At 35.4% G+C, this 244,134-nt stretch overlaps 1 protein-coding gene and 1 long non-coding RNA gene across 7 annotated transcripts; one reads left to right on the plus strand and one right to left on the minus strand.

Annotated features, from left to right (window-relative positions):
• Positions 1 to 46,537: 46,537 nt before the first annotated feature.
• On the minus strand, positions 46,538 to 229,595 carry TBC1D32 (TBC1 domain family member 32). 6 transcript variants are annotated; one of them, XM_019951802.3, is made up of 34 exons: positions 229,489 to 229,595; positions 229,157 to 229,312; positions 220,331 to 220,492; positions 212,374 to 212,551; positions 201,709 to 201,777; positions 199,621 to 199,746; positions 196,694 to 196,772; positions 196,464 to 196,567; positions 196,311 to 196,372; positions 195,602 to 195,746; positions 193,174 to 193,233; positions 186,385 to 186,475; positions 183,078 to 183,218; positions 180,504 to 180,596; positions 175,735 to 175,877; positions 174,002 to 174,129; positions 161,678 to 161,879; positions 161,013 to 161,095; positions 153,422 to 153,560; positions 150,736 to 150,823; positions 148,771 to 148,889; positions 145,719 to 145,835; positions 138,928 to 139,016; positions 123,386 to 123,508; positions 121,954 to 122,062; positions 121,109 to 121,205; positions 106,274 to 106,399; positions 94,195 to 94,278; positions 83,786 to 83,855; positions 81,572 to 81,687; positions 80,617 to 80,771; positions 74,527 to 74,667; positions 60,208 to 60,396; positions 46,538 to 51,670 (listed from the first exon to the last, which is right to left on the minus strand). In XM_019951802.3, the coding sequence occupies exons 2-34, from the start codon at positions 229,309 to 229,311 to the stop codon at positions 51,551 to 51,553; spliced, it is 3,903 nt and encodes a 1,300-aa protein (XP_019807361.1). In that variant the 5' UTR covers position 229,312; positions 229,489 to 229,595; the 3' UTR covers positions 46,538 to 51,550. The 6 variants fall into 6 exon arrangements, with proteins under 6 accessions (XP_019807361.1, XP_033723562.1, XP_033723560.1 ...); XM_033867671.2 differs by lacking the exon at positions 220,331 to 220,492; XM_033867669.2 differs by lacking the exon at positions 199,621 to 199,746.
• LOC141276022 (uncharacterized) lies at positions 122,801 to 189,608 on the plus strand. The gene is made up of 3 exons (XR_012324808.1): positions 122,801 to 122,918; positions 186,127 to 186,189; positions 189,557 to 189,608. It is a non-coding gene; the product is annotated as an uncharacterized lncRNA (long non-coding RNA).
• Positions 229,596 to 244,134: the final 14,539 nt, after the last annotated feature.

Raw genomic sequence — 244,134 nt, forward strand, 5'->3', positions numbered from 1 at the left:
TTTGCAAAATTGATATGTGATAAAGGGCTTGTATCCAAAATATGTAAAAAACAAAACGGCAACAAAAAACCTCTTACAACTCATTGATACAATAATCTAATACAAAATTTATAAAAGCTCTAAAGTACAGAGCATAGTATAGTACCCATCATCCAGTTTTGAAAATTATCAACATTTTGCTAATCTTATTTCATCTCTCTTCCCATATTCTTAAAGCATATCTTAAGCATCATATCATTTCACCTAAAAATATTTCAGTATATATTTCCAAGTGATTAGGACTTTTTAGCATAACCATAATATCATTGTCACCTCAAACAAAATTTACATCAAGTCCTTAATATCATCAATAGCTAATAAGTTTTGTTTTGTTTTTTGATTTGGGGGAAATGATAGGGTGTTTCTATGGTAATGAAAATAATATAGTAGAGAGGAAAATGATGATGTAAGACAGACAAAATAATATTGTTGGAGCAACATCCTTGAGCAGACAATAGAGGCATGGAATCTAGTGCACAAGAAGAGGAATTAGCTTTAAATAAGAACATGAATAGTTCATCTGTGGTAACAAGTGAGAAGGCACAGTATTTGCTGTGGTAACAGATGCTCGGTACCTTGACAAACAGGGTGGTGAGAGTGTGTGAAATTTCACTTCCATTTGCATCTATTTTTAATGAATAAGATTTGCGTCATTTGCTGAAATGCAGAATGGACTGAATGGTGCTGGGGATTGGCAAAGAGAAGACTGTCAAATAATATCCAAGAAATTAAGAGAGTGAATAACTAGGAGCAACCACTCTGATTTTAAGAGTGCACTTGAAAGTTGTAGTTGTATATTTAGGGTGAGACTAATCAATGTAATTGGGCATGTTCTTCCCACTACACTCATTTCCAAAATGGTGGAGCTATCCAAGGATATTAAGATTTATGTGGATCTCTAATCCCAGTAGTCAGAGAAAATGCATTTTGAATGATGCCAACACCCAGTCTGACCCTAAAAGAATAAGTAGAGATTATCAGAAAAATAAATGTAGTAAGAGGGAGGGTGGGGATAAAAAAAGAGGCACTGAAAATACACAAAGGAATAGAGGTGAGAAAGAAGTGAGTTAATAAGGTACAGCATTTTGTGCTGAAAATTAAAATGTAAAGAATGGAATGGTAACACATCAAGCTAGAAAGGGCTATAGATCATGGAAAGCTTTAAATAGAGCTTAGTTTTATCCTATAGGCAATGAAAGGTTTTATGCGGGGGAGTAAAACAGGTTTAGTTGTAGAGCTTGAATAAAATATTGAAATAGAATATAATACCTGTGAAGATTTGAGGAAGACACATGCAGAGTCAAGAAACCACAAACAGGGTCATTTGCAGCAGTCTAGGCAAATGGGGTCTGAACTAGAGTGTGAAAAGAGGTAAGAAATGAGAGGAGATCAATTAAACAAATACTTCAGCAGTAGAATTAGCAGGATTTAACATGACGATATGTTGGTTGTGGGCAATAAATATTAGAACTTTAATTTTTATCTTAAAACAGAAAAAATAGGCTTTCCTTACATTTAATATATGGATTGATGATACATGTAAATAATACCTAAATTAACTCATTTTGGAGTGGTTGCTTAGTATATTTTATTAAGTAAGAAGATCAAGAGTCTGGACACCATTAACTTATTAGATGTGGGTAGGAAATGGGAGGGAAAAGGAATACGGAAGACTATGGTTTCGACTTGAGTGACAAGATGCAATTTGTGCTGCTGTTGTTACTAAATGTAATTTAAAACGACAGATCAGAAGCTAGTTTTAGGGAGAAAAGAAAATAGATTTAATTTTGAATGTATGTTGAGGTATCTGAAGGACACCTTAGTAGAGCTTTCCAGCTGATGGTTGATTTTGGATGAACAGGGGAAGAAAAAGATTAATTCTACATGTACCCACTTTAACTCTCCATCTCCATGCCCGTAAATCCTAATCATCTTTAACTGGTCTATTACAATAATGCTGTTTCCTAGGAATGAAAAAAATGAAGAAAGAACAAAGAGAAACAATATCAATATTAATAGTAACAACTACAAGGAAAATATTTAACATTTAATTCTCATTGGAGCAACCCATTTAGGTAGGCCCTGTTTTTCTTTCATTTTCGTAGATGAACAAACAGAGACAGAGTAGTGAAGTTACTTGACGTAAGTCATACAGCTAGTACTACAGAAATGATTGCTGAACACCTTGAGATCAAATCATGTGTAACACAGAGTCAGCTTGGTTTACTTTACCTCCCAGAATCTAAATAAGACTGGACTGAAGGCCCAGGTATTTTCCCAGAGCCACCTCTGGCTGTAATTTTCTATGTCTATTGAATTTTTAGTCTTGATTCTATGTCATGAAGTTTTTTTCTGTCCATTCTGGACTAGCTAAAAATGAGGAACTCATCCCCTCCTCTTTAGGTTTCACAAAAAGAAACTCCATTTCATGTGTTGAAAGGCCATACCCTAGAGAAAGTTCAGCTAACTGGAGAGCAAGAAGTAATATCACAGCAAAGAGACAACTTCACATTCAGTATCATTGTTTATTAAAGTCCTTTGGACAGTTCTTCCATGTTGATTGATTCCATCTCTCTTCTCCTTTCATTACTACTCTCAAGACCCAAAATGCTGCCATCTGATATTTTTTTATACAGAGTAATTATGCTCTAGCATTAAAAAAAAACTCCTTCAGTCTCATTTCCCTGATGTCTTTCCTTCTAATCTCAAGTTACCAAATCACTTACCTTTGTTTTTCTAAGCAAAGATAATTCCTTTCCTAAAAGGAACTCTATTTCCAGTGAATAAAAATATACTTTTTCCCCATTCAGCTATACATATAAAAGGTTTGAGGCATGAATATTTTGATCTATGATCACAGTTGATTAAATCAGTTGTTTTTGCTGACTGTAGCCATATTTAAAGCTTAATAATTACAAATGTGACCTCAAAATAACTAAAGCAAAATTGGAAATCTGCCAAAACTCGTGGTTAACAATTTAATTATTTTCTAATTGAATATATGTTTGATGTTTTTCCCATGAATGATTTAGTACAAAAATGAACTTTGAAAGAACCCACAGATTCATAATTTGAATAGAAATATACTTAATATAAGCTGCATTGTAGGAAAACAAAAATTAAAATAATACCACTTTAAAAATTGTGAATCACTATTTTGTACACCTGAAACTTATATAAGATTGTTCATCAACTATACCTCAATAAAAATAAACAATAAAATAAAAAAATAATAAACTTTGGAGGAAAAAATTATACTAAAAGAGAAAGGTACTCATTAAGCAAATAACAGTATTCTCTCAGTTGATTATTCCATTTGTCATCATATCACATAAGAAATAGATGTGGAAAAATTATAATTTACCTTCAAGGCTGAGTTAAATTGTAATCTACTTGAAGGCAGGCATTGTACTGACAAAGAAACAAAGTTTCAAGGAAGTTAAACAACTAAAAATGACTGAATCTTCTGATGAGTTACTGTTGTTCTAAATACCACACCTAACTTGGACATTAGTAACAGTATGAGAATTAGAATGGTCTACTAAAAATCTCATTTACCTATCCACTTAACAAACATTTATAGACCATCCACGATGTGCCTGGACCTGTGCTACATATCGGGTAGTCTTGCTTATTAAGCATCTCTACCTAACTTTCTACACAAATAATCCCTAAATAATTAGTCTCAATTTCTGTATAAAATAAATCTATTTTAATATTATTTTCTCTATATCCTAAATTTACACTCTGATATTGTAGTAATATTTCAGAAAAAAAAAGTTATACTGAAACCATATTTGGAAATCAGGAAGAAGAGAGATGCAACATAAACAAGAAGACCATTCCGGACTTCTAGAGTAGCCTCTTAAGAGCATATGTACTCACCTTTTCAAATCCATAATTGTTTTAGTATGGGTTCCCCAGGGAACAGACTCTGAGACAGGAATTCACATGTAGATACTTTCTTGAAGAGTGCTCTTGGTAATGAGATTTGTAAGGAAGCAAAGGAAGTAGAATTGGGCAGAAAGGGAATTTATTGATAAATTGTGTCACAGTGACAACAGGGGACTTAGAAGGTCACACAGGATGTTCTAGAGCTACGATGACTTTTCATATGTGCCCAGAATTGAGGGAAAAATACTAAGGTCCTTGAAACCCCACAATGACTAGTCATTGGATAACAGGGGTGCTCCCAAGGAAGCAGCACAATCTTTTGCAAAGGAAGTCCTTTTGGTTGAAGGCAATTGCTAGAGAGGGACTCAACTGTGAGCCAAAAGCAGCCAATATACCTGACAGCTAGGGAAATAAGTGGCTAAGCCATGAAGGAGGGACCTGAGCAGTGCACCACAGCATCTACTACAGTACATCCTTTGCACAAACTGGATCCAATTACTTTGTAAAATAAGTTTGCCCAATTGAGAACAGCTCAAATGTTCTCTTTCACTGGCGAAACTTAAAATTGAAAAGTTAGTGGGGAAAAAATATAGCCTCCACTACTGCTTCTGATCTTATAGCCACCATCAATACGCATCCTCTCCCTCTTCTGTAATCCACTCTAGATTCCCCTCACCCTCAGCTAGAACACTGCTGATATAGGTGGTTTACCTGGTGGAGTGAACAAGAGTTTTGCCCCTGAAGGGTCTGAGTCCCTGGTCACCATGCCCTTCTCAAACCATAACTGCTCCACTCGTACACATATCATCAAAGCTTGCCAATGTATACCAAAAGGTGTCCTCAAGGGACACCTGGAAGCCAAGTGTATTCTTCTGGCCACCATACAAAAACAGCCTTTCCTCTCCATGGTGATCAGGGTTAATTATCCTTGCCAGCAGACTAACTTATTTCCTTGCTTGCTGTTCTCTTACCACAAGACACTTGAAGGGACCAGGGAACATACACAGCTTGAAATTTAATAAGATTCATGCTGTGTCTCGTGGTAGATGCATCCTCCCCCTCTGGGAAACAAGAGCTCTAGCTCCTCAGAACCTAAAATGTGGGGTTGGGAGGCACAAATTCCCCAAATGGGTTACTGGGAATAGTGATAAGTTGGGCCATTCCTACTTTCACGTCTTGGTTCCTGGTCTCTTGAATCCACATCCCTGTAATGATATATACACACCTTTGAGTGTATAGTATTCATTTTTTTAATAGGTCTTTATTGGAGTATAATTGCTTCACAATACTGTGTTACTTTCTGTTGTAAACCAGAGTGAATCAGCCATATGCATACATATGTCCCCATAGCCCCTCCCTCTTGAGCTCCCTCCCACTCTCCCTATCCCACCCCTCTAGGTGGTCACAAAGCACCGAGCTGATCTCCCTGTGCTATGCTACTGCTTCCCACTAGCTATCTGTTTTACATTTGGTAGTGTATATATGTCAATGCCACTCTCTCACTTCCTCCCAGCTTCCCCCTCCCACCCCATATCCTCAAGTCCATTCTCTATGTTTACATCTTTATTCCTGCCCTGCAACTAGGTTCATCAGTACCATTTTTTTAAATTCCATATATACATGTTAGCATACAGTATTTGTTTTTCTCTTTCTGACTTACTTCACTCTGTATGACAGACTCTAGGTCCATCCACCTCACTACAAATAACTCAATTTCATTTCTTTTTATGGCTGAATAATATTCCATTGTATATATGTGCCATGTCTTCTTTATCCATTCATCTGTCGATGGACATTTAGATTGGTTCCATGTCCTGGCTATTGTAAATAGTGCTGCAAATGAACATTGTGACACGTCTCTTTTAATTATGGTTTTCTCAAGGTATATGTCCAGTAGTGGGATTGCTAGGTCATATGGTATTTCTATTTTTAGTTTTTTAAGGAACGTCCATACTGTTTTCCATAGTAGTTGGATCAATTTACATTCCCACCAACAGTAAAGGAGGGTTCCCTTTTCACCACACTCTTTCCAGCATTTATTGTTTCTAGATTTTTTGATAATGGCCATTCTGACAGGCGTGAGGTGATACCTCATTGTAGTTTTGATTTGCATTTCTCTAATACTTAGTGATGTTGAGAATCTTTTCATGTGCCTCTTGGCCATGTGTACGTCTTCCTTGGTGAAATGTCTGTTTAGGTCTTCCGCCCAGTTTTTAACCGGATTGTTTGTTTTTTTGATATTGAGCTCCATGAGCTATTTGTATATTTTGGAGATTAATCCTTTGTTGTTTCATTTGCAAATATTTTCTCCCATTCTGAGGGTTGTCTTTTTCTCTTGTTTATGGCTTCCTTTGCTGTGCAAAAGCTTTTAAGTTTAATTAAATCCCATTTGTTTATTTTTGCTTTTATTTTCATTGCTCTAGGGGGTGGGTCAAAAAAGATCTTTCTGTAGTTTATGTCAAAGAGTGTTTTTCCTATGTTTTCCTCTAAGAGTTTTATAGTGTCTGGTCTTTCATTTAGGTCTTTAATCCATTTGGAGTTTATTTTTGTGTATAGTGTTAGGTAGTGTTCTAATTTCATTCTTTTACACGTAGCTGTCCAGTTTTCTCAGCACCACTTATTGAACAGGCTGTCTTTTCTCCACTGTATGTGTATTCATTTGAGTGTCTCAGCTGCCGCTTTAAAATGCTATTCCATTGCTCTGTAAGGTCAGCAGCTTCTTGGTAGACAACATGTGCAGTAATGTTGCACTTTCTTTGCTGCAAAGTGATGTCCCATGTGATGTTATGTGGAATATCATGTCAGTGTATCATGACTAGTGATGTTGGCTAAGGTTCAGTGACAGGAAATATAAACACATACCCAGAATATGTTTTGATTCCATCCTGGACCCACTCTGTGCCTCAGTGAAAGCTAACATTTTCCAGTCACTTATGAATGGGCCAGAGCATTATGCCCAGGTTTTAAGAATTATGAGATGTAATAATTTGTCCTGTACTTTGGAGGGGTTGCCCCCAGCAGGCCACAGACCACTTTCTAGGTAAAAATTTCATTGACATACTGAACCAATGAATTGTTGTAGGATTTAAATTCACCTCTAGGGATGTCATGTTCTATAACCATTTGTAATGATCTCTGTGAGTCAGTACACAAACACAAACACAAACACACACACACACACACACACACACACACACACACACGCCTCAGACCTTGCCACTTGTTACTTTGCTTCAGATGGTTAAGTGCTATAACCTGATCTCTATTATTTCAGAATCCTATCATTTCCATTGCTATTAGGGAGCCCAGTTCTGTAACACCATCTATCATCAGCTGTGATCTACAGAGGAGCGCCACAAAGATTCTCAGTGATATTGGTTCCTTTCACCAGAACATTTCTTACTGCTTTGGGAAATGGAGAGGCCTCTGTACTCACAGAGTACATTTCTCTAGCATGCTCACTTCTCTGTGTCTTTTGATTTCTTCTTCCATTATCTGCCATGGCAACTCTGGCATTTCTAGATCATTTAGTGTGGACCATTGCCTTCTCTAAGTTTCTAAGAGTCAGCTTAGCTGCATTTTAGTAGCATTTCCCAGGGTCCTTGACAGTGCTAAATCTTATATCAAAAGAGAGTACTTCCATGTCAATAAACTACGCATTTAACCTAATGTTCTATTCTCTCTTGATTCAGTTATCCCCAGAATCCAGGCCCACATATATTCTCCAGACTCCTGCTGGTACATGTTGGCTAAGTCCTTTCTCTTACAGAGTAAGCCCACAATTACCCTGCTTGAGTTATATTGATACTTGACAAGCAGAGAAATGGAGGATAATGTTTGTTGCCTATATCATCTTCAAAATGAGGTGGTGTGCTAGTCTTCAAAAAGGAAGAGAGGGCCACTTCCATAGGTTCAGAGAGTTCAGGGACGCAAGGACTCAAGGTTTCCAATTGTGTTGACCCAGATATCCCCATCCCAAATCTCAAGATTCCATATCTTCCCAAAAGAGTCTTGACCTTGATATAGAAGACTTGCAGGGTTGAAAAGAAAGCATTCTCTGAAGCTCTACTTCCCTTATAATTAAGTCTTAGGCCTGATTCTCAGCATATTCTGTGCTCCATCTGCAGAAGATGTAGCTACTCCTATAGAGTTTACCATTCACCTTACTCGACAATGAGCAATAAACCTGGGAATCATTATTACCCTTAACACCTACACCCCTAAATTTTTGAAATATTGCAATTCCTTCTCTGACTCAACTTCCTCCTCCTACAGCTGGACCTACTAATCCTGCTCTAAACTCAACATAATTTAATGTTGAGACTATTATCCCTCCTTGATTTCATTTCCTTCCCTATCCAGTCTAAATTTCATTACTTCTTTTAGAAATATTCACAAATCCCATGGCCTAACCAACTTTAATCATAACAAATTCTCTGATCAATCCTGGAGAACCACAATGTTTTTTTCTCATTTCTTTCCTCTGGACTATTGCACATGCTGGAGAAAATTCACATAACAGTAGAGATCAGCTACAATAAAATTTGTGATTTTCACCTTCGATAACTCAGTGTTTTCTATCTACCTCTGTCCTCATCAATTTCTCATAATTATCTTGTCAACAGAATAAAGGTGCTTCAAGCCAAATCTAACATGATTAAGTCCTCATTCTTAATTAATTAAACTCCCTTCTTTGTTAAAAAAACAAAGAAGGGAGTTTCATATTTTCTGAAGAAAAATAAAATACCAGAAATGAACACAATAAGAAATAAAAAACTTGAATAGACAAATGAATATTAAAGAAAAAGAAACTTAAAAAAAATTCATCCAAGACAAGACAGTTTTATTTTGGGAATTCTACCTATTTAAATTAAACTCCCTTCTTTGTTAAAAAACAAAAGCAAAACAAAACCTGAGTTCATGTGATGTTTCCTCCTTCAATTTCAGCTTACCTCCTAGGTATAGTCTATAACATCAATCCTATCTTCCTCAGTAGGAAAAAAATGTTTCTGTTCTTCTGCACACCAACATCTCCATCTATGATTTTTATTTAGGAGCTTCCTAACAATGACAATAATAGCTGTTACTATTGAATGTTAACTGGTGCCAGTCATTAGAATAAGCACTTTAACTGTAACATTTAATCTTCACCATAATCCTAAATTATCCCCATTTAATAAGTGATAAAACCGAGGCTTGTATGTTCACACAGCTAATAAAACATAAATCTAAATTCAAACCCTAGTGGTCTAGTACCAAGATTAGCGTTGACCAATACTGCCCCTTCTCTTGTTTATCCTCAATCTATTCTTGTCCTCTTATTCCTCTTGCTCTCTAAACATGCTCAAGTATTTTTATCCTAAAACTACCTTTCTTTAGTCTTGATTTCCCTTCAAACCACCCTCTAGCTTCTTCCATTCCTTTATGATCAAGCTCCTTAGCAAATTAAGATAATTTACCTTCTGCCTCTAGTTTCTCACCTCCAATTCATTCATATATCCTCTGCAGTCTGCCTTATTCTCTTACCATTCTAATAAAATTGCCATCAATCTCTTCCTTGAAAACCAGTAGCCTCCTGTCAATCCCATCCTACTCAACCTCTCTGTGGTATTTGATTCTACTCTCATTCTAGAGTCTCCTTTTCTTGACTCATGATACCATTCTCTTTGGCTCTCCTCTTTCTTCCTAAGTCTCCTAATTCTCAGTCTTATTTATTGCTCTTTTTTTTTTTTTTGCTAAAATATTGGCCTCCTTGCTCTTCTTTCCCATTATCCCTCCCCTACATGCACCCCAGTACAAACACTTTAAAGAGCTGAGCACTGTCCTGAAGAAGCTTAATACCCAGTTCAATGAGCTGTACTATACATAATACTCCAAACACATTTACAGAACTTGTAGTGACCAGATATAAATTACTATACAAAGCATTATGGTACATTAAGTGTTTGAGGAAGCACAGGATAGAAGATTCAATTGTTAAGGTAATACATTAAGGTAGATTTCTCAGAGGAGCTATATGTTGAATAAGCTGAGGAAAATGAATTCTCTCTCTCATCTTCTTAGCTTGGAAAAGATGATCATGCATTTTCCCTCATCCTCAAAGAAAGCCAAAGAAAACAATTCAGCAAGCTGCTTAAGTAATCAATACTGTGTGCTTAATGATCCTTCAGCTATTTTAATTTAGTCATCCATGAAATCATGAAAAAACTGTCTGGTTAAGTTCAAATTCATAGTCTTTACCATCACTTCGTACATGATCCACATCAGGACCAATTAAATAAAATTGGCTTAGCTTTTATCAAATGCTGGAATGAATAGATTTGAAGATGCTGAATATTCTTTTTATAAATGACTTACTAATGTGCTCAAAGCCATTCTGTGGATTCCATATTCCCCTCCTACAGGCACCACAGCCATAGTATCATTACCATCCAGAGCTGGTTCAAATCCTTACATGACATTTTATTAGCAATGCAAACTTCTGCTTACTACTTGAATTGAGTCTTCATTTGTTCATATACATGGTAGAGACAATTATATACACATACAACAATTAGGATATTGTTGTGAGAATTAATGAGATAATTTGTGTGAAAGTACCTAAGGAGAGTACTCACCAAAGGATGGTCCTCTTTCCTTTCTTCCATTTCCATCGCAAATCTGGACTACTTTCTTTTTGCCTGTTTTATTCTTCACTTATAGCAAATAAAGCATTAGTTTTGAAAAAGAATTTTAAAATCAGGTTGTTTTCAGTTTGTTGGCATTATGAATGTGCAGCAATATGCCTTGCACCTCTCTCTAGCATACTGTGTTTGACATTCCCAAGAAGACTTAAATACATATATCTTCTGTTGAAGTCACTGTGTGCTATCACTGTAAGAGTTATGATAGAAATAATTATAAAGATATTGCCAATCTATCACTATGATGGCTCTGCACACTTTCCTGCTGCTTATTTTCTCCTTTCCATTCTATCTAAAGAAATATTATATGGTTTTTTTTTTACTATAGAGAAGGTAGTAAAAAATTAGAAATCCAAATAGGAAAATATGCAAGGAAAATTATGCATATTAGAATTCAATGGACATTAAAACTTGAAAAAAATGTGTTGTGGGAGTCCATAGAAAATACAGAAAAGACCTTCACAGATAAAATAGTAAAGTTAACAAAATGTCTCTAAAACCCAGTAAGAATAAGATGTTATGGAGAAGGCTTAAAATCTTAATAGCCACTGAGACTTTAAGGTAGACTAAGGTTAATTTAATGATAAAATACAGTGTTTCTTGGGGAAAGAAATAAGGAATGTACACTTTTCCTTGTCCACTAAAAATGGCTATATAGGCTATGCTGAAGAAATTGAGATGTCCATTTTTCTAGAAGAGAAAGAAATGGATTTGAAGGAGATCAATATTGCTTGAAGAGAAGAAACATGTAACTTATAAAATCAAGTCCATTTGGGATTCATTCCAAAGGTGAAGAAAGTGGCAAATATTAGGAAAAATCTCTACCAGCTATATTTCATATCTCCCTATGAATTGGAATGGAAGCTACAAAGTTACAAAAAAATGAACATAGTTCTATATAGAAAAGCACCTTTAAAAACAGTAATGAAGGTTAGATTACTTTTATTTTCAGAGAGCAGCAGTGTTATAGAATGTGCTAGAATTTTTTTCTGATCCATTTTGTCTCACGGTTTTCATTTATTGGTTCTAAATGATATGTCTCCTTCAACAATTTCTAAATTTTTAAAGTTAAGATTACTTTGCGTTTAAGATGCTTTGGCAAGGACTCTAATGAGAATTTTAAATCTGTGCAAAATCTCTTGAAGTTCTAAATGAGGCCATCAAAGAGGACATTCACCAGATGGAACAAGTGATTGATCGAAAGCCTGGAGTGTTACTTTTAATCTCTTGTTTCCCAGCAAAGAGAAATTTTGCAGAATCTCCTCTCTTCTTATAGACTTAAACTAAAATACATAGTTAAAATAGAGGCACTATACTTTAAGTATATTTACAGAACGGAAAGTAGAAAAATCTTGTGCCACATCCCAATCAAGAGTTGGATACTCTAAAAACAATGTGGATACTTGCAGTTCTTTCTTTAAAAAATAAACTTATTTATTTATTTATTTATTTATTTTTGGCTACATTGAGTCTTCGTTGCTGCGTGCGGGCTTTCTCCAGTTGCAGCGAGCGGGGGCCACTCTTCATAGCAGTGCATGGGCTTCTCATTGCAGTGGCTTCTCTTGTTGCAGAGCAGTGGCTCACTGGCTTCAGTAGTTGTGGCACGCTGTGGCATGTGGGCTCAGTGGTTGTGGCACACGGGCTTAGTTGCTCTGCGGCATATGGGATCTTCCCGGACCAGGGCTCGAACCCATGTCCCCTGCATTGGCAGGCAGATTCTTAACCACTGCGCCACCAAGGAAATCCCAGGGCTCCTGTTCTGCTGCTACTCCTAGGTTCATTTTCCACTGCTGGATGGAGGGCAGTCCCCAGAGTTCTCATGCCCCTAGGTGATGGCCTGTGTCTGAGCCTAAGATTGCTCACCAAGATCTACGATTACCTTTGATTCCTTGAGACAATGCTAGACTGCATTTCTCAGCTCCTTTCCACCTAGGCAGGACTTTTCCTCACTCTCTCCTTTCCCCATGTACAGCTAGAAGGAGTCTGAGTCCTTGATTTGTCTCATAGATATTAAGCTTTTGTGTAAAAGATAAATAAATTTTTTTGTGTGTTAAGTCCCTAAAATCTTGGGTTTGTTTATTATTGCAGTTAGCCTAACCTTTTCATACCATATTTCCTTGAGGATCTTGCACAAACACACAGAATAGTTCAATGGAGAGGAAATTGTGAAATACAGACCGTATCTGTCTGAGCTAATTTCACAAGTAAAATCTGCTTAAAGGTTTTTAACATTCCTAGTGAGAACAATGACTAACTCCATCATTAGTATCTGTGACGGTTAATTTTATATTAACCTGTCTATGCCACGGTACTCAGATGTGTGGTCAAACACACATCTGGATGTTTCTGTGAAGGTATTGTTTTTAGGTGAGATTCATATTTAAATCAGTAGATTGAGTAAATTACCCTCCATAATGTGGTTAGGCCTTGTCAAGTCAGTTGAAGGCCTTAAGAAAAAGAATAGCCTACCCTGAAGAAAAGGGAATTCTGTTATCAAACTGCCTTTCACCTCAATTTGCATCAACTTGTCTCTGGGGTCCTAGCCTGCTGGCCAACCTTACAAATCTTGAGCTTGCCAGCATCCACAATCACATAAGCCAATTCCTTAAAATTCTTCTCTCTCTGCCTCCCTTACTCCTGTGTGTGTGTGTGTGTGTGTGTGTGTGTGTGTTAATTAGCCAATGTGTGTGTGTGTGTGTGTTAATTAGCCAATGTCAAGTAAAATGGCATCTTATATTCATTTTAGAATTAATACACTTGTCATGGAAATATGTTTAGATTTTCTTCATGAGTCCTGCTACTGCCTTTTGTATCACAAGTGTATCTCATCTTTTCAATTATAATTATAAACAATAATGACTTAAAATTTTAGGGCTTCCCTGGTGGCGCAGTGGTTGAGAGTCCACCTGCCGATGCAGGGGACACGGGTTCGTGCCCCGGTCCGGGAAGATACCACATGCCGCGGAGCGGCTGGGCCTGTGAGCCATGGCCGCTGAGCCTGTGCGTCTGGAGCCTGTACTCTGCAGCGGGAGAGGCCACAACAGTGAGAGGCCCGCGTACCACAAAAAAAAAAAAAAAAAGAAAAAATTTAAAAAGGCTGCCCCTAGAAGGTTCAAATGGAAAAACACATGCACATGAACTTGACAGTAATCACTCTATTTGAAAATTGCTTATTGGACATTTGTTCATATTGGTCACTGTGTTAGGCACAAGGAATATAAAACTTAAGGGGTTAAAAAAAGGGGGAAAACATAGTTCCTGCATACAGCAAGTCATATTTTCCCAAAAAAGCAGTAACGATACCTTCTAGCCTTCATTCTCTTTTTACTGTGATTTTGATATTCCTCCCATTGGGAGGCAGAGTCTGTATCTCCTCCCCTTGAACCTGAGTCAGCTTTTGCCTCAACAAATATAGTATGTCAGAAGTGATATAATTTTCAAGGCAAGGTCATAACAATGCCATCCATGTTCTTCTGCCTTGTTCTTTTGAGACCTTTGCTGTGGGGAAAGCCAGATGCCGTGTAAGCAGTCCAACAACCCTGATTACTATGCCAAGCCCAAAATAGTTCTCATGGAGAGACCACATAGAAACATCCTAAGAAAATGTGGAGAGGAGAAACAGAGAGAAATTCAAACAGCTCCCACCTGCTCCAGCCCCCTGTATTTCAGCTCCATCCACTGACTGACTAAACTAATGAGAGACTGTGATGAACTGAATTGTGTGGCCCCCGCCCAATGTTTATATGTTGACGCCCTAAACCCTAAAGTGACTTATAAGGAGATAGGGCCTTTAAGAAGGTAATTAAGGTTAAATGAGGTCATAAGGGTGAGGCTATAATCCAATAGAACCAGTGTCCTTATAAGAAGAGGAAAAAACACCTGAGATATCTCTCTCTTTTCATGTGTGCACAGAAGAAAGACCATGTGAGAACACAGTGAGAAGTCAGTAATCTGCAAGCCAGTAAAAGAGGCCTGACAAGAAACCAACTCTGCAGGCACCTTGATCTTAAACTTCTTGTTGCAGCAGCCGGAGCAGACTAATACAGAAACTGTGAGCCAGAACCATACGGTCAAGTCCTCTCCAAATTCCTGACCCATAAAAACCATGCAAGGTAATAAAATGATGATCCTTATTTTAAGTCACTAAGTTTTGGTGTGATTTGTTATGCAGCCACAGATAATTGGGACGCTGTTCTTGAGGCACTCGTCAGTGAGATAAAACACATAACTAATTATACATCAAAATGCCATATTAGTTATGTATCAAATTCTATGAGCTAGGAAGTAAGCAAAGGCAGAGCAGAAGATATTTTTGAACTGGAAATTTTAAAATAGTAAATAGTTAACCAGAAGTAGACCTAGGATGATAAAAGCTTACATGGGTTTGAACTGGGAGATGGTAGGTATCACTGAAGGAGATATCACTGAGATATACTATGAACCGAATTATGTCCCCCAAATTTCATATGTTGAAGCTCTAACTCCCATGTGACTATATTATAGATAGGGGTCATTAAGGAGGTGATTAAGGTTAAATTAGGTCATGAGTGTGGAGCCCTGATCCAATAGAACTGGTACCCTTATAAGGAAGAGACACCAGAACTCTCTCATCTGCAAGCCAGGAAAAGGGACCTCACTAGAACCTGATCATTTTGGCACCTGATCTCAGGCTTCTAGCTTCCAGAACTGTGAGAAAACAAGTTTTTTTTGTTTAAGCCACCCAGTCTATGGAATTTTTTTATGGCAACTGAGCTAATACAGGTGTCTTCATATGTTTTTCAGGACTTAATTAGATTGGGCATCAAACCCTTAGTATATGTGGAGAAAAAATAAAAACATGTATCATTTGCTTGATCCACACATTAGTCTATGAACAACTTCAAAGCAAGAGTTATGTTCACTGAAGTATTTCTAGCACCTAGATCATGATCATGGCCTATATCTGAGCCATACAATTGCTAAAGGAAAGGAGAAGGGGAAGAAAGAGGAGTTAGAAAACTGAAATCTTTCAATGATATAGAACCTAATACCATCTGGTAGAATCTCTAGGATAACCCAGGGAAAGCAACCTTCCAGAGAGAAAAAGTGGAACATATCACTTAATGGAATGGAACCTGCCAAAATGGAGGAAGCCTCTATGAATCTTTGGGTTAACCAGTGATGGCAGTATGCAAAAGGATGATTGCCTGTGCTTTAGGCCACTCATTCTCAAAACTTTCTTCCTACTCATTATTCCTCAATAATTATTCAGTGCTGGTAGAATCATTTGTTGTGACCAGTCTAGGGTATGTGGCCTCCCGCTAGTCTATACCTTGCTTTCTGACCCCCAACAGCTCTCTCTGCTGACTCTAGTGTTACTCCATAGGCCTCCCTACACTCACTGTTCAATTCTTCAATGTTAATACACATCTAGATTTGAATACTTTTACATACAAAGAGTATAAATAAATGCACCTCATACAAATCATTTTAAAAGAAATTAAAACTTTTTAAAGGTTGAATGCATGTGAAGTAATCATTAGGAAAGAAAAGGCCATCAATTGTGTACTTAAGAATTCAAAAAGGAGTGTAGGGAGGAAGTGAAAGACAAGCAGAAAAAGAAGTTCGGGTCCAAGATCTCTTAGTACATTTTTCTTTGTCTTTGTGATTGTAAGCACTCATTTACAATAAATGGAATCGTTAGTGAACTTATTCTAGATCCAATTTTCACCTGGCCTTTTTACTGTAATCAAACATGAAAGTAGGAAGAAAGACCAGGCCAAACCTTAATGCCTGTGGGTTCTGCTCCTTTGATTCCATAACTCTAGGGCAGATTTGGATTTGCCTGTTTGATAATGTATAGGGTTTCCAAGGGGGGAATTTTTTGAACTGGAACTTCACTTTCCTTTAGACAATATTACTTTGTAGTGGTTTGCTGCCTAATTGTAGGTGTACCTTGACCAGTCATACTCTACAGTTTCCCCCAAAGGGAGTTACTTTTTATTGAGATGGGACTAGATGTCCAAATTTACTTTTTATATAGACACATATTTCCTACTGGATCTCTTACTGGGTCTCTGCAGCAGTGGAACCTATTGGAATGTGGATTATGTATGAAGGATACATATTTCTAATATGACCCAACTCTAAATGTGTGATGAGTTGAGTACTACACTGCAGAATAAACTAGCATATTATAGTGCCCTATAACAACTATAGTGCCTATAGTGCCACATAACAACTCTCTGGTACAGACAAACCCTGAGAGAAAATAGGATTGAATCATGGATGATGATCTATAAAGACATTACTGTCTAGCTAGAAGGCAAAACCCCTGTATTTCAGTTAAGATAGGTGACATCTATTTTATCTTCCATGACTACTTGCAGAACCATTCTGATTACAGACCATTGTCAAACACAACTTCAAACACTACTGGACAACCCAGGCCATAAATATTGACTGGTTGGTCTGAATTAAAAAGGTGTATACTTGGCTCAAGAGGAAAAGAACTTTTCTGGCACAACTGTAATAGATATAACCATAAAGTAATTTTTAAATTTCCACAAACCACACACTGAAATCAATATATTGCTTAGCAAGTGACATGTTGCATCATCTAATTCATATTTAGCATTTAGGGTTTTCTGTTTACAGAGTACAACATAATCCATAGTACAATCTCATAGATGGAATTATCATCATTGCAAAGTTTGTCTCTGACAGAAATATTTTAATGTGCAACTTAGTGCTGCTTCAGGTTTATAATTATTTTTGTTCTTGAGAATTTTGCAAATAAAACTGGCACTAATTTTTGTTTATATTCCTAATGTAAGCAGATTTCAGCTTCTGAAAAAAAGAGTTTCTGGGCCCTGATGACTTCTCATGGATTTAATCTCTGTAGCACTGATTTATGCTAATCTGGCAGTGAATCCTTTGCAAGTTTTTGGCCCCAGACTTCATGTTTACCCTGCTCCAGTTGGACTTCATACTGTACTTGGTTTTTGGACATGCTGCTCACTCATTCCACAGCCTCACTCCTTATCCCCTATTCCCTGACAATCTCTGAATAATGAGTGAGTCTTTAATGGGTGATTGCTTTGTGAAGAGAAATGAATAATTTACCTGATAATCATGGTCATCTATCAGACTATGCATTTTTTCCTAATAAGTGATTTTGCTATGTTTGCTTAAAACACGCTGAATTTTTCATGAATTGGATGAGTGCTTTCCAGCATCTGTTTACAATGTCAACTAACATTTTTTATGAGATGAAACGTTGGGAGATGGGAACAGGAAAACTGGGTGTTTAAAAAGATATATTACCTTTCAGAATGGGAGCTCTCTGTACCTGAAATATAAGAAAGTCCAGAGGTTTCAGAGTGGTTTTGCTGTTTTCAGATCTTTTGTTCATGCTACTCAGCATACTGTGCAACATTTGCACATTTCTTGAAAGATCAGTTTGTACTTAATGCTTTGAAGAGAGGGAATCATGGGAGCTGAGTACTTATATTGAAGTATTCTTGTTGAGTAACATCTGAAGGTCTGAACATTAATCTCCTATTTGAAAACCTAGCTTAAAGCTTAAGAAAGAAGCTAATGTGTCTGAGGGTATTAAAGGCATAAAAGCACATTTTATTTGCTGTGATTACTACTGATGAAATGAAATATTAAATAGAATGCACAGTAAAGAAATTTTAAATAATTATAAGATACAATTTATATATTTCTAAGGAAGTATTAATATTGTAAAAAAATCTGCACAGTAAATTGTAGTTTCTAAAGTACTTTTAAATGATTATCATGTTTAATATATTTTTAAAAATTGTAAATTCAGAATTTTAACGTATTTAAAAAACATATTCAACCTAGAGGACCTTCAAGATGGTGGAAGAGTAAGACATGGAGATCACATTCCACCCCACAAATACCTCAAAAACACATCTACATATGGAACAACTCCTACATAACACCTACTGAATGCTGGCAGAAGACCTCAGACTTCCCAAAAGGCAAGAAACTCCCCATTTACCTGGGTAGGGCAAAAGAAAAAAGGAAAAACAGAGACAAAAGGATAGATAGGGACAGGACCTGCACCTCTAGGAGGGAGCTGTGAAGGAGGAAAGGTTTCCACACACCAGGAAGCCCCTTTGCGGGCGGAGACTGTGGGTGGTGGAGGGGGGAAGCTTCGGAGCTGTGGGGGAGAGCGCAGCAACAGGGGTGCAGAGGGCAAAGCGGAGAGATTCCCGCAGTGCCGACCAGCACTCACCAGCCCGACAGGCTTGTCTGCTAACCTGCTGGGACGGGCGGGGGCTGGGAGCTGAGGCTCGGGCTTCGGAGGTCAGATCCCAGGGAGAGGGCTGGGGTTGGCTGCGTGAACACAGCCTAAAGGGGACTAGTGCACCACAGCTAGCCAGGAGGGAGTCCGGGAAAAAGTCTGGAGCTGCCTAAGAGGCAAGAGACCATTGTTTTGGGGTGTGCAAGGAGAGGGGATTCAGAGCACCACCTAAACGAGCTCCAGAGACGGGCGCAAGCCGCGGCTATCAGCGCGGACCCCAGAGAGTGGCATGAGACGCTAAGGCTGCTACTGCCGCCACCAAGAAGCCTGTGTGCGAGCACAGGTCACTGTCCACACCTCTCCTCCGGGAGCTTATGCAGCCCGCCACTGCCAGGGTCCCGTGATCCAGGGACAACTTCCCCGGGAGAATGCACGGCACGCCTCAGGCTGGTGCCACGTCATGGTGGCCTCTGCTGCCGCAGGCTCGCCCCACATCTGTACCCCTCCCTCCCCCCGGCCTGAGTGAGCCAGAGCCCCCGAATCAGCTGCTCCCTTAACCCCATCCTGTCTGGGCAGGAACAGATGCCCTCAAGCGACCTACATGCAGAGGCAGGGCCAAATCCAAAGCTGAACCTCAGGAGCTGCACGAACAAAGAAGAGAAAGGGAAATCTCTCCCAGCAGCCTCAGGAGCAGTGGATTAAACCTCCACAATCAACTTGATGTACCCTGCATCTGTGGAATACCTGAATAGACAACGAATCATCCCAAAATTGAGGCAGTGGACTTTGGGAGCAACTGGAGACTTGAGGTTTGATGTATGTGACTGACTAGTTTCTGATTTTTATGTTTATCTTAGTTTAGTTTTCAGTATTTGTTATCATTGGTGGATTTGTTTATTGGTTTGGTTGCTCTCTTCTTTATTTTTTTATTTTAATAATATATTTTTAAATTTTTTATTTAAACATTTTAATTTATTTATTTTCTTTCTTTCTTTCTTTTTTATCCTCCCTTTTCTTCTGAGTTGTGTGGCTGACAGGGTCTTGGTGCTCCGGCCAGTGTCAGGCCTGAGCCTCTGATGTGGGAGAGCTGAGATCAGGACACTGGACCACCAGAGACCTCCCAGCCCCACATGTTATCAATCAGTGAGAGCTCTCTCAGAGAGCTCTGTCTCAATGCTAAGACTCAGCTCCACTCAAAGACCAGCCAGCTCCAAGGCTGGACCCCACATGCCAAACAACTAGCAAGACAGGAACACAACACCACCCATTAGCAGAGAGGTTGCCTAAAATCATAAGATCACAGACACCCCAAAACACACCACTGGATGAAAACCTGTCCACCAGAAAGAAAAGATCCAGCCTCATACACCAGAACACAGGCACCAGTCCCCTTTACCAGGAAGCCTACACAACTCACTGAACCAATTTTACCCACTGGGGGCAGACACCAAAAACAATGGGAACTATGAACCTGTAGCCTGTGAAAAGGAGACCCCAAACACAGTAAGATAAGCAAAATGAGAAGACAGAGAAACACATAGCAGATGAAGGAGCAAGGTAAAAACCCACCAGACCAAACACGTGAAGAGGATATAGGCAGTCTACCTGGAAAAGAATTCAGGGTAATCATAGTAAAGATGATCCAAAATATTGGAAATGGAATGGGGAAAATACAAGGAATATTTAACAAGGACCTAGAAGAACTAAAGAGCAAACAAACAATGATGAACAACACAATAAATGAAATTAAAAAATCTCTAGAAGGAATCAACAGCAGAATAACTGAGGCAGAAGAACGGATAAGTGACTTGGAAGGTAAAATAGTGGAAATAACTACCACAGAGCAGAATAAAGAAAAAAGAACGAAAAGAATTGAGGACAGTCTCAGAGACCTCTGGGACAACATTAAATGCACCAACATTCGAATATAGGGGACCCAGAAGAAGAAGAGAAAAAGGGACTGAGAAAATATTTGAAGAGATTATAGCTGAAAACTTCCCTAATATGGGAAAGGAAAGAGTCAATCAAGTGAAGGAAGCACAGAGAGTCCGATACAGGATAAATCCAAGGAGAAACACGCCAAGACACATATTAATCAAACTATCAAAAATTAAATACAAAGAAAAAATATTAAAAGCAGCAAGGGAAAGACAACAAATAACATACAGGGAATCCCCATAAGTTAACAGCTGATCTTTCAGCAGAAACTCTGCAAGCCAGAAGGAAGTGGCAGGACATATTTAAAGTTATGAAAGAGAAAAACCTAAATTAAGCATACTCTACCCAGCAAGGATCACATTCAGATTCGACAGAGAAATTAAAACCTTTACAGACAAGCAAAAGCTAAGAGAATTCAGCACCACCAAACCAGCTTTACAACAAATGCTAAAGGAACTTCTCCAGGCCAAAAACACAAGAGAGGGAAAAGACCTAAAATAACAAACCCAAAACAATTAAGAAAATGGTAATAGGAAAATACATATTGATAACTACCTTAAATGTAAATGGATTAAATGCTCCAAACAAAAGACATAGACTGGCAGAATGGATACAAAAACAAGACCTGTATATATGCTGTCTACAAGAGACCCACTTCAGACCTAGGGACACATACAGACTGAAAGTGAGCAGATGGAAAAAGATATTCCATGCAGATGGAAATCAAAAGAAACCTGGAGTAGCAATTCTGATATCAGACAAAATAGATTTTTTTTTAACATCTTTATTGGAGTACAATTGCTTCCCAATGGTGTGGTGGTTTCTGCTTTATAACAAAGTGAATCAGTTATACATATACATATGTCCCCATTTCTCTTCCCTCTTGCATCTCCCTCCCTCCAACCCCTCTAGGTGGTCACAAAGCACCAAGCTGATCTCCCTGTAGTATGCGGCTGCTTCCCACTAGCTATCTATTTTACGTTTGGTAGTGTATATATGTCAATGCCACTCTCTCACTTTGTCCCAGCTTACCCTTTTCCCTCCCCGTATCCTCAAGTCCATTCTCTAGTAGGTCTGTGTCTTTATTCCCTTCTTGTCCCTAGGTTCTTCATGAGCATTTTTTTTTTTTAGATTCCGTATATATGTGTTAGCCTACGGTATTTGTTTTTCCTCTTTCTGACTTACTTCACTCTGTATGACAGACTCTAGGTCCATCCACCTCACTACAAATAACTCAATTTCGTTTCTTTTTAGGGCTGAGTAATATTCCATTGTATATATGTGCCACATCTTCTTTACCCATTCATCTGTTGATGGACACTTAGGTCGCTTCCATGTTCTGGCTATTGTAAAGGGAGCTGCAATGAACATTTTGGTACATGACTTGTTTTGAATTAGAGTTTCTCATGGTATATGCCCAGTAGTGGGATTGCTGGGCTGTATGGTAGTTCATTAGTCATTAGAGAAATGCAAATCAAAACTAAAATGAGATATCATCTCACACCGGTCAGAATGGCCATCATCAAAATATCTACAAACAATAAATGCTGGAGAGGGTGTGGAGAAAAGGTGGGAATGTAAATTGATACAGCCACTATGGAGAACAGTATGGAGGTTCCTTAACAAGAGATTTTAAAATAAATACTATTACAAGAGAAAAAGAACGACACTACATAATGATCAAGGGATCAATCCAAGAAGAAAATATAACAATTGTACATATTTATGCACCCAATATAGGAGCACCTCAATACATAAGACAAATGCTAACAGCCATAAAAGGGGAAATCAACAGTAACACAATCACAGTAGGGGACTTAACAACCCACTTTCTCCAGTGGACAGATCATCCAAAATGAAAAGAAATAAGGAAACATGAGCTTTAAATGACACATTAACAAGATGGACTTAATTGATATTTATAGGACATTCCATCCAAAAACAACAGAATACACATTCTTCTCAAGTGTTCATGTAACATTCTCCAGGATAGATCATATCTTGGGTCACAAATCATGCCTTGGTAAATTTAAGAAAATTGAAGTCATATCAAGTATCTTTCTGACAACTATGCTATGAGACTAGATATCAATTACAGGAAAAAAATCTGTAAAAAATACAAGAACATGGAGGCTAAACAATACGTTACTAAATAATCAAGAGATCACGGAAGAAATCAAAAGGGAAATAAAAAAATACATAGAAACAAATGACAATGAAAACATGATGGACCAAAATATATGGGATGATGCAAAAGCAATTATAAGAAGGAAGTTTATACCAATACAATCTTACTTAAAGAAACAAGAAAAATCTAAAATAAACTACCTAACCTTACAGCTAAAGCAATTCGAGAAAGAAGAACAAAAAATCCCGAAGTTAGCAGAAGGAAAGAAATCACAAAGATCAGATCAGAAATAAATGAAAAAGAAATGAAAGAAACGATAGCAAAGATCAATAAAACTAAAAGCTGGTTCTTTGAGAAAATGAAATTGATAAACCGTTAGACAGAATAAGCAGGAAAAAAAGGAAGAAGACTCAAATCAACAGAAATAGTAATGAAAAAGGAGAAGTAACTGACACTGCAGAAATATGAAGGATCATGAAAGATTACTACAAGCAACTATATGCCAATAAAATGGACAACCTCGAAGAAAAGGACAAATTCCTAGAAAGGCACAACCTTCTGAGATTGAACAGGAAAAACTGAAAATATAAACAGACCAATCACAAGCACTGAAATTGAAACTGTGATTAACAATCTTCCAACAAACAAAAGCCCACCACCAGATGGTTTCACAGGTGAATTCTATCAAACATTTAGAGAAGAGCTAACACCTACCCTTCTCAAAATTTTCCAAAATATAGCAGAGGGAGGAACACTCCCAAACTCATTCTACGAGGCCACCATCACCCTGAAAACAAAACCAGACAAAGATGTCACAAAAAAGAAAACTATAGGCCAATATCACTGATGAATATAGATGCAAATATCCTCAACAAAATACTAGCAAACAGAATTCAATAGCACATTAAAAGGATTACACACCATAACCAAGTGGGGTTTATCCCAGGAATGCAAGGATTCTTCAATATACGCAAATCAATCAATTTGATACAATATTAACAAACTGAAGGAGAAAAACCATATGATCATCCCAATAGATGCAGAAAAATCTTTCAACAGAATTCAACACCTATTTGTGATAAAAACTCTCCAGAAAGCATGCATAGAGGGAACCTACCTCAACATAATAAAGGCCATATATGACAAACCCACAGCCAACATCATTCTCAAAGGTGAAAAACTGAAACTATTTCCTCTAAGATCAGGAAGAAGACAAGGCTGCCCACTCTCACCACTATTATTTAACATAGTTTTGGAAGTTTTAGCCACAGCCATCAGAGAAGAAAAAGAAATAAAAAGAATCCAAATCAGAAAGAAGATGTAAAACTGTCACTGTTTGCAGATGACATGATACTATACATAGAGAATCCTAATGATGCTACCAGAAAACTACTAGAGCTAATCAATGAATTTGGTAAAGTAGCAGGATACAACATTAATGCACAGAAATCTCTTGCATTCCTATACACTAACGATGAAAAATCTCAGAGAGAAATTAAGGAAACACCTCCATTAACCATTACAACAAAAAGAATAATATACTTAAGAATAAACCTACCTAAGGAGACAAAAGACCTGTATGCAGAAAAGTATAAGACACTGAAGAAAGAAATTAAAGATGATATAAACAGATGAAGAGATATAGCATGTTCTTGATTGGAAGAATCAACACTGTAAAAATGATTATACTACCCAAAGCAATCTACAAATTCAATGCAATCCCTATCAAACGACCACTGGCATTTTTCACAGAACTAGAACAAAATATTTCACAATTTGTATGGAAACACAAAATACCCCAAATAGCAAAAGCAATCTTGAAAAAGAAAAACAGAGCTGGAGGAATCGGGCTACCTGTCTTCAGTTTATACTATACAGCTACAGTAATCAAGACAATATGGTACTGGCACAAAAACAGAAATATAGATCAATGGAACAGGATGGAAAGCCCAGAGATAAACCCATGCACATATGGTCACTTTATCTTTGATAAAGAAGGCAAGAATATACAATGGAGAAAAGACAGCCTCTTAAATAAGTGGTGCTGGGAAAACTGGACAGCTACATGTAAAAGAATGAAATTAGGACACTCCTTAACACCGTATACAAAAATAAACTCAAAATGGATTAAAGATCTAAATGTAAGGTCAGACACTGTAAAACTCTTAGAGGAAAACATAGGCAAACACTGTATGACATAAATCACAGCAAGATCCTTTTTGACCCACCTCCCAGAGAAAGGGAAATAAAAACAAAAATAAACAAATGGGACCCAATGAAACTTAAAAGCTTTTGCACAGGAAGGAAACCATAAACAAAACTAAAAGACAATCCTCAGACTGAGAGAAAATATTTGCAAATGAAGCAACTGACAAAGGATTAATCTCCAAAATATACTAGCAGCTCATGCAGTTCAATATCAAAAAAACAAACAACCCAATCCAAAAATGGCCAGAAGACCTAAACAGACATTTCTCTGAAGAAGATATACAGATTGCCAACAAACACATGAAAGAATGCTCAACATCACTAATCATTAGAGAAATGCAAATCAAAACTACAATGTGGTTTCACCTCACACCAGTCAGAATGGCCATCATCAAAAAGTCTACAAACAATAAATGCTGGAGAGGGTGTGGAGAAAAGGGAACCTTCTTGCACCGTTGGTGGGAATGCAAATTGATACAGCCACTATAGAGAACAGTATGGAGGTTCCTTCAAAAACTAAAAATTGAATTACCATATGACCCAGCAATCCCACTCCTCGGCATATACCATGAGAAAACCATAATTCAAAAAGAGTTGTGTACCACAATGTTCATTGCAGCACTATTCACAATAGCCAGGACATGGAAGCAACCTAAGTGTCCATCGACAGATGAATGGCTAAAGAAGATGTGGCATATATACACTATGGAATATTACTCAGCCATAAAAAGAAATGAAATTGAGTTATTTGTAGTGAGGTGGATGGACATAGAGTCTGTCCAACAGAGTGAAGTAAGTCAGAAAAAGAAAAACAAATACTGTATGCTAACACATGTATATGGAATCTAAAAGAAAAACATGGTTCTGAAGAACATAGGGGCAGGAGAGGAATAAAGATGCAGACGTAGAGAATGGACTTAAGAACATGTGGAGGGGGAAGGGTAAGCTGGGACGAAGTGAGAGAGTGGCATGGACATATATACACTGCCAAATGTAAAATAGATAGCTACTGGGAAGCAGCTGCATGGCACAGGGAGATCAGCTCAGTGCTTTGTGATCACCTATATGTCAGCTCAGTGGGATAAGGAGGGTGGGAGGGAGATGCAAGATGGAGGGGATATGGGGATATATATATGCATATGGCTGATTCTCTTTGTTGTACAGCAGAAGCTAACACAACATTGTAACGCAATTATTCTCTAATAAAGATGTTAAAAAAATAAATAAAAAATAAAAACACAACCATTAGAACTGAGAGCCTGGGTACTCCCTCTTCTGCCTCTCCACCTTTAAGCTCCTAGGCTTTTAGATTACAAAGTGGAAGGTCAACCTCCTCCCAATGTCGTTTATTCCAAAGAAAAGCCCTCACTTCAAAAGAGGCTTATTAGAAAGATAAATGGCAAAGATTACCTATTGTCTCGGGGAACCTAGTGCTTGTGTCTTAAGGCTTCTCACCTCCTTTATTCTCAGTTTAACTAAAGGGGAAGCACATTAGGTCTGGCCTTTGCACTTCCCCAATACATCTTACCATATACAGAAGCCAGTATCTCCAGGTGATACAAATGCACAGGCCAAAACTGTACTGAGCACAATTATCTCAAAAATATTACAATCTGAAAAAATACACTATCTGAAATAGAACTAGTAGAACAGATGGACTTGGTGTCTTAAATCAACTTCCTCAGAAGCAGAACCTGAGATAAAGAGTCTTGTGCAAATGATTCTCAGGAAAAAAACTGGTAAAAGAGTTGGGGAAGTGGGACTTCCCTGGTGGCGCAGTAGTTAAGAATCTGCCTGCCAATGCAGGGGACACAGTTTCTAAGCCCTGGTCCAGGAAGATCCCACATTCCGAAGAGCATCTGAGCCCCTGTGCCACAACCATAAGCCTGTGCTCTAGAGCCCGCGAGCCACAACTACTGAAGCCTGCAGGCCTAGAGCCCGTGCTCCACAACTAGAGAATCCACCGCAATGAGAAGCCTGCCCACCACAATGAAGAGTAGCCCCTGCTTGCTGCAACTAGAGAAAGCCTGCACGGAAGACCCAATGCAACCAAAAACAAATAAATTAAAAAAAAAATAGTTGGGGAAGTAATAAGGTGTGGTGTCAGGCAAAACACTGTAGATTGTAGCTTCAGTCTGATCCTTTGAAAGTTATCAGAGTCCTCCTGACTCAAGACAAGGCAGAAGGACCTTTTATAGTCACATCCTTTATGGGGAAGGAGAGAGAGGGAAAAGGCAATTTGTACCTCATCTGGCTCTCCATAGGCAATGGACTCGGTATCTAATAGCAGTCCTCTGAAAAAGAACTGTGGATGCTGCCTGTTAGAAAACTTGCCAAATACGAGGGGATCTGAGTGGAGCGCTAACATTATGTACTTAAATTCTCCTCTTGTACCATTCAGATACCCTTGCATCACACATTACATTTACTCCATCCTGTCATGGATTGAATGTTTTTTTAATTTTTATTTTATATTGATGTATAGTTGATTAACAATGTTAAGTTTCAGGTGTTAAGTGATTCAATTATACATATATATGTATCTACTCTTTTTCAAATTCTTTTCCCATAGAGGTTGTTAAGAATATTGAGCAGAGTTTCCTGTTCTATACAGTAGGTCCTTGTTGTTTTTCTATTTTATAGATAGTAGTGTGTATCTGTTAATCCCAAACTCCCAGTTTATCCCTACCCCCCACCTTTCCCCTTTGGTAACCATAAGTTTGTTTTCTAAGTCTGTGAGTCTGTTTCTGTTTTGTAAATAAGTTCGTGTCTTTTTTTTTTTTAGATTCTGCATATAAGCAGTATCATATGATATTTCTTTCTCTGTATGACTTACTTCACTTAGTATGATAATCTCCAGGTTCATCCACGTTGCTGCAAATGGCATTACTGCATTCTTTTTAATGACTAATAGTCCATTGTACATATGTACCACATCTTCTTTATCCATTCATCAGTTGGTGGACATTTAGGTTGCTGCCATGCCTTGGCTATTGTAAACAGCACTGCAGTGAACACTGGGGTACATGTATTCTTTCAAACCATGGTTTTCTCCAGATATATGCCCAGGAGTGGGACTGCTGGATCATATGGTAGCTCTATTTTTAGTTTTTTAAGGAACCTCCATACTGTCTCCACAGTGGCTGTACCAATTTACATTCCCGCCAGCAGCGTAGGAGGGTTCCCTTTGTTCCACACCCTCTCCAGTATTTATTGTTTGTAGAATTTTTGATGATGGCTATTCTGACTGGTGTGAGGTGATATCGCATTGTAGCTGTGATTTGCTTTCTCTAATAATTAGCAATGTTGAGCATCTTTTCATGTCCCTCCTGTCTATCTGTATGTCTTCTTTGGAGAAATGTCTATTTAGGTCTTCTACCCATTTTTTGATTGGGTTGTCTGTTTTTTTTGATATTGAGCTGCATGAGCTGTTCAGGGTCCAACCACATAGTAATTTGAATAGGGTGAGACAAGAATTATTCATTGTAATAGGGGATTGGGATAACAAAGGATTGGCTAGTGGAAGCAAAGAGAATACTAAATAATATAGGAATGCCAAAAATAAGGAATAGCTACTACCACCAAGGCTGAGATAGAGCCCCAAGGAAAATCCTACTTAATATAAATTCATGAGCATTTGGGAGAGGATAAGGAAGAACTAGACACATTTAGAAAATAATAAACTGCTTTGTTAAAAGAGATATAAATATTAATTTTTAAATAGGCAAAAAAGTAGAAAAAACAGGAAGAATGGGATAAATTAAAATAAAAATGTAAGATTACAAATATGCAAATACATAATCATTGTCAGTTTACACTGATTTAATTAAAAAGCTCATGCTGTCAGATGGTATTTTAAAAAATCTAGCTACATGCTCTTTATAAAAGATACATCTAAAACATAGATTATACAAAAGTTGAAAGTTAAAAAATGGAAAAGTATGTATCAGGAACAAATGAACAAATCATGCTGCCCTACTAACATAAGAGAAAACAACTTTAGATCAAAAAACTTCATTAGAGTCTCTAAATAATACTAAAATATTTAATTCACTGAGAATATATAAAACTTTCTAAATATGCAGGCATAAAATAAAATACCCTCAAAATATAATAAGCAAAAATTGAATTATAGGAAGAAATTAACAAATCTACCATCATGGTGGGTGATTTCAACATAGCTCTAAATTACTGATGTGTCCTAAGAAGATATATAAGGAGATTAAAAATATATTTGTAAACTACTAACAAGCATAATTTTATACACACACATTCACAAGTATGAATCACATTCTCTAATGACAACAATTGAAGTGGAAGTTAATAACAAGGTAAGTTTTTAAAAGCTCTATGTATATTTAAGATTATAAAAACTTAAAAACTCAGTAATCAAACTATTATAATGTAAATTTAAAAATCCACAGAAATAAACGATAATGAAATACTAACATACCACATCTTTAAAGGTACAGTGATAGCAGACCTACAGGGGAAAGTTTTATCCTTAAATGTACATTTTAAATAAGAAATTCTGAAAATTAACAAACTAAGTATCTCACTTATAACTTAATAAAATAAAAAAAGAATAAATCTGAATAAAAGAGAAGGAAAGAAACAATATAGTTAAGAGCAGAAATTTTTTTTTTTTTAAATTTTAGAACAGGTTTAGATTTACAGAAAAACCACAAAGATAATACAGAGAATCCCTATATACTCCATGCCCAGAAGAGCAGCATTTTTTTAAAAATTGAAAACAAAGACACATTGCAGATGATCAACAAAGTCAAAAGTTGGTTCTTTGAAAAGGATAATACACTAGACAAACATCTGGTAAAATCTTATGAAAAAAAAAAAAAGAGAAGAGAGAGGAGGCACAGATAGCATTTTAATGCAAAAAGAGAGATAACTATAGAAACAGAAGAATATTCTTTTTTAAATAAGAGAAAACTACTAACTATGCTAGTACAGTTAAATGCTTAGTAAAATGGATATATCTCTTTAAAATATAACTTAACAACTTACAAAAGAAATAATAGAAAGCAGTCATTACAAATTTTCCCCAAAGAAACCACCTAACAATTACAGAGGCAAATTTTACCAAATTTTCAGGGAAAGAGCATTTCAATTTTGTACACTTCCAAAAAACAGATAAAAATAAGTTTCAGTTATTTAATTAATCCAGAATAATCTAACAATCTTAATTCAAAACTGAAAAAACACATTATAAGAAAGAAAAAGTCCTGACCAATCTTTCACATAAATATAAATGCAAAATCACAAACAATATTTTGGCAAACCAAGTACATATATTTATTGAAAGAATAATATGTATGCCCAGTAGGATTTATTCCAGGAATTCAAGAATGGTTTAATATTAAAAAATAAAACAAAGTAGTTCTCCAGATTTACAGTATTAGGGAAAAAAAATCCATCAATTGATGAAGTAGAACTTAATAAAATTAAACCTTATTCATGATTTTTAAAAAGAATTGCCCACTAGGGGAAAACATGAACTTCTTTTAAACTGAAAAAAAAAATATCTATAAAATCCTACTGTAACTATTATACTAAATAGTGAACATTTAAAAGATTTACTTTTATAATCTGAAGCAAGACAAGGATCTCCACTGTTGCATGTTTTATTCAGCATGATACTAGGTGCTCTAGCAAATTATACTAGATATCCTAGCAAGAGTGTAAAAAGAAAATAAATAAAAAGTCTGAAGATTGGAAAGTTAAAAATGAAATTTCAGTTCTAATCATATCAAAGATGATTGTGTATAAAGGAAATCACCCCCCCAAATACACAGATAAATTATTAGGATAGATTGCTGGATAGAAGATTGTTTTGCACAAATCATTTGCATTTTTACATACTGGCAGGAAACAGAAAACTAAATTCAAAAAAGATTTTGGGTAATGTGAAAATATTAAATACCTAGAAATAAACAGATCAAAAGTTGTGTGAAATCTTGATGCAGAAATTTATAAAAACTATTGAGATTAAGAGAAAAAACTCCTAAAGAAATGAAGGGATTAGAAGATTCAATATTATGAATATGTCTCTTCCCCCCAGATTGATCTATCCATTCAGTGCAATGCCAAACACAACCTTATCGGATTTTCATGTTGGGACTGGGATAGAACTGGTAAGTTGATCCTGAAATTTGTATGTAATGCAAAGAACTAAAAATATCCAAGAAAGGCTTGAAGAACAAAGTCAGATAAAATTACTTGCTCTACTCCATATCACACTTTTTTTTTTTGATGATGAGAAACAATGCCGTATTTTATTTTATTTTATTTTTTGCGGTGCTGGCCCCTCACTGTTGTGGCCTCTCCCGTTGCAGAGCACAGGCTCCGGACGCGCAGGCTCAGCGGCCATGGCTTACGAGCCTAGCCACTCCGTGGCATGTGGGATCTTCCCGGACCTGGGCACGAACCCGTGTACCCTGCATCGGCAGGCGGACTCTCAACCACTGCACCACCAGGGAAGCCCCATATCAAACTTATTAAAGTATAATAACTAAGTCACTGTGGTATTGGTGCAAAAACGGGCAAATATTCAAGAAGCAAATAGGGAGCCCAGGAACAGACCATAAACATACAGAGCACTTGATAATTCATGAAAATGTCACTTTAGAGCAAAACAATTTCTATAAATCAATAATAAGATATGCAACCCAGTTGTAAACAAAAAAAAGGGCAAGAGGCTTTAACACACAATTTACAAACAAAAATATACACACAGCCAGTAAATACATGAGAAGTTTTCCAACCTCAATAGTAAACAGAGAAATAAAAATTAAAACCTTAATATACAATTCCAGTTTTGGGGTTAATTAAGCACACTCCACTCTGTCTCTCTCAATGAATACAGCTATAAAAGGTTGGTAGACTATGTGGAACAGCAAGACACATAAAATTAAATATCAGAGGAGGATTGCAGAAGAAGACCAAAATTAAAAGTGCTACTGAATTGTCAGTGAGTTTGACATTTTGTTCTTCCAGTATTCCCTGACTTGAACTCAAAGCACTGACAACCCCCAAAATGGGCACCTGTTGAGAATCTCTCTGGTTCTGGCTCAAGGAGCTGGAAAAGGAACTCCTAATGCTCAGAGACAGAGCACAGCACTGTTTTGTTCTGTTTTTTTTTCTCTTTTATCTCAACCGTTGTTCGGTATTTCAGCCCCCAAGCACTACCATGGTGATGGTGTTGGTGTCAGTGACTGGTAAAGAGAATTCATAGGAAACAAAATTTGATAATAGGTAACTTCCTGTCCAGTTGGTGAAGCTGGGGTTCCAAGAAAATGGAGCCAAACCCCATTGTGTATTTTCTCTCTCTGTCCTCCCTCGATCAATCACTTGGCCCTAGATGTGAACACAGTTGTGAAATTACCCAGTGCAGGGGATTGTTAGTTAAACCCCAGACTCCTAGCCAGAAGACCAAAAACAGTACTTGACTACCAATAGCAAAAGTAGTAGCAATGTAGTAAAATGTGTGGCAACATTCTAAGAAGGATGGGAGGAATTGGGAATATATGGTCATAAATTCTTATACTATATGTGAAGCAGTATATTATTGGAAGGTAGGTTGTGATTAAAGATAAAAGATACATAAAACTACTATATATATAGTTATATATAATATAGTTATATATGTATATATACTGATATATATAAAACTAATATGACAATAGTTATATATTGATAGTTATATATGTATATATATATATAACTATATATACTGCTATGTAAATAACTAATAATGTGACAATAGTGGAGATAAATAAAACATGAAAAATATTCAATTAACCAAAAATAGGCAGAAAAACAGGTAAGTTAAAGAACAGAATAGAAAAAACTAGCAAGATGGTAGGGTTTCATCTGATTATATCAATAATTAGATTAAATATAAAAGATCTAACCACCAACTGAAAGAAAGTTTGGATCGAAAGCAAGACTCACCTAGATGCTGTCTACTAAAACCTCCCATTAAATACAAAGACACAGATAGGTTAAAAGTAAAAAGAGAGAATAAGATATACCATGCAAAACTAATCTAAAGGGAGCTGGTATTTCTATACTAGTAAAAGGCAAGGTAGACGTGAGAACAAAGAATGTTATCAGGGATAAAGCGGGATATTTCATATACATAATGGGGCTAGTTCACCAAAAAGACATAAAAATCCTAAATGTGTATGCATCTAACAACAGAGCTTCAAAATTCATGATAGAATTAAAAGCAGAAATAGGCAATGTAGAAGTATAGTTGTAGATTTTATCATTCTAGCTCAGTAATTCATAAAACAAGTAGATAGAAAATCAGATGGTATATAAAGACCTAAACAAGACTATGAACCAAATTGACCTAATTAGTATTTACAGGACACCTCATCCAGCAGCATCAGAGTATACAATCTTAAAAATTGTACATGAAACAATCACCAAATAGTCCATATACTAGGCCTTTAAAAAGGCTTAACAGATTTTAAATGATTAACATAAAAGATGTTCTCTGATCATAATGAAATTAAACTAGAAACTAATAACTGTAAAATATCTGGAAAAATCCCCAAATATTTGGAAATTAAATAGCACAGTTCTAATTAATTCAAGGGTCAGAGGAAGGCAAATGGAAATTAGAAAATACTAATTTTATTTCTTGAGCTATGGTTACCTGGAGTTTCTCTTTATGAAAACTCATAAGCTGTACATTTTGTTTTGTGCACTTTTCTGTATGTGTGTTATATTTCTCAATAAAATGAAATAAAAAATGGGCAGGGCTTCCCTGGTGGTGCAGTGGTTGAGAGTCCGCCTGCCGATGCAGGGGACACAGGTTCGTGCCCCAGTCTGGGAAGATCCCACATGCTGCGGATCGGCTGGGCCCGTGAGCCATGGCCGCTGAGCCTGTGTGTCCGGAGCCTGTGCTCTGCAACGGGAGAGTCCACAACAGTGAGAGGCCCGAGTACCGCAAAAAAACCCAAAAAGGACAAATTCCTAGAAAAATATTATTTAGCAAAACAAAGTCAGGAAGAAATAAAAAGGGAAGTTGGAGCAAGACTGAAAGCTATAGTGGGCAGCCTCGTTGGGTAAATTCCCAAACCTCCTCAGAATCCAAGTAAATAAGATAGCAAAGAAAAAAATCCACAAACAAAAGCTAAATACAACAAACTAAATGACTTGTTATCATGTTATCACCACAGACTCCAAAATGTAAGTAGATGCAGCAAAACAGCTACAGCAAGACAAGTGTGGTATTAGTGAAATGCCCAACAAAAAACAAAGGTAAAGCAAAAAGACTTCTAAGAATCCCAGAAACTAAATTGTTAGCATGTATTCACTTCTAAAGCAGTGTCTCTCCTCCACAGAGAAAGCTCAGCTGACTGATCTGAGAGAAGCAGACAAATCTACAGTAGAGCTAATGGGTAAGAGCCAGGGGAACACAAAATTAAATTCAGGTGGTGGTGGAGTGATAAGGGTTGTAAGAACTTTTGAAATTAGCCAAGTGAAGCTCTCTTCTAGGACAAAGCCCTACAAACAGGAGAGCTTACTCAGAGAATCTAAATTGAGCAAGACAGAGACAAAATGGCTAAGAAAAGGGACGTTACAGAAAATGGGGAAGGAGAGGAGACACATCTCAGAAAGGTCATACTTTTGAACACCTCAGAATAACCACAGGAGAGGAAGCCGGAGAGAGCCATGAAGCTAGGAGTGTCTCCTTGCCCACACTTCACTACTGAGTACAGGGAAATCATCTTGCTTATACTTGAACAACAGAAAAAGATGACGGCCAAATCCTGAACAGAGCTATGTAACAAAGTTATGTAAAAGTCTCCCTTTTAAGAAGACTAGAAAATTATCAAACCAAGGCCTTTATTAAGTGGTAACAATTTATTGTGTTATAAGATCATATGACACGAGAGAATGATGATGTGTTGTGTGGAGCTTATTAGCATCCACTGTTCTCAAGTTTTGGCAAAAAAAAAAATACTAATATAACTACCATAATATACATAAAACTTAGAAAGGTAGAATTTTTGCTCGGTGATTTCTCATAGTTAAAACGCATCACTGGGTCCGTGAAATATCTTAAAACTTAAAGAAACTTTTCATGATAGTAGAGAAGATAGAAGATGTTTGCACAGTGATGGATGACAGCATAAACCTAGATATATTAAATTCAGGAACGTGCATCACTAATGACAGTAATTATTTCAAGCAGAGGAAAAGTGATCTGAGCCACTACAGAAAACAACATAGCAATAGCTTCTGGCCATTATACAGATTTACAACTCTACACACACTCATTAGTTTCGGCTTTTCTGTTTTCTTCAAACACCTATGGTGAGTATAATGAAATTGGACTAAACAGCCAAAAGAAATAGGCACACACTTGTAGGGGCAGTTATAGGCAGAGTTCAGGTTTTGATTGAATATGAAGCCTTTGACTGTGTTTCCAGCCATGCCCTATTGAACTTCCATTTTTCCAGGCTCAACTTCTGAAATTTTCAGCTTACTTTTTGCTTTCCTCTTAAATTTTGTTGGTTGGTGCACCTTTATTAAAAAAAGGTATTCCTTTTTGTTAATTGCATGAATATGAGTCTATCTGGTGTGACTGCAGCACTTATGTAACTGCCAAAGACAGTTTTATCAAAATAGATGTTTGAGATAATTATATAAACTTAGATATCAAAAATATATTTAAAATATTTAATATGCTAATAAAAGCATAGCATCAGCAGTAACATTTTCAACTGAGAACAGATGATATCTGTTTTATATCTGATATAAAAAATGATTAAATCCAGTGATAAAAATTCTGAAATAATGACTCACTGTTAAGGTTTTGATAAGGTATTAAGTTACTCTTTGTAACTTTTTTTTACCATTTTACTTTTTCCAATTCCAATTTTCCTTTGATATATTAAAATAAAAACTTTTTATTTCAAATAAAAAAACAGAAAAGCAAAATCTTTTGGCTTGGACTACTGAAGTAGCCTATTTAATCTCCTCACCTCCGTTTCTGCCTCTGCTCTACACTTGACCACCATCTATTCTGTTACCAATATAAGGTATCTTCCTGTCATATTTATTATCCCTCCCTCCAAAATCGCATCAAAATAATAGCAAATGGGTAAAAAAAAAAAAAAAAATTTAGTCCGTAACAGTTTTGTGGATTGGATTTGGGAATATCAGAAAACCAAAGGATCAAGATGATTTCTACAAGATGAAAAGAAGGGACTATTGAGAGATAAGCCAGGGTTGTAGGTAAATCTCAGATACAGAGAAAGATGGATTCATCGAAAAAGCTATTCCTGATCCAGTCATCAGGTATGGAGGGCAAGTTAGGCAACTGGAACATTGTACTCAGGAAGAGCTAGGGCTCCCGGGTTGGGGGCCAGGTGTTAATGCATAGTCAGTCTACCTGCTTGGTTCATACTTGCACAAAGTAAAATCTGCCAGTGGACAATCTTAATACATATTTGTTAAACAAATAAACAAATGCAGAAATATTACTTCTATTATACACTAGCCATAAGGAAAATCACTGACCTGAATTGCAATCCTGGAAGCACTCAGCTCCAGACCCACCGTTAGGGAAATTTCAACTCCACTCACTCCTTAAATGAGACTGGAAAAATCAGGAGAAAATCCTCATCAACAACCTTTTCCGAGGGTTCATATTATCTCAGCCCCCAATATCAATTCACTATTGCTCCTAACCTTCTACTCCCCCACCTCAGCCATTACCGCTGTAGTAGTTTATGACTCCTCTCCAGTTGCTCCTAATTGTTCATTGTTGTAGGTGCTACCATCCCTCTCCAACTCATGCCCTGGGAACCATAGCTCCTTCCACTCCAACAGAGAAATTTCTTTCAACGTGACACTGATTTCAGTCACCTTAGGCAATTGGATTTCTAAGTGATGAAACTCTTTTTTCCACCCCAAGTAGCTACATTCTTTTAGGAAGTTATGTCACATGCCTCAAGAACCAGGCTTGAGCTGTGTAGAGTACTTTGCCCTGGTCTTGGCCAAACTTTATTACCCAAGACCCTTAATCCTGATATTTGCACACATGATCATCAGTTTTAGTCTTTCCTTCACTGTTTCTTCAAACTGCCTAATGAATCTTATGTACAGAGAATTCCAGTGACCTGCTAAGATGACACAGATTTCCTGAAATGAATGGTCCCTCTAAGGTAAATTAAATAGTTATCATTACCATTGTCTACTCAAGGTGTTTGGAAGTCTTCCATTTGAGTAGCCTGCTAACTATATTATTTTCTCAATGACTAGAACTATTTTAGTATCTGATAGAAGAAGTTTTCACATATTGAGGCATAGGGAAGTTATTCTGGCTTATACATGATATAACTTAATATTTATGCTTATTAGAACATCCTGTTTTGTGGCTTATTAAACATGCATTGTACATCTGCTTTAACCATTAAATAAAACAATGCATTTAAAAATCAAAATGGAGTAACTGTGGTTCAGGCATTCAAAATGGATCTAGGTGGCCATTGTGGATGTGATTTGAGACATATTCCTGTATCACTGAGAATCTGAATTTTCTGAACTACATCATACTCAAGGACACCACCAGCCATTCTCAAAATAATATCTGCTAGTATAGCTGCCAGCTGCAACATTATGGTCTCAAGTTCTCCCCTAGGAACTACATAACTATTTCAAACCCCGACCAATCCTTGCTTAACATGCACTCTTAATTCTTGCCAGATCCAATCTTAATTCTTGACACACAATTTATGTAATTTTGTGGTTTTTGCCTTTATAAGACTTCCCATTTTGTAGTCTGGTGGAACACAATTCAGGTGCTTCTTGAATCTGTGTCTCCAGGGCTACAGTCCTCAGTTTGGCTCAAATAAAACTCTTTTCTATTCCTATCACAGATTGGTTTATCGATTATTTTCATCGACATATCAATTACTTCTTTACTCTTGAAAAACAATTATATATTATGAATGTAATTAGTCTGGTTTATTCACTTGAAGATATTGGTTCCCTTCCTTTTTAGTCATACCATGTTATTTTGACCTCAGATCTCCCATTGCCTTCCTTTATCTCACTTATCTAATTTTTTTCACCATGTTCCAAAGGTTAACATTTGTCAAGCCAAACTGATCGTGGCCGATAATTCTCAGTGGTTTAACACTGGTCAGTCAAAACAGGAACTTTTATAACTTAAAAACTTGCAAGAATATCCGTGAGAGACACTTGAGCCAAAAAATACGAGTTGATGCTATGAATTTTGTGTTTCTTGATTTTTTATTCCGCTGCTAGAGACTTTTTCATCTTTTTGTTTTTCCCTTCCATGCATATCAGAATCCCTGCACCCTCCACCACATTGATGCTAACAACGTAGTTTGTATTTTTCTTTGTGTTCATATAACAATGTACACACACATACATGTATACGCATACAGGTTTTGTTTAAAAACAAAATAGGCTCATACACATATTTTCGTGCATCTTGTTTTTTTGCATTCAAGAATACTTAATGAAAATCCTTTAGGTTAGCTGACAGAGCTCTAAGTCATTCACTTTAATGGTACAGTGTGTAGTTGCACTGTGATTTAGTTAGCCCTTCTTCTGTTGATGGGCATCTGCGTTGTTTCCAGTTTTTCATCATTAGAAACAATGCTGCCATAAATATCCTTGTACTAGTGTCTTTCATATGGGCACCTTTATTTCTGTGAGAATCAACTCCTAGGAGAGGAATTGCTGGGTCTATAGGTATAGGTATTTCTAATTTTAATAGACGTTGCCAGATTGCTTTCCAACACTTTGCTTCTCTGCCAACTATATACAAAAAGTATTGCTCTAAAGGTTTTCCTTCTTTCAAAGTACAAAATTTTAAATTTCTATCTCATTAAACTTCAAATGTTCAATATTTTTAAAGGATGAATTGTTACTGATATTGCTTTTCATTAAACACGGTTTAATATAAAATTTATGAATCTAAGTACTATAGTTTCTCTTAATTTTCCAACCTTATCTGCATTAGCAATTTTGCCATCAAATTTAGAAAAGCAAAGGGGACTACACGGATGCTCTTTTCTACTACTTTCCTGGGCACTCGATATCCTTAAAATTCAGTTTACTGCCAAAGTTACTCTAATGGTTTAAAATCTTGCCTTGCAGGATTCAAGTAAAGAATTAGCTCCCCTCCCTACCTCTATGCTAAAAATGGTTTTCCTGTTGATTAGGGATTTTATTTAAACTGAAATTAAGGAGAATGGGAATAAGATGAGGCCACATAATAACATCTCAGTCACAATGTATTCTCAATATAAGGGATTCTAATTGGCAGAAGTTTTTCACTGTTGTCTGTACCCAAAGGCAAACTGTTTTAAGACAGTCTCTCTTGCTTAATACCCGGGTATCATTTTTGAAGTGTCAAATGCCCATTAAGTACTGGTTAATTATAATTATAGACCAGATTCAAAGAGAATACAGATTTGTTTCACTGATATATCTGTAGAAAAAGAGTAGCTCAGAACTATCATATTCTCACAAATTATCTTAAAATGTTTTATTTAAACTAAAAAATATATATGTATTTATGTAATAGGTCAAGTTTCCATGACTGCACAATAAAGATATCATCTCTGTCAGTATTCTACATTACTTATAATTCTCGAGTTTTTTTTAAAAAACAAGAAACAACTGAGGAAATTCATATTTTAGTACCTAGTATGTCCACAACCCCTACTGTTTTATAATCTCACTTAATGTTCTTTTTTTTTAAATGTCAGTGGAATCTGGGAATGAGACCACTTGAAACTTTGATCAGCAATCTGTGCCTCACTATTAACTAAGCTTCAGTAACATGGCACAGAATATTAGAACCAAAAGTTAGACTAGGATGACCCCAAGAAGTCATGTACCCTCGTTCTACACCAGAAGAAATGAGGTCCACAAACATTAAGGTGCTGAGATGACCTGGTTAGTTGTTTATGGTACCAAGACTAGAATACATGCTTATTGATATTTTGTCCTAGTGTTCTTCATTGCACAATGTAATATGATTACATATGAAGAGGTTAAAGTTAGGTAAAGCTCTAGACTGTGAAATATAGAACAGAGGTGACTTAGAAGGAGAACTGATAGGATCAAATTAGTTGGTTCCCTTAGGAAAATTACTGGCAAAGAGGTGGAAGGGTGATGGAAAGAGGTATTGATAACAAATTTCCTAAGTGACAGCTTTGTCCAGGGCCAATGCTGCAGACATATAGCATTTTAAATCAGCATTAAACCTACTATAAAGACTCTCACAAGTAAAAATAGTATGGATGGTGGTCTTTCAAGGTTACATCCTTTCATCTACTCTCTATGGCTGTTTTACAGCACTCAAGAGGATTCTGTACAGTGCTTTATTTTAGCTTTGCTCTCATTAAGGACTCATAAACTTAATTACTTAATATTCCTTAAGAAACACAGCTTGAAATAATTACTTCATTAGAGAAATTTAGCAGTGTTCAGACTCTCTTGAATAGATTCTTGCTCTAGAGTTGAAGGTTTTATTTGTCCTTTCGTTTTGAATGCAAACTTTTTAATCTTCACATCGCCTGTACAATTGCATTTCAAATACCATTTAAGGAGAAATTTTTTAAAAACCTGCAGTAAGTCATTTTGAAGGATGTTCCTTATTAGCATAAACCACAGCTTAAAAAGTTCTAGAGATGTGAACTATTGGTAATTACTATGAGCTATAATGGTATATGGTAAAAGAATAAAGAAAAAAATTGGTTTTAAATAAATGGTTTTAAGCATAGCATTTCATTTATAATGGATTGATATATTTAATGAAATTTGTGGAATAAGTAAAATACTACATCATGTTACTCTACTGCTGAAAAATCTTCAGTATTACTTACAACCTACAGGAGAAAGTCTGAATTATTTGGCCAAGCTTACCTTCCAGTATTTTTCCTTAAACAAAACCTCCACTCTAGCCAGAGGGCTCTACTGAAACTCCACTGCTCCTTAAGGCTCTCGCTGCTCAGGCTACTCTCAATATGCCCTCTGCAGCTCCATCCTGCATGCTCCCTGCTGTTTTGCTTTATTCCTATCCCTTCCAGATGAAAATCCTGCCCCTCCCATGATCAGCTCAAGGTTTTGCCTCCTCCCTCTGAGTCTTTCTACCACCTATTGCTCTTGATATTGCTCAGGATTTAAAAAATAGGAACCTGTACTCTTGCCTTTTCTGTTGTATGAGTTTTACGACTCTCAGTCATAAGCACTTGAAGGAAGAGACTGTCTTATACTTGATGTCTGAGAGTAAACTCTCAAATACTCATCAGTTTGAAATTTATTTCATTATCAAACAATCCTATAATATGGAAGTAAATAATTTCCATGTACAGCAGGTATGAGTTTAAATATTGATCACTGCTTATGTTGTACTATTAATAAAAATAAACAAGGAATTTTAAATGATCTATATAATATGATCACAATTTTGTCCATATATAAAGATTACATTTCACTTCATGAGAAATATTGGAGATATGTATATATAATGTTAAAAGAGATATATTTGTGTGGTAGAGTTGTTATAAAGATGAAATATGCATACAGGTACCTTGAAAACAATAAATCACTGTACAAACTTACAGAGTTTTTGATACTTTTTTCTTGGAGTTATCCTGTCTTTTCAGTGATGATATTAGATGTATTCTGTATACTCTTCTAAACTTGTCACTTCTGTTTCCTCTGTTTTTTTTTTTTTTTTTTTGCATTTAGCTCTTTGGGGAGAATTGGGCTTTCTGAAATCCTGGTGAGCCTAAGGCTGTGATGCTGCTCAAGTATGTCTGAGCCCTGATTCAGCTTTCTTCCCTAGGATGAGGATGTAGAGTTTGGGTCAAGGACCAGCAGAACCAAAGACTGTAAACAATTTCTTTAACCAGAAGAACATGAATAGTTTGAGCAAGCTCTTTCTGAATAATGATATGAGCTCCAAGAATAAAATAATGGTAACAAAAGAAATTGAGCTTTTTGGAATCTTAGACCACATTTTGCAGATTTGCTGGCAGATAAGCTTCTCTTGTTATTGACTTAGGGGTAAAGAAAGTAGAATTAGGTTATATATGCTAAAAAGTTATCATATAGAATAAGATTCAAAATACCTAACTCTGGTCAAATTTGAGTTCACTGATGAGATTGATACCCTAATGGCTATCTTTAGATGTCCCAGCCTTCATCTATAGAAACAAGGCTTCCTTGATAGTACACATATCTACTAGTCAAATGGTATCTATTATGTCTGCAAAACTGTTTGCTGATTGCTAAAAATATCAATGAAGGGTATGATGAAACTTTCTTAATTGCTTTTGTGCTAGACAATACACTTCGATTTTCAATATGAAATCCCATAAAACACTATGAAATTAAGAATATACCTATCTAGGATCATCAAAAATTATTCCGAAAGGGGAGCAGAAATGGGGAAACTCAAAGAAGCTGACAGGGTATTTAATGCTAGATACCATTAAAAACAAACAAACACACACACAAACAAAAGCATGTGATTTCAGTCACTTAACGCAAGGTTGATTTTTTCCTCCGGTCACAGTCCAATGACGGTTGATAGGGAGGTTTTGTTCTTCACAAATTTAAGCATCCAGGCTCTAGGGGCAAAGAGAAAGAGAGCTCATAGAGAAGGCACACCTGTCCTTTATGCTTTGGTCTGCTCACTTAACATTGGTTAAGCTGATTAAATGACCTGAAATATACTTAACCTAGGAAGAGGAAACCGATTGGTGAATATTAACTAGTCTCTGCTGTACCCATCATCCATTCTAATGAATTTTTTTTCAAGTCAAAATAATTTGATAGCAAAATGATGGTAAGCAAAATACTAATTTGAAAATTTTTCTCTGAGGAAAATAATAAGAAAAACGTAGGCAGTTATGGAGATAATTTTGGTTTGGAGCATTTTGGTTTTCATTATCTGATGATTTACAGTGAAACTGTAGTTAATTTTATTTGATGTTGTAAGAGGAATGATTACATTTTACAGGTGCTCTGAAAAGGATGAACTTTAGCATTTTAGGAAAAGGCTAAATGTAAATGTTAGTCAATAAAGAACAGCTGACACATATTATAATGAGAGCAGATAAATGCTTAAATCCTGGATTAGATGATCAAACGTTAACAGCCAACATTTTAATAACTGTCTCCCCCAATGTATCTCAAAAGCACTCTTAGCAAACATGACAGTCCAATTATTTCCATGGTGCTCAGTATTTCATGGTGGCCTATTGCCAATGGTAGAATATGGGGTGGGAAGTGTGTCAAAGAAGTGATTTTAAAAGCTAAAATATTGCTAGTGCTGAAAATTCAGGGTTTATGTGAGGCTAACCATCCTGACCCTGTTTAAACTCATCAGATAAGTAAATACATCGGCACCTACTTAAGTAATAACTCTTTTAATATTCTGCGGAAAAAAATGTAGGTAAGTCAATTTTGCTACAGAAAACATGTCAGTAAAATTTTATGTCACAAAAAAAGAAAACATTTGTTTTACCTGAAGATAAAACAATTCAAAAATACATTGATAATCCCTTATACATTGATCTGGTCTATACTGCTACATCTAGAGTATAAAAAATTTAACCTTTCAAAACAGGAAAGAAATATAGGAAAATGGAATAAACTACAAAAATGTGTCATTTTGGATTGTATAGAACTTTTATTTCTTTCTTGCCATTTTATAACTAATAAGGAAAATATAAATAGGAAAATATAATGTTACTCTTGGAAAAGTTTGAATGAGGGAAAAGATTAGAACCATACCTGACAGAGTGCCTGATCTACAGTAGGAATTTAAGAAAGGTATACTGAATGACTAAATGAATGAACAAATAATAAGAATTGAAAGAGAACTGAACTTGAAGTCTGAAGAATTAGGCTCAGGCTATGCTACCACCAGCTAGCCACACAAGAGCATATAATAATAGCTATAACTTATTGAATGCTTACTAAGGAGTTCTTACAAACACATGCATTACATCATAATCCTATAAGGCAGGTACTACAGCTATGCTCATTTTACCAAGTAAACTGAGGCACAGAGGAGTTAAATAACTTGATGATGAAGACAGACATGGGATCTAAATTCAAGCAGTCTGCCTCCTGAACTTTCATTTTACCCACTGCATTATATTTCCCTTCTATATTATCTTGGGAATTCCTCATCACTTTCTGAGTTACAGCTTCATCATCCATGAAGCTAAATAGGTTACACCATCTAACATGGATTTGGAATTATATGTGTAATTAGTACTCTAAACCAGAGTTGGCAAAAGTTCCCTGTAAAGGGTTAGATAATAATAAATATTTTAGGTTTTTCAGGCCATACAGTCTCTGTCACAACTCTTCAACTCTATCATTGTAGCACAAAAGCAATAGATAATACATAAACAAATGAGCACTCTGTCCCAACAAAACTTTATTTACAAAAATAGGCTGTAGTTTGTTTCATGTCTAAAGTATCATATGCAATAAAAGAATAGTAAGGCAAGATTTAGCAAGAACCTAGCATTGTGCTAGGAGAGATCTTGACATCTCAGATATTTAAGTCTTCTGCCTTTAGAACTATGTCATTTAGGCATATAACTATCTGTCCCTCTGATGGTTTCTAGGAAGAGAGACTATACAGATTCAAACACCAAATTCATCTGTCAGTTTTTGTAAATACAAGATAAGAACACATTTGCAAATATGATGTATTTCAAAAAGGTGTAGTCTGGTTTCCAAATCATGGTTAGATTCTCAGGCTAGGTCTCAGAAGCTTATCAGACACAAGTTATAGCCAAAACAATACCCATAGGCAATAATACCCTCAAACACATGCAAACACTCATGTGCACACATACAGAAGGAAAACTCTTATACATAACACATTTTAGTTACAACCTTTGCTAAACAGAATTTAGTGAACTATTATTTCTACTAAATACACATTCCACAGTAAACAGAAAACATATTTGCACCAAGAATGTTGTATGTTATTTCCTCTCTGCTGTACTGAATCAAGGATCTGTGGGGGAAATTTGGTTTAATATCTCTAACTCTGTTTTTTCTGTATCAATGTCATAATTCAAAGTAACTTTTATATTTCATTCAGCAAATAGTCTGAAACTCTGCTCTGTGCCTAGCACTAAGCTACAATTTCTGGGAGATAGGAATTAATCAACTTTGTCTCTATCCGTAAGATGCTTACACTACATACATGCACCCATATGTTCATAGCAGCACTATTTACAATAGTCAAGACATGGAAACAACCTAAATGTCCATCGACAGATGAATGGATAAAGATGTGGCATATATATATATGTGTGTGTATATATATATATATATATACACACACACACATATATATATACACACACATATATACATATACATATATATATATATATACACACACATACACACAATGGAATCTTAGCCATAAAAAAAGAATGAAATAATGACATTTGTAGCAACATGGATGGACATAGAGATTATCACACTAAGTGAAGTAAGTCAGAAAGAGAAAGACAAATACCATATGATATCATTTATATGTGGAATCTAAAATATGACACAAGTGAACTTATCTATGAAACAGAAACAGACTCACAGATATAGAGAACAGACTTGTGGTTGCCAAGGGGAGGGGGGAGGTTGGGGAAGGATGGATTGGGAGTTTGGGATTGGCAGATGCTAGTTATTATACATAGAATGGATAAATAAAAGAATCCTAAAGTCCTACCGTATAGCACAGGGAACTATATTCAATATCCTGTAATAAACCATGATGGAAAAGATATGAGAAAGTATATATATATATATATATATATATATATATATGAAACTGAATCACTTTGTTGTACAGCAGAAATTAACACAATATTGTAAATCAACTATACTTCAATAAACTAAATTTTAAAAAATCAATGAAGGGACCTTCCTGGTGGTCCAGTGGTTAAGAATCCAACCGGCAATACAGGGGACGCGGGTTCAATCCCTCTTCAGGGAACTAAGATCCCACATGCTGCGGGGCAACTAAAGCCCATGCGCCACAACTAGAGAGCCCGTGCACCACAACTAACGAGCCTGCGTGCTCTGGAACCCACATGCCACAACTGCAACGAAGAGCCCATGTGTGCAACGAAAGATCCCGCATGCCACAACTAAGACCCGATGCAGCCAAAAACATAAATAAATAAATAAATATTTTAAAAAATCAAGGAAAAGGAAAACTTCAAAAACAGGAAAAAAATTTATACTTAATTTTGATATGGCATTCCCAAAGAAAAGTGTTTATTAATGATATATTTTTGGAATAATAATGCTAGCATTAAATAACAATGAGAGTTAAAGCTTTTTTTATTATTTTCAAAAAAAGAAAAGAAAGAAATACATCTAATAAACTAATGAAGGACATAATATGAAATCAACTAAAACATTCAATTAATCCAAAAGAATGCAGAATAAAAAACAGGGAACAAAAACATCTGGGACAAATAGTAAACAAATAGCAAGATGATAAATGTAAATATAAAATATGAACCCCAAAATATCAATAATTACATGAAATGTAAATGGTCTAAACATCCTAATTAGAAGGCATGATTTGCCAAATTTGGGAGGGGGTGGGCGGGGTGGGTAAGGGAAACCCAGAGCTAATTCCTTGCTGTTTACAATAAAAATCACCTTAAATATAAAAATACATAAGGGTAAAGTAAAATAATGGAAAAGGTCATGCAAATCCTGAACAAAAAACCAAAAACCTAAATATCAAGTAGATTTTAGAGCAAAAAAATATTACTAGAGATAAACACAGTCATTTCATAAGGATAAAGCAGCCAATTCATCAAAAGGATATAATAATCATAAAAGTTTATACACCTAATATTGTAAATTTGAAATTGAGTTTCAAAGTACATGAAGTAAAAACTGATAGAACTAAAAGGAGAAACAGACAAATGCACAATTATGGTTAATTTCAACATTACTCACAATACTTGCTAAAACAGCCAGAAAGATCAGTAAAAATATACAAGCAACAGTATCAAACAATTTGATCTAATTGAGATTCATAGACCACTCCACACAAAAACAGCAAAATATATATACTCGTTTTAAGTATACATAAACCTTTTACAAGGTAGATAATATTCTGGGACACAAAAAAAGTTTCAATAAATTTAAAAGGAATAAAATCATATAAGGAATGTGTGACCACAATGAGACTACATTAAAAATCGGTAACAGAAGTAAACTTGGAAAATCCCCAAATATTTGGAAACTAAATTACATACTCCTAAATAATCCACAGATCAAACAAAGTCAAAAGGTAAATTATAAAGTATTTCTAACTAAATGAAAATGTATAAACAACATAACAAAATTTGTGGATGCAGCTAAGGCAAGTACTTTACAGGGAGTTTTATAGCAATGAACACCTATACTAGAAAAGAAGGATTTCACATAAATGACTTTAAGAAACTAGAAAAACAAGAGCAAATGAAACTGAAAGTAGAAGAAAGGGAATAATAAAGTTCCGAGTGGAAATCAATGCAACAGAAAAATAGAGAAACTGATGAAACTAAAAGCTAGTTCTTTGAGAACATCAATAAAATTCATAAACTTCTAGCCAGACTGAAAAGGAAAAAAAGAGAAAATACAAATAAACAAAACCAAAAATGAGAGTGGTGACATCACTACAAATTCTACACGTATTAAAAAGGGTAGTAAGTTTCTATTACGAATAAGATGATGACAATAAATTTGACAACTTAATGAAACGAACAAATTCCTTGAAAGAAACAAACAAAAGCTTACTTAACAAAAAGAAACTTTGAATAGCCATGTATCTATTAGGGAAATTAATTTTGTTAGAAATCTTATCACAAAGAAAATTCCAAGCTTCACTGGAAAATGCTACCAAAGCTTTAAGGGAAAAATATCATTTACACATAAACTTCTAGATAATAAAAGATAAATACTTCTCAACTCATTTTATGAAGCCAGCATTCCCTGATATCAAATCAGAAAAAGAAAACTACAAATCAGTATCCCTCATACACATATATACAGGGCTTTGCTGATGACACAGTGGTTAAGAAACCGCCTGCCAATGCAGGGGACACGGGTTTGAGCCCTGGTCTGGGAAGATCCCACATGCCACGGAGCAACTAAGCCCTTGTGCCACAACTACTAAGACTGCACTCTAGAGCCTGCAAGCCACAACTACCGAGCCCATGTGTCCTAGAGCCCATGCTCTGCAACAAGAGAAGCCACCACAATGAGAAGCCCACGCACCACAACAAAGAGTAGCCCCTGCTTGCCGCAACTAGAGAAAGCCTGTGTGCAGCAACAAAGATCCAACTCAGCCAAAAATTAATAAACTTAAAAAAATAGATATAAAAATTCCTAATAGAATTTTAACAAATCGAATCTGACAACAGGTAAAATTGATAAAATATCATGACCAAGTAGAGTTAATCTTAGGAATGCAAGGTTGGTTTAACATTTGAAAATGTCGGTAAGTCATCATATTAACAAACCAAAAAAAAAAAAAAACAAAAAAAAGAAGACTCATGATTGTTTTAATATAAAGTATCTGATAAAAATTATTTTACAGTGGAAATTCTATTCCTGAAACTCCCACAAAAATAATAGAAAGGATCTTCACCTACCTGATTAAGGCATCCACGAAAAACCTACAGATAACATAATTGTTAATGCTGAAACTCTTCCATTTTAAACTGTCTCCTCTTCTGTTACTTTGAATGAAGGGTCCATGTTCCAGGCAAAGGCTAATTCCAAAAGTTATTAACTAGATACCATTCCCCTACCACTTATCATGACATTCACTCTAGCATTTCTCTTTTCAGCATCATCAGTTTTTCCTTCCTTACTACATCATTTCTACCCACATATGTTTCCCTTTCCCATCTTTAAAAAGTCTTTTGATCCCATGCCTACTCTAGCTACCACATGCATTCTCTTTCCCTGTAACAGCAATACTCCTAGAAAGAGCAGTTTCCAAAATCTTTCCTCTCAGCATCATTTAAACCAGCTCCAAACTTTTGCCCTCACTACTCCATCAAAACTACTCTTATCAAGTCAACAAATTCAAAGGTCAATTCTCATTTATCTTTATAACTGTATTTTCAGTTTTAAAATTATTCACCTTCCCACAAAGACAGTGGACTCTCTGAATGGAGGTGCTGTATCTCATTTATCCTACCTTGAATATTAAAAATATTTCATTATATGTGTAATACTCACAATATGTCTGTATAATGAATGACCAAAGAAATTTCCTTAACATCTTGGAACTGGAAAATCAAACTAGAGCACACCATAATTTAATAATCATAAATTTAGGTAGAATCCTGTTAGCAAGTTTAGATGAATTTCTGAGACTTACTTTACTTTCACAGATTCTTTAGATGCCTAAACATGCAGAGGCAGAACTACAAAGATGCAATTTTGAAAACAGATATTTGAAGATGTATATATGAACACTTAAATTTTTCACAAATTTGTTTACATTGTATTATAAAATATAACTATAATAAATCCTGTAAAATGCATAAAGTCCTCCTTCACAAATTAGAAATAAGTCCCAAGAACTTACACTTTAAATAATTAAAAATAAAATGGAGAAGCAAGACAGGGCTGTATTTCTACTCTAAAGAGTATTCTTAAAATAAAAATAGGTACAAAAATAATTCACAATGGTAGCTACAAGAACTACCATATTTTATAATGTTATTTCACCAAATTGCTAAGTCATTGTTCATAACATATTTATCAAATGAAAATGAAAGCCTTCTGGCTCCAGCTGAAGTCAGTTTTCCACAATGTAATTATTATCTAGATCTTGCTTCAGTTTTCAATCAAAATCACCAATGAATATTATAAAATTAAGTTATAGTTCCTTCTCCATTTGTATTTCCAATTACCATGTAAGACCTTTTAAAAAGAAATAAAGCTGCAAGTTTCTCAGGACCAATAACAACGTCTCAGGAACAGAATGGGAAAAAACAGAAACAGGTACTACAGGTTCTGTGGAACAAGCTTTTCAAAATTAAGTTTGAAAGTAGACAAAACTTGGTGTTTTGAGTAACCTGGGGCTTTCTTACTTAACTCACACCAGCCAGAGCTAAAGTGAGCAATATGTCAAATTAACTTGCTCAATTTTCTTTTCTTAACTTTTTCAGTGCCCTTTAGGAACACCATTACTGAGAAGCTGCTGTTGGCATTTACAGCACAAAAACTGATTTTGGAAGGTTGATACTACAATCGCCTAAATATCACAAAACTGAAAATTGTATGGTACCAGTTATTTCATCATACTAAAAGGAAAAATAGAGTCTGTAGATAAGCCATTTTTGGTTGGGGGGAAAAAAGGCTCCAGAATGGTTTTAATGGTTGATTTATATTTAAATATAAGCAATGAATACAAAATGACCTCTACCTATAATTTTTAAAACTTGTTGAAATTGCTGACTGAAAAATTAATATTTTTGTGTCTTATCTTTCATATATTAAATGTGATGGTTACAAGAAAATAGAGCCTAGCATATTAATCTCACTGGAGCAGAGCCTTCTATTTAAATAAACCACTGTGTTGGTCATTTAAAATAATTTACAAATCTATTCTCTTTAATGTTTTCAAGTTCAGTACAAATCAAATCTATCACTGAGTAAACCACATAACAAACGAGAGTCAAATGCGTATCAGTATGAAATAACCAATCTATCTTTTAAATGAACCATGTAGAGACTACATTTCATATGAAAAATTATAAATTGATATAGGTATCAAAAGCAATTCCTAGAAAAACAATTATGTCTGACGACGACAATTTTCCTACCACTTGCCATAATATCATTTGTTCCTCCATATGTAAAATAAGCAGTTATGGTTTTGCCTATTTTCCTTTATATGTAAAGACATAAAAATGAAGAAAACAATTGTCTTCCTTGTCTCTATGGAATCTCTCTGGCTGGTCAATTATTTACAATACTGCTGCTACTTTCCAAACTCATTGGAAAAAATATTTTAATCATCCTGGGAAGAAGGAAATGTAGGTTAAGACTAACTCTTAAACATAAAGAACTATAAATAAGCTAGATTTGATTCTAAAACAACCTTACACAACAACAAATTTACAAAAATGAATTCACTTCAATTGAGCCAATAGCTACTGGAATATATTATTATATTCAAAAACTCTCAGTACTGATTTACAATACTGTGTATTCACAAAGCATATGTTGTTATAGACACAGACAGAAAAGTCAAGTCCCTCTGTCTCCTTTAAAAATAAATAAAACATAAAATTAAATTGCGTGTTCCATGATCTATGTGCTTTGCACTCTAATGTTCCACATGTCTCTCAGCAGCACTGGTCGGTAGTTTTGTTCCAAAATTTCCATGTATTCAAAGTAATCACTCACTCGAAACCCATGCAGTGCTTCTTCCTGTCAAAAAATAGAAAGAGATGTTCATTCGCTTGGGTAAAGACACACAATTCTAAGTTAATGAGTTTTAAACAGTTAATGTATCATTTTTTTTTCAGCTATAGATGGGGGTTTTATGTTTCTAATAAATGTGTAACTGCTTTTTTATTTAGTAGGCTATATGTATATGATAGCAAAAAACCATGTCCCTATGAAACAAGGTTGCCTGTTTTCAAAACCAAAAATGCTTTACCGCTAACAAAAAAACAAGATAATGAAATCTTCCTAATATTTAAGATACAATAGTTTCAATTATAGAATGATTGTTCACATTTGTAATTAGTAAAGACTCTAAAGCTTATCAAAGGATACTTATAATGTAAGAAATATCAGTTCTACAGCTACTGTTCATAAAATCTCCAACAGTCTGCAATTCATAAAGTTGGTACTATGCATGTCTACACTAATTTGGAATTTAATGGTTAGTGTCCAAATGAGGCACTCAAGAATGAAAAATAGTAGGAGCACCCATTTAGAATCTTAGACACTTTTAGGAAATTTTTTTTTTTTTTTTTTTTGCGGTATGCGGGCCTCTCTCTGTTGTGGCCTCTCCCGTTGCGGAGCACAGGCTCAGCGGCCATGGCTCACGGGCCCAGCCGCTCCGCGGCATGTGGGATCTTCCCGGACCGGGGCACGAACTCGTGTCCCCTGCATCGGCAGGCGGACTCTCAACCACTGTGCCACCAGGGAAGCCCACTTTTAGGAAATTTTATGACTATTTCTTTTAGTATCTCCAAATACTCGCTATGCAATGCCTACCCTTCAAGGTAACAACAAAAAAAATTCTGCAAAAGAAACATGATCCCTTAAAAAAAAAAAAAAAGAAAAAAGAAACATGATCCTTGGTTCAATGTAATGTATTATGTTAGATTTTGGAGGTTATAAAAAATTTGGAGCAATTCATGCCTTTCTGGAGAAAATAGCTTAAAGGCAAAAGCTACTAACAATAAACAATTCAAAAGAATAAAATATATTATCATATACCAAATATTGTGTTAGAGACAGTCTGTAGATGAGAGACATCAGTGTAGGGCAGTTAGGAAAAACACCACAAATTCTCAGTAAGAATGGCTGTTTTTAAAGGCCTCAGATGTCGCTAGTCACTACTAGATTAGTAATGGTTCACAGCTTGCACATAATGGGAGAACAGTACACTTACTTGCCACATACCACCTAAAATCTGGGTAATTTGGGGGAAAAGTTAATTGCTACTTTAAAAAAAAAAGTATTATTACTGCTCTACAAGGCTGATATTATAATTAAGAAAACTAAATGATGTTAAGTTATATGCATAAGATTACACCTTTAAGACTAGAATACCCTCGAACATAAAAATTTGAACTTTACTCTTAATTTTAAAATACTTGTGACGTTATCCATTTCTTCATTTCTTCATTCATTAATCTCATTCATTCCCTTATTGTATGTAAAGTTCTTGGTTATACAGTGAAGACCCAAAGATGAATGAGACGGGTCTCTGTCCTAAAACATTAACAACTGAAGTATATATCATATCTCCAGTTTCATGTATAAGCAACTGAATCAAAAGGAAGATGTTCATCTTATGAATAGCAGAAATACTATGTAAATTTCTCTCTATCAAACATATTTCACTTTGTTCTTTGGGCAAAAAACAGGATTGAAGTAAGACCAATCTTACTGTTCAAGAATTCACTTTAAACGGTTAGAGTTGTAGTCACGGAACTATTTATGAAGTTATCCATTCTCTTCATTCAAATTATGTGTGATTTGACATTAATCACCCTTTCACTAAAACTATACCTAACTTGGAAAAGAATTATAGTAATGTGTTATTCTAACCAGAAGAAAAAAAACCTAATGCCAGAAAAATTGTCTTAGTACATATTCATGATTTTTAAAAGAATGCTTATTGTTCATTAAATGTGAATTACAATAGGAGATGACAGCATTTGAACAATACCTCTAATAATTCTTTCTGGGCAAAAATAAGCAAAACCTATTTTAACATCTTTTAATTATTGCTCCACTTGAACTTAAAAATAAAAACTACCTATGGAGAACCATAGCTATTACTTGGTTTAAAAATACTTTTTTCCTTAAAACATGTTTTTTGAATTATGGCTTCCATTTTGGACATTAATTTTAAAATAAAGAGAAAATACTCTGATAATTATACTGAAGACACACCCATAAAATGGCAAGTAAAGTTGAGGTCTTATTTCATAAGAGAAAGATAAGGCTATTAAGGTCTTATTTCATAATGAATTAAATATTCATTTTAAAAGGAATGTTTTTAAATTATACAGATTATTTAAAATTCACAGGCAATTTTAACTCTGAATAAAATTTTAGAATCTCTGAATTCCACTTTGTCTTCAAAGTGGAATATGTTTCATTTTATCTGAAATGTTCTTATAGCCTTTTCAGTGAATTAATTTTCTTTGTAATTATGACCATTTAGACTGCCAGCTTATCATTCAAGTTATAAAGGACCATTTCCTCAGAATACTGCTTTATTATCATTTCATTTATAGACGTAAGTATATTGGACTCTAAAAAAATATGAATTCCCTTATTCTTTAAATAGGTAGGCATATGTAATTATATAAGGTAACATTATTCCATTTTATATAAACAGTGCACTATTTGTTCAAGTTTTGTTTTAATAAGTAGTTTGTCTTGGTTGGGAAGTCCATAATGAGTATACTGCATTTTCTTTTTCTTCCTAGTGGCTTTTCAACCAGTGTGCCTTCAATGATTTGCTTTTTTTCATTAATGTTGGGTTTCAAACGTTGAACCATCAGAAAAGCATTAAAAATCACCATCTTAAACCACAATGCTGTGTGTGTATTCAATTATATAATATGACATATACACAGTTTCCCTCTCTCCTTTGTACATAGAATCTAGTTTCAAGTATGTATCCACTGGTTTTCTTTTACTACTGAGAGCACTTAATTAGAAGTTCCACTGAATTTAGGATTTTTTTTTTTTTAAGTAAACAGACTGGTCAATAATACACTAGAAAGATCACAGGATTTGGATTCAGACCAAAAAAGGGTAAAAACTCACCTATATTAGTTACTAGATGTATGAACCTGGGAAAGTTTACAGATTCTCTAAGCCTCAATTTTACAAAGGCTGAATAACAGCATAAATTATGTTGTCTGAACTCTTTACCATGAATTATAAAGCCTTATGTGATCTGACTCCTGTCTCATCTCCGACCATTCTTACTCCCTCACCTTGTTTTGGCCACAATGGTCATCTTGACACTTTCTAAGTGGGCCAAGCTCATTCCAGCCTCTGAGCCTTTGCACTTGTCTTTCTTCTCATGTAGAAGGATTTTGTACAGAAATCTGTGCATTGCTTTTTTTCCTTTGCTTTATTCAGGTTTCTGATTAGCCTCACTGGGCTAATTAGCCTCAGAGTAGCCTTCACTGGGCTCTTTATCTAAACAGCACCTATGAATCTCCCTCTCTGACTCCCTTACTGTGTTTGATTTCTTTATAATAAGATCTATCAATACCTGAAATATTATATATTTATTCACATATTATTTATCTACTGGTAGAATGTTAAGGTCAATTTGGCAAGGCCATGGCCTATTCTTGTGACTACAACGATGCCTGGAACACAGATGCTGGACGATGGTCAATGAGTAAATGAGCAGTACCTGTTACTCCCTTTGCCGAGTGCCTGGCATTCAATAAGCACTCACAGTATTAACCGTGGTCATAATAATGTTTTTATTAACCTTTCTCTGAAATGGTTGAGCTAGATTTTCTTGATTGAACTGCCAATTTGTAACGTTAAGTGTGGACAGGCCCATTAAAGATTATTGACTCTAGTCTCTGCTCTTCAACCCCTTACCAAAAATGTAAGAGAACAATTCACTTAAAATATTAAGCTATTACTGTCCTTTCTTGCAACTTCTCAAGAATATGCCTATTATGGAAATCAAGCTATACCTATAATTTCAATCATCATTTTTATCAAAGTTTTCAAAAATAATTTCCAGCAGAAATGTTTTTAGACCTACTGCAAGCCCTGTAAATTTGGAATTTGAATTGCAGATAAGGACTTTCAGGGTGGTAAATAGATACAAAGCATGAAAAGATGAAGTGTGCTACCATGACATGCCTTAGTTTTAAGATTTTAGGACCAAGTTTAGGTATTTTCTGATATACCGTTTCCCTAATATTTAATTATTAATGCATTCAAAAGGTGATTTTAAAAAAAGATAATAGCTCTTTATAGCGTATGGAGGAAAAAAAGTAAGATACATCACTTTGGGTTAAATTGGAACAAAGAGTCAACTAATTAATAATCACCAGGAGGCATATAAAATAATTTTGCCACAAAAGGTATATAGAACTTACCATCCACTAAGGTAACTTAACAAAGGATCCATATTAACGTCATCTCTCACATAGGAAGCACCAAATTATACAGTTAGAGTTACATAAGAGAAGGGGTTTTGTGAACTTAGTTCTGCTCTTTACCCTTGCTGGAGATGACCTCTTGTGTGTTATGTCTGAACTATGATATAAAAAAGGATCTTCCTTCCTGGTCAAAGCGGTAGAAACACAAACAACCTGTAAGTCACGTTTCTTCTAGTATATTCTTCCTAGAATGTTTGGTATAATTAGAAATTCCTGGACCCAATATTTCCCAAACTTCTGAATCTCTTGTGTTCAACCTCCAAAGGTAACATTTTCACATATTCTAAAGGTTGCAAGCTACTTAAGATTTTATACTAAAATCTGACAACGTAGTTCTCTGTCATGAAAACTCTGTCTTAGTAGGTCTGGGAGGAATCTAGGTATATCAGTTTTAATAAGGACCCTAGTGATTTTTAAGATCAGGAAAGTTTAGACAGAAAGTGTAGTTCTGGAGAGAACACGATGTTCTTAAATATTTAGGATAAAGTACGCATTCGTAAAGAGTTTAACTCAGCTGAGGGGTACATGGCATATGTGATGACTACAGAGATGATTAAATTTTGGCTGGGTAAATGAGGGAATAGGCCTTGATCAGATACAACGTAAGAGAATGTTCCTGACATAGATCTGCAGTACATGCCTGGTATTACTACATGATATAATACCAAGATGTCTCAGGAGCTGGAGAAGAAAATGGGAACAAAAGTATATAGTCTAGCAATGGATCCAGGAGAAAATCCCGTTTCCTTTGCTGTGTTGTTTGCACATTTTTTAAGCAAAAAAAAAAAAAAATACAAGAGAAGGATGAACAGGGATGTAGAAACTCAAATAACTGCTACTTTTTTTTTTAAAGCACTTGCAATGTGTCAGATAATGTTCTAGAAGTATTTTACAGATATCATCTCATTTAGTTCCTCAACAAGTCTATGTGATAGGTATTATTTCATGCCCAATTAGACAGATGAGAAAACTGAAGCATGGAGAGGTAAGCAACATGCCCAAGCTTACACAGAGTGGCAGAATTTAACTTGAGGTGGACTCAAGTGATATAAGGTCAATGCAGAAAACATAACTGAAAACCACAGTTGAATAATACTGAGCTTGTTGTGTCTGATCCTTTGGATGGTGAATTATTTTTAATACTATAAACACTTCTGTCTTTTGAGAGCTTAGAATACAATTATTATTATTATTTTCAGTCTGATCTCCATTTGTTACCCTGTCAACATGCTCAGGTAACCACAGCTGCAATAGTAACAACAACAAAAAACCCTCTTGACAATTTACTGATGGGTTGAAATTAATCTTATTTTTACATAATTATAAATTGATTTTGCCATAATATGCAGGATTTAGTTGAAGCATTTTAATTAAGTATTTTGAGTCTTCACAGCCTGATTTTCACTGGAAGGCAATCTTCTCCTAGCCTGGCATTTCAGTGAGGTTTGTCCCCAGGTTGAATTCATAAACTAAAACCTAGATCACTGTCAGCCTATTACCATGCAGAGGAATGCAATACAGCCAGTCTGGTAAAACAGTGGGTCTTCTGAAGTACTATCAAAGTAATTCTCCCTACAGTTGTTGCTTGTGTGTGTGTGTGTGTGTGTGCATGAGAGAGAGAGAGAGAGAGAGAGAGATCCATCCATTAAAAATAAACCAACCCAACTTTAGACTTTCAAGTCTGAGATATGTGAGAATATTTATTTTGTCAGATGATGTTTTTGTTTCTGGATGTTTGATGCCTACAGATTTTCTGAACCATCATCTGTCACAGAAAAACATTAGGTCCAAGGACTAAGCTCTTCAGCACACCTTTAGAAGTTGCCTTCTAAGTCAGCACTAATCTATCAGTCACCACAGTGTGGGAATAATGCACTTAGCTGCTCTATTATCCAACCCACATTCTTGTTGTGCCTAAAAAGATATTGTGAAAAACTCAGATAACACCTTGCTGATAAACTTATACCCATGGCATTCATCTAATCTTTTAGTGGTTTAATCAAATGAGGAAACATAAACAAGTTTTATTGCTTGCTTGTTTTTTTTTTTGTTTTTTTGTTTTTTTTTTTTTAGTAAACCTGAGTTAAGAAATTTCAAGTCATCTTTTTAATATACTGATCAGGAAGAATTGTTCAGTGGCCTACCAGAAATGCAAACACTGAGTCTAGATTCAATTACCTGATTTAAAATTTTGAGCCTAAACCAAAATGAATACAGAATGGGTTGGTATTTTGTCTATACTACATGCTTCAGACAGATTTTTATTCCTAAAGTAATATTTCCAACATGCCCCTTCTGTCAGTACATGAAACTTAAAACCGGGAAAAGAACTCCGTATTTTCAATTCTGGAATCATCTCATTATCTCAAGTTTCTCGGGATAACTGATAATACTGTAACTGAAAACATGCTTGTGGTTTTTCAGTATTTTGGAAACTAATTCAATTGGGCCTGATTATTTGAACTTATTTACCACAGTCAGATGCTTGTTCTATCCATTTTTATATAATGATTAATATCTTCCTTTTAAAAAGTAGTTTTATTACAAAAGAAGCACGGTCCCATTATTCAAAAAAAAAAAAAGTCCACATAAATATACTCAATAAAAAGTAAAAGTCCCCTGTTTTACTCTACCTCCTCTTTCCTCTCAGAAGCAGTCATTATTAAATAGTAGAGTCAGGGCACAACATGTAATCTATGTAAGAATATTATTATGGCTGTGGTATGTAGTTATATAGAGAATTATTGATAAGTTTTTTTCCTTTTGAACAAGTCTGAGATTTTGGATCAGATATAAAACATAATTTCCAAGGTTTAATCTCCCTAACTGTAGTTTAATGAGGACTTTTAAAATCATATATCTTTCTGACTAGGGGGATCTTTTGAGGGGAGGAAGAATAAAAATCACTTCCTTAATCAAAATTTCATGATTGGGTAATATGTGAATAAGTGAAAAACAGTATACATATGTTTACATACTTTGCAAAGAAGAGATTGTAACAGGGCTTAATGGAGTACTTAAAGGGGTATGTAAATGCATATTTCAAAATTAACTACATTGGAGTTTATCTCACAAGAAAAATACCCACCAAAAGAAATCAGTGACCGTGAGACCTACCTGCTGAAAATAAAACAAAAACTACAGTGAAGTCACGGTATTAGAAAGGTATTAGAAAGGCATTTTTCCTAATACCTCAGATGAATGCAAATAGCAGGAGTAAGAAGTAAGGTTAGTTCCATCCAAAATAACTGATAAGTATCTAATGGTAAAGAATAAAGATAAAATTAATTCACGTAGCAATTATCTGTCCACCTAGAAAAAACCTAATGTTGGTTTTGGTGTATGTATGCATATGCGTGCATATGTGTGTCTGAGGGTAGCAGGGGGAGGGAAACATATTTTAAATTCAAGGAAAGATTTTAGCTTAAAACAAAAAGTTGGATTTCCAGGAAGAATCACACACAGAGATATATTTATATATCTTGCATTTTCTAAAGTCCAGAGCTTCAGAAGTCCCATTATTGTGAGAAAGAAAGCAGCTATATCTTGCTTTAAAATATTAACTTATATATAGTAGTGACTTTTTTAAAAAGAGTGTTATGATAGAATCTTTCATGGAAACCTTTTATGAAAATATTTGATAGTTTAGAAAAATATGAAGGTATAGGCAATTACATTAAATGTTTTTAAAAAGTATCAAAGCTCTGTATTAACACACAGTAACTTGAACTTTTATTGACTAAATAAGATATAGGAATATCCAAAAAAAAAAAAAAAAAGCCCTTTTGGCACAGCACACTGGCTGAAAGCAAAATTTTGTAGCCAGGCAGCTTAACTTCATATCCCAGGCCCACCACTCTCTAGCACCACTCACCAGCTGTAAAATCTTGGGTAATTTACTTAACTCAGTGCCTTGGTTTCCTCATCTCTAAAATAAAGATAATACCTACCTCTCAAGGTTGTTTTTAGGATTTCATGAGTGTCTAGAAAAATATCTGGCATTAGACACACCATCAAAGTTGACCATTAACTTTCAGCCAAAATTTTTCCTCTAGAAGTAAAGTTACTTACTTTTAGGAAAACCTGCAGATCTTGAATCTGAGTGTGCTGTAGAATGTCTTGTTGTAGATGTTTGAATATAGCTATACAGATATACACTTGATAATCAGGACCAAGGAAAATACAAGTAGCAATATAATGGCAGATTTCTATCCAATCTAAATAATTCCAAAAACACTGAGTTATCCATTGCAGGCAAATCTAGGGAAAGAAAAAAAAAAGGAATTTAGTTCATTAGAAAGCTTATAAAGCCATATTTGACTTTTAAAAAACAGTACCCAATAACTCACACAAAACCAATGAAGAGCTTAGCATTTAATCAAAACAGAAAGACATTTTGCATACAAGAAGCCTCATAAGGATGCTTCACCTATTTGCCTAATGTGTGAGAAAAGTTTCATGGCCTTGGGATTCAGGACTTAGGGGTAACTGGATGGTGTTCACACTGTTCATATGCTATTGCTAAATGCCTTCTTTAGTCATATTTTCCTCCTCTTACCATAACACCAGTCTGCTCTCTACAGATAACAAATGCTGAGACTATTTTAATTCAGAGATGGGAGCTTTTTCTATCCTACCTATAATCACAGCTGTGTAATTATGCAGATGATGATTGCTAAATATGCATATGGACTCTTGGTGAATCAGAAACAATTTAAACCAACTAGAATTATATAACATAAAAACTGAGAGCTAATGAATAGAATTCAAAAATGAGACTTTTTACAAAAATCATTTACTTTACTTTCTGAATAATATTTTTCAGATTATAAAAGTAATACATACCCATCACAAAAACAAACAGAAAACTTTAAAAAATACAGTGATTAACATTGTTAATATTTTGGTACATTAATGTTGCAGGTGGAATTGTGTCTCCCCCCAAAAATATGTCAAAGTCCTAAACCCCAGGACCTATGAATGTGACATTATTTGAAAACAGCATCTTTACAGAGGTAATCAAGTTAAAATGAGGTCATTAGGGTGAACCCTATTCCAATATGACTGGTATCAAGGAAACTGAACAATCTGAACACACACAGAAGGCAGAAGTTGAAAGGACACACATGGAGAATGTCACGTGAAGACAGAAGATTGGAGTGATGCATCTATAAGCCAAGAGATATTTAAGGCTACCAGAAGCTAGGAGGGAGCCATCAAACAGTTCTTTCCCCAGTGCCTTCAAAGGGAACAGAGCCTTGCCAACACTTTTATCCCCCCAAACTGTGAGATGATAAATTTCTGTTGTTTTAAGTTACTGACTTCGTAGTACTTTGATACTACCATCCTGGGAAACTAAGACAATTACTTTCCAATATTTTTAATTTATGATTTACAATTTACCACTGAGGAGAGATTTCTTTGATTGAACCTCTCTTCCCTATAGTTTTGTTCTTTAGAGGTGGGAAGGAACGGAGGAGATATGGAGGCTTATCTCACTTTGTCATAAAGTAGACATACACAAATTTTCCTTTTTTGTTCCACTGTGTTGACCTTTAAAAAGTATATTATTGAACAGTTTCTAAAATTTGCTTTTATTTCCCTGATTCAGTTTAGAGGGATGCTGCTTCTGCTTTTAACTGCCTTTATCAAGGTGTATTGGTTTGCTGAGGTTGTCGTAACAAGGTAACAGACTGGGTGACTTAAACAACAGAAATTTATCTTCTCTAGATTTTGGAGAAGCCCACGGTTAAGGTATTGGCAAGGTTGGTTTCTTCTGAGGCCTCTCTCCTTGGCTTGTAAATGTCCGTCTTCTCCCAACGTTTTCACATGGTCTTTCTCTTGTACGTGTCTGGTGTCCAAATTTCTTCTTATAAGTACACTGATAATATTGGATTCAGACCCACCCTAATGACCTCATTTTAACTTAATTACCCCTTTAAAGACTCTGTCTCCAAATACAGTCTCATTCTGAGGTACTGAGGGTTAAGACTTCAACATATGAATTTTGCAAGGGGGGTGCAGGGAGGGAAGGGCACAAATCAGCCCATACCAGATGGTATCATAAAATTTTTGTTTTCCATACATCATTACTCATGTCAACCATTAACCTTTTAATTTCAGGCTATTATAGGCATATCTTTTCATCTCATTTTCTGGTCATATTTCTTATTATTGATAATGCCAACTATACATGACCAAATATTTTCTTTTTTTTTTTTTTAACTTTAATTCTGTTTCAGGTATCGGATTTTCCTTTACAAATATTATGTTCCCTTCTATTATGTTTCAAAATCTTTTCATAGAGCCCATGGGTTAACTCAATATCGAATTAAAATATATCTGTGAACATCCAATATTTGTCCACAGGAAGGATATATTTAATTTCCTTTGGTCACAACTTTACTTTTCACTTGGCAGCAACAGGATTCTTCTCCTAGATCTTGACCTGGAGGGAAGGTTGGTATGCAAAGCTCATCACCAACTTCCACTGCCTAATCAAGTATCCACACAGTATAGCTCAGCTGCCCTGGGGAGGAAATATATCTCTTGCTCCTACTTGACTAGATGGCTTGAAAGAGTCAGTGGTTCTTTGACTAGAAGCAAAACGTTTTTAATTCCCTAATGCACTGCTGCCAGGTTTCTGTCTGTTCTTTGCTACAGATGTTAATACCAATCAACTTAGGGCCACGCTTTGTTAATGAAAATGAGAGACTCTGGATGAATGAAGAAGGAGAAACAACCGAAGAGTGAAAATTAATACAAATGATCCAAGTAGCCAGAGAAAGCAGTTCCCATTTAGTTGTCAGCTTCATAGGTGACTAGCAAGTCGACAGTAATGAGGGGGTAACAGTTTCTATCTTTTTTCTAGTTGGCCTATTCTACAGGTTGAATGGTGTGGAACTGTTGATCATCAACTCATTTTGACCTTTAAGCCTAGCAATTTTATATGATTCAAACAAAGATATCTGAAGTCAAAATACTTATTTATCCATAAAGCTTTACCCATGTTGGTTAAAAAAAGTTGCCCCCAAATCTGCAATTACTTATTTATTATACATAGTTTCTAATGCAGTGGCAATTTTCTGGCATTTACGCAACATTCATGCACTGTTTTCTATACAATGTCTATTTTTTTCCATTAAATGGAGAATAATACCAGCCTTTTCTACACATGGGAAATTTAGGAAAGGAAAAAGAGAGATTATAATTGAAAGCACTCTGAAAATATATCAAGTGCTATGTAAATGTTTTTCTATAACAAAGGTACAAATGTTTATTATTTAACAAACATTTATGTACCTAATCTACAAGTGTTATAATTCTTCTGTGAACAAAAGACATTTAGTTCCTGCTCTCATGGGACTTATATTTAAAGAGGAGACATACACTTTTTAAATATATGACCTTCTTCACTTGGTAGGAACTGTATCTGCTATTGCTATTATATGTGTAAGATACTCCAGAATTATTAAATTGTAATAGAATTCTAAAACACTATTCCCCTGGAAGAATGCTGAACCATGAGTTAAGGAAGTAACTTCTCTATATTTATAAAATGAAATAGTCCGTGAATCAGCTGACAGTCTAGGACTCCAACAGGACAAAAGAAATAGTATGTGTCCAAATAGACATGATGAACTTTTTTCTTTAACATTTTTATTACGGAATTATTCCAAATATACAAAGAAGGAAAAAAACAGTACATGAACCAGACTTATCAAAGCTTCAAAATTCTGACTGGCTGATATGTCTGAAGTCCATTTTCCTGTATAGGTTCCCCCTCTTTAAAAATTTTAAGATAAAACACATCATAAATTCCTATATGTTACATCTGTGTTTGCTTTAAAACAAACTGAATTAATTTTTCATTTCATTTACCACACATGACAAAAATAACAATCCAGAATAATACTACTAACATGACCACAAGCAATATAATTACTTAAAACAGTAGTATTTTTGCTGTTTTATTTGTCATTTAGACAATGTATTACTTGGCATGTACAGTCAAATTACTGTGTTTTAAAGTGCCTTTTAGGGTGTGGAGAAAAAGAAACCCTCCTATACTGTTGGTGGGAATGTAAACTGGTGCAGACACTATGGAGAACAGTATGGAGGTCCTGTAAAAACTAAAAATAGAGCTACCATATGATCCAGCAATTCTACTCCTGGGCATATATCTGGAGAAAACTCTAATTTGAAAACATACATGCACCCCGATGTTCACTGCAGCACTATTTACAATAGCCAAGACATGGAAGCAACCTAAGTGTCCATCAACAGATGAATGGATACTGAAGACGTGGCACATATACACAATGGAATATTACTCAGCCATAAAAAAGAATGAAATAATGCCATTTGCAGCAACATGGATGGACCTAGATATTATCACACTAAGTGAAGTAAATCAGACAGAGAAAGACAACTATCATATGGTATCACTTATATGTGGAATCTAAAAAATAACGATATAAATGAACTTATTTACCAAAACAGAGACTCACAGACATAGAAAACAAACTTATGGTTACCAGAGAGGATAACAGCAGGTGTGGGAGATAAATTAGGAGTTTGGGATTAACTTATATACACTACTATATATAAAATAGGTAAATGACAAGGACCTACTGTAGAGCACAGGGAAGTATATTCAATGTCTTGTAATAACCTATAATGGAAAAGATTCTGAAAATAACATATATATACATATATATATATACACACACACATATATATGTATGTATAACTGAATCACTTACACAACATTGTAAATTAACTATAATTTAAAAATGGTTAAAAAAAATAAAGTGCCTCATAAGGTTATACTATCAAGTGGGTACTGTTAGGTTCATTTAATTATATGTGTTTATATTATTATATGAACTATTTAAATGACTCCAAAGTAAAAAGACAAAGTAAGGTATATTTCCTGACTCTTCAGCTTATTCTTTTCCCTATCCCTATAAGAAATCGTTTAACAAAATATGATACATTCTTTCATGTTTTTAATACAAGGATATTTGTACATGTATTTATATCTCCACCCTTTCTCATACAAATAGTAATGTACTAAACACTGTTTTTTGTCTCCACCTTTTTCTCACTTAACAAAAGATCCTGTATATCACTCCATGGCAATATACAGAGGTACTTCTCATTCATTTTTATAACTGCATAGGGCTACCCTGTGGATAAACCATAACTCATTCAACAACCCCGTTTATGGACACTTGCATTATTTCTAGTCTTTTGATACTATATGCTATAAAAACATATTTGTACACATACATTTTCAATATTTTTGTCCATGTATCTCTGGGATAGATTTCTATAAATGAGACTGCTGGATGAAAGGGTAAATGCACATATGTTTTTGCTAGATACTGCCAAATTCCCTCTTATGATAAGTCTCAAAAATACACTATATTTTCAAAACCAAGCAGTTGAGGCCTTACAGTCATTGAAAAAATATTATTAGTAGTTTATGGAATAGGTTACAAAGAAAGTGAAACAAACTAATTATGTTTTTATAGTAAACCAATGTTCCTTACACTGAATTATAATTTGAAACATTTGAATGTCTTTTTAGGATAAAGAGGGAGGAAAATCACTTATACAATATGCATCAAAACGTACCACAGCCTTCCTAGAAAATTTTGCTCCTTAATCATACTTAAGCTTATGCCAAAGCACATTAAGATGCAACACTGAGACAAGCATAATTATTTTAGCTGAGGTAAATTATTCTCACTTGTATCTAGATATAAAAAAAACAATCTTCAAAATATTTACTTAATTCTTAAGTAAAAACATTGGTTAGAACAATTACTTATGGATACCTGATTAGGTCAAAATAGGTATGCTCTAAATGATCAAGTTTTATGATACAAAGACACTTTTTAACAGCTCTTCTGGCATTATTTGTTCATCATAGAAAGAATATTAGTAAAGTAAGATGTGGTTTAAAGTGAAGTCCTCGCTATCAGGGTGATATCAGTAAGTCAATTAACTCACTTCACTGATCCTGAATTTCTCCATTTGTCATGAAGTTAAAATTTTAAATGAAATAAGATCTGGAAACACACTTTTTATACTGCAAAAAGTTGTTATAAATAAAAAGGTAGTATTTTTGGTGCACTTCTAGACAAGACACTGTGTCAGACACTTAAAGGACTTGAAGATAGGTCAGGCACACATACCTTTAAGGAACTTCAACTAGTAAGAAAGAGGTAAACACACAAATAACGATTCCACAAAGAAAAAGATATATTTCTACCAGAAGAATAATACAGAAACTGCATACAAATTCAAAGCAGAATCATCTACTTGTAGGTGATCCAAAAAGCTTCCATTTGGACAGATATCAAGGATAAATACCTGACAAGTAAAGATGGGGCACAAGGAGGGAGAAGGTATCATTTTAAGTAGCAACATCAACAATGTGAGGAAAGGGAAAGCTTGGGGACACGCACATTTAAGAATGTGACTGAACAAGGGGCATTCCCAGTCTTGAAATTTAGATTTACATTTGTATAATTTTGCATTTTACAAAAGCACTATGTCACAAAATATGAAATAATAAAACAGTTTTCTTTAATCCTGCTTTCATGGTGGGGGGTAAATATATTCAGAGGATTATCCATGTTAGCCCACTTGCTGACACAGTATAGTACAACAATCACTGATATGCAGAATCACGACCCCAAGGAAAAAAAGATAAATCATTAAAGATAAAGGGTACTTCTTAAAGCACGAAAATTACTAAAATACAATAAAGTTTTTTTTTACCAAAGAATAAAATTGGTCAAAAAGTTAGAACATGTGATTTTCTGTTCATTTAAAAAGAAAAAATATATATTTGAATTTTGATTTTCCTTCCAATCTCAGTTACTCAAACTCTAATCAACAAATATATATTTCTAACTACATTTAATTTTTTGTATTCTAGTTAAGCTTATTATTTTTACTGTAGAGATCTGTATATTTTATTTAACAACCTGATCACAAATTCCTTCATTAATCAACCAATCCCTTAGTGTCTATAAATACGCAACTTCAAAAAGCACTGCTCCTAATTAGATGAGAATAAATAAGCTTTGAAATACAAAATTTGTACCCAAATAATTACTTAACCACATATACCTAGTTACTTAAAAGTTGTTCTCATAGTTCATAATTAGCAATAAAACGGCAAATAATATAAACAAAGCAATGATACACACTTAAGGCACAAAATGATTAGCTCACATAAGGAGCCATTAAAAAGGCATTTTTACATTAGATAAATTTAAGAAACATACTAACATTACTACTCAGAAATAATGCAGTAGTTTTTATTAGGTAAACCTGCTACATGTATGCAGTTTCAAATTGATAAACATATATCAAATTGTTAAAGAGATGCCAAAATGATAAAGAGGTACCAAATTCATATAGTGGGGCCTTAGGTATTGCAAGTTTTTCCCCACAGTTTTTAGTAGTCCATTCTTAAAGGTTATATGTTAGCAATTTAATAAATGATTGGAGATATTAGACAATATACATCATATTAATCAAGACTAGAATGACACAAGGAACTCTCAGGAACATACTGCTCCCTGGCTTGAATTATTAAAAAAAAAAATAGAAAGAATGGATTGTTGAGCTTATAGTAAATATTTAAGTAACTACTTCCAAGCAGAATTAAACATTTTCTGTTTCAAAATTCTCAGAAGTGTTTTAGGTACATACACAGTAAGAGCTAGAATTGGCACAGAAAGAATTGTCTTTTCCACTACATGCAATTCCTCTGTTATATTTAGACTTCTTATTAAACTTCAGGAAATTTAAAATTCAGCAGGCAGGGTAACCTGATGCAAGTAGTTGTAATAAATGACATAAGGTCTCTTCAAAATAAGTATAAAGGCACATATCATAATGTCAGGAACTATACTGTCTAGTTAAAAGAAAAAGACCTCCAGTAGGACAAATCCAAAGGAATGCAAAAATAGTCTACTATTAAAAAAATCTATCAACATGTCCTATAAACAGGTCAAATAAGTTCCAAGATCAAGATAATCTTAACCATAAAGGAACTTGACAAAATTCAACATTCTCACTTGATTAAAGAAATCAAAATTCAATACCTTACATAGACTAGAAAGATTCTTCCATAGCATGACAGGGAAAAATACTCTCCATAAATAGTTACTACTTAATGGTGAAATGCTGGATGAACTCCCAGTAATCATTCAAGTCTAAAACAAGTAAGCCACTATTACTTAGTATTATACTGGAAAATTTTCCAAAAATTTTCTGTTGAAGTATAGTTGACTTAAAATGTTATATTAGTTTCAGGTGTATAACACAGTAATTTGATATTATTACAGATTATACTCCATATAAAGTTATTCTACAATACTGACTATAATTCCTATGCTGTAATCAACAAATATATATTTCTAACTACATTTAATATTTTGTATTCTAGTTAAGCTTATTATTTTTACTCTAGAGATCTGTATATTTTATTTAACAACCTGCTTACTTAGTCGTGTGCACTTCTTAAACCACTTCACCTATTTTGCCCCTCCACTCAAACCTCTCCCCTCTGGAAACTACTAGATTGTTCTCAGTATATGTGAGTCTGCTTTTGATTTGTTATATATGCACCTTAATGTTCATATTCAGCACTATTTATGATAGCCAAGATATGGAGGCAAAATAAGTGTCCAAACAGATAAATTGGATAGAAAAGATATGGTACATATATATACAATGGAATATTATTCAGCCATAAAAAAGAATAAAATTTTGCCATTTGGGACAACATGGAATGGACCTGGACGGTATTATGCTTAATGAAAAATTACATAATTAAAAAAAGAATGAAAGAGAAATAAAGTATATTAGAAGGTTGGAGGAAAAAATTAACAAAAATCTAGAAAAAAACATATAACCAAATTAACATACAAAAGCTAATGACTTTACTAGTTATTAATAATAACCAAAGAGAAAATAGAACTGAAAAAGAGATCAAGCTAAACTAATTAGAAATATCTGTAATGAGAAATGTACTACACCTCTTTGGAAAAAGCTTTACAACTTTAGTAAAATATAACATAAAGAAAATAAATGTCAAAGCTTACCATGTTCCTAGATAGGAAAGTTGAGTACAGTGAGGATCTATAGTTTAACATAATAGCAATCTAAATTTCAAACTCAAATGCCCACTTTGAACTGGGAAAAATTACCTTAAAGTGCACATAGAGGAACCATTAGGTAGAAATAGCTAAACTAACTTTTTAAGGACAGAGTTAGGAAGGAAATGATAGGCTTACTCTTACCCGACTTTAAGACACAATATAAAGTTACAATAAGTAAAATACAATAGTAAATAAGTAAATGGCCAATATATTACAAAAGTAAATACGTAAAATATTTATTACTCAAGAATTGAAGAGATTTGGATAGTGGTAGTTACATTTAAAGACTATTTACAAGTTAATAGGAAACACTAAGACAGGTGGGCAATTAATAAAAAGATACATCTAATTAATAAAGCTATGGAATTATAATCAACCTTATTAATGTTTAAAAAACTCCCCAAACCTCCCAAATTTTAAAAATTTAGCAATTAGCTTTAAAAAAGCCAAATACGTGGTCCTGAAGGACAGAAAGTCTCTTCATTTTTCTTAGAAGAAAAATCAAAGCAATTTGATAATATGCATCAAGAGCCTTGAAAGTGTTCATATCTTTTTGATTAAGTATTTCTACCTTCTGGGACTCTGACCTAAAGATTCTAAAATTAGAAAAAAAGTTTAAGTTCTACAATACTAAACTTGAGCCTGATAACACAGTGAAGAAACAATCCACACTCCACCAATGAAGGACTAACCATGAACAGGAGGGAGATATCTGTGGCTACTGCATATGACATTTCCAATTCCAGGCCCTCAAAAAATCATTAAACCTTCCCAGTACCCCAAAAGCAGAGACAAGAACGCTAATTGTTAGATAAGATACAGTATCTCACATACCAGATACGCAGTGGTGATAAGAATTCTTGCCCTTAGTTACCCTACTTAATCCTTACAGAAGCCTTATGGAGGAGATATTATCATCGCCATTAAAAATGCAAATGGAAATCAAAAGAAAGCTGGAGTAGCAATTCTCATATCAGACAAAATAGACTTTAAAATAAAGACTATTACAAGAGACAAAGAAGGACACTATGTAATGATCAAGGGATCAATCCAAGAAGAACATAATAACAACTGTAAATATTTATGTACCCAACATAGAAGCACCTCAATACATAAGGCAAATGGTAACAGCCATAAAAGGGGAAATTGATAGTAACACAATCATAGTAGGGGACTTTAAAACCCCACTTTCGCCAATGGACAGACCATCCAAAATGAAAACAAATAAGGAAACATAAGCTTTAAATGACACACTAAACAAGATGGACTTAACTGGTATTTATAGGACATTCCGCCAAAAAAACAACAGAATAAACTTTCTTCTCAAGTGCTCATGGAATATTCTCCAGGAAACATCATATCTTGGGTCACAAATCAAGCTTTGGTAAATTTAAGAAAATTGAAATCGTATCAAGTATCTATTCCGACCACGCTATGAGACTAGATATCAATTACAGAAAAAAATTTGTAACAAATACAAACACATGGAGGCTAAACAATACATACTAAATAACCAAGAGGTCACTGAAGAAATCAAAAAGGAAATCCAAAAATACCTAGAAACAAATGACAATGAAAACACAATGACCCAAAACCTATGGGATGCAGCAAAAGCAGTTCTAAGAGGGAAGTTTATAGCGACACAATCCTACCTCAAGAAACAAGAAAAATATCCAATCAACAACCTAAACTTACACCTAAAGCAAAGAGAGAAAGAAGAACAAAAAACCCCAAAGTTAGCAGAAGGAAAGAAATCATAAAGATCAGATTAGAAATAAATGAAAAAAAATGAAGAAAACAATAGCAAAGATCAATAAAACTAAAAGCTGGTTCTTTGAGAAGATAAACAAAATTGATAAACCATTAGCCAGACGCATCAAGAAAAAAAGGGAGAAGACTCAAATCAATAGAATTAGAAAGGAAAAAGGAGAAGTAACAACTGACACTGCAGAAATACAAAGAATCATGATACATTACTAAAAGTAACTATATGAAAATAAAATGGACAACCTGGAAGAAACGGACAAATTCTTAGAAGAGCACAATCTTCCGAGACTGAAACAGGAAGAAATAGAAAATATAAACAGACCAATCACAAGCACTGAAATTGAAACTGTGATTAAAAATCTTCCAACAAACAAAAGGCCACCACCAGATGGCTTCACAGCCAAATTCTATCAAACATTTAGAGAAGAGCTAACACCTATCCTTCTCAAACTCTTCCGAAATACAGCAGAGGGAGGAACACTCCCAAACTCATTCTGCGAGGCCACCATCACCCTGATACCAAAACCAGACAAAGATGTCACAAAGAAAGAAAACTACAGGCCAATATCACTGATGAGCAAACATGCAAAAATCCTCAACAACATTCTAGCAAACAGAATCCAACAGCACATTAAAAGGATCATACACCTTGATTAAGTGGGGTTTATCCCACAGATGCAAGGATTCTTCAGTATATGCAAATCAATCAATGTGATACACCATATTAACAAACTGAAGGAGAAAAACTATAGGATAATCTCAAAAGACGCATAAAAAGCTTTTGACAAAATTCAACACCCATTTATGATAAAAACCCTCCAGAAAGTAGGCATAGAGGCAACCTACCTCAACATAATAAAGGCCATATATGAAAAACCCACAGCCAACACTGTTCTCAATGGTGAAAAACTGAAACCATTTCCACTAAGATCAGGATCAAGACAAGGTTGCCCACTCTCACCACTATTACTCAACATAGTTTTGGAAGTTCTAGCCACAGCCATCAGAGAAGAAAAAGAAATAAAAGGAATCCAGATCAGAGAAGAAGTAAAACTGTCACTGTCTGCAGATGACATTGATACTATACAGAGAATCCTAAAGGTGTTACCAGAAAACTACTAGAGCTAATCAATGAATTTGGTAAAGTAGCAGGATACGAAATTAATGCACAGAACACTCTTACATTCCTAAACACTGACGACGAAAAGTTTGAAAGAGAAATTAAGGAAACACTCCCATTTATCACTGCAAAAAAAAGAATAAAATACCTAGGAATAAACCTACCTAAGGAGACAAAAGACCTGTATGCACAAAACTATAAGACACTGATGAAAGAAATTAAAGATTAGAAAAACAGATGGAGAGATATACCACATTCTTATATTGGAAGAATCAACATTGTGAAAATGACTATACTTACCCAAAGAAGTCTACAGATTCAATGCAATCCCTATCAAACTACCAATGGCATTTTCCACAGAACTAGAACAAAAAATTTCACAATTTCACAATGGAATACACAAAAGACCCCGAATACCCAAATCAATCTTGAAAAAGAAAAACAGAGCTGGAGGAATCAGGTTCCCAGGCTTCAGACTATACTACAAAGCTACAGTAATCAAGGCAGTATGGTACTAGCACAGAAACAGAAAAATAGATCAAAGTTACAGGATAGAAAGCCCAGGGATAAACCCACGCACAGTATGGACACCTTATCTTTGATAAAGGAGGCAAGAATATACAGTGGAGAAAAGACAGCCTCTTCAATAAGTGGTGCTGGGAAAACTGGACAACTACATGTAAAAGAATGAAATTAGAACACTCCCTAGCACCATACACAAAAATAAACTCAAAATGGATTAAGACCTAACTGTAAGGCTAGACACTCTAAAACTCTTAGAGGAAAACATAGGCAGAATACTCTATGACATAAATCACGGCAAGATCCTCTTTGACCCACCTCCTAGAGAAAGGGAAATAAAAACAAACATAAAGAAATGGGACCTAATGAAACTTAAAAGCCTTTGCACAGCAAAGGAAACCATAAACAAGACGAAAAGACAAGCCTCAGAATGGGAGAAAATATTTGCAAACGAAGCAACTGACGAAGGATTAATCTCCAAAATATACAAGCAGTTCATGCAGCTCAATATCCAGAAAACAAACCACCCAATCCAAAAATGGGCAGAAGACCTAAATTGACATTTCTCCAAAGAAGATATACAGATTGCCAACAAGCACATGAAAGGATGCTCAACATCACTAATCATTAGAGAAATGCAAATCAAAACTACAATGAGGTTATCACCTCACACCAGTCAGAATGGCCATCATCAAAGAGTCTACAAACAATAAATGCTGGACAGGGTGTGGAGAAAAGGGAACCCTCTTGCACTGTTGGTGGGAATGTAAATTGATACAGCCACTATGGAGAACAGTATGGAGGTTCCTTCAAAAACTAAAAATAGAACTACCATACGACCTAGCAATCCCACTACTGGGCATATACCTGGAGAAAACCATAATTCAAAAAGAGTCATGTACCACAATGTTCATTGCAGCATTATCTATATAGCCAGGACATGGAGGCAACCTAAGTGTCCATCGACAGATGAATGGATAAAGAAGATGTAATACATATATACAACGGAATATTACTAAGCCATAAAACGAAACGAAATTGAGTTATTTGTAGTGAGGTGGATGGACCTAGAGTCTGTCATACAGAGTGAAGTAAGTCAGAAAGAGAAATCAAATACCGTATGCTAACATATATATGTGGAATTAAAAAAAAAAAGGTTCTGAAGAACCTAGGGGCAGGGCAGGAATAAAGGTGCAGGCATAGAGAAAGGACTTGAGGACTTGGGGAGGGGGAAGGGTAAGCTGGGATGGAGGGAGAGAGTGGCATGGACATATATACACTACCAAATGTAAAGTAGATAGCTAGTGGGAAGCAGCAACATAGCACAGGGAGGTCAACTCCGTGCTTTGTGACCATCTAGAGGGGTGGGATAGGGTGGGTGAGAGTGAAGCGCAAAGGGAGGGGATATGGGGATATATGTATACATATAGCTCATTCACTTTGTTAGATAGCAGAAACTAACACACCATTGTAAAGCAATTATACTCCAATAAAGATGTTGGAAAAAAAAAAGCTACATGTCACAGACATTCAGAATGTCTATGTCTTGAATAGCTGAAACAGAACTCAACATCCGTGAATGCCAGGGATCTACAATAAAGCAAACCTATATGTTATAAAAGACCTAGGGGAAAAAAGCCAGTTTAAAGATTTAAACACATAGAGACGTATGACTACTTACAAAAATGATGTGATTAATTTCAATGTATTTCCTATATTTGATGAGAATGTAATTTTCTTTAAATACACTGAGATCTTGGAGTTGAAGAAATACTATTTCCTATGGATTACCTGTGATGGTGCAAAACCAGACATGTGAAAAGCTGAAAATACAAGTGGCACCTCTGCTTTCAGTAGCATTTCAATATAGTGAGTGCTGCAAAAATATACTGGATGAATGCCAGATTCTATAGTGTCAATAGGTAGGTACCTCTGCATAAAAGAGAAAATTTGAGAATTAATGAATATGCAGCTAATTTAAAACCAATCAAATTCATCTAAATCTTTTGCTCTAAATTGCTACTTCAAAATTACCATGGTGGCATAACAAGCTACTGCAAATTTTATGTAAGTTAAAAAGTTAGAACATTAAACATTATAGAAAGATTAAAACTCAATAAAGGCAGTATGATATACCTTCCTTCCAAGATAAAGGAATAAAATTAACACTTTGTAATTGTGACATATTGAATCCCTTATGGAATAATGGAGATGGATGTTGCATGAAAGAATAAATACATGGATGAGTACATGAGTAATAAATGCTTTACATTTTAAAACTAAGTATATTTCAATATGCTTATATATCCTTGGATTTAGTCAATGACTCTAAAACATCAAAAAGGTTTATTTAGCCTGTCAGCTCTTGGTATTTGCCTAATCCGCTTTTTCTAAGTTAATGTTAAATACCCCAAATCTAAGCTCTAGTTACTAATAAGTGAAATTGGGAAATCCATAAGAAATTCATATCTAAAACTGTGATGCATTCCCATCAAAGTACTCAGGCTATCTATTTACAAATATATAAAATTTATTTCATATATTTTTATATTTATTTATATGTCTATATATATATTATATACATGTATAGATACATATACACATATATTTACAAACTTGCATTGCATTTTTCAGCCCTTTCTTCATTAAATTGGTTATTTTTTCAATTTAGTTCTTGGGTACAATTTATCATGAATGCTCAATGTTTTAATGAGTGTTACTTTAAACCCAACATCTAACCACAATAAATTTTTTAAACAAAGAATAAACCTGAAGATGTAATTTTGTGTCACGAAAAACTATTAGACTAGCAATTATATCCTACAGACTTATAATAAACATTGATACTCAAATTAGATCTGACTTCTAGAGAGTCCTTTTAACGTTTTTACCTTTACTGGGCAACTCAAACTTTTTTAATAAAAGAAAGTTAATACTTTAAAATCAAATTCATATATGACAATTACATAAGAGTTAAAATAAGGAGGATTTTTTCAAACTTTATACTGCTAAACCGTCTTTAAGGATTTAGGTTTGAGTAATATATGAAAATTTCTGAAATCAGTGAGTTGATTTATCAGTAGTTTTTGTGTTTTATCAGTAATGATAAATGGTTTACCATTTCACATTGTAGAAATATATATTTGTGGGAACATATAGGTACAAATATATATTTTATGATAGGTTCTTAGGGAGATATCTCACAGTACACAAAAAAAATATTATATACTGACAACTGAAGACATACATAGCATATTAAATGAACATCTTGTAGTCAACTTCAGATGGACGTGCAGACAAAGAAAATTACTTTTATTAAGTAGTTAAGAATAATAATATGAACTGAATGAGAATTAGTACCCTTTGATTTATCTTTTGTTGAATACACAATATGTTTCACTAATTACTATTTGTAGAGTAGAATTAATGAATCTAATAAATATATGTAAAAGCAAAATAAATCAACTTATACATACGTAATACTTTAATTTTCAATGCAAACTTAGCTAATAATTTTCTGAATATATATATATAATAGTGTAAGAATTGTATATATTGGAAATATTTCTTACACAGTGTTCTCTAATTTGCATTAAAGACAACATATTTAGAATAGGTTTGTATAGAGATGGAGATAATAGACTAATTAATTACCTTCTCAAAGAAAATAAAACATTATTATGTAATGGATTCCCAAAGATAAGGCAAGAATTCTTCTACTCTTATGAATTATACTCTGTTGGAAGAAATTATGCCATAAATTTTGGTAACCAACACAGCTCCTAGCGCCAAGCCCTGCACAGAGTAGCTACTCAACAAATTGACTGAATGACAACAACATACTAATGATTGCACACTGTAATCACAGGAAACTTTCTTATAATAAACGTTTTTTTAGTTGGCCTATTATTATTTCATAACTCTAATTTACAGGAAATGGTATTCATAAAACCAAATCAATAATGACAGCTCTGAGTCACATGAATATAACAAGGAATCTTCTGAATCATCAAATTATAAATTATGTTTGTTATACTTTCAGTGTTTTGGTATATTTTGGTTAGTCATAACTCTTGGAAAGCATGGTAATGCTTAATAAAAGGTAACTCTAAATAAAATTCAGAATATAGGATTAAGCAGGCCACATATAGGATCACAGCACTTAATAGATCACCTAAGTAACATATACCCTAGGCCAGTATCATGCAAAAAATTATCAGTATCAAAATGTTCATGTTATGCCACTTCTTAGAGTATTTGGCTTTAATGATTAAAAATGAAAGATATGTGCTTAAAGAAATGAAACACAGTAAGCAGCCTTAGTTTTTTTCTTCCACTAGAGGTAGTTCTGATGACTCATTTTATTCCTGACACTAAGAAAAATCTATGGAAATTAAATAGAAAGACCCTATTAGAAAAGACAAACTCTCCAAACCAATCCAAACTGATCCAATCCAATCCAGTCCAGCCCTCCACTCTAGGGTCCTGTGGGCAGAGAACAGGCCGTGTTTCATTGGCAGTGCTGCAGTGACTCTGTGCAGCATGGCATCATGCACATCGTGCAGAGGGGCGAACAGAAAACTCTGGAGATATCTTTTTAAACTTTGATTCTATAATTCTAAAAAACAAATCTTTCTCCTCTCAGGGAAAAAGAAAACACATAGGAAAATGGAATCTTCAAATATGATTAAGATTTAAAGTCGCATGTAAGAAAGCGAAGGGGTTTTGACACCTGTCCTCTTTCCAAGCAAGTGACTGGTTACATGACTTACCATTGCTAATGCCCTGCAAATGGATTACAAATGTGCGATGACATAATGGTTGTAAAATTAAAATCAAATGAGTATTTCAATGCTATTAGAATTTTTAACTCCAAACTTCCCGCGTTAGGTAGTTATTACTTTATTTTATGAAGAGGAAGATATAGATATTCGCACACGCTCTTATTTTATCTATATAAATAATATAATGTATATAAAGTAAGTGTCCCATGATACCTTCCTGTTGAACTACAGTACTTCATTCAAATGCCACTTCAGCCTGGTTTATCATCAATGGAGTTTTGGTTTTATGTGCATTAAAATACTTCAGTTTTTATTTCAATTTAATTTGTTCTATTTCATATGTTTCTACTAACAGAGAAGGCATATATAACTGTAACTTTTATTATAATTATTGTTTGAGATTAGGTATTCCTCCATGAAAATAACTGATTTCTTGATTTTTCTTAATCTATATTTATTAACAGCTTTGATGTTAACAATTAGTCAAACTGATTCTTGATGAAATTCCATAAAAAATGATTATTTTTATCATTCAGGAAGGATTTTCTTAAGGACAAATAAAATTGGAAGATAATTTAATTAAATCAATACATTAAAGAGTTCTTCTGGTCTAAACAGCTTAAGGACACATTTTTCAAATTATTTTTATCTCACAATAATAGTAATAGTTTATAAAATTTTGAGAACTTCAAATTAATATTTCATTATGTCCTATACTGTTTATCCTAGGCCAAATTTTTAAATCTTTTTGGTGCAATTTGCTTACAACACTTTTACAAATGTAGAGGAGCTCTCTTAAATACACTTCCTAAAGTAATAAAAAAGCCTACTGTCCTTTACAAATTTCTATTTAAATATTAATTCATATATTCAGCACATTTACTAAATAATTATGATGGGACATACTTTGGGACATGTCAGCAAACAAAACCCTGCCCTCAGAGAGCTTATGTTTAAGTGTATAAATAATAAACAAATACATAAATTAAGAAGCATAGTGGGAATTGATGTAGGCTATGGAACAAAAGGAAAAAATAGAACAGGGTAATGAGGTAGGGGAATGGGGGACTGGGGGAACAGGTTGAAGCTTTTTTGAGGTGGATTACAAAAATGTGGTATTGTGCTAAAGATGGTGGACAAGTCTGTGCTATTAATGGCTAAAGCTAAAGTGTCTTTAACATGTCTTGTGGCAACTGCAGATTTGCTTAAGTTGTCAACCTGCATAAAAGTGTCAGTGTAATGTCTGAGGCCAATGGAACAAGCATAATAGAAAAGGACCACTTTTTAAGTAATATATTAAAGTCTATTACTGCATGCAGTAACAAGGAAAGTGGCACAGCAAAAACACCAATCCAAAAGATTACTAAATCAAAAACATTTAAACTATGGAGTACTGACTATATGGACATTAGTAACTGCACTTAGCTAACAGTTCTAGATAGAATCCTTGAAGAGGAATGTTTAGCAGAATGTTATTTGTTTTACAAAGAAACAGTAAAACAAACTACTGGTAATAAAATAAATAAAATATTCAACTTGGTATATTTGTACTTGAAAAGGAAAAGAAATGATACTACAGAAGGCACTGCATGAGTCTTCACTGATGATACAGATGCACCAACAGAAAGGTGTCAAGGTTTTACATCAAGAGCCCATTCTAAAACCCCTGAGGAATAAGTCACTCCATTCCATTCACGGATCTATATTCCATATTAAATTGATGCTATCAAAATGGCAAATCTGATAAACTCAAAGCTGCTAGAGTCCTGCCTGATTTCAGTTTTATAGGAAGAAATGCTAGTGGAGCACATCACTCTTGTTGTGTTAAAAATAAAATAATGTGTGAGAAAACTAGGTTTATAGCGTCAAAGCAGAAATGCAACTTTACAAAATTATGGTTAAAAACAGTTCATTGGTGATGTCTGACTGTGTCACACTCTGAACACTAAAGTAGAACACTTAAGACTAGTGGCATGTAGGTATCATTTTAAAATACTTGACATGAAAATGTGTGATAGACTTAAAATCCATACTTATTATCAAAAGAATGTTCAACATTACATTTGTAAATGAAAGAGTGAAAGACCTTTAAGATATTTTAAATCTTCACGTACAATTTAAAGAATTGTTCAAACTCTGGTTAACAGAAGGAAAACAGTTCCATTGATTGGAGAAAAGCTAGTACATAGCTTTTTGCCTTTTGCTTCCTGCTATTCACGTGAGCAAATTTCTCATTATGGTGAAGTATTATTCAGGAATTACATACAGCTATTTCAAGCATAAAATCATAAAATTTCAATATTTAATGTACTCCTTGGTGCTTTCTTTTCTTTATCACAAATACATATTGCAAAAGCATGTCATAAATGCTTTCATTTAACTTGACATTGATACTCTCTAGCCCCCTTAACAACTTATCCTTGGGTACCGTGTAATTCTGTTGTCCAAGGATAACATGTCATGAAAAAGGTTTGGGAAGCATTAGCATGGCTTATTTTAATGGACAGTTTCCCCAAGTTGGAGGTCTTAAATGCAATAAGTACATAAGTAAAACAAAATACAGAAACTTTAATAGAGGGATGCACTTACCTTTAAACTTGGATCTCATGGAACTAGTAAAATCTTTAAAAATACACTATACTACCTTAATCAAAACTCATCATAGATTTCCAAAATGTATATAAAGTTAGTGTGCTTTTCCTCTATACAATATGGATACAATTCCAACTTATTATTTTCTCATACTATAATTTAACCAGAGATTCTTTCTAACAGAAGAAGAATAAAAATATCCATTCAATAGTTTTCTTTTTATATATGGAATTTTATAATTTACTAAATGACAAGTTTAAAATTTAATAATGCACCTATTATCACTAATCTTTCATTCAGTTACCATTAGGTAAGACAGCAAGTATTCGAGAAAATGCCAAATCTATATCTTCAAAAGGAATCACTCAAAACTGCATTCAGATAGAAAACGAATATTGAGTACATAGCACACTCTACAAATAAAATAATAAGGTCCCAATGAATTTAAATAGGATTTTCCTTAAAATTTAAAATACTCCTTTAAAAATAGACTAAAAAGTCTTACAGAAATATGTAGTCTTGGCAACCAAAGGAAAGCAGAAGTCAGAAGCCTGGAGAACTGCTGAAGAAATCGGAATGTTTTGTCTTTGTCCCCCAACATTATTATGAACAAAGAAGATACAAACCAGTCATGGCCAGTGTAACTCCCCTGCAAGCAGACTGAAAAGCACAGTTAAGGAACTTTTATAATAGTTTATCTTAACATGGTGAGATATAAGAACTCCATAAATATTCATTTCCAGAATCTCAGGAAACAGATATTAAGGACAGTTAGTCCTTTTGTCTTCAACCAATTTATAAGCTATTGATATAAAATCAAACTTTATTAATAAATCACTTGCACAGTGACTATTTTAATGTTAACATGTGTGCTGACACGCCCAGTGGAGGCCAACAGCACCAGCAACTGGAGGAAAACTATCTGTTCCGTGGAAACACACTGTTCAAGTCACTAACACAATAGTACCATCCTTTCTCTAGTTTAGGTTATCTGCCAAATTATTAGCATAATCAAGTATAAAAAAAAATCCACATATGTTGAGAATTCAGTAATGCAAAAGATCTGTATACACTATTTTCTTAAAGTCAAACCCTATTTCTGAAAGATAACCAATTCAAATAAAATAAATGCATGTTTTATTCTTATTCTAGATTTACTAAATCTAGAGTATTATTCTGATTTACTAAACCTAAAACTTCCTTATATATAACTGAAAATACATTCTAATAACTTTACTTATTTATTTAAGATTCAACTAATAAAATTTAATAATTACTACTCAGTCTAATAAAGTACATATTTAAAATATAAAATTAAATACCATAAAGGTGTATCATAACAAATCACTAATATAGGTTAAAGTATTCTTTTCCTATTAATGTATTAAAGTACCCCATCAAAGGATTCTGAAAAACATATGAAGAGAGCTCAAGCACTGTCAATTATTTGAAAAGGATACGAAGAGAAGATTTTACAGAAGCTTGCTGCTGTTTCAGGAATCTCTCACAATGCTTTAAAACCAAGGTAAGATCATTTTCTGCACCATCTCTTAACAGATTGAGGAACTTGCCATATCTGTAAAAGCCCAGAAAACATAATGAAAAAATGTCAAGCCCTGCATTGTAAATTCATTTTTTAACATTCATCAAAGTGTAGTTCTCTTGAGATCTCATGGTTTTAAGTTTTCAAATTTCTACTTTTAGTGTAACTATGTTATACAGAGCACTTATGAAAGAATAACACTCAATATATGTACCTGATACTTATGATCTATTGGAATTAGCAGTATTCATCTGGTAAATACAACAACTTTAAAGGAAAATGAAATGGTAGTGAGAGAACAAAACATGGATACTATAGATGAGTAGTAGAATATAAGCATTTTTTCCTGAACTTAATCTAAAACATGGAATGTTCGTAGGCTAGATTGACATAATGTTAAGTTTAGAAGCAATTTTAGAGTTCATATAGCCCAATGGTCCTATATGAGGGTGGCACCTCCCCCAGGGGCTAGTTTGGAAATTTACGGGAGTGCTTTTGATTGTCATAGTGACTGGGGGACTACAGATAGTTGCTGAGTAAGGGCCAGGAGGTTAGACATGGGACAGTCAGTCCTGCACAGTAACAACTTGTAAATGCCCTGCCTGTCATTTGCATAGATGAAAAATCTATTTATAATTATCTGAAACTAATTCTGTTTCATATAAAATCATAAAATATTAGTCATATATTTTATTATACACTGAATGAAACCATGTGTAAGTTAGGGAAAGATAGTTCTTTTGCTTTGCTTGAAGCCTTACTAAGACTTGTTCACCATTTTGCAAAGTCACTTTGCCAGTGGCAACCCTCTTGTAATATATGATGCACCAAAATCAAATCAGTCTATTCGTAGCTGCCACAGCTACAATGATTCTAAATGGGTGCCAGCTATTGTCTCACTACTGGCACCGCAGTAGTATACAAACGTTTCATTATAAATCACTTTGGTTATCTCTTAACAGTAAGACATTATGTTGAATTAAAAAAATATATGTGACTAGACTGCTCATATTATCTATGGTTTCCATTTCAGAATGGAAATAGGTCATTACAATATAAAAGGCGGGTACAGGGTCACAAAACATAATCAAATGGGTTATATACCCTATGTGATATAGGTGGGTGAGCTAGAATTACTATCATAGTTTTTGTTATAATGCTATGGATTTACAGAGTCTTTTTCATTTTTATTTTTATTATTATATATATATTTTTTGCTGTGTTGGGTCTTCGTTGCTGCACGCGGGCTTTCTGCAGTTGTGGTGAGCGGGAGCACTCTTCCTCGCGGTGTGCGGGCTTCTCATTGCGGTGGCTTCTCTTGCTGTGGAGCATGGGCTCTAGGTGCATGGGCTTCAGTAGTTGTGGCACGTGGGCTCTAGAGCACAGGCTCAGTAGTTGTGGAGCACGGGCTTAGTTGCTCCGCGGCATGTGGGATCTTCCCGGACCAGGGCTCGAACTCATGTCCCCTGAATTGGCAGGCGGATTCTTAACCACTGCGCCACCAGGGAAGCCCCAAACAGTCTTTTTTAAAAGCTTTCACATGCATCTTTTTTACACTTGATTCTGAAGATGAGCCAATGAACTAGACAGAATGGGACTATCAAGATTCCCATGTAATAATCAAGAAAAAGAGGAGTTCAAGGACTCAGACCTTAACTCCCAGTCTGTTCCGCTTGTCCATTTCTTTTGAAAACTATAATTTCAGTACAAAAAATTCAAACTACTATAACTGGTTTATTCATTTTAACTTCTGCATCTACATTAAGGTACTTTTGTACTCATAACTATACCCTGACAGTAAAAACTAAACATATTTTAGAAAATGGTATGATTGTGTTACCAAGGTGCTGATTTTTAAAATGTTGTTTTTGGAAAAAACCTGACAGTCATAGAGACTTAAATACGTTGTAGTTAGCCTATGAAGTAGTAATGAACTGTAACTGATTTACCTGCAAGGGTAATTCAATCATATGCCAATATCCTAAAAACAAAGTTATTATTTTCTGAATGACAAACTCTGCATTTAAAGCATACAAAATAGTTGATTTTTAAATTAAATACTATTAAGCACACATCAGCTAGACAAAACAAATTCTAGAAATGCACAGGGAGATATTTCCCTATAATATACCTGACAGTCATTTTAACGCCAAGCTGTTGCACAGATGAAAGATTTTCATTCTTCACATTTGCATCAGTAGCTATAAACAACAGAACACTGGGTTATAAAAATGTATAAAACTCTGCATAATAATCACATTTTAATTGAAAATTGATGAAAGCAATATTTTTACATATTTTAATGTAAATTTTGAAAACACACTGATGAATCCTGTTCTTTTAAGAGCTGTCAGTTACATTTTTCAAAGGAATTAACAGGAAACTTTTTACAAAATACCTTTTCTCTTAAAAAAAGCATTTAAAAGTATATTAAGTACAAAACAAATAATCATAGTTTTAAAGCAATCTACTTTTACTTGGTTTTCAGGACACAAAAGCTGTTAACACAAAAATGGTCTAGAATACTGTACTTTCATCAAGCAATGCATATATAAAATTTTGAATTACAAATATAGATAAGTATGTCTGTTTACTTCTTAAAGATTTACACGTGAGTGTCAGGAAGGAATAACTGATATTATTCTACATATAACATACAGCAATGTATGAGGGCGGACTAAACAAGTTTCTTCCCGCAGGCAGATTTTCTCTGTGAGGTATGAAGTGTGATCATCTATCAAAAGTGAAGGGGTTGTACAGTACAGAGGACTACAGGAGAGGCTGAAAGTTTGGATTAGTCTTTGACAACACTGGATGACCAAATTAAGCATGAACACTCAAAAGCATCACTAGATAACAAGGGGGATCTAGCTGAAACTTTCAATTTTTGCCTGAAGAAACTATAGTGTGTGCACAGTGTGTGTGCAGATACACACACACACACAAATAAGGAAATTGTCCAAAATCACAGAATTATCTAGTGATAGGGAGGGGCAAAAGCTAGGTTTTCTGAATTCTGTATCAGCAGTTTTTTTTTCCCATTACACACTGGTACATCTCATATTATTAACAATATACCTACTTAACTCATGAATTTATTCATTACTTTTAATAAATCCCTTCTTATAAAGTGTGGAGCACCACGCTAGAATCTATGAGGGATAAAAGATAAATCATACATCATGCCCTAAAAGAACTTTGCCTGTAGTGTCAGAGATAAAATGTGTATATAGATAACTCTGACAAAGATGTTTTAAAGCACAAAGTGGAACAAGAGTGGTACAGATAAAGAATTACATGAATTCACAGGAGGCAGAGATTGGGAAGAAGTGGCATTTAAACTGAACCTTAAAATATGGGTAGCCTTGAGATCTGCAGAGATAGGGAAGAACAAAGTAAACATCACAGTTATCAAACATCTACTCTTTAAAGCAACAATAATTCATCTTTCAGCACTCTTGGTAAAGGTAACCTACTTCTCCTAGTTTGCCTAGGACTTGCATGGTTTTAGCACTTAGTCTCATGCCCCAGGAACCCCTCACAGTCCCAGGCAAACCAGGCTGGTTGGTCACCTATCTAGCCTAGAGGGGTGATTTCTTAAAGAAAAATAAATAAAAAATTTAAAAGATAGGTGTCAGTTAATTTCTTGATAAGCTACATCTGAGTTTTACTTATCTAGATCAGAATACGATCTCAGCAATATTGCTGAATTTCACCTATAATGATAGCAATTAAGCTACAGTTCATATAGCTTAGAATTTCTTACTATTCGTAACTCTTACTCTGCTAACAGATGTACCTTCTGTCCCTAAGGAAGAAGGATACCAGTTTTGTCCTTCTCCTAGCAACAGGCTGAGCAATGTCTTCTCCAGATTTTTCAAACTAGCGTGAAGATGGTATTCCCCCACAATGCCCTCACCTTTAACTACAGGGCTATGAGGTACTCTGTGTCTCCAGTAGAGAAAAATGAATCCAATATATTCAATACAAGGAAAGGGAGAGACATAGAAAGGAGACAAATTGCTAAGGACAGCTTTACACTATTACTGAATACTATGAGCCAATGATTCTGCCTCTTTTTCTGCTTAGACAAAAAAAGAAAAAAGTCTGATTTGGGTTTCTATCACTTGGTACTAAAACATATACCACAAATTATTCTCACTCACAAAATAATGACGAATATTTAAAACTATTAATCATCATTCATATGCTCACCATAATTTCAAGTTCTTAGTTTCCTAAGTTTAAATAATGTAAAACTTTAGTGCTGTAGTGTCAGTGACGTTGGCTGATTTTGCAAAATTTCAATAGTTTCAATAAAATAAACATTGACTTTATATATTGCTAAAGCCATGGAACAGACCTACTTATCAACTATCATAATGTGATATAATGACGAAAGTGATTTTATAAGCTACTACCAGACAATGTTAAGTTACATTAGATGGTAACACTTAGAATGTAGTACACATAAAATTAGATTATTAAGCATAAGAAATATCTTTGTTAATATGTAGATTTGTATGCTTAAAATAATACTTATGTTTCCCTTTTGGAAAGTAGAATACATATAGATATCTTCACAATAGAGGAGAAGTATGCAGTGAACTAAGAGTGCTAAGAATGGGCATGCCCAATGTCATGGATTCTATAGATCAGAGTACCTTCTACCATTACAGTAAAGAATGGAATAAAGTTAAGAATCAAGATGAGAGAATTTGCCCAAAAAGACTATGACACTGAATATTTACATAAGGTTCAAGTTCTTAGTTCTTCACCATGGAAGAATAGCGTCTTTCCAGAGTGGCCTAGCTGTCGGCCTGAGATGACAGATAAGTTTCCTGATGTTGTAGGAATAATTTCCCAAGTCCATTCCCTCTAAAAGCTTATGATTCTGTACCTTCAGAGTAAAAACTTAACTCTGCACATTTCAACAGATAATGTTTTCCAATTGCGGCTGTATATCAAAATCCTCGGAGGAGCATTTTAAAAGTGAAAATAAATACTCCAGACTACTGAACAAGATTGCGGAAGGTGACTGTTCAGTCATTTGTCTTTTTAGAAGACCTCTACAGCTTACTTCTTGTGCATTGAAGTTGAGATCCACACTTAAAGAATAAAACTGAACTTTAGAGACAGTTATAATTGGACAGTGATACCTTGCTCCACACATTTCACTTTAAAGAAGGTATCAGTTAAATCTCCAAAAAGACTTTTAAAGGAGAATATATGAGGTATTAAGCAGACCAAAACAAATATCAAATATCCACTCAAAAAATCACTAATCTGATACAGATGTAGGTGACTTGAGAGTGAATAAAATTCCGTTAGAAAAAGAAGAAATGAAAAGTTTCTTGAAGCAGTAATGAAGTCAGAAAATGGTTCACAGGTATATATTAAAAAAGAGGCTTCATATTTAAATCTGTATTTGACATACAGTATGACAACCTGACAAGTAGAAATGGATCTTGGGCTACAAAAGTTCAGTGAAATAATCTTTGTTACATTTAATCTGGACTAAAAACAACTTATGAAGCAGAAATTAAAATCTTCAGAAATAAAATTGATGGAGCAAAATGATTAAGTAAAATTTAATGATAAAAATGGATGTTTTCAGGGGACTCTGATGCATCACTGGTAACCAGTGATTTACTGAAATGTGCACAATAGTGTGTGGGATATGTAATAAGTGCTTAACAAACATTGAGTGAATGAATGAATAGATGAACGAATAAATGAACAAACATCCAATGAACAACAAAAATTGTGCTTTACGTATCAAACTAGAAGCAAGGTGGAGATGGAAATAGATATGAACTTAAAATTTTTTTCTGGGGCTTTCCTGCTGGCGCAGTGGTTAAGAACCCACCTGCCAGTGTAGAGGACATGTGTTTGAGCCGTGGTCTGGGAAGATCCCACATGCCGAGGAGCAACTAAGCCCGTGCACCACAACTACTGAGCCTGTGCTCTAGAGTCCGCGGGCCACAACTACTGAAGCCTGCGTGCCTAGAGCCTGTGCTCTGCAACGAGAAGCCACCACAATAAGCCAGTGCACTGCCAAGTAGAATAGCCCCCGCTCGCCACAACTAGAGAAAGCCAGCATGGAGCAACGAAGACCCAAGGCAGCCATAAATAAATAAACAAACAATTTTCTGTATATTGAAATCAAGAAACAAAAGGATACCCCAGGGTCACTGTGAAGCACAATAAGTTACTGAATAAAGGCCAACCAAACAATGACACCTATAGCATCAGACTTACCCTACTCAACAATGCCTAATTCAATCTCAGCATTAATTATTTGCAATAACCAATCATTTTAATTATAAATATAATAGTCTCAAAACAAAATGAGTTGAAAAAATTAACTGAATATTGACTGAAATCACTCACTTTGGTAATACATTCTGTTCTACTTTTAATTTGGAAAGCTAGCACACAGAGCAGTGGTAGAAGAAATTAAACTATTCTGCCTGGAACTTGGCTAATAGTGCGAAACTAAATAAATTTTCAGAATAGTAAACCATAGCTCCACTGGGGGACAAATCCAGTATTAGAGAAGCAGTTACAGCTTGGCTGTTGACTGACTCTCCTGAAGCCCTGCTATATCAGTAGTAAAGCCAGAGAACTCTCACCACCCAAAGAAACCAACCAGTCAGTCCATTTCCTCCTACCTTCCTCCTTCCCCAAAGTAAGCCTGAAGGTTCTGTTGCTTCTTTTTTAACATGTGGTTGTTATCTAACCATTTTATTCAATTTTTACTGCCATAAAATTTAATTCCTTATGACCAGTAAACTAGCCTAAGTCTCAGCATCCTACGTGATATAGTCAGCACTATTTGGAGAAAAGCATTACTCTTTTCCACGTCTTTGATTATACAATTGCCCTTGCCTGCAAGACTCTTGGCCTCTCCTATTTCTTTCAGCTGTAATAGCCCAGGAGGCTGCACTAGTGCCACTCCTCTTGCTCTATCATTGCTTCCTCCCCTAATCTTCCATAATGGCATTAGTCAACACTAGTCACTCTTTCCACTGAACACCTGTGGCACATACCACACAACCCCTCATTTGACAAAACCTCAATTCAAATAGCATACTTAAAGGCTCTAGCACATTGCCTGAAACAAAGTAGCCAGCTGAAAAATGTCAGTTTTCCATTTCTTTATTTTCTATTTTACTATATGATGCAAATTATTTAATTCATCATTTTAGGTATATGTCCTATTTCCCCTCCTTGAGGACAGGGTCATTCATATTATATACCTCCTTGCCAATTATTGACCATACTCACAAACACGCTCCATAAATGCAAAACAGAAAAGAGCATATTTGCTGAATACCCAAAGGAAGTATAATGGATATTTAACTGTATATATTAATCAAAAGGTGAAACAATGATATTCTGATATTTTTTCCAATCTTTTGATTAATAACATAAAGAGAAAAAGGATAAAATTAAAATATTTACCACCCTGAAAGGACTACTTAATTTATCATTTCAAAGAAGCGACTGCAGAAGGAAAAAATCTCCAACTCATCCCAGGGAAATGAGCTGACAAATGGTTAATGCCTGTTAGGATTTGGAAAGATACTTGTATGGAGTTACAAACTGCAAGTGTGCAGAACTTTATCTGTTTGTCCTCTTTCTTTAAGGTGATAAACAGCCAAACTAATTTGATTTTTCCAGAATTTGCAAATTTTATAATGGATTGAAATCCTGAGGGAGCTAACACCAGATGGATGACTGTGTTATTCTAATTTCAGCTACCTTAGGGTTTAGAAAGCTGTCATTTTTAAGAAGCCAATCAATTTCTCATTTCAAGAAACAAGAAAAAACATTGAATATATCTATCCAGTGTCTGCTTTGAAACATCTTTTATATCAAAACATGGTTTTTGGTTATTTAAAGTAAATAGAGTGAAATTTTATAATAGCAAACCACTGTTCCACCAGCCAAAAAGTAAATGATAAAGGATAACAATCAACCAACAGGAAGCCACTTTATTTTCATCTGTGCTCTACAACGCCAGTGGATAGCTGTTCTGCTGGAGCCTTTAAAGAATTTAAATTCACATTCAGGGTTTATCTGTCTAGTTAATACATTCAACGAAGCCAGCATCTGAGATCTCCCTCAGCATAATTTAGAAATATAACAGAGGGTAGTAAATGCATGCACACTGAGCAATCAGCCTTGTTGAGTATTTAGATAACATATACAACATAACGTTAATTTTAAATTATCTATAGAAAATACGACCCAATAGAACAACGTGCCAAAGAGAGCTGCAGAATTTGAAGACCATCATACTGAAGACGAGAGATACCCACTTTTTTTTTTTTTTTTTGCGGTACGCGGGCCTCTCACTGTTCTGGCCTCTCCCGTTGCAGAGCACAGGCTCTGGACGCACAGGCTCAGCGGCCATGGCTCACGGGCCCAGCCGCTCCGCGGCACGTGGGATCTTCCCGGACCGGGGCACGAACCCGTGTCCCCTGCATCGGCAGGCAGACTCTCAACCACTGCGCCACCAGGGAAGCCCGATACCCACTTTGGCCATGCAAATCTCCATGATCACCACTTCTTGTTTCCTTTCTTACTCACAGACTTGATCATTAATCCCTGTATGTTTTTCACACTCTTTTTAAGGTTTGTTCATAAAGTTGTAATTTTCTTCACAGATGCTTCTCCTCAAAATTCTCTTGACAATTTCTCTTTTCTTCCCTCTGAGCCTCAGTTTCCTGATTTTAAATGTGATGAGTAGGCCTACTTCAGAGAGTACAGCTGACCCTTGAACAACACAAGGGTTAGGGCGCCAACCCCATGCAGGCAAAAATCCGAGTATAACTTTACAGCTGGCCCTCTCTATCCTCAGTTCGGCATCCAAGGATTCAACAAACCATGGATTGGTAGTACTGTAGTATGTATTTATTGAAAACAATCTGCCTGTAAGGGGACCTGCACAGTTCAAATCCATGTCGTTCAAGGGGCAACTGTAGTTACAGGGTTGAATGATATTATGCACATCAGGTGCCCCAGCACTCTATTTAATTCACAAGCAGTGGTCAATAGTTACCAATTCCCTTCGCCTACCTTAATTTCTGTTTAATTCTGCCTTGTATTTTCCTCTCATTTCTTTGCTTTCATTTTCTTAGGATCACTTTCATCCCTTTCCCAAATCTGCATTAGATGTCACTATGATCTAATTAGGTACATGTTCCTATGTATTTTTGTAAATCCCAATAGCTTTAGGATTGTTATACAAATGTACTGTGTAAATATGGACGCTATGTGACAGTATGGATATGTAATCCAATAAAAATATCTCCAATGCCATATTAAAGATACAGAGGCATTTGAGACCTAATGAAATCATTTAAATTAGCCATATGCAATATAATAAATATCAAAATGGTAGTTTAATGTGAATGCAACAGGAGCACAGAGGAGGGACTTCTGACTGGGAATAAGAAGGTAGGTGACATTCTAGCTGCAACTTCACAGTGCAGTTGGACATTATCATATGGGTGTCATGGGGAGGAAAAGGTTTATCCAGAGGCAACAGTAGGAACAAAGGTTCAGTGATATGAATGCACAGGATGTATTTGGGCAGTGATGAATAACAAGAGATAAAAAAATTAGTCTGAGCCAGACTGAAAATGTATCTTTAAAATTTTTTTTCTTTTTATGGAGATTTGACACATTGTGTCTAACTTGAATAAATAACACATATTTGAAGGATGGTTTCTTTAGCAAACAGAAAAGTCATGTTACCCTTATGAGGAAGAGCGTCAATATCCCATGATGATCTATTATCATGAGCCTATGCTACCTCTCTGCTTTTTCTTCACTGTGTCTTCATTTACTGAGCCCCAGGCACTGGATATTCACCTTTGGGAAATTTTAGTTCTTCACCCTTTACACAGTTACTAAATTCATTGTCCTAAGGCACAAGATGAATCAATGCTCAGAAATCTTAAATGTTTTAATTTGAACAGACAATAGAGTAAACCAACTGGTTGACACAGTATACAAAGCTTTTATCCTTCATTCTTCTATCCATTTTTTCCTTTATTTTTTATTTATTTATTTATTTTGCGGTATGCAGGCCTCTCACTGTTGTGGCCTTTCCTGTTGCAGAGCACAGGCTCCGGACGCGCAGGCTCAGCGGCCATGGCTCACAGGCCCAGCCGCTCCGCGGCACGTGGGATCTTCCCGGACCGGGGCACGAACCCATGTCCCCTGCATCGGCAGGCAGACTCTCAACCACTGCGCCACCAGGGAAGCCCCATTTTTTCCTTTATTTGTCAAACATTTATTGGCACTGTTACTCTAGGTGCAGAGGATACGACAGGTAAGACAAGGAAACTACCTTACAGGAGTGTGCTGTCACGTGATTCTGACATTAAGTCAGACTTAAGTCTGACTTAATTCTTAAGTCAGACTTAAGTCTGACATTAAGTCAGAATATGAGAAAAACATGACAAAGAGATGTGTATTGGCTTTATATACTAAGCTGATGATTTAGTAATTTGTATTTTCAGCCCTACCTTCTCCCTAAGTTCCAGATTCAAACAGCCAACATGTACAGAGCATGTCTACTTAAATGTGTAATAAGTATTGGAAACATAACATAAAAGCAAGCTCCTAATCTCCTCTCTGAAACCTATTCTTTACCCATTCTTCGCTATCTCAGTGTTTGGTAATCCCATCCTTCCAGTGGCTCAGATCAATAACTTGGGTCTTTTGACTCCTTTCTCTCCCACCCCATATTCAGTCTGTTACTCAATTCTGTTGGTCCTATTTTCAATATATACCTAGAATCCAAGTACTTCTAACTCCACTGACATCCTCATCCAAGCCACTGCCATTTCATCTTTTCAATAGCCTCCTAACTCATCTCCCTGCTTTAGCCCTTTGTTCTTCAGTCTTTTCCTGATACAGCAGCAATAGTGATCTTTTAAAAATGTAAATCAGAGCATGTCACTCCTGTGTTCAAGACCTTGCAATGACTTTAAAAACCCTAGATCAGGGAGTTCCCCAGCAGTCCAGTAGTTAAGACTCCGTGCTTTCATTGCCGAGGGCACAGGTTCAATCCCTGGTTGGGGAGCTAAGATCCCACAAGCCACGCAGTGTGGCCAAAAGAAAAAACAAAAAACCTATATCATCCTCTCCTCTCTAACTTCAACACCAACAATCCTTCCCCCTTACTCCTTCTGAGCTGTACTAATCTCCTTCCTAGTCACTTGCTGGAAGTCTCTCCCTCTGGAAACATCCATGTATCTTGCTCCCAATTTCTGCTGGTCTGAACACTATTTAACACTGGAACCGCCACCCCCAACTAGCACTTCCTAGACCCCTTCCCTGCTCTGCATTTCTCACTTACCACCATACCACTTGACATACTGAATCTTTTTACTTATTTATTGTTTGTCTTCCAATCAGAAGGTAAACTCTGTAAAGGCAAGATTTTTTTCTCTTTTGTCCACTGATGTGTCCAAGTGCTTACAGCAGTTCTATTATACAGAAGAGGAAAATATCCATTTGTTGAATAAATGAATGTGTATTTGGAGAAGAGAGGGTGAGGTTGGCAATGCTAATAGTTTAGTGCCCCTGAAAAACAAATATGAGGCGTGGAGAGAAAGGGATGATGCTAGAGAAGAAAGGAGAAGAGTAACATAAGGCCTTGGGTACTATGATAATAAGATTAAACTGTATGCAGTGGTCAATGGTAAGCTTCTAAGAGGTAGAGGAAAGAGTGGGTCAGATTTACACTTCACAGGTCACTCTGAAAGCAGCATAAAGAATACCTCTGAAAAGAAATGAGACTCCAGTTAGAGACATCAGGTAAAGAGAATGTTGTAATAACCTAGGCAAAAAGTAATGGTGGCCTAAACTAACATAAAGAAGAGTAGAGATAGATATAAGTAGATAAATTTGAACTATATTAAGAACACAGAATACAGTTTGGTGACTGGGGGGGAACCTGGCTTAGATGGACAGATGATTGCACTGCCCACAAAAATAGACAGTGTAGGAGGAGGATGTATCTCAGTGACGTATGAGAAGGTGGACATTTTGAGCTTGAGGGTTCTTTAGCACATCCAGGTGATGTTTACCAATTAAGCATCTGGAAATATGAGAATGAAGCTTATAGATCTTTGCGTAGAAGAGGTATATTTAGAAGTCATCAATATATAAGGTGGGTAGAACAGTACAAGCAGATGAGATCACTAGGAAATCATCTCCTAGTGGACAAAAACAGAAGAGTGAAAGACATTGGAAGATACTGCCTTAAGGAAAAACAATTTTTCATGGGTAGACAGAAAAAAAAGAGCTCAAAAACGAAGCTAGAAAGTTACAAGGAAACCCAGACATTTGCACAGAAGAAACTGAAAGATATCCGGAATGTATATGGCACAAAGGGAGAGATTTTTTAGGGTGAAAAAACCTTGTGCATATTTGTGTCTAATTACACTCCTCTATGAAACATTATCTATTTGCACATTGAGCACTTTCCAAAATACAAAAATGTTTAAACTGTACCTGTATATTCCACTGAGGGGAAGTAGCATTCAGATGGGCTTTCAGAGAGATGAAGGACAAATTTTTCAAGTAATTCTACTAAAGCTGTAATAAACAAGAGAATAATTAGGATGTTAAAGTCATCAGAGCTTCTTCACAGTTATGCTCTTAGGGGGGCCAATTCAAAACATTATTTTAATATTCATAACAATGTTTCCAATGTAAACTAAATTTTAATAGCTTCACTGAGAACCTATTGAATGTAAAACTGGAAAAGAATCATCTGTTATCTTTAGATCCTCTAAGGATTACTTCAGAATTTGCTAAATGATTTCAATTCAGAAAAAAATCACAAACTAGGCTATAATATCTTACCATCATCATTCACACATGCAGAAAAAAAATCATGTGAGCTCCAAGACCAGAATCAATGCATAGCTCACATCCCTTTCAAAGCAGGACATATTATATGTTTTATGTACTTTGCAACAGACAGTATCTGTTCAAGGCAAGCAGATCAAAAGTAGGCTTGTCAGGGGTTGGGGAGAGGGAAGGATGAACAGGCAGAGCACAGAAGTTTTACGGCAGTGAAACTCTTCTGTAAGACACTACAATGGTGGATACGTGTCATTACTATGACATTTGTCAAAATTCATAGAATGTGAAACATCAAGAGTGAACCCTAATGTAAACTTTGGACTCCTGATGATAATGATATGTCAGTGTAGGTTCATCAGTTGTAACAACTGTACCCCTCTGGCGTGAGACGTTGATAGTGGGGGGAGGGGTTGTACATATGTAAGGATAGAACGTATGTGAGAACTTTCTGTACTTTCCACTCAACTTTGCTGTGAATCTAAAACTGCTCTAAGTTTATTAATTTAAAGAAAAGTTGAAAAGATGCCTGTCAATGTAATAGTATATAAATAATGCCATAGTATTTGCATATATTACTTCCCAAATAGATATAACCAGGTGGATTATAATTAATATGCAATCTAGAATTATTTTTGCTGGAAAGAAATATATCTGGAGGGTAACTGATATGCTTACACTTACAGAGAGTAAGTTTTAGTCACCTTTTAAAATTGTGCCCTAGTTATATTCAGGATTCTGACTATGGCCTGTATTAACTGAATGCACCCTTTTTCACATCCAAGTGCATTTTAAAGATATAATTCATGAAGGAAAATTAGTGTTCAACATGTCAAAAATGTAAAGTCAAAGAAGAATAACATATGCTTTCCAACAACTATAGGTCTAACAAGCTACATCTCATGATATAGCTTGAGCTATATCTCAAGATAAAAATGAATTTTTTTATTCATGGAACTCTATTCATATTCTGATTTCAAGTTGAAATGAATATTTAAAAGTATGAAAATGCAATAGTCGAGGATCAGAAAGGACACCAGTATTGTAGATTATTGAAACTTATATTTGTTTAGATTGGTTCTATCTTCACATACATAGGCACGAATTCTCCCACTCTTAGAGAAATCTTTCAAAAGTTTTTTTCTATGAACCTATATGTAAATAATGGCCCTTAGGTGAGAGCTTTCAACTTCTACATGTTTGTTTATAAGTCACCTAATGCTGTCTCTTGAGATTATAATTTTTCAGAAAGAGTGTGTCGATGAAATTTAGATACAATCATTCCTAATAAGGTGTGAGATATACATTAGTAACAAAGATTATATAAAAATTTTAAGTGGAAATGTCCATTTAAAACTCAACTATAATTATTCTCATTTTAGCACAACCATATGTTTGTTACAAATTATGGATTTAAGCAAAGTGGCTGAGTTAATGGGAAAAGTCACAGCACACTGCTGAACAGTTATTTGAATCCAATGCCTGAAATCAGGTTTAGCCATCAGACAGCTAAACATATGTTAGTGAAGACAAAATACACATCTTTGAAGCTGCTAAAACACAATATGATTTGAAACTTAAGAGTCACCAGACTAACTGCAGACTTTGCAAAGCATACTACTTTGCAGCAAGCACTGATCTTGAAATATGAAATTATGTTATTAGATCAATATATTGGAGGCTTATAAAGTAATTCTATGCATCCTATATAAGGATGACATCACTGAACTACCTAGAGAAGGTTCTGAATTTCTGCTGATTCCAATATTTTTGCTTTTCCCAGCAACCCATATGAACAGCACTATGCACTTCCAAATATTTTGAGGGATAAGCTAAGCCATGGAACAATGTTAAAAACGAATCCATATATGGTAATTGAAGCCATGGCTACAATTTACTGGTATCATCTTTCTAACTAACCAAATGTAAGTGTAGCTAAACTGCATAATTACTACAGTGGCTGTCTCAGTATGACTGTCAATTCACTAAAAATTCCATTATCTGTGACTCAAGGAAATTAATTCACATAAAACATTTCTTAACTTCAAGAGTAAATTAACTCCAGGATATTACTATCCAGAAAGTAAACCTCAGAATATTGTTTTAAATGGATTTTTATTTTAAATGACAGACCTGGAATTTCAAAAGGACTTTAAATTAGGAGATGTCCTTTTAATTATACTTATTCCCTAGGGTTGGACTATGACATTAGTAGACTACGAAACCAAGGTTTATAATACGTATATAATAAAAGAAGACACGGGTTTTACTGATGAGGAAAAACTGAAGGCAGCTTATTCAGGGATACTTGGATATTGACTGTTTTCTCCCTTGGCATTGCCATCACAACAGCAGCTGGTTCCAAAAAGTTCAATGTTTGAAAACATACAAAATTTCTCCAGGATTCACTCTTTAATTCTTTCATCTTTTATCACTGCTGGCACATCACCAGATCACAAGACAATTACATTATGCGTGCAATTTTTTCCCAATCACCATCCTTCATGTAACCACCAGATGTTTGTTCCTGAACACTTCAGTATTCAGAACTTACAATTCTCATCTCTCTACCCTCCCTGAAGTCAGAACTCTACTAATGTGTTTCAAGCACTTTACAATCTCACCACATCCAACTATGTTCACTTTTTATACAAATTATAAGCACAGACTATTTTTCTCAATGTTCTCAAGTAGTTTATATTCATTCCTTGTTTTTAAAAGAAAGTTTGTACAATTATAGATGAACAGGAGGTTGCAGGCACATGACAGAGGTAGAAAAATTCCTTTATTCCTTTATTTAGGGTAGGTCTGCTGATGACATATTTTTCACCTGAGAATGTATTGATTTCCTCAATATTCCTGAAGGCTACTTTCAAAAAACACAGAGCTCAGGTTGACAGTTCTTTGCCTTCAGCTCTTGAATAATGTCATGCCACTTCCTCTGTCCTCCATCTTTTCTGGGGAGAAGTCCACTGTCATTTGCATTGATTTTCCCTTGTAGCTATGGTGTTGTTTCTCCCTCTCTGCTTTCAAGATTTGTCTTAAATTTTCAGAAGTTTGACTATACAGTTGACCTTTGAACAACAAGGGCGGATTGGGGTGCCAACCCCCTGCACAGTCAAAAATCATGTATTGGGTTGGCCAAAAGTTTCCTTCGGTTTTTAAAGTAAAAATAAGATACATTTTTCATTTTCGCCAAGAACTTTATTGAGCAACATATTCACCATTTTGTTCCCCTACCGTCTGCCATTTTTCAGGCAGCTTCATAATTCCATCTTCCCCAAACTTTTTATCTTTTTGAGCAAAGAACTCTTCCATGTGCCTTTTACAGTCTGCCAGGGAATTGAAAATTGATCCATGAAGAGAATTTTGTAAAGACCAAAACAAATGGAAAGCTGAAGGTGCAATGTCTGGTGAATACGGAGGATGAAGCAGAACTTCCCAGCCAAGCTGTTAACAGTTTTGCCTGATCATCAAACAAACATGCAGTCTTGCAATACCCTGATGGAAAATTATGTATTTTCTGTTGACTAATTCCAGATGCTTTTCTTTGAGCGCTGCTTTCAGTTGGTCTAAATTGGGAGCAGTACTTGTTGGAATCGTTTGGTTTTCTGGAAGAAGTTCATAATAGAGGACTCCCTTCCAATCCCAACATATACACAACATCACCTTCTTTGGATGAAGACCAGCCTTTGGTGTGGTTCGTGGTGGTTCATTTTGCTTGCCCCACGATCTCTTCCGTTCCACATTATTGTACAGTGTCCACCTTTCATTGCCCATCACAATTTGTTTTAAAAACAGAATGTTTTCATTACATTTAAGTAGAGAAGCTCACGTGGAAATACTGTCAAGAAGGCTTTTTTCACTTATGTGGAATGCAAACATCAAAGCGATTCACATAACCAAGCTGGTGCAAATGATTTTCAACGCCTGATTTGGATATTTTGACTATGTTGGCTATCTCCCGTGTGGTATAACGTTGATTGTTCTCAATTAATGTCTCGATTTGATCGCTATCAACTTCAGCTGGGCCACCAGACCCTAGAGCATCGTCCAGAAAAAAATCTCCAGCATGAAACATCGCAAACCACTTTTGACACATTCGATCGGTCACAGCACCTTCTCCATACACTGTACAAATCTTTGTTTGCATTTTGGTGGGGTTTTTACCTTTTGTGAAATAAAGCCGAAGATGTGGCTTTTTTCTTTCATCTTCAATATGAAAATGGCTACACAAAATTTCATCAATTTTGATAAGTTTTGTTTTTAAATGCACGCTGATGTGACAGCTGTCACAATACAGTCTAACAAAATTGTTTCGAATGAAGTTAAAGACAACTAAGTGCCACTAGAGCTATCTTATGGAAAAAACCAAACAAACTTTTTGGCCAACCCAATATAATTTATAGTCAGCCCTCCTCATCCTCATTCACAGATTCAACCAATCTCAGATCATCTAGTACTGTATTTACTACTGAAAAAAAGTCTGTGTATAAGTAGACCTACACAGTTCAACCTTGTGTTGTTTAAGGGTCAACTGTATTGTGTCTTGGTGTGGACTTCTTTGGGTCTTTGGTCTTTGAGGTTCTAGAATCCACAGGCTTAGGTCTTTTGCCAAATTTGGAAAGTTTTCAGCCATCATTTTTTCAAATACATTTGTAGCTCCAACCTCTTTCCATGACTCCAATGACGCAAATGTTAGATCTTCTGTTATGGTTCCACAGGACTTTGGGATTCAATCTTTTTTTAAAATTTTTCCGTCTATTTCCTCTCTTAATATCTTCAAGTTCACTGATTCTTTCCTCTGTCCCCTCTATTTTATTGTTGAGCCCATCCATTGAGCTTTCTATTTTGGGAATGGAATTCTTCAGTTCTAAAATTTCCTTTTGGGTTTTCTTTATATATTTCTTTGCTGACACTTTGTATTTTAAAATTTGTTTCATGTGTGAAACAAATACATGTGTGGAGGGGAAGGAGAGATGGTGGCCTTATTACCATTGGGTGATGGTGAAATTCCTAACTCTCTACCTAGGTCTCCTCCGATACCATCCTACCAGGGAGAGGCAGGGGTGCCTCATTACTGGCAGCTGAGAACAGAAGTCCAGGCTGAACCCCAAGTCTTGTTGGCAATATTTTCTAAAGTGGTGTTTGTCTGGATTAAAGTGGTCACTATCTACAAATTTTGCCTTGGTAGACTGCCCTTTTCCTGGTCCTTTGGTTACAGAGAGCAGGCTGTATAGCTTTGCTTTTACCGTTTCTCCTAGGGTTGCGCCTGTCCTTTTTTTTTTTTTTTAGTATTTTTGTATATTTTTTAGTATATTTTGGGAGCAACTGTAGACTTTGGTTTTGTTTTCTGCAGCTAATTTGTTTCTGTCTCATGCTTATCTTAGGTCAGTATTTGGAATTTATTATAATTGGTAGATATGCTTATTGATTTGGCTGCTTTCTTCCTTTTTTTTTTTAATATAGAGATATATATTTTTCCTTTTTCTCTTTTTGTCAGTGTGTATGTGTATGCTTCTTTGTGTGATGTTGCCTGTATAGCTTTGCTTTTACCGTTTCTCCTAGAGTTGTGCCTGTCCTTTTTTTTTTTTAGTATAATTTTTAGTGCTTCTTATCATTGTTGTATCTGTTTTTTCTTTGGTTGCTTCCTTCTTTCTTTTTTTTTCTTTTTTTATTACTTAAATTTTTATTTTAATAACTTTATTTTTATTTTTTCTTTCTTTCTTTCTCCCTTTTCTTCTGAGTTGTGTGGCTGGCAGGGTCTTCGTACTCTGGCCAGGTGACAGGCATGTGCCTCTGAGGTGACAGAGCCGAGATCAGGACACTGGACCACCAGAGACCTCCCAGCTCCATATAATATCAAACGGTGAAAGCTCTCCCAGCAATATCCATCTCAATGCTAAGACCCAGCTCCACTCAAAGACCAGCAAGCTACAGTGCTGGACATCCTATGCCAAATAACTAGCAAGACAGGAACATGACCCCACCCATTAGCAGAGAGGTTGCCTAAAATAATTATAAGGTCAAAGACACCCCAAAACACACTACTGGACATGAGCCTGATGACCAGAAAGACAAGATCCAGCCTCATCCACCAGAACAGAGGCACCAGTCCCCTCCACCAGGAAGCCTATACAACCCACCGAACAAACCTTAGCCACTGGGGGCAGACACCAAAAACAATGGGAAATACGAACCTGCAGCCTGAGAAACAAGACCCCAAACACAGTAAGATAAGCAAAATGAGAAGACAGAGAAATAAACAGCACATGAAGGAGCAAGATAAAAACCCACCAGACCAAACAAATGAAGAAGACATAGGCAGTCTACCTGAAAAAGAATTCAGAGTAATGATAGTGAAGATGATCCAAAATCGTGTAAATAGAATGGAGGAAATACAAGAAATGTTTAACAAGGACCTAGAAGAACTAAAGAGCAAACAAACAATGATTAACAACACAATAAATGAAATTAAAAATTCTCTAGGAGTCAAAGGAAGAATAACTGAGGAAGAAGGACACATAAGTGACCTGGAATATAAAATAGTGGAAATAACTACCGCAGAACAGAATAAAGAAAAAAGAATGAAAAGAATTGAGGACAGGCTCAGGGACCTCTGGGACAACATTAAACGCACCAACATTTGAATAATAGGGGTCCCAGAAGAAGAAGAGAAAAAGAAAGGGACTAGAAAATACATGAAGAGATTATAGTTGAAAACGTCCCTCACATGGGAAAGGAAATGGTCAACCAAGTCCAGGAAGCGGAGAGAGTCCCATACAGGATAAATCCAAGGAGAAACATGCCAAGGCACATATTAATCAGACTATCAAAACTTAAATACAAAGAAAAAATATTAAAAGCAGCAAGGGAAAAACAACAAATAACATACAGGGAGTCCACAAAAGGTTAACAGCTTATCTTTCAGGAGAAATTCTGCAAGCCAGAGGGAGTGGCAAGACATATTACAAGTGATGAAAGGGAAAAACCTGCAACCAAGATTACTCTACCCAGCAAGGATCTCATTCAGATTCGACAGTGAAATTAAAACCTTTACAGACAAGCAAATTCTAAGAGAATGCAGCACCACCAAACCAGCTTTAAAACAAATGCTAAAGGTACTTCTCTAGGCAGGAAACACAAGAGAAGGAAAAGACCTATAATAACGAACCCAAAACAGTGAAGAAAATGGTAATAGGAACATACATGTCGATAACTACGTTAAATGTAAATGAGTTAAATGCTCCAACCAAAAGACATAGACTGGCTGAATGGATACAAAAACAAGACCCATATATATGCTGTCTACAAGAGACCCACTTCAGAGCTAGGAACACATACAGAAAGTATGGGGAAGGAAAAATATATTCCATGCAAATGGAAATCAAAAGAAAGCTGGAGTAGCAATTCTCATATCAGACAAAATAGACTTTAAAACAAAGACTAGGGCTTCCCTGGTGGGGCAGTGGTTGAGAGTCCACCTGCTAACGCAGGGGACACGGGTTCGTGCCCCAGTCTGGGAAGATCCCACATGCTGCAGAGTGGCTGGGCCCGTGAGCCATGGCTGCTGAGCCTGCACATCCGGAGCCTGTGCTCCGCAATTGGAGAGGCCACAACAGTGAGAGGCCCGTGTACCGCAAAAAAAAAAACCCCTCCCAAAATCCCCCAAAAAAACCCAAAGACTATTACAAGAGACAAACAAGGACACTACATAATGATAAAGGGATCAATCGAAGAAGAAGAAATAACAATCGTACATATTTATGCACCCAACATAGGAGCACCTCAATACATAAGGCAAATAATAACAGCCATAAAAGGGGAAATCGACAGTAACACAATCATAGTAGGGGACTTCAACAACCCACTTTCACCAATGGACAGATCATGCAAAATGAAACAAAATAAGGAAACACAAGCTTTAAATGATACATTAAACAAGATGGGCTTAATTGATATTTATAGGACATTCCTTGCCAAAACAGCAGAGTACACTTTCTTCTCAAGTGCTCATGGAACATTCTCCAGAATAGATCATATCTTGGGTCACAAATCAAGCCTTGGTAAATTTAACAAAAGTGAAATTGTATCAAGTATCTTTTCTGACCACAACGCTATGAGACTGCATATCAATTACAGGAAAAAATCTATAAAAAATACAAATACATGGAGGCTAATCAATACACTACTAAATAACCAAGAGATCACTAAGAAATCAAAGAGGAAATCAAAAAATACCTAGAAACAAATTACAATGGAAACACGATGACCCAACACCTATGGGACGCAGCAAAAGCACTTCTAAGAGGGAAGTTTATAGCAATACAATCATACTGCAAGAAACAAAAAGCATCTCAAATAAACAACCTAACCTTACACCTAAAGCAATTAGAGAAAGAAGAACAAAAAAACCCCCAAAGTTAGCAGAAGGAAAGAAATCATAAAGATCAGATCAGAAGTAAATGAAAAAGAAATGAAGGAAACAATAGCAAAGATCAATAAAACTAAATGCTGGTTCTTTGAGAAGATAAACAAAATTGATAAACCATCAGCCAGACTCAAGAAAAAAAGGGAGAAGGCTCAAATCAACAGAATTAGAAATGAAAAAGGAGAAGTAACAACTGACACTGCAAAAATACAAAGCATCATGAGAGATTACTGCAAGCAACTCTATGCCAATAAAATGGACAACCTGGAAGAAATGGACACATTCTTAGAGAAGCACAACCTTCCGAGACTGAAACAGGAAGAAACAGAAAATTAAACACACCAATCACAAGCACAGAAATTGAGACTGTGATCAAAAATCTTCCAACAAACAAAAGCCCAGGACCAGATGGCTTCACAGGTGAATTCTATCAAACATTTAGAGACGAGCTAACACCCATCCTTCTCTAACTCTTCCAAAATATAGTAGAGGGAAGAACACTCCCAAACTCATTTTACAAGGCCACCATCACCCTGATACCAAAACCATACAAAGATGTCACATAGAAAGAAAACTACAGGCCAATATCAGTGATGAACATAGATGTAAAAATCCTCAACAAAATACTAGCAAACAGAATCCAACAGCACATTAAAAGGATCATACACCTGATCAAGTGGGGTTTATCCCAGGAATGCAAGGATTCCTCAATATACACAAATCAATCAATGTGATACACCATATTAACAAACTGAAGGAGAAAAACCATATGATCATCTCAATAGATGCAGAAAAAACTTTAGACAAAATTCAACACCATGTATGATAAAAACCCTCCAGAAAGTAGGCAGAGAGGGAAATTTCCTCAACATAATAAAGGCCATATATGACAAACCCACAGCCAACATCATCCTCAATGGTGAAAAACTGAAACCATTTCCCCTAAGACCAGGAACAAGACAAGGTTTCCCACTCTTACCACTACTATTCAACATGGGAACTAATGAAACTTGGAAGCCTTTGCACAGCAAAGGAAACCATAAACAAGACGAAAAGACAACCTTCAGAATGGGAGAAAATATTTGCAAATGAAGCAACTGACAAAGGATTAATCTCCAAATATACAAGCAGTTCATGCAGCTCAATATCAAAAAAGCCAACAACCCAATTCAAAAATGCACAGAAGACCTAAATAGACATCTCTCCAAAGAAGATACGCAGATTTCCAACAGACACATGAAAGGATGCTCAACACCACTAATCATCAGAGAAATGCAAATCAAAACTACAATGAGGTATCACCTCACACCAGTCAGAATGGCCATCATCAAAAAAATCTACAAACAACAAACACTGGAGAGGGTGTGGAGAAAAGGGAACCCTCTTTCACTGCTGGTAGAAATGTAAATTGATACAGTCACTCTGGAGAACAGTATGGAGCTTCCTTAAAGAACTAAATATAAAACTACCATATGACCCAGCAATCCCACTACTGGGCATACACCCTGAGCAAACCATAATTCAAAAAGTCATGTATATACACATACATATAGGTGATTCACTTTGTTATAAAGTAGAAACTAACACACCATTGTAAAACAATGATAGTCCAATAAAGATGTCTAAAAAAAAAAAACCCAAGTTGAACCAGATTATAGAGCCAGATGTACATGTGCACGCACACAGACAAATAAGCATGCCTGCCTTACAAAAGCATTTATTTGTTCAGTATTTCTGCAGCTTACCCCCCAAATTAGTTCATCTTAGCTTATAGACAGAAAACAAGTATGCTATGAGACTGGAGATATTAAAAACTTTTATCATCTTCTATCTCAATCAGTATTACGCTCACCTGGGTTTACTTAATAAATGTTGTTTGCCTCCCACGTGGAAAATATTAGGTAGTAAAGAGAAGGTGCAAAGAGGTAGTATCGAAAACTGATACTAAGCACGAGTTTTGGATTCAGATTGCTTGAATTCACTTCTTGGGTCTGCCACTGTGAACTGAGCTGGTTATCTAACATTTCCTGGCTTTTGTTTCCTTATCCATAAAATGCAGACTATCTTATAAAGTTGCTGTTAAAAGTAACTGAGTTTTGTGTAACCTACTAGACCTTGCTGGGCAGAGAGGTCAAGATCTACTTTTGAAAGTAGCTCAAAATCTAACAGTGGACACGGTATCAGAGTAATGTAGAACTAAGGTCAAATCTTGTGGGAAGTGCCCCAAGATTCCAAATAGAACACAGTTTTAATGGTAATGTTCTACTTGTTTATGTTGTTTCAGAGTCATGGATAGGACTGAACAGGTGATTTCTCTCTTGTCTTATCACCATTTCTGTAAGAGAGAAACTCAGAAAACTACACCTTTATTTAGGGTGTTTAAACTGAACAATATTCCAAGCTGCTGCTTTCTCATTTTGTTCTGTACCTTTTGGCATTTGCAAAACCTATTTTAAATATTTTCTATTATGCAACCAGTGATAAATATATATTTCTAATACCTATTTTTAAAAATATTTGGGGGCGTATGAAACAGGTGAACTGCTCATTTTACACTAAAATTTTGGAGAATAATGTTTGATTTCTTGCCCATATATATCATATTCCCTGAAAATATAATTTCTCCAACAAAATATAAACTTATTTTTATTTCCCATTTTTAATTTTACAGCAAATGATACAAACATGAAAACCATAAAGCATGGCTGATAAAGAGGACAATCATTTTCAAATTATAGCTTTCAAGAAATCTAGCTTATATTGACATTAGAACTTTTTCTTAGACTGTCTTTATTTAAGATAATATTAATTAAAACATGATAATTTTAGGAAGCATGCACGCATATAAATATCTGAACATAAAACAACTTGCTTGCTGGTTAGACAACATAGTTATCCCCACACACATACACCCAAATTTCCTTAAAAGTCACTAAATTTATTTGGCTAGATGTGGCGGAGTTTCAAAATATGTCAAAACATTCAATAAAGTTCCAAAAACATAGCAGTATGGGATAGCTAGGTGAAAGCTGGTGAAACCAAGCAAACTGTTACCTAGGCAAAGGTAGATTTAGCTTCCGAGGCCTCTGAAACAGTACTAAAAGAAAGCTGAGTAATTTCTCAAATTTTAATTTTTGTTCTCCAGGACCACAAATTTCTCAGAAGTCAATGGACTTCTGGAATTAATATCATGTATTCTAGATATGATATGCCAGTACTAGTCTTCAGGAAAACACAGCTTCTGCTAATATACTCTTCAAGCCAAAACACTCACAAAAATTAAAACATACTCACCACCTCCACTGATTATATCAGGTTTGGCCTTCATCATTTTGCAAAATTGTCTTCGGCAGTTTTCTATCCACTCAGTTTGCTTATCAGACATTTTGAAGTGCAACAGAAGTTTGCCAAGATCATTGTCTAATAAGAAAGATGACTTGTTATGTTAACAAAACATGCTAGATACACTGAAAAATAAGTATTCAACTTAATTATGTAAACAGTTACAAGTTCCAGAAAAAGTATTTTATTTTATCTAGACAGACAAGGTCACTTGCCCTCATGAAACTTACATGTCATAAAGCATGTGTGTGTGTGTGTGTGTATGCCTGTGTGTATGCATATACTATATATACACAGATAGGAGTATAATTCAGCATAATCAAGACATACATAAGAAGTGTATATAACAACAACAACAAAAAGACATACATATTCCAATGGTCTAAACTGGTTTTATTTAGTCCTAAAAAAGCAGCTACATATCCTCACACAGTCCTCATGGTCATCATATATAAAATTATATGATTAAGTATATAAATCATAATTTATTCAACTTTCCACATTTGACAATTAGGTCACTAAAAAACCTTCTCATATCAAAGCTACAGACATATTCTTTCATACGATCATCATGAGTATATAATTATACCAAACATATGCACACTAATATACACATAAACCAGAAAGAACTGTTTTGTTGCAAGAGTGTATAATTCTGATATCTAGTACTAATCTAATCTATTCTCTTTAAGTAACAAGACCAGAATGATTCTGTAATATTCCATAAATGCCCTCAATCAGAAGCAATATCTAGAGAAAAATGAAACTGATTTAGTCAAAGGAGAAAATTATTATTTTTAATAAAGATTCTCAAAACCTTTAAACAAGAAATATCAAAGCTGATAATTTTGTTGAAAATTATTAACAGCAGAGTATTAATGTTAAATGCATCTCAATATAAGTTAGGTAAAAGACAACTGAACAGCATTAAAATGGAATTTTTATAGTTTCCATTTAGAATATCTACATTACTTATTTCCCAAGAACAAACTATCTAGAACCTATTAAGAATCACTAATGGTTTGTATCTCTTAATCCCCTTCACTGATCTTGGCCCACTCCCCATAGGTGTAAAGTAAGATACAAGGATAAAATTACAGCACAGAGAATGTAGCCAATATCTTATAAAAACTTTATATGGGGCATAATCTATAAAAATACTGAATCATTATGTGGTACACCTGAAACTAATATAATACTGTTAAGAGTCAGTTATACTGCTATAAAAAATCACTAGTGGCACATGACTGGAAAGACAAATGCAGTTTGTTTTTCATCTTTGTTTCCTTCTGTGTCATTCTTTCTATCCATGTGTAAGCCTGCCTTTTATAACCACCACCATCTCCTTCAAATAGAGAATGTCCATACAGCTCTTCTGTAAATTACCTGCTTTTTAAAAATCCTGTTATCTTTTGCCTCTTCCCTCCAGCTCTACAGCCTCATCTTGCTCTCCTGTCTCTCTCCTTTCACATTTGCTATTCTATTTTGCTTTTTCATCTCATTCTAAGGAAAAGAGCACAGGCACTAGAGTGTAAACAATTCTGAAGCAGCAAATGTGGCATGCATCTGAATCTACCAATTGGTAGAAAGGCTAAAGGGCCCAATTTAGTACCTGGAAATTTGATTTGAGACAATAAACAAATGCTGAGCTGGAGACAGAGTGCCTGCAAGACTCCTAGAGAGACAACTTTGTATGCTCATAACCTCTGGTTATCATTTCCCTCAGCTCTCAGTGGAAGCGTGAGCTCTTCAATATGCAACGTCACGGCTAAAAATATTTAGTGATTTGATATGTTTATTGAAAATTTGTATCTGTGATGTTACCAAGTTTGAGGGAAACAGTTCCTTTATTCCCCCCCTCTGAATTTGGAACCAAATGAAAAGTAGACAGGAGAAGATAAATGGAGTTCAAAATATCAGTGCTAGTACTATAACAGCTAAATTAGGCACCATAACTTGGATCTCCTGCCACATAGACTTACAAGTATCTCCCCTGCACTGAATATATTCAATTACAGACAATGACAGACAACCAAAGGCCTCTCCTGACTGCTCTTGTTAGGAAAGGTATGAGTATAATCTAAAGATAGGCTAACTTAAAAAAACTTTTTAAAAACAGAAAAAATAAAATGGTAGGCTAACTTGGAAATACAGCCTTTAAGTAGGCTAATCTAAGATTTTCCATTCCTTCTCCAAAATTCACCTACCAAACATTTTTCTTTCCTAACTTTGTACAGAATAAGTGAGGAAGTCCAGAGAGAGGCTAATAATCTTACTCCAGCAAAAGCCCTTGGGCATGGAGAATGAGGCAAGGGGAAACGGAATCAAAGGAATGGTACCATAGGAATACAGTAACTCTGAATCAGTGATTTGGGGAGTAGAACAAGCATGAATGATACACAGAATTTCATGTTTGCCAAAATTTCTATGTTTATAATCACACACAAAAAAATAAAAACCAGAGTCCTGCTTCTGGCCATGATGGAGGAACTAGAAACAGACTTGCCTTCCTGCCATAAACAACTTGAAAAATGGGTAAAATATACCCAAACAGTTTTCAGACACTGGCCAATAGGCAGTACAGGACTGTCATGTCTGAGAAAAGGGAAACTAACGAGGTAACTTTTACACTTGGGCCCTGTTTTTTTTCTTGAATCACTTTCAAGATCACTGTGCAGGAAGGGGGATGCCCTGGAGGTCTGGCTGAGTTAAAGAGACAGAAGTCAAATTGCAGAGAGGCTGAGGAGACTAAAATCTGTGGATCAGAGTACTGAAGAGGATGAACAAAGGAAGAACTCCAGAAATTTGTATAAGTCTTTGTCAAGTTGGTTGCAAAGAATCAGCTGTGCAGTTAAAGAGTGAAGCTCCACAAGACTGGGTAAAGAACAGCTGAGAGCTGTAAAATGAACAATTCCCAGAGGATACATAGGGTTAGAAGATGTCCAAGTTCCAAACAGAGTGTGAAGAGTCCTCCTTAATTACCAGAGTGTTCCACAGACCAGAAGAGTCACACCTTAGTAACAGAGTTAAATTAGCCATAAAGACAACTTTGCACCTACCCTAACAAAAAAATGAAAGCCCTGAATGATCAAACTGATCCAGGAGTAACTTGACTGCATGCCCAAAAATGTCCATTACTCTTTAAAGACAACAAAATCTAGCACTCAACTATGTAAAATTAATAATGTTGAATATTCAATTAAAAATTACTAACATGAGAAAGGGGGAAAAAACGACTCATAACCAGTAGTTAAATCAGTTAATACAAAGACTCAGAAAGGACTGAGGTGATACAATTAGCAGCCCAAAATTTTAAAGCAGTTGTTTTTAAGGATTTTAAGAAAATACAAACAAAAAGTGATGTTTAACCAAATCATAGTTACCTACACTGGTATCCTACTTAGTAAAATAATACAACCAAGTGGTACATGTAACAAACTAGATGAATCTCAAAACCATTATGCTTAAAGAAAGCAAGCACAAATAAAGTATCCTATGTGATTCTATTTGTATGAAGTGCTAGAATGGAAAAACGAACCTATAGCTATAGTTCTCAGATGGACTAAGTTTTGCTCCCCATATTTCAGTACTGTCTATAGATACTTCTGGCTGTCACAGCTGGGAGGGGTGGGTGCAAAGAGAGAGTTCTATGGGCATCTAGTGAGCAGAGACCAGGAGGCTGCTAAAAATCCTACAATGCAAGGACAGCTCCCTCTGGCAACAAGCAATTAAGCACTTACTACCACTGAGTAAAATGGAAGAAAGGAAAATCATCAAGTTTCATGTTTACAAAATTCAATTAGAGTCAATATTTCATACCTAAACTCTGAAATTCTTTGTTATGGTAAGCACCATAATCTTTTCATACTTGATGACATTGTATAATTTATTTCTCAGAAGATTATTATATAGAAGTAAAGATTATACTTATACTATAAATAATGTAAAAAGAACCTCAATTTCAAGGGGAGGAAAAATGTAAGCTTAACATAAATGCAAAGAAAATCTATACAGAAAACTTTTAGCACTTCTTTCCAAGGATATCAGACATTTTAAATGCCCATTTTATACAGAATATCATAAACAACTGCTACAAAAGAAACAAATAAATGGAAGATTTCATAAACTAACTAGCAACAGATTCCTAGGCTTAATTTGGAAAGTCACCCTTCTTTCTATTAGACTGAAGCTCATTTGTGAAATATTTGCTTCCAATTTGTGTTTTCTGCTTATCTTTTCTTTTTCCATGTAGATTAATACAGTTATTCCAGCTTACTCTTAATACAATAAATAAGAAGACTCTGTAGTGGTCTCCAAGAAGCAACTAGACAGATGCTTAATATTAGTTCTCCCTACATTTCTAAATGTGAGAGTATCTAAATTCTTCCATGTCTTTATTTTGTTTGAACTGTGAGTTCTTAAACCCATGACATCTATATGTTATATAGATTATTCCTCACTTTGGAATTATCATATCACTTTTCCTTTTAATATGTGATAATTAAGCATGTACTATAAGAGAAATCAGTGAAAAGTTTTTTAAAAAAAATAAGGAATTAGTTTTCCCTTATTACCTGCACCTAAACTAGCAGGTGATCTATTTCTGCTGGTTGCCATTCATGTTTGTTGCAAACATGAAAGTAAGAAGCACATGAAGAGTTTTACCATTCAAAAGTAAATACTTATTCTGATTTTTAAACTAAGTATCTCAACAGCTGCAGCTCAAGATTTACTACACTGGAAAGAAACCATAATCTTATATCCCTATTCTCAGTTAACAGGATGATGCCAAATCAAAGCCATTTACCTTTACCTGCAGAAAATAAATTTTAATTCCAAGGTTAGAAACAATACAGAAAGAAAAAAGAAAAAGTGTCTGACTTGACATAAAGGCCTAGATAAATATTTAATAAAAGGGAGAATTCATCACTAAAAATATTTATAGACTATATGTGTAAGACATAATACAAAAAGGCTTTTAAAATCAGAATACCCATCATCATGTTGCATTACATTTTATGTAGTATCATATTATTTTTCAAAGCACTTTCAATTTTTCCCATGGGATTCTATTTTTAGTTGATTGGAGGAAGAGTGGTAATCCTAAATCTTACATAATTTATCAGACTAGAAATAAAAGCAACCTAGTCTACTCATTTGTTAATTTGGCAATTTTCATTCTTTTATTAAAATGTAGTTGCCATTATAGGTCATCTCATTCTCCCTTTTCTCCTCTTAAGTTCAATTCTACTTACTATGTAGATAATATTCCAATTTTGAATCTAACTATTAGGATTATATAATGATTGTCGTCCCATTTGTAAGTTAAACATGAAGATAATTCATAGGGACATGGGCATGAACTTAATGTCTGAAAAGACAGAAATTACCAAAGTGTCAGCAAGGAGCAGCATCAGTGAATAAAGAATTAAACCCAGTCGTGCCCTGGTCTGGGAGGATCCCACATGCCGCGGAGCAGCTAGGCCCGTGAGCCATGGCCGCTGAGCCTGCGCGTCTGGAGCCTGTGCTCCGCAACGGGAGAGGCCACAGCAGTGAGAGGTCCGCGTACCGCAAAAAAAAAAAAAAAAAAAAAAAAAGAATTAAACCCAGTAAGATAAAAATAAAAATTTGGTAAACAAAATCAATATAGAGAAATGAAAACTGTCTTTTAAAAATAAGGATATTATTCTAATGGCAAAATAACAGTATTTGTAGTTGAAAAGGCTAAATTTCAACATCTTTTAACGCAAACAATTTAAAATAACATCAGCATGTCTTGAGAGCTAGAATATGTTGGCATCCTAAGACTGTAACTACAAAAGCTATCAACTTTATTGCTCATTCACTCAACACTGAATAACCCCAGAGACACAAAATATGGTGCTGTTGTTCTACAGCTCTATCTCTAATTTAGAAACTTTATCCATATTTGTTTTCTTACTGACCAAAATGCATTGCAATGATTAACTTTAAATAAACAGTAGGCTCCAACTATGAAACATTCAAAGTAGACATATATAAAAACACTTAGCAAAAAGCCTTTTCCACCCCCCAACATATTAACACATAATATGTTTTAATAAACATTGCCAATGGTTTGAATGTTCACTTGCGCCTTTATAAAGTATCAAATCTATGCAAATAATACAGATTTAATACAGTGACTTAGATTCCTGATCTTCACCTAAGAACATCACATGGTCCTTGTAAGCATTTGATCAACACACAGAATCTAACGATTCAACATAGATTTTATACAAAGTTCACTCAGAGCTGAAAAATTACAAAGTGTGAAAAGCAAGTTCTATCTAGAACTCATTTCAATTTTGTATGACAATCTCCCTCTTTTTCTCATTTAATTTGTAGAAAGAAAAACAACTTCATGTTGAGGCAAAAAGAAAAAAAAAGATACCATAGTGAGATTTATCTCTCATATAAGATTTTAAATGACCTGTTTTCTCATATATGTATAAAGTCACCTAAAAATATCCAATTACAATATCTGAATAATCTGAGAGTAACGATGTTAACATTATTTTGTGCTTTCCATTAAAGGGAATGATTATCACCATGGAACTTACTCTTTTATACAGTACTTGAAACAGAATGTTTTTGCCAGTCAGAAAATCAATTTCCTATGAGATAAGTAGAAATGCAGTAGAGGAAGTGGTAGAGTTAAGACACTGAAAGCTATAAAAGATTAAATTGGATGTAATCACAGAATAAAGGTTGTGCATTTTTTTGGTTTTTTTTTCAACTGTGAAAAAATGAGATGTAATGCTAACAATGCATACCTTTCATGTGCTATATATGGGTAAAGTAGTATTTTGTAAATGATAAAATAAGAATAATAAAAGTGACTCCTTCATGAATGATATATGTAGAAGTCTAGCTCAAGGAGCTTTCTAACTGCAAAACCATTCATTCGCTAAAAACTGAGTCAGATCAGAGGTTATTCCAGGTATAAATTAAAATTTCTAAACTTACTTCAGATTAGCCTAGAAGGAATTCCCAGTGCCCTCTGACAACGATTTGGAAGACAGAGTTTGATGATTAGAAAAATAAAGGGAGAAGAAATCCAATATTAATTCCCCCATTCATTCAATAAATATTTATTATTGCCTACTACTTTAGACAAAAATGTTCATGGAGGTGACATTCTAGAGTAGCAGCCAGTGAAAAAATAAATACATAAGTAAACTTCATAGGTAAACTATAAGTGCTGTTAGAGAAATAAACAGGGAGCCAGAGAGAGAAGCAAGGGAAGAAGTCTATTTTACATAACGTGGAAATTACTTCTATGAAGAAGTAACATTCAGACTAAGCTTCAAAAGGTTTAGAAGAAATTACCCAAATGAAGAGTAGGAATTAGTACTCCAGGAAAAGGGAATATCAAGAGCAGAGGCCTAGAAGCACAAACAATGTATTTTAAGGCATGAAAGAAGTTTCTAAATCATATATTTGATAAGGGACTTATACTAAGAGTATATAAAAAATACAATAATAAAAAGACAAATAACCCAATTGAAAAATGGGCACAGGATCTGCATAGTCATCTCTCCAAGGAAGATATACAAATGGCCAATAAGAACATGAAGAGTATCACTTATATGTGGAATCTAAAAAATAAAACAAACTAGTGAATACAACAAAAAAGAAACAACTCACAGATACAGAAAACAAACTAGTGGTTACCAGTGGGGAGATGGGGAGAGGGAATCAGAGAGGTACAAGATAGGGACAGGGGATTAAGAGGTACAAACTACTGTCTATAAAATAAATAAGCTACAAAGATATACTGTACAACACAGGGAATATTGCCAATATTTTATAACTATAAATGGAGTATAATCTTTAAAAATTGTGAATCACTATGTTGAACACCTAAAATTTACCTAATATTATAAATCAACTATACCTCAATTTAAAAAAAGAACATGAGGAGATGCTCAACCTTATTAGTCAGCAAGCAAATGCAAATCAAACCACAAGGAAATAGCACTTCACACCCAGTAGGATGGCTAGAATCAAAAATATCAGATAACAAATGAAGATGTGGAAAACATCAACTCTCATACACTGCTGGTGGGAATGTAAAATGGTTTAGCTGCTTTAGAAAACAGTGAGGCAGTTTCTCAAACTATCAGAGTTAACATATAATTCAGCAATTCCACTCCTAGGTATAACATTCTAGAGAAATGAAAACATGTTCATGCAGAAACTTGTACCTGCAGTTCCCTGGTGGCCTAGTGGCTAGGATTTGGTGCTTTCAGAAACTTGTACTGGAATGTTTGTAGCAGCATTATTATAACAGCCCAAAGGTGGAAACAATCCAAGTTTGTTTCACAAAATACCGCATACTATATTATTCCATTCATATGAAAGCTCAGACTAGAGAAATCTCTAGAGACAGACAGACTTGTGGCTGCTCAGAGCTGGGTGAGGAAAGAGGGGAAAGCAAGGATACTGGGTTTCTTTTTGAGGTGATGAAAATGTTCTGAAATTTGTGGTGATGGTTGCACATACCTGAATATAATAAAAAGCACTCAATTTCATACTTTATATGGGTTAATTGTATGGTATGTTAATTATATCTCAATGAAGCTGTTTTAAAATTTTTTCAGGGCTTCCCTGGTGGCGCAGTGGTTGAGAGTCCACCTGCCGATGCAGGGGACACGGGTTCGTGCCCCGGTCCGGGAAGATCCCACATGCCGCAGAGCGGCTGGGCCCGTGCGCCATGGACGCTGAGCCTGCGCGTCCGGAGCCTGTGCTCTGCAACGGGAGAGGCCACAACAGTGAGAGGCCCGCGTACCGAAAGAAAAAAAAAAAAAATTTTTTTTCAAAGACCTATATGATTGATGCAGAATATATAGGATAATTACCATAAGAAAGAGAAAAGACAAGAGATGAAGTAAAAGACAAGCAAGATGAAAGAATGGGAAAGTAACATATTTGTTATTAGCTTTCACTCTGTTTACTTCTTAGACAGCACAAAGGAAGGGCCTCCAGAGGTTTGTATGGGTAAAGAGTGACTACTGAGGAGTTCTTGGAACATTCAAGTTTACTTACATCAGGAGTTACTAATATGTTTGAGGCTTTCAATGAGCAGCCATGTGAATTTCTAAGATCAAAGAATAGCAATCATTGCCAATGGCCTGGCAGTCAGTAACCTTGTGAGTTATTGCTGTGCTTCTGCTACTCTGTTGGCCCTGTTAGGAATACTAGAAACACACAGGCAATGACCAACAAAAAAAAACAAAACAAACAAAAAACAAACAAAAACCACCACCACCACCAACTTACTCTCCACTTTGAAGACACCAGCCCCAACGAAGTAAATATATTTCCAAACAGTTTCTTGATAAAGATAGAAATTCTACAGTAGTAAGGTATATAGGATACAGGCATAATCTAGACTGCTGATTTTTATAATTCAGCCTGAATAAACATTATAAAATAAAAAATAAAGTGAATGGAAGATGCTAGAAAGGGAAGTAAGAAGAGCTTAGTATTCATTTTATTAAGATATTTCTCTCTGATGCTTTCAATACCCAGAGTACACTATCCAACTCCTCAAGCTATTTTTATTTCCCAGTATGGAAGTACTGAATTTCCCTTCCTCCTTAGAGAAAGAAGTACCCATCCTGAACACATCAAAATGGAACGTATACTAGTGGCAAGGGATGTTATAACTCCTGGGAGATCTAATTTTAGCTTAGGAAAACAAAAACAAAAGAAAACAGATTGCTATCTCACAATCTTCCTGCTTTGTATGGGAAAGGAATTATGAGTTAATCTCTAGTAGTGCATGCTAACAGGTACTTGGTTTTAACCACCATACAAACTCTTCTTTCTCCGACTCCCCTTCCCTCTTTCTTATCTTCTGCACAGGAACAATAAGTTACCATACTAACACATTTCTTCCTACTTTTCTCAACTCTCAGATATCAGAGAGATGATATTTTGGAATAGATTTTTATGTATGATGATTTAGGTATGTTCACATATGTGACATATGTACATAAATAATATTAATCAGCTTTTAAAGGGCTTTTACATTTTAATATGGTGACCCTAAAAATGAATACAAAGAAAAATAACTGAACCAAATGATGTCTCAAGATTCTTATTCACAGATGAAGATAAATCATCTAATAGCTAACACCGATGCCAAGGAACTAACAAGAGGCAATTTAACAGATGAGGAAATGCTAAGTGTAGCAAGAAGGATAAATCTAGAAGCTGGGAGACAAATTAGGTGAATGTCACCATGTGCACACAACTACAGTGATATTTTTTCCACAATGATGAAATGATATCCCAAATATTGAAGTGCAAATGACTAGAATAACACCTATCAGAATCAGTGAATTATTACCTCTAAATCTAAAAAGCAAGTATATGAACGCTTGCTTTTAAAATAGCTATTTGTATCTTAAAGTATTGCTTAAACAGTATTTTTTTTTTTTTTTTTTTTTGCGGTGTGCGGGCCTCTCACTGTTGTGGCCTCTCCCGTCGCGGAGCACAGGCTCTGGACGCACAGGCCCAGCGGCCATGGCTCACGGGCCCAACCACTCCGTGGCATGTGGGATCCTCCCGGACCGGGGCATGAACCCGCATCCCCCGCAGCGGCAGGCGGACTCTCAACCACTGCGCCACCAGGGAAGCCTGCTTAAACAGTATTTTTAAATGCATAATTAATGTTTAACATTGAACAGTTTAACCAGGAACATTACTTTCAATTTAGACTTGTATCTGCTAGAAATATGTTTGGCTCCCTTATTCTCACTGAGGTTACAGAGATTATCATCACTGTACTCTCTTACGTACTATCAAAATCAGATGTGCTTCTGATTTCCTCTCCCATTTTCTGCCATTCTTCTACGAGTATAGGGTGAGTGATACATCGCAATACCAGAACGACATATATTTGATTCATATTTGACTCAGTACGTACCTATGCAAAATCGCTTCCTGAGGTACCTCTTTGGCTATCCACTGACTGGTACCTAGATCATTCTCTCCTGCTTAACAAGAACCACAATAATGCCAAGACCACTATTAGGAGGAAGTATTAGGTACTGCTGTTAAATTGAGAATAATGTCTTATTCAAACACTTGTGTTTTAGGTACAAACAGAAAGGCAGCTAGAAGTTGCTGTCCAATATGGTGGGAAAATATGAAGTTAAATAAAGAAAATTGAAATTGTACTAAATTAAAACAGAACATGTGACAGAAAGGCAGGCACAAATGAGTTGGGCCTTGTAGGCTATAGTGGAGTCATGAGAGGGTTTCAAGTAGAGGAGTTAAATGATCCAACCCACATTTCAGTAGCCATTCCTGTGGCTGCTGTGTTGGAAACAAACTGAACAGGTTACTACAATAATACAGGTGACAGACGAGGGTGGTAGTAGATGAGTGAAAAGTGGTTTTATTTCCGATATGAAGGATCAAGAGCATTTGCTGACACATTAGATGTGGGGTTATGAAGACAGAAGGAGTCAAAGAAAACCTTCAGGTTTATTGCCTAAAGAACTGGAAGCATAAAGTTGTCCTTTTTGAAATGAAGAAGAATATCAAGTATCAGAAATTTATCTCAGACGTGTTAAATTTGATATGTTTATTAACCTTCCTAGTAAAGATGTCAAGTAAACTGATATGAGTACACAGTCAAGTAGAAATACGGGTTTAAGATATAAATCAGAGTGTACTGGACGGTATCTTAGTCATGAGACTAGACAAAATCCCCAAAAGAATAAGTACAGACACACACACAAAAAAGAACTGAGACCTGGGGCACTCCAAAGTTTAGAGGTTGGACAGATGTGAAAGATCCAACAAAAGAGATGAAGAATTTGCCAGAAATGCAGCAGGGGGGAAGAAAATTAGATAATGTACTTTCTGAAAGCCAAATAAGAGAATGTTTCAAAAAAGAGAGGCATCAAACATTTTAAGTTTTATTTGTTTTTTTTTTGCGGTACACGGGCCTCTCACTGTTGTGGCCTCTCCCGTTGCGGAGCACAGGCTCCGGACGCGCAGGCTCAGCGGCCATGGCTCACGGGCCCAGCTGCTCCACCGCATGTGGGATCCTCCCGGACCGGGGCAGGAACCCGCATCCCCTGCATCGGCAGGTGGGCTCTCAACCATTGCGCCACCAGGGAAGTCCCAAACATTTTAAGTTTTAATGCTGGGTGTAGTAGGATGAGGATGAGATCTGACCTGTCGATTTAATCATGGTAGAATGGTAAGGGTGAAAGCCTGATTAGCTTTCAAGTGGATTCAAGAGAGCATGGAAAGAGAATAACTACAGTATTAAGATTAGACAACTCCTTCAAGGAATTTTGCAGGAGGAGGACAGAAATGGGATTGTAGAGAGGGGAAAGTAAATTCAAAAGAAGATATTTTAAATATGGAAAAATTAACAGCATGCTTGCTGGCCTGTAGGAAAGCTATAGTGGAGATCCACACCCAACCCCCACCCACAAAAAAAGCAATAAAGAAAAAGGGAGAACTGTTAAAAGCAATATCTTTGCAAAAAAGAGGATGGAATGCAGGGCACAAATGGAGAAACTGGACTTTGTAATTAACATTTGCAGTTTTATTCATAGTAATACAAAATCTAAATTGGCACAGATGCAGCCGAGTGAGCTGACATGTATCAGGAGCACATGGAAGCTGACTGTTTCTATTTCCTCAGTTTAAAAAAAAAAGGAAACAGTTATCATCTGATAGGAAAGATTGGGAAGAGGTTAGGAAGGTTTGATGAAAGAGAATATTTGAAAACAGTCATCTAGGAGACTAGGAGAGTAAATGGACCTGTGGACACACTATATGACTGCCTGGCAGCATTACAGGCTTACTAGAGGTTAATAACCATTCTGCAGTTATCTTCTGGGCTAGACAGATAAGCTATTATTACTCCCTTTTCTAAATCACTTATAAGAGTAGAGCAGGGAAAAAAATTATACTCCTCTGAGCACCGATTCCTAGGAATTGATTTTTTTTTTTTTTTTCCTTCTCAGGGAACTATCCATTTAATCTTACTTTCTGATTTGTCTGCCTTGGTCATTTTAAAATAAAGCATATATTTTTTATCAAACGATTATACTTTGAAGAAACAAACTATCTAATATGGCAGTCACAAAGTAAGACTGACAATGAATGAATTTGCTGTTCAAAAGAAAAGATATATTTGTTTCCAAGCGAAATTTAGCAAAGGTAATGATGCTATATGGTAACAAGGAAAAGGGCTGAATGGTTGTATATGCTATACATCATCTTATATCCGGTGCTTAGTGAAGTACCTGATAATCAGCACTCAAGAAACATGTTGAATAAAGGAATGAGTAGGCGAATACATAATGAAACCTAAAGACAGAATGACAAAATATAAAGACTGATTAAAAAGACTGAAAGTAGGAGAGGAAGACATAAAAGACTGGGTTCACTGAAAGATGCAAGTCAGTGGTAAGAGTCCAAAATGATATTCTTTTAAGAGTTTCTTCTTGAAAAATACTTAATATTGCTCCCACATCTCTGAATTAGGTCACACGAGAAAAACATACGACAAAATTTTAAAAGTGTATTAAAAAGACAAGTATTAAAAACTTTTAAAAATCCCTCACATTCTCTTTCCCTAACCTAGGTAGACAGAAAACAAATAGAAATTTGTCTCCATGCAATTGTGAGATACACAGTGTATATCTTAAACACTGGATAGAAATAAAAACATGTATCAATTGATGGCCTCTATTGATTGATTTAAGGCAAGTAAACACTGGGAGAAGTAAGTGGCTTATGAAGCCTCACATAGAAGAAAAATTTCTTATTTTTCAACAACCACTCTGTGGAATCTAACCTACATGAAATGAATTATATACGTTATTTCTTTCCAATGCAAGTTTGATAGTACAAGGAGATCATGTTGATATTAAGATTTAACTTCTCAAATTAATGGTTTAAAATCTTCATATTTCATCTTAGAATTCTCAAGTCTAAAAACTGCTTGAATTTTTATTGCTCTTATGATAAAGTCTAAATACCTGAACTTGAGGTACCCTGGTCTTACGGCTGAACTTGGCTTACCTGCCTAAGACTTACCTCTGGTCACTCTTGTCCTCACAGTCCAAATCTCATACATCCTTGAACTACTCATGTTTCTTAATATAATTTGCTCCTTTTAGTCTCACTGCTGTTTCCTCTGTCAAAAACGCTCTTCTAATACCCAGAAAACACCGACTTCACGTCTCACTTTAAACTCAGTGCTCTTTGGAAGAGCATCCGCTTATGTGCTACCCTAGCAGGCTACACATTTTTCTATATATTTAGTTCCTATCACACGGTACTACCATACAATTGTCTAATTACTTGAATGTATTCCCTAAAAGGTCATAAATATCAGAATTTTTATTTTATTATATTTATATAACATTTATATTTTAAGTCCTGAGCACACAGGACTTACGTATGGCACACAGATATTAAAAAATATTAATCTGTGGAATAAAGTTCTACGTATCGAGAATTAATTCATCGAAAATCACTAATTCCCTTTTTTAAAGCAAAAAAAATAGTTCTGATAAGAACTATTCAGCATCATACAAATATTCATTTAGTAAGGAACATGTGAAATCATGAAAACTTACAAAGAAACAGACATATATGGATTCAGGTATATGAGCTGAATGAAAAATAGTATTAATCTCCCTTCATAATACTTTATCTTTTTTCAAAGTATAACAAAAATAAAAAGCAGTAAAACATGGCACTTGATGGTAAATGTTTTACCTTGTTTTAGATCAGCATTTCTCGTAACACCGTCTGACAAATAGCAGTTTGGTAAAGGGTATGATGAAAACATTGGCCAAGGATATGGATCATCACCCTAAAAAAGAAGACAGATGACCTTAGGAAGTAGTTTAATATTAAATTTTAAGACCTTCTGAAATATCACTTAAATTGGCTTTTGTTTCATAAATTCCAGAGTTGTAGCATAACTAACCAAAAGTTATCTGACATTATAATTCAACACTCTAATGGATACTAACTAAAATGAAATATAGAAACAACATTAAATAAGTACTAAAGACAAATATGATAACTTGGTGTAGCAACTAGACTGCTCACAAAACTATTTCTCTTATGCTGTCAATCATTTCTAGCTCACCATTCTTGGAGTGAAGTACTTAATATAACAACAAACAACAGTAAAAATAACAAAAAAACCCTTCAAGAGAAAACCAAACTCTATGGATACTGATGAAACGAGAGGTACTCAATATAGCCAATGAAACACAATAAGAATTAGTCATCTAATAAAAATCAGGTATCATGAAGGGGGAAGATATTAAAAGTGAAAAAATTTTAATATGTGTTCAAAGACACACAAGGAAAATGACAAGTTTTTAATAAAAGAATATCCTACTCTGCAACACAAACTACCACTCAAGACACCTTGCCTTGAAGAATGCTATTTTCATTAGAAAGTGTTTACTTGCATCCTAAAGTTTTTCTAGTGACAAAAGTTCAATTCTGTGATGTGGATATTCAGAAGTTGTTTATTGTTACTTGAGCTGGCTACCTTGCTTCAAAATGTCAGAAAAACATTCCCCCCTCCTCTTTACCCCACTTACCTTCTCTAGTATCCTTGGAGGCAAAATTCGTTCCATTGGCCCCCCAATAAGATTTATTCTAACAAGAACATGATTTCTCTCCACTGATAAGCTATCAATTATAAAATCTCTGAAAAATAAATATATCAACTGTTACTGCCTTAATTGAATATGATTTTATTTTAAGATCATGTCAGTGGAAAGTAGAAGAAAAAAGCAATACAATTTCTATAGAAGAGTCTGAAAAATAAATTCACTTTTTATCTTACAGCTTTCTTAGCTACAGAGCAAAGAATTGGAGATATAATTCATATAATGAGATGAATGAGATTAAGAATATTTCCTTGATAAATGTCACGTTATAAAGAAATGGGATTAAGATGTGCATTATTTCCACACCAACTCTATCACATTTTAAAATTTATTCATTTTATTTATTTTTGGCTGCGTTGGGTCTTTGTTGCTGTGCACAGGCTTTCTCTCTAGTTGTAGAGAGCCGGGGCTACTCTGCCTTGCGTGGGCTTCTCATTGCCGTGGCTTCTCTTGTTGTGGAGCATAGGCTCTAGGCGTGCAGGCTTTAGTAGTTGTGGCACGCAGGTTCACTAGTTGTGGCACATGGGCTTAGTTGCTCCGTGGCATGTGGGATCTTCCCGGACCAGGGTTCAAACCCATATCTCCTACATTGGCAGGCAGATTCTTAACCACTGTGTCACCAGGGAAACCACATTCTTAGCCAAAGTTCCCTTAAGTTCTAGACCCAGTGACTTAATTCAAATTCTTCACTTTGTATCCTCCACACTTCCTGCAGCTGTTAATACTATCCTTCTATATCAAACCTAGAGTATTCAGTAATGTGGTCTGGTATTCTGTACTATTTTTCCAAGGTCTAGCTAGAGTGGAGGCACACTTTTTTTAAATTACAGACACAAAAACAATGCCAGCTATTGAATGTGTGTTCAAGATATGTCAACCGAATCAAGGTAATGGTAAGTATGACATATTAATAGAAAAAAGTTTTCAAGATATTACCATAACCTCGTTTTGCAATAATCAGAATTTATAACTATGAACTAACATAATTAAGAGAATGAAGTAAAAATTGCCTCTATAAGGGACACAAAAATCAAACATTTTGTTTAATGGGTCATCTTTCACATGAGCCTGAATTTAAAGCTGATACAACTTAGTAAAGTTAGGACTTAATTAAAAAACAAAAAACTAAACAGAAACTTAGAAAGTAGTACTCTGTAAGCTGTCTCCAAGAACATTGTCTACAATCTTTTTAACTGTGACATTTATGCTTTATTGCCTTTTACTCTTATTTAAATCTACTGAATTCAGATAATGGAAAAACATTAAATAAACTGTACAGAAAATTACTGCCTCAACAGAACATCTGTAAAGAAAGCTGTTATTGTCTCTTAATTATTTTATTATTATTATTTTTTTTTACCTGTGACTGTCAGAGGTCTCTAAGGTATTTTCTTCTTGAGCATTTAGTAACATTTCAGATACTTGATACTGAGCCTCCAATAGGAGAAGAGTGTCTAGATCACAGCATACCACACTTAATAACCTAAATAAAAAGGAACAATAAAAGTAGATTTTCAAAAATATATCCTAAAAGTTTAGAAACTTTCTTGGTGTCTCAAACCAAGAGACATGGAAATAAAAATTTTGTAAGAAAAATCATGTAGTTATTTCAGATATATTTTTAATCATTTTGAATAATTGACCTCAAAAAATTTTCTAATTGAAATATCATTTAAAGACCATGGGTTATTTCTAATCTAGTTTAAAAATTTATCTAAATCTAGGAATAATAAATTTTATTCTCAACTGATACTTAATTTAAAAATTAATTAGGGAACATTAGCAAATCTATAAAAACTACAAATTGCCACCACTTTTTACTCAATTAAATACAGAAGGAATGACAGAATCATCTTGCTACCAATCCAGGAAATATTTATTAGGTGAAATGTCAATGGCTAACTTTATAATTGTCAGATAAAGCTGAGAACACCAAAACACAATGATCTATCTTAACATTACTAAAAGTAGAAATCATGAGGCTTCTATTGTGATGCAAGAGGATGCACAGTGAGTGTACCATCTACAAAATATTCTTGCCAAAAAAACAGCCTGAAACTAACCAATCCTAGATATCTCATTATCAGTTTATACTGATACAAGGCTCAGAGAAATATGTAAAAAGACGCCACAAGAGGGAAACAGTCAACACAAAAACCAGAATTTGGAGAATACTACACATTATATATTTCTTCTGGAAAAAAAATGTTCATAAAAAAAGAGGGGATAAAGGAAGTTATAAATTAAAAGAAAAATAAAATGAATGTGAAGATTTTGTTTTGATCATGATTCAACCAAAAACTGTGAGAATGCATTTTGAGTCACACAGGAACTATCTCCAAGGTATGTTAAGTAAAAAAGAAGAGGCACAAGACGTGCATAGTGGTAGCATTTGAACCAAAATGGAGAAACATTTGAATACATGTTTAAGTACATATTTGTTTCTACGTAGAATCCCTCTCTAAAGACAAAAAAGAAACTGGTAAGAGTTGCTAGCTGGGCTGGGTGGGGGGGGGGGGGTGGTTGGAATCTGACAGACTGAAGGGAATATACTGCTCACAGTATATCTTTTACAGTTTTTGAATTTTGGTGCAATCACATGTTTTATCTAGTCAATAGCATCCATAAATAGAAAAATGTTTGGTGGATGCATTTAACAGTCAAAAATGGCAATTCAATATCACTCCCCAGAACCTGGCTAAAATAACCAAATTTATCCAAAACTAAGGGAAAATCTACTATCAATTTAGAGAAATGTTCCATACTTAGTTTATAAAAGTAAGAACATTTGTGCTAGATAAAATGAAAAGAATACTTAGACTTCTAGTTTAAAGATGGTAGTGTAAGTTGGTATTTCCCTTTTCTCAGCCTAGAAATAACCCCAAGGATTGAGAAGGAAGGAAAAGATCATAAAAATGTTTAGCCACAAAATGAGCTGAAGGACAGTCAAGGGCAATCAAAATTGGGCAAAGACCACTATGGGAAGGAAAGAAACTGAGAAAGGATGTCATGGTTGCCCATGAAAAACAACAGAATTAATTTCTCAAAAAAATTCATAAAAACAAAATTTTCAGAAATGAGGAGTATACTCAGATGAAACTCTGTTTACAATAGTGGAAACAGGATGCACGAGACAGAGGCAGGAAGATCCCTGGTCCTATTATGGTTCGTAGTAATAGAAGAAACAAGGTAGAACATGGAGTCACAGACAAATCAATTATTAGTTATTGGTTACAGGTTATAGAGACAATTATTAATAATTAAAACTGACTACATGCATAGTGAGATTGGCAGGGACAACACAAAAACATACACAGACCGAAAACTCAGGCCCACAGAAAAAGTTCAACTAACTGGGAACATGACCATAACTTCTCTTCAACACGAGCCTCATGTAAACAGCTGATGATGAAAGAACTCACACTCCTCCAAAAACAAATACCACAGGACGCATAAAAAGGTGCTCCAAGAAAAAGGAGGAAATAACAGGATGAGCAGATGGCAAATACAAACACACAGGGCAGCCATTATACACTCCAAAACTATGACCAAATAATTGTCCGTGAATTCTTTAAGTTATATAAATGTATCAACAGGTTGTATAACTTAGAGTATTATATTGCAATTATCTCTCAACTGAAAAGTTTAATAAAGCAGTAGTCTCCAATAAGCTCTTTGCACAAAGTAGAGCTGAATAAGCACAGGGAAAAAACAGCAAAACAACCAGAAAAGATAAAACATGAACTGGCAGAGCTAAGGAAAGAAGCAGAAGGACAAAAGTGTCACAGAAATTAATGCACAATTAGAAATAGCAAAAAAGAACAGATGCTGCTAAAAGCACAATAAATGATACGGGGAACAGAATGAGAGTGTGAAAAACATAATGAAAATAAAGAATTTAAACTACTGATTTCTTGAAGAGAAAACAGAAATAACCTAACAGGATACATCTTTAGAGATACTACTCAAATTCCACAAGAAAAGCAACCATGACAGCATGTCCAGGGTAAACTGAACCAAAAGAGTCAACATTGAGACAGAGCTATTAGACTTAGAGAAAGAACCACTGGGGTATCCAGGGGAAAAGGTAAGTCACTAACAGAGTTGGGGTTGGGGGGAAGGGAATCAAGCTGTTCTCAGATATACCCACAGCAACATTCAATACCAGCAGGACAATGAAGCAATACTGGGAGGAGGTCTAACACCAGATAGTAACACACATTACAAAGCTGTGAAAATTTTAAAAGTGTAGTAATGGCATGAATAAACAAAAGAAAATTCAAACAGATGCAAATATATAGAGGAATTTAAAATATGTCAAAGGCAGATAGAATTTCCTGGTGGACGGAATATGTGGAGCAAAAAGAAGAAAGATACCAAGGATGACTTCAGATGTTCTGTTAGAAAAATAAGAAGGATCAAGTTGTCACCAACTAGGTAATAAGTCTTTAAGTTATAAAGGTTTAGGGAGGACCTAGTAACCTTTCTACTTTCTTTAGGTTACTAAATCAGTGAACAGGTAATGAAAATAACCTCAACATCCTCTAGTTTATGATTTGAAAAGAGGAGTCTATAGACTCTAGATGGACAATTAGACGATCCAAGGTGAATTAGAGTAGCTCTGAAAGCAGATCCATGCCTGGACTGAATTCTCATTAGGGAATGAGTAAATAGAAACTTTAACAAACGATGTAAGACTTTTAAAATCCTACAAATACTAGGAATAATGTAAGGTTAGCAAATTTGATCCAGCAGTAAATTAAAAGAATAGCATACTGTGATCAAGCACCGTTCATTCCAGGAAGAAAAGGATAGTTTAATATTGAAACATCTCCTGATATAATTCATGACATCTATATGTAATAGAAAATATATAATCATCTGACCAGATGCTTGAAAGCTACTTAATCTAAGATTCAACATCCACTCTCTACTCCCTGTCCTCCAAAAAATAGCATTCCCATTAAGGTCATGAAAACAGCAAAACTGTCCATTATTTAGCATTGTTTTAGAAGTTTAAGCCAATGCAAAAAAGATAAGAAAAAGAGGAATGCTATCTGAAAGGAAATAATGATGTTCATTATCAGAAGATGATAAAACTGTTTATTTGGAAACTACCCTTCCCCATGACATAAAATTCAATTTACTTGATTTTAAGAAATATTGGTTGAATACCTACTAAGTGCCTATTACTGTTTTAAGTGCCAAGGATACCTCACTGAACACACATGCACAAAAATCCCAGTCTTTATGGAATGCTAAATACTAGAGGAGGGGGACAGTGAACAACAACAACAACAAAAACACAGCATGGATACAACTAAAGCAGGGAAGTGAATAAGGAGTTGTAACAAGAGAGCAGTGGGGATAGATCACTGTACGCAATTTCAAATAAGGTAGTTAGGAAAGACCTCGGCAAGAAGGTGACACCTGGGTAAAGACCTAAAAGAAATGAAGAAACAAGCCATGGAGCTATCTGAGGGATAAACGTTCCAAGGCAGAGCAAACAGCTTGAGCAAGGGACTGAAGGCTGAGAGCATGACTGGCATGTTTGAAGAACAGTATGCCATTCTCGCTGGAGTCTCTCTACTCTGCTGGCTTTGAAGAAGCAAGCAGCCATACTGGAGAAACCACGTGGCAAGGAACTACAGGTAGCCTCTAAGAATTGAGGGCAGACTTCAATTAACAAAGCTGCAAGGCCTCTAGCCTCTAAGCAGCAAGAAAATATGACCTTCAGTCCTAAAACCATAAGGAACTACATTCTGCCAAAAATCTGTGAGTTTGGAAACAGATACTTTCCTGATTGAGCTTCAAAAGAGATCACAGCCCCATCTGACACCTTGATTGTAGCCTTGTAAGACTATGAACAAGGAACCAAGCAGAGAGAACCAAGTAGAGAGAAACTGAGGTAAGTGTGTAATGTTTTAAGCCACAAAGTTTGTGGTAAGAGTTCAACAAAATGGCTCCACTAACAACCTAAAAGCATTTAAAGGAGAATAGTTAAATGAATTAATAATTGGTATATCTATACAGTCTCAGACATTTATCTCAGATATGGTGCTTACCACGTCCTAAATTTATGTGACATATTTAGTCTCACAATAACTCCAAGGAAGGTAGAGTTACTGTCTCCATTTCACATACGAAGAAATGGAGGCATAGAGAGGTTACGAATCTTGTCTAAAATCACTTTGATGATGTGGTTCCAGAGTCCATGCTCTCAAACCACTGGGTGATATTGCCACATACTGTAGTATATACTGGGGAACATAAGGCTACAAATATTAAATTAACAAAAGAAATATAAGACCTATGAAAAAAACCCCAATGTCCTAATGAGAGTAATTAGAGAATACTTAAATAAAATGGAGATATATACAATGTTTACAGATTGGAAAACTCAGTATAAAGATGTCAGTTCACTCACTATTTATCTGTAGATTCAATCCAAGGATAATTAAAATCCCAGTGGGCTGGTTTGTGTGACAAGATGATTCTAAAATTTGTATGGAAAAAAAAGGACTAAAAGTAGCCACGATATTTTTGGAAAAGAACCAAGTGGGAACAATCACCCTATCAATTATTGTAACATATTATAAAGCTATAGTAATTAACAGAATCTAATATTTGTACAAGGATGAACAAAATCCAACTGAATAGAATAGGAAGTTCAAAAACATACCTTTGAATATTTCGATACCTTTTCTGTAACACACAAAAAAATTATGTATATATATGCACACAGAGATACGTAGCTAATGTTCCACGTGTAGTTGTTTATAATAGCCAAAACTAGAGAACTATAAGTATCTCAAACGTCTGCTAGTAGCATAATATATAAACAAAACACAGTATACTCATGCTATGGAATATCATATAGCAATGAGTATTGACCTTAGAAACATAATGCTACATATAAAAGGTCAGATGTCACAGAGTATACAGTCTATGCTACCACTAAAATAAAGCCCAAAAAGCAACAAAATTAAATGTATTTTTTTGGAAATACATAACTAAGTAGTAAAAATATAAAATAAAGTAGTAAATACCATAAAAGTCAGAATAGTGGTTACCCATTAGGGAGATGGGAGGCAGTCATGATCAACAAATGCATAGTACTAGTAAGTTCTCTTTGTTTACTTGACTGGGATTTTATGTAGACATTTATTCTACAACACTTTGCTAAATTTATGTTTATATTTTATGCAGGATTTATATTTTTAATATTTCATAAAAAACTTGTGTCATCCTTGGGTGGATAATGGGAAAAAGTATAGCATTATATCTATAAGAAATATAAACGTGTGCAATAAATGAACAAATCGAAAACACCAATAAAACAATGCATACTTTAATAATTATGCATAAAAGCCTTGATAACAATGAGTGCCATTTACTACTCAATCATGTAATCATCTAATAAACAGATCTTAATGTTTCATTAATTATATCAGCATATTTGTATAAGCTAGCAGCTACAGTAAACATGGAAGAAAAAGCCAGTTGAGTAAGACCATCTTTTTAGCCTAACCATGAGGCTAGGCTTACAAAGTGAATTGGAGTGTTGTGTGCAGATTATTTTATATCCATTAATTTTTGAAAAGTGACCATAAAAACATGCCTCAAAACTTACATATTATTGGGCTTACAAGTAACAAATTGTGAAGTTTAAGTTTTGTTGGCCCCAACCCAAATTTCCCGAAGTTAAGAAAAAAATCTGCTGCTTATTTCAAACATAAAGTTAGTTATATCAAGAAGTATTCCAAAGAAAATCAACAATTATCCAAGATGAATCCAAATTCATTATTGGATAAGTGCTTTAATGGTATATTTTCAGTTTTTTATGGACAGATAAAGTATTAAAAATAAAGTTAATGTAAAGATATCAACGGTAAGTTTCACAGAAGAAATTTCAAAGTGTTTGTGAATATGTATGGGTATCTCTCTCTCAGAACACAGAATTAGATGGAGTCTACCTACCCCAGGCACAAACCCCCTCAGGTTGTTAGGTGTTATAGGTTACTTTCATCAAAATAAGAGAAGTTTCTGTACACCAAAAGACAGACAGTAATCACAGACCTTAGCTGTTCATTCTCTATTTCATACAATCCTAAGCAATGTGCAAATATTACAGACACTATTATAGCCTTATGGTTTCCAGGAACCCAAACAGTCTAGCACTCAGGGATATGGTGTTGCTGTTTGAAGGTGGTGAAGACATAAGAGTTTGTCTGCCTGCAGCAAAGCTTTTGGAGGCATGACATGACTATTTAAAGTGGGAAAGGATCTAGGCCCCTGTAGTAACTCCATGAAAGAATTTGTATACCTGTGTTAATATTCAATCAGATCTACTGCCTGGGCTTCCCTGGTGGCGCAGTGGTTGAGAGTCGCCTGTCGATGCAGGGGACGCGGGTTCATGCCCCGTTCCGGGAAGATCCCACATGCTGTGGAGCGGCTGGGCCCGTGAGCCATGGCCACTGAGCCTGCGCATCCGGAGCCTGTGCTCCGCAACGGGAGAGGCCACAGCAGTGAGAGGCCCGCGTACCGCAAAAAAAAAAAAAAAAAAACGTACTGCCTTATTTGAGTCAGGTTTATTGATGACATCTAATAACAGCTTTCTCATCTCACCTCAGGCACTGAAGGCTAAGTCCCTATCTTTATTAGACACTTTATACTGCATTGCTCAGTCTGCACATGTTTCCTGCCTTAGTGTATCTGTTAATTATATGTAACAAAAGACATAATCAGGATGAAGTCTCCTTAGGAGAGTAAATTAACAAAGCCTCTAACTGAGAAGATACTGCTAATTTGGCCAATGTGAATACCAGGAGCAGTCTGCTTTCACCCAACATGGACAGTAACACATCTTTCATTTTAACAAAATTTAGTCCAGGGCAGCCTTGACTGTCCTATCATCCCTCAGGTCATCATGAAAAACTACTCTACCGATGATATGCTAACTGGACCTAGGTGAAAAGGAAGTATCTGGCATTCTACATGTTTTAGTTAAAAAAAAAAAAAAAAAATAGGTGTGCCAGAGAGTGAGAGATCCAAAAAACTGGGACATTTCAATGGCATCTCAGTGAAGTTTCTGAGTTCTAGTGCCCTAGAATGTCAAGATATCACATGTAATATACATGATATATTATTAAATCTTACACTATTTACCACCAAGGAAGTGACATAATGCATGATTTTAGCCTCTGTGAGTTTTAGAAGCAACACCTACAATATTTCGGTATGCTTCTCTGATTTATATCAAGTAACCTCTAACTATCAATTTTATGTGACCTAGAGGCTAGAATAAGATCTGAGGCAGGCTCCAAATCTAGAAACTCTATCACTTGAGCCTTTAATCCAGCAGATTCAATGTTCAAACTTAATGGCTGATTAGATACTATACGGAGCTTCTAGCAAGGGGCAATACAAGATACACACATGGTCTCCTAACATTTTGGAGCAAATCCATGTTCTCTTTGTTAAATAAATATTCCTGTTTTTTGATCCTTATTTGATAAACAATGTCTAGCCCCTGCCACCATGTCTACTTGCTCATAAGCCCAGCTGAGTAAGCACTAGGGTAGCTGAGGAAAGAGGCTGACAAACAAAAGGGATTATTTTACCTCCTTTGCAGAAGGAGAGATCAGAGCATTGACATGAGTCAAAAATACTCCCTCAATCTGAGTGTATTCTCAGAGGATCATCTATATACCTCTTCCACCAATCTTCTTAAACCAATCCTCCAAGTGCTTAGAATAATACCTGACACACAGTAAGCACTGTCATATTTGACATTATTATTATTATGCTTTTGCAGAAAAAGTCTTGAGATATATTACTGGTAGATACATAGGGAAAAACTAAGCAGATGGAAAAATAATGCCTTATTAATGCTAAGAAAAACAAATTTGGGGAGGAGAGGAAATTGAATGATAATATATCTCTTGAACTGACAGATAATAACATTTAGTCTTTTTCAACACAATACCGCTTCCCTTAGCTGCACTTGTCTCTGATTCACGATTTCCAGAAGGTAAACCTCCAATGTTCTGCCGAAGTTGGGAAGAACAGTAACCTAGGCTGAGTGGGTAGGAATTGAGAGAATGTGAGGGCATATCTAAATCTTATAATTTGAACTAATCCTATTATTGAAAATCTTAGACTTTCACACCTAATCCTCTATTTTCATCTCCATTTTCAGTGGTGTCTCTAATTCCTAGTGTTTCTAGAATACTGTGATAAAAAGTTGCTTCTGGGCATTCCCTGCCAATTTACTTTTAGCTTTGCTGACCTACTAAATCAGTTACAACTTACCCATTTGTTTTGTAGCTCCCGACATTATATTGTGGATATCTCCATCCCCCAATCCTTTCTGAAAAAGTTATCTCCATCAAAACATGGGAGTAAGCCAAGAAATAGGAAATTAAATCCCAGGTAAAAGAGAATCCAAATCAGAAGAGAGAAGAAGCAATTCCCAGGATGACGGTGAAGGGAAATCCCAGGAAGGCTGAGATATAAGGCTAAAAGATCCTCCAGTACAAACACATGTGATATAAGAAAAAAAGATAAAATATTACCTGATGTCCTTTAGTTTATTATTCACAAATATGAACAGGATATGGTCCCTGCCTTCAAGAATGTAAAAACCTTGAGACTATAAAATATAATTGGACAGAATGGTTATAAGGCCCTTGACATTTATGTTGCAAAACAGCAGTCCCCAACCTTTTTGGCACCAGGGACTGGTTTCGTGGAAGAAAATTTTTCTATGGACTGGGGTGTGGGGGAGAATGGTTTCAGGATGATTCAAGAGCATTACATTTACTGTGCACTTTATTTCTGTTATTATTACATTGTAATATATAATGAAATAATTATACAACTCATCATAATGCAGAATCAGTGGGAGCCAAGAGCTTGTTTTCACTTGCCACTCACTGACAGGGTTTTGATATGAGTCTGCAAGCAATTGATTTATTATGGTCTCTGTGCAGTCAAACCTCTCTGTTAATGATAATCTGTATTTGCAGCCGCTCCCCAGCACTAGCATCACCGCCTCAGATCGCCTCAGGCATTAGAGTCTCATAAGGAGCACGCAACCTAGATCCCTCACATGCACAGTTCACAGTACAGTTTGAGCTCCCATAAGAATCTAATGCTGCCGCTGATCTGACAGGAGGCGGAGCTCAGGTGGTAATACGCGTGATGGGGAGCAGCTGTAAATACAGATGAAGTTTGGCTCGCTCACTGCTCATCCCCTGTTCCTAACAGGCCACAGACCGGTACCAGGGGTTGGGGACGCCTGTTGTAAAACAATGCAATGTATGGGTCAGGCATTATATTCTCTGGAACCAGACCATCTGGGTCCAAATACCAGCTTCATTAATTACTAGGTGTGTCATCTTAAAAGGCTTAACTTCTGTGGCTCAGCTGAGTCATTTTAAAAAATGAAGCTAATTAGAGTACCTATTTGATAGGGTGGTTCTAAAATTAAGAGATTTAAATGTGAAACTAATACCAGTACCTGGGATATAATGAGCACTACACAACTGTTATGCAGCAGCAGACGTAGTGTATTTTTTTTTTTTAGGACAGTCTGGAAATACATTAGTAGATACACAGAAAATGAAGCAAATAGGAAAAAGCCATGCAATTGTTCACTTCAGAAAAAATAAAGTAGGAAAAAGGAAATAGTCATAGTATACTACTTGGTCCATAAATGAATAATATTTATATAGACACAATAATGTAAACTTTCAATAGTGATTTAATCAAGATTGTGATGAAACTATAGAGCAGGGAGAGAGGGAGAGCAGAGGAAACCTAAGTCCTAAGACTCGAAATTCTTTAAGACAGGAGATCAGGAACTTCTCTGGTGGTCCAGTGGCTAAGACTCCACATTCCCAAGGCAGGGGGCCCAGGTTTGATCCCTGGTCAGGGAACAAGATCCCACATGTCATAACTAAGAGTTCACATGCCGCAACTAAAGAGCCCGCATGCTGCGGCAAAGATCCCACACGCAGCGACAAAGATCCCACACGCAGCAACAAAGATTCCAAGTGTTGCAACTAAGACCCAACGCAGCCAAATAAATAAATAAAAATTTTAAAAGTATTCAAAAAAGAGATCAAATCTAAATTTCAAAAATCAAGACATAGTATATAAGCATGTTATTTTAAAAAAACCAAATAACTCAGATACAGAGAACAAAGTGGTGATTGCCAAGGGCGGCGGGGCGGGGGGGGGGGCACAAAATGGATGAAGAGTGTATTCCGTATTTGAAAGCTGCTAAGACAGTAAATCTTAAAAGTTCTCATCACAAGAAGAGATTCCTGTAACTATGTATGATGATGATCTTAACTAGACTTTTGTGGTGACCATTTCACAATACATACAAGTATCAACTCATTATGTTACACACCTGAAATTAATACGTCATGTTAATTATAGCTCAAATTATGGAGGACAAAAACCTCATTGTGCCTTAATTAGTGCCCTTAAAAGACAGGTGTTCAAGAAAATAATTTGCACGCAGCATATAATAAATGTACAACTTTCTTTAAAAAAGTTTCTAGGCAACTGTTTTTAATCAACAGATTTAGCAAATGAATGTTAAACAAATAACCAAAAAGTACTTGGCAATGTGGTGGACATGAAAGTAAAAGAAAATGATACTCCCTTGGGAAGTTTAAGTTTTAGTCAGAGACAGAAATAAAATTAAGAATGTGTGAATGACAGAAAAGGCAAAGGACATTCAGGAAAATTATCAGAGTGTTCTTATAATAAGTCATGGAGAAAGTAATTCATGAAGCAAGCTTTTCCTTGAAGGATGATCCAAATCTGTACAAAGACAGCAAAAGTGAAGACAATATTCAAGACAAACAGGTATAGAGGCAATAATAAACACTGTGCTTGAGGGAGATAAGTCTAACTTACTCAGAGCATTAGTTCAGGCTGAGTAAGGTGGAAAATATTATACACAGGAAAGGTGGAGATATTCTGGAGCTCCTTGACAGGCCCATAATAGAGTCTGGAATTGCCAGTTGTTTAAAATGGGAAGATGGAGAGCTTTATAAAGATGCTATTCTCGGGCTTCCCTGGTGGCACAGTGGTTGAGAGTCCACCTGCCGATGCAGGGGACACAGGTTCGTGCCCCAGTCCGGGAAGATCCTACATGCCGCGGAGCGGCTAGACCCGTGAGCCACAACTACTGAGCCTGTGCGTCCGAAGCCTGTGCTCCGCAACAGGAGAGGCCACAACAGTGAGAGGTCCGCGTACCGCAAAAAAAAAAAAAAAAAAGATGCTGTTCTCTTCTGCATTAATTACCTCACATTTTTCATTATCTTAAAATCCAATTCCTCACTAGGTAGCCAAGTTAAAGAGAATGAGAACCACATCACATATACACATTATTACATCTCCCACATGTAGCACAGAGCATACTGTCTAAAAGTGAATTATAATGCTCAAACCACTTGAAGTGTTTTATATAATCTTTGTTCTTAAGCTCTAGGAAATGCTGGGGAAATAATTACCTCTGGAGTGAAAAAACAGCTATTTGAAATTCAGCAATTCCTTCTGTTTCACTAGGGTTTCTTTTCCTTTTCTATAAAATTCATTTAGAATTTAAAATAGCAACCATATTATGATTCCATTTTTATAAAATATTTCCATATAGCTATTCTTCTGTCTGTATATGCATATAAGACATCTAGAATGATTTTCCTCAGTGTTAATAATATCACTTTCAGAGTTAGGAGGAATTTCATTTAATTTACTGTATTTAATTTCCTGCATTGGTTAATTTCTTTATAATAAAGACAAATTATTGTTTGAAACACAAAGAAAGAAAGTTAAGATGACTCAATATTGAACAACTAAATGGATAGTTGGGCCACTTAATAAGATGGAAATGAAAGATTTGTTTTGTTTTTGTGGGAGAAGACCCAACAGTTCAATTTTAGACAAGTTTGTGATATCTGAGAAATGTATGAATTGAGATATCAGGATGCAGTCATATATTATGAGTCTGGTAGCTCAGAATGATAGTTTAGATTGGGGATATAAATTGGGGCATCCGTTGGCATACAGATGATACTTAAAGGCAAAGGAGTAAGTGGATGAACTAGGGGCAACGTGTAAAGAAAAAAAGTGGACCCAGGACCAAGCCCTGAGTATTTGAACATTCAGAGGTTGCTTAGAGAATGAAAAGGAGGAGAAACTGCAGCCATAGGAGTATGTGGTATCACAGAAGCTAAAAGAACTTTCACATAGAAATGGCCCATTATGTCAAATGTTACTTACAGTAAGATGAGAATCAAGAGAAGAATCCACTAGATTCATCAGCATAAAAGTTATAAGTGACCTTGAGATGAGTAGGATGTGCAGTTCTGACAGAACTGTAAAGTCAGTGTCAAATCTAAGGGGGCTGAGGAGTAAGCAGAGGTGAGCAAGTAGGGACAGTTCGTATAGATACATTTTGCTGCAAGAGGCAGAGAAATAGGACAGTGACTGCAGAGAGATGTGATGTCAAGGAGTTTCTCCGTGCGTGTGTTTTGTTTCATTTCATTGTAAAATGGGACATGTGAAGGCATGTCTGCACACTGATACCAGTAGTAGAAAAGGACAGGTTGGAAGTGGAAACAAAGAGGATAGGAGGGCTAATCAAAGGAGCAAGCTTCTTGTATATTAGTCATTTACAATATAAGATTTGTAAGAAGATCTTGGCAAATAAAAATTCAGAAACTTAAATAGAATGTGATGCTGTTGAATGTGAAAATCCACATTTCCTTAAGCCCCAAATTAGCCTCATCTAAGAGCTGTGGTAAACCTAAAGAAATTGTATCAAACTTACCATCATGCTAGTCTAGATTTCTGAAGCAAGGGGAAAAAAAATAAAGTGAATGGAACAAAGCAATGCTAAATGTAGAAATCAAACACATTAATGAGATGACTTACTGGGAGGGAACGGTACAATTAAAAACAAAAAATTGTGGGAGTGAAAGAAAATGATACAGGCAAAAATCTGAAATACATAGAAACATGAGATTTATATAATACTAAGCTATGATTTAAATTATCACCACTGGACCTCAGTGACCAATGCTAGACTGAAACAGTAGACAAATGAAAGTAAACTTTCATAGACAAATGAAAGTTTCATTTAAAAATGAAAGTAAACTTTCATAGAAAAGTGAAAGTTTCATTTAAAAAATGAAAGTTAACTTGAGATGCATAACTTAAAAATACAACTGAGTATTATAAGAATGGACTTCAAAATACCATGAAATTTCTTGTCAAAGAAAAATCTGTTAAAAGACACATAAAATTAAAATACAAACTTTTCCTCAAAAAGTGGTTTTGTCATTTTCTTTGTCTGAATGCTGATATTGTAAACAGCACATTTCTTGGCAGATGTGGAAGACTACTGAGATACTGAAAAAATGAAGTCAATTTATTTCCTAAGTAAAACTCAAAAACCGTATACAGCAAGTAGAGAGATATAAAGAAACGAAGTACTGCTACTTTATATCTATTACTAACATTTTTATAGTGCTTGCTATGTGCTAAGCACTGCTATAAGCCCTTCTAATTTTTCATATGTAAGTCTCATGGTAACTCTGTGAGGAAAAGTATATAGTTATCCTCCATTTTACAGATGGGTAACTGAGATCTCACTTCACAAAACTAGTAAACAGTAGGTAGACTGACTCCAGAGTCCATGTTGCTGACCACTATATTGCACGGCTATTATAGGTATCTACAATGGGATGGCAAATTTTCTAGTTTCCATTTAGACATTATGAGAAAGCATACACTATGCAAATAATATATTTTATTCCCGGGAGCATTTTACTTCTTGGATTGCTTTTTACATGACTTAAAATCCTACTGTTAAATATTTTGCCAGAAGAACACCAAAAGAAAATATTACTCTACAAAAGAAAGAAAACATACAGAAAAAAAAATTTACTCAACATATTAATAACAAGCGACCAAAATCTATGTTCTATAATTAGAAAACTCAGAAACATACTTGCTATGCAAAAGGAGATTCTACTGATAGGTTTTCCTCAGAATTCCTCATCACTGCTTGCTATATGATTATCTGATGCTATTCACAGAAAGTTAAAATTTAATGTGAAAGTACGTTTTGAGATAAAGAGCATACCACCACAAAGAACTATAATAGCTGCAGCTTTTTTTCCTACCTTCTTTGAACTATAAATCCAAAAATGAAACTCAGCTATTAATGAATGTAAAAAAAAAAGGCTTAAGACTTATAATATACACTACCATTAGAGAAATCTAATTTTAGAAAAGTAATTGCTTTATTTCTTAGGTAGAACATTCTCACTGACACCCTCCCCCTCATACTTTTAAAAGTTACTTTGCTAGTAGAAAGGAAATCATGAACCTATGAAAGTAAAAATTTTCTTTAATTCAGCTGCTTTTAAATGTTAAGGAATATAAATTCAACCAGAAAAGATTTAAACCTTGGGTTAAAGAGTATGATTAACATTGAGGAGCAACATTTGGGCAAGATAAATCATCCATTTCTAGGCCTCTTTCAAGACTACATTATGGCAGGAGTCCAATCCAACACCAATCCAGGGAAGCCCCAGTTGACTCCTGAGTAAACTGAATAGTCCACAGAATGCCTCTAATGAATCGAGCAAAAGTGAAATACACTGCGATAGTACAGAACCTAAAAACCGAGTGACTATATGTAAACGTAAAAATCTAGTGACTATAATTTACTTTGTAATATTACAGGAAGACAAATTACATTTAAACATGCTTTAAAAATTAGCTTATTTTAAATATTTTTTTAAAGGATATAGAACATATCCTTAACTGTTTTTGCAATAAGAAAACATCAAGTGAAATTCAGCATCTTACCTTAGACCAAAGATGTGTGATTGTTCATAGCTGAATAAAGAACGAATCTTGGCTTCAGAATTCAAAATTATAAGTCTGTCAATAATATCCTGTAAAAGAGACTGAGTTAGACTGTTCTTGGCTGAAACCATTTAAAGAAAATCAAATCAACAAATATTTATTTAGATTTGTGGTTCTCAAACTCGGCTTTGCATTTGAATGTAGGGAGCTGTTTCAAAAAACATTTTTTTAATTAAGCCTAAATCTCACCCCTAGAGATTCTGAATTAATTGGTCTGGGTGTGGTATGAGCATCAAGACGTGTAAACATTCCTGAAATGAATCAAATGTTTAGCCAAAGCTGCTTATTGCAGCCAGTTAAATACTGTTTAAACTGCTAAAAATGTAAACTACCTTGAAAAACAAATATGAACTCTAAAAATGTGAAGCATAAACAGTGGATTTAAATAGTTTTATCTAGGAATTATTTGAGATTTTGTTAATAGATATTCTCTGCTCATGTAAAGCAGTGGTTTCCAACCCTGAGCAAACACTGCAATCACCTAGAGAACTTAAAAAGTAAATATAGGGCCTCCCTGGCAGCGCAGTAGTTAAGAATCTGCCTGCCAATGCAGGGGACACGGGTTCGAGCCCTGGTCCGGGAAGATCCCACATGTCACGGAGCAACAAAGCCCGTGCACCACAACTACCGAGCCTGCGCTCTAGAGCCCGTGAGCCACAACTACTGAGCCCGTGTGCCACAACTACTGAGCCTGCTCTCTAGAGCCCGCGAGCCACATCTGAGCCTGCATGCAACAACTACTGAAGCCCGTGCGCCTAGAGCCCATGCTCCACAACAAGAGAAGCCACCACAATGAGAAGCCCGGGCACCGCAACGAAGAGTAGCCCCCGCTCGCTGCAACTAGAGAAAGCCCATGCACAGCAAAGACCCAACACAGCCAAAAGAAAAAAAAAAAAAAAAGTAAGTGTAATAGCTGTCCAAGCTCTATCCCAAAGCAATTAAGTCACTATCCCTGGGGTATGATTCTGGCATTAACATCCTTGTAAAAGCTTCCCACAGTTGTTGCAATGGGTAACCATGCTTAAAAATCACTGATGCAAGTACAGAGAGAACCTGATGCCTAGGTGCCATCAATTGTCCCAAGCACTGACAATTTAAGCCTATCACAAAATTTTGAACATTCTCTAAAAGTCTTTCTTTCTATAAGACCTCGCTTTTGTGCATATCTTTGGGTTCAGGACTAAGAAATTTATTCATAGCAAATACTTGTCTCTCTCATTGATCATTTTCCTGATCAAGAAACTTGTTACTTTCCACGAGTTTAAATTCAAGGTATTTCTGTATCCAACAGGGCAAAAGAGGAATGGTTATTCTAGGGAATAAAGTCACATAGTATTTTCTGAGGTCTATGTAGATGATAGTACAAACATATCAAATACGTAAGAGGCCAGGAAATAAGACTGTAAGGAGGAGGAAATAATGGATCTAAAAATCACATCTGAAAAATACTAAACAAGACACAGGAAAAACTGGATTTTGTATGCTTACCAACTGAAACTTTACATGGAACACCTAGGAATGCATTTACCATTCTACAAACGTCTTGTAAAATGTGTAAATAATATTAGCACAAAGAGTTTACAATCAGCAAATATTAAATAAACTGCCTAACAATGAAGAATGAAAAGATTGCTATCTTAAACAATCTGTCCTTGTTGGCTGCTACGTAGCTGGACACTCATTTCAAAACAGTACATGACACCTTGTGACTCCAAAGTTCTAGTTCTGAATCTAAGTACTAGATACTGTAAGAATACAAGGTAGAGAATGTATTACCAACAAGCTAATAGCAGCTATCTATCAATGATAATGCATTTTCAGAGAACAAATGTTACAGTAAATAAATTCTTCTTCAAAGGGGATTACACTGATGGATCACCACTTAGGGAAGTAAACTCCCGGGAAGCCCACCTTATGGAGAAATTCAGTTTGTAAGCACTACAATGTGTGTCAATAAGGCAATCAGTTTCCTAAATTAAGCAACAGCTTCTGAGAAATAAGTTACTGCAAGTAAGGCTTGGGACTCAAAAAGGAGTCTGAAACTCTGTGCTTTTTTAAAAGCATATTGTCTAGCTTGGGAATATGTTCAGTAATCTAGTAAGCCAGAATGAAACCACGACTGGAAAAACAAAGAGGAATATGCATTCTCTATAAATCAATATATGTTTGAGTGCCTATTCTGTTTACAATTGTCCCAATGGCTGTGTTTGTGCTATCTGATCCCTTTTACTTAAGAAAGGGCCAAGTGAAGGGTGAGGAATATGTCAACCATAATGCCAATACTCCTATACCTGCACTATTAGGAGTGGTTTGTGATTGGTTAGTCCATAAACATCCATGAACAAAACTCAGTCTATTAAGGTCCTCCCTTGGGATTTTTCAAAGTGGGGAGTGTCTTAGTCCATTCTGGATGCTGTGATAGAATAGCACAGACTGAGTGGTTTATATATAACAGAAAGTTTATTTCTCACAGTTCTGGAGGCTGGTTAGTCCAACATCAAGTTGCCAGAGATTTTGTGTCTGGTGACGACCTACTTTCTAGTTCACAGTCAGTCATCTTTTTGCTGTGTCCTCAGATGGCAGAAGAGGTGAGAGGTTTCTCTAGGGTTTTTAGTAAGGCACTAGTCACCCCATAAAGACCTTACCTCCAAATATTATCACACTGGGAATGAGGTTTCAACATATGAATTTGGGGGGTATACAAACATTCAGTCTATAGACAGGAGGTAGAGGAAAATGCCACTCTGGTGGTGTAGTGAGTTGAACGGTGACTCCCTCTAAAAAAAAGATATGTCTATGTTCTAATCCCCAGAACCTATGATTGTTACCCTATCTGGAAAAAGTGTCTTTGCAGAGGTAATTAAATTAAGGATCTTGAGAATAAGATCATCCTGTATTAGGCAAGTGGGCCCTAAATCTAATGACAAGTGTTCTTATAAGAGAAAGACAAAGGGAGATTTAAGAAAGAAAAGGAGACGGCCATGTGACGATGGAGGCAGAAATTGGAGGGATGCAGTAACAAGCTATGAAATGCCTGAAACCACCAGAAATGAGAAGAGGCAAGGAAGGATTCTCCCCTGGAAACTTTGGAGGGAATGTGGTCCTGTTGACACCTTGATTTCAGACTTCTGGCCTCCAGAACTGAGAGAGGGTAAATTTGTTGTTTTAAGCCACCCACTTTGTGGTAATTCGTTATGGTGGCCCTAGGAAACTAATGCAAGGGGGGATGGTGAACGTGTCAGTATGGAATGACAGGTAGTCCCTCCCGTGTGTTCTTCTATAGAGGACACCATCTGCAGAAGAACATATTAATAATAATTACAGCAAACAATTATATAGCACTTATCTGCCAGTCAGTGATTTAAACTTTTATATTTAACTTAGTTCAATTCACTTAATTCTGACAACAACTCTGAGATAGTAACAGTACTGCCCTCTTTTTAACAGAGGAGAAAATGGGTCAAACTTGTCCAAGGTCACACAGCTTGTAAGAGGCAGAACCAGGAATCTAATCCAGGCAGTCTGGCTTCAGAATACAAACTCTTAACCACTATACTATGTATATGCCTTTCAATAAAGTCAAAATGGAGAGCAATAAAAAGAAAGGGAGTGGGGAAAGCAAGAGAGACAGATGTCGACCTGACTGAATTCAAAGTTCTATTTCCACTTGTCTCTGATTTTATTGCAAGATGGTAAGTCGATTCCTTTTTTGCCTAAACTAATTCAAATTGAGTTTCTCCAATAACTAAAGGGGTCCAACCTAATATACAATGTATATAAATAGAAAAGAAATAGAAAAGCAATTGAAAAATATATCTGTCAGAGGAAAAGAATATTTTGTGTCATTCATCTTTAATATACACAAGTACAAGTTGGAAGTTGTTCCAGGGCTTAGAATTTTGGTAGATATTCAATAGGAAACCATGAAGAGTGAAGGCCAAATATTCTTAAAGTATAAAGAATTTCTTAAAATTGAGAAACATAACACAAATAGAGAAAAAGCAAAAATAAGTTGAAAGACCACTATGAGAAGAAGAAACGTCAATGAACATTAAACACGTGAAAAGATATTCTGCTCATAATGAGAAAAATATAAATTAACACGTCTTTCCTGTCAGACAAATATCTAAACCACCGACCACATTATCTTCTATGAGCCTGTCAGGAAACAAGCACTGTAATATCTTATTGATGGGAATGCAGAAGAATTATTCCCTGGGGTTGGAAATCTAGCAATACATACCAAAATTACATATGAATTTACCTTTCAACGCAGGGATCCCACTTATAGAAATCCAGCCCAAAAATCAGTAGTAGGCAGAATTCTAAGATGGCCCCAAGATTCTCAGGCCTTAAACACTAATGTATCAATAGGTAGTGCTGTAAAGAGATTTTGCAGATGTAATTAAAGCCCTTAATTAGTTGATTTTAAGAGGAGATTATCAGGGTGGCTCTGATCTCATCACATAAAACACTTAAAAGCAGAGTTTTCTCTGACTAGTTACAGAAGAGGAAGTCAGAGAGATTCAAAGCATGAGTGAAGTTCTTCAATGCTGACATGGAGGGAACAATCTGACAAAGCCCTGAAAGCAGCCCCCGGCTGACAGCCAGCAGGAGATCAGGCACTTCAGTCCCACAACTATAAGAAACTGACTTCTGCCAATAACAAGAACGAATTTGTTATCGTGGATTTTTCCCCAGAGCCTCCAGACAAGCACTCAGGCTGGCCAATATTTTGATTTCAGTCTTTTTAATACTCTGAGCAGAAAACCCAGGCGCACAGTACTTGACTTCTGACCTATAATAAGTGGGTGTTTTAATTTGCTAAGTTGGTAGCAATTTGTTATGCAGCGATACAAAAAAAAAAATTACAGACATACTGGTAAACACAAGATAAGCCAAGGCTATTAATTTTGGCATAATTGATAATAGTAAAAGACTGAAAGAAACCAAGGGTTCACCAATAGACAACTGGATGAATAAACTCTAGTACATCCACACAAGAGCACTATGTAACTGTAAAAAGGCATGAGTAAGAGCTCTACGTACCACTAAGGAGTAATCTCAAAGACAGAGGAGCAGGACTTCCTGGTGATCCAGTGGTTGAGAATCCATCTTCCAATGCAAGGGATGAGGGTTCGATCCCTGGTCCTGGAAGGTCCCACATGCCACGAAGCAACTAAGCCCGTGCGCCACAACTACTGAGCCTGTGCTCTAGAGCTCGCAAGCCACAACTACTGAGCCCGTGCACCACAACTACTGAAGCCCACACGCCTAAAGCCCATGCTCCACAACAAGAGAAGCCACCACAATGAGAAGCCCATGCATTGCAATGAAGAGTAGTCCCTGCTCACCGCAACTAGAGAAAGCCCACACGCAGCAACAAAGACCCAACGCAGCCAAAAATAAATAAATAAATTTATTTAAAAAAACTAAAAGACCAATCCTAACAGAAGTGGAAAGATATTTCTGACTATGCACTGTAGAACATCCATGAAAACTTGAGAACAAACATCCAAGCGATTGCGCTAGATTAAATAATTCATTTGTACTTGTGTTCCATAACAGATTTCAATAAAGGTAATAATAGTAGAAATATTTTTAAAAACCATTCACTGGATATCTACTATGTTCTATATGTAAATATGACTAAGATATCCTACTTGCTCTCAGGCCCTCACAGTATAGTAGGGAAGACAGGCGCATAAATGGCTAATTATAAAACTACTTAAGAAGTGCCAAGATACAGAAATGGAGACACAGATGTAGAGAACAAACGTATGGACACCAAGGGGGGAAAGCTGCGGGTGGGTGGGGGTGGGGGTGATGAATTGGGAGATTGGGATTGACATGTATACACTGATGTGTATAAATTGATGACTAATAGGAACCTGCTGTATAAAAAAATAAATTTAAAAATTAAACAAGCAAAAAAAGAGAAGTGCCAAGATACAAGTAAGGATAAGATAAAATTGGAACACTTCAAGAATATAAAAGTTTAATGATAAAAAATACCTATCTTTATATTTCATTCACATAAATCATAAAAAATTTCCCAAAGTAGAGAAAGTTTAAAAAAATAAAATGTTTACGGTCAAAAGAATTAGAAGAATTCAAAATGTCAAAACCGTAAAAAAAAAAAAAAAAGACAACACACAGGACAAAGTGACCAGAAATAAAAGTAATGATTAAATTTCAGAACTAAATAATTCTTTACTAATGCATATATACACATATTTATGTGTGTTCAATTCATAAACTTACCCAAAGATGAGGAACTAAATGTCTCTGAATGATTAAAACAAATTACCCATCTTAGAGTATGAATATAAAATAAGTCTCAAATTAAATAAATATGTATATACTGCCCTCATGGGGCAGTAATATGTAGTTCATTTAAAATATAGGCAGAAAATGCATTGGACTCCTTCGATACAATTTATTAACGTAAGTCACCTAAAAATAATTCATACACATACTTCTATATATGCCAAATCTCTTTCCTAGTTGGGAAGACTTAACCTTGTTATTTCAATAGGTGCCACCACCGTTAGACAGCGGATCAAAGATTCCATTTACAGATAATTCAGAAGCTAACATTCTATAGGTTAATAAATCAAACAGTCTTTAAATGTGATTTAGTATACCTTTTTTTCTGTTAAATTGCATTTTTACTACAGATCTTAAAAAGCGGCACTATAAGAGTGAAAGATTAAAAGAAAATGACTTACAATAACCCTCGTTGGGACTTCACGAAGAGAATATTCTTCTTTATTAGGAAGACCCTGATTGCCTACAAGCTCATAAACAGCAGGATAAGATAACAGGTTCACCAGTGCTAGAAAAGACTGGGGTGGGGGGAGGTGGGAGGGGGAGAAAAAACCAGTCGTTCAAAGGGTTCATTTTTTTTTAACCACATCCAAGGAAGACTCATTAATGCGAAGGGCAATTTTTAAAATAAGCCTAATCAATCCATATAACTGAAATATATGCATCTATGATAAGTACAAAATAGTTAACGTCAACAATAATCTATGTCCTAACAATACATAACTGTAACAAAATATAAATGAGAACTGGAAAATGCTTTAAAATATCACGTATCTCTTCAAAGTTAGGTTCTGACAAAAAATGAAATGAGCAATCATTCTCATTCTTTGCACTGTTATATCTGATGCATAAGAAAATATAAGAAAAATACTTTGGGGCTCTGGAGCAAGATAATAATAAATTCTATATATTATAGCACTCAGGTCACAAGGCTATCTTTATCCTTTAACTACATTCACTGGAAATTCAAGTAATCTAAATATAGTTATTAGAAAAAGCCATGGCTTTTCCTATCAAAACCTGCTCATTTTCTGGTGCAATCTTACCAAGTTAATCTCTCCATGAAATTTTTAAGCTCCTGCTCTTGTCTTATCGACAAGAATCTGAATATTTTTCTCCAGCACAGTTCATTCTTTGGATCCCCTACGCAGAAGCACGCAGTGGTTGCCCATTACTAAACATCAGGTCTAAACTCCTTAGCATGACTTTCAAGGCACTTTACTAATTGACACCTTTCTTCTCTTCAGTGTCAAATCTTCTGCCCACCCCCTCCTTCAAATAATCATGACAATTTTCTATTAGATTTGAGTCTAAGTGTTCAAGGTTTTCTTAGGTTTGGTTGGTTGGTTTTTGTTTCAGCTGTTTTTTACTTCCAGTTTGAGGTAATCGATATATAACACTACATAAGTTTAAGGTGTACAGCATAATGATTTGACTTACATAATCAGGAAATGATTACCATAAGTTTAGTGAACATCCATCATCTCATATAGATACAACATTAAATAGAAAAAATAAATTTCCTTGTGATGAGAATTCTTAGGATTTACTCAACAATTTTCATATAACATAAAGCAGTGGTAATTATATTAATCATATTGTACATTACATCCCTACTACCTACTTATAACTGAACCTTTGTACATTTTGACCACCTTTACCACCATAAAGATATTATACTATTATTGCCTATATTCACCACTATACATTTCATCACGTTGACTCATGTATTTTGTACTGAAAGTTTGTATCTCTTAATTTCCATCACCTATTTCACTCATTCCCCCACCACACTTCCCTCTGGCAACCACCTGTCTATTGTGTATCTATGACTGTTATGTTTGTTCATTTGCTTCATTTTTTAGATTCTTCATATAAGTGAAATCATATGTTAACTTTTTCATCTTCTACAAATTAGTAAATGATGTTTCTTCTTCACATATTCACATTCATAGACAGTGCAGCCTTGTTGCTGTAGTCGTTCATATGTGACCAAATACTATTCAAATTAATATTAACTTCATAATATTCAAAAAAAATATTTTTTGAATAAAGCAACATATAGGAAAAACCTTAAACATAAAGATAAGTTTTGTGGATAGTTAGAAAAATCTCATTTTACAATAAATTCCAGAACTTACCATACAAAAAAAAAAGTGAAATCATATGGTATTTGTCTTTCTCCATCTGACTTATTTCACTTACCATAATCCTCTCTAGGTCCATCCATGTTGTCATAAATGGCAAGATTTCATTCTATTCTATGGCTGAGTAATATTTCATTCTATGCCTATACCACATCTTCTTTATCCATTCATACATCAGTGAATTGAGAATTTCATAAATGTTGAAATTTGTCGAACGCTTTTTCTGTATCTATTGAGATGATCATATGATTTTTATTCTTCAATTGTTAATGTGGTATATTACAACAACTGATTTGCAGATACTGAACCATCCCTGCATCCCTGGGATAAATCCACTTGATCATGGTGTATGATCCTTTTAATGTATGGTTGAATTTGATTTACTAGTATTTTATTAAGGATTTCTGCAACTACATTCAGTGATATTGGCCTGTATTTTTAATTTTTTTTCACAGTCTTTTGTTGTGGAATCAGGGTGATGCCGGCCACACAGACTGAATTCTGATGCATTCCTTCCTCTTAAACTTGTAATAGTTTGAGAAAGAAAAGCATTAACTCTTTACATGTTTGGTATAATTAACCTGTGAAGCCATCTGATCCTGGACTTTTGTTGGGAGTTTTTAAAAATTACGGATTCAATTTCACTACTGGTCATCTGTCTGCTCATATTTTGTATTTCTTCCTGATTCAGTCTTGGGAGATGGATAAATTCCTAGAAATATACAATTTCTTCTAGGTTGTCCACTTTATTGGCATATAATTGTTCATAGTAATATCATGATTTCTGTGGTACTGACTGTAACTTCTTTTTCATTTCCAATTTATTTGGCTCCTCTCTTTTCTTGAGAAGTCTGGCTAAAGGTTTATCAATTTTATCTTTTCAAAAAACCAGCTCATAGTTTCACTGACCTTTTCTATTGGTTTCTTAGTGTCTATTTCCACTTTGATTTTTATTATTTCTTTCCTTCTATTAAATTTGGGTTTGTTTGTTCTTTTTCTACTTCCTTTGAGTCGGCATTTGTTGTTTTGATTTTTTAAGATGTCTGGTGTGTATTGTTTATTAATTGAGTAAAATTATAGTAGGAATATCCTAAAAGAAAAACGTCCTTGCAAGACAATTCACAGGGAACACTGGTATTTGTCTTTACTAAGTTTATTTTAAAAATAAAAATTTAGAAATAAAAGAAAGGAGGGAAAAAAATTAGGAAAGGCTGCTGGTTGTAACTGAATATAGATTAAGGTCTGGATGAAGTAATTTGAGAGAGAGATTTCAAATCTATACATTGTTAGTTAAATCATTTCTTACCTTTTGACAGCTTCGGTCAATAGGGTCCACCGGAGTAGATTTGGGATGGGTTACCCTAACATCATCTCTTCCACATTCCAGATTGGCCCATAATTCAGTTAAAAGTGCGTTAATAAACCCTAAGAAGAATTTTACATCATATTTATAATATACTGCTTCTTTGGATTATGGAGGCAAGACATAATTATCCTTCTAACAAGACTGGTCCACACTGACAGAAGACATACTTGTATCCTTGGTGCCTCATTATCATAGAACTATGGAATGCCTAAACTCTCAAAGACTATTTCCCTAGAGGACTGAATTTTGAGCCCCAATTTTTATCCTTTAGCCAATGACCTCTCCAAGCATGTTTTCCTGAAAAAAATAAGGTTTACATGTTACTCAGCAAATAAGCTAATAGTGAAATGCAGCCTGAAAGCTGGGGTGTATGTGTGTGAAGAAGGAGGTATCCTGGAGGCACAGTAAACAACCAAAGAGTGTGTGTTCCCTTTCTTTAGTGTAACAATTTTTTTGCATTTCCATATGCTTAGAACATTTCTCCACTTCATACAACTTCTGGCTCTATACAGTCTTTAAATTCTGCTGAGTCAGATACTATAAATCTAAATGAAAGTGATTATTAAGCCCAATTATCAAATTCCTTTATGAGGAATCAAAGCATATGGAAAGGTGCAAGACAGAACACCTCATCATAAATCAGTAAGTTCGTAATAACACATTAGAGCAGAAAGGGTCCTCTGGTACAATGGAAAACATATAGGCTCTGAAATCGAAAATAGCAGTGTTCGAGTTACAAATCTGCCAGCTTGTTAGTTACATGTCCTTGAATCTTTCGACTTCTAAGAGCATCAGTTCCCGATTTGAAAGCTGAGAAAAGTGTTGCATTTGAGGGTTGCCGTAAAGTATAAATGGGATGATACACACAGAGGTCCTAATATAGTACCAAGACATCAGAGGAACTCGAGCAGTGTTAGTCTTCCTTCCTTTGTCCTATGAAAAACTGCATTTAATCCTCTCAAGAAAAGTTGGATATATGAGGTTTAGAAGCTTAATGACTTGAGCAACAAGAAAATCTGGGATTGAATCTAGTCTTCAAATGCTTCCATTAATGTGTCCCTCAATACTATAAATAAATTGGATTTTATTTTAAGTAAAAGAGTAAGTGGCTCAGCTTAGGGCAGCTTCTGCAACAAACGTGTTTCATAAGTATTCCAAATTAGTCCAGCCAAAAAATATTTAAGATACACTATAGAAAAATATTTACATTTGAGGAGAGAATCAATAGTGACCACTGATGTTATGTTTCTTCACTTCTAAGACTTAAATATAATCACGGCATCTCTATTAGAGATTACATCTTGTCTCTGGTTCAGGGTTCAGATAACCTTAATATACAATATATTAAATCTCCCAATGTTAGAATGTCTTAAAAATCCAGTCTGTAGTAGATAATATTCAATACACGCCAACTACAAACTCCAAAAATAGTGGTGAAAATTAAGTGGGTGAGAGAGAATCTTTCAAGAAAGGAAGAGAAAAAGGAATAAGAAAATGGCATGTATGTGTGATCATTATGACTGGAAATCTTGATTTATATATAATTTACTGAAACTGAGCATTAAATCCTATCAGATGCAATTATACCAAGAGAGGATGACAAACTTTTGATTTATAAGATGAAGGCTTCTTAAAGCCATCCAATATAACTCAGTTTAGATCATTATGCACCACGGTTCTGAGGAAAGAAAAAATTTATATATTTTTTTACAGAGAAAAAAAAAATTCCTAGTGGGATTGCACGGAAGCGAAAAGGTAAAAAGGAAATCCCAATAACATTCTTTTTACCTAAGGCCTAACTTGGGAAAAAGAACTTTTGAGTGAAATACCTGATACTTGATCATGGCAGTTAAATTTTGTATAGACTCACTCATTTTATTTAAATTATAATTCTAAAGAACTTACCTGAACTTTGTAGTGCTACTGCCCCTGCTGCTGTTGATGCCACGTGTGTAACCAGAACTACATAGCCAAACTTTTTATGCCTGCTGACCTAACATAAATAAGGAATAATGAGAAGCAGGAAAACACAGCATGCTAATATTTTCCTTACATGTTACATGTAGAGTTACTGATTTCTTTATTAAAATGCTGGACAGTCTTTCAAGAAAAGATAACAAGAGCAGAAAAAACTCAAACTATAACAATGGGTGAGTTAATACTAATGTAATATTTTTGATAATCTTGTTTCAGAGATCTAGGTTCTGGAACCAGCCCTAAAACTATGTTGCTTCATGACCCTAAACAAGTCACTATGTCTCTAAGTCTCTTTATATATAAAATAAGGGACTTTGGACCAGATGAAGAGAAACTCCTTCCAATTCTAATTTCTGTTATCTTACTATTTTATTCTTTAGGTTGGTTCTTTGAGAATAAATTCTCATTAATTAATCTGTATTGACTGCCAGTTTTTTAACTGGGCTTTCAAATAAACGACTTTAAAAAGAATAATGGTATCTTCTTAAAAATGACAGTTTTAGAGGCAATGTGATTTTTTTCCTAAAGAAGGAAGTTATATACACACACACGCACACACACACACAATCCTTATTTAATATACAGGTTTCTAAACAACATTGTAGAAAACCTTAAATAATTTGTTATTTCACAAAGAATATCATCCATGTATTCATGGTAAAGTTCAGAAGTATCTCTCAGCAGAAATCAGAATAAGAAAATAAAGACGTTATAAAATATTCCTCCTTCCTCAGACTTTATAGGTCAGCCTGACCTTAGACAAAGTGTTTGACTTCTAAACAGAGCTAACCATTTAGAATTTGTATTTTTCAACATTTCATTAAAAGGATAAGGATATGTTTTTATCAAAATTTTAAAATATAAACTATACATTCCATGTTAAGGGCAAAAAAAAAAAAAAAAGGCGCGGGGGACTAAAAGACCATGGGAAACAATTAGGTTTATTTCTTAAAATTTTTTGCTGCTCATCTCTCTATAAATTTGCCTTCCTTTTCCATTTTTATTACTCTTATTTTCCATTTTCCTTAATTTATCATCCATTAGTTCTGCAGTGGGATAACACAGAAGTACAGCAAGATAAATGTCTATCTTTTTTCCCACTTGCCTTCTTCCATGACAATGGGAAAAACACCTTACTCATCAATCATCCCAAAGGACACTGCTGATTCAGATATTAGCAGCCACAGGGGTCTTCCAGATCAACACTAAATACTAAAAAGGAAGGGCAGAGGAAAACTTCAGAGAAGCTAGAGGGGCTTCACTAAACAAGACTTAGATTTCACGGACACTGTTAAGACTAATCTGAGTTCCAGTATTACTACCATCAATAACTACATGTGTGAACACAAGCAGATCATTTATAACCAGCCCGGATCTCCAATTTCTCTTCAGCAAAATTAAGGAAAGTCTAGTTGCCTTCTTACAAGATAACTGAGAATCTAAATGTTCAAAAAATGTCTTGAATGGTGTAAATCAACATTAAACTACTGTACTAAATTATATGGTTGTAAGTTACTGATGTCCAGGGAACAACATCTTCTATTAAAACGAACAGTATATTAAAAGGAAGATCAGATTGTTTTAAAATTTATGAATATAAAAAAATGACATCTAGTCCTAGGTATATTATCACAACAGTAAAAAGCTATGTCTACATGGTCTCAAGAATCTGAATGAGAAAGAAAAATCTCTCTCAGTCACTTGAATATTTTCAAAAATGGAAAGAAAAAAAAAAAGGGAAACCCAAATGGTTCACTAGTACACAAGGAGAAATTCAAACTCACCAGCAGATCAAAACACAATTTATGTAAACTAAAAGCCTGAAAACCTTCTATATTTGCTATAATCTGAATGTCTATCTCCTCTCAAAATTCCTATGTTGAAATCCTAAGCCCTGGAAGTAATGGTAGGAAGTGGAGCCTTTGGGAGGCTATTAGGTTGTGAAGGTAGAGAGTGCTCACGAATGGAATTAGTGCTCTTATAAAAAAAAAAAAGATCCCCAAGAGACCCTAGCCCCTTCTGCTAGGCTACAATAAGAAGTCTGAACATCAAGAAACAATAGCTTCCAGAGATAAAGGAAACACTTTTAAAAGCATATCTATGATCCTAAGAAGCCCTGACATCTAGGGATATTTACTGTAACAGCAAAATGATGAATATACCTCAAAGATCTCTGTCTGATAAAGGGCTAAATTTATAGTAAATTTTATTTAATGGTACCAATAACAAAACCCCTCTACAAATATATTTATTTCTTCCAAAATGTGAACCCCAAACTCCCAATGACACATACACTTAGACCCAAAAGGTTTTTCTCCTGGAATTCCACCGAGTTTTAGTATAGCCAGATGTTTGATACCACATTTATAAAACATCTAGATGATTAACTGAGTTTTTCAATTTCATCCAGTTGTTTCAGCCTGTAAAATACTCACAGATACCAACATCAACTCTCTAAAGCTTTCCTGAAAAAATATCGTTAAATATTACAATGCTATATGGTTTTTTAATTGAGGTTTAATAATCTCTTCACACAAAGAAAACAGAATAATGTTCTTAATGGCTTTTACAGAAAGGAAAGTTCCTTTTGCCTGTGGCAGATGGTAATTCTCACCTCTAATTCTTTTGCGTATTGGCTGAACATAAATGTCACACATTCATTGATGGCACCTGTTCTTTGAAGAAGTTGTAGTCCTTTGGGAGTGGCAGCAAAATTTAGTAAATCGTCTAACAAATTCTCTTCGCAAGCCATACTGAAACAGGTAAAAAGAAAGGTACGAACGTCTTTATTGTACTCAAAACTGAAAACAACAACAAAAAAAAACAGCTTAATACTACTAACAATTAAATTTATAGAGTACACATTGGCTACAAAGTACTCAAATGTTTAAAAATAAGATAAACATCATGGTTTCCTTGATAGTGAGTTGTTTTTCTTATTTCTTCTATCCAATAATTTTCCTTCACTAAATGAATCAAGTATTAACTGAACATGTCAGCATTTTCATTACACCTAGATTCTCTCAACCAGGTCTTAATTTCATTCTGTTTTCCTATTATAATTCTGCTGTGCCTGGATTCCCCAAGCCCCAACTCTCCATTATTTCTATACTTTCATTATGGAGTATCTGTCTTCTGACTTTCTAAAGCATATCAGGCATTTTATCTTTATTGTCATTGGTTCTTAGTCTTACTTTTGGAGAATAACATTTTTTCTCAAAATAATTCTAAAAGGCCAGTAACATTCTCCAGAGAAAAAGAAAGGACAAAGAAAACAACCTGAAACATTCAGAAGACACACAGTAAATAGGTGAGTCAGAGCTAGCAATTTGGAAACACAGGAGAGGATATCAGCACTTCATCTGAAGTATCAGATGTAAGAGAAAATTTTCTACCCACCCTACTGGATATTCCTACTTGCCTAGAAAAAAAAAACTGGATATTAAAATAGGTCAAAATCAAATGTTTATATGCACAGTGAAACAGAGCATGGAAAAGTGTGCCCTTTTTTGCCCAAGGAAGTTTCAGAAGTATGTTTTGAAACTGGTAAGAGATTTGAAATCCAGAACTTTTCTGATCAGAAAAGGAACAATCAGTACATGCCGACACATATCGATCAGTGATCACACAGCAATGGCCAAAGATATAACTATGTTCAAACACAAAATAAATATCCCTTGGACCAAGAAGTAGGACTAGTTCTGAGGCAAATGCAAGCAATGGAAACCAAATTTGGCTCCAATAGGATATAAAGGACTCAAAGAGTTGCATATGAGATGTATGACCAGCAGTAAGCTCACTGCTTAAGATTCATGATGGGGTAAGACTACTAAAAATAATATATGTTTAATTAAAATATATAATTTATATACATAAATATATAAACAAAATACTTATATATGTATAAAACTGACTAAAATTGGGGCTTTTGACAAGCCATAAGCCTAGGGAGACTTGAAGATACAGAGAAAGCTTCATTTCTAGAAACGAGCAGATAATCAATTCATCTTCTAACAGTATATGCAGTATCCTCATCGTCACCGACAGGAGCCTCAAAATGCCAATACAATGTTTATTTAAAACATAGGGGTAAAAGAAAAAAACATAAAACTGCTGGACAGGGAAGAATGAATATAGAAATAGAAAGTGGGGGAAATGAGGGAGGGCAGAAGGGAGGAAAGTAGTGAAGGAAAAAAAGACTCATTCTTAAATGCACTTGAAATCAAACTTCAAAAGACATCTAAAGCTAAGAGCCAGCAGAATCAACATTCGTTAAATGAATCCATTCCAGCTGAAATAATTTAGAAATAATGACTAGCTTTATTTATGATACTCAAAGGAAATTTTTTAATCTTCCATTAAAACTGAAGCAAAAAGCAGAAATGAAAAACAGGTAGATATTTTTTTTAAAAAACCCATTGGAAATCTTGGAAGTATTTGTTTAAAAACCCACTTAAAAAGCAAATGGGGGGACTTCCCTGGTAGTGCAGTGGATAAGAATCCGCCTGCCAATGCAGGGGACACGGGTTTGAGCCCTAGTCCAGGAAGATCTCACATGCCGCAGAGCAACTAAGCCCATGCACCACAACTACTGAGCCTGTGCTCTAGAGCCTGCGAGCCACAACTACTGAAGCCTGCACACCTGGAGCCCATGCTCCACAACAAGAGAAGCCACTGCAATGAGAAGCCCATGCACCCCAACGAAGAGGAGCCCCCACTCGCCGCAATGAGAAAGCCCGTGTGCAGCAACGAAGACCCAACACAGCCAAAAACAAATTAATTAATTAAAAAAAGCAAATGGGAAAACTCTCAGCCACAAAGAATTATTGAATTGAATGGTAGCTAGATAAGAAATAAATGTTTGAGAAAACAGATGAGACAGAACATACTAAAAGTTTTCAAATACATCTAGTAAAAGCTTCAAGAGAATTGAAGAAATATTTGAAAAATACTAAGAATTTTCTAGATTTGAAGAAAGATGCCACTCCAGTCTATCAATCAAAAGAACATTCAAAGTACCAAGCAGGAGTTAATCAACTATACTCCAAAATAAAATAAAAATTAAAAAAAAGAGTACCAAGCTGGATAAACTTAAATCACACAGAAATAGCAAACATCCCCAAAAAGAAATCAAAAGCTATGAGAGAGAAAAGATATGACCTATAAAATAAAAGTGATTATACTAACAGGCTTATCAGTTACTACTTATTCTAGAAGACAGTGGAGTAAAGCCTCAAATAATAATAAGAAATGATTGTCTATCAAAACTTTGATACCCAGATAAACTACCATTTAGAGGAGAGAGAATGTGAGCCCTCAAAAGCTGTGGACAGGGTGGGGGTGGTTTGTGTGGGCTGGAAGGAGAATAGCTACTATCAGACACAGAAAGATAAGGACAGTTTACTACCCTCAAACCCTTAAGAACAATTAAAGGATAACTATATTTAGAAACTTATTAGGGAAAAAAGTGAGCTTATCAGAAAGAACGGCCTACAAGTTTCAACAAATGGCCTAAAATAATAAACATGTCAAAAAATTTAATATCTGTGTGAAGAAATAAATCAGGTGATTAAAAAATATAAAACCAAAATTCTGGATAACTATAACAAGACAGTCATGGAGTATTTAGAGGAGCAGCAACTGGTCAAAGTATGCTAAACTCCATAATGCTTTTCAAAACATGATATAAATACCCAATTACTTCTTACTTTCTTAGAAAAATATATGGTTAAATATGTATATTGAGAATTTAGGAACAACCACTTAAAAAAAGAAACAGAACAGTGACTTATAAAGTCAAAACCAAGGGAAAAACAGGATAAAATTTATTGATCTAAGATAAGGCAATAAAGGGAGAAAAGCAAAGAAAATAGAATAAAAATAGTACAAAATAAGAAAAATAAGCCCCAAATATTAGCATTGCAAAAATGTAAAAAACTTCAATTCATCTAGTAAAAAATAGAGATTATCAGACTGGATAAAAATTCAAAATTTACTGCTCTGAATGATAGGAAATAAAGAGATGAAAAATATACTTTGTGTTAACAGGCTGACCCAACCTCCATCTAAACTCCTTTTTTATCAACTCCCATCCAGCAAGAAGTGGCCATACAGCAAATCCAGTAAGATGTTCACAAAAATGTTAATGAGAAGAGATTTCTTTCCTAAATAAAAGACAAAGCATCATGAAAAGAAGCCATTTGTCTCTACCTTTTTCCTCTTCAAAAGTGCAAACTTGAGGGCAAAACCCCCCCCAAAAAAACATTAATAATGAAAAAGAAGAGGAGGCTGGGTCTCAAACCACATCAGTAAGTCAATGCCTGGATAGTATTCCATGAGACTTCTTGCTTTATGAGAAAAAGAAAGTCTTACTGAGCTATCTGCAATCAGACACATTCTTAACTCATGTACTCTGCAAATACTAACTAAAGCCAAGTACATTTAGCAATATTAGTAACATACAGGATAAAACTTAAGGCAAAGCAGTAATGAAATACTATATAATAAAAAGTTCCCAAGAAACAGTGAATTATGTTCCTGATAGCACAAAATATAAGTATGTAAAACAAAACCCCAGAATTACAAAAGAAATGGACAAATCAACTTTTATAGTGAATGATTATACATATGCAGAAAAAACAAAATATTGGTGGAAATATTAAAAACTTAGAATATCTCTACTTCCAATAAAAAACATAAAATAGTCTTTTCAAGCAAGGACAGATTTTTGTTTTGATTGACCCTGTACTACAACACAAAATCTCAACCAACCTAAAAGGATACATATTATACAATCTATATTTTCTGAAAAGAACAGAAATGAATTAGAAGTCAACAGTAAAATATAGTAGTAAAAAACAAACAAACTATGTTTGGAAACTTAAATGTATTCCAAATATTTCATGGATTTAAAGAGTAAAATCAAGATACAAATTTCCCAATATTTATAAGAGCTTAATAATGAAAGTACTACATATCAAAATGTATTAAAGTTAGAATGGCTGATGTAGATTCCTTCTTTTAATATCCATTCTCAATCCCCTTTCACTTGTTTTCCTGTACTACTAAAGTGAGGGAAGGAGAGAAGATAGAGAGGGAAAGAGAACATTAGCAAAATCAAAAACTGGTCTTTGCATAAACTAATGAAAATAAATTGGTGGGGGGGGCAGCAAAAAATACTAAGTATCAAAAAATGAGAAGTAACTACAGGTAAAGAATTTTTTTTAACATCACAAGAATACTTTGTACAAATTAACACCAAAAAAGTAAATATTGATTAAAAAAATACGTTTTTTAGAAAATATAGCAAAAGTCACTCAAGCAGAGATAAAAACCTTGAATGAACTATTAGCCATTAAAGAAATTATTTTTAAAAAGTCTACCCTGACTCCCCCCAAGTAAAAACACAGGTGAAAAACTTACAGGTTGTGTCATGTAATTCTGAGAAAGTTAATATACTTTAGCTTATTGTTTCTCCTATTAACCTAGCATTTAATTCTCCCTTCAAATTATAGTGAAGATACTCAATGTTTCAAAACAGAAGGAAGATCTAAGCTACTGAATTTGTTTATCATCCTTGGAGAACCCTTCCCCCAGGACAATAGGCAACAATCACACTGCTTTATTAGCTTATGAGAACTCCATTTTTTGAATGGTTAGATGTTATAGAGTGTATAGTACAGACACTCTCATGGCAATTAAGCTTTAGGTGTTTATTTCTTTGGGATCATAGGCTGTTTTTGCAGATCAAAGATTCCCCCGTTACTTCAACATCTAGTTTTACCAAAGGTCCCTTGGTAATTGGTTGGGGCAGGTTGGGCATCACTGGTTTTTTTGTGATTACATTCTTCTCTACCATCACCCTAAGGATGGCCCCTAAGTAATTTGCAGTCACTGCAATCACCAATATCAAACTAGCCTCGTAGAAATTTCATCTGGGGTTGCATTTCAAAGTCTAGATTTAAGACATACCCTATGATGACTACAAAGCAGCTTCTATCTTCTCTATAGTATTGTAAGCACCAATAAATGAAAGGATGGAGAGGAAATCTCCAACATATACTGTCAGAAAGTAAGGTCAAAATGCCTAACATTAGCCTGTCAGAGGCTCAAAAATACAGATTATAACAACTTACTCTTCATTTTACCCTACTCAGTAAGACTAAGATCTCAGTCTTACCATCACTGTCCTTATTTAGAAACTAGTGCCTGGTGGTAGGAGAAATGTTATTCATTCACTAATTCAACCAAGCTATCAAGCACCTGCTACATGCTGGAGACAAGCTAGTCTAGTTAACTGGCCAAAATGATTTTGTTCTCAAGTTTTACCAAACTACAATGGAACAAATAATGCCCATCTCATACCAACTTTTCAATCAATGCAGAAGATATTCAACAACTCCATGAGATCATTTGATTTTGATAACAAAAATGAAAACAGTTCTATTTTAGCAAAAACTATTAAACCTTTGTTTCTAAGACAGTAATATCAGATACTGAAGGAACCTCCTTTTCCTCTAGCATCAAGTTTACACATGGAGCACATTCCCCAGTTTAACACTGCTTGCCTCTCTCCACCTAATCACTCACTCCTCCCCACTGAAGAAGGGACTTAGGAAATTTGTAGGATGACCTAAGCATGATTGGCTAGGCAATGCCTGTCCACCACTTCTTTGTGACCCAGCTACCTGTAGGAAGCACACAGTCTGCTTGGTTCTACTACATGGTTAAGTTTGATCTTTGTAAGCTCTGCCTCTGGGGGTGATGGAAGCCTATCCACTGCTGATAGTGAAAGAAGGGTAAATCTGTCTAATTCTTCCGATCTTGGGAAGCCTATGTTATTCAGTGTTTTGATTTCCTTGACTTCTTTATCTCTATTAATTGGTTTACAACACAGGAGAGAAGGAGTGACATATAATTTATTAGTTACCTCAGACTCTAACATCAGAATCTAAAAATATTACTGACAGTAAAACGTGTTAAATACATTGACTATGTTCTCTCTCACTGCTAGTCTGTTGACCACACTATCTCTTCCACCTGAAATAATGTTCTCCCCTTTTTAGACAGTTAATATCCATGTATCCATTTTAACTTAGTTTAATAACTGCTTCTTGGGGAAAGATTTCCCCAAGTTAGCTCCCAAAGGACCCTGATGACCCCCTATCATAAATTTAGCATGCTACATTGACGCACTGTATTAACTTATTTGTATCTTACACTACACAATAAGTTCTCTAAGGTATATAGGTATACTCAGAACTCAGCAAAGTACTCGGTCCAATAAATGGCTGAATGAATGAGTAGAAAATGAATGCATGAATGAAAATGATAAATCATAGATCGAAGAAAACAGGCCTAGAAATTACCTGAAAAATGAATTGCAGCAACATTGTCACTCACCCCCTCACGCAAAGAAAAAGATGGCAGTTGATTTAAGTTTCACAACTATATCAGAAAAAAAAACTATAACTGATTTTTAGAAAATTAACTATTTGTTAATCATTAAGGAAATGTAAAAGGCTTTGTTTGATTTTTTTGTTTTTGAGTTAAACTATGCCTACCTAAAGAAAAATGGTGACTTTTTAAATTTCTCTTAACTAAACATCACTTAAAGTTCTAATTATCTTTGTAGATTATGCCAACACTCAATTAAAAAGAGACTCCAGGAATACATCACCAGATCTTAATTTAAAATATATATAAATATTCCCCATTAATCTGACTCCATATCCTACTGATATCTGTGAAAACAACATGGAAACATCTAAATTAAAAAATTACTACAAATACTGATTTAAATAATTCTCCAATGCCAAAATCTAAAATGTACCCCACATTTTGGAAAGTTATAGTTTAAATGTAAATGGACTTCACTGGCATTTGAAAACATTCTACTTCTACTGAATTTCCAATTTTAGTATTTGGTAATTCTCCAAGTTTTCTGGAAACACTACAACATGTCACATTTCCTAACCCAAAATGTAAATACAGGTTGAAGTATAATAAATATTGCTATTTTTTCTTCTTTTAAAAGGTACAAGTATATATGATTGTTAAGGTTCCTCTTAGGTGTACTTTTCCTTGAACCTATATTATATATATATATACATCTAGCTTCCTATAAAATGTTTTTGCCACAGTATTCTATTACATTTCTCATTTTGAAATTATTTCAGCAAATGTGAAAAAACAGATTTACTTACATGTTCTGGGATTCCTGGCTTTTCAAAGAAACAGAATCAGAACCCTGTACTGGAGTAGGAATTCTTTCTGATAGCAAACTTGTCTAAAATATAACAAATTTACATTTTTTTTTTACTGATAGTGTTATTCATAAGTTCTCATGCAACATTTTTATATTTGACTCAATGTAATTAAAAATTAAATTACCTGCAAATTTTAAGTTATTTAATTCTTAACTATAATGTAAAGTATTTCATAAATGAAGCATATAAATGGGGTGGGGGGAAGATACTGACATATACTATATGTCATATATACTATATTTGACTGTTGCTACATTATGATCTCCAGTATATGCAACAAAAACCCAGGTATCTGTAAAAATTGCTCAGAAATAACTTCCAAAGGGTCAGTGTATGCAGAGACAATTTATTCAAAGGCTCTCTTTTCAGAAGAAAAGACTTTGTAGTGCCCAGTTAGGTCGTAGAGCTTTGTGCTATGGGGAGAGGATGTACTGAAGTCATGTTGTGCCAAATAAGAAAGCATTATGTCCCCTGGACTACTGTGGTGCTAAAGTCGTCATATTTGCTCCAGTAAAATATTTTAACTGTAGTATGATATTACAATAGTGACCGTATTTGAAATAAAGAATTGAAGAGAAGAAAAAAAGTTTGAAAATACTTACCTTCTTCCATGCCTTTGCTATAGATTCATGCAAACTATAAGGAATTAAAACCTGCAAGCCTTCACATGTACCATATATTTGACGACACACAGAAGTAAAAGCTCCTTTAACCGCAGGAAACATTTCCGATCCAGGAAAAATAGAAATATCTTCATCAAGAACTTTTTTCGAAAACTGGGCAATTATATGAGCACCTGTAGGACTAAAAGATGATACCTAAAAGCAATGTACTTCAAGTGACCTAATCTGACTGAACTGCTTTTCTCTGCATGGGTATATCACTAACTTGACTGTTTGGTAGTTAAGTTCACTTATTTCCATTTGTTTGAATTTTTTTTTAATTCTACTTTTTAACTTTAACATTTAGTATATGAAACAGATACATGATTCCTAAGTTTAACCTAGGTACAATCAAGGAATAAATCCCAGATGTCTCATACCGATACCTCCCGATCCATATACTTCTTCCCCTCCTCTAAAACTATTACTTTTTAGCTTATTCTTTTATCATTCCCTTTTGAAAAAGCAAATATAATTGTATTTATTCATATTCCATCCTACTATACAAAAGGTAGCATTCTATAAACATTCTTCTGTTTTGTTTTTTACTTCATATATTCCGATAATTCTATAGCAGTACATAAAAAATTCCTCATCCCCTTTTTACAGCTGCTAAGTACTCCTTTGTATAAACATAATTTAATCAACTAGCCTCTTATTGTTGGACATCTGAGATATATCCAGGTTTTCGCTAATAAAGTTAGAAACTCTTCACCACTGCAAAATGAGGATTCAGAAGAAGTTCTAACGTTTTATGCTTTATCTGTTTAACTTCAATGTGAGGGAGACACTTTAAAAAAAAATCTAGAAATCATAAGGATAATGATTGGGAAAAACGACTACATACAATTAAAGGATGTCTACATAGCAGAAAAAAACTTAAATAGAGAAGTGCTGGACAATAAAAAGAAACCTTAGAACTCATAACAAAGGGTTAGTCTTCATAATTTTAAAAGAATTGTTATATATGGATAAGAAAAAGACTTCCAGGTTAACTATGTCAGATTGAACACATACATTCACATCTGCTCCCTGCTGAAATATTAAAATGTAAAAGTAAACAAAATTTTCAGAAGGCTCTTGCAGCCGTCAAGGACAAGGAGAAAAAAAAGGATATGATAGTAACAAAGTTTGGAACCTAGAATAAAAGAATAATTCAGAGCCTAGAAAAACTGAATGATCAGCCACAGTGTAGAAAATGGAATCAACATGATCTCATAGAACCTCTCAAAAAACTCAAATTGGTGGCACCAAAAATCTCTATAATTGGGGGTAGAAGTGGGACTTAAAATAGAGATGCCTGAAACTCAGTTTAAGAAGGAATTTGACCTCCAGATTCTTTTCACGTTCCAGGTAGTCACCCCTGTACCTCTTGGAAGTTAGGCAGAGATTAAAACTGATAGCAAGCAGCACAGGATTTAATCAAGTTTTATATACTAAAGCTTGAGACCCATCACCTTTTGCATTCAGTGGTCTTCTCTCACTAGGCTTATACTCTCTTCAGGCAGCTAACTGTAAGAGCCTTCTTCATGGACTCTGACCAGAACAAAGACAAGACTAAAGATACTTACATTAAAGGTTCCTCAAACAATACCATGGCAAGGTTCCCCTTCAGCAAAGGCCACAAGTGACAAGTCACACTTCCCTGCCTAAGTTTCAAGCATCTTTTTACTAACTTTAATATACTTGAAGAAACCTGATTTAAAAAGTCAGAGACCAAGATAACAAATACAAAAGTCTATTTGAACAGAAAAATACAATGACAAATGAAAACTTCATTACCTTCACAGAGGTAAGAAGAACTTACACTCATGAAACAAGAATAGGATGCTAGTAAGAACACTCTTGGACATAAAATCATAGCAATATTTTTTTTGATCCATCTCCTAAAGGAAATAAAAGCAAAAATTAACAAGTGGGACCTAATTAAACTAAACAGCTTTTTGCACAGCAAAGGAAACCATCAATAAAATGAAAGACAGCCTATTGAATGGGAGAAGATATTTGTAAATGATATGACCAATAAGGGGTTAATATCCAACATATATAAACAGCTTATACAACTCAACATCAAAAACAAACCAAACCCAGATTCAAAAATGGGCAGAACTGAATAGACATATTTTCCAAAGAAAAAATGCAGATGGCCAATAGGCACATGAAAAGATGTTCAACACTGCTAAATCAACAGGGAAATGCAAATCAAAACCACAATGAGATTTCACCTCACACCTGTAAGAATGGCTATCATCAGAAAGAACACAAATAACAAATGTGAGGATGTAGAGAAAAGGGAACACTGCTGGTGGGAAATGTAAATTGGTGCAACCACTGTAGAAAACCATACAGAGTTTCTCAAAAAAATTAAATATAAAACTACTATATAACCCAGCAATTCCACTCCTGAGTATATATCCAAAAGAAACAAAAACACTAATTTGAAAAGGTATATGCACCCCAGTGTTCATAGGAACATTATTTACAATGGAAGCAACCTAAGTGTCCATCAACAGATGAATGGATAAAGAAGATGTGGTGTGTGTGTGTATACATACACACACACACACATATATATATACACACACACACACACACAAACACACAGTGGAATACTACTCAGTCATAAAAACAAATGAACTTCTGCCATCTGCATCAATATCCATGGACTTGGAGGGCATTAGTCTAAGTGAAATAAGTCAGACAGAGAGACAAATACTGTATGATATCACTTATATGTGGAATCTAAAAAATACAACTAGTGAATATAACAAAAAAGCAGCAGACTCACAGATAAGAGAACAAACTAGTGGTTACCAGTGGGGAGGGGGAGGGGCAATGTAGGGGTGGAAGAGTGGGAGGTACAAACAACTACTGGGTGTAAGACAGGCTCAAGGATGTATTATACAACATGGGGAATACAGCCAAGATTTTGTAATAACTGTAAATGTAAAGTAACCTTTAAAACTCACATAAAATAAAAAAACAAATTAAAATAGGGCAGTAGAGTAAGAATGTACTCTTAAAAAAGAAGTAGAAATAAAAATTTCAGTAGAAGTGCTTAAAATAAAGCAAGCTGAGGCAATTTGCTAGAAAGTAAAAAAAAAAAAAAAAAAAAAAAATGCATAGAACAGATAGGGAAGTCTAAATCCCAATGAGAGTTTAAGAGAAAACAGAAGATCATTGCCCCAACTTTTGGCGCCCAGCAACCACAAATTCACTTTGTTGCTATGAATTTGTCTATTTTTCACATATCATATGAATAAAGTCATATTATGTAAAAACAAAGACACAAAAAAGAAATGAAATCCAACTATTTTTTTTAAACTGAAAGACATAAATCTTCAGATTAAAAAAGTCCATCAAATAGGTTAAGAATAGAACTTCATCAAGAAACATCATAAAATTTCAGAATACTAACAGGCAACAGAAGACTGAAAAGCTTCCAGAGGAGGTGGGGAAAAAGTCATCCTAGTGATGATAAAGGTCATTACAAGGATAAAAGCTATGCACCAGACCAAGCCAGGAATTAGTCTGAATAAAGTAGATCAGAAGGCTAAAAAAGTCTTTGATAAAAATTGATAGAATTTGTCTAGCATTTGAATATACTGAGAGAAGATATAATTAGTTAGGAAAGTTAAGTACACTGAAAATTAATGCCAACAAAAGAAATAAAACTAACTCCAAAGAAAACAAGTTGTGAAAGTAATGATATGGCTGGGCTGTGAAGGTTGCTCATGGTAGGGTAGATACAGTATGATTCCAACCAAGACTATTGGCTCAACTATATTGCACTGATAGAGGGAAGGGAGAGACTAAGTGTTGTACATGCAGGTGGGCTGGGGGAGATAAGGAGAGAGAGATATAAATCATTGTAATAAGTCAATGAATAATACGTTAAACTAAAATCTAAAAGTATTATAAGTGCATTATTTAATGATCTAGATGTAAGCTCTAAAGGAAACATCTAAAGCAGCCAAAAGTAGCTGCCTCTGGAGAACAAGAAAGGAACTTTTTATAATAAGCTTTGTATGTTCACTGTGTGTATACGTAACTCAGAGTTGGTGAAAAAAAATCAAACTAAAAAAGTGGGCTGAAGCTATGAAAATGAATCATTCCTATATACCAACAATGAAAGGTCAGAAAGAGAAATTAAGGAAACAATACCATTTACCACTGCAAAAAAAAGATAAAATACCTAGGAATAAACCTACCTAAGGAGGCAAAAGACCTGCATGCAGAAAAATATAAGATACTGATGAAAGAAATCAAAGACAAAACAAATAGATGGAGAGATATACCATGTTCTTGGATTGGAAGAATCAATATTGTGAAAATGACTATACTACCCATAGCAATCTACAGATTCAGTGCAATCCCTATCAAATTACCAATGGCATTTTTCACAGAACTCGAACAAAAAATTTTACAATTTGTATGGAAACACAAAAGACCTCGAATAGCAAAAGCAATCTTGAGAAAAAATAAAAAAGGAGCTGGAGGAATCAGCTCCCTGACTTCAGACTCTACTACAAAGCTACAGTAATCGAGACAACATGGTACTGACACAAAAACAGAAATACAGATCAATGGAACAGGATAGAAAGCCCAGAGATAAAACCACACACCAATGGTCACCTAATCTATGACAAAGAAGGCCAGAATATACAATGGAGAAAAGACAGCCTCTTCAATAATTGGTGCTGGGAAAACTGGACAGCTACATGTAAAAGAATGAAATTAGAACACTTCCTAACACCATACACAAAAATAAACTCAAAATGGATTAAAGACCTAAATGTAAGGCCAGACACTATCAAACTCTTAGAGGAAAACATAGGCAGAACACTCCTTGACATAAAAAAACCACAGCAAGATCTTTTTTGACCCACCTCCTAGAGTAACAGAAATAAAAACAAAAATAAACAAATGGAACTTAAAAGCTTTTGCACAGCAAAGGAAATCATATACAAGATGAAAAGACAACCTTCAGAATGGGAGAAAATATTTGCAAACGAAGCAATGGACAAAGGATTAATCTCCAAAATATACAAACAGCTCATGCAGCTCAATACCAAAAGAAACAAACAACCCAATCCAAAAATGGGCAGAAGACCTAAATAGACATTTCTCCAAAGAAGACATACAGATGGCCAACCACATGAAAAACTGCTCAACATCACTAATTATTAGAGGAATGCAAATCAAAACTACAATGAGATATCATCTCACACCAGTCAGAATGGCCATCATCACAAAATCTACAAACAATAAATGCTGGAAAGGGTGTGGAGAAAAGGGAACCCTCTTGCACTGTTGGTGGGAATGTAAATTGATACAAACCACTATGGAGAACAGTATGGAGGTTCCTTAAAAAAACTAAAATAGAACTACCATGTGACCCGGAAATCCCACTACTGGGCATATACCCAGAGAAAACCATAATTCAAAAAGACACATGCACCCCAATGTTCACTGCAGCACTATTTACAATAGGCAGGGCGTAGAAACAACCTAAATGTCCATCAACAGAGGAATGGATAAAGAAGATTCGGTACACACATACAATGGAATATTACTCCGCCATAAAAAGGAACGAAATTGGGTCATTTGTAGAGATGTGGATGGAGAGTGAAGTCAGTCACAAAGAGAAAAACAAATATCGTACATTAACACATATATGTGGAATCTGAAAAAATTGGTATAGACGATCTTATTTACAAAGCATAAATAGAGACAAAGACGTAGAGAACAAACGTATGGATACCAATGGTGAAAGGGGCAAGTGGGATGAATTGGGAGAGTGGGATTAACATATACACACTACTGATACTATGTATAAAATAGATAACTAATGAGAACCCACTGCATAGCACAGGGAACTCTACTCAGTGCTCTGTGGTGACCTAAACGGGAAGAAAATCCAAGACAGGGGATATATATATACATATAGCTGATTCACTTTGCTGTACAGTAGAAACTAACACAACATTGTAAAGCAACTATACTCCAATAAAATTTTTAAAAATAAAAAGTAAACTGAAAAAAAAAAAAGAAATGGAAATAGCCAAAAACCATATCTCCATAGGAGCAATGAGATGCTCAAACACAAGAGTTGGACAATATGAATCAAAACAAGGTCTTTCATCCATTAGCTTGCCAAAATATAGTCAAACTGATTATGTAGTCTTGACAAGAATATGGAAAGAAGGGTACTCTTCATGCTTCTCACACACTGCCAGCAAGAAGGTAAAATCCTACAACATTGGAAAATCATCTGGTAGTACCCATGAAATATAAAATATACATGCTGCTCTGACCCAGCAATACCATTTTTAGGGCAGTCTACTTTGAAATTTAAAAAAGCCTAGTATATAAGGTACTTCATAAAGAATACAAATTTTTCGTGTATTACTAATTGACCTAATAGATAAGTTTTTTCAGAATAATGATTGCAAACAAGTATTTGATGATTATACCTATGGAATAGTGAAATGACAACAAAGTTATAAGGGATAGGAAGGAGGAGCTGCGAGTATTCTTATAAGGTTCTTGCACTACCTGTTAAGTGGTATAGTGTTATTTGAAAGAAGATTTAAAACCAGTAGTTACAGCTAATTCAGCTGTAAATATGTATTACAAATGTAAGGGCAACCACTAAAAAGAAAGAAAAAGAAAAGTATAATTGATATGCTAGGAAAGAAGAAGACTGAATCATAAAATGCTCAGCTCAATTAAAGCCAAAGAAGGTATACGCAGGTGTCCATACACATCTGCCTCCCATTGCTCATGAGAGCCCAGTAAAATAAGAATACAGTTGTATAAAAGGGAAAACCCCTGAACAATGGCAAGAATGGGAAGAGAAAGAGGTTTTAAAGACTTCTGGGAGAAAGCAGACAGGGAGGGAGCAGCTCCAGATTACAGAGGCAGAGGAACCCACAGTATAAAAACCCTGCCTGGAATGCAGAAGCGGAGAGCCCATGATGGAGCTCTGAGCTCAGAGTCAGCAAATGCAGTGGGGCCCAAAGTGGGGAGGAGTCTGATCTGCCCCTGCCCCACACTCACCTCAGAAGCATGAGCAGCTTTTATACCAAGGCAGAATTCTGAACAAATGTTTAGGGAAAGTGAAGGCTTCTCCAGAGAGAAAAGTGAGCTCCTAAGATAAAAGTCTTCTTAATTCTGGCATCTGAAATGTCCTCAATAGAAAATTCCCAGCAACGCCCTTATTCTCTCAGAGAAAATTTGCCAATCAACCCACCACACTGGTCCACACAGAGCTGCTGATCAAAATCCTGTTCAGGAAAGGTCTAGCTGGAAACTCCCCAACTTATAAAAACTAAGCGGCAGAGCCCTTGTCTACATCCATTTTGTCTTAAAGAACCAATAACATGAAAAGCTGAACCCAAAGAAGAGAACTCAAGCAATAGAAAAGAACAGCTAACTACTGGGCTGAGAGTGATTTGGGAAGAATATCACAGCAAATAAGAATAGAAGATCAGGAAAACGGATTACTCATGGAAGATTAGACCACATGCTTATCTCAGCACCCTCCCCGCCGAGCCCCAGAAAAACAGGGACCAAGAAATAAAGAGATATAAACCCACAATGGAAAAGAGAAGAACAATAGCTAAAAGATGTCAGCAGTGACTTAGAGGTGGAAAGCGGCAGTGAGACATGTGGTAACTGAGGAGCAGCCCAGGAAGAAGCAGACCTGCAGAACTGAGCAGAAGCAAGGCACAGCCCAAGCCCAGAGGTCTCAGGCACCAGGAACAGCCCAGGGCAGGATGCAGGTGGGGCTGAACACAGGAGTAGTAGTCTACGGTCTCCCAACCCATAGCCCCAATTCCCCATCCTGCCAAAAGACTAAAGGTTTATTCTCTAGAGTGGTGAATACCATAGCCATTAACCACATTTAATTTTTTTTTAATTTAAAAGCAAGTAAAGGTTACAACTCAGTTCTGTCACACTAGTCATATGTTAAGTGCTCAACAGCCATAAGTGTCTAGTGGTAACGTTACTAGACAGTTCAGATCTAGAACATACCATCATCACATAAAGCTCTACCGGACGAAGCTGCTCTGAAGAAGGTAAGCCTAAGAGGCTCAGAGCTGGAAGCCAGGCATAGCTGAGGAGAGCCATGAGGTGCCCAACTAGACAGGGAGTTCGAGAGGGGCTGAAGTCAGCATTCTGGACCAGAAGGGCCCCTCCCCAACTAAACTACAGGATCTGGGAAGCCAGGCATGGAAAACCTGGCCCATTTGACAAGCTTAAAACATATCAAACCAAGTATTAGAAAGTAAAAATCACTATCAAAATAAATCCAAGAACATCTCCTACGTAACGAAAAAGATCAAAAAGGCAGGACTATGAGGGAAAAGCTAAGGGACCCAGAGGATCACACCTGGATATTCAACATCCAATTCACAGGAGCACCAAAAAGAGAAAACAGAAGCAGAGAAAGTGATCAAACTCACAACAGAAGCAAAGTCCCCTGTGCCAAAGAATGCAAGTCCTCTCCCTAACATTGTCCAGCTAATGCCTGAGAAAAGGAAAAAAGGCCCAGCGTAAGTCATACCCTCAAGAAACATCAGGTCCTGGAAAGTTTCAGAGGTAAAAAAGCCTCCTGGGGACTTCCCTGGTGGCGCAGTGGTTAAGAATCCACCTGCCAATGCAGGGGACACGGGTTCAAGCCCTGGTCCGGGAAGATCCCACATGCCGCGGAGCAACTAAGCCCATGCGCCACAACTACTGAGCCTGCGCTCTAGAGCCCGCGAGCCACAACTACTAAAGCCCGTGCGCCTAGAAGCCTGTGCTCCACAACGAAACAAGCTATCGCAATGAGAAGCCCGCGCACCGCAACGAAGAGCAGCCCCCGCTCACCGCAACTAGAGAAAGCCCATGCAGCAACGAAGACCCAACGCAGCCAAAAATAAATAAATAAATAAAGTTCATCACTTTACTCCTTTGTAGTGGATACTATAAAAAAATTTTTTTAAAAAAAGGCTCCTGAGAAAGAAACTCAGCCATGGAACTTGGCAATAGTGGATGCAGGAGGCAATGTAACAATGTTTCCAGTCTCCCCACCTAGCCAAGCTATCAACCAACTATGAAGATGTATTTATTCTGTTCAAAGGTAGGAGTTCAGAAAGCTTACCTTCTACAAAACGTATTAAGTACTTGAACACAAGGCACAAGCCCACTTTTTATAAGGCACATGTGCACACACTAAAAGCTAACTAACCCTTACTGCCTCACATGTAGTAACTGGCTTAAAGTGTTGACAGCCCTGTGAGTCAGGTAGTGCTGATTATCCCTAATTCACAGGTGAGGAATGACTGAGCGGTGGAGCTAGGATGTGAACCCAAGTAGTCTGAACCAGGGCTCGTGTGACTAACCCTCACTCAGTGCTGCCTCTCAATTTAGTTACTAATGCTCCGTTCCTCCTTCCCAAGTTCACTGTCCGGAGTATGTGTTACTTTTGTATAGCAGAGAAAAGAAATTTTTCATTAGTGCAAAATAGGTCAAAAAGAAAAAAACTACTTCTCTTACACTAAATCAAAGTTATCGAAAGCCAAGCCTCAAAGTCTCCATCTATATAATGAAGATGACCACAGAGGCCCCCTCCTTAGCCACTGTGAGGATTAAACGGTGACCCAACAAAAGACCTTGGTCTTGTGTGACTATTATCAGAAAGACAGTATGTTCCCAGATGTAAACAGATTAAAACACACGATGGAAAAAAAAAAAAAAACAGATGGCAGAAAAAGTGCGGAACACACACAAAAAAGGAAGAATAAAGGCAAAACAGAAAACAGTAACAAATACGGTAGATATTAATCCAATCATATCAAATCACTCTAAATGACAAGAATCAATTAAAAGAAAGACTCTCAGACTAGATAAAAAAACAAGACTCAGTTATGTGGTATCTACAGAAGTGCATTTTAAATATAATGACAAAGATAGATTAAAAGTAAAGGGATGAAGGGGCTTCCCTGGTGGCACAGTGGTTGAGAGTCCGCCTGCCGATGCAGGGGGCACAGGTTCGTGCCCCAGTCCGGGAAGATCCCACATGCCACGGAGCGGCTGGGCCCATGAGCCATGGCCGCTGAGCCTGCGCATCCGGAGCCTGTGCTCCGCAATGGGAGAGGCCACAACAGTGAGAGGCCCACGTACCGCCAAAAAAAAAAAAAAAAAAAAAAAAAAAGGAAAGGGATGAAGAAAGACATATGCTGACAATCAAGAGAAAGCTGGAGTAGCTATATTAATTTCAGACTTCACAGCAAGGAAAATTATGCAAAGGGCACATTACATAATAAAGGGGGTCAATTTTCCAAAAGGACATAACGATCCTTAATGTGTATGCACCCAATAGTATCAAAATACATGAAGCAGAAACTAACAGAAATGCAAGGAGAAAAAGATGAATTCACTTATATAGTCTGAAATTTCAACACCCCTCTGTCAGTAATTGACAGATCCAGCATGAAGCTAGTAAGCACAGAGCTGAACACCACCAACTACCAACAGTACATAACTGGTATGTATAGAATACTTCAATAGCAGAATATACATTTTTCTCAAGCTCACATAAGACATAACATTCACTAAGAGACCACATTCTGGGTCATAAAACACATGTTAACAAATTAAAAATATAAATCATACAAAATATACTCTCTGACCCATAAATAACTCATAGGTCAAAGAAGTCTCCAGAGATGTTTAAAAATATTTTGAACTAATGAAAAGGAAAACACAACTCAATTGTCAGATGCAGCAAAAGCAGTGCTTAGAGGGAAATTTATATCATTGAATGTACATATTAGAAAGAAAACCTAAAATTCAATAATCTAAGCTTTCACCATGGAAAATGAAACTAAATCCAAAAGGAAGAAGACAATAAAAACTACAACAGAAATCAGTCAAATTAAAAACAGGAAATGAACAGAGAGGGGGAAAGCTAGTCTTTTAAAAAGATCAGTAAAATTGAAAAGCCTCTAGCCAGGTTAGAGGCGGAAAAAAAAAAAGTAGAAGCAAATTAACATCAGAATTAAGAGGGGCCGTCTCTACTAATCCCATAGACTTTAAAAGGGTAATAAAGGAATACTGTAAAAAAAAAACAAAAAACAAACAAAAAAAAAGCTCTATGCCCACAAATTTAAAACTTAGATTAAGTGGACCAATTTCTTGAAAGACACAACCTGCCAAAATTCTAACAATCTGAACAAACCCATATCTATTAAAGAAATAGAATAAATAATAATCTTCCTAAACAGAAAACACCACACCCAAATAGGTACACTGGTGAATTCTATCAAACATTTAAGAAATTATGCCAAATCTCTTCCATAAGATAGACGCAGAACGCTTCCTAACTTATGAGACCAGCATTTTACAGTAAGACCAAAGATCACAAAAACTACAGACCAATCTCTCTCACAGACAAAAATCCTCTACTAATATTAGCAAATCAAATTTAACAATGTATAAAAACAATTATTCTAGGTACGCAAAGCTGGTTCAATATTCAGAAAGTTAATTAATGTAATCTACCACTTCAACAGGATAAAAGAACACTCACTGTGGTGTTATTTATGAAGGCAAAATCCTAAACAAACTTGATATCCAATAATTGGACAGAAGTTTGAATAAATTATGGTAAAGCATACAAAAAAGTATCATAGAGCTATTAAAAATGTTTCATTCACCTAGGCAGATGCTTTGGTTACACACAAAAAAAACTGCAGAGTAATGTATACACCATTTTTGAAATGAGAAAGAATTCTATAAACATGAACATATATACTTGATGCATCATTATAGGTGCAGAGAAAGTCTGGAAGCATAACCAAAATGTTACCATTGGCTAAGCCAGGAGATAGAACAGAGTAGGGGTTAGAGAAGGAAGATGTGGAAGTAGTCAGCATTTCCATTGTGTGGTTAACTTGAAATCAATCATGTGTGGCTTTAGAAGTTGAAAGAGTACAGTCCAAGGAAGCAAAAAAGATCCCATGTAGAGTGAACCCTCCTATTCTTATTTTGAAGTTGCAGACATCAAGACCTACTCTGCCTGTATAATCCATAATCCTGGTTACTCCTGCAACTTTCTGATGATCTAATATATTAGCAGTTGATCAGGAAACCTAACTATATCTAGAATAGTTATCCTGATTTTCATTAATATATGACAAAATTTTGGGAAACTTTAAATCAGGTATGAGAAAATATGCTAAAAAATTCCACAAATTCAAAACAGAAACATACCTTTTTTCTTCAGGAGAGCTCATATTTTCTCCATAAAGTAGCAGAATAAGTCCTTCTTCTACAGAAGCAATTCTTGCCAAAATATCAGCTACATGAATTAAAGCTGTTTCAGAGCAATTTGGAGCAGCCTGTACATTAAATATATCATATAATTTTAAGACACACTAACATATCACAGACTAACATTCAAGGGTGGTCATGTAGTCCAATAAAGTTATATTACCACAACAAAAAAAGTTGATTGTTTGGCTGTGAAATAATGTCTGAATTAAATGTGTCATTAGATTATATTCTCGTACCAGCACAGTTGATAAGGCAAATACATACACACTTTTTACCCAAATCAATTATTAAGACAGTTGAAAAAATTGCTGCTATCACAGTTTTATATGTATATAATTCTAGTTGACAAATGCAGTAGCTCTTCTTCTTTGCCCTGTACTTCTCACTCACTGGGTTCCTGTATATCCAATCTAATTTTATTATACATGGTATCTAATATACTACCATCTCTTCTAAGGGATACCATCCCTTCCTACACCTGGTTGTTGGGTCATGAGTTGTAGGTGTGACTAAGGACAACCAATTCATGGGCTGGCAAATAGCCAATGATGTCATCTAATGAGAAAACATAGGTTGGACCAATCATATTTCCCCACTTTTGATTCTTAAAAGTACTAAAACTAGCTTTACCAGTACATACTGGTAAAGAAAGATGCCAAAAGAAAACAGAAAGTTAAAGATAGATGTATGAAGCAAAGAAGCAAACAACAGCTATGGCTCAAGATTCAGGAGTACATTTCTCAGCTCTGGTATGTGGTTTACGTTTCACAATTTACTTCATGGCATTCTATAATATTCAGTTGTGTATTATGCTCTATTTGTTTCTTCTCTGCTCATCTCGTTTCCCTGAGGTTGACTAAGGTCAAAATACTTTCATTATATCTACTTACTATCCCAGAATTCCATACTTTGTACTACATTCACATAAATGCTTAATGTTTTCTAAATGAGCAATAAATAATGAATACTTGAATGGGTGAGCAGCTGCCCAGCCCATTGAGAGGTGGGCAAAGGGAGATGAAGCTAATAAAAACACTACAAAACACGGACATGGAAAGGCAAAAACCTGTAGCCTACTGATAAAGCTTTAAGTCATTCCCCAGAAATTTAAGTCATAAAAAGTGGAGAGATATATTAGACTGCACTAGTGGTAGCGGTACCAACTCTTCCACCTGTTAAATGTCTGACATTACGCAATTTGCTTCTTTCAGCCTCAGCTGTGAAAGTTAAATTATATAATGTAAGGAAATATACTGTACAACCTGTAAAGAGACATATACGTATGTTCAGAACTGGGATAATTATAAGTTTTTCTAAAGTAGTACTTGTTCTTCATGTAAAACAAAGCTGGCTCTTCAGGAAAATATTTCCAAAGGCTATACAGTTGCCATTAAAACAAACAACAAAACATTCACAAGACTTATTAGATTTGCAAAACAAATAGCTTAATATAGTAACTTTAGTCCTTACAATCTAAGCCTGACCAAAAAAAGTTTAAGATGTTATATGTACTTTTCCCCCCACATTGTCATAACTAAAATCAACTGATTGTATAAACTAAGATTCAAAATACATTTACAGGGAAAATGGTATAATACTTCAGATTATCAAATTTAGAAGTCCCACTGAATATTCACTAATATCCAATTAAGAGACTCTTTAATACTAACCTTAGTTCCTTTCATTAGGTGATGAATAGGTTGAAGAAGCGCCTCGATCACAGTGTTGTTATATAAACATTCAATTGCACATTCTTTTTGATCACAGAGTATACAAAGAATTTCAGTTACCATACTTGCAGGAGAGTAATTCTCTGATAAAAAAGAAGTATTTTTTGAAAATTAAAACTTAGAACATTATTATATCTTTTATTTCTGTTAACTACTGCTGTTCCAAAAAGCTCATCAAGGTTAATTAAAGGATGCCCAAAGGATGATTTATTACCAAATTATGACCTTAAACTTAAGACAATGTTAGCTTAACTTATCTTCAAGTTAATAAAAGTGAGTAAATGATAATATAAATACCAAAAGACACCATGAGATCATTTGCTGTTTGACATTAAAGCTCTGCTTGATAGTGAGAATGTGGTCTGAAACAAATTTACAACTTCTCCCCTCCTGGCAAACACCTTACTTATTGTATTCACTTTTCTTCTTTTTCTTAAAAAAGAACAAAGTGTCTTCAGGTGTCAAGCCTCGTAGAAAATTAGAGTCATTAAGATAAAACACAGACAAAAAGAAGGCAGAGGAGAAACTTTAATGGAGACTAGAATACTTCTTATGTTACCATAAAACCAATGAAATGAATGAGAATTTTTAAGACTTTGTTTTAAAATATATATAGGAAGACACAGATACAAATAAATATAATATGGGGAACAGTCCCTAAAATAAATATGGTATTTTTAGTTTCATAAATTAACATTTCCAGACACTTGAACTCCTAATATACTGAACAAAATAGTGTTTTACATGAAAATAATAAAGTTTTAAAAAACAGTGCTTTACAAAAGTTAGTAATGTAAGGTTGTCCTAGTAAGATACAAGACTAAAACACCAAAGTTCTTAATTTATACTACAATATTCCATACTCCATAAATACACTAAGCAAATACTTGACAGAAAGGGAAAACAGAAAAGTTCAGTGATTTTTTTAACCAGCTCAAGATGAGAAATGCTGTTTGCAGTGAGAGACTACTGATGAGCATCTGACCATTATTCATTCATTCATCCAACTTTCTGCTACTTTTGAGTACTACGTAGACAAAGAAGTAAATAAGACAAATAGTTCACAAGATGGTAAACCAAGACATTATCAATTATAACAAAGGATAATATTTTTCATAAAGGAAGCATAGTATGCTGTAGGAGCATGTAGCAGGGGTACCTAACCTAGTACTTTATACATGTAAATATCAATACCTTAAAGGCAGAAAAAGTATGAGAAACGGTGTTAGGACTAATAGGCCGTTATAATTGCATGGATAAAACCTACCAATTGATAGATGTATTACAACACTAATATATGACCCAAATAATTTTTTTCTGTGATTCACCTGTGTTCCTCTAAGAATTTGTACCATCATTTCTAATGTAACTTCCACGTTTAGAATGTTTGAGTCTATAAATCGGGGGCGGGGGGGAGGCGGGTTGTTATTAAGTGTTTTACTTTGAAAACAAACTTTTTCCTTTGAATATCAATACAAGTTATCTTTTAAATGTTAACATTTTTAAAAAAATTTTATAAGTCAGCCAACAGTTATAAGACTAAAAGGTATTTTTCTGAAAAAAAGAAAAGGTTTTCCTTTGCTTTATTCTTCAATAAAAGACGACCCTGAAAATAAGTACTAGATATAAGCTGAAACAAGCAAGCTGATCAAAACACCCAAGAAAATATAAAGGATATAAAATAGCAATAAAGAACACACTAGTACCTATCGAACTTATCTTAATATCGTTTAAGAACATCTTGATCTTAAACATCAGAATTCTCAGCAAAATTGGTTCTAAATAAAAATATACACCTTAAATATCAGTGAAAAAAATTAAATTTCATGGTTTACTTCCAGGACCAAGGTATTTCCTTTTTTTACTTTTTTTTTAATAGATCTTTATTGGAGTATAATTGCTTCACAATACCCTGTTAGTTTCTGCTGCACAACAAAGCGAATCAGCCATATGCATACACATGTCCCCATATCCCCTCCCTCTTGAGCCTCCCTCCCTTCCTCCCTAGCCCACCCCTCTAGGTCATCACAAAGTACCAAGCTGTACTCCCTGTGCTACACTGCTGTTTCCCACCAGCCAACTATTTTACATTCAGTAGTGTATATATGTCAATGCTACTCTCACTTTGCCCCAGCTTCCCCCTCCCATCCCATGTCATCAAGTCCATTCTCTATGTTTACCTCTTTATTCCTGGCCTGCAACTAGGTTCATCAGAACCATTTCTTTTTTTTAGATTCCATATATATACGTTGGCATACGGTAGTTTTCTCTTTCTGATGTACTTCACTCTGTATGACAGACTCTAGGTCCATCCACCTCACTACAAATAACTCAATTTTGTTCCTTTTTATGGCTGAGTAATATTCCATTGTATATATGTGCCACATCTTCTTTATCCATTGATCTGTCGATGGACATATAGATTGGTTCCATGTCCGGCTATTGTAAATAGTGCTGCAATGAACACTGTGGTACATGTCTCTTTTTGAATTATGGTTTTCTCAGGGTATATGCCCAGTAGTGGGATTGCTGGGTCATATGGTAGTTCTATTTTTAGTTTTTTAAAGAACCTCCACACTGTTTTCCATAGTGGTTGTTATCAATTTACATTCCCACCAACAGTGCAGGAGGGTTCCCTTTTCACCACACCCTTTCCAGCATTTTTTTGATAATGGCCATTCTGACCAGCATGAGGTGATACCTCATTGTAGTTTTGATTTGCATTTCTCTAATAATTAGTGGTTTTGAGCATCTTTTCATGTGCCTCTTGGCTGTATGTCTTCCTTGATGAAATGTCTATTTAGGTCTTCTGCCCATTTTATAACTGGATTGTTTTCTTGATACTTGAGCTCCATGAGCTGTTTGTATATTCTGGAGATCAATCCTTTATCTATTGTTTCATTTGCAAATATTTTCTCCCATTCTGAGGGTTGTCTTTTTGTCTTGTTTATGGTTTCCTTTGCTGTGCAAAACCTTTTAAGTCCCATTTGTTTATTTTTGTTTTTATTTCTGTTACTCTAGGAGATAGGTTAAAAAAGATCTTACTGTGGTTTATGTCAGTGTTTTTCCTATGTTTTCCTCTAATAGTTTTAATAGTGCCTGATCTTACAATTAAGTCTTTAATCCATTTGAAGTTTATCTTTGTATGGTGTTAGGTAGTGTTCTAATTTCATTCTTTTACATGTAACTGTCCAGTTTTCACAGCACCAGTTACTGAAGAGACTGTCTTTTCTCCACTGTATGTTCTTGCCTCCTTTGTCGTAAATTAGGTGCCCATATTTGCGTGGGTTTATCTCTGGGCATTCTAACCTGTACTCTTGATCTATATTTCCATTTTTGTGCCAGTACCATACTCTCTTGATTACTGTAGCTTTGTGGTATAGTTTGAAGTCGGGGAGCCTGATTCCCCCAACTCCATTGTTCTTTCTCAAGATTGCTTTGGCTATTCGGGGGTCTTTTGTGTTTCCACATGAACTGTAAGATTTTTTGTTCTAATTCTGTGAAGAATGCCATTGGTAGCTTGATAGGGATTGCAATAAATCCGTAGATTGCTTTGGGTAGTATAGTCATTTTCACAATTTCGATTTTTCCAATCCAAGAACATGGTATATCTCTCCATCTGTTGTATCATCTTTAATTTCTTTCATCAGAGTCTTATAGTTTTCTGCATACAGGTCTTTTGTCTCCCTAGCTAAGTTTATTCCTAGGTATTTTATGCTTTTTGTTACAATGGTAAATGGGAGTGTTTCCTTAATTTCTCTTTCTGATTTTTCGTTGTTGGTGTATAGGAATGCCAGAGATTTCTGGGCATTAATTTTGTATTCTGCAACCTTACCAAATTCATTGATTTGTTCTAGTGATTTTTCTGCTGGCATCTTTAAGATTTTCTATGTATAGTATCACATCATCAGCAAACAGTGAGTTTTACTTCTTTTCCAACTTGTATTCCTTTTATTTCTTTTTCTTCTCTGACTGCTGTGGCTACGACTTCCAAAACTATGTTGAATAATAGTGGCAAGTGGACATCCTTGTCTTGCTCCTGATCTTAGTGGAAATGCTTTGTTTTTCACCATTGAGTATGATGCTTGCTGTGGGTTTGTCATATATGGCCTTTATTATGTTGAGGTAGCTTCCCTCTATGCCCATTTTCTGGAGAGTTTTTTATCATAAATTGGTGTTGAATTTTTTCAAAAGCTTTTTCTGCATCTATTGAGATGATCATATGGTTTTTATTCCTTAATTTGTTAATGTGGTGTGTCACACTGATTTACGTATACTGAAGAATCCTTGCATCTCTGGGATAAATCCCACTTGATCATGGTGTATGATCCTTTTAATGTGCTGTTGGATTCTGTTTGCTAGTATTTTGTTCAGGATTTTTGCATCTATGTTCATCAGTGATATTGGTCTATAATTTTCTTTTTTTGTGATATTTTTATCTGGTTTTGGTATCAGGGTGATGGTGACTTCGTAGAATGAAGTTTTTTAGAAGAGTTTGAGAAGGATCAGTGTTAGCTCTTCTCTAAATGTTTGATAGAATTCTCCTGTGAAGCCATCTGGGAGGACCAATGTAATTTCTCATGAATAATGCTGCACCTTAATGAAACCTCTTTACTAAACTAGGTCCATCACTCAAAACATCCAGAAAATAGAATATTTTTAGGTGGTTTCTATTTCTCTATTTATAATAACAATAGAAGCAGAATTACCTAAATGACCAGGTGATGTCATCTTTGGACAACTTGGTGAGTAATAGATAAGTTGCGTAAACAGAACCAGCAGATCTGCAAGGGATACTGAATCTTCAAAAAGGAAGGAAAAAAAAAAAAGTTATTTTCTAGCATATGTTTACAACTTAGAAAAATTTTAACTAAGCTTCCATCCTCCTAATCTGAGGTTTCATAAAAACCGTGGTACAATTAGGGAGAAAGGGGCTATAATCCAAGATTATATCAGGAAGAATAAATCAGACATAGTAAATTAAAAGATAACAAGGGTAAATGATGCAATAGGTGCTATGTGAAGGTGTAGTTTTACCACTTATGTTGAACCAATCATTTAATATAAACCTACCATAGAAAGATCTATGAATCTGATCAGGGCTGTTTCAGTTTATTCAATTAGGAGCAGTAAAATTCAGCTTAACATGTTGGTCCAGCTAACTTACCTATATAGCACTGTAGAATAGAGGTTAGCAAACCTTGAGCAGATAGTGAATAGTGTAGGCTTTGTGGCCAGTCTGTCACAAAGATTCAGCTTTGCTCTTGATGCACTAAAGTAGCCATAGACAATTTGCAAATGAATGAGTGTGGCTATTTTCCCAAAAAAATTTATGTATGCTGAAATTTGAATTTTATATATTTTTTCCCCACCACACATTAAGTTTTCCCAATAATTTAAGAATATACAAGCTAATCTTAGCTCAAAAACCATACAGAACAGTGTATCAGATTTGGTCTATGGGCTGTAGTTTACCAACACCTGTTATAGAAGCTTACATAAAAAATTTCTGGTGAAAGCACATGTGAATTAAAAGTGAATGCTGACCTATACTAAATACAGTAGGATAGATGTCTCAAAACTGAGTTTTGAGATGATCTGTGACATCTGATAGGCCAAAATGTCAAAAGTCAATTAAAAATGCTAAATAAGTTGGATGATAGACATAAATTTAAGTTAAACACCTGAAACATCACAAATATACATTAATCTTTCTATTTCTGTAAAGTTAACAATATCCTATACAACGGCAGCTCTTTTCTTGAAAGTCATTTCTCTGCATGCCCACTATACGTAGGATTATATGGCAGTACTACATAAAAGTACATAAAACACTTTTTCTTAAGGAGTTCACAATCAACTTAACCATGGAGAAAAGGTTTAAGTAAAACAACTAGGAAACAGTATAAAATGTTCAAAATGAAGATACTTTATAACAGGAATGGGAATATATAGCCATCATATCCTAATTTTGTAAGGCCTGCAAGCTAAGAATGATTTTTCCATTTTTAAAAGGTGTGTACAACATGTCAGGGTCCTCAAAACCATTCCCAGATTCACTAGGAAGACTCAGAATTAAACATACAGTAATACCCCCAGCTATGATTTATTACAACAAAAGGAAACAAAGTAAAATCAAAGGGAAAAGGCACATAGGGTGAAATCAAGAGCAAACCAGGTACAACTGTCCAAGAGTCCTCTCCCAAGGAATCACACAGAATACACTTAATTCTTCCAACAACAAGTTGTGACAACACATGTGAAATGCTGTCTACCAAGGAAGGTCATTAGAGAGTCAATGTGCAAAGTTTTTTATTGGAGACTGATCATATGCATAAGCACTCTCTGCCCAATACATACCAGGATTCCAGACACCCAGAAGGAAAGCAGGTTTTCAGCTTAAAACACATTGTTTGTATTAAGAGTGGCTCACTGTGCCTAAAATGTTATTAGTTCTGGCAACAGTGAAAAATCCAAGTTCCTAGATGCCAGCCAAAGTCCAGCCTTGCAAGCAGCCCTTTCTAAGGATAGTGGTCTCTTGCCTAATGCGTTAACTTTTTTGCACATGCATGCGTGTGCATATATACACACACAAAGAATATGCAACAGAGACAGTATGTGGCCCAAAAAGCCCAAAATATTTATTATCTGGCACTTTACAGGCAAAGTTTGCTGATCTCTACTCTGTACTATATTCCTAGAATAGACAAAAGTTTTAAGGAAAGTAAGGAAGACAACTAACAGCATGTGAATTCTGAAGGAGAAAACTTTAAAAATGGGACTTAGGGTAACAATAATATGGTAATATATCATATGGTACAGGGCTTTGCAGTTTATAAAATACTATTCCCAAACCTCTTCTCTGTGATCATCTCAAATATTCCCTGAGTCCAGCACTGATATTCTAGTTTTTACAGATAAAGAAACGAATAGTTCAGTGATTTGCCCAAAGATCTCAGCTAGTTTTTAGGGGAACCAGAACTTAAACAAGGACTGCCAGCTCTGTATCCAGATTTGGATCATCCAGTATATCTAGGATTTTGAAGGTCAGAGAAAAAATAAGGAAAACATTAAAGACAGGGAAAATAAAATTATACATATAGGAAGAAGTACATACTGAAAAACAAAAAAAAATAATAACACTTCGATATGTAAGCCTGTCAGCAGGACAAAAGGTACGTTGCTCAGTACCCTAGGAGAGACCAAGCCAAACCTCTAAATTTTAAAAATCCATAGCACAAACCTTACCATACCTGAACATATTCATATCTAATTGCACTTACCTTTTCTATTCTTCAGCTTTATAGGAAATAGCTTTCTGCCTTGTGTATAGATCAATAATCTTCCTAAAAGGCACAGTGAGTGAATGAAATAAATATATTGTAATTCTTGTCCTGAGTAGTAGAAAGTTTTCTGCTTATTCCCTTAAAAGAAAAACAATTACATTTGTTTTAATGTCATTATATTTTACAGTAGTTATTTCATTAAACAAGGCTGAATATTAAACAAGGCTGCAGTCTATAATGGAGACACTCGGTGTAAGTTTTTTTAAACATTCTTTACTGTTTCCCAAGAGACTTTAAGACACCTAAATCTGAAGAAAAGCATTCATAATAAAATTTGTCAAACCTCAGAAAAGTACAACATGCATACAGTGTTCATTCTAAAACAAACACCATAGGATTGTTAGTTATCTCTCATTATAAAGATACTTCAAGTTAAGAAAGGAATATAAAACATTACTTATTGTTTAATTCTACCAATTAAAAGCCAGTACTACAAACGATATTTATAACCATGTTTGCAAAAGAAATTACAATCTCTAAAATACAGACTCCTTCTAACATATATCATTTATTCACTCATTCATCCATACATTCGAGATCTATTGAGTACCTCTTTTATTTAAGACCCTGAACTATTTGCTGGTGTCAAAAACCAAGAAGCAGCATGAAACTGGGCTTCCAATTCAGAGTACGGCAAACAGCCTGATACACACAGAGCATAGCGAGGACAAGTAGGAGAAACAAAAGCTAGAAGGTAGCTGATCACATACGACTGAGCTGCAGAAAGAGTACGGGCTTTATTATAGAGGCAATTGGGATGATATTAAAGGGTTTCAAGCAGGAAAGGAATCAAACATGCATGTGGAAAACTGACTCTGATGGCAACATGGAAAGGTGAATGGAAGAAGGCCAAGGCTTAAAGTAAGACTCATCAGGAAAATCATGAACAAAAACCTCCATAAGAGAAAAGAATGGAGAACAGCAGACAAATGTTTAAGGAACTGAAATCAATATGCCTTAACCAGAATTACATGCAGACCATGAAAAGATTAAAAAATTTCTCAAGTTCCTAACTCAAATATCTGTGTACATAGTAAATTCTTCTTCTATTTAGTTCTGAAGAAAAAATGTTTAGAAAGAGAATAGTGATTTCAGTCCTTGATATTTTAATATTGAAGTTGCCATGGATCTTCCAGATAGAATACTAAATATAATGAGTACATTGGTCTGGAATTCATGAAAGGAGTATAGACTTAAATATTTCGGAGTCATCACTTATATATATAAATATGTAATATTTGAAACCATGAGAATGAATGGGCTCCTTCAAGAAAGAACAGGTAGACTAAGCTGAAAAAAAAAATAAAAGGCAAAACTTTTGTGAGTACAGACATATAAAGAAAAGAGCCTTTCAAGTGACTAAGAAAAACTTATTAGATGAGAATGAAGAAATCAAAGAGTGGTACTAGGAAGATGAGGGAAAGGGTCAAGAGAGGCGAATGCTATAAAATGAGGGCAAGAAAGAAGAGAAAGTTAATAATGGGAAGATCACTGCACCATAGAAATAAAAGCCTCATTTCCATGGTTGAGAAGTGAATAGGCGGTAAGAAATGGGACCTGGGTACATATTAAACACTTGGAAGGCCTTTTTTCTTAAGGGAAGCAGAGAGATGTGAGGTACATATGAACTTGCTCAGTTTTTTATATGAAAGATATGAGTAGGTTTAGAGAATGCAAGGAAAGGTACCAATAGAAGGGGAGACAAAACAACAAATGAAGCAATGTCCTGGTTCTTAAAAAAAAAAAAAAACAAACACCAGATGCAAACAGAATCAAGAACAGTCGAATAGATCAATCTGGAATGGAAGGATTACTCTTCATTGTAGCCTGGAGAAGGGAATACTGATAAGGGCATATAAATATGCATCTGTAGGTACAGATGCAGGACATTTGGGGATTTCATATCCAAAATGTTCCATTTTTCTCAGTAAAGTTGGATGCAAGGTTTCCTCGAGAGAAAAGTAGGCAGGAACAAGGCCTGGGGGGGGTTGATGGGACTGATGGAACACTGAAGAAAGAATATCTAAGTTGATTCCAAAGCAACACAAAGAGCCATGGAAGCCAGAGAAATACATCAGTGCACCATCAATTTAACGTTACAATGCTCTCTGTTCAATTTTCTGAGGACCAGAGATGATCTAAAGTTGAGTAAGTGCAGGCAGGAAACTCTGAAAGAAAGCAAAAATTTTGAAAGAAATGTCAAAAGAATGCAGTGAAGCACCCAGAGGTCTTCACTAGATAGGGAAAAAATCAAAGCCATGAAGGGCTGGGAGAGTGGTAGAGGGAAAAAAAAGCTAGATACAACATTTTAATACTAGATTAGAAAAATTTATGAATCTACAGATGATAGAATATATATATCAACTTATATATCTTTTTTGTCTCTCGAAGTTCTGGCTTCTGTACTTTCTCCTCTACTACAAAATACTTATCTATTGAAACCTGTTAATAATTGGTCTTTGACCATTTTCCTTGAGTTAAGAATTTACTCAGGGATAAAGAAAATTATAAGATATCTTCATATTCTCAAAGAACTTAATATTTGCTTAGAGAAGTGACATAAAATAGAATGATAAAAGACATCAAATTCACATGGCAAGTTGTGTGACGTAAGCAAAAGGGCAATAAAAATTCACACTAGGCAAAGGAAGCTTCCTGAATACAGTTTATTCTTTCACAATAAGATTTATATCATTGTAGGGCATTATGGATAGTGGCAGCTGGAGTAGGAATAACAAAGTATACAGGCACTGGTATGCCTTCTAAGAGAAGATTCATTTTAATCAATAACTAGATATGAGATTGGATAGATATATTAGGGCCAGATTATGAAATAACTAGGATATTTTAGCTCAGACTGAGGATAAGCAGAGAAGAATCAGAGTGGGGTGACATGTCCAATAATAAGACAGTATTTTATAAAACAGAAACTTTCCTCCCACTAAAATGCATAAATGGCTGATATATTCATTCTTTCTTCCTCTAGTGTATTATTGCAGCATAACACACTAGGACATACACCGTGGTATGAACTGAAGAACTGCAGATGGTAAGATTCACTACAATAACCTCAAATGTAGATCGGCTATAAAAAGTCATCATTATGGTATATCTTAAATTTGTGGAAAGTATTTTGTATTAGCAAAAGCAATCTAATTTATCATGATATTAAAAAATAAATTACTAAGCTATTTTTATTAACAAAATTTACCATTTTTAAAATGTAACAAAATATCATACTTACCACAAGGCTTTGAATGTCCCAAAACCTCATCAGCTTTCATGGTCTTACACAACTCAAAGTACTGAACACACTGCTGAACTGCTGTAGTTATCTAATAAAATAATAGCTTATTAATTCCAGAAGTTTAAGTCCACAAGTCCATGTATTAAAAGAAGTTAATCAAGGCTATAAAATATGCTGGGAAAATATTTAAGAAAAATATTCAGAAAATCTAGAATAGCACCTTTCCAGGCCATTAAAGCTCAGTCTCCCCAGTTACATTTTAACTATGGCATCATTCTGGGAAACACAGAAAATATTTGTAAACCAACAAATATAACATTGTCACAATGTTGGTGTCAAGGCAAAAATACAACTGTACTTTACATTTTATGGTGAAAGATGCAAAAATTCTGGCCATGACTTTAAAAATTATCTTGCCAATACCCCCAGCTCCCTTGCCTTTGAGTTTTTTCTTCCTACTTAGCCAGCAAAATGTGAACTGGATCTAGCCTTCATTTCTATCTTAGATACCAGAATTGCTAAAAACTATAAAAAAAAAAACCTCAATCCAAAGAACAGTCATAAAAATTGACCTCCAACTTCTATACCCAGCGATTCTCTGATAGTCTTTATTCTACCTCCTTCTCCCATTCTCCTCAAGCAGAGATTTCCGATCTTCTCCCTTTCTTCTGCACCTACATACTTCCTGTAGATGCCCTCTCATTCTAACTCTCAAATAAAATAGAGGCCACCAGTGAGACAAGGAGTGATAACTGTTAGATCTGGTAATAAGAAGGTTTTTGGTGACTTTGAAAAGATCAGTTTCAGGGGAGTTTGGGGAATAAAACTAACTATAAGGAATAGGAATGGAAAACGTAAAGGCAGCTATAGTACAATTTTCACTTGCAAGAAGGCTGGTTGTAAAAGAAAAAAACGAGTAAAACATAGGGGTGGGATCTTAGAGTCAAGAATGAATTCCTCAGGTTGGAAGGATATGGTCATGTTTAAGTAAATAGAAAGTTTGACTATGCAGGAGAGAAAGGATAATTGACAGAAAGGTGTCTAAGAGCAGGAGCAGCTAGGACCTAAGTGGAAGGAAGGGTTAAGCTTTAGATGGGAAAAAGATGGAGGTTGTGTGGATAGAGGCAAGTTCATAATCATGGAATCAAGGAATTGATAGATTTCCTAGTCTCATTCATTCTTATGGCCTCAGTTTCATGCAAAAGAGTTAACACGGCAGGATTTCTATCATTAGAAAGGCCTGCTTACAAGATTGGTCCTTAACCAGCATCTGGGAACTTGGATTTCAGGAGCTTCCCCCCATTCTAAGAACTGTACCTAAACTGTACAAACAATGTGGTTTATGCTGAACGTCTGTTTTCCTTCTGGGAATGTGGAATCCCTGGTGTGTAGCAGGCAGAAGGTGCCAACATGATTAACCCCCAATTTAAAAAGAAAATGGGCACTGAGTCTCTAATGAGCTACCCTGGTAAACAACATTTCACATGAGCAGTCACAATTTGACACTGGAGAAAATTAAGTGGAGTCCTGTGTGACCCCACTGGCAAAAAAGACTCTTGGAGGCCCATGCTTGGTATCTTCCAGACTTTACCCAATGCGCCTCTTCCCTACACCAGTTTTGCTTTGTATCTTTTTTCTGTAAGAAATCATATCTGGGAGTACAACTATGTGCTGACTCCTATAAGTCCTCCCAGCAAATCATCAAATCTGGGGGTGGGCTTAGGGAACCCCCTTCCATATCTATGTCTTATCTAAATCAAACTTTAGGATCCAGATCAATAAAATGAAACTTCCCCCCAGAAATCTGGATCTCAAACTCGATATGACCAAAGAATGATAGACATTCAAATGAGTAAGTCCTCACCGAAACCCCTTTCAAAAAACGAAGTCCTCTAAAACCTACGCTCTAAATATAGTACTCCTGAGTCCACCCATTTATCCCAATACACTGTCATAGCCTTAATTCATGTTTCCATCATCTTTTGCTTGGATTACTGCAAAGCCTCTTAGGGGAGAAGTACTGAAGTAAAAACTATCTCCACCTAGCACTTTCAGCCCATTTTCCAAATTTTCCAAAGCCCTAATATGATATTACTTCAGTACATGAAAATCTATCAGTGGCTCACTAAACCTCCAGAATAAAGGCCAATCTCCTAAATTTGACAATAAGAACTTTTTAATGATCTAACATTAGTCTTATTCCTCTCATCCTCCAGATGTCCCCCTCCGCAGCCACACACACACGCACAGAGAAATACATTTACCTGTGTAAAAGTCTGTCACCAAAAGCCAGTTCAACATGTGACCAGTCAAATAACCAATTCATTAAAAGCAAATCCACTAAAAATCTCACCAGTCAATGCATACCAACTGAATTTGAAACACATTCAAACCTGAAATTAACAACAAACTCATTTTTATCTGCAAAAGGGAAAGGGCTTAAGATTCCCCTTAAGTAGCTCTTTCCTATTTTTAATGGAATTATGAGGCCCTATCCTGCCTCATACATGAATGAAACAAACTGAGGTCAACTGGCACAGACCCAATTTAAAGCATCTAAGAACTTTTCAAAAAACATCATCCACTTAATATTAGCTTTCAGGGAACTGATTTTCAGGAAATTTCTCTAATACTAGTTCACATTTCTCTCACCAATCTATGTCCAGCCATATGAAATATGTGCAGTTTCCAAGTGTACTATGTGTTTTCCAATCCCTAAAGCCTTTAAACATGCTATTCCATGGCCCTGAAATATTTTCCCACCACTACCTTAACCACCACCCCTCTTTCCCAGAATAACACCTACTCATTAATAAAAAAATTTCCCACTATCCTTGAAAATGAGCAATTGTTCTATAGATAAAAACCAGAACCATATTTCTATATAACCATGGTTAATAGGTATCTAGAACAAGTTTAAAACCTTGTTAATCATGACATGTCAACAGATCTCAATGAACATACTTTTGTAAGCAAACCAATCAGTTAGCCCCTTTCTTCTAAAAGTCAGCCAACAACAGACACATTCCAGGAAATCTACAGTTGGCATGAACTCACTCTCACCTCTGAAAGCCCAACCTGAGTTCCAAGTTTTCCCCGAAATTTTATATTAACAATCTGCTTTGCCTAATTAAGTAAGCAATAAACTCAGTTTTATGCATTGTTTCAGATACTCAACAGTGGTCTTAACCCTCAATGATTCTGGAGCTTACATTGAGATTACCTTGAGGATTCTCATTTGGCATCATTCCATGGGGTCCTCAAAGAAGAGTGTTCACTGGGTCCCCAAGTCCCATACTTTGATAATCCTTCAGATCTGCCACCACGTGAGTCTGTCTCAACAATGATCTAAGCTTCAACTTGCTTCACTGAGTTCTCATTGCTAGATTTTATTTTCCTTGGATTTGTAATGAAATAGGTCTTTGTACAAAGTGGCCTTTTGTTTTGGAGGAGCACCATTTGGTCAATAGTTCTACTATTAACCTGCTTATTCTTCTGTGTTCATTTTGCTTTTGTTGTTATTTGTAGACTCTGAACTCCTGTGTTCTTTTGGTTTAGCTTGCATCTACTGAATATATAAAGGAGTGTTCATAGGAAACAAAAGGAGGCACAGTCCAGAAAGTCTCTAATCCAGTCAATCAAATCCAAGCCAGCCCTGAGATGAGTGGCTACCAGCAACAAACTCATGCAAAGGCAACTGGTCAAACTGCCTTGGGACTTCTACAAAAATTTCATGAGGACACTCCCTGACTTGTCAATTCTTGAAAGAGGGGAATCAATGATCATCATGTCACCAATCACACAGCCCCTCCCTAGCTTCTGCTTAGTCAGAACCTGAGACACCATTCATAAGCACACACTTTTGCCCAAAAGTATAGTGATCTGTTTCACGTTTGTCATAAGTTTATCTAAGGTGCAACCTCCTTGACAGAACTACTTCCTAGATGGACTTACTCTTAAGATCCTAATTCTTACACATAAATTGATAAATAGCAACAAAAAAATGACTTTGAAAAACTGCCATTATGGAGAACTTTTGACGTGACAAATATACTTGAGAGGCTCTAAAGAATTAGAAGGCAAAAGAACAAATAGCGTCTCTGAGAACTCAAAGTACTATCTCCAACATAATCTTTCTCACTCTTTAGTTTACTTCCACTCAAACCTTCAAAAACCCATTCTTCCTTGCACTCATTTCTACTCACCTTTATCTTCACTACCCACTTAAACCCACTTCTGTTCCTTCTACTCCTTCCCATTACTTCTTACACGTGCTATCTTTTATTTGAGAAGGGGTAACAATCACAGAAAAAGGTACATCTTAGAAGAGGGACAATCACATGATATAATACTCCCTTTAAATTGCAGGAGCAAAAAGCAGATCTAGGGCTTCCCTGGTGGCGCAGTGGTTGAGAGTCCGCCTGCCGATGCAGGGGACACGGGTTCGTGCCCTGGTCCGGGAAGATCCCACATGCCGCAGAGCGGCTGGGCCCATGAGCCACGGTTGCTGAGCCTGCGCGTCCGGAGCCTGTGCTCCGCAACAGGAGAGGCCACAACAGTGAGAGGCCCGCATACCGCAAAAAAAAAAAAAAAAAAAAAGCAGATCTACAGTAGGTAAATTTAAATATTAAAGAGTCAAGTTGAGGGTATAAAAAGCGATTATCCTAAACCTTAGGAAAGACAAATTTGCTGTAAAATTCAGTATTTTATTTCATACTTATTCTCCTGCACTAGGAAATATGTACCAGCCAGCTCACTTAACTGTTAACCCCTAAGACTGGCGAGGCGGGGTGGGGGAAATATAAAAAACAGTAAGGTAGGGAGAATTTAAATAACCTAGCTGTCAATATTTTTTTTAAACGACTTTAAGAGGGCAAGAAAAATAGGAAACGTACTACATAATAAAGCCATTTCAGAAGTCTTTCCCTTAAGGGTAAACTGGACAAAAGATTCAAATTGTTAAAAATAATAGTTATGCTGATAGCCAAAATGCTTTTCAATCAGTACAGATATTGCTTTAAAAAACTGATAGCACATACACAAATTATTTGTTGCCCAATGCTACCTACTGAAAATGTCATATATGCCACAGACAGAACAAACTGCACAAAAGAGTAGCCACTAACCCATATTACTTTTAAATTTAAATTAATTAAAATTAAAGAATCAATTTAGGGACTTCCCTAGTGGCACAGTCATAAAGAATATGTCTGGCAATGCAGGGGACATGGGTTTGAGCCCTGGCCTGGGAAGATCCCAGGTCCCAAAGACAAATCCATGGAGTGGTCCAAAGTTCCCACTGCAGATATACAAATTTTTTTTTTTTTTTTTTAGATATACAAAATTTGATCTTCAATTCTGAAAGGAAAATGGGAACAAACAAACATGGCATCCATTTTCCCCAATGTTTCTTTTCAAAAGTTGGGTTTACTTTTTAAATTTTATATACACACACACACACACACACACACACACACACCATTAAAAAAATCTCTTGATATTTTGGTAAATTTAGGAAAGCTTTAAGAGAAAATGAGGTTTAAGATGAAATCTCATGCAAGTTTGATTAATTATGAACATGAAATATTTGAACAAGTTGATAGAATACTGAAGTTGATAATGAAGTAACTATTTGTAGGCTAAGAATTGATTATAGTATAATTCACTTTCCAAATAAGGAATGGATTTTAAGAGTTAATCTACAAGAAACATTTGAAATACATCCACTAGGGCCTATGTCATACCAACAGTTATTTATATGTCAAACCATAAGAGGAAAAAAATTCTTGGTTTTTTCTCCTTTTTCTATTCTAGCAAGATCACTCTAGGCTCATACGGTAGTAACAAATTTCCAGTTAAAATGGGAATGAGAGAAATGTGGAAAGACTTTCAGTTTCTCTAAGGATTTTTAAATACCTATTACCTCTACAAATAAATTCCCATCCTAATATTCAACATCTCCCTCTTCTCCTTTCTGAAGCCTAATTCTCAAACACAAAACAATTATTATTCTCCTTTCTTCAATTTATGTTCTACTGCAGTCTTCCTAAAATTCACAGTTCTAGGAATCTTTCCCTTTACCTCACTCAACTCAAGATTCTACCTAACTACATAGAACGTATTTATTATCTCAAAGTCATATTAGTATAACTTTAATTTCACAATTTTCATGTTTGTCAATTAATTGCTAGACTTGCTGATTTCAGTTCCTTTCAGTGCCCTAACATGTTGTTCTACTAATAGCAGTAAATGCAGAAAATTTTATGAATATATTTTACAGTATTAGTTTATATTTAGTGTAACTTGAATCAATTTTTGCAACTACAAAAGCATTTACCATTCTGAATTTTATCATGCAACTTTCAGTTAAAAGCATGGGTAAATTTTATAGAACAAACTCCCCTACAAACAACTGATCTGAATTAAACTATATGATAATATTGGGTTGGCCAAAAAGTTCATCTGGGTTTTTCCATAATGTTACAGAAAAACCCAAGCGAACTTTATGGCCAACCCAATACTTAATATGGCTTATCCCAAAATAGCTAGTTACCAGCCCAATTTACTATGAAGTTATATATTTCCTAACTGTTATCCTGACAGTGTTTTAAGTCTCTACTTTTATCCTTTTATGTTCACAGAATGGTAGTTTAAAAGTCACATAAAAGGGGGACTGCTTCATTATCCGATATTAATTAATCACTCAACTTTGCACATTCGAGTTATTACATCAGATATCTTTTTCTGATAATATTTCTCAAGATAAGAACATAAATATAGACTTACCAGAGATTTATATTTCTTTTCAATAAGTCTTAGTACTGCAGTTCTGCTGTAATATGCATGCTAAAATTAGGAATAAAATGGTATTTAATATTCAAGCTATACCATTCAAAGTCTATTTTCCCTGTAACATTTCTTTAACATAAATTACACAATAACTTAGTTTAAATTATTGTAATCAGGGTAAAACACGTTTTTCTAAGTACAATGGATTATGAGCATAGCAGTCATAAGAATGAAAATTATATTAAAAACTGGAGCATTTACTGACAGACCAATAGAAAACAATCTACCCCTCAGTTGTGTCCAGTTACCATGCTAAATTACTTTAAAACCAAAAAAACCATGTCTGACTACCAGTGTATGACAGAGCCTAAAGTAAAGATTAAGAAGTGAGGGCGAGGGGGGTCGGGGGAGGAATCACAACTCTCACAATGAAGAGGGTACTGTACTGTTTACACATGCAGAAATCTGCCAAGGTTGAAATGCTCTGAAGGGACAGTATCTTAATCATTCTCTGCCAGTCATATTTTAAAAATGATTCGAAGCGCCAAGAAACTCTCTCCTTAGAACTAAACATGGATGAGATTAAAATATGATTTTTATGCATTGTACAAAGGGGAAAATTTACATGAATATTACTTATGTTCGATATCATTAGCCTTCAATGTAGTTTATTTTACTTTAAAAAATTAAATAATAGTCTGTAAAAATCTATCAAAATTCTGGGGAATAGAATTTAATTAAGTGGGGTTTGGGTTAATTGAGGGTTAATCAAAACCCTGTGTGTTTTAACCCTTGTAGCTTAAAATGTTTTAAAAAAACCATTAATCTTTTTTTCAGGTTTAGTAAGAGAAACATATTGACTTACAATTAAACTACTGATCATGTTCTAAAACGAAAGCCTCATAGTACATCCCTTAGACTGGAGTTGACACACCACAACCCTCAGGCCAAATTCAGCTGCCCCCTGATATGGTAAACAATGTTTTATTGTAACATAGTCACATCCATTCATTTATATATCACCTATGGATGCTTCTGGGCTACTGAGAACTGAGTAGTTGCAAAAGAAACAGGACAGCCCACAAAGCCAGAAATATTTACTGCCTGACCCTTTACGTAAAGTTTGACAACTTCTGCCTTAGATGAGTGGAGGAGAATGTGATAAATTTTAATAATACCAGAACACACTTGGGGAGCTCATTTAATAATTTTCCATTGGTTAGTTTTCCTGTAATGTGCATCATTCTCTTAAGAATCAAGTGCTGACAATAAAAATGTTAAGTAAAAAAAGTTAATTATAAACACTTAGAATATGATTTGTTAAAATTCACCTGTTTAGGTCTTTTTTAAAGCATACAACCACATAAAACAAAATCTTAATAGCTGTTATCCCTGTGTTATAGAATTAGAGAAATGTAATTTTATTTGTGCTTTTACATATTTTGTATATTGTCTACAATAGTGGTGTAATTTGATAATCAAAAAAAAGAAAAACGTCAAATGTCAGATGTGAGGAACAAAGGGTTCAGGTAAAATTAAGTTGAGCAAGCATTTATCAAACATATACTATATGTAGGCCAGGTAAGTGCTAAGCACCAAACAGAATTATGTTTTGGTTAACTGGGCATTATTATACAGTCTAGATAAACGGCAAAAAAAAAAAAAAAAGAAAGAAAGCCATCAGCTAGATAATGTCCAAATCGTGCTCAGCAGTAAATGAACATGTTGCTGCTTTGCTTTGCATGGTTTGCATCACAAGTCATGGTCCCATTCCCATCCTTCCCCACTGCAACAAATACAGGTTGAGAGGGACCAAGATGTGAGAACGCAGGCCAACACAGCTATGACTACTGCCAGACACAGATCACTCTTATTCAACAGCAGATGAGGGAGGCAACAGTGTAAGAATCTTTTAATATTAGTTTCAGTCCTAAGATAGTGATCAACTCCACAGGAAGTCACGAGCATTCAGGCATTAGACACATTTTACAAACTGCAATTTCATTAAGTGGCAAATGAAGAGATGTTTTCAGACCTCTAAGCCAGAGAAAAGTGAGCATTGAACCCTTATGTTCTACCACATCTGCTTAAAAAATTCGTAGCTTTTAAACTAAGACATGATTTTGGATAGGTCATCAGTTTAATAGATTCAAATGAATTACCATTAAAATCCTTTTCTGACTCTGTCACCTAATAGGTAAACCATCTTGAGCAAGTTACTTCTCTATCCCTCAGTTGCTCCATCTGTAAAATGGGATAATAATACCACCACCTATATCATAGACTGTTATAAGAATTAAGTGAGTTAACATGTGTAAAAGTGATAGAACTCTTGGCACACAGTAAACATTCAAACAGCAGCTATTCTTTGACACAGTAGAGCAATACACAAAGAAAGGTAATAAAACATTCCGTATTTCCTTACCATCCACTTTTTGAACCACACAGCCTTGGTATCAACCAATGCAAGAAAGTATATTGGATCCAAAATCTTTTGTGAGACAAGATGGCTTTGATCATGTTTAACTGATAATAAAGACAAAGTACTCTCCACAATTTCTTCCATATACCTTAAAGTTTGGGAAAGAAGTTATTTTTAGAAAAAAACAAATGCTATATATATGTAATAGTGACATTTTATATTTATGGAATGATAAAGTAATAGGTAATCTTTAGAAACATCATTTTTTAATATTTCAGTAAATAGCAGGGGTGAAATTCACCCCCAGTTTTCTCTGCTCTAAAAACTTATGTTCTACTTCAACACCGGCTGTCCAAATTTAACTTTCCTTTTTAGACCCACAGTTACTCTTACAACCTTATTAAAAATCTTAGAACTAAAAAGGGAAAAGTTTAAAGAACATTCAAGGAACTTGACCAAAGTAGCGAAGACCAGTAATGAAACAGCCTGAAGCTACAACAGCCTCTTACCTTGTTGTGATAATTAAATGGTATAAAATGGTACTTGCATAGAGCCATTCACGTAGCTAAGTAAAAAAACATGAAAAGCTAAAAAATAAACTAGTAAGCCTTTCCCAACCACGTAAATCAGTTAAGACTGTCTCTACTCTCTTTGAAATGTATATGGACAGTAACACTCCTAATTTTACAGTGGCATAAACTAGGGGGCTTACTTTTCTGGGTGTCGAATCCAGAAAGATGGAGCCTCTTTCTGATATTCATTTAGAAGACGAACCTATAAAACAGTGCATAACCGTTCTCAAGAAGTTAGAATTCTTAAATATAGAATTAAACAGAAATAAAAGCATATTATAGAAAATGAATACCTTTTTAAGTAAGTGGATCACATTAGGATTAGTTATATCTATGCCAGTTGAAAGAGTAGGAATATGATTTTCTCTAGAAAGAAAGTATAACTCCAAATATTTAGCTAAAAAGAAAATATAAAAATAAGGTTATAATACCATTCATTCACAGTGCTTTCTGCAACAGTTATTTCCTATCCATTTTCTTAAGTACAAACTTATAAATTTTAAAAATTATATAATAAACATACCTAAGCTTTTATAAATTTCCTTGGTCATATGTAATGGTGAAAGTGTAAACGTCTGTGCATAGAATTTTAAAATCCGGTCCTATGGAAATGAAACAAGATTTGTATCCAATATTCTTTCATCATCTATTTTTGTAAGAATCGTTTTCTACATAGTAAAAAACTTAATAAACACAAGACCATTCAAAAATTTCAGTAGAAATGTAATTAAAACGGCGCATTCTTGTGTTGGTTGGCAAAACGTAAAGTCAACCAAAACTAAGAGTCAACCTAATACAGCAGTATATTGTTGTAAAATCTGGTAATAGCAGATACAGACATGGGGAGATGGGGTGAAGAAAGGAAACAATATAATTTGTTACAATATAATTTGTTACAATTTGACACAATGTAGAGGAGTCAAACAAAGAAACAGTAGGAGTACTAAATGTAAAACAAAACAAACAAAAAACCCCACTCCTTTCCAAATCCACTATTTGTTTTTGTTTTAATTGCTCACATAGGAAGATTAATTAGATTGTTAGGACTTCAATAATTTTGCCTATTCCCAAGAAAAATATTATATTCCAAAATTTTACATTATTAAAACGTAAAGTAGAAACTACCACAGTGTAAATGAATTAAATGAGATAACAGATGTAGTCAGTACCTGACACTCGTAGGTACCTAGAAATGACAGCTTATCATTTTAATTATACCAACTTTGATGGGATTGAGCCTAACAGTGAAATTCAGTTTCCCATTAAAAAAATAAAATTCCCTCAAATGATCTACTCTGAAGAAAAAAAAAAACCTTGACTATATCAAATATTAGATGAATACACTTACAAAAAATGGTTACCCAAGTGACTAAAAATATATTTCAATAACCCAAGAGGTTCGTACTGAACACAGGATATTAAATACTTTGGGAAGTTTTCATATTTGCAGCAATTGGTAAGTATTTGTCATACTTTTCGAACACTATAGGCTTCACTCAGTTACATGTAAGAGTCCTTTAGAGCAGCATTCCCCAACCTTTTTGGCACCAGGGACCAGTTTTGTGCAAGACAATTTTTCCACAGACAGGAAGGCGGGGATGCTTAAGGCCATAATGCAAGCCATGGGGAGCGGCAGATGAAGCTTAGCCGCTCACTGCTCACCTCCTGCTGTGCGGCCCAGTTCCTGGGGGTTGGGGACCCCTGCTTTAGAGTAGAAAATGAAGAAACAGAATCAAACTCAAGAATTTGGGTAAAGCATAAATTCTAGATGAAAAGAACACCATACCTTGTTTTCTATTCAAGTTGATTGGTTTTATTACCATTTCCCCTCTATGACAACGTCTTCCAATTTTATTGCCTTAAGTATCCACACTGACTCTTGCTGAATATAATGGACAAATCAGGCCACTTACATTGACCCAGTAGGATCTTTACCATATTTATAAAAGGAATAAAGGAAACCTATTAGACCACTATTATGTCTTTAAGAGGGAAATTTACAATTTCCTGTTAGAATGCCTTGAAATGTTAAAAGATAACCCTGAAATATCTTTCTCCTTTGAAGTTCCTGAATCCTTGAGTCTTTAGAGAAGTCTGCCTCACCCTCTGGGGTTAGTATGGTTGAACTGCATCCAGGTATTGGGTAATTAAACATCATTTCCCCCCTTATAAAAATAACAAACAACTTGTTTCTAAACCACTTCTGTTTACCAGTATATTTTCATTGATGGAAGAGTAATTTTAAGTAGTAAAAAGGTACTGAGTTTTATTTTTATTTGTATTAACTGTTTACTGTCTGTCTCCTCTTCTAAAGTTCTATGAAGGCAAAGGCTTCTGTCTTGCTCAGTGTTCCCAGCATCTGAACTAGAATGATGTACACTGTAGGTATTCAGTGCATATTTGTTGAAGAGCTGGAAAATTTTCTTTTTTACTAATACCTTTAAAAATTTTATATAAAAAAAACCTTATCAATTTTAAAGCTAATGTTTTTCTTCACTGACACATCATTTATGAAGAAAAAGACACTTAAAAAAACCTAGTTTGGGGGACTTCCCTGGTCGTCCAGTGGTTAAGACTCTGTGCTCCCAATGCAGGGGGCCCAGGTTCGATCCCTGGTCTGCGAACTAAGTTCCCACATACCACATCTAAGCCCGCGTGCCGCACTAGAGAAGCCCATGCGCCACAACAAAGACCCAGTGCAGCCAAAATAAATACATATGTACATACATAAAAAATCTAGTTTGTAGTTAAATGTGATGCTGGAATACAGTCAGGATTTTTTTTAATCCCATATAATTACTGCACTTTTTAATATAATCTTACTTTTCAACATAGTGTTTCTGAGAAGTCATATGTGAATCATTTTTTTTTATATATAAAATAACTCTCTACTGACTAACTTTACAGTTTTGGGAATTTTCTACATTAGTTTTATAATTCATCTCAATTATCTTCTAAAGTGTTAGCTTTACAGTTTTCTAACTTTTCTTTTTAAGCAGTTAAGCAATCTCTAACACTTAACTGCACAGGGAAAATGCTTATTAATCCTTTAGAATAAATTGTAATCATTGTAAGTTCAAGTCTTCATATATCATGAATTCTTTCAAAAACACACTCTTTCTTTTAAAATATTTTTCTTAATTCAAAAACATTGACACAGATACTTGGATATCCCTTTACAAGATAAAACAAAATGCATAAGCTAACATAGCCTATTATTTGGCAATGAAGTATGACACTGACCAACCATACTTTGAATCTAATCATGACATAGTAAGTTAATTCCTTTAAAAAAAAAAAATCTTGACAATTCAAAAGCTGGAGCTGAAATTATATTTGTGTTACTATTAAATATTTGAGCTACTATTAAAGAAAATTATATTCCATTTGCTCCTAGAATAGTAGGAAAAAAACCAGGAATTCTTAACACTTCTGTAGGCATTTCCTTACACTAAATACAGGATCAGGATCTGAAAGATACACTGTCAGTTTCTCACAGAGAGTGGTCCAATTTTCACAGTTCAGTACGTCAGATGGAGGAGCTGAACATAACGTTTGCAAGGCTTCATATCTCACCTATAATTTTTTAAAAGAATTTTTATTAATACTCAGCCACCAAAATAATAGCAATTCTCCAAATATTTAACAAACATTGAAACGCAGAGTCTGGATAACTGCTCTGAAGAGCCAGTTGAAAATCAGAGGCCCTTTTATAAAACAATTCTTGATAACTCATTTTTTAAACTGTTAAGCAGAGAAACTAGTGTTTTAATTTTTGCTTTACATAAAATAACCTAACTATATTAGGAGATTCTAGGTCACACGTCTAAGGGGAAGAGGAGAAGGGATGGTAGCCAAATCTGAATCACCAGAATAAGGTATTCCAGTGTCTCCTCCATAGACTTTCCTCACTTGAACAGACCCCATAGGTGGTCCCACAGTTTGAGGACTCTAATTCTAAAACACTGCCCAGTTATGTCCCTGGTGAAGCATTCCCATTCTAGGATATATGAACAATTCTCACAAAGCAATTAATTTGAACTTCTTTTTGCCGCTACACCATATTTTCTGACCTTCTAACCACTGAGATAGGGAAAAAAAAGTGATTCAGCAATGTGATGCAAAATTGAATTTCTGAATTTTCACAGAAATCTTATTAAGCATTCTTCTCAAAATTCAATCAGAATTCACTCGGGACAGTATGACCCAAGGGACAGCAGTGGCAAATAGCTCTACTCCAATCGTAAGTGGAGTAAAGCTTCTCCCCCGCTCACTCTCCAACTAGTGAGTAATAACACACTGATTCCAACCTGTTCCTCAAAATTTGGTTGTTCCTCAGCTGAAATAACTGAAACCTAGTGAGGGGGGAAAAAAAATGAAGAGTCAAAGAGCTAAGACCTTAGAACACCAAGCACTCTGAATGTGTCAAGGTGTCAGTTTTCAGGGTGTCAAGTTTTAGGTGAAACAAATAGAATATACATGTGTTTAAAATGTCTATATATTCATATGAAAAACTCTTAAATACAATTTTATTTGGGATAGGCATTAGGGGGACTATGAAGAGAGTTTAAAAACATTAAGTAAATTTCTCCTTTTCAGTTAATTTTTAGGACAAAACTCCATTAACAATTTACTATTTGCAGAAGTAGAACAAAGGTTTCTGAACAAGTATAGATTTCCAAATAATCCACTTAAACTAAAGTCAATAATATCGTTATCATATAAAGTCAGGTCCCATTGCCAATCTGTTGAAACATTTACTAAAACCTAGAAAATAAATCAGAATGTGAAATGCTGAGAGGAAAAAAAAAAAATCAGTGGGAGTAAATCATAGCTATTCACTTAATTTAAAATGAAAAGTTGAAGAAAAACAACGTATTTCAAAAACGAGACCAAATGGCAAGATATAACAGATGTCTGAGGTACTTCAAAACTCCTATAATTTTCTATTTCAAGTGAAACAGAATGACTTTCAAATGAAATAAAACTTCATAAACAGTAATTTATACAATTATTACAATATAAAGAGGCTCAATTCAATAAAATTGCTTTTTAAAAATATTTTCTAATAAATGAACATGTGTCAAAGTTGCTCACGTTTTCCAGAAGTAGAAAGAGGATTAAATGAAGATTATTTTCTTCAAAGAAATCACTAAAACGTCACATACAAAGCAACAGTGAAGGAACAGTTTGGGAGAAACTGCTCATAAATTCATCCCTTGAAAATTGAAACTAGAAATAAAAATTTCCTCTTACAAACTGTGAGCACTCTCTAAGGAGAGCCTCTCTTACTCTGTGACTTTTCATTTCAAGACTAGAAAGTCTAGCAGGGATATCAGTCTAGAACTGCCATGATATTAAAGGACTATCTTCAAGAGAAATAATCCAGCTGCTACTAATTATAATCTATTTATATATATATATATATATATACACACATATACACATATACACACACACACACACACACACACATATATATATATATATATATATATATATATATGACTGAACTTAACAGTTTTCCTTTAAACTTACCTCTTTAGGTTGCCCAGGATCCAACTGGTCTAAAATTAACTGTAATTTTCCTTGACAAAATTTATAACTCTGTAACACAATTAACAGAACGTTAATTCCTTCATTCATTTAGTAGACTTTCAGAAGTATTGTTATAAATGATTTTTCATATAACTCCAAGCACAAAACAAATTCTGAAACAAGAGAAGGGGATGATCTATTTTGATTTAGCAGCAAACTTAGAATTTTTGTATCCCAAGGCATTTAAATGAGAACTTAATGTCCCAGTAGGACAGTAGGACATATACTTTCATGTATATGAGGTTATCATTTGCTGAGCAAATGCAACATATAGAATATGACTCAAAAGATATAAAGCTAAAAATGTTTTGTACCCAGGAATCTGAGATGTATGAAACAAAGGTAAAACAACATAAACAAATAAGAAGGCATTGATGGTACCCTAAGCATAGCTATGATGCTGCTTGAACTTTTCTGTTCCTTTTCTTCCCTGTGCTTCTCCTTAAACTTTCTCCATGTCTCCTCTTAGGTGAAGAATTCCTAAAGTAAAAACTTCTATCTAGAAAAAAGTTTATAGTAGACCATAAGCTGTTTTAGAAAAGGAATCTTCTTCTTGCCAAAGCAATTTAAATAATACCTTAAATAACCACCTAAAAATAAAACTGCCATTATTATGTAACAAGCCTCGTACTACCTCAATTCACAATGACTCTGAAGTATGAGAAATATGAAAACCAAGTCACCCAGCAATCAGAACTCAGATTCCCATCTTCATTAGAGACCCTCTTCTCTTCACTGTCTATACTGTCTTGAGGTGTTCTCATCTAGTTCTTAAATACATCACAATGACTAAAATTTATCAGTCACTTCATCTCCAAGGTAACATATATAATTATCCCTTCAACACTTCCACTGGATGTTTAATAAGCACCTCAAACTTAACATATCCAAAATAAAATTCTTGATTTTTTTATTCCAAACCTGCTCCTCCCTCAAACTTCCCCATCTTGGTAAATAGTTCTACCATCCATCCATATTTTGTCTTAAGTCAAAAATAGGAGTCAATCTTGACTCCTTGCTTCCTCTCATTTCCTACATCCAATGCCACGACAACTCCCAAGTTTCACATATCATAACTCTAACTACCCATTGCCACTTCACTGCTAAAACCTTAGTTGACACCAGCATTGACTCTAGACTACTTAAATTCATCCTAACTGGTCTCCCTGCTTCTGCTCTTAATCTCATCCTACTCTACCCCATCATCCATTCTCTAGCAATAGACAAAGCTTCTCAAAATTATAGATCAAGTCTCTTTATCTCCCTTACTTCAACCCCACAAAAAGACTTCCCGCTTTACTCAGAATAAAATATAAAAGTTTGACTTACACGATCTGGCCCCTGCCTGCCTTTCTCTCATACCACTCTGCCCTCTGCCATGTAGGTTTCAGTCATGCTGGCCTTTTTTCCCCCATCCCTGGAAGATGCCATGCCCACTCTAGCCTAAGAACCTTTGCCATTGCCACTCCTGCTGCCTGGCAATGCTATTCTTCTAGAGCTTTGCATGGCTGCCTTACAATCACTTAGTCTTTTTGATCTTTTTGGTCTTTTTCACTATAGTATCCTCAATACCTGAAACAGTGCTGGATACAGAGTCGGCACTCAATATACATTTGTTAAACTCGAGAATGATTCCATAGCCAGTCTTCCTACCATGCTACATTGTCTCTAACAATACAGGGTACATATTGCCACTTGATAACAAACCCAAAACAACCTGATATTTCAGATCCTTCAATGTAAGTTTTCTTAAAAAGCCTTAAAGTGTCCTCGGTTTTACTCTTTTCTAAATGTATATAGTTCATATACCCAGAGAAAACCATCATTCAAAAAGACACATGCACCCCAGTGTTCACTGCAGCACTATTTACAATAGCCAGGTCATGGAAGCAACCTAAATGCCCATTGACAGATGAACAGATACAGAAGATGTGGTACATTTATACAATGGAATATTTCTCAGCATAAAAAGGAACGAAACTGGGTCATTTGTAGAGACGTGGATGGACCTAGAGACTGTCATACAGAGTGAAGTCAGAAAGAGAAAAACAAATATCATATTAATGCATATATGTGGAATCTAGAAAAATGGTATAGATGAACCAGTTTGCAAGGCAGAAATAGAGACACAGATGTAGAGAACAAACGCATGGACACCAAGCGGGGAAAGCGGGGGTCAGGGGGTGGAGGTGGTGGGATGAATTGAGAGATTGGGAGTGACATACATACACTAACATGCATAAAATAGAACCTGCTGTATTAAAAAAAAAATTAAATTAAAAAATAAAGTATATAGTTCAACTGCTGAAGTCTGTATATACTACTTTTTAAAATTAGAAGTACTGTATATTAAATAATAGAGCTTTAATTTTGAGTTTTCATTATACAACAATTAAAATACTAAAATGTATGAGTGGTAACTACTAAATAAAATGTAAGTATATATAAGTGCAGCTTGTCTTGTCTAATGGGAAGAAAGTACACAACACAGGATATCTTACATAGTATACATATACAAACATTAAGATATATGTTGTGTGTATATAGATATAAGTATATATGTCCATATGTGTATATAGTAAGTATATAAAGTACATATACACACTCATTCTACTGCTAATTACACAAGCTCTTTTCTTTAGCCTGGCCCTTTCGCCTCTTCTAAAATTGATTTCTTCTGGTCCTCCCACTTCCACTATCATGACTTTTATCAGATTATCATCGATGTCTAAAATGTCCTGCCATCCAACTCATTAGCAAATAAGAATATCAAGGACATGAGTTTTAATCAGACAGAAGATTAAGCCAGGTTTTAAAATTCTAACTAGCTATGTGTCCCTGGAATCTTTAACCCCATCCGCAGTTTTCACATCCACCTCCTAGCATCACTGTAAGAATTAAACGAGAACAAATGTAAAGTCTTTTTGCTTTATCATTATTAAATTTTAAAATTTGAAGTAAATCTCAAACTTACTTCAACCAGGAATTTTCTATCTGAAAATAGAAAACTGAGTCCCCCCTACCTACTGCCTATTCAAGATCTATAAATATAATTCATTGATTTCAGATTTCCATTCAGCTTCTTTTCTAAAAGAGAAGTCACGTTCTACAACAGCCCTGGTAAATGCAGGGTCAGATACTGTTTGAACATTTGCAACTACAGGAGTTCATATTTGGTGAAACAACCAATATTATGTCAAGTAGCAGTCAAAAAAGATAATACTTAGATCTTAAAATTCATTTGCTTAAATGCTCCCCCAACAAAGACTTTTTTTTTAATCTCTTTATGATCAATACCTCAGGCAAGCAACCCTTACTTTGAAAATGTCTTTGCTTTTCACTTCACAGAAATGATCGCAACTAATCAGCATGAGGATCCCTCAACTTCCCTCCTCTTACTCTCAACATTATTCTGTGGTGAACAGTTAACCGCCAAATCCAAAGATCTTTTCTTAGTCCTTATCTTATTTGACTCCCTCTAGCCTTCATCCCCCCTTAACCTCCTACCCAGTGCAATATGGTTTGGTACCCTGTCTAACCCATTCTTCCATTTCTGTCTGCCCTCTGAAATGCATTTCCTAAGATCTTGCTTACTTAGGTGGCTTAAGTAGCAACATCTCTGCACGAATGACTCACGTTGTTATCCCCAACATTTCTACCAAATGAATCCTGCATGTTCAACTACCTGCTACACCACTGGGATACCTTACTGGTGTCTCAAATTCAATATGTATACCCAACAACAACAACAAAAAAGAATAAAAGAAGAACCCACCACATTCTTCTCCACATCTAATTCCTCCCTAATTCCAGACTTGGTTCATAACATCATAGTCTCCCAGCTACTTTGGCTTAAAAAAAACATAACTAGACCTTTAACTTCTACTTCCACTTTGCACTACTCTCTCCAAAACATATCAAAAATCAAGCTTAATGATCTTACTTCTGCAATAATTTCACATCAGTCTCTATTCCTACAAAGCCTCCTCAGTTCAGGTCCTCATTACTTTTTACTTAACTACCATGATAGCCTTCTAACTTATCTCCCTACCTCTTTCTCCCCTTCCCATGCCCTTCTGTATACAACTGTTAGGTAAGTCTGACACACATTTTCCTGTTAAGAAACCTAAAATGATTTCTCTCAAATTACAAAACAATTAAATTTAGCTTTTGAATGCATTCATTTATTCCTCAAATATTTATTCGGCATCTATACTATGTGTCAGACACCTACTATGTTACCAGGCACTATGATTTTATAGCTAGAAACAATAAATAATGATTAAGATATAATCCTTACCCTTACTCCATAAACTGCCCTTAATCTAACCTTCCAATTTACTCCTTGCAAACTCTGTCCTAACCCTTCACATAAACTACTCAGAGCTTCCCAGGTATGCCACATTCTTTGTTGATGCAGAAATTTTGAACTTTCCCTTGTCTGAAATACTTTCCTCTATAGCTCTTGGATATTCTTGGTTATAAGGGATGGTCTTTGAATTCCCATGACACATTACTTCTACTTGCAACTTGGTTATTTATGTACATATCCTATCTCTTTACTCTCAAGTAAGCTCCTTGAAAAAATAATGTATATCTGATTCATCTTTGCAATTTTATAGTGCCTGGCACAAGATATTGTACACAGCATATGTCCAATACATATCTGTTGGTTGAATATGTATCCAAACAGTTGAAGTCCCTTAATTCTACCATGTTTGCCTTTCCTCTCAGGTAATAATGCATATTAGAAAAGCATAGCCTTTAGTAGTTATCTGATTGGAGTAGACTCATTAATATGCTTAGTACCCTCTAAGATTCCTTTGTCTTCTTAAACATAGTACAAATTACTCTTAAAATGTTACTTAAGCAATAAAATACATACTACACTAGAAATGAGAATAAGTCTAATACCTACCTTAAAGGTTACCTATATAGGTTTTTAACATTTCTGTGTGTTATTGTGTATCACTGGATGGACAAATTTCCATTGCAACTAACTATAATAATTTATTGATACTTAACTGGAACATGTAGAAAACGTGTTCCATTGACTACAACAGAGTTAGAAATATTTATAACAGCTGAAATTGTTAGATTAAAAATTCCTGAGGGGAGCAGTGTCTGCCAACTTGATTGGTAAAGCAACACAAAAGAGACCTGTTGCTGATATCAATATAGGTAGATAATTCCAAAAGGAAAACATTTTTAGACATATTTACATGTGTGAGAGTATAAACCAAGCAAATAATTTCTGAGCAAATGCTACAGGGAAAAGAGCAAGAAGTAGAATAGGTTGATAATCTAAGATGGATTTTGGTCCTACTGTATGATCATAAGGATCCTAATTAAAGGTCTTCAGATGCTAAAATAAGATTTGTATACATTTCTGTAAAATTCAGTATACCTAAAGATAGTGAACATAAGATGCATTCTGTAACTTCTGTTGTTTTAAAGAGATATATTCACTTTATTACAACATATATTGGAGAATATTCACATTAGTCAATAACTACACTTTAAGTTCAAAAATCATACCACCCTCAAATTACTCTAGAAATCTCTATTTTAAATATTTGGTTTGTAAACTATATAAACCATTGAAATACAGCTAGTCAAAGAAAGACAACTATTACTGTTGTTCAAAGAGCTATGGGAAATAAAATATATAAATATTAAACCTAATGATTCTTTAGGCTTTAATATGTGTAACTGTACAATGATTTCTTTCCTGTTCTTACAAAAGAAAAAGAACCACCACCCAGTGATGACAATGATAACAGCAAACATTTATATAAGAGCTTAATATGAGCCAAGTACTGTTCAAAATGCTTTACATATATTAAATCTGCAAGGCAACATTATAAGAGTAAATACTATTACTATCTCCTCTATAACAGTTAAGAAAATTGAGGCACTGAAAGAGGTTAAGAAGACAAAGCCCACAGCTCATCAATGGCACAGCCAGAGTTTGACTTGTTTCCAAGATTCAGAATGAGTTAGCTTCATGCAGAATAGTTTTTTTTAATTGTAGTGCATCTAAAACTTCTTAAAATTATGAGCCCGGGCTTCCCTGGTGGCGCAGTGGTTGAGAGTCCGCCTGCTGATGCAGGGGACACGGGTTCGTGCCCCAGTCCGGGAAGATCCCACATGCCGCGGAGCGGCTGGGCCCGTGAGCCATGGCCGCTGAGCCTGCGCGTCCAGAGCCTGCGCTCCGCAATGGGAGAGGCCACAACAGTGAGAGGCCCACGTACCGCAAAAAAAAAAAAAAATTATGAGCCCACCCTTCATTAAGCCTTAAATACAGAACAAAGTTATTAATTCAAAACAAAAATAAGGTTTTAAAAATATTTTCAAATGATAAAGTTAATTTCCTAGATGTTTAAATAATGTTTTAACAAAAAAAGAACTTCTGCACTTTTCTTTAAAAGTGCTACCATTGAGAAATAACAAAAATCTATTAATATTTAAAAGTATAAAGAAACTTAGGTATTCATAAAGATATTAGCATTGTTAATCAGAGAAATTAGTTTTTCTGGTGTCAAATTGTCTCAAGACAGTACTATTAAACAAGCAAGCAAAGAAAGCTCACACCTGCACCTACCCAGTTCTTCTCCCAAACAAGCCCCCTGCCTCAAGCTTAACTCTAGGCAGCTGCATTATCAATACTACCGTGTTTTTTTTCCTACTCTCAGCTGCCTTTCCCTTTCCCTTCTACATTTTTAGGATTTTAGGTTCCTATCTTTTTCTGTTTATAAGACAAATAATAATAATAAAAGTCTTATCAATTAAGGGTAGCTCGAGATGGAGGAACTTCTGAATAGTAGTTTGGGCTGTGGCTATCCTACTGTCCTGGCCAATGCTGCTGAACAAGAGATGAGAATCTTGTAATTCCTCAGCAGTAGTATGACATCCTCAAAAGCAGAATTCCTCACCAAAAAGAGCATTGTAAAAACTTTAAAGATTTTAGGAGAGGCCAGAAAAGGCGCTGAACTCAAGATATTCTAAGATTTGAGAAGTTAGGGTAAAACGTAAATTAGAGTGGTTGATAGCACAGCACATACTCAGAGACAGGGGAAAGGCCTCAAACTCAATAACAGGAAAAAGCTACTCAAGAAAAGTCTTACTGGAAGAATTCAAAACCTAGCAAAAAGATGGAATTCAAATTGTTCCCAGGAGGCAGTTCAAACACAAAGCTTCTTTTCCAGGAAGTAAATAACAGAAAAGATCCTGGCCTTCAGGTGAATAAGCAGCAACAATGGCAAGATATTAGTTTCCTCACTGCTACTGTAACAAGTTACCATAAACTTAGTGACTTAAAGAAACACAAATTTATTACCTTACAGTTCTAGAGGTTAGAATACATTGGCAGCCACTCTGACATCTACTTCAGCCCGCACAGCACCTTCTCTACCTCTGACCCTCCTGAGTCTCTCTTATAAGGACGCTTGTGATTACATTAGGCTCACCTGGATAATCCAGAATAATCTCCCCATCTGAAGATCCTTAAATTAATCACACTAACAAAGTCCCTTGGCCCATGTACGGTAACAGGTTCATAGGTTCTGGGTATTAAGACATGGATGTCTGTGAAAGGGCTGTTATTCTGCCTGCCATAGGTACCAAAGGATGGGCTTCATGGGGAGGTTACCATGAAAGTAAAGAAACAATAAATTCCTTAAATAGGTTCACATCATGAAAGAACAGCTGGTGACTGTTATCCTAAACTCACCTTCTCCATACAAAGGGTACATCTTGGGGTTCCCTTAGAACGTAGTAAAATATCGGTAGTTTGCACACTACAAAAAGCATAATGTAATGCCTGTGCCATATTACAACTGAATACTGTCGGGTAAGAGAAAGAAAAGCTGCAAGAGGAAAGGACATTAATTTTGAAAGCTTAATTAGAGGTAATCCTCTAATCTTCCAGCAGTAGAAAATGACCCATAGAAGCTCAGTTAGAAACCATACAGGACTAGAGCTGGGAAATTTTCTACTTGAGTATGTCTCTCAATGGTATCCATTTCAGCATATCCTTCAAGATGCAATAATAAAAGCTAACACGTACAGAGCAGCAGCAACTATTAAATCAGTTAATCTTCTCAACAGCAGGATGAGGTAAGTGGTATTATCATTCCCATTTTAAAATGAAAAACACTACGTCAGGGAAGTAAAGACACTTGTCTAAGGTCACACAGCTAGTAAGTGGTAGAACAAAGATTTGAACCCAAGAAGTCTCCAGGTAGTGCAGCACAGAACAAAGAGAACAGACTATCAAGGGTAAGAGACCAGGCTTAAATTCACAGTGGAATCCTAAGGAGAAACACAAGTTTTACCTATTATTATAAGCCTCGCTTTTTCCTGTAAAGTAGGCTGGTAACACCTATAGTGAATATAAAGCCAAGCAAAGGGACCAACATATGGCAGCAATCTCAATAACAGATATCTAATATTATTATTTTTATCTTTCTAGCATTATTTTGCAGACTTTTTCCAGGTTTAATCACAGTGCCAAATGCTTTCAGTGAATGCTCTGCTCACAACTATAGTAAAAATCAGCCAACTTTATTCTTTAATATGCTCAAACTTACACAAACAGTCTCCAAGGCAGTAATGTCCAAAGTTTTTCAATACTGGGTCAGAAATCCATATACAATCAGGACGCAATGTTTAAAATAGCAATGAAATAAAGCCTACTCTATTCACAAAATACAAGTGTTCTAATATCAAAACAGCAGCATCAAAATTGTTTACTGAATGCTATTCATAGAACAATTCAGTTTTTTTAAAGCCCGATGCAAGTAACATCAATTTTGAAGGCATCAATAATAACATCAATATTTAATGGAATGAATGATATATTTTCAGGGATCCTTTCAATTCTGAACCTATTAATTCAGCCTCTCTTCGGTCAGTTACATGCAAGAGAGTCTTTTTTCACTAAACAAAAGCAGACCCAAACATATTAGAGTCTGGCCACACTGAAAGAGCTTTCAGGACAGTTCTGGCATTCATCTGCTTTTTTCCAAAGGCCCAGGGATCCCACACCTTGTTGGTGGGCATACTTCACTTTCAATTCAATTAGTCGCTTCTGACACAAGGTCATATTCATAAGGCAGGCACTTGAAAATGCAGATATACCCCGTGGACATTCCAAAGGAAGCCACATAAACTCAGAGCATGATCCTTCTCAAGAATCAAAACAAAATAAAAAACAAGAATATCTTCTGAAAGTATGACTCCATTTCTACCAATGCTGTGAATTTCTTCAAAAATCTATGATTCTATGACTGGAAATAAGTTGGTGCTTAGCTAGCACCTCTTAACTGCCAGCTACTCAATCAATCCTATTGAGATCTGAATACTTGTACTTCTTAGAACAAATTAACAGTGCTCCACTTTTTTTCTCTTGTGGTTCGATTTCAGTGTATATACATGGTTCATCAAATAACTAAGAAAGTATAATCTTATGATCCCTCAGAGTCCTAAAGTTGGGTTTTCTGTGCCTTTCATTTCCAGAAAGTCCTTGATCTGAAGAAGCAGTTCAGTAAACCTACTGAATAAGCCATCTGATTGTATTAAGCTGAACTAAAATCTCTACAGCCCAGCTTCTTCCAAAGAGTACATCAACAAGGGACGATTAAGAGCCAAAACATGAAGAAAATTCACAATCTTTGTCACTTCCTTCCTCACATCAGATAATTAACCTGACTTGTAAAATTTAAAACTCAGCACAATATCTCCTGCTAAATGATGCAGTGATAACTTTTACATTCTGCTTTGACTAATTCCAAAACCATTTTTCCTTCAAAAGTGCAGTCTCAACTGTGACTAATACACACACGTATTTCAGGTTTCACCCAAACTCCACAAATCCCTTTTTGCTATACGTTTAGGATCTACGTTATAGTTATGTCCCTATGTTAGAACTAATTAGGTGAAAATGTTTCACTAAAAATAGCAGGTAGGATTCACACGAAGGTCAAACAGATTCCATTTGGCTTGAAATTTTCTATGTGGAATTTCATGGTGCATGCATGGGCTCTACTCTATCTAGTTTCCTTTGTCTTCTATTAGGACTAATCTAGACATTGGCCTTTCCCTTAGCTCTGCTGAAGCCAAAAGACAAGGATTCCAGTAACCTGGAAAGATAAAATATAAAACCTCAAATCTTTTGACATAAAAAAAAAACTTAAAACTAACAATTCACAGCAACCTTCACAGAAGATAAATAAGGGAAATGTTTTATCTCCATATTCATCTATAATGTAGTTAAAATTTGATTAATAAGGATTAATTGGGAATAAGATCTTTAACTAAAGTCTAAGCAGATTTGTTTCAAGTGTTATTATTTTTTAATCCAAAATCCACTAGTTTATTTCCTTACCTCATTAATAACTGTTCAGATATAATTCACTGAACATATAATTCTAGAAGATGTTATTTCATGGACTAAATCTTTAATATTAGATTATGTTATTGTTTATTATCCTTCTGAATCTTAAAACTAGAAAGTGGAAAAAAGTCTAGCTAATAAAGAATGTATTAAAGGTAATGATTATTAAACACCATTTCAAGACATAAATGCAAAACTAAACAACATACCTGACCGAATGACGAATCACTATCAGAGCAATTGTCTGTGCAGTAACTATTGCTTTTCTCCTTTTGGATTTTTTTCTGCCTTTCTTGACTTTGCATTTCATCTTCTTCAAACTTGTTGATCATAGAATCCACCACTATCATCATGATGTTCTTCAGGGAATGCATCATTTCTTTGTATCTTTAATTCAAAGCAATCTTTGTAAGAGAATGGCTATTAGCACAGATTAAAACATTCAACTAAATTAAACTACCCGATTATTTTTTTTCTTGTAAAGTCCCTTTAACAAACAATTCTAAAGAGAAAAGACAGTTTTTCTGAAAGAATAAATGGCACAACAGAATTCACACAACAGGAAAAAAAAATTAATAGGGAATCTAAAATGTGTTATTTCCCAAGTTTTTCCATCTGGTTACATGAACCAAGGCAGTAAAATTAAAAGAATCCAAGGCAAGATGTTCCAATGGCATAGATTCCAGTTATTAGTAACAAAGTCAACTATTAATATCAAACTACCAAAACCCAGCCTACTTTACACATCACTTTTATTCCTTTTTTTAATTTCTCTTTCTCTATCCTCCCTTCCTCTATTTTCTTTGCTTCCCTTCTCTCCTGCCTATAATTTATGTGTATAGACATCCATCACCACAATTGAGACCTAAATAAGTATTAAGAGATCAGTGGGTCCTTTCAAACAGAGGCTAGAGAACCCATTGTCAGAGATGTTAAGAAAAGGATTCCTGAAATTAGTAGAAGTTTGAACTGGATAATTTCTAAGATCCCTTTCAGCTCTAGCGGGTCTAAATATACATATATTTTAAAAACTTATAATAAATTTCTCCATTTATTAAGTGCAAACTCTCAAGCATCCATACTAACATTAGACTGAGATCCTCCAAAACCCTACAAATAGAATTTTAGAGCTAGATGGAAACGAAAATAATCTAGTCTACCCTTTATTTTACAAATGAGGAATATGAGATGTGAACTATTGAAATTTCTATATTTAAAATAAAAAGGCATAAAGATTTAAATAAACATAGTGAATAAAGTACTAAATTTGGAATCAGAAAACCTGGATTAGAAACCTGACTACTTTACATACAAGCTCTGTCATTATAAATAAGTCTATTTTTCCTCAACTATATATGAGATAAAAAGAATACAATCTAGGAGCACTCTTCTATCTACTAGATGGGATGCTGCCCAATTTATAAATTACTGAATAAAGCCATTTAGATCTTCAAATTAAAAGAAAAATACAATCTAGCTGATCTAGTTCACATAGCCATAGCAAGAAATAAATGAGAATATATATCTGAAAGTTCTTTGTAAATATAAAGCATGATAATATGTATGTTTATTGTTTATCATTATAACACTGGAAATACACTAGAAAATAAGCACAGAAACTTCCCTTTCTTTATATTTCTGGTCAATGCATCATATTAACTACATAAATCAGAGAAAGGATACTTCTCTCATAGAAGTAATAAAATCATGCTGGGGGATTTGGCTAAAAATAGTGGACTGAGTTTTTAAAGTTTAAAGAAATTTTTTGGGACTTCCCTGGTGGTCCAGTGGTTAAGACTCCATGCTCCCAATGCAGGGGGGCTCAGGTTCAATCCCTGGTCGGGGAACTAAGATTCCACATACCACAACTACTGAGCTTGCATGCTCTAGAACCCATGCACCACAACTAGAGAGCCCACGTGCCACAACTACTGAGCCTGCGTGCTCTAGAGCCCACATGCCACAACTAAAGAAGCCCATGCACTGCAACAAAGACCCAGAGCAGCCAAAATAAATTACTTAATTTAAAAAATAAAAACAAAATGAACTTTAAAGAAATTTTAAAATATATTTTAAATTATATATTATATACATTGTTATTAAATATATGTGATTTCTATATGTAATTTAAAACACATTATATAGTTAATATTATTTAACAATATATAATTTATATATTATATAACTATAAGTAAATTGAATATAATACATATAGCTGTATATGTACATATTTTTAAAGTCCCAGAAATTATGAGAAAACACAAAAATATTAAAAGAAAATTAGAATAGATTAGGAATGATACAGAGGGAAAACACATACAGAAAAGAACCGCTATAGAGGTGAGAAACAGTCCAGGGAAAATTCAAGTTTAAAGTAAAGGGATATAAAGAGCAAGAAGGGTAACACAACATTGTTAATCAACTATAATCCAATATAAAATAAAAAATTTTTTTAAAAAAGCAAGAAGGAATTGAATCCTAATACACTCATTAGACTAACTGGTGAAGTACATATAGGAACCGAGTGAGGAGGCCCCAGGCTCCTCCTCTACACATTCTGAGCACCAAGAAACAGGGAAGTATAATGATGCCCCAGTAGCAATCAATAGCTATCCACCAGAGCTGCTCTCCCCTTCCACAGTAATTGGATTATAGCTGGGAATAGGAGTAAACTACACTCCCCAGACTCCATTCCAGTTAGGTATAGCCATGTGAAGAACATAAACTCCTGTCCCCTTAAAATTTACAATACAGTGATTTAATAAAGGAATATAAAAGTAAATCTCAGGGGGAAGGGTGGGGGGAAGGGACAGTTAGGCAGTTTGGGATTGACATGTACACACTGCTATATTTACAATGGATAACCAACAAGGATCTACTGTATATACAGGGAACTCTGCTCAATATTATGTAACAACCTAAATGGGAAAAGAATTTGAAAAAGAATAGATACATGTATATGTATAACTGAATCACTTTGCTGTACACCTGAAACTATCACAACATTGTTAATCAACTATACTCCAGTATAAAATAAAAAGTTAAAAAAAATGTAAATCTCAATGATTTACAGGATAAGAGTAAGGGTAATTAAAATCCATAGAAAATCTGTTTCATTTTAGAAATACTTCCTCCAGAAAACATAAATTTCTTGAAACCACAAACATTAATTCTTCTGCAAGAAATATCAGCAAACGAGCTAAAGGTAGATAAAAGAATAATACTTAAAAAAACAAAAAACTAGAGAGTAAGGCCCTGAATATCAAGAGTTAAATAAACTAGAACTCAGTAGCAACTGCAGATTTGAAAAAGCCAAGGAGAGAATATGGACACCATTGAGAAGATTCCTTCATACTCCAAGAAGTTAAAATAAGAAAAAGCTCTAAGAGGTAGTGAAAAAACCCATACCAATTAGCAATGAAAATACACATTGCGAGTACTTCCACTTAATATATATGAGAATGTATGACAGATGCTACAAATGAGCTGTTTCATGTACAAACCTCTATTTAAAAAATAAATATCAAAATGTGTAATTAGGAAAGCAATTTGAAGTATTACAGTAAAAATGTTTTTAATAAATGTACTGTTGATACATTAGCCCTAAGTAGTTTCTAAAGAATCACACACACAAAAAGAAAGAAAATAATACTCTGTACAACTTAAAATCCTTCATCCATGATTCACAAAGCAGAAGACATTCATTAAGACATTTAAAATCTTTTTTCGGTAATTATTGTTGTATTAATTTTTACACATGAATGAACTAAAGCACAAGAAAATTAAATGTCTTACCCAGAGACAAAAAGTAATTTCCTAACAATCCCATGTAAAACTTTGCTTTTAGCATTAAAAAGCTTTCATTTTCTGACTAATGAAGAGTTTTAGTCCCCCTTTTAGAATAAGCTTAATGATACTGTCAGAAATAGACTACTAATTATAATAAAGTAGTCCCTCCTTATCTGTGGTTTCGCTTTCCACAGTTTCAGTCACCCACAGTCAACCGTGGTCTGAAAATATTAAATGGAAAATTCCAGAAATAAACAATTCATAAGATTTAAATTGTCTGCTGTTCTGAGTAGGTGATGAAATCTCGAGCCATCCAGCTGCCCAGCATGTGAATCATCCCTTTATTCAGTCCCGCCTATTAGTCACTTAGCAGCCATCTGGCTTATCAGATCTACTGGTCAAGGTATCCCAGTGATTGTGGTCAAGCCATCCTCATTTTAGTTAACAATGGACCCAAATCGCAAAGAGTAGTGATGTTAGCAATTCAGATATTCTCTTACTATGCCTAATTTATAAATTAAACTTTACCATATTTATGTATGTACAGGAAAACACATAGGATTTAGTACTATCCATGGTTTTAAGTATCCACTGGGGTCTTAGAATGTATCCCCCTGTAGGAAAGCAGGGATACTGTATTATCCAAAGATGGAAGTGGCTCTAGTTTTGTTTTTTCATCAAATCAGTAAATAAGAAATCTTGATCTCCATGGCTTTTAACTTAATATATATTGTGGTTAGAACTTGCTAAATTTATTAATAGCTGCACACTGTCACTTTGTTCATAACATGTTTAAACAATCAGTTGTCACAAGGGGAAAGAGGTCTCATCCAACATCATAAAGAAATGTTTAACAATTTCAAAATAAATCAAATAAAATTTTTAAAATATAATAGGTAATATAAGCTCAGGTATATATTTCAATTTTTCTACTACTTGAAAGAGGGGCTATATCTCAAGCTTCAGCACCTGCCTTCAAACTGCAATAGGAAGCAACCATGATGGTCCAGCATGGAGAGAAACCAGATGCCAAAGGCACTTAAAAACATCACATAAATCCAAGTTCACAGTCTAGAATTAACAAAGCAAATGTCATGTGTCCAAATCATCACCAAAAATAAATTTTGGGGGTCCAAATTTTTAAAGTTTTACTGTGCATAAAAATTATGCAAAATTTTTATCAGAATAAAAAATCATTGCAATCTAGCTTCAAAAAGCAATTTTTAACATTAGATAACATTAATATGCTACCTACCCTAAGAATTAGAAACTAAATAGAGCTACACTAATAAGTATGAATTAAGAAGAAAATAGAAATTTATGCTCTCTACTTGCCCATTCTGCCCTTTATAGCCCTAAAGAATCTTCTGTTATGTTACATTTCATGCGGGGCAAGAGGGGATGGGGGGGAGAACCAGACCTTCAATCATCAATCATATGCCAGTGTTGAAAGATAACTAAAGTGAGAAATACCTAAGTAGCTGAGTTTAAACAGGAGAAGGAAATTTCAAATCTTCTTTCATCTCAATTACTGCTCTGTATTAAACTGTTTTCTGAGTGAGAGTCAGGCATTTTGTCATGCTATCTCACTGCTCAAGAACTCAGAGTGGCTGAGACCTAAAAAGAGTGAAGAAGCATTAGGAACAAGACAAGGATGTCCCCTCTCCCCATTGATTTTCAACATCCTACTGGAAGTCCTAATTAATGCAATAAGACAAGAAAAGGAAATAAAAGGCAAACAGACTGGGAAGGAAGAATAAACTGTTCGCAGAAGACATAATCATCTATGCAGAAAATCTGAAAGAATTAACCGAAAAACTCCTAGGACAACTAAGTGATTATAGCAAGGTTGCAGGATACAAGGTTAATATACAGAAGTCAATCACTCTCCCACATACCAGCAATGGACAAGTGGAATTTGGAATTTAAAACATAATACCATTTATATCAGCACCCCCCAAAATTAAACACTTAGGTATAAATCTAACAAATATATACAAGATTTATATAAGGAAAACTATAAAACTCTATTGAAAGAAATTAAAGAAGAACTAAATAAATAGAGAGACAGTCCATGTTCAAGGATTAAGAAGACTCAATTCTCCTCAACTTGATCTACAGATTCAACACAATCTAAATCAAAATTCCAGGAAGCATTTTGTAGATATCAACAAAATTATTCTAAAGTTTATATGGAGAGACAAAAAACCCAGAATACCCAGCACACTACTGCAGGAGAAGAACAAAGTTAGAGGACTGACACTACCCAACTTCAAGACTTACTATAAACCTACAGTAATCAAGACAGTGTGGTATCGGCCAAAGAAAAGACAAATAGATCTGTGGAACAGAATAGAGAGCCCAGAAATACCCTTAAATATAGTCAACTGATCTTTGACAAAGAAGCAAAGGCAATATAATGGAACAAAGATAGTGTTTTCAACAAATGGTGCTGGAACAACTGGACATCAACATGCAAAAAAAATGAATCTATATATGTACCTTATACCTGCACAAAAATTAACTCAGACTGGATCACAGACCTTAATATAAAATGCAAAACTATATACCTACTAGAAAATAACATAGGAGAAAATGTAGATGACCTTGGATTTGGCATGACACGAAAGATACTTCATTAAAATTAAAAATTTCTGATCTGCAAAAGACACTATTAAGAGAATGAAAAGACAAGCCACGGACTAGGAGAAAATATTTGCAAAAGACATACCTGACAAAGGACTGTTATCCAAAACATACAAAAACTCTTAAAACTCAACAATAAGAAAACAACGTGATTAAAAAATGACCCAAAGTTCTTAACAGATAACCTCACCGAAGAAGATAAACAGATGACAAATAAGCATATGAAAAGATGCTCCACATCATATGTCATTAGGCAAATGCAAACTAAAACAACAATGATATACCATTACACACCTATTAGAATAGCCAAAATCTGGAATACTGACAACATCAAATTCTGACAAGTAAGTGGAACAAGAACTTTCATATATTGTTGATGAAAATGCAAAATGGTACAGCCACTTTGGAAGACAACTGGGCAATTTCTTACAAAACTAAACACAATCTTACAATGTGACCCAATCATGCTCCTAAAACCCCGCACACGATGTTTATAGCAGCTGTATTCATAACTGCCAAAACTTGGAAGCAAGCAAGATGTCTGATACATTCAAACAATCGAATTTATTCAGGGCTAGAAAGAAATGAACTATCAAGCCATGAAAAGTTTCCATGGAAGAAACTTAAATGTTTTTTTAATTGAAGTGTAGTTGATTTACAATGTTTCAGGTGTACAACAAAGTGATTCAGTTATACATATATATGTACATATATATATATTCTTTTTCAGATTCTTTTCCACTATAGGTTATTACAAGACATTGAATATAATTCCCTGTGCTACTTAAATGCATTTTATTAAGTAAAAGAACCCAATCTGAAATGCTACATACTGTATAGTATGTATGACATATGTCATACTGTATGACATTCTGGAAAAGGCAAAACTATGGAGACAGTAAAAAGATCAGTGATTGCCAGGGGTAGGGAGGGGGAAGGATGAACAAGCAGAGCACAGAGGATTTTAGGGCAGTGAGACTACTCTATATGATATTATAATGGTGAAAACATGTCATTATAAATTTGTCCAAAACCACAGAATGCACAACGCCAAGAGTAAGCTATAATGTAAACTATGGACTCTGGATAATAAAGATGTGTCAATGTAGGTTCCTTAATTGAAACAAATGTCCCATAAGCTGTGTAGTGCAGCCCCTCCCCCCCAAAAAAAAAATTTGTACCACTCTGGTGCAGAATGTTGATAATGGGGAAGTCTATATATGTGTAGTAGCAGGAGGTATATGGGAAATCTCTGTACCTTCTGCTCAGTTTTGCTGTGAGCCAAAAATTGCTCTAAAAATAACGTCTATTTTAAAAAAGTGAAAAGTGAAGGAGTAAGTGACACAAATATTTAGGGAAAGGACATTCTAGGTAGCAGAAGCAACATAAATACAAAGAGCCCTGAGGGAGGACTTTGCTTGGCTTGTTTGAGAAAAAACAAGACCAGTGTGGCTGGAGCAGTGGAAGAGGGAAAATGATAAGAAATCAGGTAGGAGAGGCTCATGGTGGGCCTTGTAGGCGACAGAAGAAACTCTGGATTTTATTTTGAATGAGATGAGAAGCCTTCAGAGAGTGTTGCGTGGAAGAGTGGCATGATCTGAATCACTGGTTTAAAGAATCATTCTGGCTGCTATGAGGTGAAAAGACTGTAGGGGACATGGGTTAAGGGTGCTTTCAAGGAACGCTGTTGAGAGAAAAATTACTTTAAAATATTACTGTGGGCATACTCACTCTTTAGATTCCTGAGTTCTTTTAGTAACATGCTGTACCACTGTGTCATAGCCAAATTCCTCACCCTGATTCTGATCAGATGTCCATTTTTCTATTTCTTCTTCAATCATAGACCCCAAAGTATTACATATATACTGTCTAAGGTATTTCACAAATTCATAGCTGAAACAAACATTTAAAAAATAAATGCAGTAAATATCATGAACTCACTTATCAACCATACCCAGAAAAAATGTTAGCACAGAAAGATTTGTAACATATAATCAGATTTCTTACCTTAAACCAGGATTAAATTAGTCATTCATCCCAAATCATATAGCTAATCTAGAATTTTGTTGTTTTTTTCTGAGACACTTGGAAAAGATCACATTTAAAGATGATGACAGTAGACAGCAAATTTCGGGACCAGCACAAACTTTAGGGGGTTAGGAGTCTTTTCACACTTCTTTTTTATGCTCATATCTTTTACGTGTGATGCTTAATGGTAGGGAAAGCAGTTGTTAAAGATTTTCACAACTGTTCAAGCTGATGAAGAAAATCACACTAGATAACAGTAATTATAAAAGAATAAATAGGAAAAGGTTAAGCTCCAATCGTCAAGAGTTTTTTGTACATTTGTAAATTGTGTTCATTTTGAACTGACCTAAATTCCACCTAATCAGCTTTTGTCTGACTATGTTCACAAGAAGTCGCTCAGACAATTCAATACATTGGACCTTCTTCTTCATACTGTTAGGTTGATGCTAACATTAAAATCCATTTGCAAACTCAGACAATAAGCAAATATGAGAGGGCAAGAGTTCCAAAAGTGGATAATTATATTATGAAACATGTTTACTGAAAATAAAGAGCAATGATTATAATTAATATCACGATTTAGAAAGGATTAAAAAGTTTTTGTGGTCCCTTAAATGACAAAGATAATTTAGGATGGGCCATTTTTGTAAATGCCACTATGTTCAAGACTTGTAGTTTGAATATATCACTGTATAAGAGCCTTGCATATATGCAGTACAGGAGATCAAGGAGAGCCTGAATAATTTTCTTCACATAATTATAAGTCCATCATGGTATCCAGCATACAGTCTTCAGTTTAATATTTATTAAATGATTGTATGTCCTCTAAAGAACAGCCACCTTTTACCCAGGTAGCCAAAGGATCTCATTTTCAATTTTAACTGCTTTTGATTTGGATTTCCTGCCCTGCCCATTTCTCCTCAACTCTGAACCCATTGCTGCTTCCTGGAATCTCCATGGCTGCTTCAGTAATGTAAGTGGCAGACCTGCCATAGACGATGCAGGCTCCAAAAGTCAAGCAGAGATACTTGACATGAAGCCATGTAGTATTATAGAAAAGGTACAGGCTCAGAGTCAAAACGGCCTGAAGGTCAGCTCCAGCTCTACCACTCTAGCTGGAGTGGCCTGGGACAAGTCTGTTTTTCCATCTGTAACTTGGAAATGATCATGTCTGCTTCATTCCACTATTTTAAATTCAGGAGGCAATAGACAAGAAACTTAATTATTATAAACAACAAAATTAAGAAGGATATTCTCTACTCTGACAGTGTCAACTTCAGACTCAACACAAACAGGTGATTCCTTTAGTTCTTTCATCAGCCAAAATGTCTCCCCAGAATCTAGACCTATACAGGCATACCTCGTTTTATTGCACTTTATTGTGCTTCACAGATATTGGGAGTTTTTAACAAACCGAAGGTTTGTGCCAACCTTGCATCAGAGCAAGTCTATCAGCACCAACAGCATTTACTCACTTTGTGTCTCTGTGTCGCATTTTGGTAATTCTCACAATATTTCAAACTTTTTCATTATTATTATATTTGTTACAGTAATCTGTGATCAGTGATCTTTGATGTTACTACTACAACTTACTGAAGGCTCAGATGACGGTTAGCATGTTTAGCAATCAAGAATTTCTTAATTACGGTATGTACTTTTTTTTACATAATGTTATTGCACACTTAATAGATTACAGTATGGTGTAAACACAGCTGTTATATGCACTAGGAAACCCCCCAAAAAATCATGTGACTCGCTTTATTGTAATATTTGCTTCATTGCAGTGGTCTGGAACCAAACACACAATATCTCCGAGGTATGCCTATATATTAACTACCTACTGGACAAGGCTACTTTATGTTTTTTTCACCGTATCAACCAGCACAGTCAATACCAAATTTATCATCCTACCCATCCGCTCAAAAACCACGTTCTCTTCTGACATATATCTTTGTTAATGGTACCATCCTTCAATCAGATACCTGTGTATAGCCTCAAACAATCTTCTCTATTACACCTCAGATCTAATTAGTTACCAAGCTCTGTAATTCTGTAAATTCTTCCTCCACAACTTCTCTTTCCTTTCCCACTGCCATCAGACTAATGTTCACATCTTCATAACTTTAGCTAAACAATTGCAAGGGCTCTCTTAGGTCATCCTATAAATCAGTGGTTCTTAAAGTATAACATGGGGCTTCCCTGGTGGCACAGTGGTTATGAATAAGCCTACCAATTCAGGGGACACGGGTTTGAGCCCTGGTCCGGGAAGATCCCATATGCGGTGAAGCAACTAAGCCCATGTGCCACAACTACTGAGCTTGCGCTCTAGAGCCCATAAGCCACAACTACTGAGCCCACATGCCACAACAAGTGAAGCCTGCACGCCTAGAGCCTGTGCTCCACAACAAGAGAAGCCACCACAATGAGAAGCCGCACACTGCAACGAAGAGTAGCCCCCGCTCACCGCAACTAGAGAGAGCCCTCGTGCAGCAACGAAGACCCAACGCAGCCAAAAATAAATTAATTAATTTTTTAAAAAAGTATAACATGGATAAGAATCACCTGAAGGGCTTATTAAAACACAGATTGCTGGGCCCCACTCTCAGAGGTCCAATTCAGGTATACTGTGGGCCCAAGAATTTGCATTTCTAACAAGTTCCCAGGTGATGCTGACGCTGATGCCAATGCTGCTGGTCCTAGTACCATAACCTGAGAAGCACTGATCTAGATACAGATTCTGTATTCAGATAGCTTTTAAACTAGCCTAAGTGTCTTATAACTCTGATCAGCAGATTCCTACAATGCTGTGTTAGTTTCTGGTGTACTGCAAAATGATTCAGTTATACATATACATGTATATTCTCTTCCATAATCTTTTCCATTAGAGTTTATATATTATAATTTATTAGACCCATCCATTTTAAATGTTGATTTTTTTGTTTAGGGTATTTCTAAACCAAATCTTTGCATATTTTATACAAAATGGTGAAAACTTACACAGCCAAGATATCATAAAGGTATCACCGCTTTCTTTGAAATGACTTTGAAAATGAAAAGGATCCAGATAACCCTTTCAGCCCAGTGTGATCTCACAGCCAGTCTCTTACTACTGGGAAAGAGAAGAGAACAGTGAATGTGGAAGAAAGTGAAGAGAGAGACGAAAAGTCCCTAAAAATAATTCTGATCCTCTTCACAATCCTGCCCAAGGCTAGTCAATCAGACACATCAGTTTTCTTTGGCATCTCTGAGATATTCAGTGAGAAATGGAAGGTGGGGCAAGCCTGAGTTATTTCCCTGAAATTGAAAGAAGAGCCTTTCTGAGGATGAATCCCACCATCAACACCTACTATGGAATGGCAGTATTACCCTAGTCCCTTACTTTCATCAGCCTTATCTCTGTGCCACAAATCAGACAATTAGGAGAAACGAATATTTAACTGAGAAATATAACTCTTGTGTTTGCTTTGTTTAAAGCCCAATCTGTAAGTAACAAAAATGATATTTTCATAACAAAGGCAGTAAGAAAGTATAATGCAAGCCCATTAACAAAATGTATTCAAGAAAGTTAAGACAATATCATTCTAAAATAAAAGACATATTTTTAAAATCCCCACTATTTAGCATCAGATGTAAATAACAAATATGCTGGGAACATTTTTAAATCTGTTCTTTGGGAACTTAAGTAACCACACACTTTTTTTTTTAATGACATCACTTTGACCTATGACCACAATAACATCTCCCTGAAGACCCCATTCAAAATGCTTTAAAGTTTTGGTTCATTTGCCAAGTTAAATTAACCCAAGGACCCCAAGTCTGAATCTTGCCTTAATGGGTTACTGCTCTTTTCAAATGAATCTTTTAAGAAAAAAGATCTCTTGAGAGGTCAGGTCCTCTACCATGGGAGGACTACCAGGCTGCCTATGACCTTAGGATGCTCTACTGACTCACTGATCATTGGAAAACTCTGAGAGTCTCCAATCCCAAATTAGTGAAAATAGTATTTCTTCAAGTGGGCCCTTCTACTCCGTGGGTAAGAGTAATCCACGTCTTCAAATTCCCATCCGATAATTCATTTTGTGTTGGTTCTTTTACCATCTGAATTCATGGCAATACCCAAAAAAATCCTAGAAGTAAAATACACAGCAATGTGTCTGATCATTCTTCTTTACTTCTGACAAATATGAAATTTTTCACATTTACACAGGAAAATTTTATTAAGTTAAGTAAAAGAACATTCACTGTTTTCCATTCTTCTTTCCTCACCTTTATTACCTAGGAAAATTTAAGGATTTTTTTCTCATGATGAACTTCTGACATGTTCAAATGTTGATATCAAAATATACAGAGATTACTATTACAGTATAAGGACATAAAAAATCTAATACAAGTTTGTTTGAGGAAATCATCCTCTTAGCTATTTAAAAAAGAACTTTTTCAATAATATACAGAAAAATTATCAGTAATATGTTTTAAAAAGATAACTTATTAAGTTATGAATTATAATGCTGATATTTGGAATCCTTAAAATGGATTATATTTCAGGATTATAGGACTTATTATATGATAAACTTAACTTTATATATATTAGTGTACAAAATGCTATGTTTAAAAAAAAGAATGAGTATTTTATACTACCTACAATCTTTTAGGTCAAAGAATAAGTCTCTGAATCATGATAAACAGTTACTAAATGCATTCATTAATTATGGAAGCATACATATAATTCTTAGCGATTTCTTCTATGCAGGGATAACACTTTACATAATGGATGTTTTCTTGAAGTTAAACATACTAAAGTTCACTAATATACTAGAGTTCACTAATTAAACATACTAGAGAGTTCACTAATTTAGAAAGTCACTGGTAGATTCTTCTGTAAAAAAAAAAAAAAAATCCCAATTCAATAAATACAATTGTGCTCCTTCTGTATCAAACCAAAAATATATCAGATTAGAGGGCTACAAAGAAGAGCCTCTGCATTAGAGACTGTTACAATCATTAGGGTTGCTAAGTATTTATATACTTAGCAATCCTAATGATATATATATATATATATATATATATATATATATATATATATATAGCAATTCTCATTGAAATGCAAGTAAGTATTTTCTAGCTCTGTGGTTCTCAACCCTGGCTGCATATTAGAATCACCTAGAGAGTTTTTCCAAAAATACTAAGGCCCAGTCTCTACCACTCCCCCTCTGCCAAGCCCACCAGGAAATTTGGATTCACTTATGGTTAAAGTTCATCATCAGTGTTTTTTTAAACAAACTCCAATCAATCCTAGTGTAACCAAGACTGAAAACCAGGGCTGTTGTTTTTTTTTTAAAGGAAGCCAGTCTAAGTGTAAGAATTTAAACAATACACAGACACATAATGAAAGCACTGTCTTCTTCCCTACCTCTCACCCCTCCTGCAAGCCTCAAATCCTAGCTGCCACTTTCAAAGAAAAGAAAGAAAGCTTGGATCTTTTAGAGAAAGTGTACAGTTTAGGGTAAAAAAAAATAAATAAAAGAGGCTATGGAAAGCAGAGATAGGTTAGGGCAGCTGCACTGTGGGGCAAATCCCCAGATAGGGCAAATCCCCAGATAGGGCCATTCTGCCTACACTATGGTTTCTCTCCAAATGACTGCTTTCTTCCCCCACTTTATTATACTACCTGAAATTCCATCATTCATGGACTCAATTGTTTTAACAACCAGCTTCTTACAAAAATGCCAATAGCCTAGAGATACCAGTTTCCCCTATAAAACTATTTAATAAGATTATTTTTCTTGCTATTATACCAGGACAACATCGGGTGGATTTAAAGAACCAATGTTCTGATAGTGGAGATGGGATGACAGATAATTCTGGTGTATGAAACACTTCGGGAAGCAACATATACCTAAGTGACTCAAGAACATTTAGCATTCAAGGAGAGTTAGGTCAGTGAATAGAAAGACAAATGAAAATATGAGTACCTGGACTGACAGTTAGGATCTCATCAAACTCTGAGACTGTAAGATACTATGAAAATACCAAACACAAGCATCTCCTCCTCTTTCCTCCTTCATAAGGAGTTCCTTCCTCCTAAGACACAGATCTCAGGCTAGTGCAGCTAACACATGAATTTTATTATCTATATTTTTAAGACTAAAAATTACTCAAACTACTTTTAGAATTATAAATCTTACTTTTAAGACTACAAACTTTTATAATTTGAATGTGTCTGGGATTTTTTAGGTAGGCCACAAGTAAATCTCTTTATTAAATAGTAAATATTAACTATGCAATTAATCGGCAGGCCTTTAATCTATCTAATAAACCGTTGAAGAAGAGTTAAAATTAACACAATAGTCATTACACTGCTGAAAGGAACCAGAATGATCCAACTTTAACTTGAAAAGCATTTAAAAATTGACACAGCTAAAGCAATATTTATAGGCAAATGTGTAGTCTTAAATGTTTACATTAAAAAAAGAAGAAAAGCTGCAAATAAGTGAGTTAAACATTCATCACAAATTTTAAAAAGTGTCCCAGGAAGGGAAAAAAGAAGAGCAGAAATTTTAAAAACCATAAAATAAATACATAATAGAAAGGAAAATTGAAGTTAATAGCTAGTTCTTTGAAGACTAATAAAATTAGTCTAGATAAACCTCTAGCAGAACAGATGGAGAACAAAGGAGGAAAGGCATAAATTTAAAAAAAGAATAAAAAGGGGACAATTACAGGTACTGGAAATATTTAAAAAGTAATAGGATATTAACAAAAATCTTTATACAAATAAATTTGAAAATCTAGATTAAATGGACAAATTCCCAGAATATGATCCTAGCAAAAACTCAATAATCTGAAAATATTTTAAACAAGTATTTACATGTGAAATAAAAACCAGAAATTAAACCCCAAATTTAATGCTTGATGTGGATTTGTTTGAGGTAAATAAGTATTACCTGAGTATAATAAACATTAACAACCAAAACTGAATTTGAGAAAGTTGCAGTTTTTCTATATTCCTCTGTTTAAGTAATAAATCAATAGCTAACCAATAAAAGCTGGTCTCTGGTATCTCCAAAATAAAGAATATTATCATGCAATATCAGCTCTTAATAGTGGACTTAATGAATAAACAGGAAAATCATGGAAATACAAAAGAAAGCATATGTATAACCAGAAATACTAATTAACAAAAAAATTCCGTCCACACCTCTTAAAACTCCCTTGAGAATCTGGTGAAAACTGTAATGCTCTCCCCATAAAACTGCAAGTAAACACAAACTTTTGTACAGAATATTAAAGGGTTCAAGGATTCCCCTGATGCCCACATATGAAGCAGGTAGGAATTCCAGATAAGAACTTCAGGGCATGCAAAAGTCAGTAAAGATAACATAACAAGAAAATTGTTAAATGTCATCTTCTATGAGATCAAAATGAAAGGCAAACACGTAATTAAAAATATCATTACTGGGGCTTCCCTGGTGGCGCAGTGGTTGAGAGTCCGCCTGCCGATGCAGGGGACACGGCTTCATGCCCCGCAACGGGAGAGGCCACAACAGTGAAAGGGCCGCGTACCGCAAAAAAAAAAAAAACATTACTACTAATAATAAATTGAGGCACCTGGAGGTAAACTTTTCGATGGAGAGGCTTAATTTAAATTACACATGACTCAAATCAAAAGAAAAACACACGTCTCTAGGGAAACATAGCCTTCAAGATTTACCTCAAATGGTAAATCTTCCTATCTTCCTACGGTAAAACTTCCTATCTACTGCTCCCAAACCCAGAGCACTCTGTACTTCTATAGCACTTATACTCCTGACATGTATCACAGGCATTTGAGTATGCACCTTATCCCTCTGTAGGAACTTAAGCTATTCCATAGGAAGTTAATCTCTCTGGAGTGTTCCTGTCGTGCTCGAAATGCATAATTGGTGCAGCCACTGAAAGATCAGATCAGCAAAGCAACAGGGATCTTGGGAACTCAATGCTTTTGAGGTATAGTGACAGAAAGCCCTTGGGATGATAGAATTATTCTCAAATGAACAAGAATAATTTACAACTAATGTTACTATGTTGCCCAGGAGAAAAAAAATAATAATTAGGATATGTCGGTTGTGTCAGTAAAAACACAGAGGAAGCATAAGGTTTGGAAAACGAGAATATAACATAAATTCGGTATCTGATTAAATAAAGGAAATCATGAACCTCCAACTTGACAACAATCAAGTGAACATTCTTTTTTTTTTTTTTTCCTTTTTTTGCGGTACGCGGGCCTCTCGCTGCTGTGGCCTCTCCCGTTGCGGAGCACAGGCTCCGGACGCGCAGGCTCAGCGGCCATGGCTCACGGGCCTAGCCGCTCCGAGGCATGTGGGATCTTCCCGGACCGGGGCACGAACCCGTGTCCCCTGCATCGAGCAGGCGGACTCTCAACCACTGCGCCACCGAGGAAGCCCCAAGTGAACATTCTTTATCCAACTACATTTTGATCTTTTCTGGATCAGCTGGTTTGTTTGCTTAAGAAATCAAAAGGAATTTTACTTGTGAAAATTTTCATCAGTTTCCTCCAGATGTAAGAGGATCTCCTCGGCGCACTCCAGGGAGGGAGCCCCCGTGATTTTCTCCTTCACGCTCTGGAACAACTGCCTCAGCATCGCCTGCAGCATCACTTCGACCTCGCCAGAGACATGGGCCATCCTGTCAGAATCAAACGCCCATGCCCTTTGCTGAGGGTCGCAGCAAATGCCGCGCCCTGCGCAAGCGCGTCCCCACCCAGCCCCCACCGGCGCACAGCGCCGTTCCCCGGGAGACCGCGGCAGGCGCTTAGGGGCGGGCCCTCGGCTGCCGGCGCGTCGTCCAGAAAAACAAGTTACCTTGCGTTGGGGAAACAAGAATCCTCGAGGTCCCGCCTTTGGAACTCGTCGCTGCCGCCCTTCCGGGCCAAGAGGATTCAAGCTGCACTGACTAAGAGCAAAAAAGAGATCCCAAAGGCTCTGCGGGTGGACTTGACGGCGGGACGTCACCGCTACGCGTGACGTCCGCACGTTGACGTGACTTTCCAGATGGGAGGGAGGGCCGCTTGACAACCTGCCCGGGCTCCTAGAGGAAGTTTCAGGTGCGCTCGCTGAAAGGGCTGTAGGTGGGAGGAAGAAAAGGGTAGGAGGAGAAAGGGGTCAATAAAAGAAAGATAATAGAAGTGAAACTGAAAGCAGCTTGAAAAGTTTTAATTGCGTGAATGGTATTGAAGTGTTGCAATGATCTTTCCTTCAAACAGCTAACACCTATTGACTCCTACCCTTTACCAAGCACCTTGCTAGGAGCTGTGAAGAAGAGGACGCTGTCACATTCTAACAAACAAGAAGTCAGCGATTACAACACAGTGCAATTAAGTGTTACGATAGAGAAATGCGCCAGGTAGGTGCTGTGGAAACCTAGAATCACCTTTTAACCCAAAAGAAGAGTCAAGGAAAGAAGTGAAGAGAAAACAAACTGAACGTGCAAAGGGTAGGGACCTGAGAGAGTGTAGCATATTCCGGTACTTGAATTTTGAGAATTAGAAAGAGGAGGAGAGGAGTCTAGAGAAGTAAATGGACCACATCGGAAAGGGTCATATTTGGCACTTTTAAGGGATCAGAGGTTTGTCTTGAAAGTAGTAGAACACAATGGGATTCCAGAACTAAATCGTGAGATATCATATGTAAAGATCACTCTGCAGGAAGTTGCAATGGATAATCATGGTCCTTCATACAGTTTCCAATCTAGGTAAATCCCCAGTCCATGGTCATGTCCAAGCTGCAAGGTACCAACCCATCGGTGTTGGTTAGGATCAGATCCTGGTGTCTACAGAATAGTCAATCCCAAATCACTGATATGTGGTTCAATGTCAATAAATTCTCCCTTATCCAGCTTTATATTTTATGCCCCTGGTCCAACAACATCTGATTCACTTTACATGTTAGCCAGGATCAATGACTTCTTTGTCTATGCTGTTACTTCCAGGAGCAAAAGTATGATATATCTTTGCCAGCTCTAGCAGCATGTTTCTTGGTGAAATATATGCTCAATTTTGGTTGTCTTATTACCACATTAAGAAAAAAACAAACTGGCAGAGTAGGCATACTAGTACCTTTATTTGTGGGTGAAGCTATAAAAGCCAATACCTGTATGTGCGTAGAATCACCAGCATGTGACAACTGCATTTTCAGACTAACACAGGTGAATTATATTGGCAATTCAGACACCAGGATTAACATAGCCATTAGCGATGTAATTTTTTGAAATGGTAGACTGTTATTGGTAAAATTCAGAACAAAATAAAATATACTCTTTATTTACATAGTTTTTGCATTCCTAGAAAAGTCAGTGTATTAAAACTGTGCCAAATATTATTTTTATATAAATGGAATCAGTTCATGGACTCAGATACTTATCAAGAGCTTTTTAATCTACATGAATGTCCAGCAGGACTGTTGAAAGTCATATTGGAACCAGAACAATTCTTTTGTGTGGGAGAGTGTCCTTTGTATTTCAAGATGTTCAGCATCCCTAGCTCACACTACAAATACCAGTAAATGCCATCAAATTATTGTGATGACAGAGTGTCCCCCACATATTTCTAAAATGCTTTCTTGGGAACAGTGGGGGGTGATTTGAACTGCACAGATTGAAAACCACTGTTCTAAAGGATATACCTTGGGAAGAAGGAAAAAAAACTTAAAAGAATACCTGATATTCAAAAAGGAAAATTAGCCAAGAAGGGGTGAGGGGAGTAATGTATTTAAATAAACCTCAATAAATCTTGTCTGTATAAAAAAGTAATTTATAATATTCTAATTTGTGAAGGTGAAAATGCATAATATTAAAATACTATAAGCAACCCTGGGTAAGTAGGAAATATAATAAGTTGAAGTATTCTGCAATCCTTGAATTTTTCTGAAGGAAGTTTAAGATATTAAACTTGGTCAGGTAGGCATGGTGAAATTTCAGATGTAACCATTAAAAGACTAGATATAGAGAACTTAAATTCAAAAAATGGAGGGAAAATGATATAAGGAGATTTAAGGATAGAAAAACAAAAACCCAATCAATTGGAAAAAAAATCAAGTAAGAAAACAGAAGCATAAGAAAAATGGGAAAAATTTAAAATATACAAAGATACATGACAGATAAAGTACAGAACATTGCTAGATTTAAATGAACTCAACGCTCCACTTAAAGGAACTGTCAGATTAGATTTTTAAATAGCTAGCTAAATGCTATTTATAAAAACCCTAAAAACATAGAAACATTAACATTAAAAAGGTGAGGAAAGAAAAACTAGGTGAATATTATCCAAGAAAAAGTTGTTGAAGCTATATTTGTGTCAGCAAAAATGAAATTTAAGAAAAAGAGATGTTAGGAATATGGCATGTCGCTTCATAATTTTAAAATATTAATTCAACGGGAAGATATAGCAATTTTAAATGTAAAGTAAGTAAGCAAAACTTCCAGTCTCTCCAAAAGTCTTTAATTTCCCAGAGGTTTCTGCACATGTTCTTACAAAATATCCTTGAATAAGATGCACTTCAGAGTTGAATAAAATCTTTTTTTTTTAGATTTGCTTTTTTGGATTACAAGATACAGGTAAAGAAAATACAGTTGTCTCAGCAATACACAGTTAGCATTTATGCAGGCCTGAAATATCATTTATCATTGTTAAAGATACAATAGCCTCTCAAAATATCCAGAAATTGTTGTGCCAACCTAATTATTCGTTATTCAGACTGTAATAATCCTATCATTTTCGTGACTCAGTTTATCTTGTTTTATCATCTCTGTTTCTACTGCCTCTGACCATCTTTTCTCAATGCCTCCTGCATTCAAAACTCCATAAGACTCTGTAGAGGATGCCATGGCACACAATAGACCATGCAGCTAATTTTGCTTCACTGTGAACTTTCAGTAAGTTTGCTAATGTTTTTTTTTTTTTTTTTTTTTTTTGCGGTACAAGGGCCTGTCACTGTTGTGGTCCCTCCCGTTGCGGAGCACAGGCTCCGGACGCGCAGGCTCAGCGGCCATGGCTGACGGACCAAGACTAGCATTACTGGCTAGTCTTTACATGGAAAAAAAGGAAACTTATATTTTAAAAATTAATTTGTTTTAGCATTATTGGATAGTCTTTACATGAAAAAAAATCCTAAAGCAAAGCAATTTTAAGGATTAGCAAACTGGGCTTCCCGGCTGGCGCAGTGGTTGAGAGTCCGCCTGCCGATGCAGGGGACACGGGTTCGTGTCCTGGTCTGGGAAGATCCCACATGCCGCGGAGCAGCTGGGCCCGTGAGCCATGGCCGCTGAGCCTGCGTGTCTGGGGCCTGTGCTCCGCAACGGGAGAGGCCACAGCAGTGAGAGGCCCGCGTACCGCAGGAAAAAAAAAAAAAAAAAAAACCAACTCCTCTGAAGTATTAAAAAGTTTAAATTAGTGATATAGCCAAGTATTAAACTGAAGAAATTAAAGTGTTATGTAATAATGAATAATAGACATGAAAAAATCTTCAGCCACACTGGTTAAAAAAGAAAAAAATGCAAGCTAAAACAAGGTAACCAATTTACAAAACTAGCAGAGTTCTAGAGCATATATATATTTAGGATTGAACAATATGCAGTGAAATGATTACTCTTTTATTATGTTATAAGGAGTACATGTAAGCAAAATCTTGGAAATGAAACTGGCAATATATATCAAGAACTTTTGACTCAGTAATTTTATTTCTAAGAATCTACTCCAAGGATTAGAGATGCAGTTGATAGATTTATTATGAGGATGTTTACAGACAGATTATTTGCAACTTTAAAAAACAAGAAAAGCTCCTAAGTATTTCATAATAGGTTGAAGGTTAAATAAATTATGGCATAGGCATATGCTGTTAATATCAGCCATTTAAAAATATGTTTCCTATGAATGTTCAATAACAAGGGAATTATTCACATTTTAAGTGGAAAAGTTTGAACCTAAAATTGTATACATTCACTCTATTTACTGAGTGTCTGTAATGTGCATTGCATGATTATATATTAGGCAATACACACATATCTTAACAATTACAGATGAAAATTTCTTCTACCGTAATTGTCATATTAGTATATATAATGCTAGACCTAACAAATTCTTAGTCCAGGTATAGAATAAGTGCACTAAATCCTCCTGCACTATAGAAAGACAATGGATGTCTGAAGTTGATAAGTTGATAAATAATGGCATGGTTATATTATATTGAATTAATGAGAAAACTATCAAGACAATTAAAAACAAACATTTGAATATGGTTGCCTCTGAGAGGTTGAAACTCCAATAGTGTTGGGGCAGCAAGGAGGCAGAAGCACTTGCCTTTTGTTATAAGTTCTACTACACTATTTTAGTTTTATTAATGCATATTTATACTTTCATTTTACAAACAGAATGCCCTTTTAGAGTTGGTAGTACATGGGGTCACAATAAATAGCGCTCCTCTTTCCCACCCAAGGTCAGAACTGAGAGGCAAACATAGGAGTCCAACAGCTGAAGATAAAATACCAACTTCATTAAAAGTTTAATTGAAAAATGTGACTTACGTTTGTGGCACAACAGGCTTGCTAATATTTCACGGCTAAATTAGCCTTTACCCACCCAGCCATTTGTATAGCTATAAAATAGCAGGCCACCCCCAAGGAGGTAGACAGAAAGCAGAACAGAATGCATGCATCCTGCACATAGGCTGAGGCTAAAAATCAAAAAGAGAAAGGAGTCGAGCAGACGTACTCTGTTTCTTTTTCCAGAGTCACTGATCATCTCTATAAAATCACTCACTAGCCATCTCCTAATCAAACACGTATAAGATATCTGCCATGTGCTAGGTACTTTGTTATATGTTATGGTTGGATCAGTGAACAGTAAGATAGGCAAGACAAGTCTGTTGTCCTCAATAGCTCACAGTCTGGTGAGATAGACATGTAACATGTAAGGGAGACATGTTTATAAATAATTAGACAAGGTGCTACATATTATCTTGAATGATTTCCTCCAGTTCTAAGAATCAGCATTTGGAGAGTCTGTTCAGTTCAATTATTTGTCCATAGTAGTTTTGGTGATTTTCTTGTAATCTTGGCATATAATACTTGCATTATCTAAGTGAAGCTATAATAGTCTAATTCCAATTCTTCAGCTGCCTCTGTTTATCCCATTATTACTTTTGAAACTCTTTTGTTTTCCAGGTCAGTTTTTTCATATACAGATTTAAAATAGCCTTTGTATTCTGTAATATTTAATATTTTTAGTGGTAGTTTCAAATTTATTTATATATGTCCTCAACAATAAAATTAAGCATATCCTTTCCTTTTCCAGGTACTTTTCCTATTTATACTAACCATGAACATTAGGATAACACATTTTAAAGGTAGAAAGGCACTAAAATAACATTTGAATTGGAAGAAGAATCAATTTAATAGAATTTGGTAACTTGAGGTTTTCTTTAAAAACTGTTATCCTTTTTCTAATACAGATATAAAAAAATTACTAACAAAATTCCATAATACAATATTCTAGTGAATTACAAAATTATAGTAAAATGTCGCAAGTACTGTTAGACTACCAACAGTAAGCACTGAGTAATTTTTAAAGCCTTTTTTAAAAAATCATTTTAAGAAACATTTTGCTATTAAGCAAAGTTGCCTGTACAAAATACATTTGTTATAACTAGCAACACCCTATAAGAAGCATTTTACTGGATTTAAAAATTATTTAACCTGTTAAATATGGCAACTTGAACATATGCATTTATTCCTGCTCTATCCAGAAACCCCACTAAAATGAGGATAAAGAAATACAAAAGACATAAACCCCCAAGGACAAAGAGAATGTTGAGAAGAGATAACAGAGAATTTGGTTTATTCTGTTTGTACACTATAAGTGAGGGTTTACCTACTCAAACATAGGCTGGCAGTTCTGGGATGAATCTTTAGAAGTTGTGGGTAAGGATTTAGCTTGAAATCTCACCTTGTTCTATGCAAGGAAGCATAATTTAAGAATACTTATAGTTCATGTAGATAGGAATTTTCCATAAGTCGAGCTACATTGTAAAAGAAGACAGAGTTGGGTGGAGGCCTTATGTGTGTTTTGAGTGGGCAGGGGTTTATTGATAGCTCAAGCTTCATTATACACCAAGAAACAGTCAAGGGAGAAGTTTGCGTCCTCTGAGTGTGAATGAGGTCTTATCCTGAAATTAGACCTCATGAGACATAAGCAGATATACTCAGAGGAAAAACCTTTGGTGTACAAGGAATACAGGCATGAGTTTAGTGAGATGTCAAGGGCGTACTAACTCAAGAGAGAAACCTTATTTGTTTTGGGAAGGGTGAAATGAGTCAGAAGACATAGGTTTCCAAACTCAGGCAGCTACACTCTACAAAGACTTAAATGAGCCATGACTTTAAAATACCAAGTATACCATGATGACTCCCTCACTTTTATCCCCAGCCCTAACATTTCACATTTACTTAGATTCTTATATGCAACTGCCTATTGGACATTTCCATCTGGATAAATGATAGGACTCTAATAATTTAACATTTCCAAATCCAACTTTTGAAAATACTCTTCCCCAAAAATAAAAAAAATAATTTTCTTTATTTAAAAAGAAAGAAAATACTCTTCCTCCTCTCACTTCCTGAGTCTCTCCCATCTCAGTAAATGACCCACCCTCATTTCCAATTGCTCAGCCTAAATTTTTTAAATTATCCTTGATTCCTCTCTTTCAGTCATATACTATACCCAGGCTTTCAGGAAATTCTGCCAGCTCTACTCTCAAGCATGTGCAGAATCTCTGTATTTTACAACGTCCAGTGATACCACCCCAAGTCAAGACATCATCTGCTCCCTCCCTGATTTCATTCGCATCTAATCTTCCACCTTCCCCTAGCCACTTTGATGCTTACAAGCTTTCTTGCTATTCCTAAAATGCATTAAGCATTCTCTTACCTCATGGTCTTTGATGTTTTCCCTCTGGCTGGAATGCTCTTACTTTCACATATTCATATAGCTGATCTTTTTACTTTCTTTAGATCTCTGCCAAATATCAATAAAGTAACTAGTGTTCAGTAAAGAGAGATCTTTACTCTCTTATATTTAAAAAAAATACTCTTTTCTAATCATTCATCACAAAGTTCTCTCCAACTGTTACACAGATTATTCCCTAAGCAGGTAAAGAATCATGCAAAAACTTTTCAACTCTCTCCTTTGAAAATTTTTTTTTTTTTTTTTGCGGTACGCGGGCCTCTCACTGTTGTGGCCTCTCCCGTTGCAGAGCACAGGCTCCGGACACGCAGGCTCAGCGGCCATGGTTCACGGGCCCAGCCGCTCCGCGACATGTGGGATCTTCCCAGACCAGGGCACGAACCCGTGTCCCCTGCATCGGCAGGTGGACTCTCAACCACTGCGCCACCAGGGAAGCCTCTCCTTTGAAAATTTTAATATCGATCTTTTATTTCATTTTGGAATTTCATATCTAATGTACCTTAGTGACTCAGTAGAAACTTCTAGTTTAACATCCTACTATATTTTTTCATGTTATGCTTCTCTTACTGGAATTTTTGCTCTATAGAAGCAGGGACTTCATCTTTTTTCATTGATATAACTCCAGTATCCATAATACTGCCTGGTGCATAGCTTTCTAGAATATCTGTTGAACGAATGAATGAATACAGAAGAGAACTAAGGGAATGATCTGGATGATGGCAAAGAGAAATATCAGAATGGCAGACTTGATAGAGTGGAGTGAAACCCCAGCTACCCACAAACAAAAAGAGCTCTGGGAGAGCTCTGGAGTCCAACTTTAGCAACACAGGAAAACAAACAAACAAACAAAAACTCTGAGAATAACTGCACAAAAAATAAAAGAAGATAGCTTCATTTTGCCTGCATCATCCCATCCTCCAAGCTGTCATTGCTCAGCAGGAAGAGGGAACTTCCCAGCTAGAAAGAGTTACCCTCACCAGGAAAGGAAAAGTGGAATGAGCAACCAGCTGCCCCATCCTTTGGGGCACCACATGAAGGTCCCCTTTCAATTTCACCCCACCCAGACTCAGCAAAGCTGAGACACATATAGAAACAATAGAGATGGCTAGGGACAAGGAAGAGAAACAGAGGCTACCAATCGTAGCCATGCAGTAGGAGAGACTGTGGTTTACAGTGACCTGCTCTGCAGACAAACAGGGCAGATTTTACTAATGAAAAAAAAACAATAGACAGCACAGCTGCTGCACACCTCCCTGCAGTGCAGCTCTACTGCAAGATGACAGCCTAGATCCCTACAGTTGACTCCTACCACCATCTGCAAACTTGGGGCTAGCCCCTCAAGCTGTGCACTTTCACACTGCCAGCCTGACACTTGTCATCAACATCCACTGCAGTGCACATGTGCAGACATGGGAGAGCATTCCAACAGCCAGGGCCGCACAACTGCTCGTGGGCCTGGATCAGGCTTTGTCTTCTGTCACTGGCCTGCACAACTGTGCTCCAGTGCCTACTCTCACCACTCCTATTCAACATAGTACTGGAAATCCTAGCCAGAGCAATCAGGCAAGAAAAAGAAATAGAAGGCATTCAAATTGGAAAGGAACAAGTGAAATTGTCTTTGTTTGCAGATAATATGATCTTATATACAGAAAATCCTAAAGATTCCACCAAAAAAACCTGTTAGAACTAATAAACAAATTCAGTGAAGTTGCAGGATACAAACTCAACATACAGAAATTAGTTGTGTTTCTATGCTCTAACAATAAATTATCTGAAAAAGAAATTTTAAAAAAATAGTCTCATTCACTATAGCATCAAAAATAATAAAATACTTAGGAATAAATTTAACCAAGGAAGTGAAAGACTAAAAATTGTAAGACTCCAACAAAAGAAACTGAAGAAGACACAAGCAAATGGAAAGATACCCCATGTTCATGAGTCAGAAAAATTAATATTGTTAAAATGTTCATACTACTCAAAGCCATCTATAGATTCACTACAATTTCTATCAAAATCCCAATTCATTTTTCACAGAAATAGAAAAAACAATCCTAAAATTTGTATGGAACCACAAAAGACCCTGAATAGCCAAAGCAGTCCTGAGAAAGAACAAAGCTGGAGGTATCACACTCCTGATTTCAAACCATACTACAAAGCTATAGTAATCAAAACAAAATGGTACTGGCATAAAAATAGTATAGACCAGTGGAAAAGAATCTAGAGCCCAGAAATAAGCCCTCACAGTACAGTCAACTAACAGTTAACAAAAAGAGCCAAGAACAGGCTCTTCAATAAATTGTATTGGGAAATGGATAATCACATGCAAAGAATAAAATTGGACCCTTATCTTATACCACTCACAAAATTTAACTCAAAATGGATTGTAGACTTAAACATAAGAGCTAAAACCATAAAACCCTTAGAAGAATATTTGGTGAAAATCTTCTTCACAAGATGTGTCAAAGATTATTTTTTTGTATATGACACCAAAAGCAAAAACAAATAAGTGGGACTACATCAAACTGAAAAACTTCTGCACAGCAAAGGAAACAGTCAAGAAAATGAAAAGTCAACCAACAGAATGGTAGAAAATATTTGCGAATCATGTCTGATAAGGGATTAATATACAAAATACATAAATAATTCATAAAACTCAATAACAAACTATCTAATTAAAAAATGGGCAGAGGAACTGAATAGATATTTTCCCAGCGAAGACATGCAGTGGCCAACAGTTACATGAAACGGTGATCAACATCATTGATCATTATGCAAATGCAAATCAGAACCACAATGAGATATTACCTCATACCTATTAAAATGGCAATCATCAGAAAGACAAGAGATAACAAGTGTTGGTGAAGTTGTGGAGAAAAGGGAACCCATGTGCACTGCTGATGGCAATGTAAATTGGTTCATCCACTATAGAAAACAGTATGGAGAGTCCTCAGAAAATCAAAAATAGAACTACCATGTGATCCATCAATCCCACTTCTGTGTATTATCCAAAGGAATTGAAAGATTCTTTTTTAAAAAATCTTTATTTATTTATTTATTTTTGGCTGCATCGGGTCTTAGTTGCAGCATGCAGGGTCTTTCGTTGCAGTGTGCAGGCTTCTCTCTAGTTGTGGAGCGCAGGCTCAGTAATTGTGGTGTGTGGGCTCAGTAGTTGCAGCACACAGGTTTAGTTGTCCCACAGCAAGTGAGATCTTAGTTCCCCCAAACATCCCCTGCATTGGATGGCGGATTCTTAACCACTGGACCACCAGGGAAGTCCAAAAAGATTCTTAGAGAGCTCTACACTCTCATGCTCATTGCAGCATTATTCACCGTAACCAAGATATGGAAACAACATAAAAGTGTCTGTCAACAGATGAATGGATAAGGAAGATGTGGTGTATATATACAATGGAATATTATTGAGCCATGAGGAAAGATGAAATCCTGCCATTTGCAACAATATGGATGAACCCTTAGGGCATTATGCTAAGTGAAGTAAGTCAGACATAGAAAGATAAATACTGTATGATATCACTTATATGTGGAATCTAAAAAATCTGAACTCAGAAATAGTAGAGAGATGGTTATCAGATGCTGGGAGATAGGGAAAATGGGGAGATGTGGACAAAGGGTACAAAGTTCAGCATGGTGATTATAGTTAACAATACTGTATTATATAGTTGAACGTTTCTAAGAGAGTAATGTCACAACAAAAAAGACATGGTAATTATGTGATGTGATGGAGGTGTTAGCTAGCATTATGGTAGCAGTCATTTTTCAATAAATAAGTGTATTAAATGAACACCTTAAACTTAAACAATGTTATATGTCAATTATATCTGAATAAGGCTGGGATGGCGGAGGGAGAATGGCAGTCCTAAAGAACAACCAAATTGTAATCGAAGGCAAAGTGGTACTGAAATGATTTCTACAAAATAAAATTAGAAATGAGAAATTAACTGAAGTGTTTGATCACATTGACATATCTTGCTTGCAATGATCTTGGAGAGTTTGGAGAAAATTAGTGGTAAGAATATAGAAAAAAAACCCAACAACAACACAACCACAGCCACAATAATAACAACAAATAAGGCAACCATTGACTCCTGGAGAAACAAAGCATTGTACAGAAAAATAATTATAATCATAGCATACTATCTGGCTTGCTATTGAACAGTATTTTCATGTCACAAATACAGACATAATGGATACAAATTGTACCAAAAATTGTGATATAGCTATACAAGCAGATGAACTAGCAAGTATAAATATATTATTATAGAGCTACGTCCTTGTTTTCCATATTATGAAGTCAATATATGCTTTAAGTTGAAAAAAAAGAATGGCAATATATTGTATTTGAAATATGGATGTAGGGCTTCCCTGGTGGTGCAGTGGTTACGAATACGCCTTGGACTTCTCTGGTGGTGCACTGGTTAAGAATCCACCTGCCAATGCAAGGGACATGGGTTCGAGCACTGGTCTGGGAAAACCCAACATGCTGCGGAGCAACTAAGCCCGTGCGCCACAACTACTGAGCCTGCACTCTAGAGCCCGCAAGCCACAACTACTGAAGCCCGCGTGCCACAACTACTGAAGCCCGCTCACCTAGAGCCCGTACTCCGCAACAAGAGAAGCCTGTGCACCGCAACGAAGAGTAGGCCCCGCTCGCTGCAACTAGAGAAAGCCCACACGCAGCAAGGAAGACCCAACACAGCCAAAAATAAATACATAAATTTAAAATAAAATAAAATAAAATATGGATGTAAATAAGAGAAAAAAAAATTAAGTATTGAAATTGCTTACCTCTCAAGGAAATCACGTATTGAGGTTTGAGAGAGATAGGGCTGAGCATTAGAGCTTATTGATTAGAAGCTTTGTACTATTTGCTCTTTTAAACTGTATAGATGTATTACTTTTAAAAATAAAAATTGTATTAAGAATGTACATTTTTAATTGTAAAATGACTACATGTAAGGATATAAAAAGATAACATGTAAAATACAGGTCTGTAGGACCAGAGTCTACAACATGTTTATCTAAGATGAAATTCTCAGAGCACTTTCAGTGAAATTCAACGCCAAATTAAAGTTCAGAATTTCTCCTACCAAAACCATATTTACTATCTCTACTTTTGTGATAATCATGCTGTCACTTTTCTTTTTTCTCTCACTTTTTTTTTTTAACTTATTTATTTAATTTTATTTTTGGTTGTGTTGGGTCTTTGCTGCTGCGCGCGGGCTTTCTCTAGTTGCGGCAAGTGGGAGCTACTCTTCTTTGTGGTGCGCAGGCTTCTCATTGCGGTGGCTTCTCTTCTTGCGGAGCACAGGCTCTAGGCGTGTGGGCTTCAGTAGTTGTGGTGCACGGGCTCTAGAGCGCAGGCTCAGTAGCTGTGGCGCACGGGCTCAGTTGCTCCACGGCATGTGGGATCTTCCCGGACCAGGGCTTGAACCCGTGTCCCCTGCATTGGCAGGCAGATTCTTAACCACTGCGTCACCAGGGAAGTTCGCCCTCACTTTTCTTTATCTTTGTACCATCAAAGGTTTTATCCCTAACCTACAGGTTAAGTGTTGCCTGTTTTTGACTGTATCTAAATGAACCCTACTGCATATAGTATGCTATAACTTGCTCCATTTTCTAATACACATATTTGTGAGGTTGACCCAAGAAAGTGTGTTGCTGCCAATAATTTTTTTCCACTGTATTCTATTTGCTTTTGCCTATACCACATTTTTATTCAAACTACTCTTGACATTTGAGTTGTTTCCATTATTTTTGCCGTTACAAACAAAACTATCAAATCATATAGAATTGCATTTGCTTTATGCAAATTAATTTTGTATTCAGCAACTTTACTAAAATCTCAATTCTAGTAATTTATCTCTCAATTTTTTCTATGTCTATTTATAAAATCCACAAATAATGGCATCTTTGCATTTTCCAATCCATATCTCCTTTATTTATTTTTCTTTATTACTAATACTGGACCTCTGGTACATATTGAGCCTGCCAATCAGATTGTGGTTCAAATTCTCAGTTACAGCTTTTTACCCTTCTCAGCACAGAACTTATGGTCAAGAAAGTTGATTTTCCTTGTTATTTCCTGGGGTATGAGGTAGGGAGGGCAGGTTTAATCCTGGCTCACCATTATACATTTGGCCATTTGATGTCCTAGTTTTATAGGCTCCCCTATGTCTTCCTATTAGACTCCTTCTCTTGAACAAGTCTTGGGCTTTGTTTCCTGTTGCCATATCCTGTGGGGCCATGGAGAAACATGATTAGGGAATAAGCCAGTTCCATTTCTCAATTTACCTATCTGAGCTCTTGACTTAACTTAGATAAGACCTGAAATTTTCTTACCTTATTATTAGTTCACTGATGCATTTAAGGAAATTTTATTAAATATATTTTATGAGAACTATTTAGTTGTTTTCATTGGCAAGTCAGTCCAGGCACCCAGCCTGCCATGTTAGCAGAAAAAAAGCAGATGAGTTGAAGAATTATGAAAACAAACTAGGCTGCTGATTCTTCAGACAGGATGCAAGAACTAGTTTAAGTGTACCCTTTGAAGTAAGGCCAGTTTTCTAAACAATTTTTAAATCCTTTCTCAAAAAGTAATGACAATGCCAAGACTTTTTTCCTTTTCCAGTAAAAGCCATATACTACATTTCCGACAGTAGGTAAAAATATCCAAAGGGTGCATTCATTGCACCCTGATGTCATTTCTCTTGGTGAAAACACTATTGCGTTTTTTTCCAGAAAAACTATCTCCGTGCCAACACATATTATGCCAATCAGTTACACATCAAGTTTTGAACTCCAAACACCTACACAAAGTTCTTCATGATTGGCTGTCACTTCTCAGAAATAACACAGTAATGTTCCAGCGTTCCTGAGAGATCATAGTATTCTTTTACAGTCCGTTTGATGTATGTTTCCAAAATGCCAGACAGAAACCCATAATGCCTTCAGAATTTGTGCCAAGTACACATAGCTGAGATTACTCAGATAAAGTCATATTAATCTTAAAGACATTTGCTATTTTTTTAGAATGACAAAAGGGCATTCATAAAATTTTATGTGTAATTTACTTTGTTTATTCTATGGATGTGACCCTTAATTGTTTGTTTTGCTATTTAATTCAATGTTTGCTGAACAAAATGACAGGCATTTTGAGTCCCACTTTCCTGCATCCAGCATAACTGAGGTTATCAGACTGGACTCGCATATTCAGAAGAGGAAAACAGTCACTAAAATAAGGAGGCAAGAACTCCTTTTTTGTATCCATAACGTCTGGCAGTACCCCTGGCATGTGGGAGAAGCTAAATATTTATGAAAGGAATAATAATGTTGAGGGATATTAAATAGAATTCCCCACTTGTGCCAGGAAGAAAATGACAGAGAAAGAAGACAGGCTCTGGGGTTCGATAGATCTGGGCTTGTATTTCAGCAACGTCAGTCATTAACTTCCTGGCACTAACAAGTGAACATCAGT

Source organism: Tursiops truncatus, chromosome 12 (assembly GCF_011762595.2).
Source record: "Tursiops truncatus isolate mTurTru1 chromosome 12, mTurTru1.mat.Y, whole genome shotgun sequence".
NCBI classification, from domain to species: Eukaryota; Metazoa; Chordata; class Mammalia; order Artiodactyla; family Delphinidae; genus Tursiops; species Tursiops truncatus.

Bases quoted from the DNA above. Each gene is read 5' to 3' on its own strand.
- TBC1D32 (XM_019951802.3), bottom strand. From the start codon at position 229,311: ATGGCCCATGTCTCTGGCGAGGTCGAAGTGATGCTGCAGGCGATGCTG. The intron at 148,890-150,735 runs GTAAGTTCTTTA...AATTCTTCTTAG, and splicing joins AGTAGCACTACAAAGTTCAG to GGTTTATTAACGCACTTTTA. The intron at 122,063-123,385 runs GTAAAAAAAAAT...TTTATTTTTCAG, and splicing joins GAGACCTCTGACAGTCACAG to AGATTTTATAATTGATAGCT.